The sequence below is a fragment of the Salvelinus fontinalis genome, chromosome 15, assembly GCF_029448725.1.
Source record: "Salvelinus fontinalis isolate EN_2023a chromosome 15, ASM2944872v1, whole genome shotgun sequence".
NCBI lineage: Eukaryota > Metazoa > Chordata > Actinopteri > Salmoniformes > Salmonidae > Salvelinus > Salvelinus fontinalis.
This window is the reverse complement of record NC_074679.1, coordinates 39,895,382-40,183,739: the sequence shown is the minus strand read 5'-3', so window position 1 is coordinate 40,183,739 and position 288,358 is coordinate 39,895,382. Positions and strand designations below refer to the sequence as shown.

At 44.0% G+C, this 288,358-nt stretch overlaps 5 protein-coding genes and 1 pseudogene across 12 annotated transcripts in view; 3 read left to right on the top strand and 3 right to left on the bottom strand.

Annotated features, from left to right (window-relative positions):
- foxn3 (forkhead box N3) overlaps window positions 1-10,764 on the bottom strand; it is a 261,189-nt gene extending 250,425 nt beyond the window's left edge. Inside the window, exon 1 of the mRNA XM_055863826.1 lies at window positions 10,519-10,764. The gene's annotated coding sequence lies outside the window, so the exon portion shown is untranslated. The remainder of the gene's footprint in view (window positions 1-10,518) is intronic.
- A 41,029-nt stretch (window positions 10,765-51,793) lies between these two features.
- Window positions 51,794-134,047, bottom strand: efcab11 (EF-hand calcium binding domain 11). Of its 2 annotated transcripts, XM_055863824.1 has the most exons (6): window positions 133,913-134,047; window positions 126,626-126,721; window positions 123,732-123,780; window positions 120,642-120,743; window positions 108,889-108,979; window positions 51,794-52,685 (listed from the first exon to the last, which is right to left on the bottom strand). In XM_055863824.1, the coding sequence occupies exons 1-6, from the start codon at window positions 133,988-133,990 to the stop codon at window positions 52,604-52,606; spliced, it is 498 nt and encodes a 165-aa protein (XP_055719799.1). In that variant the 5' UTR covers window positions 133,991-134,047; the 3' UTR covers window positions 51,794-52,603. The 2 variants fall into 2 exon arrangements, with proteins under 2 accessions (XP_055719799.1, XP_055719800.1); XM_055863825.1 differs by lacking the exon at window positions 126,626-126,721.
- A 6,432-nt stretch (window positions 134,048-140,479) lies between these two features.
- Window positions 140,480-215,136, top strand: tdp1 (tyrosyl-DNA phosphodiesterase 1). Of its 4 annotated transcripts, none has more exons than XM_055863819.1 (17): window positions 140,480-140,739; window positions 141,287-141,335; window positions 143,981-144,663; window positions 144,758-144,801; window positions 144,912-144,967; window positions 147,713-147,809; window positions 148,288-148,322; window positions 152,975-153,067; window positions 155,795-155,965; window positions 156,142-156,220; window positions 156,402-156,578; window positions 169,329-169,377; window positions 169,684-169,750; window positions 172,572-172,679; window positions 185,241-185,343; window positions 192,107-192,212; window positions 214,945-215,136. In XM_055863819.1, the coding sequence occupies exons 2-17, from the start codon at window positions 141,331-141,333 to the stop codon at window positions 215,016-215,018; spliced, it is 1,947 nt and encodes a 648-aa protein (XP_055719794.1). In that variant the 5' UTR covers window positions 140,480-140,739; window positions 141,287-141,330; the 3' UTR covers window positions 215,019-215,136. The 4 variants fall into 4 exon arrangements, with proteins under 4 accessions (XP_055719794.1, XP_055719798.1, XP_055719796.1 ...); XM_055863823.1 differs by having other exon boundaries at window positions 143,916-144,663; XM_055863821.1 differs by lacking the exon at window positions 141,287-141,335.
- Window positions 215,137-224,940: 9,804 nt separating this feature from the next.
- On the top strand, window positions 224,941-234,424 carry LOC129811983 (potassium channel subfamily K member 13-like). Of its 2 annotated transcripts, none has more exons than XM_055863810.1 (4): window positions 224,941-225,340; window positions 231,826-232,364; window positions 232,769-233,023; window positions 233,735-234,424. In XM_055863810.1, exons 1-4 carry the CDS (start codon window positions 225,010-225,012, stop codon window positions 233,888-233,890), a joined length of 1,281 nt encoding a protein of 426 aa, XP_055719785.1. In that variant the 5' UTR covers window positions 224,941-225,009; the 3' UTR covers window positions 233,891-234,424. The 2 variants fall into 2 exon arrangements, with proteins under 2 accessions (XP_055719785.1, XP_055719784.1); XM_055863809.1 differs by having other exon boundaries at window positions 232,766-233,023.
- Window positions 234,425-237,933: 3,509 nt separating this feature from the next.
- On the bottom strand, window positions 237,934-275,147 carry LOC129811982 (intersectin-2-like). Of its 3 annotated transcripts, none has more exons than XM_055863806.1 (40): window positions 274,938-275,147; window positions 264,238-264,321; window positions 262,306-262,398; window positions 262,151-262,214; window positions 261,848-262,026; window positions 261,469-261,762; window positions 261,160-261,253; window positions 260,842-260,984; window positions 260,025-260,088; window positions 259,749-259,886; window positions 259,579-259,667; window positions 259,169-259,431; window positions 258,936-259,085; window positions 256,568-256,708; window positions 256,359-256,446; window positions 255,957-256,096; window positions 255,218-255,298; window positions 254,786-254,925; window positions 252,410-253,167; window positions 252,076-252,200; window positions 251,739-251,971; window positions 251,474-251,567; window positions 250,161-250,357; window positions 249,913-249,968; window positions 249,656-249,822; window positions 249,522-249,567; window positions 249,287-249,408; window positions 249,089-249,185; window positions 248,769-248,963; window positions 245,306-245,427; window positions 245,115-245,221; window positions 244,794-244,977; window positions 244,405-244,503; window positions 244,033-244,200; window positions 243,687-243,899; window positions 243,350-243,468; window positions 243,145-243,227; window positions 242,811-242,894; window positions 240,972-241,145; window positions 237,934-240,709 (listed from the first exon to the last, which is right to left on the bottom strand). In XM_055863806.1, the coding sequence occupies exons 2-40, from the start codon at window positions 264,242-264,244 to the stop codon at window positions 240,552-240,554; spliced, it is 5,769 nt and encodes a 1,922-aa protein (XP_055719781.1). In that variant the 5' UTR covers window positions 264,245-264,321; window positions 274,938-275,147; the 3' UTR covers window positions 237,934-240,551. The 3 variants fall into 3 exon arrangements, with proteins under 3 accessions (XP_055719781.1, XP_055719782.1, XP_055719783.1); XM_055863807.1 differs by having other exon boundaries at window positions 261,160-261,190; XM_055863808.1 differs by lacking the exon at window positions 255,218-255,298.
- A 1,414-nt stretch (window positions 275,148-276,561) lies between these two features.
- LOC129812120 (intron Large complex component GCFC2-like) overlaps window positions 276,562-288,358 on the top strand; it is a 19,985-nt pseudogene continuing 8,188 nt past the window's right edge.

Below are 288,358 nucleotides of genomic sequence, written 5' to 3'. Positions count from 1 at the left end.
ACACAGGCAACTAACCATAGACAAACTAGACATACAACATAGAATGCCCACTCAGATCACACCCTGACCAAACAAAACATAGAAACATACAAAGCAAACTATGGTCAGGGTGTGACAGTTACGTTTATAGTTGTGGTTTGAATTCCATTTGTTGCTGTAACACACAGCACAACCCTTTGAATCCCTCACATTTTGAACCTGTACATTTTGTTTTCCTGGATGGCTAACAATTCCAAACTGTCCCAGACACATCCCTGGATAATGATTGTGATTGTCTAATACTAGTTTTCCGAACCTGAGACTCAGTGCTCACATTTTCCTGGGCAGCATTTGGGTTCTCTAAATTTGATGGGAACTGTGATGGAATAGAGTGCTCAGCTTCTGAGATCCCTTTAAAAGCAAGAACAGCAGACTGGCAAGCACACACACAAGTGTACAGTGCACAGGCACACACACACACACACACACACACACACACACACACACACACACACACACACACACACACACACACACACACACACACACACACACACACACACACACACACACACACACACACACACACACACACACACACACACACAGTTCCTCTCAGTCAGCACACCCAACACTACCAGAGAATTCCTGCTGCCTTGACTTGATCCATACGGACGAACAGCAGAATTCCTGAGTGAGGAAGCTTTGTCTCGCTACAAAGGGAACGTTCTTATGGAGGGGGACCAATGTGTGTGTCCTTCAGCACACCAACACTTAGTTCATAATGCAAATATTACTGTTTTTTTGATCGCTTTGGTACTATTTTCACAAGTATGTGTCACGTTCCTGACCTATTTATGTTAGTTTTTGTGTGTTAGTTGGTCAGGACGTGAGGTTGGGTGGGCATTCTATGTTATCTGTTTCTATGTTGGTTTTGGTTTGCCTGGTATGGCTCTTGATTAGAGGCAGGTGGTTTGCGTTTGCCTCTAATTAAGAGTCATATTTAGGTAGGGCATTCTCACTGTTTGTTTGTGGGTGATTGTCTCCTGTGTCAGTATGTTTGTTCGTACCACACTGGACTGTAGCGTTTGTTTGTTTCGTTTTCGTTTCGATGTTGTCTGTTTTCCTGTACGTAAGTTTATGTTTAGTTATGTAAGTTTATGTTCAGGTTGCGTCAACGTCGTTTTCTTATTTTGTAGTTTGGAAAGTGTTTTGTTTCGTTTCGTGTGCCATCGTAATTTATAATAAAGATGGCTTATTTCCCTGAGCCTGCGTTTTGGTCTGAAGATCCTTCTCTCCTCACCTCTTCCGAGGATGAGGAGAGCGTCACCCGTTACAGAATCACCCACCAAGCTAAGACCAAGCGGCAAGGGAAAACGAAACGGAGTAAGGGACAGGAGAGAAAGGAGCAATGGACATGGGACGAGGTTTTGGATGGAAAGGGTTGCTACACTTGGGAGGAGATCCTGGCTGGTAGAGATCGCCTCCCATGGGAACAGCTGGAGGCACTGAGGAGAGCGGAGGCTACCGGAGAGAGGAACCGGAGCTATGAGGGAACGCGTCTGGCACGGAAGCCGAAAAAGCCCGTAAGTAATTCCCAAAAATTTCTTGGGGGGGGGCTAGGAGGTGGTGGGCCAAGGGCAGGTAGGAGACCTGCGCCCACTTCCCAGGCTTACCGTGGAGAGCGGGAGTACGGGCAGGCGCCGTGTTACGCAGTAGAGCGCACGGTGTCTCCTGTACGAGTGCATAGCCCAGTGCGGGTTATTCCACCTCCCCGCACTGGGAGGGCTAGATTGGGTATTGAGCCAGGTGTCATGAGGCCGGCTCAACGCGTCTGGTCTCCAGTGCGTCTCCTCGGGCCGGCATACATGGCACCTGCCTTACGCATGGTTTCCCCGGTTCGCCTACATAGGCCGGTGCTGGTTATTCCACCTCCCCGCACTGGTCGGGCAACCGGGAGCATTCAACCAGGTAAGGTTGGGCAGGTTCAATGCTCAAGAGTGCCAGTACGCCTCCACGGTCCGGTATTTCCGGCACCACCTCCCCGCCCCAGCCTAGTACCTACAGTGTATACACTACGCACTAGGCTACCAGTGCGTATCCTGAGCCCTGTTCCTCCTCCACGCACTCTCCCTGTAGTGCGTGTATCTAGCCCGGTGCCTCCAGTTCCGGCCCCACGCACTAAGCTACCAGTGCGTCTCCAGAGCCCTGTACACACTGTATATTCTCCCCCTACTAATCCTGATGTGCTTGTCCTCAGCCCGGCGTCACCAGTGCCGGTACCACGCATCAGGGATAGAGTAGGCTTTGAGAATACAGTGTGCCCTGTTCCTGCTCCCCGCACTAGTAGGAAGGTGCTTGTCATTAGCACGGTGCCTCCAGTTCTGGCACCACGCACCAGGTCTACAGTGCGCCATATCCGGCCAGAGCCATCCGTCTCCCCAGCGCCATCTGAGCCATCCGTCTCCCCAGCGCCATCTGAGCCATCCGTCTCCCCAGCGCCATCTGAGCCATCCGTCTCCCCAGCGCCATCTGAGCCATCCGTCTCCCCAGCGCCGTCTGAGCCATCCGTCTGCCAGGAGCCTGCAAAGCCGCCCGTCTGCCATGAGCCTGCAAAGCCGCCCGTCTGCCATGAGCCTACAGAGCCGTCAGCCAGACAGGAGCCGCTAGAGCCATCAGCCAGACAGGAGCCGCTAGAGCCGTCAGCCAGACAGGATCTGCCAGAGCCGCCAACCAGACAGGATCTGCCAGAGCCGCCAACCAGACAGGATCTGCCAGAGCCGCCAACCAGACAGGATCTGCCAGAGCCGCCAACCAGACAGGATCTGCCAGAGCCGCCAACCAGACAGGATCTGCCAGAGCCGCCAGCGAGCCATGAGCAGCCAGAGCCGTCAGAGCGCCATGAGCAGCCAGAGCCGTCAGAGCGCCATGAGCAGCCAGAGCCGTCAGAGCGCCATGAGCAGCCAGAGCCGTCAGAGCGCCATGAGCGTCGAGAGCCGTCAGCCTGCCATGAGCGTCGAGAGCCGTCAGCCTGCCATGAGCGTCGAGAGCCGTCAGCCTGCCATGAGCGTCGAGAGCCGTCAGCCTGCCATGAGCGTCGAGAGCCGTCAGCCTGCCATGAGCGTCGAGAGCCGTCAGCCAGCCATGAGCATCGAGATTCGTCAGTCAGCCATGAGCTGTCCTTCAGCCGGAAAAGGCTGGATACCCAGAACTGCCCATCAGTCCAGAGCTGTCTCTCTGTCCGGAGCTGCCTTTCAGTCCGGAGTTGCCCCTCTATCCTAATCTCCCTCTCTATCTTCATCTATCTCTATATTCTTATCTATCCCTCTTTCTTGATTTATCTCTCTGTCCCGGTGTTTTCCCTATTAGATATGTTGTTAAGGGAATTTTGTGGGGGTCAAAAGAGGGTGGACATTCTTGGAGGGAGGAAGTTAGGATGGATTATGGTGGGGTGGGAACCGCGCCCCGAGCCTGAACCACCACCGTGGTTAGATGCCCACCCAGACCCTCCCCTAGACTTTGTGCTGGTGCGTCCGGAGTTCGCACCTTGTGGGGGGGGTACTGTCACGTTCCTGACCTATTTATGTTAGTTTTTGTGTGTTAGTTGGTCAGGACGTGAGGTTGTGTGGGCATTCTATGTTATCTGTTTCTATGTTGGTTTTGGTTTGCCTGGTATGGCTCTTGATTAGAGGCAGGTGGTTTGCGTTTGCCTCTAATTAAGAGTCATATTTAGGTAGGGCATTCTCACTGTTTGTTTGTGGGTGATTGTCTCCTGTGTCAGTATGTTTGTTCGTACCACACTGGACTGTAGCGTTTGTTTGTTTCGTTTTCGTTTCGATGTCGTCTGTTTTCCTGTACGTAAGTTTATGTTTAGTTATGTAAGTTTATGTTCAGGTTGCGTCAACGTCGTTTTCTTATTTTGTAGTTTGGAAAGTGTTTTGTTTCGTTTCGTGTGCCATCGTAATTTATAATAAAGATGGCTTATTTCCCTGAGCCTGCGTTTTGGTCTGAAGATCCTTCTCTCCTCACCTCTTCCGAGGATGAGGAGAGCGTCACCCGTTACAGTATGTGGTAAAATTTCACAACTCTTAGTATAAAACTCAAAACAGATCATCAAAAAGGCTGTTTTTTCAAAACTTTTTGAAGCACATTTTTAATTGACTAAGTACAACACAAAATCACACAGTAACTTTGTCTAGAAATACCTTTGACAGAAAGTAATTGCCTTACACAATGCATTGCTCACAGTACTTTTCATATGATTCTCTTCTCATTTGTTTAAATACGTTTGGCCATCACTTAATCCAACTTAATGATTCATCACTTAACAGTTTGGCAAACCTATAGAATTTAAATGTTGGATTTTGAGAACTACAGACATAAAATGTGTTAGTAAAGCATACATGTCTAAATGACCTGTATGATAAATGATAACCCTACATAATGACTACCGGTTATTGCTAATTGATTTCAGATTGCGGTAACCACAATTGGTGACCATATAAAAGGGTGTGTGTGAACACTTGCAATTTCTTTGAACATGGAGCAGGATAGACAGCAAGGGAGAGGAAGAAATCAAAGAGCCCATGGACAAGGGGCCCGTCAGAGAGGTGGGCATCAGAGAGAGAGAGAGGGGGAGGCAGACGGCAGGGAACTGTTGTGTCTAATGAAGTGAAGTCTGCAGGGTATGCACTGTGCTTTACCATTACATTTACAGTAAATGACATATTGTAATGCATGTCAATTCACAAAATGTTACAGTATTCTAACAGTATGATCTATTGGAAGGATACTCTGTTCTATCCTCAGAATTGACAGAAGACCCCATGGTGGTGGCCGTGTGCTGACCGACCAGCAGGAGCGAGCCGTGGTGGAAATGGTGAGGGACAGGAATGACATACGGCTGTCTGACATAAAGCAGACCATTGAGGAGAACGATGACACATACGATGTGAACGATGACCGGAAAAAAATTTTTTTTTGAGGGTGATGGCGCTTGAGGCTGCTGTGAACCATCGCAGGTATATCTTTGTTGATGAAGTGGGCTGCAACCTGGCCAAAACTCTGTGGGTGGAAACTCATCGACCGTCCAAGTGCCTGGACAACGTGGGGCAAATATTTCCATGTGCGCAGCTATCTCTGAAGATGTTGTGGTAGGACGTAAGCCATCACTTGGATCCTACAACTCTGCACACCTCATTGTGTTTCTCAATGAAATTGAGCAAGGCCTGTCAAGGTGAAGGGGTCACCTATGTCATTGTGTGGGACAATGTCAAGTTCAACCATGCAGCGGTGGTTCAGGCATGGTTTTGGGGCCTTCCCTTCCCATTCTCTTATACACTCCTTTTCTTCAGCATGGCGGTGGAAGGTGTACGTTCGCAATCCCGTGACGTGCCACCCTCCTTCTGGCCATGGATGAGGCATGTGACGACATCAATGTCAAGCTTGGATTCTCCATGCCTAAAGGTTTTTTCCCGCGGCGCATGAACAAGGAGGACATTCACTGCGATATGGATGAGAATTCATGGCCAAATGCTCAAGACAGGCTTGACGCAAATGAATGCGTTCATTTCATTTGTTTCATTTCATTTCTTACCTTTGATTACAGACAGTACACATGTTGTTTGTTGCATGAATGATTGTAGAGGATGTCTTCATTAATCACACCTTTGATGACACATTTGATAGACATTATAGAAATGATAGATCTCGTCAATTTTGTTGGGTAATGTAAGTGTATTGCCTCATGTGAACTGTGTAATGTACTGTAAGTTACAGTACTGTAGCATATTACTTTCAGCACTTCTAAATGGTTTGCTATTGGATTAACTGGTTGTTAAACGACTAAATTGAAAAGATCTAATTGTTGTGTTTTGGTGATTAAACCGATGTTCTCAATACATTTCACAATAAACTTATATTTTGAATCAATGGTTGTGTGGTGAGAGATGTTTACGATCCAAATGAACGCACAATGACAGCTTCTGAAAGAAAGACTAGGCTGCGTTACATGTGTGACCAGTTCTGAGATTTGTACTAAGAGTTGTGAAAGCTTACCACATAAAATGGTACTAAAGCGATAAAAAAATAAATGTAAATCAAACAGAGCCTCTGGTCACATACAGTTGAAGTCGGATGTGTACATACACCTTAGCCAAATACATTTAAACAAAATTTTTCACAATTCCTGACATTTAATCCTCGAAAAATTCCCTGTTTTAGGTCAGTTAGGATCACCACTTTATTTTAAGAATGTGAAATGTCAGAATAACAGTAGAGAGAATGATTTATTTCAGCTTTTATTTCTTTCATCACATGCCCAGTGGGTCAGAAGATTACATACACTCAATTAGTATTTGGTAGCATTGCCTTTAAATTGTTTAACTTGGGTCAAATGTTTCGGGTAGCCTTCCACAAGATTCCCACAATAAGTTGGGTGAGTTTTGGCTCATTCCTCCTCACAGAGCTGGTGTAACTGAGTCAGGTTTGTAGGCCTCCATGCTCGCACACGGTTTTTCAGTTCTGCACACACATTTTCTATAGGATTGAGGTCAGGGCTTTGTGATGGCCAACTTCAATAACTTGACTTTGTTGTCCTTAAGCCATTTTGCCACAACTTTGGAACTATGCTTGGGGTCACTGTCCATTTTGGAAGACCCATTTGCGACCAAGTTCTAACTTCCTGACTGATGTCTTGAGATGTTGCTTCAATATATCCACATAATTTTGCTTCCTCATGATGCCATCTATTTTGTGAAGTGCACCAGTGATGCTGCCACCCCCGGGCTTCACGGTGGGGATGGTGTTCTTCGGCTTGCAAGCATCCCCCTTTTTCCTCCAAACATAACGATGGTCATTATGGCCAAACAGTTCTATTTTTGTTTCATCAGACCAGAGGACATTTCTCCAAAAAGTACGATCTTTGTCCCCATGTGCAGTTGCAAACCGTAGTCTGGCTTTTTTTATGGCGGTTTTGGAGCAGTGGCTTCTTCCTTGCTGAGCAGCCTTTCAGGTTATGTCGATATAGGACTCGTTTTACTGTGGATATAGATACTTTTGTACCTGTTTCCTCCAGCATCTTCACAAGGTCCTTTGCTGTTGCTCTGGGATTGATTCACACTTTTCACACCAAAGTACGTTCATCTCTAGGAGACAGAACTCGTCTCCTTCCTGAGCAGTATGACGGCTGCGTGGTCCCATGGTGTTTATACTTGCGTTCTATTGTTTGTACAGATGAATGTGGTACCTTCAGGCGCTTGAAAATTTCTCCCAAGGATGAACCAGACTTGTGGAGGTCTACAATTTGTTTCTGAGGTCTTGGCTGATTTCTTTTGATTTCCCCATGATGTCAAGCAAAGAGGCACTGAGTTTGAAGGTAGGCCTTGAAATACATCCACAGGTACACCTCCAATTCACTCAAATGATGTCAATTAGCCTATCAGAAGCTTCTAAAGCCATGACATCATTTTCTGGAATTTTCCAAGCTGTTGAAAGGCACAGTCAACTTAGTGTATGTAAACTTCTGACCCACTGGAATTGTGATACAGTGAATGATAACTGAAATAATCTGTCTGTTAACAATTGTTGGAAAAATTACTTGTGTCATGCACAAAGTAGATGTCCTAACCGACTTGCCAAAACTATAGTTTGTTAACAAGAAATTTGTGGAGTAGCTGAAAAACAAGTGTAATGACTCCAACCTAAGTGTATGTAAACTTCCGACTTCAACTGCACATACATTCATACATACATACATACATACATACATACATACATACATACATACATACATACATACATACATACATACGCACAGAAGCAGTGAACAGAGCAAAGCTATTCCTGTCTCTGTAGTTGCTAGGGAGAGAATCTGCTAAGATCAAGAATGCCTCCACTTACACCACATTAAATATCAGAATAGATCAAATACTGTATGAACTGGCTGGGTTGGGAAACCCAGTCACATGGACATCTACATTGCATTGACCGACAGCATCTACAGGGCATTCGGAAAGTATTCAGACCCCTTGACTTTATCCATTTTGTTACGTTACAGCATTACTCTAAAAATGTATTAAATAGTTTTTTCCCCCTCATCAATCTTAACACAATACCCCATAATGGCAAAGCAAAAACTGTTTTTTTGAAATTTTTGCAAATGTATATAAAAAAACAGAAATATCACATTTATATAACTATTCAGACCCTTTAGTCAGTAATTTGTTGTGGCTTCTGTCTGGCCACTCTACCATAAAGGTCTAACTGGTGGAGTGCTGCAGAGATGGTTGTCCTTCTGGAAGGTTCTCCCATCTCCACAGAGGAACTCTGGAGCTCTGTCAGAGTGACTGTCGGATTCTTTGTCACCTCCCTGACCAAGGCCCTTCTCCCCCAATTGCTCAGTTTGGTAGGGCTGCCAGCTCTAGGAAGTCTTGGTGGTTCCAAACTTCTTCAATTTCAGAATAATGGAGGCCACTGTGTTCTTGGGGACGTTCAATTCTGCCGAAATGTTTTGGTAACCTTCCCTAGATCTGTGCCTCGACACAATCCTGTCTCGGAGCGATATGGACAATTCCTTCGACCTTATGGCTTGGTTTTTGCTCTGACATGCACTGTCAACTGTGGGACCCTATATAGACAATCATGTTCAATCAATTGAATTTACCACAGGTGGACTCCAATCCAGTTGTGGAAACATCTCAAGGATGATCAACAGAAACAGAATGCACCTGAGCTCAATTCCGAAAGTCTCATAGCAAAGGGTCTGAATACTAATTTAAATTGGGTATTTCTGCTTTTTGTTTTTAATACATTTCCAAAAACCTGTTTTCGCTTTGTCATTATTGGGTATTGTGTGTTGAGATTGCTGAGGATTTTTTTTTATATAATCAATTTTAAAATAAGGCTGTAACGTAACAAAATGTGGAAAAAGTCAAGGGGTCTGAATACTTTCCAAAGGCACTGTAGATCGCTCTATTGTTTAGTTGAGCATGGTAAGTTGTGTTTACCAGTAATAACAAGCCCAGATAAACAGACGGAAAGATAGCCTTGTCTCAATGTGTTCATAGATAGCCGAGCTTACAATGGGTGGACAGAACATAAGGAACACCTGCTCTTTCCATGACATACACTGACCAGGTGAATCCAAGTGAAAGCTATGATCTCTTTTTGATATCACTTGTTAAATACACTCCAATCAGTGTAGATGAAGGATAGGAGACAGGTTAAATAATGATTTTTAAGCCTTGAGACATTGTTTTAAATGTAACCTTTACTTAACTAGGCAAGTCAGTTAAGAACAAATTCTTATTTACAATGGCAGCCTGCTGGGGAACAGTGGGTTAACTGCCTTGTTCAGGGGAAGAACGACAGATTTTTACCTTGTCAGCTCGGGGATTCAATCCAGCAAACTTTCGGTTACTGGCCCAACGCTCTAACCACTAGGCTACCTGCCGACATGAATTGTGTATGTGTGCCATTCAAAGGGTGAATGGGCAAGACAAAATATTTAAGTGCCTTTGAACGGGGTATGGTGGTAGGTGCCAAGCGCAGCGGTTTGTGTCAAGAACTGCAACGCTGCTGGGTTTTTCACGCTCAACAGTTCCGTGTATATCACGAATGGTCCACAACCCAAAGGACATCATGCCAACTTGACACAACTGTGGGAAGCATTGGAGTCAAGATGGGCCAGCATCGCTGTGGAATGCTTTCGACACCTTATATAGTCTATGCCCCAACGAATTGAGGCTGTTCTAAGGGCAAATGGGGGGTGCAACTAAATATTAGGAAGGTGTTCCTAATGTTTGGTATACTCCGTATAGATGTGTGTTGACCGCTGTGAGCTGCATTCATAAAGACAGAGGCTATCAATGGCTTGTTGGCTGCTATGCTGGATTCACATGGCTCTGGCTGCCGCGTTTTATCTCCTCTCGTCTCTCTCTCCTTCCTTGTCACTCGCTCCATTTCTCTCGTTCTCTTTTATCACTCTTTCCCTGGTCTCAGTTGAAAGATTGATAGAGTCAAACTCGCTGCGTATTTTCCTTTCACCCAACTCTCACTCACTCTCTCTCCCCATCTCTCCTCTCTCAGTGTAAGTTTGTCTCTAGTCTGGTCTGTCACTGGCAGGCTGTATAGTTTAGTTGAGCCAGTAGTTTACTACGAGGAAAATTGTTCTACAGTGTGAGTCAAACACTGACCTTGAACACTCTTTTAGCAAACACTCCCCTGCTACAATGGACATGAGTGAGGGAAAGCAACAGAGAGAGAGGGAGAAAGGGGGAGAGAGAGTGAGAGATTGCGAACGGGTGAAGGAGAGAGAGAATAGAGGTGGGTGACAGCAATGAAAAGAGGAGGGAGAATGGAAGATTCAGAAGAGGAAAAGACCCACAGACACACTTCACACAGTGTCGCACAGTGTGTGTGTGTGTGTGTGTGAACTGTTAGCTACCACACATACTCCCTCACAGGGACAGGAGCGTGACCTGTTCACACACACACGACTCCTGACAAGAACAAGTCAGATTAGATAAGGCGTATAGTAACCTTTCAATCCTGCTGCTCTCCCGATCCTGAAATACTCCTTCTTTTGTCACTCGGTCTTCTTCTTCCTCCAAAAGGTTTAAATCCCTCCGTTTAATCCCTCCATTCCGTTCAGATTCAGTGTTACAGCAGAGACCATTGAGATGACCACACTCACTTCTCTTCCTCTAGCTTCTCTCTCTCTCTCTCTCTGTATGTCTGTCTTTCTGGGTCCTGCTCTCTTCCTCTCTCTCTCTGTCTCTCTCTCTCTGTGCTGGAACAGAGGAGGCAGTCCGACACAGGAGCCAGTAACTCTCTGGGTCCTAGTGTCTCCTGGGTTGACTGAAAGAATGTCATTGTTCCTTGTTGCCTTGCGAGGTGGCTTGCACCGCACGCACGCATGCACACACACACACACACACACACACACACACACACAAGTCAACGTCACACAGAACAAAGTGAGCTTAAGTCTCTAGGTCATTTTTTTCTCCACCAATTAGAAAAGCAGTTAGTGATCTGACAGCCATAATTAAAATGTAATGTTTCCAGACAGAGAAAGAGACACGCCTTATAGGGAAAATCCTTAAGAGCACAAGAATAATGACTCAACGTGTGCAGGATTTTAGAATAAGGAAAAAAATCACAAAATGTGTTTGTGTGTGTGTTCATGCGTCAATGCCCATGTGACTGTATGAAAGCAAAGTCTTGCATTATGCTCATGTCAATATCTGTGGTATTGCTCGTGGCAATGTCATCTTGCTGAGTCTACCGTCAATACAATACGGATCATTTTCCAGGTATGGGTTTTTGGTTCACTGACTTCAGCGTAGAACTTGTTGATCTCGATTTAACAAACAATAGCTGGTGATTATCAGTTACAACTGAATTTGTAGCAATGAATGTGTGCTGAGTGCAAGCGGAGAGAGAGGAGAGTGAGAAAAGAGAGGGAGCAAAGGAAACAGAGAGAGAAAAATATGGAGAGAAAGAGATACATCAATGTCTCTTCATCCAAAAGACAACATTACTGTCTGTTAGGAGACGTAACAAAGAGAGAACCAATAGAACAATGACCCATATAATGTGATGAAGTGGAGCAAGCTTTATAGCTACAACACACAGGCAGTGCATCGCCTGGAGTCACACACACACACACACACACACACACACACACACACACACACACACACAGGAGACAAACACTCACGCAAAAGGGAATACGACATAATTTCAGCTTTTGAAGCTGTTAAGAAGCCTTTTTGACCTAGACTTGGCGCTCCGGTACTGCATGCAGTGCGGTAGCAGCGAGAACAGTCTATGACTAGGGCAGCTGGAGTCCTTGGCAATTTTTTGGGCCTTCCTCTGACACCGCCTGGTATATACAGTTGAAGTCGGAAGTTTACATACACTTAGGTTGGAGTCATTAAAACTCGTTTTTCAATTCCAGTGGGTCAGAAGTTAACATACACTAAGTTGACTGTGCCTTTTAACAGCTGGGAAAATTCCAGAAAATGATGTCATGGCTTTAGAAGCTTCTGATAGGCTAATTGACATCATTTGAGTCAATTGGAGGTGTACCTGTAGATGTACACTGCTCAAAAAAATAAAGGGAACACTAAAATAGCACATCCTAGATCTGAATGAATGAAATATTCTCTTTACATAGTTGAATGTGCTGACAACAAAATCACACAAAAATTATCAATGGAAATCAAATTTATCAACCCATGGAGGTCTGGATTTGTGGAAAACCACACTACAGGCTGATCCAACTTTGATGTAATGTCCTTAAAACAAGTCAAAATGAGGCTCAGTAGTGTGTGTGGCCTCCACGTTCCTATATGACCTCCCTACAACGCCTGGGCATGCTCCTGATGAGGTGGCGGATGGTCTCCTGAGGGATCTCCTCCCAGACCTTGACTAAAGCATCCGCCAACTCCTGGACAGTCTGTGGTGCAACGTGGCTTTGGTGGATGGAGCGAGACATGATGTCCCAGATGTGCTCAATTGGATTCAGGTCTGGGGAACGGGCAGGCCAGTCCACAGCATCAATGCCTTCCTCTTGCAGGAACTGCTGACACACTCCAGCCACATGAGGTCTAGCATTGTCTTGCATTAGGAGAAATCCAGGGCCAACCGCACCAGCATATGGTCTCAGAAGGGGTCTGAGGATCTCATCTCGGTACCTAATGGCAGTCAGGCTACCTCTGGCGAGCAGATGGAGGGCTGTGCGGCCCCCCAAAGAAACGCCACCCCACACCATGACTGACCCACCGCCAAATCGGTCATGCTGGAGGATGCTGCAGGCAGCAGAACGTTCTCCACGGCGTCTCCAGACTCTGTCATGTCTGTCACATGTGCTCAGTGTGAACCTGCTTTCATCTGTGAAGAGCACAGGGCGCCAGTGGCGAATTTGCCAATCTTGGTGTTCTCTGGCAAATGCCAAACGTCCTGCACAGTGTTGGGCTGTAAGCACAATCCCCACCTGTGGACGTCGGGCCTTCATACCACCCTCATGGAGTCTGTTTCTGACCGTTTGAGCAGACACATGCACATTTGTGGCCTGCTGGAGGACATTTTGCAGGGCTCTGGCAGTGCTCCTCCTGATCCTCCTTGCACAAAGGCGGAGGTAGCGGTCCTGTTGCTGGGTTGTTGCCCTCCTACGGCCTCCACCACGTCTCCTGATGTACTGGCCTGTCTCCTGGTAGCGCCTCCATGCTCTGGACACTACGCTGACAGACACAGCAAACCTTCTTGCCACAGCTCGCATTGATGTGCCATCCTAGATGAGCTGCACTACCTGAGCCACTTGTGTGGGTTGTAGACTCCGTCTCATGCTACCACTAGAGTGAAAGCACCACCAGCATTCAAAAGTAACCAAAACATCAGCCAGGAAGCATAGGAACTGAGAAGTGGTCTGTGGTCACCACCTGCAGAACCACTCCTTTATTGGGGGTGTCTTGCTAATTGCCTATAATATCCACCTGTTGTCTATTCCATTTGCACAACAGCATGTTAAATGTATTGTCAATCAGTGTTGCTTCCTAAGTGGACAGTTTGATTTCACAGAAGTGTGATTGACTTGGAGTTACATTGTGTTGTTTAAGTGGTCCCTTTATTTTTTTGAGCAGTGTATTTCAAGGCCTACCTTCACACTCAGTGCCTCTTTGCTTGACATAATGGGAATGTGAAAAGAAATCAACCAAGACCGTCTTGTGACTGTAGCGTACGTGTAGGTATGTACGGCAGGACCTAATCGGGAAGATAGGTAGGAGCAAGCCCATGTAATGCTTTGTAGGTTAGCAGTAAAACCTTGAAATCAGCCCTTGCCTTAACAGGAAGCCAGTGTAGGGAGGCTAGCACTGGAGTAATATGATAAAAAATGTTGGTTCTAGACAGGATTCTAGCAGCCGTATTTAGCACTAACTGAAGTTTATTTTGTGCTTTATCCGGGTAGCCGGAAAGTAGAGCATTGCAGTAGTCTAACCTAGAAGTAACAAAAGCATTGTAACGGCAGTCTACGTCGTCCTCCTCCTCAGACGAGGAGAGGCGAGAAGGATCAGAGGACCAATGTGCAGCGTGGTAATTAGACATAATGAATTTAATCAAACAAAAACAAGACACTATACAAACTGACAAAACACACTAACCGTCACAGTCCCGTGTAGCACTGACACAGGAACAATCACCCACAAACAAACAGTGAGAACAGCCTACCTTAATATGGTTCTCAATCAGAGGAAACGTCAAACACCTGCCTCTAATTGAGAACCATATCAGGCTACACATTTAACCCAACATAGAAACAGACAAACTAGACACACAACATAGAATTCCCACCCAGCTCACGTCCTGACCAACACTAAACAAGCAAAACACATACGAACTCTGGTCAGGACGTTACAAGCATGGATAAATCTTTCTGCCTCCTTTTTAGACAGAAAGTTTCTGATTTTTGCAATGTTACGTAGATGGAAAAAAGCTGTCCTTGAAACAGTCTTGATATGTTCGTCAAAAGAGAGATCAGGGTCCAGAGTAACGCAGAGGTCCTTCAGAGTTTTATTTGAGACAACTGTACAACCATCATGATTAATTGTCAGATTCAACAGAAGATCTCTTTGTTTCTTGGGACCTAGAACAAGCATCTCTGTTTTGTCTGAGTTTAAAAGTAGAAAGTCTGCAGCCATCCACTTCCTTATGTCTGAAACACAGGCTTCCAGCAAGGAGAATTTTGGGGCTTCACCATGTTTCATTGAAATGTACAGCTGTGTGTCATCCGCATAGCAGTGAAAGGTAAAATATATAGTGAAAACAATAGTGGTCCTAAAACGGAGGAACATCGAAATTTACAGTTGATTTGTCAGAGGACAAACTGATATCTTTCCGACAGATAAGATCTAAAACAGGCCAAAACTTGTCCGTGTAGACCAATTTGGGTTTCCAATCTCTCCAAAAGAATGTGGTGATCGGTGGTATCAAAAGCAGCACTAAGGTCTAGGAGCACGAGGACAGATGCAGAGCCTCGGTCTGACGCCATTAAAAGGTAATTTACCACCTTCACAAGTGCAGTCTCAGTGCTATGATGGGGTTTAAAACCAGACTGAAGCATTTCGTATACAGTGTTTGTCTTCAGGAAGGCAGTGAGTTGCTGCGCAGCAGCTTTTTCAATTTTTTTTGAGAGGAACGGAAGATTCGATATAGGCCGATAGTTTTTTATATTTTCTGGGTCAAGGTTTAGCTTTTTCAAGAGAGGCTTTATCACTGCCACTTTTAGTGAGTTTGGTACACATTCGGTGGAAAGAGAGCCGTTTATTATGTTCAACATAGGAGGGCCAAGCACAGGAAGCAGCTCCTTCAGTAGTTTAGTTGGAATAGGGTCCAGTATGCAGCTTGAAGGTTTAGAGGCCATGATTATTTTCATCATTGTGTCAAGAGATATAGTACTAAAACACTTAAGTGTCTCTCTTGATCCTAGGTCCTGGCAGAGTTGTGCAGACTCAGGACAACTGAGCTTTGGAGGAATACGCAGATTTAAAGAGGAGTCCGTAATTTGCTTTCGAATGATCATGATGTTGTCCTCAAAGAAGTTCATGAATTTATCACTGCTGAAGTGAAAGCCATCCTCTCTTGGTGAATGCTCCTTTTTAGTTAGCTTTGCAACAGTATCAAAAAGACATTTCGGATTGATCTTATTTTCCTCAATTCAGTTGGAAAAATAGGATGATCGAGCAGCAGTGAGGGCTCTTCGATACTGCACGGTACTGTCTTTCCAAGCTAGTCGGAAGACTTCCAGTTTGGTGTGGCGCCATTTCCGTTCCAATTTTCTGGAAGCTTGCTTCAGAGCTCGGGTATTTTCTGTATACCAGGGAGCTAGTTTCTTATGACAGATATTTGTAGTTTTTAGGGGTGTGACTGCATTTAGGGTATTGCGCAAGGTTAAATTGAGTTCCTCAGTTAGGTGGTTAACTGATATTTGTCCTCTGACGTCCTTGGGTAGGCAGAGGGAGTCTGGAAGCGCATCAAGGAATCTTTGGGTTGTCTGAGAATTTATAGCACGACTTTTGGTGCTCCTTGGTTAGGGTCTGAGCAGATTATTTGTTGCGATTACAAACGTAATAAAATGGTGGTCCGATAGTCCAGGATTATGAGGGAAAAAATTAAGATCCACAACATTTATTCCATGGGACAAAACTAGGTCCAGAGTATGACTGTGACAGTGAGTAGGTCCAGAGACATGTTGGACAAAACCCACTGAGTCGATGATGGCTCCGAAAGCCTTTTGGAGTGGGTCTGTGGACTTTTCCATGTGAATATTAAAGTCACCAAAAATTAGAATATTATCTGCTATGACTACAAGGTCCGATAGGAATTCAGGGAACTCAGTGAGGAACACTGTATATTGTGATTGTGATACAGTGAATGATAAGTGACATAATCTGACTGTAAACAATTGTTGGAAAAAGGACTTGTGTCATACACAAAGTAGATGTCCTAACCGACTTGCCAAAACTATAGTTTGTTAATAAGAAATTTGTGGACTGGTTGAAAAACGAGCTTAAATGACTCTAACCTAAGTGTATGTAAACTTCCGACGTCAACTGTATCTTGTCTCCGTAGTACATTATATATTGCTCAAACAACAGACCATACTAAAAGACACTCAACAGACAAACAGGCAGATAGAGAGGGAGAGAGAGAAAGAAGGGATGAGAGAGTGAGAGACAAAAGGGAGAGAGAAAGAGAGAAAGACAGGGGAGATAGAAAAAGAGGGTGAAAGGAAGCTATAGTTGATGGACATTTTAAAATCAATGATTGTCCTCCTGAGGGTTGTCTTGACAAGTGTCACACCTCTGGCCAAGTCATGGTCAAACGCATGGTAAGACTGATCACAGATCATCACACACACACCCACAGTAAGTGATGATCATACACACCCACAGTAAGTGATGATCATACACACCTGTGATGAGGCCACAGGGACCTTTTACATTCATTACTATCTATTAGAGCCTGTAGGCTTCACACTTCTACATAGAAAGAGGGGGGAGAGGGAGAGAGATGATGGGATGAGACAAAGAGAGGGGGGCATGAAGAGAAGTAGATTGGAGAGGAGGGGGGCGAGGGGTAGAAACAGGGCTGGTTTGTTTGCCGAGACAGAGATAATTTTGTAGTTGTTGTCGATGGCATTGTTGTCGTCGTTTTCTTCTTTTCATCCCCTTTACAAACATGAGAGCCAACAAAAGCACAGAGGGGGGTAAAAGGGGAGAAGAAGGTGAATGAGTGGTAAGAATAGGGGGAAGAGAGAAGAGGGAGAAGAGAGTGAATAAAGGGAGACCGGAGGGTAGGGGGTGGATTTCACATCGTCGTTCATCCCCCTGGCAACAATCAATCATATTAATGAGCTTCCAGGGCTCCTGTATCCACTTCCCTGATGGAACGCCAAATGCCGGAATACAAAACACGAAATATGCAATGCTTGGCAAGATGGCGCAGATATGCATTGCAGCTCTGCTTCTAGCTCCTAAGCAACTTTGCAGTATTTTGTTTTTTTGTGTGTTATTTCTTACATTATTAGCCCAGAAAGTTTTTTGTATTAACACATACAACAGTAAATAACTTTTGGAAATCAGAGCGGCAGTAACTCACCAGCATTACGACCAAGAATACGACTTTCCCGAATTGGATCCTTTGTTTGTACCCACCAGGGCAATTGAACGTATCCCAGAGGCTGCTCCAAGACGCCGCCGGCAGAGAAGAGGTATTTGGAGTGGATTTCTAGTATACTGAGTAAAGTTGAAGTCGTAAGTTTACATACACTTACGTTGGAGTCATTCAAATTTGTTTTTCAACCACTCCACAAATGTCTTGTTAACAAACTATCCTTTTGGCAAGTCGGTTAGGACATCTACTTTGTGTATGACACAAGTCATTTTTCCAACAATTGTTTACAGTCAGATTATTTCACTTATCATTCACTGTATCACAGTGACAGTGGGTCAGAAGTTTACATTTACTAAGTTGACTGTGCCTTTTAACAGCTTGGAAAATTCCGGAAAATGATGTCATGGCTTTAGAAGCTTCTGATAGGCTAATTGACATGTGAGTCAATTGGAGGTGTACCTGTGGATATAACTCAAGGCCTACCTTAAAACTCAGTGCCTCTTTGCTTGACATCATGGGAAAATCAAAAGAAATCAGCCAAAACATCAGAAAACTATTGTAGACCTCCACAAGTCTGGTTCAATTTCCAAACGCCTGAAGGTACCACGTTCATCTGTACAAACAATAGTACGCAATTATTAACACCAGGGGACCATGCAGCAATCATACCGCTCAGGAAGGAGACGTGTTCTGTCTCCTAGTGATGAATGTACTTTGGTGCGAAATGTGCAAATCAATCCCAGAACAACAGCAAAGGACCTTGTGAAGATGCTGGAGGAAACAGGTACAAAAGTATCTATATCCACAGTAAAACAAGTCCTATATCGACATAACCTGAAAGGCCGCTCAGCAAGGAAGAAGCTACTGCTCCAAAACCACCATAAAAAGCCAGACTATGGTTTGCAACTGCACATGGGGACAAAGATCGTACTTTTGGAGAAATGTCCCCTGGTCTGATGAAACAAAAATATAACTTTTTGGCCATAATGAACATCGTTATGTTTGGAGGATAAAGAGGGATGCTTGCAAGCCGAAGAACACCATCCCAACCGTGAATCACGGTGGTGGCATCATCATGTTGTGGGGGTGCTTTGCTGCAGGAGGGACTGGTGGACTTCACAAAATAGATGGCATCATGAGGGAGAAAAATGATGTGGATACATTGAGGCAACATCTCAAGACATCAGTCAGGAAGTTAAAACTTGGTCGCAAATGGGTCTTCCAAATGGACAGTGACCCCAAGCATAGTTCCCAAGTTGTGGCAAAATGGCCTAAGGACAACAAAGTCAAGGTATTGGAGTGGCCATCACAAAGACCTGAGGGCAGAACTGAAAAGGCGTGTGCGAGCAAGGAGGCCTACAAACCTGTTTCAGTTATGTCAGCTCTGTCAGGAGGAATGGGCCAAAATTCACCCAACGCATTGTGGGAAGCTTGTGGAAGGCTACCCGAAGCGTTTGACCCAAGTTAAACAATTTAAAGGCAATGCTACCAAATATTAATTGAGTGTGTGTAAACTTCTGACCCACTGGGAATGTGATGAAAGAAATAAAAGCTGAAATAAATCATTCTCTCTACTATTATTCTGACATTTCACATTCTTAAAATAAAGTGTTGGTCCTAACTGACCTAAGACAGGGAATTTTTACAAAGATTAAATGTCAGCAATTGTGAAAAACTGAGTTTAAACGTATTTGGCTAAGGTGTATCTAAACTTCCGACTTCAACTGTACATTACTCGCTAATGTTCAGTTTCTGGACAAAAAAGTAGATGAGCTCAAGGCGAGGATCTCCTTCCAGAGAGACATCAGGGACTGTAGCATACTCTGTTTCACGGAATCATGGCTCTTTCTGGATATACTGTCCCCATCCATACAGCCGGCTAGGTTCTCAGTATATTGCGCAGACAGGAATAAAGGACTCTCGTGGAAGAAGAAAGGCGGGGGTGTATGTTTCATGATTAACTTCTCATGGTGTGATTGTGATACCGTACAGAAACTCAAGTCCTTTCGTTCACCCGACCTAGAAGACATCACAATCAAATGCCGAAAGTATTACCTCCCAAGAGAATTCTCTTCGGTTATAGTCACAGCGGTGTATATCCCCCCTCAAGCCGATACCACGACGGCCTTTAAGGGACTACACTGCACTTCATGCAAATTGGAAACCACATATCCTGAGGCCACATTTATTGTCGCTGGAGATTTGACAAAGTTAATTTGAGGAAAACTCTACCGAAGTTCTATCAACACATGACTGCAGTTCTCGCGCTGCTAAAACACTTTACCACTGCTACTCCAACTTCTGGGATGCCTCCAAGGCCCTCTCCTGCCCCTCCCTCCCTGCAAATCAGATCATGACTACATTTTGCTCATCCCTTCCTACTTAAACAGGAAGTATCCGTGCTAAGGTCCATTCAACGCTGGTATGACCAATTGAAATCCATGCTTCAAGATTGTTTTGATCACGTGGACTGGGATATGTCCCGTGTAGCCTCTGAGAATAACATTGACATATACACTGACATGGTGACTGAGTTAATCAGGACATGGTGACTGAGTTAATCAGGAAGTGTATAGCGGATGTTGTTCCCATTGATGGCAGCATTTGCGCAAAACTGAAATCGCAAACCACCGCATTTAACCATGGCAAGGTGACTGGAAATATATGGTTGAATACAAACAGTGTAGTTATTTCCTCTGTAAGGCAATCAAACAGGCAAAACGTTAGTACAGAGACAAAGTGGAGTCACAATTCAAGGGCTAAGACATGAGACGTGTGTGGCAGGGTCTAATCATGGATTACAAAGGGAAAACCAGCCACGTGGCGGATACTGACGCCTTGCTCCCGAACAAGCTGAACACATTCTTTGCCCGCTTTGAGGATACCATAGTGCCACCGACGCGGACCGCTCCCAAGGACTGTGGGCTCTCCTTCTCCGTGACCGACGTAAGACATTTAAACGTGTTAACCCTTGCAAGGCTGCCAGCCCAGATGGCATCCCTAGCCGCGTCCTCAGAGCATTCGCAGACCAGCTGGCTGGCGTGTTTACGGACATATTCAATCCCCTCTATCCCAGTCTGCTGTCCCCACTTACCTCAAGATGTCCACCATTGTTCCTTTACCTAAGAAAGCAAAGGTAACTGAACTAAATGACTATCACCCCGTAGCACTCACTTCTGTCATCATGAAGTGCTTGAGAGGTTGGTTAAGGATCATATCACCTCTACCCTACCTACACCCTAAACAGACTTCAATTTGCTTAACGCCCCAATAGATCCACAGACGATACAATCGCCATCGCACCGAACACCACCCTATCCCATCTGGACAAGAGGAATGCCTATGTAAGAATGCTGTTCATTGACTACAGCTCAGCATTCAACACCATAGTACCCTCCAAGCTCATCATTAAGCTCGGGCCTTGGGTCTGAACCCTGCCCTGTGCAACTGGATCCTGGACTTCCTGATGGACCGCCCCCAGGTGTTGAGAGCATCCTGTCGGGCTATATCACTGCCTGGTATGGCAACTGCACTGCCCGCAACCGCAGGGCTCTCCAGAGGGTGGTGTGGTCTACCCAACGCATCACCAGGGGCACACTCCCTGCCCTCCAGGACACCTACAGCACCTGATGTCACAGGAACACTAACAGCTTACAGACGGTAGGCAATTAAGATCACAGTTATGAAAACTTAGGACACTAATGAGGCCTATCTACTGACTCTGAAAAAGACCAAAAGAAAGATGCCCAGGGTCCCTGCTCATCTGTGTGAACGTGCCTTAGGCATGCTGCAAGGAGGCATGAGGACTGCAGATGTGGCCAGGGCAATAAATTGCAATAAATAAATTGCAATGTCCGTACTGTGAGACTCTTAAGACAGCACTACATGGAGACAGGATGGACAGCTGATCGTCCTCGCAGTGGCAGACCACGTGTAACAACACCTGCACAGGATCGGTACATCCGAACATCACATCTGCGGGACAGGTACAGGATGGCAACAACAACTGCCCGAGTTACACCAGGAAAGCACAATCCCTCCATCAGTGCTCAGACTGTCCGAAATAGTCTGAGAGAGGCTGGACTGAGGGCTTGTAGGCCTGTTGAAAGGCAGGTCCTCACCAGACAACACCGGCAACAACGTCGCCTATGGGCACAAACCCACCGTCGCTGGACCAGACAGGACTGGCAAAAAGTGCTCTTCACTAACGAGTAGCACTTTTGTCTTACCAGGGGTGATGGTCGGATTTGCGTTTATCATCGAAGGAATGAGCGTTACACAGAGGCCTGTACTCTGGAGCGGGATCGATTTGGAGGTCGAGGGTCCGTCATGGTCTGGGGCGGTGTGTCACAGCATCATCGGACTGAGCTTGTTGTCATTGCAGGCAAACTCAACGCTGTGCGTTACAGGGAAGACATCCTCCTCTCTCATGTGGTACCCTTCCTACAGGCTCATCCTGACATGACCCTCCAGCTTGACAATGTCACCAGCCATACTGCTCGTTCTATGCGTGGTTTCCTGCAAGACAGAAATGTCAGAGCTCTGCCATGGCCAGCGAAGAGCTCTTGTTATGCTATGTTCATACAAATATTTACACATGTTGAGTTTGCTGAAAATAAACACATTTGACAGTGACACACATTTGACATAGACATGGAATCACTGGTAACTTTAATAATGGAACACCAGTCAAATAATGTTTACATACTGCTTTACTCACTTCATATGTATATACTGTATTCTATTCCTCTCTATTTTAGTCAATGCCACTCTCACATTGCTCGTCCTAATATTCAAATATTTCTCAACTCCATTATTTTTCTTTAGATTTGTGTGTATTGTTGTGAATTGTTTGATATTCCTGCACTGTTGGAGCTAGGAACACAAGCATTTAGCTACACCCGTAATAACATATGCTAAATAATGTGTAGGTGACCAATAAAATTTGATTTGATTTTATGCAGGCTTAATGCGAAAGGCAAGCGTGATTCTCTTTCAATAAAAGCGTGCAGGCACTTTTCACACCACAAACAAAATGCTTGTAGAGGGAAGTAATATTACCATATTTCAATGTATCCCTCTGTCTCTCTCTCGCTTTGCTTCTCACACTCTTTCCATCTCTTTCTTTCTCTAGAATTGCAAGTCATGCCAACACTCATGTGACGAATACCACTCTCTGGACCATCACTTCCTCTATTGTCCTCTCTTTCTCTTTACTCATTCTCTCTCTCTCTCTCTCTCTCTCTCTCTCTCTCTCTCTCTCTCTCTCTTTCTCACTCCCTCACTCCCTCACTCCCTCACTCCCTCACTCCCTCACTCCCTCACTCACTCACTCACTCACTCTCTCCCTCACTCCCTCACTCCCTCACTCACTCACTCACTCACTCACTCACTCTCACTCACTCACTCACTCACTCACTCTCTGTGTGTGTGTAGTGAGCAGACGTGAGGGAGGGACTGGTATGTTAGAGCCAGTCAGATAGATTGAGCCGTTCTCTGCGATAATGACACACATCGCTGGAGAGACTATAAACCCATGTTATTATGGAGCATTGTGCTGTGGCAAAACCAGGGAGGCTGTGGGACACACACACACACAGTGGCATGTGCACATTCACACACACACAGGTACGCATGTGCACACACACACATACACATGCAGTTATGCACGTGCGCACACACACGCACACACACACACACAGACTCTGGCAGTGGCAGGGTCAAGTGCAGGCACAGATGGAGTCATTCATTCATTTCCTCTCATCACTAATGGCCCCGGGCCCTGGAGGGTCGTTTAGAATGAGGTATCATGGGATGCTGGAGGTCTAAGGAGGATACGGCCTGCTCCTACTCTCTCTCTCCATCAGTTCTACACACACACACACACACACACACACACACACACACACACACACACACACACACACACACACACACACACACACACACACACACACACACACACACACACACACACACACACACACACACACACACACACACACACACACACGCACACACGCACACACACACGCACACAATCTCTTTCTCTCTGTCTCTCTCTCTTCATCCATCCTACATGGTCCCGGGCGACAGGCCTTTACACGGTACTGTCACTTCCCCTTGTGAGCGACACTGAGCACAAGGACGTTAGGCTACTTAATGAATGGAGAGCATCAGGCTTTGTGAGGTGTGACCAAGACGTTGTAGACTAGAGACAGAGGAAAGGGACAGGAAGGGAAGGAAGAAACACCATATATACAGTAGATAGCAGACAGGCCGACAGGCACACACTTACACCAACAGGTTCCAAGTACAGTGAAATGCTTAACTTGCAAGCCCTACCCAACAATGCAGTATTCAATATTCTAAAAGCATAACTAATAAGAACATTTAAAAAACACGAGAAATAGGAAATAAGAGAGGAAGCTATATGCAACTATGTACATTTATAATGTGCAGGGATACTGGAGTATCTGAGCGTGAAAGGGATTAGGAGAAAGTGTCTGGCGGCAGGAGAAATAATAACAACAATAGTAAACAGTATGGCAGCAGCATAAGTGGTGGATGGGTGTGTGGTGGTGAGTGTGTGCATCTACTGTAAGTGTAAGTGTGTGGGTGTTGGTGTGAGTGTCAGTGTAGGTGTGATAGGCGGATATACATGTAAATAGGGCTGAAAAGTGACTGGTAGCAGGAACATATTAATACTTATACCACAGCATTGTTGAATACTCGTTTCTGATTGGTTTGAAGGGCATTCTAAATGCAGGACATTAAAACCAGGTAACGGGACAGTTGGAAAAGATATTGGGCCAGTTGGAAACAATATCGGGACACGTTGCAATCGTGACATGATAAGCGCCTACACATGCAGGTCGTACTTACTAGAAAGTTACAGAAAACTATAACCAATAACCACACAATCTGAAATGGGATGCATTGTAAACTCAGGTGCAACGAGGGAAAACGTAGCTAGCTAGAGGATTCGTTTTTGCAGAGACATCCTTTTTTTAAGCATCTCATGACCTAACATGGTGAGTTGATGAACATGGATTTCTCTGGTCCCTACTGTTGCAGTCATGACGCTGTCAAATCATCCCACACGTTTTTAGTTTGACCAGCTGTTTTCAGCGATGGTATTTTGTAAATTTGGTTGTCATATTGGCAGGTTTGCTAGCAACAAACTATTTAGCTAGCTTCTAGCCTATCAGGTATCAAGGTAAGACCCAAGTGCAGACTGTGTGAAGTAACAACGTTTATTGTCACAACCGGAACAGGCAAACAACAGGTCAAGGCAGGCAGGGGTCGATGATCCAGAGTAGGAGCAATGGTACAGGATGGCAGGCAGGTTCAGGGTCAGGGACAGGCAGAGTTCAGTAATCCAGAGGTGGAGCAAAGGTACAGAGACAGGAAGAGTGGTCAGGAGGGAGGGTACAGGGTCAGGACAGGCAGAGTGGTCAGGAGGGTGGGTACAGGGTCAGGACAGGCAGAGTGGTCAGGCGGGAGGGTACAGGGTCAGGACAGGCAGAGTTCAATAATCCAGAGGTGGGGCAAAGGAACAGAGACAGGAAGAGTGGTCAGGAGGGAGGGTACAGGGTCAGGACAGGCAGAGTGGTCAGGCGGGAGGGTACAGGGCCAGGACAGGCAGAGTGGTCAGGAGGGAGGGTACAGGGTCAGGACAGGCAGAGTGGTCAGGCGGGAGGGTACAGGGCCAGGACAGGCAGAGTGGTCAGGAGGGAGGGTACAGGGTCAGGACAGGCAGAGTGGTCAGGAGGGAGGGTACAGGGTCAGGACAGGCAGAGTGGTCAGGCGGGAGGGTACAGGGCCAGGACAGGCAGAGTGGTCAGGAGGGAGGGTACAGGGTCAGGACAGGCAGAGTGGTCAGGCGGGAGGGTACAGGGCCAGGACAGGCAGAGTGGTCAGGAGGGAGGGTACAGGGTCAGGACAGGCAGAGTGGTCAGGAGGGAGGGTACAGGGTCAGGACAGGCAGAGTGGTCAGGCGGGAGGGTACAGGGTCAGGACAGGAAGAGTGGTCAGGCGGGAGGGTACAGGGTCAGGACAGGCAGAGTGGTCAGGCGGGAGGGTACAGGGTCAGGACAGGCAGAGTGGTCAGGCGGGAGGGTACAGGGTCAGGACAGGCAGAGTGGTCAGGCGGGAGGGTACAGGGTCAGGACAGACAGAGTGGTCAGGCGGGAGGGTACAGGGTCAGGACAGGCAGAGTGGTCAGGCGGGAGGGTACAGGGTCAGGACAGGCAGAGTGGTCAGGCGGGAGGGTACAGGGTCAGGACAGGCAGAGTGGTCAGGGTGGGAGGGTACAGGGTCAGGACAGGCAGAGTGGTCAGGCGGGAGGGTACAGGGTCAGGACAGGCAGAGTGGTCAGGGTAGGAGGGTACAGGGTCAGGACAGGCAGAGTGGTCAGGTGGGAGGGTACAGGGTCAGGACAGACAGAGTGGTCAGGCGGGAGGGTACAGGGTCAGGACAGGCAGAGTGGTCAGGCGGGAGGGTACAGGGTCAGGACAGGCAGAGTGGTCAGGCGGGAGGGTACAGGGTCAGGACAGGCAGAGTGGTCAGGAGGGAGGGTACAGGGTCAGGACAGGCAGAGTGGTCAGGCGGGAGGGTACAGGGTCAGGACAGGCAGAGTGGTCAGGCGGGAGGGTACAGGGTCAGGACAGGCAGAGTGGTCAGGCGGGAGGGTACAGGGTCAGGACAGGCAGAGTGGTCAGGGTGGGAGGGTACAGGGTCAGGACAGGCAGAGTGGTCAGGAGGAAGGGTACAGGGTCAGGACAGGCAGAGTGGTCAGGGTGGGAGGGTACAGGGTCAGGACAGGCAGAGTGGTCAGGAGGGAGGGTACAGGGTCAGGACAGGCAGAGTGGTCAGGCGGGAGGGTACAGGGTCAGGACAGGCAGAGTGGTCAGGCGGGAGGGTACAGGGTCAGGACAGGCAGAGTGGTCAGGCGGGAGGGTACAGGGTAAGGACAGGCAGAGTGGTCAGGCGGGAGGGTACAGGGTCAGGACAGGCAGAGTGGTCAGGCGGGAGGGTACAGGGTCAGGACAGGCAGAGTGGTCAGGCGGGAGGGTACAGGGTCAGGACAGTCAAGGGTCAAAAACAAGAAGGAAGAGAAAAAGAGAGGCTGGGAAAAGACGGGAGCTGACAGGACAAACGCTGGTAAGCTTGACTAACAACACAAACTGGCACAGACAGACAGAAAACACAGGTATAAATACCCAGAGGGTAAGTGGGGAAGATGGGCGACACCTGGAGGGGGTGGAGACAAGCACAACGACAGGTGAAACAGATCAGGGCGTGATACTAGCCTAGTGTTTGATATGCATAGCTATCTCCTGGTAATTAACAGTCAGTGTTGGCGAGTGTCCTGACGAGAAAGCAAACTTTTCTAGCTATGCCAGGCAAAATCGGACATCATTAGCTCATTGTTATGGGTGTATCCAAATGAATGTCAATAGAAAACAGCTACCTTGGTGTTATTCTGGCTGCAGAGGTCATGGCTGTGTTAGCCGTAGCTAGCTGGTTATCTAGCAAGCAAGGGACAGGAACGTTGCAGTGAGCATGGCAACGGAATATAAAGAACAAAAGACTGGGTCGCGTCCATAAATATCTAGCTAATCGAACGAATGACTGGGTCGTGCCTCCGGCAACCAAAAGTTGAGAAAGTATGAATTTGCTTATATACATGAAAATATCAACAAAAGGGAAACCTTTGTTACGATCTATATTGTGGAGTGCGACGCAGTATATAATTATAGAATACATGTCCTGTCTGTATTGCGTACTTCATACCACTGAGAAAGAAGGTAGAGCAAAAAAAAGGGTAGGCTAGATGCATCATGTCTTTTTCAACTCAAACTTTCAAAGTCTAATGAACTGAATCCCTCGTGGACATGTCTACCGACGTGGAGAAATAGGTCATTAGTGAGCAGCGTGTATTACAAACGCATCATTGGCATAGACTAATTATTAGCATCATATCTGCCAATCAATAATTGAGTTCCAAATGTCTTGTGGGCGGGACCAATCGAATCAAACACAGAGGTGGAAGACTCCCGAGATGAAAACACAACCTAGATAGAGTTACAAGCTGGAACGATGCATGTGTAGTGATGTTCCAGGGTTGAAAATGCATACATTTACACTGAACTAAAATGCCTTTGCATACATTTATCATAGATCACACATCTCAAATGTACTGGACATACATTCATCCAGTAGTTGTGCTTATTCAACACATCACCGTACTAAAACTCAGCTCTCTCATCACTGAACACACACACACACACACACACACACACTGAGTGGGGCTGAGAGGAGCAGTGAACCTGGAAAGATACATCTGGAGGAGTTCCTCTTTAATTCATATTACGGATGCTAACGAAGCGGATAATAACGCCCATGCTGCCAGTATGTTCTGGTCAACCAGGTAGTCCCGCCCGTACACTGTCTGACGACGTGGATCGCTCCCTGTAAAAGTTTGTGGATTTTGGGGGTTTGTGAAAGCGTAGGGAAGTTTGGGAGTGTCTGGGTTACTTGCACAGGACGCAGTGGATTAGCCATATTGTTTACAGAAAACTGTTCAAAACAAGGTCATCCATGGTTGAGATTACAGGGCGAGTCAAGACAACCATGCAATGCCCCCCCCCCCCCCCCCCCCCACACACACACACATCCCCAAAAATATTTGGGATTGATTGTGGAATAGCCCATCTGTAACAGGACATGAACCAATGACCCTGTGGTTTCAGGTAAGTGCACTACCTCCTGTGCCATAAAGGTCCCAAAAACATACACATAGAGAAGCTAGAAAAGCAATACAAAACCAACACACTCCATTCCCCATTTAATCTCGGGCCTCTCTCTTGGCCGGCAGCGTAACCATGTGTGTTATAATTAGATGGAGGTGTTTTTGTGAGAGTTCCAAAGAGCGCAAGCCTCCCTTGGGATCTCTTTCGCTGTGTAGGAAAGAAAAAAAGAACGCAGATGCCAGAAGAATCTGTCTCTATGGCAACCAAACTCTGCACGCCGGCGCGGCCCATGTCTTAGCGTCTGTTTCTGTATCAGGGTCTTATTCCGTTTTAAACTCGCCATAACTGAAGATGTTTCCGTTGAGTCCGTCCCTCGTTGGGTGTATCATACTGCTACATCGCCTGAATGCTGTTGCGCTTTTACAAAGAGAGAGAGAGACAGAAAGAGAAAGAGAGAGAGAGAGACCTTTTTACTTCTATTTTAACAATGTATGAAGAAAAAAGAGCCACACTCTAGACTCTGGCACTGTCGCTGGTTTTATGGTTTCCATTTGGAGCCAACCGGCATGATGATCAGAGTTAACACAGGCTAGCCTCCAATTCTGCTTGTATAATAAAAAGCGATCATTGTTGGACCTTCGTCAAATCTGCCAGAACTGGCTGAAGTAAAGATAAGCTGTAGTCTAGTTTATGTATTAACCATTTACACAGGGTCTCTTTTTGCTTGAATAACATACATCTACTATGGCACTATCTGTGAGTAACAGACATCTCTCTGTCAGCCGTTGGCATGACGATAGCTCCTCCAGTTCTTTAACTCTCCAGATTTGTGATTCAGTGCTTCCCTGAGCCACAGACAGCGCAACCAGCCTGCCTTTAGAAGTGGGCCAAATAAGGGACACACACACACACACAGGCACACATGCAGAGGAGGAGAGGAGTGCACACTCCACCCTTTATTCTGTCAGCATTTCGGAAAAGACCTTGTAAAATGTGATTGATTGATGTACATCATTGATTGATGTAGTTGAATGATTTGACCATTTGATTAATCACTGGTTTCACCCTGCCTCTAGTCCCCCTCCCCCATTCACTCTACATCTCTCTTTACCTTTCACTTGTGACAAATGATTGACTGGCAATGGCCCCCGTACACGCTCTCACGAGACCCACTAACAGCTTAGATCGAAGATGACATCTTTCACGCTTTCTCAACATCCTACTAATACCACACACACACTATGTGTGCGTGCACACACAAACACACACACACACACACAATCTAAGAGATTTCCAGATTCAATATTTGGGGATTAAATATAGAAGGATGATTGGTCATGTAATGATTAGAGGGGATAGACAATTTACAGGACAATGGCGTGTTTTCTAAATCTGTGACTAAATTACTTTTGATTCAGGCTCAGTCAGATAACAACTTTCATTTATTGTCCTCTCATATTCACTTTTACTGATAAAATCAAATAAAAGTCGGCATCATTCATCGCGATAAGGTCAATCATCATAATATTATTGTCATCACTGAGTTATCATTATATAAAGTCCCATTATTATCCCAACCCTAATCTTAAAGCCATGAACCAGCTAGACAGCTATGGAGCAGGTAAATACAGGCTACCAATGTGTCAATGATCCTCATCTCAGGAATATAACGTTGCTGTCATTATTGAAACACGATGCTGCCAGCAGCCGACCCATCTCCATCCTGCAGGATAGGTACAAAATAAATCACTTAATCATAGTGGGAGCCAAACCCATTTGACTGGTGTCCTGCCAGAAAGCACAGACTGTGTATGTGTGTGTGTTTTCTGCCAAGGGAAATGGGAATGGATTTGGGAATACGTTACCGAGCTGGAGATAGAGGCAGAGCAGACACAGCAAACTCACACACCTACACAACGCACACACACACACACACCTACACACACACACCTACACACACACCTACACACACACACACACACACACACACACACACACACACACACACACACACACACACACACACACTGTCATTTAAAGCTCAAGGTCTCTGTTTACACATAAAAAAAAGTAATTATTAGTATACTTTTTTCATTATCTCCCCAATTTCGTGATATCCAATTGTGATCCAATTATAATCTTGTCTCATCGCTGCAACTCCCCAACAGGCTCTGGAGAGGCGAAGTTCGAGTCACGCGTCCTTCGAAACATGACCTGCCAAACCACGCTTCTTAACAGCGGCCCGCATAACCAGGAAGCCAGGTGCACCAATGGAGGAAACAGTGTGCAACTGACGAGCGAAGGCGCTTGGCCCGCCACAAGGAGTCGCTAGAGCGCAATGAGCCAAGTAAAGCCTCCCCGGGCAAACCCTCTCCTAACCCGGAGACACTGGGCCAATTGTGCATCGCCCTATTGGACTCCCAGTCACGGCCGGTTGTGACACAGCCTGGAGATCAAACCCGGGTCTGTAGTGACACCTCAAGCACTGCGATGCAGTGCCTTAGACCGCTGCGACACTCGCGAGGCCTATAGAGTTAGACAGTTCACTGGGTGTGTGTGCGCGTGTCTCCCTTTGCCTCTATTACGATATCTTTCTGCCTGATAAACAGGTGATAGCTCTGCACTGCACTGTGGACTCTGTACTCACACTTTATAACACATATCTATCAACAATATATCATTATCAACCTATCAAATATATCATTACAAGCGCCAACCGGCAAGATATTCATCAAACAACATATTTCATCATCCATTACTCCATATCAATTATTGCATGGAACAACACATGGACATTATGAATAGTTTCGAAAACCAGACCCTAGGCAACAGTGATTAAGGTCCGGTTTCAATGACAGATTATTTTGGCAATTTCAACGAGGGAAAAAAATTCTGGCAGACAACTCTCCCGACAAATCAGGAGTGTGGGAAGGCAGGGCTTAAAATGCAAGCGGGAACTCATGTGCTCACAAAAAATCCCCCCCTCTGAAACATGATAGAGGCCTTTTCTCAATTAGATTTGCTCAACTCCCGCATCCTCTCTCCTCCCTCCTCTCTCGCCTCCTTTTGAAAAAGACCAAAAGGTAATCGAGGAGAGGCTGCAAGGAGAGTGAACGGGGACGAAAATGTGCTTGTATGAAAAGAGAAGCTCCTTCTCCACTCGTGCGTCATCAGGCAAATTGTGTTTACAGTTGTGGATCCCCAAATAAATGTGATAAAAACAAATTCAGTTAATTGTGCAAGGCATATCGTTTTTAAATGTGTGTAGCTTTACTACTCTGGCAATACAACATCTAATTCAAAGGGGGTGTGGTGGCAGATATCAAAACTCTTCCGCTTTAGGATGCACTTGTACTTCCTCGCCAAAAGGAGGCTATTGAGGAGGAGAGGACCGTCTTCCGTTTGTCTACTAACGAATTGACACACTACTCGACCAGTTATCGGTTTTGGGGTCACGGAGGAGAGAGGACGGAGGACAGACTTGTGGCCAAAAAAGAAAAAGCGCAAGTCGGACCCAATCCCAAACTCAGACGTTCGTCACTCGCTTCTATAGCCACAAAGTCATAATCCTTCAAATGTGATTTTAAACCTAACCACATTGCTAACCTTATGCCTAACACTAACACTAATTAAGACAAATTGTTTTTGGTTTTTTTTGCAAATTTTGGCCATGTGGCTGTGGAATCTGACTTTGTGGCTATAAGCTAGTGGAAAGCATCACAGAAAGCTAGGCTCACCTCCATCTCCACTAGTTTGTGTCCTTTATTCAGTTTTATCTCAAGCTCCATATCCGCTGCCCCACCATCTTCTCACTCCTTCTTCATCGTCCTCCTCCTCAAGCCCTGCACTATTGCCCTCGTTTGTCTCCACCATGCAGTGTTCTATTTACTCATTGCAATGTGTTGCAGCACGCTGGTTTTCACGGCATTTCATTGTTATAAATCCACAGCAAGAGGGGAGAAATTGTCTACAATGCTGGCCGTCTCAATATGCAGGCTAGCATGAGGTACATGAAATAGCTAGCCACAATGAGGTTCATTTTGAGAAATGTCAGCTTACCTTGTAAGCTACCTAGATATAAAGCTACTAGCTACTAAAAAATGTATCACGATAATAAAGCCAACAAAATGTTGATTAAAACAGCATATTGATACATAGAGCAACCATGTACTGTCTATTAATGGGAACACCTGCAACATTTTTGCAAGTAACTTTGCTAAAATGAATGATATAAATTATAATGAATCTCATAACATGTTACCTGTAATGCTCATCTCCTGTAGCCTAATTGTCATCTCCTTATTTTCATACTGTAGCTAAATTACAAGGTTTCGATTTGCACTAAACAATTTCATGTGTCGGCACTTCAAAGGCACGTTCAAAATCTGGATTGCATCAGACATATTGTCTTTAAAAAAGTATTTATTTGGGCCTCCTGAGTGGCGCAGTGGTTTAAGGCACTGCATCGCAGTGCTAGCTGTGCCACTAGAGATTCTGAGTTCGAGTACAGGCTCTGTTGCAGCCGGGCGGCGCACAATTGGCCCAGCGTTGTCCGGGTTAGGGGAGGGTTTGGCTGGCAGGGATGTCCTTTTTCCATCGCGCACTAGCAACACCTGTGGCGGGCCGGGCGCAGTGCATTCTGCCACAGTCGCCAGGTGCACGGTGTTTCCTCCGACACATTGGTGTGGCTGGATTCCGAGTTAAGTGGGCATTGTGTCAAGAAGCAGTGCGGCTTGGTTGGGTTGTGTTTCAGAGGACGCATGGCTCTCGAACTTCGCCTCCCCCGAGTCCGTACGAGAGTTGCAGCGATGAGACAAGACTGTAACTACCAATTGGATACCACGAAATTGGGGAGAAAATTGGTAAAAAATAAAACATTTATTTAACCCTTATTTTACTAGGTAAGTTGACTGAGAACACATTCTCATTTACAGCAACGACCTGGGGAAAAGTTACAGGGGAGAGGACGTGGCATGAATGAGACAATTGGAATCCAAGGATGATTCGCGGTGGCCATGATGGTATGAGGACCAGATTGGAAATTTAGCCAGGACACCGGGGTTAACACTCCTACTCTTACAATAAGTGCCATGGGATCTTTAGTGACCACAGCGTGTCGGGACATCTGTTGAATGTCCCATCTGAAAGACAGCACTTTGCACAGGACAATGTCCCCAGTCACTGCCCTGGGGCATTGGGATATTTTTTGGGGTGGGTGGACCATAGCTCAACATGTAAACAATGTGTGAATTTAGCTTCTCTCTGTTTCAGATGACAAGGGGTGCATTGCATATGACCAATAAGGCCAACAATGCATTCATACTGTAGGCCTATGGCTGCATTGGTGATGCATGCCATACGATAAGCTGCAAAATGGATACACATGGCTGATACGCTGAGAAAGTGACAATCAAAGAAAACAGATTGGAGATTTGTTACAACCAGACAATACAACACAGAAACACAGACAGAGACAGAACCCCTTCCCCTCTTTATTGCAGGATTGTGATCTGTGATTAATCAACATTGACTCAAGTTCATTTTAAATAATGATTTTCACTTCAAAGAACCAACACTTCATCACTTCAAAATGTACAAATAAGCTAACTCATATGCGAAGATAAGATTAGTCTAAACAACAATATATCATTGAGTAGTAACAAGTAGGCTATTATTACAAAAGTATCATTTCAGGTGAACAAATAAAAGTCCATGCCAGCGATGGCCAACCTTGCTCCACTGATCCCCGATGAACTGGGTGAGCAGACATTTTTTTGAGCCCAGCAATAGCACACTTGATTATTAAGTTGAATCAGATGTGTTATTGCTGGGCTGAAACAGAACCCTGCACACCCAGCAGATCTCCATCAGGGTCGGCCTCCTCCAGTTGTAATAGGTCTATACATTGTGTGTGACGTTAACCTATAACCCATGGCATATAGGATCTACCCTTAGTCTCTTGGGACATTCATTGGGACCTCTCTCTTCATCTGCAAACAGACTTTCACAGCTTTCCATGTCTGAAAACATCACAAAGAAACAGGCTTTATTCTACTCAAATTGGACAGCACTGAATGTTATGTTGCTATTATCTCTTTGTCCTCAAAGTTTTCTCCTCTAGGGACTGGAGAATCTTTTCATAATGTCCTCCCACAAATAATACCTGCCCTATCCAGTAGCCTACACTCGCCCTTTACCCTCTTCATTGGCTGTTTTCTATGCATTTAGAGACTGTTTTTAAATTTACAATGATTAAATCAAGATAGCTAGCTGATAAGAAGCTGATGACATGTAATTCACTTAAACGGTGTATAAAGTTAGCTAGCTAGCAGGTCAGTTCTATTCGCGGGAATGTTCACTTAGGACAACAATGGGAAACGGCAGTGACATAGGCAGTGACGTAGGAAAGCCGGATCTCCCAACTCCTCCTTTTCCTCTATGCCAAAATGACGTATTACGTACTGATGCAATGCTTTTCCAACAGTCTTGAAGGAGTTCCCACATATGCTGAGCACTTGTTAGCTGCTTTTCCTTCACTCTGCGGTCTGACTCGTCCCAAACCATTTGAATTTGGTTGCGGTCGAGTGATTGTGGAGGCCAGGTCATCTGATGGAACACTCCATCACTCTCCTTCTTGGTAAAATAGCCCTTACACAGCCTGGAGGTGTGTTGGGTCATTGTCCTGTTGAAAAACAAATGATAGTCCCACTAAGCGCAAACCAGAAGTGATGGCGTATCGCTGCAGAATGCTGTGGTAGCCATGCTGGTTAATTGTGCCTTGAATTCTAAATAAATCACAGTGTCACCAGCAAAGCACCCCCACACCATAACACCACCTCCTCCATGCTTTACGGTGGGAAATACACATGCAGAGATCATCCATTCATCCACACCGCGTCTCAAAAAGACACGGCGGTTGGAGCCAAAAACCTCCAATTTGGACTCCAGGCCAAAGGACAGATTTCCACCGGTCTAATGTCCATTGCTCGGGTTTCTTGGCCCAAGCAAGTCTCTTATTCTTATTGGTGTCCTTTTGTAGTGGTTTCTTTGCAGCAATTCAACCATTGAGGCCTGATTCACACAGTCTCCTCTGAACAGTTGATGTTGAGATGTGTCTGTTACTTGAACTCTGTGAAGCGTTTATTTGGGCTGCAATTTCTGAGGCTGGTAACTCTAATGAACGTATCCTCTGCATGAACTTTTCCTCTGCAGCAGAAGTAACTCTGGGGCTCCTTTACTGTGGCGGTCCTCATGAGAGCCTGTTTCATCATAGCGTTTGATGGTTTTTGCGACTGCACTTGAAGAAACTGTCAAAGTACAGAGGAATTTTCTGAATTGACTGACCTTCATGTCTAAAAGTAATGATGGACTTTCGTTTCTCTTTGTTTATTTGAGCATATTATGGACTTGGTCTTTAACCAAATAATGTCTATCTTCTGTATACCCCCCCCACACACATACACCTTGTACCAACACAACTGATTGGCTCAAACACATTAAGAAGGAAACAAATTCCACAAACTTTTAACAAAGCACACCTGTTGATTGAAATGCATTCCAGGTGACTACCTCATGAAGCTGGTTGAGAGAATGCCAAGAATGTGCAAAGCTCTCATCAAGGCAAAGGGTAGCTATTTGAAGAATCTCAATTGTAAAATATATTTTTGTTTAACACATTTTGGGTTACTACATGATTCCATATGTGTTATTTCATAGTTTTGATGTCTTCACTATTATTCTACAATGTAGAAAATAGTAAAAATAAAGAAAAAACATGTTTTATTTCATCTTTATTTAACCAGGTAGGCCAGTTGAGAACAAGTTCTCATTTACAACTGCGACCTGGCCAAGATAAAGCAAAGCAGTGCGATAAAAACAACAACACAGAGTTATACATGGGATAAACAAACGTACAGTCTAAAACACAATCGAAAATTATATGTACAGTGTGGGCAAATGTAGTAAGGTTAGGGAGGTAAGGCAATAAATAGGCCATAGTGGCGAAATAATTACAATTTAGCATTAACACTGGAGTGATAGGTGTGCAGATGATGATGTGCAAGTAGAGATACTGGGGTGCAAAAGAGCAAAAATAAATAAATAACAATATGAGGATGAGGTAGTTGGGTGTGCTATTTACAGATGGGCTGTGTACAGGTACAGTGATCGGTAAGCTGCTCTGACAGCTGATGCTTAAAGTTAGTGAGGGAGATATGTCTCCAGCTTCAGTGATTTTGGAATTCGTTCCAGTCATTGGCAGCAGAGAACCTGAAGGAAAGGCAGCCAAAGGAGGTGTTGGCTTTGGGGATGACCAGTGAAATATACCTGCTGGAGCGCGTGCTAAGGGTGGGTGATGTTATGGTGACCAGTGAGCTGAGATAAGGTGGGGTTTTACTGAGCAAAGACTTATAGATAACCTGGAGCCAGTGGGTTTGGCGACGAATATGTAGCGAGGGCCAGCCAACGAGAGCATACAGGTCGCAGTAGTGGGTAGTATATGGGGCTTTGGTGACAAAACGGATAGCACTGTGATAGACTACATCCAATTTGCTGCGTAGAGTGTTGGAGGCTATTTTGTAAATGACATCTACCGAAGGATCGGTAGGATTGTCAGTTTTACGAGGGTATGTTTGGCAGCATGAGTGAAGGAGGCTTTGTTGCGAAATAGGACGCCGATTCTAGATTTAATTTTGGATTTGAGATGCTTAATGTGAGTCTGGAAGGAGAGTTTACAGTCTAACCAGACACCTAGGTATTTGTAGTTGTCCACATATTCTAAGTCAGAACCGTCCAGAGTAGTGATGCTAGGCGGGCAGGCAGGTGCAGGCAGCGATCGGTTGAAGAGCATGCACATAGTTTTACTAGCGTTTAAGAACAGTTGGAGGCCACGGAAGGAGTGTTGTATGGCATTGAAGCTTGTTTAAAGGTTTGTTAACACAGTGTACGAGGAAGGGTCAGATGTATACAGAATGGTGTCGTCTGCGTAGAAGTGGATCAGAGAGTCACCAGCAGCAAGAGCGACATCATTGATATATACAGAGAAAAAAGTCGGCCCGAGAATTGAACCCTGTGGCACGCCCAAAGAGACTGCCAGAGGTCCAGACAACAGGCCCTCCGATTTGACACACTGACCTCTGAGAAGCAGTTGGTAAACCAGGCGAGGGAGTCATTTGAGAAACCACGGCTATTGAGTCTGCCGATAAGAATGCGGTGATTGACAGAGTTGAAAGCCTTGGCCAGGTTGATGAAGACGGCTGCAAAATACTGTCTTTTATCGATGGCGGTTATGATATCGTTTAGGACCTTGCGCATGGCTGAGGTGCACCCATGCTCTCAACGTTAAGGCTAATCTGAAGATGGTGCTGGTTAAAGCTAAAACTGGCGAGTAGAGAGAGTATAGGGATATTGTTATCCACGTCGGCACCAACGATGTTAGGATGAAACAGTCAGAGGTCACCAAGCGCAACATAGTTTCAGCGTGAAAATCAACTAGAAAGATGTGTCGGCATCGAGTAATTGTCTCTGGCCCCCTTCCATTTAGGGGGAGTGATGAGCTCTACAGAGAGTCTCACAACTCAATCACTGGTTGAAAACTGTTTTCTGCCTCTCCCAAAAGATAGAATTTGTAGATAATTGGCCCTCTTTCTGGGACTCACCCACAAACAGGACCAAGCCTGGCCTGTTGAGGAGTGACGGACTCCATCCTAGCTGGAGGGGTGCTCTCATCTTATCTACGAACATAGACAGGGCTCTAACTCCCCTAGCTCCACAATGAAATAGGGTGCAGGCCAGGCAGCAGGCTGTTAGCAAGCCTGCCAGCTTAGTGGAGTCTGCCATTAGCACAGTCAGTATAGTCAGCTCAGCTATCCCCATTGAGACCGTGTCTGTGCCTCGACTTAGGTTGGGCAAAACTAAACATGGCGGTGTTCACCTTAGCAATCTCACTGGAATAAAGACCTCCTCCATTCCTGCCATTATTGAAAGAGATCGTGATACCTCACATCTCAAAATAGGGCTACTTAATGTTAGATCCGTCACTTCCAAGGCAGTTATAGTCAATGAACTAATCACTGATCATAATCTTAATGTGATTGGCCTGACTGAAACATGGCTTAAGCCTGATGAATTTACTGTGTTAAATGAGGCCTCACCTCCTGGTTACACTAGTGACCATATCCCCCGCGCATCCCGCAAAGGCGGAGGTGTTGCTAAAATTTATGATAGCAAAAATAAATTTACCAAAAAAACAAAAACATTTTCATCTTTTGAGCTTCTAGTCATGAAATCTATGCAGCCTACTCAATCACTTTTTATAGCTACTGTTTACAGGCCCCCTGGGCCATATACAGCGTTCGTCACGGAGTTCCCTGAATTCCTATCGGACATAGTCATGGCAGATAATATATTTTTTTTTGGTGACTTTTATATTCACATAGAAAAGTCCACAGACCCACTCCAAAAGGCTTTCGGAGCCATCATTGACTCTGTGGGTTTTGTCCAACATGTCTCCGTACATACTCACTACCACAGTCATACTCTGGACCTAGTTTTGTCTCGTGGAATAAATGTTGTGGATCTTAATGTTTTTCCTCATAATCCTGGACTATCGGACCACCATTTTATTACGTTTGCAATCGCAACAAATAATCTGCTCACACCCAAACCAAGGAGCATCAAAAGTCGTGCTATAAATTCTCAGACAACCCACAGATTCCTTGATGCGCTTCCAGACTCCCTCTGCCTACCCAAGGACGTCAGAGGACAAATATCAGTTAACCACCTAACTGAGGAACTCAATTTAACCTTGCGCAATACCCTAGATACAGTCACACCCCTAAAAACAAAAAACATTTGTCACAAGAAACTAGCTCCCTGGTATACAGAAAATACCCGAGCTCTGAAGCAAGCTTCCAGAAAATTGGAACGGAAATTGTGCCACACCAAACTGGAAGTCTTCCGACTAGCTTGGAAAGACAGTACCGTGCAGTATCGAAGAGCCCTCACTGCTGCTCGATCATCCTATTTTTCCAACTGAATTGAGGAAAATAAGATCAATCCGAAATGTATTTTTGATACTGTTTCAAAGCTAACTAAAAGCATTACATGGACTTGCTCCTACCTATCTTTCCGATTTGGTCCTACCGTACATACCTACACGTACGCTACGGTCACAAGATGCAGGCCTCCTTACTGTCCCTAGCATTTCTAGGCAAACAGCTGAAGGCAGGGCCTTCTCCTATAGAGCTCCATTTTTATGTGATGGTCTGTCTACAAAGTGGGTGGGGTTATATCCTGCCTGTTTGGCCCTATTCGGGGGTATCGTCGGATGGGGCCACAGTGTCTCCCGACCACTCCTGTCTGTCTCCAGTATTTATGCTGCAGTAGTTTATGTTTCGGGGGGCTAGGGCCAGTCTGTTATATATGGAGTATTTCTCCTGTCTTATCCGGTGTCCTGTGTGAATTTAAGTATGCTCTCTCAAAGTGCTCTCTCTCTTTCTCTATTTCTTTCCTTCTTTCCTTCTCTCTTTCTCAAAGGACCTGAGCCCTAGGACTATGCCTCAGGACTACCTGGCCTGATGACTCCTTGCTGTCCCCAGTCCACCAAGCCGTGCTGCTGCTCCAGTTTCAACTGTTCTGCCTGCGGCTATGGAATCCTGACCTGTTCACCGGACGTGCTACCTGTCCCAGACCTGCTGTTTTCAACTCTCTAGAGTCAGCAGGTGCGGTAGAGATACTCTGAATGATCGGCTATGAAAAGCCAACTGACATTTACTCCTGAGGTGCTGACCTGTTGCACCCTCGACATCCACTGTGATTATTATTATTTGACCCTGCTGGTCACCTATGAACATTTGAACATCTTGGTCATGTTCTGTTATAATCTCCACCCGGCACAGCCAGATGAGGACTGGCCACCCCTCATAGCCTGGTTCCTCTCTAGGTTTCTTTCTAGGTTCTGGCCTTTCTAGGGAGTTTTTCCTAGCCACCGTGCTTCTACACCTGCATTGCTTGCTGTTTGGGGTTTTAGGCTAGGTTTCTGTACAGCACTTTGAGATATCAGCTGATACAGTGGGGAGAACAAGTATTTGATACACTGCCGATTTTGCAGGTTTTCGTACTTACAAAGCATGTAGAGGTCTGTAATTTTTTTATCATAGGTACACTTCGACTGTGAGAGACGGAATCAAAAATCCAGAAAATCACATTGTATGATTTTTAAGTAATTCATTTGCATTTTATTGCCTTTTGCCACTTTATTGCCTTTTATTGTCTCTCTAATGAGAGACACCTTGGAAAAACTACAACTACTCATTCATTTTTCAAAAAACAAGCCTGAAACCCTTTCTAAAGACTGTTGACATCTAGTGGAAGCCATAGAAACTTCAATCTGGGAGGAATTATTTTTAATATCCCATAGGCTTGCATTGAAATGGCTTGTGACCTCAAAAAACAACAATTCCGAATGGAATTCTCCTCGGGTTTTCGCCTGACATATCAGTTCTGTTATACTCACAGACATTATTTTAACAGTTTTAGAAACGTCAGAGTGTTTTCTATCCAATGCTAATTATATGCATATCTTAGCTTCTGGGCCTGAGTTACAGGCAGTTTACTTTGGGCACGTCAGTCATCCGGAATTCAGGATACTGCCCCCTAGCCTTAAAAAGTTAAAGAACAACCAGGAATCCTCTACTGACGGGATGAGGTCAATATCCTTCCAGGATACCCAGACCAGGTTGATTAGAAAGGCCTGCTCGCTGAAGTGTTTTAGGGAGCGTTTGACAGTGATGAGGGGTGGTCGTTTAACCGCAGGCCCATTAAGGACGCAGGCAATGAGGCAGTGATCGCTGAGATCCTGGTTGAAGACAGCAGAGGTGTATTTAGAGGGCAAGTTGGTCAGGATGATATCTAAAGAGGGTGCCCATGTTTACAGATTTAGGGTTGTACCTGGTAGGTTCCTTGATAATTTGTGTGACATTGAGGGCATCTAAACTCAGCAAAAAAAGAAATGTCCCTTTTTCAGGACCCTGTCTTTCAAAAGACAAATCTTAAAAATCCAAATAACTTCACAGATCTTCATTGCAAAGGGTTTAAGCACTGTTTCCCATGCTTGTTCAACCATAAACAATTAATGAATATGCACCTGTGGAACGGTCGTTAAGACACTAACAGCTTATAGACGGTCGGCAATTAAGGTCACAGTTATGAAAACTTAGGACACTAAAGAGGCCTATCTACTGACTCTGAAAAACACCAAAAGAAAGATGCCCAGGGTCCCTGCTCATCTGCGTGAATGTGCCTTAGGCATGCTGCAAGGAGGCATGAGGACTGCAGATGTGTCCAGGGCAATAAATTACAATGTCAGTACTGTGAGATGCCTAAGACAGCGCTGCAGGGAGACAGAATGGACAGCGGATCGTCCTCGCAGTGGCAGACCACGTGTAACAACACCTGCACAGGATCAGTACATCAGAACATCACACCTGCGGGACAGGTACAGGATGGCAACAACAACTGCCTGAGTTACACCAGGAACGCACAATCCCTCCATCAGGGCTCCGACTGTCCGCAATAGGCTGAGAGAGGCTGGACTGAGGGCTTGTAGGCCTGTTGTAAAACATTTTAACATTTTACCTTTATTTAGCTAGGCAAGTCAGTTAAGAACAACATCTTATTTTCAATGATGGCCTAGGTTTAACTGCCTTGTTCAGGGGCAGAACAACAGATTTTTACCTTGTCAGCTCGGGGATTCGATCTTGCAACCTTTCAGTTACAAGTCCAACGCTCTAAACACTAGGCTACCTGCCGTCCCAGTAAGACAGATCCTCACCAGACATCACCGGCAACACTGTTGCCTATGGGCACAAACCCACAGTCGCCTGACCAGGCAGGACTGGCAAAAAGTGCTCTCCACTGACGAGTCGCGGTTTTGTCTCACAAGGGGTGATGGTTGGATTCGTGTTTATCGTCGAAGGAATGAGCATTACACCGAGGCCTGTACTCTGGAGCGGGATCGATTTGGAGGTGGAGGGTCCGTCATGGTCTGGGGCGATGTGTCACAGCATCATCGGATTGAGCTTGTTGTCATTGCATGCCATCTCAACGCTGTGCGTTACAGGGAAGACATCCTCCTCCCTCATGTGGTACCCTTCCTGCAGGCTTATCCTGACATGACCCTCCAGCATGACAATGCCACCAGCCATACTGCTCGTTCTGTGCGCGATTTCCTGCAAGACAGGAATGTCAGTGTTCTGCCATGGCCAGCGAAGAGCCCGGATCTCAAACGCCTGTCTGGGACCTGTTGGATCGGAGGGTGAGGGCTAGGGCCATTCCCCCCAGAAATGTCCGGGAACTTACAGGTGCCTTGGTGGAAAAGTGGGGTAGTACTTAATGCAACTGGTGGCCACACCAGATACTGACTTTTATTTTTGATTTTGACCCCCCCTTTGTTCAGGGACACATTATTACATTTCTGTTAGTCACATGTCTGTGGAACTTGTTCAGTTTATGTCTCAGTTGTTGAATCTTGTTATGTACATACAATATATTTACACATGTTAAGTTTGCTGAAAATAAACGCAGTTGACAGTGAGAGGATGTTTCTTGTTTTGCTGAGTTCATCTTAGATTGTAGGACGGCTGGGGTGCTAAACATATTCCAGTTTAGGTCACCTAACAGTACAAACTCTGAAGATAGATGGGGGGCAATCAATTCACATATGGTGTCCAGGGCAAGGCTGGGGGCTGAGAGGGGTCTATAACAAGCGGCAACAGTGAGAGACTTATTTCTGGAAGGGTGGATTTTTAAGAGTAGCTCAAACTGTTTGGGCACAGACCTGGATAGTATGACAGAACTCTGCAGGCTATCACTGCAATAGATTGCAACTCCGCCCCCTTTAGCGGTTCTATCTTGACAGGAAATGTTGTAGTTGGGGATGGAAATTTCAGAATTTTTGGTGGCCTTCCTAAGCCAGGATTCAGACACGGCTAGGACATCAGAGTTGGCGGAGTGTGCTAAAGCAGTGAATAAAACACATTTAGGGAGGAGGCTTCTGATGTTAACATGCATGAAACTAAGGCTTTTCGGTTACAGAAGTCAACAAATGAGAGCGCCTGGGGAGTAGGTCTGATTCTGGGGGCTACAGGGCCTGGGTTAACCTCTACATCACCAGAGGAACAGAGGAGGAGTAGGATAAGGGTACTCCTCAAGGCTATAAGAACTGGTCGTCTAGTGCGTTGGGAACAGAGAATAAAAGGGGCAGATTTCTGGGCGTGGTAGAATAGATTCAGGACATAATGTACAGACAAGGGTATGGTAGGATGTGAGTACAGTGGGGTAAACCTAGGCATTGAGTGACGATGAGAGACCTTGCATCTCTGGAGACCCCAGCTAAGCCGGTTAAGGTGTTGGCTTGACAGTTGCTAGTCCCGCTCGGGGCTACAATATTCTCCATTGTACTCACTATGTTAGACAATCCCCTGCATCTTCTCCCAGACTCTGAACTGCAGGTTGCCCAGGTATTTGGTCATGTCTATCATCGCTTACTGAGCCCAGCTGAGGAGTCCAGCAATCATTTAGCCTCCCTTGATTAAAAAAAAAACTATAAAATAATTGGCCAATCAACGTTGAGCTGGGCAGGTGCAGCAAAACACCCACCAAGTGAGGCCAGTTTGGATTTGGCTTCACCCCAATCCAATCACATCCTATGTAAAACGTCATTTTCGTTTCTGGTCTGCTTGTGTTGATGTGCTGCAGTAGCTAGTTTAGTAAATCGGCCCTTCCTAAGCCATGGATGGAGATGGGGATTTGGCCTTGTACAGGCCAATGATTATGACGGCGATTCTGATCTAACCATAAACTAATATGTTGTGCCACTGGCCTGAGACGATTGACGTTCAATATGTAGCCTAGCCCGTTTAGGCTCACATTAACGAGCTATTTACTTACTTGGCTTGGCTTCCTCAGTGATTTTACCCACGTACCACTACTGAGTGAACAACACGTGAACAATAGAAACCGTAGAAATTGAGAATCAGGAAAAACAACCATTATTTAGAGTTTTGTTTACTCTCCCACCTTTGGATATATCCCTTCATCCAATAGCAGCGTCAACATCATATGAAGTAAAAAATGTGAATCAAGGGTGGAACATGGAAATCTGCCAACGCAAGTAATGACTTATTTCTTGAGTTACCTGAAGAGGGCTTACTTCAAGCAATAGCTATTACAATATATTTAGTTTTGGAAACTCAGCACAGCATATTCAACTCACAAGAGACATTAACCATAATGTTGTAGGTTATTCAGTGTGTCCCACCACCCACCACCCGCCAACCCCTCTTTACGCTACTGCTGCTCTCTGTTCATCGTATATGCATAGTCACTTTAACAATATCTAGATGTACATACTACCTCAATCAGCCTGACTAACCGGTGTCTGTATGTCGCCTCGCTACTGTTTTTCACTGTCTTTTTACTTCTTTACCTACCCATTGTTCACCCAATACCTTTTTTTCACTATTGGTTAGAGCCTGTAAGTAAGCATTTCACTGTAAGGTCTACACCTGTTGTATTCGGCGCACGTGACAAATAAACTTTGATTTGATTTGATTTATCGAACGTAGCTGGTTCATATTTGTCCATGCAAGCATTTTAGCCAGGTAGCCTATGACAACAAACATTAAAGCGTACTGTATGACAGAGCCATAAACCGTTTTGCCAACAGGAAAGAGAGGAGGAAGGCATTGGCATTCAACTAGTCAACAAGTACGGGGAGTCATAAAATACAAAATACGTGCATGCACGCACACACAGACAGAAATCCGTACCATGGACAGCCATTTGATATTTAGCAACATTGATTGGACTAAATTGTTTTAGATAACTAAGTGTTTTCAGTGTATTAATCTAAGCATATATAGCCTTGTTGATTTGATTATGTTTAAATGTTTAGGTTGAAACGGTGCTGAAATTTGTAGTTGAATTTATTCCGGCACTGTGTGACTTTACTTTTTTTTTGTTGTCACGACCTTATCGTATATCACCCTGGGGTATGAACCAATGGGTGGTAGAGCAAACAACGCAATTATCAAAACATAGGTTGTTTATATGGATTTTTTACTTACTTGGCTTGGCTTCCTCAGTGATTTTACCCACGTACCACTACTGAGTGAACAACACGTGAACAATAGAAACCGTAGAAATTGAGAATCAGGAAAAACAACCATTTAGAGTTTTGTTTTCTCTCCCACCTTTGGATATATCCCTTCACCCAATAGCAGCGTCAACATCATATGAAGTAAAACATTTTTTTGAATCAAGTGTGGAACATGGAAATCTGCCAACGCAAGTAATGACTTATTTCTTGAGTTACCTGAAGAGGGCTTACTTTAAGCAATAGCCATTACAATATATTTTGCTTTGGAAACTCAGCACATCATATTCAACTCACAAGAGACATTAACCATAATGTTGTAGGTTATTCAGTGTTATATGAGAAATATTACACATAGCAATCATGAATTAATCTCCTAAGCACTAGTATCACAGCACATACTGTGGAAGTGTTTCTTCTTTGTTCAATCTGAGTAAATTGTTGAATAAATTGCACATGATTTGTAAATAATATGAATAATAGTATATTCAGATTTATTAATCCACCCACTGCTATATGTCACCATTACAGTATTAGCCTAGTCGTTCTCTCTCTCTATTTCTCTCACAGATTGGCAGATCTGTGTTGTTAGCATGACCGGCAGATCCAATATCTTACGTCTCTCAGTAAACAAGCCTTTATGGGTGAAGGTGAGTGTCATGTCCAAAAGGGAGGTAACCTAGCCTAGAGGCGAGCCAGCAACCGGAGGGTTGTCAGTTCAAATCCCAGGTCCGACAGGAAAACTCTGTCCGGAAATGAGCTTGCAACCGGAGGGCTGCTGGTATCTAATCCTATATGCCATTGCCTGTCGTTGTGCCTATAAGCAAGGCACTTAATTCCTCACAACAACAGGTCCCCTGCACCTCTCCAAAACCTGTATATGTATGTGCATGTATATATGTGTGTCTTTCGGAGAGGTTGGGTCAAGAGGTCAAATTTCAGTTGGACCTTGTGTGGCATTGACCAACAAAGAGATTTCATCTTAAAGTCGTGGGAGGACACCTCTCCCCTTTTGTAGTCCAGCTGCACTCTGATCCTCGGATAGGATTAAATGCATAGAAATATAATGAATAGACCTGGAGTCCCCATTCAAGTCAATGTTTTGTCCGTTCTAAGCATTCTATTTGTATGCATTTAATCCTATCCGACAGGCAAAATCCAGATAACTTTTGAAAAACTGGGCCCTGGGGTCTCCTCTTTAGAGAGAGGATCTTACTTCCTAATGCTTCATACTTTTTTTTTGCGGTTCAAATACGCTATAGCCCAAATTCAATACTTTGGTCCTGACTTGATCTCTCCCTTCCTGTCGACTGACTCTTTGACCACTCCCACACTCAAGCGAAGGTGGTCACCCCACCTCCGCCTTCCAGCTGTGCTTCCCTGAGCTGAACCCCTCAGAGCCCAGAACATATGCATAGAACATATAACGCTCTGGGTTGCCTGTGGCCTAAGCGTGTCACACTGGTCAGATCATCGAAAAGATAGACATGCATGTGCGGTGTTGGGTCAAGAATCACAGGGGCAAAAAGAAACTGTGAGAGTCATTTTGTATGAAAAATGCACGTCACAATAATAAACATTTCAGTTAAACTCAACATTAATATGAACAAATTAATCCATCTCACTTACTGTGTTTTACAATCGCCGTCTTTTCCCCAGACTCTGAATGTCAGGTTTCCCAGGTGTTTGGCGACATCTATCAGCGCTCCTGAGACCAGCTGTGGATCCAGTAGTGTGCACTGGACAATCATGAGCTAGTGCTGCAGTGGGGCTGGATTGAGAACCTCATAGGGTGCGTTTACACAGGCAGCCAAATTCTGATTGTTTTCCCACTTTTTGGTCTTGTGACCAACCACATTAGATCTTTTCACATCAGATATTTCTCAGTGCTGATCTGATTGGTCAAAAAGAATTAGCCTGCCTGTCTAAACACAGCCAAAGGAGGAGACAAAAGGCAACATACTAACCTTTTCATGGTGGTCTCGAAGTTCTTTAACACCTCATATGAAAACCTGTTATTATTGGGTAAAGATGTAATATGTACAGTAGGTAGTATTTTGTTTCCTGACATCGTCCTGTATCGGCAGAATAAAATCCCCCTGATCAAATAACTTCAGTCCCAGTGTGAGGTTGTGACATAGAGATAGAGTGAGCCCCGAAGTGATCTGCACTTTACCTCTCAACAGGTGAGTCAGTGGAGAATGGAATTGAGTCTGGTTAGACAGGTAAATCATATTTTGTGGGTGGAGTGAGGGTATTAGTGTGTCTGATTCGTGTACCCGCGTGCCTCACAGAACAGCGTGAGACGGAGGGAGTTAACAGAAGGAATGGAACACTCCCTCCCTCTCTCGGCAGGTGGACGAGTGTTGAAGGGAGAGAAGAGAGGGCAGCAGTGACACTGTGTAGCAGCTAGCCGGTAGGGCAGATACAGGTAGAGAGAGAAAGAGAGGGAGAGAATAACAGTGACACTGGCTGCATCCCACATTGCACCCTAATGACAATATAGTGCACTACTTTTGACCAGGGCCTTTAGGACTCTGGTCATAAGCAGTGCGGCATTATACTGCATAAAGAACAGGGTGCCATTTGGGACGCAATCTATGTAGCAAGGAATATGTAGAGTGGAGGGCAGAGAAGGAGAGCAAGAGAGTAGCAGTGACACTGTAGCAGCTAGCAGGTAGAGAGAGCAAGGTCCCTCATTTGTATCTGCCACAGCTGATTAATGAGATCTCGTCCTCTTCCTTCTCCCCCCCTCCCCTCCTAGTTGTCCCTCGCGCCGCTCCTCTCCCAGGCCTCATTTACATTCGGATGGTGGGAGAGAGCGAAAGAGAAGAGTACATGGATGGTAGGTTACACCACTGACAGACAGGAGCGATGGCTCCATTTAGGGGCCCTATAGAGAGGAACACCGCAACAACACACAATACAAGTGTGAGAGAGTGCGTGTGCGTTACGAACTGAGAATTATTCTGTACAGTACATTGTCAGTGTGCACGTATGAGTGTATGAAAGTCGTTTTCTGTGTGTTTAAAAGGAAAAAAAGGAAAGTGTGTGTATTGTGTTAGTTCTTGAGAGTATTCATATGTGCATTTTGTGCGTACGTGACTGTTCACCTCCCTCTAAGTGTGTATGAGTGTATGTAGAGAGAGAGAGAGCAGCTTGGGTCAAGTGCAAGTGGGTCAAACTGCTGATTCATCAACACCAGGGACTTTACATAGCTTACTGTGTTGTACACACACACACACACACACACACACACACACACACACACACACACACACACACACACGAAGTACGACCAATCAGAGCCAATCAGCCAATTAGTAGCATACATTCATGCATTTCTCTCCCTCCCTCTCTGTGTCGTGGCTCTGTCGTGTTAGCCCAACATGCTGACTCATCGGATAGATTTATTTAGAGTGTGTGGTTTTTACGGCAATAATAGCACTGGGACTATCGCTACTGTAGGTAGGAAGGGAACATTGGCTGGGAAGAGAATCAAATGGAACTAGAGCCGCAACAAGAAAGTGTGAGGCCCACATAGACACTACTATAACATAGCATTATAACATATTTAACGAGTGTATAATGTTTTAAATCAGCCACTAGATAAAATGGACTTTGCTTATGGACTTTGCTTCACATTCAGGCAACACATCTACAATTTTAAATTCTCCATTCAAAAACAGAACCCACAGACAGGTCTCTAAAAAAACTAACAAAAAAAGGGCCTAATTTAGAAAAGTACAAAAATGTAGACACATTACATTTTTTTTCAATTGATTGAGATATACATATAGCCTACATTGAGCATATATAAATCCCACTTACTTTGGAAGCACATCTCCGGAGGAAGATATCACTTTCCATTTCTTTCTGTGTCACCAAATGTTGGCATTTACTGGTAAAGTTACCATGTTGCCAGTAGGACTGCACGATATGGGCTAAAAATCTCATTGCAATTTTTTACCCAAATATTGCGGTTTGACTTGCGATATAGATCAAAAACACCTGGGTGAACTGTTGGAATCATAGAAATAGAATGATTTTTCTAATTCTATGGTTGGTGTGTATAACAGAGAAAACATGGGAATTCATATTTAGAAGCAACATGGAGGCAGCATCGTTATTGTTTTGGAAGAATATGTTAAGTTCATGCTGGGAGAATAAACATTGTCTGTCCAACTCACATTAAATACCGTGGATTGATGGCAGCCTCGGGAAACTGAAGGAGAGAAATGCTGCTTATAAACACGCCAACAAGATAGGCAACATGCCCTCCTCCACACTGACCCTCAACACACTGATCCTCAACACTCCCTGTGTACTACCGACTGCTTAGCCTCACACAGCTCCCACTTCATCAAGTTCGCTGACTGCACGCCAGTAGTAGACCCGATTACCAACGACGAGACGGTCTACAGGGAGGAGGTAGGCACTCTGTAAACAACCACTCCTTCAACGTCAGCAAAACAAAGGAGCTGGTTGTGGACTTCAGGAGGAACAGGGCTGTGCATGCCTCCGTCCTCATTAACCGTGGAGACGGTCAAAAACGTCCGAGTCCCTCGGAGCTCAGAGGAGCCGAAATGTTCAAAACACACGGACACCGTGGTGAAGAAGGCACGACAGCAACTCTTCACGTCAGGAGTCTGAAGAAATTCGGCCTGTCCCGAGGGCCCTCAGTGTTCTACCGGATCACCATCGAGCGCATACTGTTGGGCTGCATCAGCCTGGTATGGCAACTCTACCACCGCTGACCACAAGGCAATACAGAGGGTGGTATGCTCAGCCGAACGCACCATTGGGGTGCACACTGCCTGTCCTCCAGGACACATACAACACCAGGTGTCACAGGAAGGCCAAGAAGATCAGGGACCTCAGCCACCCGAGCCACGGCCTGTTCTCCCCGCTTCCATCCCTCAGACGTGGGCAGGACAGGGGCATCATGGCTAAAACGAAGACTGGCTTCTACCCCAAGACCATCAGGCTGCTGAGGACACCACTACTCAGCTACCTGCTCCCCCTGTCCCTTCCTGCCACCCAGACTTCCTACCCCCCCCCCCACCAATGGACATTTATCAAGCTGTATAGACCACTACTCCTTTTTTAAAATGGGGTTTTTAGTCACACTGGTGCTCCCAAAATAAAACTCCAGGTCACACAGCAAAATACTGTCACATATGTAACCACATTTGTCCCACTTTAGAGCCCCACCTCCGTGGCCTGGCCTTGAGCCCAGCAGAAATGTGTTTGGCCTGCTGTTTGGTTGTTGGTGTCTAGGCTAGGCTAACAGGTTCTGTTGGACGGGAAAAGCACAGGACACAGCACCAGTTTCTACAACAGTGGGTTGGCATGGGCAGTAGACAAGAGGAGAGAGGGATGGATGGAAAGAGTTTGAGGAATGGCCAAATAAAAAGATACAAAGATCCCTAACCCAGCCAGACAGAGCCTGTCTGTGCAGTGGTTTCAGCCAAGTCAGTGTCCTGCAACAGCAGCACAATAGACCAGCATGCATCCTTCCCTGCCTCACACCCATGCCAAACCTATGCTACTGGATAACCTCTGCTACTATCATCTCTGCCACTTTTTTCTCTTTCTCCCCATTTCTGTAGCTAGATCTGTTCCTCTCTCCCGCGCTTCTCTCCATCTTTTCCTCTCTCCCCGTTCATGTCTCTGTATCAGTTCCATTCTCCTTCTCTACCTCATAGCTTCTTTATCCCCCTCGCTCTCTCCGTCCTCGCTCCCTTTCTCTCTCTCCGTAACCCGATGTTGTGTAGAATGAATGGGAGGATTGGTTTAATCCAGTAAGAGAGTGGATTAAAGTGTCTTGTCCCAGTACGTATCGGATGCCGCTACCGCTGCTTCCTCAAGATGAGACGGAGGCAGGATTAGACAATTACTCTATTTGATTAAACAACTGCTTGATTATATTTCCCTTCAAGTCCATTTCCTTATTTCGCAGCCCCCTGAGTCCTCTTTGATGGATACATGAAACAAACAAATGTGTGTGAGTGAGAGTAATTGAGTGTGTGTGTGTGTTAGAGAGAGACTTGTGAGAGTGTGTTCGTATACAAGTGTGTGAGACTGTTTGTGTTTAAACAACAATGTATGTGTGTTCATACGAGTGTGCATGTAAGCTTTTGACTGTGTGTGTGTGTGTGTGTATGCATTTGTATGCCGTGTGTGCACTTGCGTTTCTCTGCGTCACACAGATCCAATACTCGGGTACTTTGATTACAAAAACAAATTAATCTTTATTCAGACGGGAGTGCCGGCGTCGTAAATCTCTCCAGAACACAAACATTGTATTTACAGTCCTGTAATTGGCGGGAACAAGAAGAGCGCTGGCAAATCCCCTCTGGAGCAGCAGCCCTGGGTCCTGTTCACCAGGCACCAAATGTACTGAAACCTTGGGGGGACTACCTGAACATGTCAAATAAGCGATTTTGTTGATGTTCCGTTGCAATGTGTTTTACTACTTTGTGCACTAATGAATATGACCCTGTTAACCGGGGCTTTATAATACAGAGAAGCTATGCAGGCGCAGCGCTAGGGCCATCCTGGAGCCCTGCCTGATTAAAAATCCAATATTATTACTACCAGGGGTAATATTCAATTTGGATGCAACCTACCCCTTCATCCCTTCTCCCCCCTCTCTATCTCTCGCCCTCCCCCTCATTCTTTCTCAGGTGGAAGTGCATTTGGGAGAGCAGGGGATTATGGGATGGGACCTGCTTAATGGGGTTGAGAGAGAGAGAGAGACAGAGAGAGACAGAGAGAGAGGGAGAGAGAGGGACAGAGAGAGAGACAGAGAGAGGGACAGAGACAGAGAGAGAGAAAGGAGGGGGTAAAAAGGGAGACAGAGGTGGCTGGGTCACTGGTTCTCTGTCAAAGTAGCAGAGGTGGCACAGAAGCACGTCAACAGTGGGCTCCAAAATGCATTCTGCACAAGTTGCTCCATAGTTGATTTTTATTAGATGTTGGCCAGAACGAAGCTGTCCAGTCCAAGGAGGAGAGAGGAACGGAGTGTCCACTCTCAGCTGTTGGCCTGTCCATAGCTGATGACACACTCAAAGTCTCTGAAGCTCACGTGGCCATCACTATCCTGGTCTGCCAGCCTGTAAGAGAGACAAAGAACACAGTTAGAGAAGAGGAGGAGAGGGGCGGGGAAGAGATGGGAGAGGAGATGAGGGGAGAAAAGAGGAGGACAGAAGGAGGAGAGGAGAAGAAGCATACGTCTCTGTGGTAAGAAGCAGCCAGTTGTCCAAAGTTGTTTCTTTATTCTCTACCCCTGGAGAGCACAGCTAGTCAGCCACGGTACAGCCAAGCTCTGGCACACTGGCTCCTAGCACCAAAGGCTGCAGGTCTTTCACAATGGCTCTTTTCCTCTGTTCTATATCCATAAAATAGCAGTTCTACAAACACATTGAAACACACACGCACTGCACACACACAACTGCATGAGCACAAACACACACACACAGACATACACACACTATCACACCAGAGGATGAGCCACTCCACTCCAGAGCCAGTGTGTGAAGAAGTCGCCACAGCAAATTGAATCATGTCAATGGAGAAATTACAGTACAATAGACCTGGCTCTCTCTCTCCTCCATGTCGCTCTGCCACACACACCTTCTCTCCCTCTCGCTCTCTCTGTGTGATTTTCCCATTCCTTGGCTGTGCAAAGTGTGCGTGTAAACAGCAGCTGTGTGGAGATGAGGATCAACAGGGAGGAGAATTAGAGCAGCATTAAACAGCCAGCCAGTGGAAAATCACACTTCCTCCTCCTTCCCGTGTCTCATCGTCTCGCTCTACTAACCAAAGCTCTAACGGGCGCTCTAAATGAGAGCACTGTGAGGATCCAATTTGGACTCTACCGCAGGGGGTCTATCTGTATCGTAGAAGACGGTTAGATAGTGGGAGACCCCCATTCACAGCCTATTTATCACTCCTCCGCCGCACCCTCCCACCACCAGGGACGTAGTGGAGGGCGAACAAACAAGACCCTGTCCTCCTAGGCACCTGTCGCACCTCACCTGCTGCGTCATTTCCCGAAATACCTCTTTACCTGGTGGACCTACTGTGCGCCTGCAACAGCTACTCCGTGAATACAGGGTTTCCCCAAACTCGGTCCTGGGGACACCAGGGGGTGCACATTTAGGTTTTCCCCCCCCAAGCACTCCACCACACAGCGGATTAGTGAGGAGTTGATTCGTTTAATCTGGTGTGTAGAGCTAGGGCAAAAAACTAAAAACGTGCACCGCCTGGGGTTCCCAGGACCGAGTTTTTGGAAACGCTGTGCTGCTACACCTCACGTACACTCACCCATCCCTCTTCACCCACTCGTTTCCCTCAAGCCCTCTAAGCTCCGCTAAGAGTGTCTAGAACGGTCTACTACGGTTTAGTAAAGACCCTCTGAATCCCTGCGGGAGAGCAAGAAAGACGACAAGAAAAAGTGACTAAGAGAGAGAGAGAGAGAGAGGAGGAGAGAGAGAGAAAGTGATACGGAAAGACAGCGGGAGAAAGAGAGAGATTACTATGGAAAGAGAAGACCAGACAGGGGATACTGATAGACAAAAGATGATGAGGGTGAGCCCGAATAACAACACTTAGGAGACCACTTTATGTAGCATTAGATGGAAGACGAGAGAGGATCATGACTTAATGCCTGCGTGCTGCTTGTGCGTTTGGGTATGAGTGTGTGTTTGGATATGAGTGTGTGTGTGTGGGGGTATGAGTGTGCTAGTGTCATTTAAACAAACCACTTACACGGCGACATTTAAACTGACAGAAGCTACGACCACAATCAAGAACGTACCATTAAGACGTGATTAGTGTGTGTATAATCACACATTTGGAATGGCATGTGTGTGTGTGTGTGTGTGTGTGTGTTGACAGTCTAATTAAGGCCTGACACTGACCGTTCTTGAAACCCTGTGTTGTAGTGACAGCTATGAAATTACAATTACTGCTCAGGCTGTCAAACACAGACTGATAGTGGACAGAGAGAGGGGGATGGAAAGGGAAGGGAGAAAGGGGGCTGGTTGGAGAGGGGGAAACAGAGTCGGAAGGAGATAGAGAGAAGGGCGGGGGGGGTGGAGAGAACATGTGGTGAAAGAGTGGGATGGGGAGGGAGAGAAAGGGAGAGTTGACGAGAGTGAGAGGAAAAAGGTGGTGTGAAAGTCAACTCCTAGAGGGCAACACTCTGCTGCTTTTCACACTTTCCTTTTAATTAGTGAAACCAGGTGTGTGAACTCCCTAGCCAATCAGTGACATTAAGTGATCAACTAAGTGCCAGCGGGAGAGGAGAGAGGAGACCCACCTGACAGACCCTGTAGCGTAGCTCCTGGAGGACTTTCAGCTTGATACCATCCCTGCTCTAAGTGGTATGAACCTGGGCCTGTGGGCGGGGCTGAATATGTCTCACTCACCCACTGCAGTCAGCGTCCGCAAGGGGAGAAAGACAGCAACTCCCAGGGGCCAGTGGAACAAGCAGGCTATGACATCATCAGCATGCACCGGAGGCCCAGGAGCATTAATCACAGTATTCTCATTGCTCTAAAACAGGATGGGCAACTTCAGTCCCCCCCCCCCCCCCCCCCCCCCATCCCGAGCAAACACAGCAGATCAAACTAATTGCATTCTAAACCAAAGATCGTGATTTGTTGATTATTGGAGACAGGTGTGTTAGTTGGGGCAAATTTTGTGACACCAGTCAGCCCCTCGGGGACTGGAGTTGGCCATCCCTGCTCTAAAGACACACACTGATCGCGCACACACACAAAGAACACAAACACACCATGTGCATAAAAAGAGAGCATGCCACCCCCCCCCAAAAAAAACAAAACCGTTTCAACTCCGTCAATGTTGAATAGAGCGGACTCAGTGGTCCAACACTGTCTACAAAGAAAGAAAAAGAGAGAGAGAGAGACTGCTCAGTAGTTGACTGTTCATTCAGTCCATTACAACTGGTTACACCAGACGGATCCATTCATACCTAATTACATTATCAGTGTGTGGCAGATGTGTGTGTGTGTGTGTGTGTGTGTGGAACTCCAATCGGGATATTGATGCTCACATGAGAGCATCTGCCCCAGTTTCTGCCTGTGCATCACAACACACACACACACACACACACACACACACACACACACACACACACACACACACACACACACACACACACACACACACACACACACAGACTTATGGCGTGCAGGAGCCCAGGGTTCCAACCTAGTCAGTCAGTAACTGCCAAAATAAAGGAAACACACCAAAATAAAGTGTCTTAATTAGTGATGCACTGATATGACATTTTTGGCTGATACCGATATCCGATATTTTCCTTGCTCAAAAAAACGATACCGATTACCAATATTTTAAATTTCAGCGGCCTTTTAAGCATTATAGTAGTTAAATAGTTAACACACACACAACGGTCTAAGGCACTGCATCTCATTGCAAGAGGCATCACTACAGTCCCTGGTTCGAATCCAGGCTGTATCACATCCGGCCGTGATTGGGAGTCCCATAGGGCGGCGCACAACTGGCCCAGCTTCGTCCGGGTTTGGCCGCCATTGTAAATAAGAATATGTTCTTAACTGACTTGCCTAGTTAAATAAGAGGTTACACACACACACTAAAAATGTATTTTGTTGGCATTTACGTATGCCCCCATTACCAGTAAAACATAATCAATGCTTATTTCACTTACTTGCTGTTTCGTTGTTAATTTGTTCAGTCGTTTCATTCTCAACCAGGATTTCATCATACATGTCAAGCATCATACATTTCAGCTTTGTCTGTCCGTGGCCTCTCTTCCTTACTGTGTCTGTTTCCATCTTGTCCAGCTGTGTATGTAACATTTCACGTAAACCCGGTTTCTTGTCTGCATCGAAGTAGCGGTCCTTGTACATAGCATTGAGCATGGTGGCGACACAGTAAAGAGACTCAGAGAGAATGCCACCGAATCGCTTGTTCACAGCCTGTGTCGGCAGTTTTGTTGAGCAGGCGTTTCAATGCCATGACAGAGGATATCATGTCTGCTGCAGGTGCAGTTGATGAGCTTATTTCTCGAGTCAGTTGTTCGAATGGAGCTAGCTTGTGTGTTCATGTTTCCAAGTTTCAAACATATTCTCAAATGCCATTGAAATGGCAGCAGCGGAATGACAACCAGCACATTCGTGAGCATGCAGTACGACTTTCCTCAGTACAAAATCCTCGACGACTGTACCCACTGTGCTGTCAGACTCCGCATGCTCATGGGGCTGATATCGCTGGTCCAAATGTCAGTCGTGAAGCTAATATCAGTGACACTATTACTGTGTAACTCCGGTAGGGCAACATCTGAAAAATAACGCACCTGGTAGTGTCTACCTGTGCTCGACCAGTCAGCGAAAGCCAACATCACCCACGACAGAGTACGGTTGATTGTTAAGGGCATGAATTTCATTATCTTGGCATTAATGGAGTTCACCTTTGAGTTGTCTCGCTGAAATTGTCTTAGTCTTTCAAATGACTGCTCAACTTGTTGACTGCTCGATCCACACAGCAGACATTGTGGACTAGGTTAGGAATGCGTTGTTGCACATGTAGCGCTACATTTTACATGGCATCATTACGTCATATAGGTATGCACGTCAGCTTTGACATCGGTTTTGCACATCGGCGTTAAACTAGACATTGGGCCGATGCCAATGTTGGCATTTTTAGCTAACATCGTCTGATTCCGATATGTTCACTAACAAAGTATATCATTGCCCTTTTAAGACGCCATTGCCCCCTTTAAGAGCTCTACTGCGCAGCTGCCCCAAAATCATGCTTGAAACTCCGGTTGTAAATTATTTTTTAAAACAATGCCATACACACAATTGTAGGAGGCCTTTTTAACAAAGGCCAAAAGTGTTTTGTGTTTTGCCTAGATTGCATTAAGAAATGTTGCGCATTGGAAAGCACTGGAAAGTTACATCCTGAATGGTAAAGTATAAGCTTTGAATTACACTGAACAAAAATATAAACGCAACATGTAAAGTGTTGATCCCATGAGCTGAAATAAAAGATTGTTTCAGAAAACTAGGCGTATGTTGCGTGTCACTACTTTACAGGATAGATATTTGAACGTAGACGAGATTTTTTGGTGAACTTTCATGTGCCTTAATAACAAACGTGTATGCCATCTGTAAATAAGAAAAATACTTTACAAAATACGAGCCTAGTTGGTTTAGACATGGAAAAAGTCTGGAACCTACAGGATAGTAACGCCATGTTTGGCTGAGATAATGGATGGGCTGGACATGCCGAGATGAGTTTGGATTCGTCTGGCATGTAGTATGCTTCTGTCTATAACATGAGCTGCTCCGCATGTGTAGTTAATCCTTTCTAGCGTAGCTTTTTTGACAGACATCACGAAGAACTGCAAGAAACGCGTCTCCAGGTTACATCTTCCAACTAAGGGCAACCATTGCATCCGTGACGTAGAGGGAAAAGCGTTCATCCATGTCTACGAGTAAGAAAGTCTAGCTAGCTACATTTTCAGATATTATACATTTCTATTTTGTCAGACAGTCAAATTCATTGGAAGTTAAAGCGTCCTGTTAGATAGCTCGCTAATGTTAGCTGGCTGGCTCGCTAGCAAATGTTACGTGTATGATTTGTGCAGTAATACTATTCGTATCCCAGAGCCATTTGCATTTCTAGTTATAGCCTAATGTTAGCTAGCTAGCTAACATAGAACCTAGTTGGTTAGCTTTAGCCACCTGTAGATTCATACAGGATAGTAACGTTATGAGTTGGGATTATGGTTCATTGTTTAGCTAGCTAGCTACATGTCTAAACAAAAGACACCACTATGCAAGTAACCATTTCACTGTACCGTTTATACCTTCTGCATGTGACAAATAAAATGTGATTTTAATTTATATAGTGTGTGTTAACCAGAGATGGTAATGTGACAAACATGACCTGCACCAAAGTCAAATTGTGGCTATATCCAGGAAAGCCAAAATTCCAAAAGCTGGGCCTAAAATAGCGTATAAGAGATCATACTAAAGATCTTGCTGTGACTTATGTGGATAATGTTAAAAATATTTGTTGGTCTGATGTGATTAATAAGGAGCATCCAGACGCTGCACTTTATGAATTTATGAAATTCCTTCTTCCAAGTATTGATAAACATGCACATGTTAAGAGACTGACTGTGAGAACTGTTAAGGCTCAATTGATTGATGAGGAATTGAAAAACTGTATGGTTGAAAGAGATGGGGCAAAAGGAGTGGCTAATAAGTCTGGCTGCACATTTGACTGGCTGACTTACTACAAATTGAGAAATGTGACTAAACTCAACAAAAAGAATAAGAAACTGTATTATGAAGCCAACATCAATAATATAAAGAATGATGGGAAAAAAACTTGAGTACATTAAATGAAATTATGGGCAGAAAGGCAAATTGAACTCATCAAACCATTTTGATGTTGCCAATTATTTTAACGATTATTTAATTGGCAAAGTGGGCAAACTTAGGCAGGAAATGCCAACAACGAACAGTGAGCCGTCATCCTCATGCATAAAAAAATAAAAAACAATGAAAGAAAAGTCTTGAAAGTTTGAATTTTGTAAAGTTAAGTGTGGGAAAGGTGGGGAAATTATTGCTATCGATCAATAATGACGAACCTCGTGGCATTGACAGCTACTGAAAAAAGTAGCTGACTCTATAGCCACTCCTATCTGTCATAGCTTAAATCTGAGCCTAGAGAAAAGTCTTTGTCAACAGGCCTGGAGGGAAGCCAAAGTCATTCCGTTACCCAAGAGTGGAAAAGAGGCATTTACTGGTTCTAACAACAGACCTATCAGCTTGCTGCCAGCTCTTAGCAAACTGTACAATCCTACTTCTACAAATTAACAACAGCCTTTCAGCATGCTTATAGAGAAGGGCACTCAACATGTACTGCACTGACACAAATGACTGATGATTAGTTGAAAGAAATTGATAACAAGACGATTTTGGGAACTGCACTGCTAGATTTCAGTGCAGCCTTTGATATTATTGACGATAACCAGTTGTTGAGAAAACATACACTACCGTTCAAAAGTTTGGGGTCACTTAGAAATGTCCTTGTTTTTGAAAGAAAAGCTAATTTGTTTTCCATTAAAATAACATCAAATTGATCAGAAATACAGTGTAGACATTGTTAAAGTTGTAAATGACTATTGTAGCTGGAAATGGCGGATTTTTTTCATGGAATATCTACATAGGCGTACAGAGGCCCATTATCAGCAACCATCACTCCTGTGTTCCAATGGCACGTTGTGTTAGCTAATCCAAGTTTATCATTTTAAAAAGCTAATTGATCATTAGAGAACCCTTTTGCAATTGTTAGCACAGATGAAAACTGTTATTCTGATGAAAGAAGCAATACAATTGGCCTTCTTTAGACTAGTTGAGTATCTGGAGCATCAGCATTTGTGGATTCAATTACAGGCTCAAAATGGCCAGAAACAAAGGACTTTCTTCTGAAACTCATCAGTCTATTCTTGTTCTGAGAATTGAAGGCTATTCCATGCGAGAAATTGCCAAGAAACTGAAGATCTTGTACAACGCTGTGTACTACTCCCTTCACAGAACAGCGCAAACTGGCTCTAACCAGAATAGAAAGAGGAGTAGGAGGCCCCGGTACACAACTGGGCAAAAAGACAAGTACATTAGAGTGTCTAGTTTGAGAAACAGACGCCTCACAAGTCCTCAACTGGCAGCTTCATTAAATAGTACCCGCAAAACACAAGTCTCAACGTCAACAGTGAAGAGGCGTCTCCGGGATGCTGGCCACCTATGCAGAGTTGCAAAGAAAAAGCCATCTCAGACTGGCCTATAAAAATAAAATATTAAGATTGGCAAAAGAACACAGACACTGGACAGAGGAAGATTGTAAAAAAGTGTTACGGACAGACAAATCTAAGTTTGTGGTGTTCAGTGTCACAAAGAAGAACATTGAGACACTGAAAAAATAAAAAGATGCTGGAGGAGTGCTTGACGCCATCTGTCAAACATGGTGGAGGCAATGTGATGCTCTGGGGGAGCTTTGGTGGTGGTAAAGTTGGAGTTTTGTACAGGGTAAAAGGGATCTTGAAGAAGGAAGGCTATCACTCCATTTTGCAACACCATTCCATACCCTGTGGACGGTGCTTAATTTGAGCCAATTTCCTGCTACAACAGGACATTGACCCAAAGCACACCTTCAAACTACGCAATAACTATTTAGGGAAGAAGCAGTCAGCTGGTATTCTGTCTATAATGGAGTGGCCAGCACAGTAACCGGATCTCAACCCTATTGAAATGTTGTGGGAACAGCTTGACCGTATGGTACGTAAGAAGTGCCCATCAAGTCAATCCAACTTGTGGGAGGTGCTTCAGCAAGCATGTGGTGAAATCTATTCAGATTACCTCAACAAATTCACAACTAGAATGCCAAATGTCTGCAAGGCTGTAATTGCTGCAAATGGAGGATTCTATGACGAAAGCAAAGTTTGAAGGACAATTATTATTTAAATAAAAACAAAAAACATTATTTATAACCTTGTCAACATCTTGACTATTTTTCCTATTCATTTTGCAACTCATTTCATGTATGTTTTCATGGAAAACAAGGACATTTCTAAATGACCCCAAACTTTTGAACGGTAGTGTATTTGTTATGGCTTTTCAACCTCTGCCATATCATGGATTCAGAGCTATCTATCTAATAGAACTCAGAGGGTTTTATTTAACGGAAGCTTCTCAAATGTCAAACATGTAAAGTGTGGTGTACCGCAGGGCAGCTCTCTAGGCCCTCTACTCTTTTCTATTTTTACCAATGAACTGCCTCTGGCATTAAACAAAGCATGTGTGTCCATGTATGCTGATGATTCAATCATATACGCATCAGCAACCACAGCTAATGAAGTCACTGTAACCCTTAACAATGAGTTGCAGTCTGTTTTGGAATGGGTGGCCAGTAATAAATTGGTCCTGAACATCTCTAAAACAAAGAGCATTGTATTTGGTACAAACCATTCCCTACGTTCTAGACCTCAGCTGAATCTGGTAATGAACGAACAAGTTGAGGAGACTAAATTACTCGGTATTGCCTTAGATTGTAAACTGTCATGGACAAAACATATATATTCACTGATTGTAAAGATGGGGAGAGGTCTGTCAGTATTTAAGCGATGCTCTGTTTTTTTGACACCATCCTCCAAAAAGCAAGTCCTGCAGGCTGTAGTTTTATCTTATCTTGATTAATGTCCAGTCGTGTGGTTGAGTGCTGCAAGGAAAGATCTAGTTAAGCTGCAGCTTGCTCAGAACAGAGGGGCACGTCTTGCTCTTCATTGTAATCAGAGGGCTAATTGTAATACTACACATGCCAGTCTCTAAGAGTTGACGAGAAACTGATTGCATCACTTCTCCTTTTTATAAGAAACATTGTGTTCAATTCAAAATTGTTTGCATAGTCAACTTACACACAGCTCTGACACACACACTTACCCGACCAGACATGCCACCAGGGGTCTTTTCACAGTCCCCAAATCCAGAACAAATTCAAGAAAGCATAAAGTATTATATAGAGCCATTATTGCACAGAAATCCCATCTCAACAGCAAACCTGGTTAAAAAAAACAGATAAAGCAACACCTCACAGCACAACGCCTCTCACCTATTTGACCTAGATAGCTTGTGTGTAGGTATTGATATGTAGGCTACGTGTGCCTTTTTTAAATTGATGCAGTTCTGTCCTTGTGCTGTCCTTGTCTATTAAAGTTCTGTATGTTTCATGTTTTGTGTGGACACCAGGAAGAGTAGCTGCTGCTTTTGCAACAGCTAATGGGGATCCTCAGAACAATTGTATTTTAAATAATGATCTTGTTGTGAGTTTATTTTCTTGTTATAATGAATAGAGATTAGCTAAAGTTAAGATGTCAGCTATGGTCATTATTTGAACTGGCTAGCCAGCTAATTTAACATTAGCTAGCTAGCTATATTAAATACATTTTTAAACGGATGGGTTTATTGATGTTATGCTATTTGGACCACCAAGCTGCGGATGTCATGCAGCCTGTCGTTTTTGTGTTTATACTTTTTCATAAAGACAAGTTTGATGTCGGATGACAATATAATGTTCATGATGTCATGCACTGTATACGGACATGCCGATAGACGTTGTATAAAGCAGCCTTTAGTCTTGAAATCTTTGGTTGTTTAGTACACTACCGTACTCACTCTGTTTAGCACATTGCCTCACATGTGAATACTTAAAGATGTGGGGCTAAGGCTTAAGAGGGTGTGAACGATGTTGAATGGGTGTAGACAAAGAGGGGCTCTCCACTAGGTGTACCAAAACTTTCAAGGGCCCTTTTCTCAAAAGTGGGGTTAGAAGTTAATCAACTTTCAAAGCAAAATTACTTTCCATTGTTCCTCAACTGTAGTGTATGATATACCATGTTTTAGCTCTGAGTCTCTACTTTTATCCAATGTAGAAAACACCAACTACATAAGACCGAATTGAGCCGGTCGGTCCCATTTTCCATATGCACAAAATACCTATTTCTCTCAAATTGTGTGCACAAATTTGTTTTTCCATCCCTGTTAGTGAGCATTTCTCTTTTGCCAAGATAATCCATCCACCTGACAGGTGTGGCATATCAAGAAGGTGATTAAACAGCATTATCATTACACAGGTGCACCTTGTGCTGGGGACAATAAAAGGCCACTCTAAAATGTGCAGTTGTCACACAACACAATGTCACAGATGTATCAAGTTTTGAGGGAGTGTGCAATTGGCATGCTGACTCCAGGAACGTCCACCAGAGCCGTTTCCAAAAATGGAATGTTAATTTCTCTACGATAAGCCACCTCTGACGTCATTTTAGAAAATTTGGCAGTATGTCCAACCGGCCTCACAGCCTCAGACCACGTGTATGGCGTTGTGTTGGTGACCGGTTTGCTGATGTCAACATTGTGAACAGAGTGCCCCACGGTGGCGGAGGGGTTATGGTATGGGCAGGCATAAACTATGGACAATGAACACAATTGCATTTAATCAATGGCAATTTGAATGCAAAGAGATATTGTGATGAGATCTTGAGGCCAATTGGCGTGCCATTCATCCTCCACCGTCACCTCATGTTTCAGCATGATAATGCACGGCCCCAGGAAGCTGAAAATGTCCCAGTTCTTTTATGGCCTGCATACTCACCAGACATGTCACATATTGTGCATGTTTGGGATGCTCTGGATTGATGTGTATGACAGCGTGTTCCAGTTTTTGCCAATATCCAGCAACTTTGCACAGCCATTGAAGAGTGGGACAGCATTCCACAGTCAACTGCCTGACCAACTCTATATCGAAGGAGAGGTGTCGCGCTGCATGAGGCAAATGGTGGTCACATCAGATACTGACTGGATTACTGATCCACACCCCTACCTTTTTTTTAAGGTATCTGTGACCAACAGATGCATATCCGTGTTCCCAGTCATGTGAAATCCATAGATTAGGGCCTAGTGAATTGATTTCAATTGACTGATTTCCTTGTATGAACTGTAAGTCAATAAAATCTTGGAAATTGTTGCATGTTAAGTTTATATTTTTGTTCAGTGTACTTTGCCAGCAGGTACAGTAGGCTACACACCGGTGTTTGAGTTGAGCGCTGCAGTGGTGCTCATTATAGAATATTTAATTCCCTTCATCTGAACATCAGAGTGTCAGCAACAATCATGCATGTCAGTCCAGTGCACACAGCGTAACAGAGAAAATAAAATATTTGAGAAAACATTTATTTGGGAATTTATTTCGAAGAACAGACATGCTTCTGTATTAGGCTATACTGTATCATCTCCAAACCAGCCCCCAGAGATTTTTTTATTGCGGATCTACATTGATCTCAAAAACGACCTCTCCAGAATCCAATGACAGAGAACTGCAACCCCTGCCCTATGCTCCTTTGAGATCCCTCTTTCAAAGTCACCGAGATATCTTTTTCTAGCCATGGTAGCCAAAATACTGGGCAACTGAGCATTTTTATACATGACCCTAAGCATGAGATATTAATTAACTCAGGAACCACACCTGTGTGGAAGCACCTGCTTTCAATATACTTTGATTAAATGAGGGATACAATGACAAAAAATCCCAATGAAATATATTAATCCCACTTTGCAACACAACAAAATGTGAAAAAATCCAAGGGTGGTGAATATCAAATCCAATCAAATGTTATTCGTCACATGTGCCGAATACAACAGGTGTTTACTTACAAGCCCTTAACTGCATTGTTGGTTAAGAAAGTAGTTACAAAATTAAACTGAAGTAAAAAAATAAAAAATAATTAGAGCATAAAGTAGCACTTAGTGTAAACTCATTGCTGCTTAAAATGAGAATAAGGCAGGAAGTAGAAACCTATTGTGTTTCCTTATATGACATCACAGATTAGGAGAAAAGATAGGGAAGGTGTGGGGATGGATAGAGGGATATGTGCCTGGGTAGCAACAGTTTGTGTGTGTGTGTGTGTGTGTGTGTGTGTGTGTGTGTGTGTGTGTGTGTGTGTGTGTGTGTGTGTGTGTGTGTGTGTGTGTGTGTGCACAAAAGGAGTACGCTCTAAGGTGGGTAGTGAGATACTGCTGGCCCTGTAATGTGAACGCAGAGGAGGAATCAGCCCCCTGCCGCCAGTGAAATGACCCACCCCTGGAGGCCATGCTCTAAAAAGGGGGCTGCCCGGCCTTCTCTAGCCCAGGAGACAGGCCCCTGCCTGGGATGTGTCTGGGGAGAGGCAGGGGGTCGCCTGGGTCTCACACAGACTCCATTACTAACTCATTTCACTCACCTGGGGGGGTGGGGGAGGACGACGACATCAAATCACACACATAAAGAAGATGAGGCAAAGGAGGGAGATACAAAGTGAGAGAGGAGGGATGGAGAGTCCGAATCACTGAGCAGTGAAGAAATACTCTCGCAAGCACACACGCACACACTCTCACTCTCTCTGTTCCAATCAGAGGGGACCGGTGCCACTGTGCACATCATACGTTGTTCAGCTCCTGCTAACACAAACAGCTCCATGGGTACCCACAATCTATCAGTGTGGGGGCAAGCCTCTCTGATCAAATGAGAAATATACTCTGAAACAGCCAAGAAGTGAATGGGGGATGATAGGAAAGGGGGGGGTACGTTACTCTCTTTGTACCCTAAAACACATCTCTATGCCTCCTCGCTGAAACCGTTTCCTTTGTCACAGTCTGAACGATGAAAAGCCTTCATCTTCACCCACACACACACGCAGGAGGATGAAAGACCTTCCTGTTCTCCGTTGGGCCCTACAGACCCCAAGGAAGGCCTGTCTGTCACGTTTGGTTGGAACCAATGTTCCTTCTAAGTTACGTCCGTGCAGCTCCCTGGGACTGCCGAGCAGAAATATCAACCCACAGAGAGAAGCACGAGATTGAACTTCACTCAACTTTCTAGAACAGTGGTCACCAACCGGTCGATGGCAATCGACTGGTCGATCTCCAAAGCCTTCCTAGTCGATCGCAAAACATTTGTGAAAAACCCCCAACAATAAAGCCTTTTCTTCCATTTTTTAAAATGTATTTGACATTGTCACACCTGATCCCACTCCCCCTCCCTGGCACTCGAAGGCGCCAGGCTCCCCAGCATTACGTACTCCTGCCACCATCAGTACGCACACCTGCCTTTCCCCTTCACATGCATCAGCGATTAATGGACTCAATCACCTGTGTCATTTTCTCCCCTATATCTGTCTGTTCCCAAGCTCTGTTCCCCGCTTCAGGATGAATGTTCGTTTGTCTTTGCGTACCCGGTTCTGACGCTGTCTCTGTCCTGTTTGATGTCTGTTCCATATTAAATGTTCTACTCCCCATACCTGCTTCTCTTCTCCAGCGTCGGTCATTACAGTCATGGGCTGTTGGCAGTAGGTGCACCCTTGTGCGCCGGGTAGGCGAACTGTTGCCATTTTGAACCATTTCATGTGTATGAAGGTAAACTCTGCCTTCCCGGCGGGCCCAGAGATAAAATCAAGCGCACTATAGGCCTAACGCTGACCAATCGGATGGCTCAGATTACCGTGTCTGCATTAACGTAGCAGGCATAAGAAATCTACAGCAAGGTTAATACTGTGAGATTTCAAAATGTTTAAACCCATGACTAGAGAGAGAGTCTACAAATACAGCAAAGAGCTGCTGTTTTTTTCTTACTCAGCACTGTCAACACTTTGTATTCAACACCTTAATAAGCCATACATTTTTATGGCCTGAACAACAATGCATTATCATTGTTATCGTTGCTACAGTACTGTTTTTAATTGGTTAATGTTGCATAGGCGTACGTTTTTTAAGTCATGTAAAAAAAAAAAAAACTCGGCTTGCATTTAGACTCAAAGTGATTTTAACTCAGAAAAGGTTGGTGACCACTGTTCTAGAGTTCTCCCTGTTAACACTATTGACATTTCCCTTTACTGTGGCAATTGTGGTCGAATCAACACAATATTAGCCACTTTCAATGCAACACACCGAAACAAAATGAAGTATGCAAGAGATGTTGTTGTAGGTAGAACACAGAGTAGGATTTTATTGCATTGACACGCACTACTCAGCCCGTACTCTACACAGACCGGTTCGGCATAAACAAATGAGCGCCGCAGTAGGCCTATATGCAAACAGAACATTGCCATATATGGATGTGCCATTTACTTTGAACTGGACTGTGTTCACAGCATGAGCGGTTCTGAATAGATGCACTTGTTTTGAGATCAAAGCGAGGTGCATGTAGCCACGTGTATACATTTAGTTCATATCCTTTGCTCGTTAGTGAGTTTTTCGCCCAGTAATAGATAATTTGCTGTCAGTAATAGGGGAGTGATTGTCTCCTACAAGAGCACAAAATGTGTACATTTCTAGACATACAGTGCATTTGGAAAGAATGCACTATGTCTAGAAATTAGTATTCAGACCATTTGCTATGAGACTTGAAATTAAGCTCAGGTGCATCCTGTTTCCATTTGTCATCCTTGAGATGTTTCTACAACTTGATTTGAATTTACCACAAGTGGACTCCATGATTTAGAAAGGCACACATACCTGTCTATATAAGGTCCTACAGTTGACTGTGCATGTCAGAACAAAAACCAAGCCATGAGGTCGAAAGGAATTGTCCGTAGAGCTCCAAGACAGGATTGTGTCGAGGCACAGATCTGGGGAAGGGTACCAAAATATTTCTGCAGCATATAAGGTCTCCAAGAACGCAGTGTCCTCCATCATTCTTAAATGGATGAAGTTTGGAACCACCAAGACTCTTCCTAGAGCTGGCCGCCCGGCCAAACTGAGTAATCGGGGGAGAAAGGCCTTGGTCAGAGAGGTGACCAAGAACCTGATGGTCACTCTGGCAGAGCTCCAGAGTTCCTCTGTGGAGAAGGGAAAACCATCTTTGCAGCACTCCACCAATCAGGCCTTTACGGCAGAGTGGCCAGATGGAAGTCACTCCTCAGTAAAATGCACATGACAGCCAGCTTGGAATTTGCCAAAAGGCACCTAAAGGACACTCAGACCATGACAAACACGATTCTCTGGTCTGATGAAAGAAAGATTGAACTCTTTGGCATGAATGCCAAGCGTCACGTCTGGAGGAAACCTTGCACCATCCCTACAGTGACGCATGGTCGTGGCAGCATCATGCTGTGAGGATGTTGTCAGCGGAAGGGACTGGAAGACTAGTCAGGATTGAAGGAAAGATGAACAGAGCAAAGTACAGAGAGATCCTTGATGAAAACCTGCTCCAGAGCACTCAGGACCTCAGACTGGGGGCAAAGGTTTACCTTCCAACAGGACAACGACCCTAAGCATACAGCCAGACAATGCAGGAGTGGCTTCGAGACAAGTCTCTGAATGTCCTTGGGTGGCCAAGCCAGAGCCCGGACTTGAACCCGATCGAAAATCTCTGGAGAGACCTGAAAATAGCTGTGCAGCGACGCTCCCCATCCAACCTGACAGAGTTTGAAAGGATCTGCAGAGAAGAATGGGAGAAACTCCCCAAATACAGGTGTGCCAAGCTTGTAGCGTCATACCCAAGAAGACTTGAGGCTGTAATCACTGCCAAAGGTGCTACAACAAAGTACTGAGTAAAGGGTCTTAATACTTATGTCAATGTGATATTGATTTTTTAAATTTATAATACATTTTCAACTATTTCTAAAAAACACTTTTTATTATGGGGTATTGTGAGTAGATTAATGAGTCAGGTAAACAGCCTTTTTTATTTTAAAGGGGCAGTGTTGTATTTTGAGACAGCTTATTCAAGCCTAAGTAGCTAATAGGCAGAGGGTATCATAATTTGTCTGATTCTCTGTAACAATGGTATGGGAATAATAATGCATTTTATTAGTGTGTGTGTTCCTGGATGTGTTTAACTATACTTGTGGGGACCAGAACAAACATTTCACCAACTGGGGAGATTTTTATTAATCCCCACTAGGTCAAATGCTATTTCTAGGGGGGTTAGGGTTAAGGTTGGAATTAGGTTTAGTTTTAGGGTTAAGGTTAGGGAAAATAGGATTTTGAATGGGACTGAATTGTGTGTCCCCACAAAGTTAGTTATACAAGACTGTGTGTGTATGTAGTCGCAGCAGCTCCGGGGGCTTAGATAAGGATTGACCCCTAGAGGCCTCAATCCAATGAGAGGAGGAATACCCTGCCTTAGGCTATCTGCTTGTCTACTGCGCGTGCACGCACACGCACGCACCAGAGCCACTCCACAGGAAAAAAGACTTCAGAGGAAATGCAATGACAACAAATAACATTTCTGATTACAACATCTGTGTTCTTCCGCGGCGGTTTAAAACCCTAGAGGGCTAGTTAATTACAATGGGAGTGTGCTCATAAAGCCTCTCAGAGTAAGAGTGCTTGGACAGGTTCCCCCTGTCCATCGTAATCTTATTCATCGTGATCTTAAAGGCTAAACTGATCCTAGATCAGCACACCCAATCTGAGACGCTTTATGATAGTCATCATCTGAAACGAGGCTGCACACTGGGCTCGTTTTTTTTTCTCTCCCTTATTTGTCGTTTCTCGCATTTGTTGTTTGTTTGTGTGAGTTCTGGAGGCCCTTTATAAAAAGTTAAAAACAGAGAGAGATAAAAGATACACAAGTAGTAATTAAAATAATTTCAGGGCTGAGTTTCACACACACACACACACAAAAAAAAGGGTGTTCGTTAGTGAGCATTCTGGGAGAAGTTGTTGCCTGGGAGCGATCTCAGCATGATCTCTTCTATACACATCTGTAGGAGAGAGGGAATGGATGGAGGAAGGAGAGAGAGACAGAGAGAGAACATTTGTTTGTGCACGCGGTCATCTCTGTGTGTGTGTGTGTGTGTGTGTGTGTGTGTGTACATGCACCCCATCGTGACACTGCTGGCTCTCCCTACAATCAGATTCAGAAGCTGGTTCCAAATCTATTGATGTCAATCACTGACAAACCCAGCTACAGTACATTTTACACCATTTAGCTCGACGCTCTTATCCAGAGCGACTTACAGGAGCAATTAGGGTTAAGTGCTTACGGGCACACCTAGTTGGCTTGAGGGGGGGTTCAAACCAGTGACCTTTCAGTTACTGGCCCAATGCTCTTAACCGCTAGGCTACTTGCAGCCCCAGGTACAGCAAGCCCCTGTCAGTGAGGCTGCTTTACTCTGTCACAGACAACACGCTAGAGAGAGAAACATTACATTATTGCAGCAAGGACATAGCAGGAGCATGACATAGCTAGTCATCTGAAACAGACTTCGTAGCTGATCTGATGTCACTTCCTGTCAACAGATCTAACACAGACGTGTCACTTACTGGCAGCATTAAGCTAGTTCACCAGTCTAAAATCTAAAAAGTAAAATGTTTTATAGAACACACACACACTCCCCTCACTCGTCACTCAACCTGGCAATGCCGACACGTTGTTTACCTTACAGGGCCGTGGCTCCAATGCTATTTCCATCTAGTGGGCCAGACAGAGGGCTGTGTGTGTGTGTATGTTTGTCTGGTACAAAGCTGGTGCAGGAGGTTTAAACGGGCTTCGCTAGTAGACGTGCCTGATTGAGTCCTTGTCTGCTCCCATTATTGTTTTAATAAATCACACACACACACACACACACACACACACACACACACACACACACACACACACACACACACACACACACACACACACACACACACACACACACACACACACACACACACACACACACACACACACCTGCGAATGGAGCTTCCAGTGTTACCCGGGCATTACGTAAAGAAAAGCTTCTGAACGCAGCTCGCTAACTTTGAAACACAACGGGAATCCTGCGATGAGTTCATTAGAATGTTAATTACAGCTATTCAGCAGAATGGAACTACTGTAAACAGAACATGTGAGTTAAGGAGAAAGGAGAGAGAGGAAGGAGGAAAGGGGGGAGGAATAGGAGCAGGAGAAGACAGAACAGAGTTTCTGGAACTTTGGCTTTGATCTTTTTCAAAAACGATATTGGTTGAACCGTATTGGTTTTCCACAGGGGCACAGTATATGCCGAGATACAGTTTGTGATGCAGCACCTTGTAATTGCATGGTTGTATCAGCTCATTCATGAGGGCACAGTATACGTTGAGGTACCGTATCATACTGTGGTTCAGTCAGAGGGTACTGTGCTGTTTGGTCCCAGGTGCAGTTGAGGTCTTTGTGGATTACCTCAGGCTTAGCTCTGCTGCCGTGATCTCAGCTCGGATACCATTACACACTACCTAACAAATATCCTCCCTCTATAGAGTACCCCAGTATGAGTCATAATATCATATATAATAGGTCAAACAGGGAAATGGTTCCGATCATTTTTCCACTATAAATTTGCCCCATAGGGGATTTTAGAAACTGTGTTTTGATAACCATGTAAATCTCTCTCGAAAAAGGGGCCTTTTATTAATATATTCGCCTGTATTTACCCCCCCCCCCCAAAAGTAAATGCTAATTAGCTGCTAATGTGGCTATCATAAAGAACAACAAATGCCATGATGATCTGGAAGAGACTGCTGAATCGAGGCAAAGGTAAGAATCTCTGGATTAACTATCTAATGTTAGCTAAATGTGGTAATGAATAAATAGGCTACATTTCTTTAAAATGGACAAGTCTGTGAACTGTCTTTGGCGAGTTTTAAATTGACACAATATCTGTTAGCAAAGGTATCAGCTCGAGATGATATACAGGAGCTTGCAGGGATTTGTTGTTTTGCATGTCGTCTACTTTGACGCTAATTAACATTTTCAAATCGGAGAGTAAAGAGATCCGAAATATATTGATAAAAGGCACCTTGTCCGAGAGAGATTTACTAGGTTATCAAAACAACATGCCAGGGTAAGCCTATATACGAAACAGACCTTATTTTAAGTGTTTCTAAAATCCCCTATGGGAAAAACAAAAGGTGGAAAAACGATTCGTTTCACCTCTAGATTTAATGGGTATCATGACACCTCCACTGTGGGGCTCTATCCCTTTCCCTCTTTCTTTATATGTGTCCCAACCCCTCTTCATCTCTCACCCATGTCCTTTATCTGGCTACACTGCATCACTTTCTGTATCTGTCATTTTTCTGTTTAAACTATATAGCTGTCTGCTATATCTCTATATCTACTTCTGAATACGGTATCTTACTCCAACACCTCAATCTATCAGTCTCTCTCTCCCCCATATCTATCTCTCCTCCCTCCCTCATCTGGCTCTCTGTATCTGACCCATAGTGCCCACACTGTATGACCCTATATCAGAGATTAGAAGGGGATAGAATATTTAACGGGACTTCCTGATTTTGCCAACACAGATGCATAATCTCCTGTTGCTATGGCGCAAGGGAGCATGGGCATTCCGGAATGTGATAGGACGATGGCGACGGTTGGACGATGGTGCCAGAGATACACAGAGGAAGAGCTGACCCCACTCACACATTAACACACACTCTATAGAGAGACATGAAAAAGCATATACATTGCACGTGCACATACACATTACAGAGAGACATAAACCATGTACACAAACACACAGCAGTGGTGCGTGGGTAAAACCACTGGGGAAGTCAAGCCAGGGGGGACAAAAGTGGCGGTCAATCAAAAGCCACATTACAACCATGGTCAACCAAGTTAATGTTTCCGACAGTTTCAGACGAGTAAACAAATATTGATTTAGAACACTGGAGAGTTACCGCAAGTCAGCCTCTTGCGAATTTGAAAAAGATTATGAAACACCGAGAGATGAAAGAAAAAGTATTTCATACTTTATCTTTGTAAATTTTTGGGGGGAAGCCTGGCTTCCTTTGCATCCATGAAAACACGCCACTGCATACACACACACTCCCTGTCCTGACCTGAGCCCCTTGTTTCAACTAGAGTGCAGCGATCAGATATGCTAACACACAATCCACTGGCTGCTCAGCAGTCACAGGGCATGGTATTCTTCACATCCCTTCACCCAACCTGTACACTTCAATTCCCCTCTCCTTCCCTCTGTCCATCCCTTATTCCCTTCTGTCCATTATGTCACCTTCCTCATTTACTAAACACAACCCGCCTTCATTCTCTATTCCATACACATTCCCTTCACCCCTTATCGGTACATCACATCACCTCTCTGTATCGCTCCCTCCATCGCTTTCTCCCCCCTGCTGGCCCACCTCTGTGTGAGCAATTTTACTCTCAGAGACTAAGAAAAAGGGCTGTGAGGGTCATGGAATTCTGGATGACAAAAATGACAGCGGTCACCGTAATAACCGTTTTTAAAAAACACACATTTTGCCCTCTCCTTCGTTCCTGACTGCATGTGCTGCCATTGAAATCGAAAGAACAGAACGGGCGTCCCCATTCCAGTCAATGATGGCATAATGGGTGGACTAAAAGCAGGATGTAAAAGCAGGAAGTGTACCCATCAATATGTGCTGTGATTTGTTGATTCAACTCAATTGACATAAAAAAAAATAATACATTCCATGAGTCACATGAAGTTTGAATGAACAGTCTACATTACCATGTAAATGATTGCATCACAATACCAGGCAGCCATACTCGGAGTTGATATGCACATAATAATAATAATAAGGAATTCCCCTCAACCACAGCCACAAATTGGGGAAAACAAACATTCTTTCCCATTGACCTTCATTGTAAATTGTTTGTTATACAGAAACATGCCTAAAAGCTGCTGCATGGTTCAATGTACATTGAACTAAAATTCAAAAATTCCGACCTACGGTCCACAATGCTCCCGCGTAGGGAAATCGAGTCTGCTAGAAGAGCTCTGTGGCTTCAGGCTATTCGACGTGGGAGTGTGGGAAATGTGGGGACCCCGGTGTCTGTGTGTGTGGAAAACATTTCATCACAGGTAAAATATTTTACACCGTCATGAAAAGGGGATACAATATTACGTTTTCTATGTAGTGAGCAAGCAATGTTGAAAAGTAATCTTTAGACTGCCAAATTGAGTTGTTCTTGCCATAATATGGACTTGGTCTTTTACCAAATAGGGCTATCTTCTGTATACCACCCCTACCTTGTCACAACACAACTGATTGGCTCAAACGCATTAACAAGGAACGAAATTCCACAAATGTACTTTAAACAAGGCACACCTGTTAATTGAAATGCATTCCAAGTGACTATCTCATGAGGCTGGTTGAGAGAATGCCAGAGTGTGCAAAGCTGTCAGCAAGGCAAAGGGTGGCTACAAGTGTTTAACACTTTTTGGGTTACTACATTATTCCATATCTATTATTTCATTGTTTTTATGTCTTCACTATGTCTTCTTCTAACAATGTAGAAAATATTAAAATAAAGAAAAACCCTTGAATGAGTAGTTGTCCAAACTTTTGACTGGTACTGTATAAATATACACTAGAGTATGTGGACACCTGTTCAAATCAGTGGATTCGGCTATTTCAGCCACTCCCGTTGCTGACAGGTGTATAAAATTAAAGACACAGCCATGCGATCTCCATAGACAAACATTGGCAGTAGAATGACCTTACTGAAGAGCTCAGTGATTTTCAACGTGGTACTGTCATAGGATACCACCTTTCCAACAAGTCAGTTCGTCAAATTTATGCCCTGCTAGAGGTGCCCCGGTCAACTGTAAGTGCTGTTATTGTGAAATGGAAACGTCTAGGAGCAACAACGGCTTAGCTGCGAAGTGGAAGGCCACACAAGCTCAGAACGGAAACGAGGGCTGAAGAGCGTAGCTCACAAAAATCGCCTGTCCTCGGTTGCAGCACTTACTGCCTCTGGAAGCAACGTCAGCACAAGAACTGTGGGAGCTTCATGAAATGGGTTTCCATGGCCTAGCAACCGCATACAAGCCTAAGATTACCATGCGCAATGCCAATCGTCGGTTGGAGTGGTGTAAAGCTCGCCACCATTGGACTCTGGAGCAGTGGAAACGAATCATGCTTCGCCATATGGCAGACCGACGAACAAATCTGGGTTTGGCAGATGCCATGAGAACGCTACCTGCCCCAATGCATAGTGCCAATTGTAAAGTCACGGTTCGGGCCAGGCCCCTTAGTTCCAGTGAAGGGAAATCTTAACGCTACAGCATACAATGAGATTCTAGATTCTGTGCTTCCAACTTTGTGGCAACAATTTGGGAATAGCCCTTTCCTGTTCCAGCATGACAATCCCCCCGTTCACAAAGTGAGGTCCAATGGTTTGTCGAGATCGGTGTGGAACACCTTGACTGACCTGCACAGAGCACTGACCTCAACCCCATCGAACAGCTTTGGGATGAATTGGAACGTCGACTGCGAGCCAGGCCTAATTGCACAACATCAGTGCCCGACCTCACTAATGCTCTTGTGGCTGAATGGAAGCAAGTCCAAGCAGCAATGTTCCAACATCTAGTGGAAAGCATTCCCAGAAGAGTGGAATCTGTTATAGCAGCAAAGCAGCATATTAAGGCCCATGATTTTGGAATAAGGTGTTTGACAAGCAGGTGTCCACATACTTTTGGCGATGTAGTATATTTGTTTTTAACGGTTAATGAATTTTCATTCAGTTCTTCATCCATAAGCGTCGGTTAAGCGAGTCTACGGCAATTGTGCCAGCCCTACTTAGAAATACCATGTTTAAAACAACAAACCATGCCTTTTAATTTCAGGAGACAGTAGCTGAAATGCCAACAACAAAATGCGTAGCACCATCTAATGTAATCTTTTACAAAAATAAAGCATATGGAACATGGAGAAAACTGCACCAAATTCCTACTGAATCAAAATAATTTGCAAAAACTCATTACTAAAGATGAAGTCATCCATGATTCCCCGAATTATATTTTAAAAGAGGAGGGTAAATATTTTAAACAGATGTTTTCTTTTCCTTCTCATCCTCTGAATGACGATTAATGTAAGGAATTCTTTCCAAACAATAAAACAAATTGAAAATTAACAAATGAACAAAAAGATCAGTGCGAAGGTCAAATTACAGAGGAATAACTTGTTGAGGCTATTAAATCCTTTCAGTCTGGAAAAACCCCAGGGCTTGATGGTACAGATATATCAAGCCTTTTATGATATACTTAAAGCTCCATTATTAGCTTGTTTTAACTACTCCTATAGAAATGGTCGTTTGTCAGGTACTCTGCAGGAAGGTCTGATTTCGCTATTATTAAACCAAGACCCAGATGGCAAATATAAAGATCCAGTCTAAAAAACTGGAGGCCCCTTACACTTCAATGTTGTGATGCTAAAAAAATAGCGAAATGCATAGCACTCAGAATTAAAGGTTTTACCAGGTACTGTTCCTCCTGATCAGAGTTTTTTTTTTTTTTTTTTTACATGGGCAACACATTGGAGATAATATACGACAACTACTAGAAATAATATAACAACATGAAACATCTAAGAAGCCAGGCCTGGTAATCAGAGGATTTTGAAAAGGCATTTGATAAAGTAAGACTGGATTTTTCCATTTCGGTGAGTCTCTTATTCAATGGGGAAAAGTAACGTATAGCAACACCAGGTGTAAAATAGTAAATAGCGGCTACTTCTCAGAGAGTTTTGAACTGTCAAGAGAAGTTAAACAAGGGTGTCCGCTGTCACTATATTGATTCGTTATAGCCATCAAAATTCTAGCTATTAAAATCAGATCAAATAACAACATTAGAGGATTAGAAATCCAAGGCTTAAAAACAAAGTTGTCTGTGAATGTCGATTAGTTTTATATTAAGTCCACAAGCTAGATCCCTGCAATGTCTCATTGAAGATCTAGATAATTTTTCTGGCCTCTCTGGACTAAAACCTTTGATAAGCGTACCATATTACATATTGGATCTTTAAAAACACAACTTTTACATTACCCTACAGTTTACCTATAAAATGGGCTGACGGTGAAGTAGACATACTTGGGATTCTTATCACAAAATATGTAAATGAGCTATCCACAATGATTTTTTTTTTTAAATGAGTAAGATAGACAAGATCCTGCAACCATGGAGAGGTAAATATCTGTCTATTTATGGAAAAATGTGACTCACTTACTTATGGCGCTGCCTACTCCTGAGGATTCGTTTTTCAAATTATATGAGCAATTTTTTTTTTTTAGCTTTGTCTGTGATGATAAACCAGACAAGATAAAGTGTGCCTATCTATACAATGAATATGAACTTGTTGGGTTGCGATTATTAAATATAAAAGCACTAAACCTCACTCCAAAAGCTTCACTTATTCAAACGTTTTATTTGAACCCTAAATGGTTCTCAAGTAGATTATTAAGAAAAGATTTGTTTAAAAATTGCCTTTTTGCAGATTGCCTTTGATTACTTTCAAATGAAACCTTGATCAAATTCTCTCGCTTTTTCAAACAAGCATTGCAGAGCTGGTTACAATTTCAATTTCATCCACCAGAAAAGATAGAACATTATTACCACAAATATTATGGTTGAACTCAAATGTGCTGGTTGATAAGTCTACCATTCCATACAGTTATTTTATGTCTTTAATGCAGTTGTGTGGGAAGGTCTGCTCAATCCAAGATTACAACCAATTGATTATAGCATTACCCCAAAAATGGAGGAGGCAGGTGGCAGCGGGAGGAGGTAGGGAACTGGTCTGTCTGTCCAATATACTGTAAAGGACCAAAACTGGCGGAGGAACAAAAATAGCATAAATAGTATACCAGTTTCATTTGAGGACCAGGATGTTGACAGCTGTGCCATACAGTTCGCAAAATTGCTGGGAAGAGATTTTTGATTAACCGATTCCATGGCACAAGGTGTATGAGTTGATATATAAAATGACGCAAGATTCAAGACTTCGTGCCTTTCAGCTAAAATTATTGTACATAATTCTTGCCACCAACAAGGATATAGGATATAGAATCAGTAGACCATTTGTTCTGGTATTGCCCTCAGGTAGCCTGTTTCTGGTCTCAGTTTCTGGAATGTCTAAAAAAATAAAAACATGAATGTAAAATTGACCCTAGAAATAGCATAGTTGGGAGATCTGGAGAAACCTGGTTAGTCAATTACTAATATACTAATACTCTTAGTAAAAGTATTTAATCTTCAACTCGCAATCTGTGGATTTTATTCGATTAGATAGATTCAAATTGTATGTCAAACATCACAGCATAGTTGAAAGATACATGGTGTGTAGAAAACCTGAGGGTTGGGATGGTGGAACTGGAGACAAGTTGGAGTGCAGTTGCTGGGCGGGGGATAGAATGATGGTGAAAGATAAGTAAAAAACATGGTTGATGGGCCGCTCTCGGGGAACTGTGGGAGGGATCTTGAACGGTTGGTGGTCTGGCGGTTGGGAGCTGGTTCAGACCCCCATTTTGACTTGGTGGGAGATCTGTCGACTTGCCCTTGGGCGGGGCGCTTGACCCTGGTTGCTCTGGATGGGATTCTGTTAGATAGCTGAATGTAATGTAGATGTTGAGCGGCTTCACTGCAGGTACATGGTATGTTTAAATATTTAATAAAATAAAATAAATGTTATAAAAAATGTATGTGTGTGTGTGCACCCTGTACCTTTGATCCAAGAGTAACTCCGGTTTTACTTTCTCCCAGCGGGGGGGGGGGGGGGGGGATTCTTGTGTTTGGTTTTTTTCTTGTTGCTGTTCCTGTTTTCTAAACACACACGGGACACACACACAGTGCTCAAGTGGAAAGCCCTCCTTGACGATATCCTACGACAGGGTTTCCCAAACTGTTTTTTTGTCCCAGCACTACAAGGCTGATTCAAATAATCAACTAATCACCTAGCTTTGATCATTTGAATCAGCTGTGTAGTGTTAGGTCAATAACCAAAATGTGCACCCTTTGGGGTCCCGAGGACTGAGCTTGGGAAACGCTGACCTACGACCTTTCCCAAAAGCGTCCCAGGCAACTAATCAGCCTCAGTTAGAAGATAGCAGTGTTTAATATCAGGTGACAACACACACACAAACGCCACTTCCCAGCGCACTGACAGCTGTGTGTTTGACAGGGAGCGACCAATGATCTCTCATCACCCACAAAAAGGTGAATTCTCAGGAAAAGTCGATACTGTGAGTTTGTGTGTCTCACTCTTTGTCTCAACCTCTATTGTCACATTTCCATTTCTCTCTTCCGCAACGTATTTTCTGCTCCCTACCCGTCGCCGTCTTTCCTCCACCAATCTGTCAATCTCTCGATCATACCCTCTTCCTTCTTCTGTCCTTCTTCATCTTTGGCTCCCTCCTTCACCCTCTCTCAGCGGCACATACACGTCAAAACACACACGCATGCACACCAAAACACACATGGTATGGTGTGTGTCCAATGGGAGCACTGTGTGTTTTATCACCGACCAGCAGCAGTATTTCCATGGATCTGCTGGACGGATTAATCACACTGCTAAATGTCCAGGAGAGAGGGATGAGAGGAGAGGAGTAACAAAACGAGAGGAGACGAGAAGATAAGCATGCGCTCCATGTCTAAAGCCCCTGAACAGCGCTCATTGAGAACAGAACTCTGTTACCAAGACAACAGCTCCCAAAGCCAGACAGACAGTGCATGCTAAAGCTGTCTCTGCTGCTAGGCTAAATCCTGTTTTTAACTGGGCCAACACTCCAGGACCATCGTAATAAGCACATTGTCCCAGTCCACACAACCATCCAACACTTCCTTCTCCTCTTGAGACATTCTCCTTTGAAAGCTATCCACGGGCTAATGTGGCTACGCTGACCAGTTCTGGTCTGTTAAGGGATTCAACTGGATTTTTAGACTGTCAGAAACAGGGAGCTTTTTTCTGAGGGAAGAGAAGTATATTGGGCTGAATTGTAATGTTGGACCTCTCTTTCTTAAATCAGTTTCTTCCTATATATTATTCACCTAATAGCTACCGGTAACTCTCACTCTGTGAGGAATGGCTTCCAGTCAGTCACTTTACATCTACTGCTCCCCTCACAAAGAAAGCTGGTCTCCAAACATTCACAAGTCATGGAGAACTCTGATAGTATACTCATGTGGCCATGACCAATTCGTTTCTCATCCATCGCTCTGTAAACTGGCATCCGTGTTGTTCGGCACCAAATGTCCCATAGATTTGGTGCCGACATAGAATAAAAGGTTGTGTTACACAGAGGACAGAGTAAAAGGATTGATGGAGTAAAAGTTCAACTCGTTGACTGCAGTGACAGATCAGCACTGACCTTCGGAGGGCAATGGCTGACGCAGCTCTGACCAAGCAGAATTAGTCAAATCAGCATAGACCTCCCGCCAAGATCTAAGAGGCCACCACACCTCTGGGAGGGAGGTTTAGAAAGACAGAGTAGAAAGAAAGGAGAGAAAGGTTTAAAAAAAAAAAACAGTATAAAAAGAAAGAGGGATAGACAGTGTGTGAGAAAAATAAGAGAGAAGAGAGATAGCTAGGTTTACATCCAATTAGCGCCAGATTTATGTGAATACAAAAATATCTGCATATAGAAAATAGGCACATATTCCCACCAGTGGTGTTTCCACCAAACTGTCGTGTTGCAGATAAGTTAACGTTTTCAAGTCACGAATAAAAATAGAATGTTCAATGTGTTTCCATCACATTTTCAACTCAACTGACAGTCGTCACAAAAACGGTTGCGTTAAATAGCCAAATGTGCCTACTCTGGTCTTGGCATATGTACTTTAGTGAACATCTTGCAGATACAGTGAGGATAGTCTACATGATGAGATTGTGGATCGAGACAGAATGTTTCTATTGGTCAAAATGGCAGTCGATCATCATGTCACCAGAATAAGCCCCTCGACAATTATTCGAAAGGAGCATCAAGCTCATACCGTACACTTTCACCACCCTGTGAAGTTCATAACTTATTTCGTCTGTAGCCTAATTTAAACTGCATGGTTTCCTGAGTCGTAGTGGGAGGACCACAAACCATGTTATTGCATGACTCCAAGTTTACGCCGAAATGATGGGTCATGATCAATATAATATTTATGATCAATATTTGCGCATGAAAGGATTTCCACCACCATTTCTCAAATAATTAATTTTACAGACACAAAAAGATCCCACCGTGTCGAAAGAACAAATGATCTGTCTGCATTTATCGTGAAAGCATGTGGTTCAACATGTGATAACATGAAACTACTCTGTTAGCCATTGCTGTTAATTTTGTGGGAAATTGTCATTTTAGGGTAAATTTATACAGTAATAGGATACTGTATTAGTGTTAAGACCGCCTGCTCTTTCCATGACGTAGACTAACCAGGTGAATCCAGGTGATAGCTATGATCCCTTATTGATGTCACTTGTTAAATCCACTTTAAAAATCAGTGTACATGAAGGGGAGGAGACAGGTTAAAGAAGGATTTTTAAGCCTGGAGACAATTGAGATGTGGATTGTGTAGGTGTGCCATTCAGAGGGTGAATGAGCAAGACAAAATATTTAAGTTCCTTTGAACGGGGTATGGTGGTAGGTGCCAGGTGCAGCGGTTTGGGTCAAGAACTGCCCCGCTGCTGGGTTTTTCACACTCAATAGTTTGCTGTGTGTATCAAGAATGACCCACCACCCAAAGGACATCCAGCCAACTTGACACAACTGTGGGACGCATTGGAATCAAAATGGGCCAACATCCCTGTGGAACGCTTTCCACACCTTGTAGAGTCCACGCCCTGACGAATTGAGGCATTTGAGGGAAAAATGTGGAGGGGGTACAACTCAATATTAGTAAAGTGTTCCTAATGCTTGGTATACTCTGTGTATATTTACTGTCAATAGCAATGCACTTGGGTAGGCACATTTTTGGCCGGTCCTACAAATTAACTTGGCATGCCTCACTTGCATTTAAACTTAGCAACCATGTAAGAGGTAACCTTGTAAGAGGTGGAAATTTACCAATTGTGATGTCGTAAATACCAGTTGGATGCATTCACGTGTTTCGAACTCGTTGAGAACCGCTGACTGGCTAATGACCAACAGGCCGCATAAAACCTTAAACTAAAAGTACAGCTATCACGCTTGTAAACAAAGTGTTCAAAAACCATATTAATAATACCTTTTTATTCATGTTTGTTGTTGCATTTAAATGCCAGAAATGCTGTTATAAAAGGTCCTTAGTAGGTGGCGTCAGAGGTCAGCATGTGGGAGAAGTGGGAGCTCAGGATGATAGACGAGTTTCCCGCTAGTAATTACCAGTAGAAGGGCTGTTCAAGTAGATTTTTCTCAGTCATATGTGGTAAATTCCCAATTTTCACTTGGTTACCAACTAGGAAATGTCTGACTTGCTAACTGGTTGTAGTTAATCACGTGCCGCATTCAACGAATGAGCAAGTCGGAAATGTCAGAGTTTCGACTAGCATGTGTACGTGGCTATACTAGTGATGTTACGTTTGATACCGGAGCTCTGAGGCATGCGTCAAAATCGCTAGGCAACTTCGAAGCAGTATGCCGATGCGTGTATCACTTCATCAGAAGTACGTCATCAATGATGTCCGAAGCTTTGTTTGATCAGGTGCTTTTTTTGATGTTGCTGTGGTTCCGGTGCTTTCTTCGATTCCAAGCTTTCAAACACTGACCACTACTGGACACCATACTTACAAATCTAGTTAAGATTTTGTACATGTAGTTTCACCTCTGGTAGCTTAGCAGGTAGAGTAGGGAACTACTTTTGAGAGAAAAAAATTGAATGACTATTTTGAGAGAAAAAAATTGAATGACCACTTTCTGCACTATTGTTCAAATAATTTGTTTTAATTGGTATATTATAGGCTTCTGTCTTAAGGATCCTAAATAATGCCATATTCAGTTTTAGAAAAATAGTCAACTTGAAGGGAAGCATGATGGAAACCTGGTATTCCAACTGATTATAGGCTACTAAAGCCAATGACGTAACGCTGCGTGACAGAGTTTTGATGAAAACAGCGGAGAAAAAAAATGTCTATCTGATAAATCACACAGATGTCAATAATGTGCAATGTGAACCGATAATGAACCTTTTTTTCGGCACAATTTGGCGAAATCTCCGAAGCCTTCAGAAAGCCCCGGTTTCCCATCACAAGGCTATACTGAACTTTGAAATGTAGGTGGGGGCAATGAGCAATGAGCTGGCGGGAACTCATTAGCATATTTGGGGGCATGGTCTAAAATATGTTGTATTTGTGCCAACCGCCAGTCGGAATGTTGAATCAGTTTAAATGGTTTTATCGTTGTGTTGATAAAGGTTGAGCGCCTCTTTTGACAACATCAGTGCTGCAATCTTTGTAAGAGCTTGTGACAAGAGCGGCACTGTGAAGAGGTTACTGTACATTTTATAGTAGCTTAATGGCTGCTGGTTTACAGGAAGTTAATGTTTAATTTTAAATAACTTACTATCAACTAGTTGCAATTGGATTATTGTAAAATGAACAGTAATTTACAGTAGCTAATCCATCACACTCACTGACCTGATGGTTTGGTAAGGAAGTGAGACCCAAAAAAGTTCCAATAAGCTACGCCTGCAATATTCTGATAGGCTGCTGCTGCTACAGTATGCTGCCAATCAGTCAGTGATGTGCATGTTGCCAACAGAAGATTCTGTGAAGGCAACATGCAACAATTAAGATTTTACTGAGTTACAGTTCATATAAGGGCATCAGTCAATTGAATCAATAGATTAGTGCCTATTTAATTTGATTTCACAAGCCCGGAAATACAGATATTCATCTGTTGGTCACAGATACCGTAAAAGAAATTGAGGTGCGTGGATCAGAGAACCAGTCAGTATCTGCTGTGACCACCATTTGCCTCATGCAGCGCGGCACATCTCATTCGCATAGAGTTGATCAGGCGGTTGATTGTGGCTTGTGGAATGTTGTCCCACTCCTCTTCAATGGCTGTGCTAAGTTGCTGGATATTGGCGGGATCTGGAACACCCTGTCGTCCGTCAATCCAGAGCATTCCAAACAAAAACGCCCCTTTTAAACAATTTACAGTTAAAGATAACCAAGGGTATGAGCTTTCTTCTTAACTATCTAAGCTCATTCAGAGAAGAAATCAGGCATGGGCCAAAGCAAGGAAAACTGACTTTGTAGGTGACTGGCAATCTTTCAGACAATTGAGAAACAGATGTACTATATCGATTAAAAAAGCTAAAATCAAGCTACTTTTTAAGCTCTCTCTCTGACTGCTGGTGATCCTACACAATTTTGGAAAACAGTAATTGCCCTGAAGTGTAGATATTCCTCTTCTTCCCTGCCTAAGCAAGTTCTGTCTGACTCTGTCATCATAACTGAGAAGAATGGGATAAGAGATGCTCTTAAATCATAATTTTATCATCTCGGCAGGCTTTTCATTTGAGAGAAACGGTGGTGTCGTTGACCCTGGTCAGTCAATCGACTGCTCTTCCCTCTGCCAGCCTCTAGCTGACTCAACGGTTAACCTGTCAACTTCTAGTGAATATTTGTTTTCAATACACTTTACTATGTGTGATGTCCTAGACGCCTTACTTAAGATTGATGTAAAGAAAAAAAGAAAAGAAAAATCCACTGGAGCTGATATGCTTGATCCCTTTTTGCTGCAGCTCTCTGCCCCCCGATTGCTGAATCATAAACCCATATTTTTAACCTGACGATTATATCTGGTACTATCCCCAAGGTTTGAAAGGCGGCCCATGTACTCCCCCTTCACAAAGGTGGTGACCCTTGTGACCTAAATAATTAAATCTGCCTATGTCTAAACTTCCTTGCCTAGCTAAAATATTATAATCCTTGATTCATTCTTTCCCACTAGTAATTACCAGTTGGAGTGGATTCTTCTCAGTCGTGTGTGGTAAATTTCCACTTGGTTACCAACACAGCATTATGCTGCTTTCACGTGCTAGTCGAAACTAGGAAATGTCCGACTTGCTAACTGGTTGCAGTTAATCACGTGCTGCGTTCAACAAATTAGCAAGTCGGAAATTTCTGAGCTTCCTAGCATGTGAACGGGGCTATACTAGTGATGTTACGTTTGATACCGGAGCTCCGAGGCATGCAGCTAACTTCGAAACAAATAATTAAAAATCGGCTTATTTCTAAACTTTGTTGCCTAGCTAAAATATTAGGGTAAGGGCTGCTCCACACACACACCTGGAGTAGTGGAATGCTTTTAATAAAGAACCTTAGACATCAAAGACTTGAGCTTATGTTAGTGGGCGTGCGTGTGTGTGTGTGATGCTGGAGGGCATATCAGTGCGAGACGAGACACACGCAAGCGCTGCAGAGCACTGTTCACATAACAGCCATCTGATCCACTCAGCGTCTCACACACACGCTCCCTAAAAGAGCACTGCAGTGGTTTCTAGGATCCATCAGATATAGATGCCCTCTCTTTCCCCTCTTTAATTAATGTATTCACTCGTTTATCTGATCCCTTCTTCCTCTCAGGCTCCTCCACTCATCTCCGTGATTAGAATCTTTCCTCACAGGTGGACTGCAGGAGGGAGGGAGAAAAAGGGAGAGAGGAAAGAAGGGGAGGGGAGATGGAGAGAGGACGAGATCTCTCGGAGCCTAAGGCAGGTAAATAGTATTCTCCACACCTTGTTATCATGTTATACGGGTGTTACCGCACACACAGACCTGGGGTTCAAGAGCTCAGAGAGAACAGAAAACCCAGCACTGTCTGTCTGTCTGACACACACACACACACACACACACACATACACACACACACGTATCAGGGAGCAAGAAATGGGGCAACTCCTCTGGGACTTCTGTTCGCTACTGTACGGAGTTACCATGACGATTACATTAGCCTTCTACCACATACCCCCACCACACAGGAATTCTAATGAGATGTGTGTGTGTTTTACTGCCTATTGGGATCCCAAGCCAGGGAAACTGTCAGCCTCAATGAAGACAACACATCTGGAAAAAGGGGACGACCTTGATAACCAAAGCGAAAAACAGCACACTTCTAGATTTAGAAATCTGAACATGTTCAACGACAGACTTAAACCTATCGGAAATATTAAGTTAGCCGGAAGAAGACTACTGTGATTGTCAGCTTCTTCATCAAAGATGCAGGTGTTTTTTAAATATATATATTTTTTAAATACACTGATAATAGGCCAGAGGAAGCTGCTTCCCTACAAATAACCAGCTAATGGAAGAACAGACACCTGCTAAACAAAGGGAGAATTCAATCATAAAAATAACAAAATCGGATAGGAAACTGTGATTAGACAAACAAAGGAATACCTTGACGACTAGGGAGCAGAGGAAACATTAATGAAAAAAAAAAAAAGGGGGAGACTGGGCTGGGCTGTGCTGATAGACATCTCCTGAGCAGGTAAATACGAGAGGTTTAAAAGACAGAGAAAGAGAAAGTGAGAGAGTGATAAAGATCTGCGAGTATCTGCCCCATTAAGAGCACTCACTGATGAGGAATGGAGAGAAGAAAATAAGAAACATTTATTTCCAGAGGATAAGTCTATTCCATAGCCATGGTAATCAGGTTCAATTGACATTTTCCTGGGAGGCTTTACATGCTTCCTTCCTTCTTCGTCGCCATTAAATAAAACAATCACGTAAAAGAGCATAGACCCTAACATGGGAGGCACATAGCTGGTTCTTTATGGTCGAGATGGCTCATACCGTATGCACAGAAAGAGGAGAGGAGGGGGGAGGACAAGAGAAGAGAAGAGGAACTTAAATAGAGAGGGGAACAGAACGAAGGGAATAAATAGTTGCGATGTAGAGGCATTAGCTAAGTTTGAGAGGTACTCCGTGTAACCTCTTAAAGTAGCTGGAGGGGTAGAACTGATGGTGGGGGAAATTAGCATATTCTCTCTTACTACCACACAGTTAACAGAGCAGCCTCCTCATTGCACTGCTTTAATAGGACCCAAACTACAGCAGAAAGTTTAATTTAGGAATGATAATTAATTCACTTATTCATCAGGCTCCATTTCCTGCAGATTACACACTTACACACGCACGTTTTGGTCTTTGGTTAAACTTCCACTAATCTTTCCCACTCAAGTGCTGCACTCCGATATAGTCAATTAAAAACAGCCACTGATAAGAGTGAAATGTTTCAATTCACAACAGTGTAATGTGATCCATTCTCTTCACTTGAATGGATTTGTAATAACAACAGTTAGCCGAGGGGGGCTGGAGTAATCATGTTTATGAATTAGTAGAAATGAAGAAATTGTCATTTGTTCATTTTAAAAAAGGAACATGTTTAAAGTGAAGGTAGTACCCTAAAGTTCACTCTCCACTGTAGAAAGTCCAATGGAACTGTCCATTGGGTCCTCAGTGTATGAATCGCGTGATTTTTGTCTGCAAACAACTTGCAATGTCGATGTAATTCAATTAAGGAGTGGGAGATGGGAGAGGAGAGAGGGAGAGGAGAATATCCCTCGGTGCTGTAGGTGTTTAACCCTTTACACTTGTGGGAAATAGTCTATATGGACAGGGCTGAATGTAAGTGTTTCTTAAAGAAGAAATATGAAAAGCATATGCATAACCATGGTAGCAATTGAAAGGGAACAGTTTGGAGATAATGGAAAAATGATTCGATCAAAAGGTGAGTACATAATAGTTCACCTGACAAGACTGAATCCAAACGTTACACTTGATTTGATGTCACTGAATGTGTCCAGATGACATGATAAACTCTAGACCGTCTTTACTCCACACACAGAGATGCATACAAAGCTCTCCCTCACCCTCCATTTGGCTAATCTGACCATAATTCCATCCTCCTAATTCCTATTAACAAGCAAATACTAAAGCAGGAAGTACCAGTGACTCGCTCAATACGGAAGTGGTCAGATGACACGGATGCTAGGCTACACGACTGTTTTGCGAGCACAGACTGGAAAATGTTCCCGGGATTCATCCAATGGCATTGAGGAGCATACCACCTCAGTCACCGGCTTCATCAGTAAGTGCATCGACGACGTCTTCCCCACAGTGACCATACGTATATATCCCGACCAGAAGCCACGGATTACAGGAAACATCCGCACCGAGCCGGCAGGGGAGAGGTACTCGGAGTGCTCTTCTTGTCCGACTTACACGGAACCCAAACAGATTACGCTCGTGCAACATCGTGCATAAATGTATTTTGTCCCCCCACACCAAACGCGATCACGACACGCAGGTTAAAATATCAAAGCAAACTCTTAACCAATTACATTAATTTGGTGACAGGTCGAAAAGCATGAAACATTTATGGCAATTTAGCTAGCTAGCTTGCACTTGCTAGCTAATTTGTACTATTTAGCTAGCTTTTTGTTGCTAGCTAATTTGTCCTGGGATATAAACATTGAGTTGTTATTTTACCTGAAATGCACAAGGTTCTCTACTTCGACAATTAATCCACACATAAAACGGTCAACCTCTAGTCAACTCTCCTCCTTCCAGGCCTTTTCTTCTCTGGACTTAATATTTCGATTGGCAACTTTCATAAATTTGGTGCATTACCGCCACCAACCTCGTTCGTCTTTCAGTCACCCACGTGGGTATAACCAATGAGGAGATGGCACGTGGGTACCTGCATCTATAAACCAATGAGGAGATGGGAGAGACAGGACCTGCAGCGCAATCTGCGTCACAAATAGAACTGACTTCTATTTAAGCCTTTATTAAATAGAACTGACTTCTATTTAAGCCCTTGGCAACGCAGACGCTCGTTGGCGCGTGCGAGCAGTGTGGGTACAATAATTCAATACGTTAATATAGATCTCTAAATGTATTTTGTAACGCTCACGCACGCGAGCGGTGTAGTTAGGGTATTAGAAAGTGCACACACCACCCACCGCTTCAGAGTACATTACTCACTAATGTTTAGTCTCTAGATAATAAAGTTGCCGAGCTCAGGGCGAGGATTTATTTCTAGAGAGACATCAGGGATTGTAACATACTCCATTTCACAGAAACATGGTTCTCTCGGGATATACTGTCTGAATCCGTCGAGCCAGCTGGGTTCTCAGTTCATTGCGCAGACAGGAATAAATATCTCTCCGGGAAGAAGAAAGGCGGGGGTGTATGTTTCGTGATTGTGAAAACATACAGGAACTCCTTTTGTTCACCCTACCTAGAATACCTCACAATCAAACGCCGACTATTATCTCTCAAGAGAATTCTCTTCGGTTATATAGTCACAGCCGTATATATCCCCCCTCAAGCAGATACCACGACGGCCTTTAAGGAACTACACTGGACTTTGTGCAAATTGGAAACCACATATCCTGAGGCAACATTTATTGTAGCTGGGGATTTTAACAAAGCAAATTTGAGGAAAACGCTACCGAAGTTCTACCAACACATGGACTGTAGTACTTGCGCTGCTAAAACACTCGACCACTGCTACTCCAACTTCCGGGATACCTACAAGGCCCTCCCCCGCTCTCCTTTCAGCAAATCTGACCAATACTCCATTTTGCTTCTCCCTTCCTATAGGCAGAAACTCAAACAGGAAGTACCTGTGCTAAGGACTATTTAACGCTGGTCTGAACAATTGGATCCACGCTTCAAGGTCGTTTTTATCTGCCACCAGATATTCTGGGTTCGAGGCTCTGTCGCAGCAGGTCGCGACCGGGAGGTCCATGGGGCGACGAACAATTGGCCCAGCGTCGTCCGGGTTAGGGAGGGTTTGGCCGGCAGGGATAACCTTGTCTCATCGCGCACTATGTGGCAGGCCGGGCGCAGTACACGCTGACCAGGTCGCCAGGTGTACGGTATTTCCTCCGACACATTGGTGCGGCTGGCTTCAGGGTTGGATGTGCATTGTGTCAAAAAGCAGTGCGGCTAGGTTTGGTGGGTTTCGCAGGACGCATGGCTTTCGACCTTCGCCTCTCCCGAGTCCGTACGGTAGTTGCAGCGATGAGACAACTACTACCAATTGGATACCACGAAATTGGGAAAGAAAAAGGGGTAAGCAAATGTTTTTGAATTCTTTTTTTTTTTTTTGCACACGGACTGGGATATGTTCCGGATAGTCTCTGAGAATAATATTGACGAATATACTGATACGGTGACTCAGTTTATCAGGTAGTGTATAGGAGATGTTATACCCACTGTGACAATTAAAACCTTCCCAAACCAGAAACTGTGGATAGATAGCAGGATTCGTGCAAAACTGAATGCACAAACCACCACATTTAACCATGGCAAGATGACTGGGAATATGGTAGAATACAAACAGTGAGGTTATTCCCTCCGTAAGGCAATCATACAGACAAAAACGTCAGTATAGAGACAAAGTGGAGTCGCAAATCAACGGCTCAGACACAAGACGTTTGTGGCAGGGTCATAAGACAATCACGGACTACAAAAAGGAAAACCAGCCATGACGTCTTCCTTTCGGACAAGCTAAACACCTTTGCTTCAGCCATACTTGGCCCGCTACCAACGACTGTGGGCTCTCCTTCTCCGTGGCCGACATAAGACATTTAAGCGTGTTAACCCTCGCAAGGCTGCCGGCCCAGACGGCATCCCTAGCCGCGTCCTCACAGCATGGCTGGGGTGTTTATGGACAAACTCAATCTCTCCCTATCCCAGTCTGCTGTCCCCACATGCTTCAAGATGGCAGCCATTGTTCCTGTACCCAAGAAAGCAAAGGTAACTGAACTAAATGACTATCGCCCTGTAGCACTCACTTCTGCCATCATGAAGTGCTTTGAGGGAGTAGACATGGATCATATCACCTCTGCCTTACCTGTCACCCTAGACTCACTTCAATTTGCTTACCGCCCCAATAGTTACACAGATGATGCAATCACCATAATACTGCACACTGCCCTATCCAATCTGGACAAGAGGAATACCTATGTAAAAATGCTGTTCATTGACTATAGCTCAGCAATCAACACCATAGTACCCTCCAAGCTCATCATTAAGCTCGAGGCCCTGGGTCTGAACCCCGCCCTGTGCAACTGGATCCTGGACATCCTGACGGGCCACCCCCAGGTAGTGAAGGTAGGAAACAGCACCTCCACTTCGCTGATCCTCAACACTGGGGCCCCACAAGGGTGCGTGCTCAGCCCCCTCCAATACTCCCTGTTCACCCATGACTACGTGGCAACGCATGCCTCCAACTCAATCATCAAGTTTGCAGACAACACAACAGTAGTAGTATGCCTGATTACCAACAATGACGAGACAGCCTACAGGGCGGAGGTGAGGGCTCTGGAAGTGTGGTGCCAAGAAAACAACCTCTCACTCAACGTCAAACAAAACAAAGGAGATGTTCTTGGACTTCAGAAAACAGCAGAGCGAGCACCCCCCTATCCACATCGACGGGACCGCAGTGGAAAAGGTGGAAAGCTTCAAGTTCCCCAGCGTACATATTACTGACAAACCAAAATGGTCCACCCACACAGACAGTGTGGCGAAGAAGGTGCAACAGCGACTCTTCAACCTCAGGAGGCTGAAGAAATGTGTCTTGCCACTTAAAACCCTCACAAACTTTTACAGATGCACAATTGAGTGCATTCTGTATCACTGCCTGTTACAGCAACTGCTCCGCACGCAACCGCAGGGCTCTCCAGAGGGTGAGGTCTGCCCAACACATCACCGGGGGCAAACTACCTGCACTCCATGACACCTACAGCACCCGATGTCACAGGAAGGCCCAAAAGATCATCAAGGACATCAACCACCCGAGCCACTGCCTGTTCATCCCGCTATCATCCAGAAGGCAAGGTCAGAACAGGTGCATCAAAACAGCTTCTATCTCAAGGCCATCAGACTGTTAAACACCAATCACTAGCACATTAGAGGCTGCTGCCTATATACATAGACTTGAAATCACTGGCCACTTTAATAAATGGAGCACTAGTCACTAATGTTTACATATTTTGCATTACTCAACATATACACACACTATCGTTCCAAAGTTTGGGGTCACTTAGAAATGTCCTTCTTTTGTCCATTAAAATAACATCAAATTGATCAGAAATACAGTGTAGACATTGTTAACCTCTAACGAGCACCTACCCCGGGTCCGGGAGCACCCCCCACCCCCCCCACACTGATTAGCATCGCTAGCATAGCGTCACAATTAAATAGTAGCATCTAAATATCATTAAATCACAAGTCCAAGACACCTAATGAAAGATACAGATCTTGTGAATAAAATCACCATTTCAGATTTTTAAAATGTTTTACAGGGAAGACAAAATATGTAAATCTATTAGCTAACCATGTTAGCCTAAGACACCCTTTTTCTTTGTCCACCATTTTTTCTCAACACCAGTAGCTATCACCAATTCGGCTAAACTAAGATATTGATAGCCACTAACCAAGAAAAAAACTCATCAGATGACAGTCTGATAACATATTTATGGTATAGGTGTCACGTTCCTGACCTGTTTTCTGTTTAGTTTTGTGTGTTAGTTGGTCAGGACGTGAGTTTGGGTGGGCATTCTATGTTGTCTGTTTCTATGTTGGTTTAGGGTTGCCTGGTATGGCTCTCAATTGGAGGCAGGTGTTTGGCGTTCCTCTAATTGAGAGTCATATTTAGGTAGGCTGTTCACAGTGTTTGTTTGTGGGTGGTTGTCTCCTGTGTCTGTGTCAATGTTTGCACCATACGGGACTGTTTACGGTTTGTTCATTTCATGTAGTCTGTTCCTGTTCATTTCGTTCTTCACGTTGTATGTAAGTTCGTCGTTCAGGTCTGTCTACTTTCGTTTTGTTATTTTGTATCATTTTCAAGTATAGTTCGTTTTGTCTTGTTAAATAAATTCATCATGTCATTTCAACGCGCTGCACCTTGGTTCAATCCCTGCTCCTCCTCTTCGGATGAAGAGGAGGAGGACCGCCGTTACAGAACCACCCACCAATCCAGAACCAAGCGGCGTGAATTCGAGCAGTGGCCTGCTACACAGGAATCATGGACTTGGGAGGAGATATTAGAGGGAAAAGGACCCTGGGCGCAAACTGGAGAATATCGCTGCTCTCGTGTGAAAAGTGAGGCAGCCACAGCCCAGGAGAGGTGGTTTAAGGAGGCAGCTAGGAGACGTGGATGGAAGCCGGAGAATCAAGCTCGAAACCGGAATTATGAGGGGACACGTCTTGCACGGAAGCCCGAAAAGCCCGTGAGTAACTCCCAAAAATTTCTTGGGGGGGGGCTAAGGGGTTGTGGGCCAAGGGCAGGTAGGAGACCTGCGCCCACTTCCCAGGCTAACCGTGGAGAGCGGGAGTACGGGCAGACACCGTGTTACGCAGTAGAGCGCACGGTGTCTCCTGTACGTGTGCATAGTCCGGTGCGGGTTATTCCACCTCCCCGCACTGGTAGGGCTAGATTGGGCATTGAGCCAGGTGTCATGAGGCCGGCTCAACGCGTCTGGTCTCCAGTGCGTCTCCTCGGGCCGGCATACATGGCACCTGCCTTACGCATGGTTTCCCCGGTTCGCCTACATAGCCCGGTGCGGGTTATTCCACCTCCCCGCACTGGTTGGGCGACCGGGAGCATTCAACCAGGTAAGGTTGGGCAGGCTCAATGCTCAAGAGAGCCAGTACGCCTGCACGGTCCGGTATTTCCGGCGCCACCTCCCCGCCCCAGCCTAGTACCTACAGTGCCTACACTACGCACTAGGCTACCAGTGCATTTCCAGAGCCTTGTTCCTCCTCCACGCACTCTCCCTATAGTGCGTGTATCCAGTTCGGTGCCTCCAGTTCCGGCCCCACGCACTAAGCCACCTGTGCGTCTCCTAAGTCCTGTACACACTGTCACTTCTCCCCGTACTAGTCCTGAGGTGCGTGCCCTCAGCCCGGTGCCACCAGTGCCGGTACCACGCACCAGGTATAGTGTACGCTTTGAGAGTTCAGTGTGCCCTGTCCCTGCTCCCCGCACTAGTATGAAGGTGCGTGTCCTTAGCTCGGTGCCTCCAGTTCCGGCACCACGCACCAGGTCTACAGTGCGCCTTATCCGGCCAGAGCCATCCGTCTCCCCAGCGCTATCTGAGCCATCCGTCTCCCCAGCGCCATCTGAGCCATCCGTCTCCCCAGCGCCATCTGAGCCATCCGTCTCCCCAGCGCCATCTGAGCCATCCGTCTCCCCAGCGCCGTCTGAGCCATCCGTCTGCCAGGAGCCTGCAAAGCCGCCCGTCTGCCATGAGCCTGCAAAGCCGCCCGTCTGCCATGAGCCTACAGAGCCGTCAGCCAGACAGGAGCCGCTAGAGCCGTCAGCCAGACAGGATCTGCCAGAGCCGCCAACCAGACAGGATCTGCCAGAGCCGCCAACCAGACAGGATCTGCCAGAGCCGCCAACCAGACAGGATCTGCCAGAGCCGCCAACCAGACAGGATCTGCCAGAGCCGCCAACCAGACAGGATCTGCCAGAGCCGCCAACCAGACAGGATCTGCCAGAGCCGCCAGCGAGCCATGAGCAGCCAGAGCCGTCAGAGCGCCATGAGCAGCCAGAGCCGTCAGAGCGCCATGAGCAGCCAGAGCCGTCAGAGCGCCATGAGCAGCCAGAGCCGTCAGAGCGCCATGAGCAGCCAGAGCCGTCAGAGCGCCATGAGCAGCCAGAGCCGTCAGAGCGCCATGAGCGTCGAGAGCCGTCAGCCTGCCATGAGCGTCGAGAGCCGTCAGCCTGCCATGAGCGTCGAGAGCCGTCAGCCTGCCATGAGCGTCGAGAGCCGTCAGCCTGCCATGAGCGTCGAGAGCCGTCAGCCTGCCATGAGCGTCGAGAGACGTCAGCCTGCCATGAGCGTCGAGAGCCGTCAGCCTGCCATGAGCGTCGAGAACCGTCAGCCAGCCATGAGCGTCGAGATTCGTCAGTCAGCCATGAGCTGCCCTTCAGCTTGAAAAGGCTAGATACCCAGAACTGCCCATCAGTCCAGAGCTGTCTCTCTGTCCGGAGCTGCCTTTCAGTCCGGAGTTGCCCCTCTATCCTGATCTCCCTCTCTATTTTCATCTACCTCTATATTCTTATCTATCCCTCTGTCTTGATTTATCTCTCTGTCCCGGTGTTGTCCTTATTAGGTATACTATTAAGAGGATTTTGTGGGGGAGAAAAGAGGGTGGACATTCTTGGAGGGAGGAAGTTAGGATTGATTATGGTGGGGTGGGAACCACGCCCGGAGCCTAAGCCACCACCGTGGTCAGATGCCCACCCAGACCCTCCCCTGGACTTTTTGGTGATGCGTTCGGAGTACGCATCTTGAGGGGGGGGTTATGTCACGTTCCTGACCTGTTTTCTGTTTAGTTTTGTGTGTTAGTTGGTCAGGACGTGAGTTTGGGTGGGCATTCTATGTTGTCTGTTTCTATGTTGGTTTAGGGTTGCCTGGTATGGCTCTCAATTGGAGGCAGGTGTTTGGCGTTCCTCTAATTGAGAGTCATATTTAGGTAGGCTGTTCACAGTGTTTGTTTGTGGGTGGTTGTCTCCTGTGTCTGTGTCAATGTTTGCACCATACGGGACTGTTTACGGTTTGTTCATTTCATGTAGTCTGTTCCTGTTCATTTCGTTCTTCACGTTGTATGTAAGTTCGTCGTTCAGGTCTGTCTACTTTCGTTTTGTTATTTTGTATCATTTTCAAGTATAGTTCGTTTTGTCTTGTTAAATAAATTCATCATGTCATTTCAACGCGCTGCACCTTGGTTCAATCCCTGCTCCTCCTCTTCGGATGAAGAGGAGGAGGACCGCCGTTACAATAGGATAGGTTTTGTTAGAAAAATGTGCATATTTCAGGTAGATTTCATAGTTTACAATTGCACCCACCGTCACAAATGGACTAGAATAAATAAATAGAGCAACGTGTATTACCTAATTACTAATCATAAAACATTTCGTAAAAATACACAGCATACACTAATCGAAAGACACAGATCCTGTGAATACAGACAATATTTCCGATTTTCTAAGTGTCTTACAGCGAAAACACAATAAATCGTTATATTAGCATACCACATGTTCAAACATTACCAGAGCATAGATTCTAGCCAAAGAGAGCGATAACGTCAACATTGCCAAAATATATTAATTTTTTCACTAACCTTCTCAGAATTCTTCCGATGACACTCCTGTAACATCATATTACACAATCCATATAGAGTTTGATCGAAAATGTGCATATTTAGCGGCACAAATCGTGCTTACACAATGGAAATACTGTCCAACTACTCAAGCAATCTGCCCGGCAGCATCATGATAATACAACTATTTTTATCGAAAACTATTCATAAACTTGACTAAAAAAATACAGGTTGGCCATGAAATGAAAGATGCATTAGTCATTAATGCAACCGCTAAGTTAGATTTTTAAAATTAACGTTACTAGACATACAGTGTGCGTTACAGACAGACTAGTGCCGCAATAACGGCGTCACTATTTACCATTATTGAGTTTACATTTTTCCACATAAAAATGGAATAACATCATAAATAGCTCTTACTTTTCGACGAGCTTCCATCGGAATCTTGGCCAAGTGGTACTTTTGTCCAAAAGAATCGTTGCTTGGTTGTAAAACGTTGCATTCAACTTCTGATATAGCAGCTAACTATAGCTAACAATTGCTAACATTAGCTAACGTGTCCAAATCCTCAATACGCAATACTGAGGAAATTCCGAAAAATAGCAATATACTCGCATAATCTGATATAACTCGGTTTCAAATAGCTTCGTTATGATGTTTCTAACACCTATATCAAATTAAATTACAGACTGATATATCTAAAGTTCATTACTGAGCGTTCGAAAATGGCATCCCGAGGTCTCTCTCTGCGTAAAGTTCAACGTCGAAAAGAAGGCGTACCTCACTCCTTGGTCTTTTATAACCTCTGAGAGCTACCTAGGAAGCCCATTCCACTTCTCATTGGTTACTGACATCCAGGATAAGGCGGGTGCAGTTCGTGTCGTTCAATAGGATATACACACGCCTTTAAACTGAACTGAGATCAGAGCTTCGCTCTCAGACCTTCGCAAAACCTGTCATGGATTTCGCTGTAGAAAGAGTTCTGTTCCACTCAGAGACATAATTCAAACGGCTATAGAAACTAGAGAGTCTTTTCTATCCAATAATAACAATAATATGCATATTGTACGAGCAAGAATTGAGTACTAGGCAGTTTAATCTGTAGAGACAATTATGCTAATTTGAAACAGCACCCCCTATAGTTGCAAGAAGTTAATGTTGTAAATGACAATTGTAGCTGGAAACAGCAGATTTTTTATGGAATATCTACATAGGCGTACAGAGGCCCATTATCAGCAACCATCACTCCTGTGTTCCAATGGCACGTTGTGTTAGCTAATCCAAGTTTATCATTTTAAAAGGCTAATTGATCATTAGAAAACCCTTTTGCAATTTCGTTAGCACAGCTGAAAACTGTTCTGATTTAAAGAAGCAATAAAACTGTCCTTCTTTAGACTAGTTGAGTATCTGGAGCATCAGCATTTGTGGGTTCGATTACAGGCTCAAAATGGCCAGAAACAAAGACCTTTGTTCTGAGACTCGTCAGTCTATTCTTGTTCTCGCCAGTCTATTCTTGTTCTGAGAAATTAATGCTATTCCATGCGAGAAACTGCCAAGAAACTGAAGCTCTCGTACAACGCTGTGTACTACTCCCTTCACAGAACAGCACAAACTGGTTCTAACCAGAATATAGAGAGTGGGAGGCCCCGGTGCACAACTGAGTAAGAGGACAAGTACATTAGAGTGTCTAGTTTGAGAAACAGAAGCCTCACAAGTCCTCAACTGGCAGCTTCATTAAATAGTACCCGCAAAACACCAGTCTCAACGTCAACAGTGAAGAGGCAACTCCGGGATGCTGGCCTTCTAGGCAGAGTTCCTCTGTCCAGTGTCTGTTCTTTTGCCCATCTTAATCCTTTCTTTTCATTGGCCAGTCTGAGATATGGCTTTTCTTCCCCCAACTCTGCCTAGAAGGCCAGCCTCCAGGAGTCGCCTCTTCACTGTTGACGTTGAGACTGACAACGATGAGACAGGCTATAGGGAGGAGGTCTGAGACCTGGCAGTGTGGTGCCAGGACAACAACCTCTCCCTCAACGTGATCAAGACAAAGGAGATGATTGTGGACTACAGGAAAAGGAGGGCCGAACACGCCACCATTCACAGCTTTACTTGGCTCATCGCGCTCTAGCGACTCCTTGTGGCGGGCCGGGTACCTGCAGGCTGACTTCAGGCGTTAGTTGAACAGTGTTGCCTCTCCTTAGCCTGTTGGGGATTTGCAGTAGAGGTCGACCGATTATGATTTTTCAACACCGATACCGATTAAAATCGGCCGATATATAATAATGACAATTCCAACAATACCGAATGAACACTTATTTTAACTTAATGTAATACATAAATAAAATCTATTTAGTCTCAAATAAATAATGAAACATGCTCAATTTGGTTTAAATAATGCAAAAACACAGTGTTGGAGAAGAAAGTAAAAGTGCAATGTGTGCCATGTAAAAAAGCTAACGTTTAAGTTCCTTGCTTAGAACATATGCAAGCTGGTGGTTCAATATTCCCACTTAAGAAGTTTTAGATTTAAGTTATTAAAGGAATTATGACGCGACGACTATTTCTCTCTATACCATTTGTATTTCATATACCTTTGACTATTGGATGTTATTATAGGCACTTTAGTATTGCCAGCCTAATCTCAGGAGTTGATAGGCTTGAAGTCATAAACAGCGCTGTGCTTCAAGCATTGCTAAGAGCTGCTGACAAACGCAGTAAAGTTTGAATGAATGCTTACGAGTCTGCTGCTGCCTGCCACCGCTCAGGCAGATTGCTCTATCAAATCATAGACTTAATTATAATATAATAAACACAGAAATACAAGCCTTTGGTCATTCATTTGGTCAAATCCGAAAACGATCATTTGGAAAACAAAATATTTATTCTTTCAGTGAAATACGGAACCGTTCCGTATTTTATCGAACGGGTGGCAACCATCAGTCTAAATATTGCTGTTACATTGCACAACCCTCAATGTTATGTCATAATTATGTAAAATTCTGGCAAATTAGTTTGCAACGAGCTAGGCAGCCAAAACTGTTGCATATACCCTGACTCTGCGTGCAATGAGCGCACGAGATGTGATACAATTTCCCTAGTTAATATTGCCTGCTAACATGAATTTCTTTTAACTAAATATGCAGGTTTAAACAAATATACTTCTGTGTATTGATTTTAATTAAGGCATTGATGTTTATGGTTCAGGTACATTCATGCAACGATTGTGCTTTGTTAAATTATCACCCTTTTGGCGAAGTAGGCTGTGATTCGATGATAAATGAACAGGCACTGCATTGATTATATGCAACGCAGGACAAGCTAGTTAACCTAGTAATATCATCAACCATGTGTAGTTAACTAGTGATTATGTGAAGATTGATTTTTTTATAAGATAAGTTTAAATGCTAGCTAGCAACTTACCTTGGCTCCTTGCTGCACTCGCGTAACAGGTGGTCAGCTTGCCACGCAGTTTCCTCGTGGAATGCAATGTACTCGGCCATAATCGGCGTCCAAAAATGAAATCGGCCCTAATTAAAATCGGTCAACCTCTAATTTGCAGCGATTGGATCGCAATTGGATATAGCGAAATTGGGGAGAAAATATGGGGTTGGTACAACAGAAGAAAAAAAAATACAATGGTTTAAATGAGATGAATAACCGGTGCCTCCAAGTGGCCACACACCTTTCCAAAGTGTGCACAGTTCCTAAGCAATTTCAATGCACTTTTATGACTCAAAGAAAAGTCTTCAACCGAGGTACTTTAAGCTCTCCTAGCTGTGCCGTTGAGGAACTACAGCAAGCACACTTGTTGTTTCGTTTGGAACACAACCCGGCTCCCCCGCATCACACAATTTCTGTCGTTGTTTACATAATCCAAAAACGGACATTAAAAAAATCGCAATCCAGGTCATGTGGGCATGATTTGAAAGCTTGTTCTATTGCCAACACGACTAGCTAAGTTATAAAATACGATCTCAAAGTGTTAGCCTTTCACAAGGCCATTTTGGTGCGCATAGAAAGGAGTCGTGAGTGCATCCCAGGTGTGTATACCGCAGTGAATTTCCTTCAAACAAACAAACATTGGCTCATTCTGTTCAAAACAACCCAGTGTATGGTGACATGTCATCTTGTAACTGTAGATCAAACATAGTGATCCTAAACATTGACACTGTATATAATGACATGAAATGTATGATTTGGAGACGTGAAGTGGACATTTGGACTCACGTGTGTTTGGCTTGCTTGTACGACATCAAAGCTGTGTTGATTATAATCCTCAATGTCTTTTCTTTCAAAATACATCGAGCCATCTTACATTTATAGCATTTCCATCACTCAGACAACAAAAACATTTGCAAAAGTTGCCCAATTAGCGGGAGGGATGGGGGCAACTTCTTGTCAGGTGCGGTGCTCAAGTTCAAAACGGCTGTCATTGAGAACCCGTACAGCAGAGCCAGAGCTCTGACGCCATGTATAGCACGTTGCTGTACAGCCGCTACGTTCCAATTGAAGAGCTTATTACTGCCCAAATCTGTCATGTTTAACCCGTATACGGTTACGAGTGTGAAGGGCGACCACAAGACTGATAGTTGCTGTGGAGACAGAGAGAGAGGAGCAACAAAGGAGAAGCAGAGGAAGAGCAACAAAAGAGGTAGAGAGAAAGATTGAGAGGGATGGGTGAGGAAAACAGAGAGAAGAAAAAAAGGGAAGGGAGGGAGAGGTAAAAGAGAGAAAAAAATAAAAGGAGGAAGGATAGAAAGAGAAATAACTAACAAAAGAGAGAGAAAGAAAGAGTCAAAGAGAGAAAGGAAAAGGGGAGAAACAACTGCAGGTTCTGCTGAAGGTGCGATGGTAGGCACTGCGTTGCCACGTTGTCATGGAGACAGTAACCAGGCGAGCGGTTGCCGTGTTAATGGTGTGTGTGAGCAAGAGCTCGGCGGCACGCGGCCGTAAATCTGGAGCAAATAAAAAGGAGGCAGCAGGTGCACGCCGTAAATGTGTGTGTGTGTATTTACACGTGTGTGTGTGTTAGAGAACGTTTGTGTGCACAAACACACACGCTTGTGTGGTGTTAATGGTGTGATTCTGTGATCCATTGTTCTGTGATTATGACAGAAAGGACATGGCAAGGGACTGAAAGGAGAGAGAACACACACATGATACACACAACACATTGCTGCACACACACACTTAAAAACACACCGCAACACAAACGGACTGCTTTAGTTCTATTCCGAGGTGTATGAAGAACAAGCATGTTCTCTCTCTCCCTCCTTCGCTCCTTCCCTCAGGGCAAGTGTTATTATTTATCACGTTGGAGAGATAATCTGGACTAAACACAGCCCTGGGCACACAGATAAACTCTATGCACACGCACATGTACACAAACACACTTTAAAAAAGCTAAACTCCCCACTTTCACGCTAAATATGACTATTTTCCCTTTCTCTTGCGCACTCCCCCTTTCCCTGCCAGGCCCCCTCCCTTCTCCTCTATTCATTCCCTTTGCTCTCTGTCATGCTGTTTTAAAAAGGTAGCCTAACTGAACACAGGGGAGGACAGAGGGAGAAGGAGACCGGGGAGGAGGAGACCGGGGAGGAGAGAGGGAGAAGGAGATAGGGAGAAGAGGGGGAGAGGAGAGAGGGAGAAGGAGAGAGCGAGAAGAGGAGGAGAGGAGAGGAGAGGAGGGAGGGAGAAGGAGACCGGAGAGGAAAGAGGGAGAAGGAGACCGGAGAGGAAAGAGGGAGAAGGAGACCGGAGAGGAAAGAGGGAGAAGGAGACCGGAGAGGAAAGAGGGAGAAGGAGACCGGAGAGGAAAGAGGGAGAAGGAGACCGGAGAGGAAAGAGGGAGAAGGAGACCGGAGAGGAAAGAGGGAGAAGGAGACCGGAGAGGAAAGAGGGAGAAGGAGACCGGAGAGGAAAGAGGGAGAAGGAGACCGGAGAGGAAAGAGGGAGAAGGAGACCGGAGAGGAAAGAGGGAGAAGGAGACCGGAGAGGAAAGAGGGAGAAGGAGACCGGAGACGAAAGAGGGAGAAGGAGACCGGAGACGAAAGAGGGAGAAGGAGACCGGAGACGAAAGAGGGAGGGAGAAGGCGACCGGAGACGAAAGAGGGAGGGAGAAGGCGACCGGAGACGAAAGAGGGAGGGAGAAGGCGACCGGAGACGAAAGAGGGAGGGAGAAGGCGACCGGAGACGAAAGAGGGAGGGAGAAGGAGACCGGAGAGGAAAGAGGGAGGGAGAAGGAGACCGGAGAGGAAAGAGGGAGGGAGAAGGAGACCGGAGAGGAAAGAGGGAGGGAGAAGGAGACCGGAGAGGAAAGAGGGAGGGAGAAGGAGACCGGAGAGGAAAGAGGGAGGGAGAAGGAGACCGGAGAGGAAAGAGGGAGGGAGAAGGAGACCGGAGAGGAAAGAGGGAGGGAGAAGGAGACCGGAGAGGAAAGAGGGAGGGAGAAGGAGACCGGAGAGGAAAGAGGGAGGGAGAAGGAGACCGGAGAGGAAAGAGGGAGGGAGAAGGAGACCGGAGAGGAAAGAGGGAGGGAGAAGGAGACCGGAGAGGAAAGAGGGAGGGAGAAGGAGACCGGAGAGGAAAGAGGGAGGGAGAAGGAGACCGGAGAGGAAAGAGGGAGGGAGAAGGAGACCGGAGAGGAAAGAGGGAGGGAGAAGGAGACCGGAGAGGAAAGAGGGAGGGAGAAGGAGACCGGAGAGGAAAGAGGGAGGGAGAAGGAGACCGGAGAGGAAAGAGGGAGGGAGAAGGAGACCGGAGAGGAAAGAGGGAGGGAGAAGGAGACCGGAGAGGAAAGAGGGAGGGAGAAGGAGACCGGAGAGGAAAGAGGGAGGGAGAAGGAGACCGGAGAGGAAAGAGGGAGGGAGAAGGAGACCGGAGAGGAAAGAGGGAGGGAGAAGGAGACCGGAGAGGAAAGAGGGAGGGAGAAGGAGACCGGAGAGGAAAGAGGGAGGGAGAAGGAGACCGGAGAGGAAAGAGGGAGGGAGAAGGAGACCGGAGAGGAAAGAGGGAGGGAGAAGGAGACCGGAGAGGAAAGAGGGAGGGAGAAGGAGACCGGAGAGGAAAGAGGGAGGGAGAAGGAGACCGGAGAGGAAAGAGGGAGGGAGAAGGAGACCGGAGAGGAAAGAGGGAGGGAGAAGGAGACCGGAGAGGAAAGAGGGAGGGAGAAGGAGACCGGAGAGGAAAGAGGGAGGGAGAAGGAGACCGGAGAGGAAAGAGGGAGAAGGAGACCGGAGAGGAAAGAGGGAGAAGGAGACCGGAGAGGAAAGAGGGAGAAGGAGACCGGAGAGGAAAGAGGGAGAAGGAGACCGGAGAGGAAAGAGGGAGAAGGAGACCGGAGAGGAAAGAGGGAGAAGGAGACCGGAGAGGAAAGAGGGAGAAGGAGACCGGAGAGGAAAGAGGGAGAAGGAGACCGGAGAGGAAAGAGGGAGAAGGAGACCGGAGAGGAAAGAGGGAGAAGGAGACCGGAGAGGAAAGAGGGAGAAGGAGACCGGAGAGGAAAGAGGGAGAAGGAGACCGGAGAGGAAAGAGGGAGAAGGAGACCGGAGACGAAAGAGGGAGAAGGAGACCGGAGAGGAAAGAGGGAGAAGGAGACCGGAGAGGAAAGAGGGAGAAGGAGACCGGAGAGGAAAGAGGGAGAAGGAGACCGGAGAGGAAAGAGGGAGAAGGAGACCGGAGAGGAAAGAGGGAGAAGGAGACCGGAGACGAAAGAGGGAGAAGGAGACCGGAGACGAAAGAGGGAGAAGGAGACCGGAGACGAAAGAGGGAGAAGGCGACCGGAGACGAAAGAGGGAGAAGGCGACCGGAGACGAAAGAGGGAGAAGGAGACCGGAGACGAAAGAGGGAGAAGGAGACCGGAGACGAAAGAGGGAGAAGGCGACAAGGGATGAGAGAGGGAGGGGAGGAGAGGAGGAGATAGGGAGAAGGAGGCAGGGGGAGGCAGACACAGAATGACCTCAGCATTGCCCTGGAATGAGCCCAGCATTGCCATCTATGTCTGCATCCAAAATAGCACCCTATTCCTTATTAAGATTCCCATAGGGCTCTGGGCCTGGTTTCGCAATAGCTATGGAACTTAAGTTAACGAGTGTTTTAACGATGCATCGTTGCTATAAATGGCAGAACAACTCGCATGCGTTTCCCAAAACACCACACAAGGAGAACTTTCACTAAGTGCATCGTTGGAGCAATAGCAGCGCTGCTCTCTGATCAGCTTTCTCCATCCACATCTTCAATACTGACATGTTAAAATCGCCACTTCTGATGACAGATCAGCTGCTAGATATACACTGCTCAAAAAAATAAAGGAAACACTAAAATAACACATCCTAGATCTGAATGAATGAAATATTCTTATTAAATACTTTTTTCTTTACATACTTGAGTGTGCTGACAACAAAATCACACAAAAATGATCAATGGAAATCAAATTTATCAACCCATGGAGGTCTGGATTTGGAGTCACACTCAATTAAAGTGGAAAACCACACTACAGGCTGATCCAACTTTGATGTAATGTCCTTAAAACAAGTCAAAATGAGGCTCAGTAGTGTGTGTGGCCTCCACGTGCCTGTATGACCTCCCTACAAAGCCTGGGCATGCTCCTGATGAGGTGGTGGATGGTCTCCTGAGGGATCTCCTCCCAAACGTGGACTAAAGCATCCGCCAACTCCTGGACAGTCTGTGGTGCAACGTGGCATTGGTGGATGAAGCGAGACATGATGTCCCAGATGTGCTCAATTGGATTCAGGTCTGGGGAACGGGCGGGCCAGTCCATAGCATCAATGCCTTCCTCTTGCAGGAACTGCTGACACACTCCAGCCACATGAGGTCTAGCATTGTCTTGCATTAGGAGGAACCCAGGGCCAACCGCACCAGCATATGGTCTCACAAGGGGTCTGATGATCTCATCTCGGTACCTAATGGCAGTCAGGCTACCTCTGGCGAGCACATGGAGGGCTGTGCGGCCCCCAAAGAAATGCCACCCTACACCATGACTGACCCACCGCCAAATCGGTCATGCTGGAGGATGTTGCAGGCAGCAGAACATTCTCCACGGCGTCTCCAGACTCTGTCACGTCTGTCATGCTCAGTGTGAACCTGCTTTCATCTGTGAAGAGCACAGGGCGCCAGTGGCAAATTTTCCAATCTTGGTGTTCTCTGGCAAATGCCAAACGTCCTGCACGGTGTTGGGCTGTAAGCACAACCCCCACCTGTGGACGTCGGGCCCTCATACCACCCTCATGGAGTCTGTTTCTGACCGTTTGAGCAGACACATGCACATTTGTGGCCTGCTGGAGGTCATTTTGCAGGGCTCTGGCAGTGCTCCACCTGCTCCTCCTTGCACAAAGGCGGAGGTAGCGGTCCTGCTGCTGGGTTGTTGCCCTCCTACGGCCTCCTCCACGTCTCCTGATGTACTGGCCTGTCTCCTGGTAGCGCCTCCATGCTCTGGACACTACGCTGACAGACACAGCAAACCTTCTTGCCACAGCTCGCATTGATGTGCCATCCTGGATGAACTGCACTACCTAAGCCACTTGTGTGGGTTGTAGACTCCGTCTCATGCTACCACTAGAGTGAAAGCACAGCCAGCATTCAAAAGTGACCAAAACATCAGCCAGGAAGCATAGGAACTGAGAAGTGGTCTGTGGTCACCACCTGCAGAACTACTCCTTTATTGGGGGTGTCTTGCTAATTGCCTATAATTTCCACCTTTTGTCTATTCCATTTGCACAACAGCATGTGAAATGTATTGTCAATCAGTGTTGCTTCCTAAGTGGACAGTTTGATTTCACAGAAGTGTGATTGACTTGGAGTTACATTGTGTTGTTTAAGTGTTCCCTTTATTTTTTTGAGCAGTGTATTATCCCTGATGGCTGCAAATATTGAGGTGGCTTATTCTAATGCTTACCCTATAATAATGCACCATCGTAGATTTCGCACATATGATGTTACACAGTAGCCTACAATTTCAAAATAGAACTCAATTGAATGGACAATAAATTGATCTCAATATGATTTGAATATATAGGCCTAACCTATACTGTGTTTGTCTTTTAATGCAGTCACCTCGATTTTAATTTAAAGAATATTTTTTATCCTTTGCATGTTTGTAACAATTGCAAAGACATTGGCAACTTTGTATTTGTAGTCAACTTTGTTCTGAAGTTATCGGTGGACACAGAGAGATTATGTTTAGCCGAGATCTCCTGTGTATTAAGTGATGCGGAAGGGCAAAAAATGATTTAACGACGCACTTAGCTGTTCGACGATTGGTCTGAGGCCGTCCGTAAACAACAAGCGTTTTCAAGTGCAACTTTAGTAACGATGGTTCGGGGAAACATCTTGGAAATTTAATTATGCTCCTACGAAGGTTCTTACAATGATACTTAGCCTCGATATGCTTTAGGGAAACCGGGCCCTGGTCAAAAGTAGTGCACTTTGTAGGGCAGGGGGTACTATTTGAGAAGGTCTGGTCACATACTGTAAATGTCCTTGGTGGCAAAGGTCCGGATGGATATTGTCATTTATAGGCATAGTAACAAACCCCCACCTCGCAACCCCAAACTGTTCACACCCCTATTTTTGGCAGAGATACATTTTTAGCAGTTTTAAATCCAATTTCCTGTTATTCTACACATTTTGCCATGTCTTATATGATACGGGAATAATCTGTTAATTTTTTCACAGCTAAATAAATACAAAGTATTTGACTGGACTGAGAACACCTGTGTGAACAACTAAACCCACCATTTGGGATACAGTGGCCATGTCGACCAACATTGATTTACAGTAAAAGAGAGCCTGATGGCATTCCCAACCCCTTTCCAAAACCATTTCCCATCCCAAAACCCTTTCTATAAACCCATGCCCAATCTCCTCCACACTGACTCTCAACACATGGGCCCCCAAGGCATGCGCCCTGAGCCCTTCGCTGTACTCCCTGTTCACCCATGACTGCGTGGCTAAGCATGACACCGGCTCCATCGTCAAGTTTTCTGATGACACCATGGTTGTAGGCCTGATCACTAACAACGACGAGTCAGCCTACAGGGAAGAGGTACAGTGCCTTCAGAAAGTATTCACACCCCTTGACTTATTTCACATTTTGTTGTGTTACAGCCTGAATTCAAAATGAAAACGTGTTTTTGATGCGGCCACCACTATGCCTGAAAATATGGAGAGTGGTACTCCGTAATGTGTTGTATTGGATTTTTCCTAAACATAACACTTTGTATTCTGGAGAAAAGTGAATTGCTTTGCCAATTTGTTTTTACAGTATTACTTTAGTGCCTTGTTGCAAACGGGATGAATTTATTTATTTATTTTATTTAAATTGCCAAGAAACTGAAGATCAGCCGTTTCCAGCTACAATAGTCATTTACAACATTAACAATGTCTACACTGTATTTCTGATCAATTTGATGATATTTTAAAAATGGACACTTTTTTTTTTTTCTTTCAAAAACAAGGACATTTTTAAGTGACCCCAAACTTTTGAAAGGTAGTGTATGTGTGGGGTAAAGAGATGAGGTAGTCAAAAATCATGTTAAACACTATTACAGCACACGGAGTAAGTCCATGCAACTTATTATGTGACTTGTTAAGCACATTTTTGGGCTTGCCATAACAAAAAGGGGTTGAATACTTATTGAGGAGACACTTCAGTTTTAAAATAATATATAATTCCACTTTCACATGACAGCATATTTTTGGGCTATGTAGGCTGTTGACAAAATATATAAATGTAATACATTTTAAATTTCAGGCTTTAAAAACTAAATGTGGAAAAAGTCAAGGGGTGAATACTTTCTGAAGGCACTGTAAACTGTCATTGTGGTGCCAGGACAACAACCTCTCCCTCAACTTCTGCAAAAACAAAGGAGTTGATTGTTGACTTCAGGAAGCAGAGGAGAGGACACGCCCCGATCCACATCGACGGGACTGCAGTGGAAAGAGTCCGCAGTTAAGTTCCTCGAAGTACGTATCACTAAGAACTTGATATGGACCGACACCACCACCACTCTTGTCAAGAGGGTGCAACAGCACCTTTACTTCCTAAGGCAGCTGAAGAAATTCGACACGCCTCCTCTCCAAATACTGCCACTGCACCATCTAGAGCGTCCTGCCTGGCTGCATCACTGCCTGGTATGGGACCTGCTCAGCCCACGACCGCAAGGCCCTCCAGCGAGTTGTGAAGACAGCCCAGTGCATCACTTGGGCCGTGCTCCCACCCATTCAGGACATCTACTCGAAACTGTGCCTGAGGAAGTCCCGCAGCATCATCAAGGATCCTACATACCCCAGCCACAGACTGTTCACTCCCTTACCGTCGGACAGAAAGTATCGGACCAACAGGCTCAGAAATATGTTCTATCCACAAGCCATCAGACTGCTGAACACTGACCACCTGCACTGACTCTCCGTACCTTAGCATACATGCACTCACTCAGGCACACACATATAGTACATTCATGCCACACACACACATTACAACTTTTGCTACTAGAATTGTATTTATTTCTAAATACTGCACAATTTAAAGACTTATCCTCCAATCCCCCCGTCCCCGACACACATGCAAATATTGCACTATAAATTGCTGAGTGCCTTCCTGTATTTACACTAAATGTTTTATTCTATCGCGCCATTTACTTTTTATTCTTTTACTTGATTATTTCTTACTGCATTATTGAGCGGGAACCTTCAAGCTCTTCGTTGGACGTTGTATACCATGTGTACGCTGTATATACGACTAATGAAACGTGAAACTTTAACCCATTCCTAACTCCTTCCCAACCCTTTCCCCATCCCATCCCTTCTTCCCATTTCCACCCACTTTCCCAACCAATTCCCATCCCATCCCCAGTACCTGAAGGCCTCCAGGACAGTCCTCTCAGGCAGACGAGGAGCCACTCTACTGAAGGCTGCTCTAAAGTCCTCCAGCTTCAGGAAACCACGACCTGCAGGGAAGAGAAAACACAGGAGTAAACACACATACTGTACGTACGCACAGGCATGCATGTGCACACATACGCATGGACACACACACACACACACACAAAGTGGTAGTGCGAGGGAGAGAGAGAGAAAGAGAGCCGAGTTGGCTGTGGAACAGAGACATCCTGTCTGTCTGAGATAGAGCTACAGTGCCTTCAGAAGGTATTCATACACCTGAACTTATTACACATTTTGTTGTGTTACAGCCTAAATTCAAAATGGATTAAATAGATTTATTTTAATGACAAAGTGAAAAATAGTTTTTAGAGTTTTCGGCAAATGTATTGAAAATGAAATACAGAAATATCTCATTTGCATAAGTATTCACACCCCTGAGTCAATACTTTGTAGAATAACCTTTGGCAGCAATTACAACTGTTAGTCTTACTGGGTAAGTATTTAAGAGCTTTCCACAATTGGATTGTGCAACTTTTGCCCATTATTCTTTTCAAAATTCTTCAAGCTCTGTCAAATTGGTTGTTGATCATTGCTAGACAACCTAACACATTTTGTATTTAGGACAAAAAGTTAATTGCTTGCCACATTTTTTTGCAGTATTACTTGTTACTTTTGTTGCAAACAGGATTCATGTTTTTGGAGTATTTTAACAAAACTTCTGAACCTTTTTATTCTCATAGTTTATACAGATTGCAGAGTAAAGATACATTTTTGCTAAGTGTATTATTGATCGATTGACTATGACTTTCCAAATCACCCAGCAGTGCTATTGTCACACCAACCTTCGCTTTGGCTCCCCCTCCTGTCCAGCTCAGGCGTTCGGCGTCGCCGGCCTTCTCGCGGTTGCTGAACCTGCTGCTAGCAAACGCCCTTCACTCATCAACCCCGGACTTGTCTCGTCAACATTACACACACACCTGATTCCAATCCCCACTCTATCACTGTATATATACTCCCTCTGTCATTTGCTTTGTCGGTCATTGTAAATGTTGCTTGTTTTGCTGAGAGGAATCTCTCCTATTTACTGAGTACTTTTAAATTTTTGCACTTTGGGTTTCGTTTCGTTTTTATATATGAGTGCTTTAATAAATTCAGTAGTTCTAAACCTGCGACTGCCTCCTGCCTAGTCCTCTCAACACTTGTGACAGCTATTTGCAGAGCTCCAGGTAAATGTTGCAATTATTCAGCCATTCCTGAACCTGCGAAATCTGCACAGCTGGGATGGTTGTATCCCCCAAATACTGTATGTAAAATTCTTTGGTTGCAAGAATTTTGTAAAATAATTCAAACTGAAAACCTTAAAGTTCTGAATGTGCCAAGGAATCGGTACATTGAAAATCTCTTCAACTATTTTGCAATCTGTATGGCACAACTGTCCATTTTTTGGTCCTCTAATGAAACTGGTTTCCTTACTTATTTACCAAGGCAAGTCAGTTAAGAACAAATTCTTAATTACAATGACGGCCTACCGGGAACAGTGGTTTACTTGCCTTGTTCAGGGGCAGAACGACAGATATTTTACCTTGTCAGCTTGGGGATTCGATCCAGAAACCTTTCAGTTACTGGCCCAATGCTCTAACCACTAGGCTACCTGCCGCCCCATTTTTGTGGTAATGCTGCAATTAGTTGATTGTAATTTTGGATAGAGCAGACATTTTCATATTTTTTGTTAGCTACATATGTGACATAACTTCACCAGTCCTATTTATGATATAATTTACAGGCAGCTTCATTAAATAGTACCCGCAAAACACCAGTCTCAACGTCAACAGTGAAGAGGCGACTCCGGGATGCTGGCATTCTAGGCAGATTTCCAGTGTGTGTTCTTTTTATTTTATATCGGCCAGTCTGAGATATGTATTTTTCTTTGCAACTCTGCCTAGAAGGCCAGGCCTGCTCGCTGAAGTGTTATTAGGGAGTGTTTGATAGTGCTGAGGGGTCGTCGTTTAACTGAGGACCCATAACGCATGCGGTCAATGAGGCAGTGATCACTGAAATCCTGGTTGAAGAGAGCAGAGGTGTATTTAGAGGGCAAGTTGGTTAGTATGATATCAGGTTGTACCTGGTAGGTTCCTTTATCATTTGTGTGAGATTGAGGGCATCTATCTTAGATTGTAGGACGGCCGGGGTGTTAAGCATGTCCCAGTTTTGGTCACCTAACAGTACGAACTCTGAAGATAGATGGGGGGCGACCAATTCACATATGGTGTCCAGGGCACAGCTGGGGGCTGACGGGGTCTATAACAAGCGGCGGCAGTTTCTGGAAAGGTGTATTTTTAAAAGTAAAAGCTAGAATTGTTTGGGCACAGACCTGGATAGTATGACAGAACTCTGCAGGCTAACTCCGCCCCCTTTGGCAGTTCTATCTTGTCGGAAAATGTTATAGTTCAGGATGGAAATTTCATGATTTTTGGTGGCCTTCCTAAGCCAGGATTCAGACACGGCTAGGACATCCGGGTTGGCGGAGTGTGCTAAAGCAGTGAATAAAACACACTTAGGGAGGAGGCTTCTAATGTTAACATGAATGAAACCAATGCTTTTACAGTTACAGAAGTCAACAAATGAGAGCGCCTGGGGAATGGGAGTGATGCTCGGTGCTGCAGGGCCTGGGTTAACCTCTACATCACAAGAGGAACAGAGGAGGAGTAGGATAAGAGTACGGCTAAAGGCTAAATGAACTGGCCGTCTAGTGCGTTCGAAACAGAGAGTAAAAGGAGAAGGATTCTGGGCGCGGAAGAATAGATTCAAGGCATAATGTACAGACAAGGGTAGGATGTGAGTACAGTGGAGGTAAGCCTAGGCATTGAGTGACGATGAGAGAGGTTGTCTCTAGAGGCACTATTTAAGCCAGGTGTGGTTACCGCATGTGTGGGGGGTGGAACATAAGGGCTAGCTAAGGCATATTGAGCAGGGCTGGAGGCTACAGTGAAATAAAACAACAATTACTAACCAAAACAGCAATAGACAAGGCATATTGACATTAGGGAGAGGCATGTGTAGCCGAGTGATCATAGGGTCCAGTGAGTAGCTAGGCAAGCTGGAGGCACAGCGATTCAGACAGCTAGCAGAAACACCCTCGGACGGTTACGGTCGGCAGACCAGTCGTGATGAATCGGCGGGGCTCCGTGTTGGCAGCAAAGGGTCCAGGCCAATTGGCAAAAAAGGTAATTGAAGCCCAGGAATTATTTGGTGGATTTCTTCGGCTACCCGGGAGATGGGCCTAGCTCCAGGCTAATTGGTGCTTGCTTTGGGACAGAAATCCCTTCGGATGGTTACGTTGGTAGACCAGTCGTGATGGATCGGCGGGGCTCCGTGTCGGCAGCAAAGGGGCCAGGTCAATTGGCAAAAGAGGTAATTGAATTCCAGGAATTGCTTGACGGATTTCTTCGGCTAGCCGGGAGATGGATACTCAACTCGTCTGAAGGCCAGTTTTATTGCTTCTTAAAAACAGCACAACAGTTTTCAGCTGTGCTAACATAATTGCAAAAGGGTTCTCTAATGATCAATTAGCCTTTTAAAATGATAAACTTGGATTAACTAACACAACGTGCCATTGGAACACAGGAGTGATGGTTGCTGATAATGGGCCTCTGTACGCCTTTGTAGATACTCCATTAAAAATCTGCTGTTTCCAGCTACAATAGTCATTTATAACATTAACAATGTCTACACTGTATTTCTGATCAATTTTATGTTATTTTTAATGGACAAAAACATTTGTTTTTGAAAGAAAAGCCAGGAAATGTCTAAGTGACCCCAAACCTTTGCACGGTAGTGTAGGTATAGTTGAAAAGCAGAAAGTCCGGGTAGCGATTTGATTAACAGCTTTGGGGTAGAAGATGTTCAGGAGCCTTTTGGTCGAAGACTTGGCGGTCCAGTACCGCTTGCCGTGCGGTAGCAGAGAGAACAGACTGACTTGGGTGGCTGGAATCTTTTACTATTTTTAGGGCCTTCTTCTGCCACTGCCTGGTATAGAGGTCCTGGATGACAGGGAGCTCATACACACTACCCTCTGTAGCCGAACGGATGCCGAACGCAAGCGATGATGCAGCCAGTCAAGATGCTATCAATGGTGCAGCTGTAAAATTTTGCGGATCTGAGGGACAATCTTTTCAGCCTCCTGAGGGGAAAGAGGCATTGTCGTGCCCTCTTCATGACTGTGTTGGTGTGTTAGGACTAGGGATGCACCGATATGACATTTTTGGCCGATACCAATATCCAAGATTTTCCTTGACAAAAAATCTATTTATTTAAAAACTTTAGCGACCTTTTAAGCATTCTAGTACAGTTAAATAGTTGAAACACACACACTGACCCAACAGCTTTTTTGTTGCCAATTAGATGTCCCCATTACCAGTAAAACATCATCAAAACCTAGTTCTTTCACTTACAGCTGTGCTGTTTCATTATTCATTTGTTCAGTCATTTCATTCTCAACCAGGATTTCATCATACATGTCAAGCAGTGACGTTTCAGTTCGGTCTGTCCATGGGTCCTCTTCCTCGGTGTGGCTGTTTCCATCTGGTCCAGCTGTGTCTAACAATTCACGTAAATCCTGTTTCTTGTCTGCATCGAAGTAGCGGTCCTTGTACCTAGCATCGAGCATGGTATAATTTGAGGCTCAGAGAGAATGCCACCGAATGGCTTATTCACAGCCTCTAGTAGAGTACTTTTGCAAGTTTTAACCCGACGGTCTGTGTCGGAAGTTTTGTTGAGCAGGCGTTACAATGCCATGACAGAGGGTTTAACGTCTGCTGCAGACGCAGTTGATGAGCTTATTTCTGAGTCAGTTGTTCAAATGGAGCTAGGATTGTGTTCATGTTTCCAAGTTTCAAACATGCTCTCAAATGCCATTGAAATGGCAGCAGCGGTATGAGAACCAGCAAATTCCTGAGCTTGCAATACGGCTTTCCTCAGCACGAAATCCTTATCGACCACTGTGCTGTCAGACTCAACATGCTCATGGGGCTGACGTCGCTGGTCCAAATGTCAGTCGTGAAACTAATAGCAGTGATGCCCATAGCAAGTAGCTCATGGATGTGCGTTTCAACAATACTGTGTACTGGTAGGGAAACATTTGAAAAATAGTGCCAAATAGTGCCTACCGGGGCTCAAGGTGATCGATCAGTCGGCGAAAGCCAACATCATCCACAACAGAGAATGGTTGATAGTCTAGGGCAATGAATTCCATCATCTTGACGTTGATAGATTTCGCCTTTCAGTTGTCTCGCTGAAATTGTCTTACTCTTTCAAATGACTGCTCGACTTGAACTTGTTGGAAGTGTGCGCTTAGTTTATTTAGTCGTTGAACGTGGGGGTGATGCACTTTCAAATAAGTAATGAGGATTTAACCTTCTCCCCTCTGTAAATAATAGCAGCACAAACGTTGCATATGGCCTTTTATCTTCCTTTGAAACCTCAAGATAGATCCACACAGCAGACATTGTGGGCTAGGTTAGGAATGCTGTGTTGCACATGTAGCGCTGCATTTGTCCTGGAGCCATCACGTCATCTACCTACATTATATAGGTATGCACGTCAGCTTAGACATCGGTTTTGCACATCGGCGTTAAACTAGACAGACATCGGGCCGATGCCCGATGTTGGCATTTTAGCTAATATCGTCCGATTCAGATATGCTTACCAATATATTGTGCATCCCTAGTTAGGACTATGATAGGACACTGAGGAACTTGAAGCTCTTGACCATCTCCACTACAGCCCCTTCGATGTGAATGGGGGTGTGCTCGGCCCTCTGCTTCGTGTAATCCACGACCAGCTCCTTTGAGGGAGAGGTTGTTGTCGTCTCTGACCTCAGCCTTATAGGCGGTCTCATCGACGCCGGTACTCAGGCCTACCACCGTCAGGTCGTCTGCAAACTTAATGATGTTGGAGTCGTGGGTGAACACGGAATACAGGAGGAGGCTAAGCATACGCTCCTGAGGGGCCCCTGTGATGAGGGTCAGTGTGGCGGATGTATTTTTTCCTACCCTCACCACCTAGGGGGTGACCTGTCAGGAAGTCCAGTATCCAATTTAAGAGGGAGGTGTTTAATCCCACGGTCCTTAGTTTAGTGATGAGCTTTGTGGGAACTGTTGTGTTGAACACTGAGCTGTAGTCATTGAACAGCATTCTCACGTAGGTGTTCCTTTTGTTCAGGTGGGAAAAGGCAGTGTGGAGTGCAATAAGAAATTGTGTCATCTGTGGATATGTTGGGGCGGCATGCGAATTGAAGTGGGTCCGGGGTGTCTGGGATGATGACGTTGATGTGAGCCATGACCCTCCTTTCAAAGCATTTTATGGCTATAGATATGAGTGCTACGGGACAAAAATAATTTAGACAGGTTGCCTTGGTGTTTTTGGGCACAGGGACTATGATAGTTTGCTTGAAACATGTAGATAGACTGGGTCAGGCAGAGGTTGAAAATGTCAGTGAAAACACCTGACAGTTGGTGCTTGGAGTATGCGTCCTGGTAATCTGTCTGGCGCTGCGGCCTTGTGAATGTTAAGTTGTTTAAAAAGTTCTCACTCACACCGGCTACAGAGAGCGTGATCACACAATCGTCCGGAACAGCTGATGCTCTCATGCATGGTTCAGTGTTGTTTGCCTCAAAGCGAGCATAGAAGGCATTTAGCTCATCTGGTAGGTTTGCGTCACTGGGCAGCTCGCAGCTGGGTTTCCCTTTGTAATCCGTGATAGTTTGCAAGCCCTGCCACATTCGACGAGCATCAGAGCTGGTGTAGTTGGATTTGATTTTAGGCCTGTATTGACACTTTGCCTGTTTTATGGTTCGTCGGAGGGCATAGCGGGATTTCTTATAAGCGTCCAGATTTGTGTCCCGCTTCTTGAAAGCGGCAGCTCTACCCTTTAGATCAGTGTGGATGTTGCCTGTAATCCATTGCTTTTGGTTAGTACGTGCGGTCACAGCGAGAATGACGTCGCCAATGCACTTATTAATGAAGCCGGTGACTGATGTGGTAAACTACTCAATGCCATCGGATGAATCTCGGAACATATTCCAATCTGTGCTAGCGAAACAGTCCTGAAGCTTAGTGTCCGCTTCATCTGACTACTTCCATATTGAGCGCATCACTGGTACTTGCTGTTTGAGTTTTTGATTGTAAACTGGAATTAAGGGGATGGAGATATGGTCAGATTTGCCAAATGGAGGGTGAGGGTGAGCTTTGTATGCATCTCTGTGGTTAGGTTAGTATTGTGGAGTAACTACAATGTTGTTGATCCATCCTCAGTTTCCACCTATTACAGCCATTAAACTCTAACTGTTTTAACTTCTTTGGGGTAGGGGGCAGTATTTTCACATCCGGATGAAAAGCATGCATAGAGTAAACGGCCTGCTACAAAGCTAGAATATGCATATTATTAGTAGATTTGAATAGCAAACAATCTGAAGTTTCTAAAACTGTTTGAATGATGTCTGTGAGTATAACAGAACTCATTTGGCAGGCAAAAACCTGAGAAAAAATAGAACCAGGAAGTGGGAAATCTGAGGTTGGTGGATTTTCAACTCAGCTCCTATTGAAGATACAGTGGGATATTGGTAATGTTGCACTTCCTAAGGCTTCCACTAGATGTCAACAGTCTTTAGAACCTTGTCTGATGCTTCTACTGTGAAGTGGGGCCGAAGGAGAGGGTAATGAGTAAGGTCTATCATGACCTGAACATGCGCTGACCATGCGCGTTCACGTGAGAGCGAGCTCTGTTTCATCGCACTTCTGAAGACAAAGGAATACTCCGGTTGGAACATTTTTGAAGAATTATGTTAAAAACCACCTAAAGATTGATTCAATACTTCGTTTGTCATGTTTTTACGGACTGTAATATAACTTTAACTTTTCGTCCGTACTTTCCGCTGGACTTGCCCGCGCGTCGTGAGTTTGGAAAGTGTACTGAATGCTAGAACAACGAGGAATTTGGACATAAATGATGGACATTATCGAACGAAACAAACATTTTTTGTGGAACTGGGATTCCTGGGAGTGCATTCTGATGAAGACCAAAGGTAAGTGAATGTTTATAATGATATTTTTGACTTCTGTTGACTGCATAATATGGTGGTATTATTTGTGTCTTGATTGGGTTCTGAGCGCCGACTCAGATTATTGCATGGTTTGCTTTTTCCGTAAAGCTTTTTTGAAATCTTAAGGAGAAGTGAATCTAAAATTCCATGCATAACAGTTGTATCTTTTAGCAATGTTTATTATGAGTATTCCTGTAAATTGATGTGGCTCTCTGCAAAATCAAAGGATGTTTTGGAACTTCTGAACGTAAGGCGCCAATGTAAACTCAGATTTTTTTATATAAATATGAACTTTACCGAACAAAATATACATGTATTGTGTAACATTAAGTCCTATGAGTGTCATCTGATGAAGATCATCAAAGGTTAGTGATTCATTTTATCTATATTTCTGCTTTTTGTGAACCTCTCTTTGGCTGGAAAAATGTCTATGTAATTCTGTGAATAGGCACTCACCTAACATAATCGTTTGGTTTGCTTTCGTCGTAAAGCCTTTTTGAAATCGGACCCTGTGGCTGGATTTACAACAACTGTATCTTTAAAATGGTAAAATACATGTATGTTTGAGGCATTCTAATTATGGAATTTCTGTTTTGAATTTGGCGCCCTGCAGTTTCACTGGCTGTTGAAGAGGTGGGACGCTACCGTCTCACGTACCGTAGAGAGGTTAAAGTCACCATTGGACTCATGGTGAAATCTCTGAGCGGTTTCCTTCCTCTCCGGCAACTGAGTTTGTAGTGACTGGGTGTATTGATACACCATGCAAAGTGTAATGAATAACTTCACCATGCTCAAAGGGAATAGGTGCCCTTTTTTGTGAGGCAAGGGGTGTGAATACTTTCTGAAGGCATATAAAGTTATAATACTGAAGCACATACATACAAGATGACTGGGTGTGTATATACAGTATATAAAAAAGAAATGTCACTGTCAACTGTGTTTATTTTCAGCAAACTTAACATGTGTAAATATTTTCATGAACATAAGATTCAACATCTGAGACAAACTGAACAAGTTCCACAGACATTGAATAATGTGTCCCTGAACAAGGGGGGGGGGGGCAAAATCAAAAGTAAGTCAGTATCTGGTGTGTCCACCAGCTGCATGAAGTACTGCAGTGCATCTCCTCCTCATGGACTGCACCAGATTTGCCAGTTCATGCTGTGAGATGTTACCCCACTTCCACCAAGGCACCTGCAAGTTCCCGGACATTTCTGGGGGGATGGCCCTAGCCCTCACTCTCCGATCCAACAGGTCCCAGACATGCTCAATGGGATTGAGATCCAGGCTCTTCGCTGGCCATGGAAGAACACTGACATTCCTGTCTTGCAGGAAATCACCCACAGAACGAGCAGTATGGCTGGTGGCATTGTCATGCTGGAGGGTCATGTCAGGATGAGCCTGCAGGAAGGGTACCACATGAGGGAGGAGGATGTCTTTCCTGTTACACACAGGAACACACACACATTGCCTGCAATGACAACAAGCTCAGTCCGATGATGCTGTGACACACCGCCCCAGACCATGTCGGACCCTTCACCTCCAAATCGATCCCGCTCCAGAGTACAGGCCTCGGTGTAACGCTCATTCCTTCGCCGATAAACGCGAATCCGACCATCACCCTTAGTGAGACAAAATTGCGACTCGTCAGTGAAGAGCACTTTTTGCCAGTCCTGTCTGGTCCAGCGACGGTGGGTTTGTGCCCATAGGCGACGTTGTTGCCGGTGATGTCTGGTGAGGACCTGCCTTACAACAGGCTTACAAGCCCTCAGTCCAGTCTCTCTCAGCCTATTGGGGACAGTCTGAGCACTGATGGAGGGATTGTGCGTTCCTGGTGTAACTCGGGCAGTTGTTGTTGCCATCCTGTACCTGTCCCACAGGTGTGATGTTCAGATGTACCGATCCTGTGAAGGTGTTGTTACACTTGGTCTGCCACTGCGAGGACGATCAGCTGTCCGTCCTGGTTCCCTGTAGCCCTGTCTTATGCGTTTTACATTAAGGACATTGCAATATATTGCCCTAGCCACATATGCAGTCCTCATGCCTCCTTGCAGCATGCCTACGGCTCGTTAACGCAGATGAGCACGGACCCTGGGAATCTTTCTTTAGTTTTTTTTCAGAGTCAGTAGAAAGGCCTCTTTAGTGTCCTAAGTTTTCATAACTGTGACCTTAATTGCCTACCGTCTGTAAGCTGTTAGTGTCTTAACGACCGTTCAACTGGTGCATGTTCATTAATTGTTTATGGTTCATTGAAAAAGCATGGGAAACAGTGTTTAAACCCTTTACAATGAAGATCTGTGAAGTTATTTGGATTTTTAAAAATTATCTTTGAAACAGGGTCCTGAAACGTTTCTTTTTTTGCTGAGTTTATGTGTGAACACACTATTATTCCAGCCCCCAATTATTATCAAGCTGTTGTCAAAAGAGCCAATTAACTATTAATGCAGTCGCGGAGTATGCCATGAATCACACACACATCACACACAGGTGTGCAGTGCGGGCGCACACACACACACACACACACACACACAGGTGTGCAGTGCGCACAAACAAACAGTGTCTAGCATCACACCATAAAACATGCTTTGCGGATGCAGTTTCAGGCAGCCATTAAAGAAACCAGCCGTGTCACACACAAAGGTCCTCGTCTGTAATGGCGGGTGAGAGGGTTAATGAAGACAGTCCCTGGGCCATTTACTACAGAGTTAATCATCACAGTCACCTGACACACACACACACACACTCCCCTGCGGATATAAAACTCTGCCAGAAACTGTTAAATTAGTGAAAATCAGCTCTAGGAACATTCTTGGTGGTTCCAAACTTCTTCCATTTAAGAATGATGGAGGCCACTGTGTCCTTGGGGATCTTCAACGCTGCAGAAATTTGTTGGTGCCCTTCCCCAGATCTGTGCCACAATCCTGTCTCGAGGCTCTACGGACAATTCTGTCGACCTCATGGCTTGTTTTTTGCTCTGACAATGCAATGTCAACTGTGAGACCTTATATAGACAGGTGTGTGCCTTTCCAAATCATGTCCAATCAATTGAATTTGCCACAGGTGGAATTCCAAGTTGTAGAAGCATCTCAAGGATGATCAATGGAAACAGGATGGACCCGAGTTCAATTTCGAGTCTCATAGCAAAGGGTCTGAATACTTATGTAAATAAGGTATCTGTTTTTCATTTTTTATACATTTGCAAAAATTCTAAAAGCCTGTTTTCACTTTGTCATTATAGGGTATTGTGTGTAGATTGGTGAGGAAAAACATGTATTTAATCAATTTTAGAATAAGGCTGTTATGTAACAAAATTTGGAAAAAGTCAAGGGGTCTGAATACTTTCAGAAGGCACTGTGTGCGTGTGTGTGTGTGTGTGTGTGTGTGTGTGTGTGTGTGTGTGTGTGTGTGTGTGTGTGTGTGTGTGTGTGTGTGTGTGTGTGTTCGCATGGCAAGGCCTAGAGCACCCTCTTCTGGCGAAAGAAAAGCCAAAGAGTATGGGCAACAAAGAGAAAGAAAGGGGGATAGAGAGAAGGGGGTGGAGATAGAGATGGATAGACGGAGGAACAGAGAATGAGTGATAGAGAGATGGGAGTAAGAGAGAGATGGAGGGGGGGTGTACAGTACATACAGTTCACATCAAAGGTGTTGAAGATCTGCCTGGTTTTCTGGTAGTGGTCATCTGATGACAACTTCCTCCCCATGAGACACGCAAACATCTCTATACACACCCCTAGAGAGAGATTGGGAGGGGGAGGGGGGGGGGGGGGGGGGGGGTATGGAAAGAGAGAGAGGGAGAAAAATAAAGAGAGCCTTCTTCCTATACATGGTGGTAACAGTAACAAACATATCACCTTACAAATGCACGCGCACACACAAATGTGAGTGTCTGGCAATGAATGAAAGCGTGCTGTGTGCTCAGGGCTTCAAATGAAGGTGGAGAAAAAGAGCCAGAGCTGGGGAGAATACAGCGAGAGAGAGAGAGAGCAAGAGAGAGCGCAAGAGAGAGAGCAAGAGAGAGCGATCACAAAAGAGGGAGAACTGGAAAGAGCAGTGCCAAGCTTTCACAGGAAGGGAAGAATAGAGGTGTGTTTGGATTATGGAAGGTGTCGTGTGTGTGTGGTGTCGTGTGTGTGTTTTGAATCTGATTCTGTTAGCCGCACGGTGGCCCCTACCAAAGATCTGCGACTATGACTCACCACACGGCAAGCGTACACAGCAACCGTGCCTAGCTAATTGAGAGTACTTCACGCACGCACCCTGGTCTCCCACAAACCAATGTCCCTAGTCTCTCACAGACCAACGTCTTGACCATTAGACCAAGATGAAATTATTTTGTGCTGAGGGGGACACTGATTTTGAAGTTGCAGGCAGGGCTACCTCATCACAAGACCATGAGCCTGACCCATGTCCGCTATACTTAGAACACCGGTTAGGGGTGAGAGAGAAGGGGAGGTGGAGGCTAAAACTTCCTACAGGACTTCCTATAGGGATAGATAGATTTATTTGACCATTTCAAACAACACAACCACTCAGAGGACAACACAAGAAAGTTTGAAAACATATTTGCAAATATAAACATAATAATCCTAGGCTAGACAGTAGACATAGCATACTAGGCATACTCGGGTTCCACATATAACACATAACAAAACAACGCATAGGACAACACTGTCAGAGGCTAGAGCAGGACTCCCTTAGTGATCTCAGGCTCCTAAACGGAATTAGATGATGCTCGTATCTCGCAAAAGGTAATAGCTTGAGAGTGTCCGGGTAAGAAAATGGCATCATCAGCAGAAAATTAGTTAGTAATGGTAAACATATCAAATGTAAGTTTACCATTTGTTGGCAGCTCATAAACCTTTAGCTAAACTGTTTCTCAGCTAGCTAAGTCAATAGATATAGCTTGTCAGCTGTAATCTGCAAATTGCGATTTAAAGCAGAGCTAACGTTAACATTCTTAAGCTAACTGCTGTTTATTCAGTTAGCTAGTGTTACTAGCTAGCCAGCCAGTTTGCCATAGCATAGTGCTAGTAGCCTAGAGTTGATAGGTTCCTTACTTTAGCAACGCCACAAAAAAAATATCGTATGGCAAAAATTGAAGGCACTACGTGCCTGCTTTTTGTGTGGTAGCACACAAGCACGCAACCTAAGATCAGGGTAGGCGGAATCGACTCGCTATCTGACATAAGACAATGGTAGAAGACAGTATGGTAGTTAGTTTCTTGCCAAAGGCCTCTGTTTAACCCCTATTGAGGGGCTGTGCTTTAAATGAGCCACAGAGAGACAGTCTAGCCAAGCCCACACCCACACTGCCTGGCCCCATTCACTCTTAGCCAGCCACACACATTCTCGATCTCTCCCTCTAGTTAGCCACCCACTCTGTCTCTTCCCACCATCACCACCAATTTACTAATCATACCATATCCAGAGGAGCTGTTTAATTCATTGCTCTCTCTCTATTCCGCTCTTTTCCCACTCTCTCTCTCTCCCAGACAAATTTAACGGATTGTGAAATATTTAATTGCATCAACCATGCCACTATCTAAATTTCCCGTCACCCCCCTTACCTTCAATCCCTTCCCTCGTTTTCCCTCTCTTACTGGGCAATGTACAGATTAAAATTTTGCTCCTGGCTTTAAAAACAAAAGAGAAATGACTTCCTAATCTTTAACCGTTTAACATCTTCCTTCAATAGCCCCGTATCTGTCTAGTCAGCCACCTTCCCATCTCCACTCTCTCTATCCCCCTCCCATCTGCATGTCAAGAAGCCCCCAGTTAAAGCGTTGGCCGCATGTCGTCACAATAACAATTGCACCGCAAGCCTTTTGTGAGGCATTCTTTTAATTACTGGAAATGTGTAAAACGATTACACCCAATCTAAATCAAGCGTTGCCTCTTGTTTTATCTCGTTTCTTTCCATTTCACCAGGATGGATTGGAATGATACACTGAATAGGTTGCTTTGTTTGGTTTTGTCTTCAACCATCCCATTTTAAATGGAGATAGCAGCTAAATGCTGCAAGGTGGATGTTATGCTGTGTGTGTGTGTGTGTGTGTGTGTGTGTGTGTGTGTGTGTGTGTGTGTGTGTGTGTGTGTGTGTGTGTGTGTGTGTGTGTGCTTACACATCAGCATGGGTCCCCCTACTTTGCGTCTCAGTTGGAGGGCTGCCTGTCGTGGCCATAAGTGGTACTGTGATGAACAGCGTATGAAACTGTAATGACGTCTAAACTGCGGGCACGCTATAAATTAATCTAAAAAAGCCATTGAGGCTGTCAGAGGATAGCTGCAGGCAGGCACTCGTGTATGTCTGCGTGTGAGTGAGTGAGGTTGAGCCACTCGTCTCAAATTAAACACGGTCTGCGATGGCTGTTCTCAAATTAAATACGGTGTGTGATGGCTGTTCAGAGGCTAAGTCCTGTGGCTATATCTTCCACTTGTTCATTAACACACACACACACACATATATTGGAGTGCTTCTGTTTAACACGACTGGATGTGGGAAGATTGAGTCACTATCATATTTACATAAATCGACACATCAAGGATATACAGTACGAGCTAAAAGTGCGGATGGTGTACATATTTTCTCATTTCTGAGCGCTCGTATGACACACACACTGACAGACAGACAGACACACAGTAATATGTACTCATTCTGTCACAACAGCATTGTGCTTGTTGGAGAACTGAGAACGGTTCCTGGTACGGTCAGACTTACCTGGTGAATCTTTTGCCTGGGCTTGATCCATTAACATGTTGGTTTCAGACTGCAACATACAAGCACAAGGAAATTAAAGACTGACCTGATAGATGACTGAGGAAATGTCATCTATTTGAATTTAAGTGATAGAAAAATTAAGATATCCCATTTGATATTTGTCAGTGTAGTTTTTGTGAGGTGATTATCATGCAAATTAGCTAGGTCACAAAGAAAGGTTAGAGAATACTTTTTAGATAAAACTAAGTACAGCGGCGCCATCTTGTGGAATGAAATGAGCATTACTTCACTGCTCCTCAAATTCAACTTAAACGAGGCTGGATACAACCACACAACTGTAGCTCTGGTCCATTGCGTGACACGAGGCAACTCGTCTTCGTGCGATGGACCAGAGCTAGCACAACTGTACATGGGGTCTATACGGTATGAAAGTGGTACTTCCGGTTGTCTCGTTTTGTAGGCTATGAATTGGCTTAACATTTTCAGCGTCAAATTCATGAACAGTCATTTAAGATATATAAAAATGTATACGTGTTTCTGTGTTAATTAACTTACCATATGCCGGTTTTCAACGTATTTGATGGCCAAGAAGCACGAAGCCAAAAAGTTACAGTACCACTGTTTCATTAGAACTACAACTCCCACCAGCTGTCTCACTTTCGATACCTTAACGGTCTACAAAAAAAGTATATATATTTATTTTCTTCAAAAAGTACTGGCTGGCAATATTAAGTAAAAAAATCTAACACACACCAAACGGCCTCTAACTAACGGGTTCTTACCGTTCTGTAAGTCCTCGAGCAGGCACGCTTTCAAGGCTGCAGCTGTGGCAACCCAATGAGCACTGGACACCCTTTTCGCACAGGGGCCTTTGTTAGCAAGGTTCTGTCACCCACATAGTGAAGAATGATGTTGTTTTGATGCGTGGCTACCCTACGTAGCTACAGTGGCATGATCTTATCTTGTGCACATGCTTGATGATGGCTAACGTTAGCTTGCTAACTGATTAGCTAGATTGATCAATGACAACCCGGGGCATAGGTTTAACTACTTTTAATAACTAGATACATCAGCTAGCAATAGAAGTGTGTAGCCATGTAATGGCACACTATCAACAACCACTGTCTGGGTGGCGCATTGTATTATGGTAGCGCAGTCTTTGTTATTAACACACTACATACTACCTACCATGTTTTTCTAGCTAGCCACATACTTATGTTGTTTATCTTATTTAAACTGGCAGACTTGCTATCTAAAATGAGAATGTATTAACAAGTTGGTTAAAGTCTATACAATATAAAATCACATAGCCAAGTAGAGCAACATACTGTAGCTATCGAAACGTCATTTGTCACTATGGGGGCCACGGAACCTTGCTAACAAAGGGCCCCATGCGAAAAGAGTAGCCCATACACATTGGGTTGCCACACGGGAGTTCAATTGATACTATTCTAACTTTCAGTGATGTGTCTTACTCCTTGAGCATCAAATATGTTGATAGAAGCCATCGGATATGAACAAATCAATGCACAAATATAATTGTATCGCTCTCTTATATGACTGCATTTTCATGAGTTTGATTATATAAGCTTGAAGCTCATTCAAAAACAATACAGGAGGTGGGAAGGATTAAGCGAGGGAGAAAGAATGGAGCTAAGAACGAACGGTACAAACCAACGTCTACCGAATACAAGCCTAGTAATTTCACTTACGAATCAACAACAGGAGTGCTGGTTACAAGCTCCTCTCCTGAAAACCCTGAGATGGAGGCGGTTAGTGAGAACTCAGAAATCAAACCCGACGAAAGTGAGGAAGTACCTGCGACAGGTTGGGTGAAGACTTCCAAGCTTCACCACAATGATCAGGACAATGCCAAAGATGTTTGAGCCAGTGGGAGTAATATATTTGTGGAGAAAGTGGATTCATGTCTTTTGGCCGACCCATTTGTGGTATTTTGCTGGGTGGAGGGGAAAACTAGGTATTGTTAACTCGCGCGAGACTGAAGAGACTGTCTATCCTTTACCTGATAAAGTCATACTAGGATGTGTCAGGTATCCGGTAAGAGCTTTTGTTTCTAAACCCACTACAGTGTTTCAGGTGCCAAGCTTATGGTCATGTTGCACCAGTATGTAGTAGAAAGATTTTGAGGATTGAGAAGTGTGCAGGAGGGCATGGGACAAAGGAGTGTGACAAAGGAGTGTGTCGTTTCGGTGGTAGAAGTGTGTATTAATTGTGGGGGGGGGGGGGGGGGATTGTGTTTCAATTGTGGGGGTGACCATATTGCTAGGGATCAGAAATGTCCTGTGCGAGTGAGACAGGTTGAGGTTGCCAGGGTGAGAGCAGTGCAGAAAGTGTCATATGCTGAAACAGTAAGGAAAGTAGAGGATGGTGGGCAAAGGGTGAGGGTACCTGAGAGGATCCCTGTGAGTAGTAGGCCAGTACAGAGTGAACAGAACAATTTGTGCATTAGTAAGGTTCGCTTCTTGGAGTTTATTGCTATGGTCATTAATTGTACCGCACAGATGGAAAGGAAATCCCAGAAGATTGGTCTGGTAGTAGCAGCAGCAGAGAAGTGTTTGTGTGTCAGAGATTTTAGTGCAGAGAAACTACTAGGGGTTTGAGAGAAGGGGCCAAAGTAGGTGGTAGAAGTGGGGAGTTTGTTGGGGATAGTGGTGTATATCTAGGGTTAGATGGTGGTGCCATTAATTTTTTTTCCATTTGTGAACAAAACGTGCACCCTTTCAGTTTGTTTGCCAGCTCATAGAAGTGGTAGGATAAGAAAATCAACTACTTCCAAATGGAGATGGCCTTAATGGCGCTGCCCATGCTCTCAGATGCCATAACGGAACAGATACAATGATGAAAAGTCTATGATATCATCTAGTTTCTACTACCTTTGATGGTTTATATCCAAACAGCATGACCACCGCCATTTTTAAGTCTTCTCTGTTCAGGTAGCCTTTCTTGTCCGTGTCACACAGCTCATAAACCTTTGGAGGAAATACATTGTCATGTTACAAAAAAAGTCTACCTTGTAGGGGTGAGAGAGAGGGGGATGGGGTGTAATCAATGATTATTTATATATATATACACCAATGATTTATATACACTGAGTGTACAAAACATTAGAAACACCTTCCTAATATTGAGTTGCACGCCCTTTTGCACTCAGAACAGCCGTAATTTGCCGGGGCATGGACTACAAGGAGTCGAAAGCGTTCCACTGGGATAATGGCCCATGTTGACTCCTATGCTTCCCACAGTTCTGTCAAGTTGGCTGGATGTCAAATCTTGATACACACGGGAAACTGTTGAGCGTAAAAAACCAAGCAGCATTGCAGTTCTTGACACTCAAACCGGTGCGCCTGGCACCTACTACCATACCCCATTCAAAAGACAAATTTAAAAAATGCACCCTCTGAATGGCTGGCGCACACACACACACACACACACACACACACACACACACACACACACACACACACACACACACACACACACTCTCAATTGTCTCAAGGCTTAAAAATCCTGTTTTAACTGGTCTCCTTCCCTTCATTTACACTGACTGAAGTGGATTTAACAGGTGACATCAAAAAAGGATCATAGCTTTCACCTGGTCAGTTTATGTCATGGAAAGAACAGGTGATCCAAATGTTTTGTACACTCAGTGTATACAGATCATTGGTATATACCCACCATTGGGTGTAATCCAAAGTCTGCCCTTACGAAAAAAGACTGCAGTCAGAGTGCAGTATAAATGCAGTATGCTGAAAATACTGCGTCCAAAATATATATATATATATATATTTTTTTTTTTTATCCCCTTTTCTCCCAAATTTTCGTGGTATCCAATCGCTAGTAATTACTATCTTGTCTCATCGCTACAACTCCCGTACGGGCTCGGGAGAGACGAAGGTCGAAAGCCATGCGTCCTCCGAGGCACAACCCAACCAAGCCGCACTGCTTCTTTAACACAGCGCGCCTCCAACCCGGAAGCCAGCCGCACCAATGTGTCGGAGGAAACACCGTGCACCTGGCCCCCTTGGTTAGCGCGCACTGCGCCCAGCCCGCCACAGGAGTCGCTGGAGTGCGATGAGACAAGGAAATCCCTACCGGCCAAACCCTCCCTAACCCGGACGACGCTAGCCCAATTGTGCGTCGCCCCACGGACCTCCCGGTCGCGGCCGGCTGCAACAGAGCCTGGGGGCGAACCCAGAGAGTGCCCTAGACCACTGTGCCCTAGACCACTGCGCCACCCGGGAGGCCCAAAATATTTTTTTTACTGCAGTAATTTTAAAGTATAACTGCAGTTACATGTAATGATGATTAATTCTGCAATTACTGCGTCCAAAATACCATAGTCGATAGCAATTACCGCACTTTTACTGCCGTTTCAAAAATACAATATTTTTCTGCAAGGGTGGCGGCAGTAGGTTATAGTAATAATGGACTAAAGGAGCCTAACATTGCTCGTTATAGTCCAAGGACCATACATGTTCTGTTTAAAGACGAAATGGCTCTGGAAGCCAAAACAGCCAAAAACTCCATCGAAACGGGATTAGATTCTCAACTGCGGTACGGTTCTAGAAACATAAATCCCTCTACCTTCATATCAAATAAAAATTATTTCACAAATGCAAAAAAATACACACTTACTGTACACTGTTTTAACCGGTTTGAAACACAGTTGCAGCCAATGTTCCCTCTACTAGCAATGAATATGAACAAATGTGCACATTTGGCTACATGCAGCTCTCGCTTTTATCTCAAAACAAGAACATATGCTCGCAACCACTCATGCTGTAAACACAGTCCAGTTCAAACTGAATGGCACACATCCATATATTGCAATGGTCTATTTGCATATAGGGATACTGCAGCTCTGATTGGTTATGCCACACCGGTTGGTAGAGTATGGGCTGAGGCGTGCATGTCAATGTAATAGAATCCTACTCCGGTGTGTTCCGCCTACAAGAAAATATCTTTCATAGTTTGTTTTGCATACTAAGTCTTGCATAGTTTGTTTTGGTATGTTGCATTGAAAGTGGCTAATATTGGCAATTTCCACAGTTGAAGGAAACATTGAGTGTTAACTAAAGGGGAAAACTAGAAAGTCGAGTGTAGTTCAATATCGTGCTTCTCTGCATGGGCTATATTTCTTCTGCGCGGCAGTCTCGGGGAGCTGCGCAGCTTAGATGGAACATGGTTGCAACTGACAGTACGTTTCAGTGACAAGTTTTGTTGAGTCCGTCCGACCTCTTCCGTTTACACACATTTGAGTTCGGCGATGCAGATAGTGGACTACCTGTGCTAATTAGCGGTCTTCTGTCTGTTTTCCGTAAACAAGCGCTGTAACATATAGCTTTGCGGGAACCCTAAGCCTATAAAGACGTGTAGTCATTAAACTTGATCATTATTTCACACTGATATGAAAGACACGTTCCTTATGTTTCCAAAACCGTACCGCAAGCGATGCGTGTTAAAGGAATGTTTCACCCACTTTGAATGTTATATTGTTTTTGTGCATCTCTTGGCGGTTCTTTTATTTTGGTACTTTTTACCCATTTTATCCCCAATTTCGAGATATCCAATTGGTAGTTACAGTCTTGTACCATCACTGCAACTCTCGTTTGGACTCCGGAGAGGCGAAGGTCGAGAGCCATGCGTCCTCCAAAACACGACCCTGCCAAGCCCCACTGCTTCTTGACACACTGCTCGCTTAACCCGGAAGCCAGCCACACCAATGTGTCTGAGGAAACACTGTACAACTGGCGACCAAAGTCAGTGTGCATGCGCCCGGCCCACCACAAGGAGCCGCTAGAGCGCGATGGGACAAGGACATCCCGGCAGGCCAAACCCTCCCCTAACCTGGACAACGCTGGGCCAATTGTACAACGGCTCATGGATCTCCCTGTCGCAGCCGGCTGCGACATAGCCTTGGATCGAACCCGGGTCTGTAGTGATGCCTCTAGCACTGCGATGCAGTGTCTTAGACCACTGCGCAACTCGGGAGACTCTGAGCGATGTTCTATCAATTACCGGGGTCATTTCATGTTTATCTGGGCTATTGCTGTTCAAGCAGGCAAATATTTGTCCAGGTATGAGGTAGCATTGCGATAAAGTCACTCTCACTACACCGGAAGTTAATAGGAATACGACTTTGAGATCGTGAAAACATCTATCATACATGTCAGATTTCAATAGTGGCCGATGTCATAACGCGGGAGGTGGTCTTCTCTCCAATGAGTCATTGATCATATTTTTGCCATATTCCTACCTTGAGAAATGTGTAATTTAAAAAATATATAATTCACATATTAATGTTATTTAACAGTGTAAAATCAGAGATTACATCATAGGAATTTTGGATGGATTTTTCCTTTAACGCTTAAAGCAACGGTTGGGGCTCTTAACAAATCTCGGTCAGAACTATGGGGCAAAACAGACAGCGTTGGCTTATATTGTTGATAACATGTCAACTATATTTCATCTTCAATGTTTATTGAAAACAACTACAATTGCACAATGAGCACTTCATGTTGGTTAGATAGCTAGTGAATTTTAGCCATTTCATTGACATGAAATCAGTAAAAATAAAAGACATGGTATCAGGAACAAGATGAAACGAGTCACTTACGATTACCCACATGGCAGTTTGTCAATGTTGCTAGCTTTCTATCCATCCACAATTACAATATACAGACTTCTGCCCCATTGAAGTGTGCGCTAGTGATGTTACTTTCGATACCGGACCTCTGAGGCATGCGAAATCGCTAAGCAGTTAAATTCGAAGCACTGTACCGATGCGCATCACTTTATCAAAAGCATTTGATCAAGTGATTTTTCAAACCGTGTGTTGCAAAACATGAGATCCCACTGAATTTGCCATGGTTCCAGTACTTTCTTTGATTCCAAGCTGGTTTCAAACACCGACCTTTACTGGACAATGTACTTATTTTTTGTATTGTATTTACTATGGATCCCAATTAGCTGGGTCCGACAAAATTAAGGCAGTTATACAATTATTATTATAATTTTTTTTAAATCCACGTGTACGCGTGTGTATAGTGCGTATGTTATTGTGTGTGTATGCATGTGTCTGTGCCTATGTTTGTGTTACTTCACAGTCCCCGCTATTCCATAAGGTGTATTTTTACTTGCTTTTTGAATCTGATTCTACTGCTTGCATCAGTTACCTGATGTGGAATAGAGTTCCATGTAGTCATGGCTCTATGTAGTACTGTGCACCTCCCATAGTCTTCTGGACTTGGGGACTGTGAAGAGACCTCTGGTGGCATGCATGGGTGTCCAAGCTATGTGCTAGTATTTTAAAACAGACAGCTAGGTACCTTCAGCTTGTCAACACCTCTTACAAAAACAAGTAATGAGGAAGTCAATATCTTACACTTTGAGCCATGAGAGATCGACATGCATGTCATTAATGTTAGCTCTCCCTATCCTTTTAAGGGCCAGCTGTGCTGCTCTGTTCTGAGCCAACTGCAATTTTCCCATGTCCCTCTTTGTGGCACCTGACCACAGGACTGAACAGTAGTTGTCCAGACAGAACCCACTCCTCAGTAAAAGGCACGACAGTCTGCTTGGAGATTGCCAAAAGGCACCTAAAGGACTCTGACCATGAGAAACAAGATTCTCTGGTCTGATGAAACCAAGATTTAACACTTTGGCCTGGATGCCAAGCGTCACGTCTGGAGGAAACCTGGCAACATCCCAATGGTGGTGGCGGCAACATGCTGTGGGTATGTTTTTCAGCAGCAGGCACTAGTAGACGATTCAGGATCGAGGGAAAGATGTACAGAGCAAAGTACAGAGAGATCTAGTACAGAGAGATCTTTGATGAAAATGTGCTCCAGAGTACTCAGAACCTCAGACTAGGGCGACGGTTCACCTTTCAACAGGACAACGACCCTAAGCACACAGCAAAGACAACGCAGGAGTGGCTTCGGGACAAGTCTCCGAATGTCCTTGAGAGGCCCAGCCAGAGCCCAGACTTGAACTCGATCTAACATCTCCGGAGAGATCTAAAAATAGCTGTGCAGCGACACTCCCCATCCAACCTGACAGAGCTTGAGAAGATCTGCAGAGAAGAACGGGATAAACTCCCCAAATACAGGTGTGCCAAGCTAACGTCATACTCAAAAGGACTCGAGGCTGTAATCACTGCCAAAGGTGCTTCAACAAAGTACTTAGTAAATGGTCTGAATACTTATATAGATGTGATATTTCCGTTGTCATTATGGGGTAGTGTGTGTAGATTGATGACGGGGAAAAAACGATTTAATCAATTTTAGAATAAGACTAACGTAACAAAATGTGGAAAAAGTCAAGGGGTCTGAATACTTTTTGGAGGCACTGTATAAGATCTCCTAAACCTGTGTTAACCTCAGACCTTATTTTCGGCATTTATTCCAAAACCCTATATTTTTCCCCATAGGGATGGCTGAACCAATGATGTGTATAAACGTGACTGGGCCGAACGAACCAGGGGTAAATTATTTCCGGGTTTTAGCAGTACAAGCTGGCGAGCTCTATAGAGCCCCACACCACATTGAATGTATCATAGTACCCATAAAACCTAGCAGTCATGCAGGGAAATGGTTCCAATTGTTTTTCCACCATTCATTTTTCCCCATAGGGGATTTTAAAAACACTTAAAATAAGGGCTGTGTTTCGTGTAGGCTTACCCTGGCGTGACGTTTTGATAACCATGTAAATATCTCTCAGACAAGGTGACTTATCAATATATTAGACTCTATTTAACATTCAGTTTTGTAAATGCTAATTAGCATCAAAGTAGACATCATGCAAAACTACAAATCCCTGCAAGCTCCTGCACATCAACTCTAGCTGATACCTTTTCTAACAGGTATTGTGTCAATTTAAAATTTGCACAAGACAGTTCAAAGAATTTTCCATTTTATAGAAATGTTGCCAATTTATTAGTTGCTACATTTATTTAACATTAGATAGTTAATCAAGAGAATCTTACCTTTGACTCGCTTTCGGATCATCATGGCATTTGTAGTACTTTATGATAGCACCTAATTAGCGTTTCATTATGGGGGGGTAAATACAGGCGAATATACACTACATGATCAAAAGTATGTGGACACCTGCTCGTCGAACATCTCATTCCACAATCATGGGCATTAATATATAACATTGATGTTGGAAAATTGCTGCAGGGACTTGGTTCTATTTATTTATTTTTTAAGCCACAAGAGCATTAGTGAGGTCATTAACTTAACTGTTCAGCAGTAATCTACATTTTATTCAATCATTGCACCTACACTGCTCGCAGAGCATCTGCATGGCCAGGCGCTAAAATAGAAATGGGTTATATTTGTGACTCTCAACGCGCTGCAAGTCTGGCCTCTCCCATCTCCTCATTGGTTTTCAGCAGCATATACCAAAATGCCATCTCCTCATTGGTTTTCAGGAGCATATACCCACATGGGTGATTGAAAGGTGAACTTAGGTCCACACTCCAGTCGGTTGCTATAATGCACCTAAAGTTGGTTGCCAAACGCCATATAAAGTCCAAAATAAAAAGAAGAAGAAACCTGAAGGAGGAGAGATGACTAGAAACAAATTTGGTTTACCGTTTTATCTGTGAATTAATTGTTGGAGTAGAGGACCTTGTCCATTTCAGGTAAAATAAATAACCCAATGTTTATCTCCCAGGACAAATGAGATAGCAAAAGCAAGCTAAATTGCCATAAATGTTTAATGCTTTTCGACCTGTCCCAAAATTTTTATAATTGGTTCTGAGTTTGTTTTGATATTTCAACCTGCATGTCCTAATCGCATCTGATGTGGGTGGACAAAATGAACGTGCGTGTGCGGTCTTGTCAGCATGTAAAACATTAGCCGTGTAACGTTAGTGTCGCTCACCTGTGAACTGAACTCTGCTTGCCTTGGCATCCCGGACCCCGTGGTCTCTGAACACGAATGATACTAGTGTAGACGGAAATTATGTGATGTGCTTTTACAGAACTTGACATGGTAATAATACGGTAAACTTCGGTACCCTAAACTGTACTCCCACACAAGGGCCAGCCAATTACGGAGCCATTCTGCCTCTATCAGACAACCGCAAAATATATGTTACCTACAGTAGTCTATGAATGGGTACAGTACCATTAGCTAACGTTAGTTCTTACCGTTTCAAACTTCTTCTTGTCGATGTCGGTGATTTCTCTAGGTTTTCTGGCTAAATGTGTTAGAGAACACATTTCCATGTTGGTACATTGCACAGACGAGAAGTTAAGTTTCCATGGAGACCGTATGAGATTCACGGTTGGTTACCTGTTCTTCTTCTTCGGTATCATGGTGTTCGCACATTTTGTTTGTGCATTCCGCCACCTACTGTGCGGTAGTGTGTGGTCAATCACGTTACATTTTGGTTACCTGTTTGATAGTGGTGGAAAAAGTACCACCCGCTAAACCTGAATAGTGTAGGGCAGCAGGTCTAAGCATTAGGTTTGGCCTAATAGTCAACATAATAGCAGCCCAATTCATTGGCCTACACTACATATTAAACACAATTAACACATCTGATTAGTAGGCTATATAATCAGTTCAATGTCAATAACATATCCTCATATTTTCAGTCTGATTACACTGATAAAATCACAAGTCAATATTAAATTCGTTTTTTATATTTCTTTGTCCGTTGATTGTGGGAAGACCGCTTGCAACCAAGAGAAAATGTTGCCCTGAAAAAGTCTCAAAAGAAAGGTGGATAGTTTCAGGGAAGAATGGACAGAGAAATAGGTATTCTTACCATATTTCTCCAATGTCAAACCACAATGTCTAGTTTGAAACTAAAATGTTTCTGTTTGCAAATAATCAAACATTAGACATCCGTATGAATCTAAGTATGGCACTTCCAAGTTATCTTTCCACGCATACAGAGGCTCAACTGAGGCAGAAAAATGTAAGCTTCAACCCATGGCTACTCATCCGTTGCTTAACCCAACAGAAGTGCTTCTATAAAAACTGCCTGGGTTTAAACATCCTATTTTCAGAAAATGAAAAGCTCAATTAATAGAGACAGAATAGCAAAGTAAATTGTTTGACTCCTCGAATATTGAAGGCCGCAGCTCAGCTTCAGAATGTCATAGAGCAGAATCAATACAGTGCATTCGGAAAGTATTCAGACCCCTTGCCTTTTTCCACATATCATTAGGTTACAGCCTTATTCTAAAATGTATTAATAGTTTCCCCCCCTCAATCTACACACAATACCCCATAATGACAAAGCAAAATCAGGTTTAGAAATGTTTGCAAATGTACATAAAAAAAAAAACTGATATCACATTTACATAAGTATTCAGACCCTTTACTCAGTACTTTGTTGAAGCACCTTTGGCAGCGATTACAGCCTCGAGTCTTCTTGGGTATAACGCAACAAGGTCACCTGTATTTGGGGAGTTTCTCCCATTCTTCTCTGCATATCCTCTCAAGCTCTGTCAGGTTGGATTGGGAGCGTTGTTTCACAGGTATTTTCAGGTCTCTCCAGAGATGTTCGATCGGGTTGAAGTCTGGGCTCTGGCTGGGCCACTCGAGAACATTCAGAGACTTGTCCCGAAGCCACTCCTGCGTTGTCTTGGCTGTGTGCTAAGGGTCATTGTCCTGTTAGAAGGTGAAACTTCGCCCCAGTCTGAGGTCCTGAGCGCTTTGGAGCAGGTTTTCATTAAGGATCTCACTGTCCTTTGCTACTGTTCCCCGGGCGCCGAAGACGTGGATGTCGATTAAGGCAGCCCCCCGCACCTCTCTGATTCAGAAGGGTTGGGTTAAAGGCGAAAGACACATTTTAGTTGAAGGTATTCATTTGTACAACTGACTAGGTATCCGCCTTTTACATTCCGTTAATATTTTCCTCAATCCTGACTAGTCTCCCAGTCCCTGCCTATGAAAAACATCTCCATAGCATGATGCTGCCACCACTATGCTTCACTGTAGGGATGGTGCCAGGATTCCTCCAGACATGAAGCTTGGCATTCAGGCCAAAGAGTTCAATATTGGTTTCATCTGACCAGAGAATCTTGTTTCTCATGTTCTGAGAGTCTTTAGGTGCCTTTTTTGCAAACTCCAAGCGGACTGTCATGTGACTTTTACTGGGGAGTGGCTTCTGTCTGTCCACTCTACCATAAAGGCCTGATTGGTGGAGCGCTGCAGAGATGGTTGTCCTTCTGGAAGGTTCTACCATCTCCAAAGAGGAACTCTAGAGCTGTCAGAGTGACCATCATGTTCTTTGTCATCTCCCTGACCAAGACCCTCCTCCTCCGAATGCTCATTTTCCCAGGATCTCTGCCTCGACACAATCCTGTCTCAGAGCTCTATGGACAATTCCTTCGACCTCATAGCTTGGTTTTTGCTCAGACATGCACTGTCAATGTTGGGACCTAATATAGACAAATGTGTGCCTTTCCAAATCATGTACAATCAATTGAATTTACGGTGGACTCCAATAAAGTTGAAGAAACAGGATGCACCTGAGCTCAATTTCAAGTCTCATAGCAAAGAGTCTGAATACTTATGTAAATAAGGCAGTTCTGTTTTATTTTTAATACATTTGCTAAAATGTCTAAACCTGGTTTCGCTTTGTCATTATGGGGTATTGTGTGTGTAGATTGCTGAGGAAATTTTTGTTTTTATTTAATCAATTTTAGAATAAGGCCAACGTAACAAAATGTGGAAAAAGTCAAGGGGTCTGAATACTTTCTGTAGGCACTGTATACCCATATGCATAAGTCACTTACTTTGTGGCCATTTCAAACTTTGTTTCTAGCATAAGGCATCACAGAAATAAGTATAGAACGCTTCATATTATCTGGAAACTTTTTATTTATTTCAAAATATAAAGTTAACAATCCTTTTCACCCTTTTAAAGAAGGGTATGGCATACCCTCACTCAATTTGAGCCCTACATTTAACCAAACACACCAAGCCCTCTGCAACTGGATTCTGGACTTCCTGACGGGCCGCCCCCAGGTGGTAAGGGTAGGTAACAACACATCCGCCACACCAATCCTCAACACAGGGGCCTCTCGGGTGTGTGCTCAGTACCCTCCTGTACTCCCTGTTCACTCATGACTGCATGGCCAGACTCGAACACCCTCATTAAGTTTGCCGATGACAAAAACAGTGGTAGGCCTGATCACCGACAACGACTAGACAGCCTATAGGGAGGAGGTCAGAGACCTGGCCGTGTGGTGCCAGGACAACAACCTCTCCCTCAACGTGATCAAGACAAAGGAGATGATTGTTGACTACAGGAAAAGGAGGACCGAGCACGCCCCCATACTCATCGACGGGGCTGTAGTGGCGCAGGTTGAGAGCATCAAGTTCCTTGGTGTCCACATCACCAACAAACTACCATGGTCCAAGCATACCAAGACAGTTGTGAAGAGGGTACGACAAAACCTATTCCCCCTCAGGAGACTGAAAATATTTGGCATGTGTCCTCAGATCCTCAAAAGGTTCTACAGTTGCACCATCGAGAGCATACTGACTGGTTGCATCACTGCCTGGTATGGCAACTGCTCGGCCTCCCGACCGCAAGGCACTACAGAGGGTAGTGCGTACGATCCAGTACATCACTGGGGCCAAGCTTCCTCCCATCGTGGACCTCTATACCAGGCGGTGTTAGAGGTCCATGATGGACTCTCTGTTACCACACGGCAAGCAGTACTGGAGCGCCAAGTCTTGGTCCAAGAGGCTTCTAAACAGCTTTTACCCCCAAGCCATAAGACTCCTGAACATCTAATCAAATGGCTACCCAGACTATTTGCATTGACCCCCCTCTTTTTCGCCGCTGCTACTCCTAGCTTATTATCTATGCATAGTCACTTTAATAACACTACCTACATGTACATATTACCTCAATTACCTCGACTAACCGGTGCCCCCACACATTGACTCTGTACCGGTACCCCCTGTATATAGTCTCGCTATTGTTATTTTAGTGCTGCTCTTTAATTCCTTGTTCCTTTTATTTCCTATTCAGATTTTTTAAACTGCATTGTTGATTAGTCTTAAGCAATTCACTGTAAGGTGAATTGTTGTTGTAGTCGGCGCATGTGACTAATACAATTTGATTTGAGATACGGAGGTATATAAGGAGTGCATAGTGACAGTATTGGAGGATTTGGCTATACTGACAGATCTATGGATAGCATAATTGCTTCTGTCAAACAGGTAGGCCTACCTCTTTTATTGAATAGGAAAAAATAGGCTCCAACAGGGGCTTAGTCTAATACAGTGACAACTAAAATATCCCAATAACAATTTAGTCCAATCAATGTAAGCTAAATATGATGTCTGTCCATGTTTCTGATTTCAGTGTGTGTGCGCGTTCCTGCATGTAGAATAAACATGTTGACTCACCCTACTTGTAGAGAAACGCCAACGCCATCCTGCTCTCTTTCATGTTGACGAAACGGTCTATCACTCTGTCATACAGTTCATGCTTAAAAAAAATAAAATCTTAGGCTATCTGGCTAAAATGCTTACTCGCTAGCCTAACTTCCTTTCATGGGCAACATTAGCTAGTTAACATTAGTCTTCCACATCTAGCTACATATTGAACTTCCATCCTCTCAGGCCAGGGGCACAATGTACGAATTAATGGTTGGATCAGAATCGCAGTTCTAATCATTGGCCAGCACAGAGAATAAAGTAAAACCACAAGTCTAAATCCCTATCTCCGTCCATGGCTAATTTAGGAAAGGGCCTATTTTAGCTAGCTAGTCACTGGAGGACAACAATACAACGAGATGCAACAATTCAAGTTGTTTCTGTAAATGATATATGCTCTCGATGCAATTTGATTGGAGTGACACCAAATCCAAACTGGCTTCCCTTGACACCTTTTTTTGTTGTGCCAGGACCATTCACAGTTGAGCTCACTCAGTTTAGCTCAGTGCTGATTGGCTATTATTTTATAAAAAAAGTTTTATCAAGGGAGGCCAAATGCTATCTGGCTTCCCTTGCATTCAATGCTACGGTCGACAACAATGTCATACTCTTTTAGAACAGACAGCATCAGATAGATGGCATACACATACAGCGACAGAGGGGCACTGTATGCTCACTCGGATGCATTCTCCGGTGAGATACGTTCAGCCTCTTGCGAATTGAAGGAAAATTATGAAACACAGAGAGATGAAATGTCACATCTGCTCCTGCTACACCCTCTTGTGTTCATCCGGTGTCTTCTTGACCTGCTGTTACTCCCCCAGTATACTCGCTCTCTCTCCCTCTCTGTGGGATTGTGTGGTTGGAGACAGGTGTGATGGAGTCAGAGCAGATCCCTACCAGCTACAACTCGTTCCATAATCAAGACCTCTACAAATACTCAGTCCTGCCACTTCCACTCTGCCAGATCGTAATCTCTGCTCAGTCAGTTTACTCTTCTAGCTTTTATGAGTATTCAAGATCCTGTTACTCTGCTGTGCCTGTTTCCCTGCCTGACACTGTTTATCCTCTCATTGCAGTTTACCTCTCTGGCTCCTGTCTTCCGATCCACATCTCACCACCCTACTACCCTGTTCTGGATTTAGCTCACCACCACTACCTTGGATTCCCCTCTGGACCTGTTTACCCGGTTCTACCCAGCTCACTCCAACCTCAGTCTCTACATCTGGTTTTCTACAACTCATCCAAGCTTCACTGAATCTGCACTCCATATCTCCCTGTGTTACAATAAACATCTTGGTTCATTCATCCCCGTTTCCTCGTCTGAGTCTGCTCTTGGGTTCCCCTGTGTCTCCGCCTATCACAAAAGATAAATTATTTAATGTTTTTAATTATTACAAAATATATTGGGGGGGGGGGGGGGGGGGGGGCCTGGCTTCCCTTGGCATCCATGAATACACGCCACTGGTTATATAGCAATAGTGCTCCCTCTGGTCTTGGCATGTAGGCTCTTGCCAACAGTTTGCAGATACAGTGTGGGTAGCCTACTACATAATGAGATTATTATGGACAAAATATTATTATTTGTATTTGTCAAAAGACAGCCAAGCATTGATCATCATGTCACCATAATAAGACCCTTGATATTTATTGGAAAGGAGTAATTGATTCATTTGAGGCATTTGACCCAAGTTGTTAGAAACATGAATACTTAAATAGCCCTACATTTTGTCAATCATTTCTAATAGTGTTTGAATAATAAATTAAGTAAATCTGTCATAATTTCAAGTAAAAATAACCTGTTTCCATTAGATGTAACTACTGTCCAACATTTAATGAAGTAGATCCAAATACGTAATTACTTGCATAAAAACTGTGGATGGAAACGTGGTTACTGACCTCCATACAAAAACTCTTCGCTTGGGAAACGGAAAGAACGCCACCTGCTGGAGAAGACAGTATTTTGGTTCCAGTTATCCCTCTCCCTTCGCCTCAAGTACTGAAAATGTGGGTTAGACTTCCGGAAAAACAAAACGCATATGCATCTGCTGGACATCGGGCATAACTTGGTTTAACAATGCGGACGCCTTACTTCTGCTGAAGCTGAATCACAGTAAATGCTTTAAAGCCCATGTTTGCTTGATCTGGGAATGCAAGGTGATTGCTGTGGGGCCACTGCATTAATCGGATTCACCTGCAGAGCCTTGTAAGGCCAATGCAGATGTCAGATTGACCATGTAGCCTTTTTCAGTGTCGTGAAAAGCGATTGGACTAAAAGTCAGCTCGCGTCACGAGATAGGAACTAATATTACTTACTTCATGTTTCGCTGGGGATGGACGTTTCAGTACACTGTTTAGCAAAACATGACAACGAGACGCTTCGAAAAATCGAAACATTTATCATTCAATAATATATTACATAGCTATCAGATTGGGTTACGCAATAAGCCACTTACGTTGGAAGTATTCACGTTCCTGGTAATAGATCAAAGATTTATGCATTGTTGTAGCAATATCTTTTGAGAAATTTGTCTAACCCGTAACTGCAACAATTCAACTCCTGGCAGTGAGTATTTCGCGCCACCACATCATTGAATTGTTAAATGACATTCTTCTTGCTGGCTGGCTAGTTAAATCATTACTTGCAATTAGTTTTGCATGTAGTTTTTTGTAGTTTGACTTTGAAAGCTATTTTCTCATCTTTTTTTGCAAGAATGTGCCTAGAAACTAAGTGGGCGTGTACGGTTTACAAAACAGTTCAGTGTATTTGTGAGTTATATGTGTTTTATTAAAGTCTGTGTGGCACTGACGCTTTGCTGTACAGTGCAATCTCTTTCAATGTAACGTAAACTCACCCCATTCCGTACAAATGTGCGCAACCGCAACATTCAAACGAGGCTACAAAGAAAACTAATGGGACTGTAGCAACTGTTGACTTTAAAATCGGGGGTGTGAACTAGGTTTCTATTCAAGCGTTGATCGACATGGTAATTGGTCTATAGGATTGGAGAAAAGTTGAAAAAACGGACCCTCCGTTACATCGTGACGTGTCATGTTGTAACGTACAACAGGCATAAAGCAACTATTTCTGTCTTACAATCTCTCTCCACCAGGTGTAGCACTTCTCTCATCGTTTAAAAACAAGAAATGGACAGTGATGGGGTAAGGGGGATACCTAGTCATTTTTTGCGTCATCATTGCATGCGATCATCATTCTCAAAGCCGCTGTTTACTTCTAAGATCACTTTAGCACCGCCCTAAAAACCCGATTAAAATTCGACACAAACCTTCAAATAGGTATGTAATGACACATTATATAAGCTCTTTATAGTGTTTTATTTACATTTTAGAAGCGATAAGGTGATAAGTTGGACAGATCGAGTGAAAAAAAGCAATTTTCCCACACAACATCTCTCCTTCTCACTATCACGCATTAGTTTCGCTTCCCCACCCGCCATTTATAAAAAGACCCGACGGGGCTCATTGCCTGCTTGAATTATACAGAAACGGGCAGCGTTTAGGTCATGTAATCGATTCTGTTGGAAAGGGGAGAAATTGTGCTTTACAATGGTATTGACATTACAGTTGATCTGGAAGTATTACGTTTTTGGGGCGCTAACATAAGGACAATTGTACGGACCAAGGCGATGTACGAGTTTACGTCAGTTTACGTTGGCAGTTATAGTAACCTTACAGTATTTCCCTTCTAATAATTAGAGGCTGAATTATTGGAGAATATCCAGTCCACCTCTGGGGATATCTTCCCCATGACTAGTGTAATGGCTATCATAGTCATACCCTGCTGTAGTATGTATTAGAGGTTGACCGAGTATGGTTTTTCAACGCCGATACCGATTATTGGAGGACCAAAAAAAGCCGATGCCGATTAATCGGACGATTTATTTATTTGTAATAATGGCAATTACAACAATACTGAATGAACACTTATTTTAACTTAATATAATACATCAATAAAATCAATTTAGCCTCAAATAAATAATGAAACATGTTCAATTTGGTTTAAATAATGCAAAAACAAAGTGTTGGACAAGAAAGTAAAATTGCAATATGTGCCATGTAAAAAAGCTAACGTTTAAGTTCCTTGCTCAGAACATGAGAACATATGAAAGCTGGTGGTTCCTTTTAACATGAGTCTTCAATATTCCCAGGTAAGAAGTTTTAGGTTGTAGTTATTATAGGAATTATAGGACTATTTCTCTCTATACCATTTGTATTTCATATATATTTGACTATTGGATGTTCTTATAGGCACTTTAGTATTGCCAGTGTAACAGTATAGCTTCCGTCCCTCTCCTCGCCCCTACCTGGGCTCGAACCAGGAACACATCGACAACAGCCACCCTCGAAGCATCGTTACCCATCGCTCCACAAAAGCCGCGGCCCTTGCAGGGCAAGGGGAACAACTACTCCAAGTCTCAGAGCGAGTGACGTCACCGATTGAATCGCTGTTAGCGCGCACCCCGCTAACTAGCTAGCCATTTCACATCGGTTACACCAGCCTCATCTCGGGAGTTGATAGGCTTGAAGTCAAAAACAGCACAATGCTTGAAGCATTGCGAAGAGCTGCTGGCAAACCCTCGAAAGTGTCATATCATTTCGAAAACAAAACGTTTATTCTTTCAGTGAAATACGGAACCGTTCCGTATTTTATCTAACGGGTGGCATCCCTAAATCTAAATATTGCTGTTACATTGTACAACCTTCAATATTATGTACAATTCTGGCAAATTAATTATGGTCTTTGTTAGGAATAAATGGACTACACACAGTTCGCAACGAGCCAGGCGGCCCAAACTGCTGCACATACCCTAACTGCTTGCACAGAACGCAAGAGAAGTGACACAATTTCCCTAATTATAAGAAATTCATGTTAGCAGGCAATATTAACTAAATATGCAGGTTTAAAAATATATACTTGTGTATTGATTTTAAAGAAAGGCATTGATGTTTATGGTTAGGTTTGGTGCAATGACAGTGCTAAATTATCACCCGTTTGGCGAAGTAGGATGTGATTCGATGAGAAATTAACAGGCACCGCATCGATTATATGCAACGCAGGACACGCTAGATAAACTAGCAATATCATCAACCATGTGTAGTTAACTAGTGATTATGTGAAGATTGATTGTTTTTTATAAGTTTAATGCTAGCTAGCAACTTACCTTGGCTTCTTGCTGCCCTCGCGTAACAGGTAGTCAGCCTGCCACGCAGGCTCCTCATGGAGTGCAATGTAAGGCAGGTGGTTAGAGCGTTGGACTAGTAACCGGAAGGTTGCAAAAACTAATCCCTGAGCTGACAAGGTAAAAATCAGTTGTTCTGCCCCTGAACAAGACAGTTAACCCACCGTTCCTAGGCCGTCATTGAAAATAAGAATGTGTTCTTAACTGACTTGCCTAGTTAAATAAAGGTGTAAAAAAAATATATATATATATATATTTTTTTTAATCGGCCAAATCAGTGTCCAAAAATACTGATTTCTGATTGTTATGAAAACTTGATATCGGCCCTAATTAATCGGCCATTCCGATTAATCGGTCGACCTCTATACCAGTAGTGGTAAAGGCCAGGTTATGTCGATAACATATACTTGCCCTATATATGTGGCCCCGAACCACAGTTCTAGGATCAGCCTTTCACCTCAATCCTAAACATAATATAATTAACTCGGGGGGGACAAAACAGACAGTAGATCAGTAACCAATTGTTCCTTTGATTGTGAAGATGACAACCATGGGCCTCCTGTTGTGAACTTCTGACCATGACCAATCAACGTTGACCTCTCACAGATCAGAAATGTCACAGGCGAGTCAGCACGGGAAATGGACACTCTCCAGCAGCGATGACGACAACGATGACCCACTCCCTTCTGCCTCAAACAACAACAACAGACCTCTGTTGTTTGGCAGCCCCCCGCCTGACCAACACACATCTTCAGTCTCTAACCACAACTCCCCCAAGATAGCCTCCAACTTCCACCAACCCAAACATGGTCCTGATCCTCCACCTTCCATAGAGGTGAAACCTGAACCTAAATCTGACACAGTGACTGCTGCCTCCCCCCTCTCTATTGGCTCTGAGGCCAGACAGGCATCCCAGGCCAGCCAATTGAAGCCAGTAAAGTATGAATCCAACCAATCCAGACCCTTTCTGGCTGGTAAGAGGAAGAAGGATGATGATTCAATTTCCGGCTGGGCTCTCTCGGACAGTGATGATGATGACGACGATGATAAGGATAAAGGTCAAAGTTCAGGACAGAAAGACCCGCCACCCAAGAGGTCGAGCCCCAAGCTGAAGAAGGCAAAGGTGTCGGAAAGGCCTCCCAGCCCCCATGGCAGAACCTACTACAAAGACGAACCAGATGACTTCTTTGAGACTAGCGTGCCTCCTGTCAATGACACCTACAGGTTCTACCTCAACAAGGTCACAGGGCTGGAGAAGAGGTACAACACTGGGGCTCTGCACATCAAAGGTGAATGAATACTCTCTGCTCTCATTTCTGTGTTGACAGTCGAGACTTGTATGACTCGCCAGGTAATCAGTGGGTTTTTGTGTCCTTATTTCAGAAATCCTCTCCCCTTTGTTCGGGACACTGAAGGAATCTGTGCAGGTATGAGATCCTTGAGTTGCACTAGTACTGAAGTATGTTGCTCGGTTGACTCAAGGAGATGAAAGACAGTTTGCCTGTTTTAGTTATGTTCCCTGTCCTTTCTTTTGTAGTTCAACTACTGCTTTGACATTGCCTGGATGTTGCAGCAGTACCCGCCTGAGTTCAGGTAATGCCCTACTCTTTGTTAAGCTCAAACTATATACAGCAGACAACCATCTGATTCGGTTCCAACACCCCCCGAACCGAAAAGAAACACCCCGTGGCCCATCCTGCAATTCATATAAGGTGACCCCAGAAAGCCAGATGGAGATGTGTAAATGAGACTTTCATTCATATTAATCTATCATTTAGCTATATTAGGCCTAATATTATTGTAACATAGGCTATAGCTAGGTTTCCATCCAATTGGCGCCATATTTCATGCGAATATTCTAAAATCCGCAAGAAAACAATATGGACCTTTTCCTACCAGAGATGTTTCCATCAAATTGACTTTTTGCAGATAAAAGAATTGTGCGCGATGACGTAGTACACATAAAAATAGCTTTTTGCAGTTAAATTCCCATTCCCATCGCATTTTCAAATCAACTAATGGTTTTCTCACAAAACAATGTTGCGTTATATAGCGAGTGTGCCCACTCCGGTATTGGCACGTGCGCGTATAGCCTACATGAGATTATTATAGACTAAAGAGCGAGATTATTTTCATTTGTCAAAAGGCGGCCAAGCATCGATGATCATTTCACCAGAATAAGACCCTCAATATTTATTGGAAAGGGGAATCAAGCTCCTCAATTTGCACTTTCACCACTCTGTGAAGTTCCTAATTTATTTAATCTGTAGTGGGAGGACCACACAACATGTCATTTTATGACTCCAAGTTTACTTCCATATGAGCGTTATTATATTAATATTTACGCATAAAAGCGCTTCCACTGACCTTTCTCGCATTAGTAATTTTACCACACAAAATAACCCACCTCGTCTTGCGTATTTTGTTTTGCCGACATTTGATAAGTTTACTCACACATTTTCTGTTTCCATCAGGCCTGTCATGAAGTTTTTTTTATCTGACATTAAAAAGGTTGGATGGAAACCTGGTTAATGCTGCAGTAAATGTACCTGTCACAAGGAATAAAGTTACCAGCTAAGATGATACATGCATTGTGAAATGTGCTCCATACTGAGATGTGGTGCCTTTCCCCACGAAAGACAGCACCAACGATATGGTTTGGGAACACACCTGCATTCTGTGGTGATCGGCTCATGATTTGCTAGTGTAAGAGGACGCCGAACCGACGAAAACATCCCATTCTCCGTGAGAATTTCAACCAATGGCTTGCAACCTGTGGAGGAAAGGGACTGTCATGCTCAGTGAATTTCAGAATTTAAAAAAATAGTGAAACATTAAAGTTATCTTTTTAAAGTAAAACTATACTAAATATATTCATGTCAGCAAATAATTGATTAAAACACACTGTTTTACAATGGTCTACAATAGCCTCAATAGCACTCTGTAGGGTAGCACCATGGTGTAGCCGGAGGACAGTTCGTTTTCGTCCTCCATAGACTTACACAGTAATCATGACACGTTCCGGAGGACGTTCTCCAACCTGTTCCGGAGGACGTTCTCCAACCTATCAGTTCTTGCAGCATGAACTGACATGTTGTCCACCCAATCAAAGGATTAGAGAATGAATGTAGTACTGAAAACATAAGCTACAGCTAGCCAGCCCTGCAATACATACAAAGTGGTGAGTATTTGACTCGGAGAGAGAACGAGAATAGTTGAACAGTTTAACAAATTCATTTCTTAAAAAATGTAAGAGTAGCGAGAGAGAGCTAGCTCTATTTAGTATTTTGTCACTTTCACATTCACTTACTTAGATAGCTAATGCAGCTAGCTAGTTTAACCTACTCAAACACCTGGCTCAAACAGAGAGTGATGCCATGTTGCTTAGCTGGCTATGGCTATCCAACACTGGAACTCTTCCAAGTCAAGATTGGAGCTGTTGCAGTGACCGTATTACCGCCACACCGGCAGTCATTAGTCATGACCGCAGTAAAATCCTAGGTGACCGTTGAGTCATCGTAATCTCTTCTTATGCACTCTGGACATGCGTTGCTAACTTGCTAATGATCATCAGGTCACTACTCAGGTCTCAGGCCAGCATCCCGGAGTCGCCTTTTCACTGTTGACGTTGACGCTGGTGTTTTGCGGGTACTATTTAATGAAGCTGCCAGTTGAGGACTTGTGAGGCGTAGTACACAGCGAGTTTCAGAAGAAAGTTATTTGTTTCTGGCCATTTTAAGCCTGTAATCGAACCCACAAATGCTGATGCTCCAGATACTCAACTAGTCTAAAGAAGGCCAGTTTTATTGCTACTTTAATCAGAACAAAAGTTTTCAGCTGTGCTAACATAATTGCAAAAGGGTTTTCTAATGATCAATTAGCCTTTTAAAATGATAAACTTAGCTAACGCAACGTGCCATTGGAGCACAGAAGTGATGGTTGCTGATAATGGGCCTCTGTACCCCTATGTAGATTTCTGTATTTCTGTAAATTTTATGTTATTTTAATGGACAAAAAAATTGCTTTTCTTTCCAAAACTAAGATATATTTCTAAGTGACCCTAACCTTTTGAACGGTAGTGTATATATTTATTTTCCAGACTCTGACATTGCTTGTTCTAGTATTTCTATATTTCTTAATTCCTTTTATTTTTGGGGGATTTGCGTGTATTGTTAGGTATTACTGCGCTGTTGGAGCTAGTAACATAAGCATTTCGCTACACCCGTGATAACATCTGCAAAGTATGTGTGCTCGACCAATAAAATGTAATTTGATGTGTTTAAACCCTGCTACTATTACTACTGGTGAAGGTGACGCCCTGGCCTGTCTGTTCTACAGAGACAAGCCTGTTCTGATTGTCCACGGAGACAAGAGAGAGGCCAAGGCCCGTCTGCTCCAGCAAGCCCAGCCGTACAGTCAAGTCCGCTTCTGCCAGGTAACACATCTCTAACCTTCTTGTCTTTTTCTCCTCCTCTGCAACCTCTCTTTTTTTACTTGCCCTTCTTCCGGGCTTCCCCTCTTATCTCAACTTACTTTCCTCATGCCTACTTCTCCTCTACCTTCCTCTCACTCTCCTCTTGCCCTTGTTTCCCATAAAAATATTCACAACATTGTGTCACATTGTAATTTACACCGTAGCCCACCAGAGAGAGACATCGACTCCCAACATAAACTCAAACGAATCAAAAAAGCCTATTTCTTCTGCTCCATTCTCCTATTCTTTCATTCCTGACCTATTTTGAGGTATTATTTAAATCACAGTCTTCTGTAAAAGTTCTTGAAGTTAAGTAATTTACCTAATCGCCAAAAAGCAGTCTCTTACTGCTAGCCAGCCAACTGTAATGCATTATCCTAATGAGCCATCCCAGTGCCTCACCAGTGTTCATTTGGATCTCCTGTTTGTCTCCTAACAGGCCAAACTGGATATTGCTTTCGGAACACACCACACGTAAGTGTTCCTTTTCTCCCCTTGCTCCATATATCATCCATGTACCGTTGTAATTTGATCGGGAGTTTTGAGGAATTGTCGCACTGAGTTGGTTATGCGTATTTTCTACATCAAAGGCCTGAGGGGAATATGGTTTCATAGGTAAATGTGTTTATTTGGTCTCTGAAGAACTAGCTCAAAATGCTGTGGAGCTGGAGCGTAAAGAAATGATGCTTTAGCTAAGTGTACCTTTTAATGCACATTAATGTTAACCGAGAGGAGCCAAGAGGAAGGATCTCAAATTGAAGGTAGCGCGCAAAAGTCACCTATCATACCCCCACTCAACATCCAAGTGAGCCTGCATCGGTATTCTGTACTATCGCCACTCCACCACCATTATAACACTCAATAACTACTCTAAATGTGAACTTGAGAACAAACTGGAAGCCAGGTTGTCTGTTACATGAGATGATAACTGATTAGTGGGAAGCTACTTTGTATGCTACTTTCGTCTGATCTGTCTGTTAAGTCTTCATCTTAACTATTCTGTTTTATTCTACGTGTTAAACAGGAGAGCAAGTCTCTGTTTCCATTGTTGCATATTTATACGTTTGATTTCTCCCTGCTCCCCTGTCGCTGGGTTGAATGATTCTTCTGGTTTATTCAGGTACGCGGAGACTGAGGTTGGATGCCTCGGGGGGTGATCTCTCCCTGTTTGAGAGAGTTTGAAAGATTTCTGTAGCGGGTAAATAAAATATTGATGCCTAGATAATCCTCGTCTAACAGCCGTGTCTGCTCTGGTGGGTTGCACTTTGCTGCTCCGTGATTAGTTCGACCTCGGGCTGAAGAGAGAGAGAGAGACACACACACACACACACACACACACACACACACACACACACACACACACACACACACACACACACACACACACACACACACAGAGAGTTACTTACACAATATTAGGCACACATACACAGAGAGGTACATACACACAGTCACAACAAGATGAGCAATCAGAGGAGCTCTCTCCTCTCGTCTCATTGAATCACGAAGAGGTTTTCCTCCAAGAGATAAATATAAATTATTTTTCAAATCCTCTTAACACAAGGTCTCATTTTAGTCTCCGTAGAAGTGTTTGACTTTCATATATTTCGCTGCCTGGAGTTTCTAAAAGGCATCTAATGGTATATTTTTCAAACCTGGAAAAACACCAAACCAATGTCTGTGAAACTTAAGTGTTTGTTACCTTCAGCTCCTTCAGTTCAATTGAGTTTTAACACATTAAACTGCAGGGCATTTCCATGCCAGAATGGCAAGTTTTTACATTTTATGCGCACAACCAACACAATGAATGGGAAAATGGATTCAAAGGAAAGGGTGATTTGCTGAATGTGCAATACTAAAGGAGGGCTGTGATTGGTTAATGGCCGATACAGTGCCTTCGGAAAGTATTCAGACCCCTTGAATTTTTCCACACTTTGTTACTTTTCAGCCTTATTCTGAAATTGATTAAATATAGTTTTTTCCCCTCAGCAGTCTACACACAATACCCCATAATGACAATGCAAAAACAGGTTTTTATAAATTTTTCCAAATGTTAAAAAATAAAAATACCTTATTTACATAAGTATTCAGACACTTTGCTATGAGACTAGAAATGGAGCTCCAGTGCACCCTGATTCCATTAATCATCCTTGAGATGTTTCTACAACTTGATTGGAGTCCACCTGTGGTAAATTCAATTGATTGGACATGATTTGGAAAGGCTCACACTTGTTTATCTATATAAGTTCCCACAGTTGACAGTGCATGTCAGAGCAAAAACCAAGCCATGAGGTCGAAGGAATTGTCCATAGAGCTCCGAGACAGGATTGTGTCGAGGCACAGATCTTGGCAAGGGTACCAAAACATTTCTTTAGCATTGAAGGTCCCCAAGAGCACAGTGGCCTCCTTCATTCTTAAATGGAAGAAGTTTGGAACCACCAAGACTCTTCCTAGAGCTGGCCGCCCGGCCAAACTGAGCAATCAGGGGGAGAAGGGGTTTGCTCAGGGAGGTGACCAAGAACCCAATGGTCACTCTGACAGAGCTCTAGAGTACTCTGTGGAGATTGGAGAACCTTTCAGAAGGACAACCATCTCTGCTTGAGAAACAAGATTGTCTGGTCTGACGAAACCAGATTGAACTCTTTGGCCTGAATGCCAAGCGTCACGTCTGGAGGAAACCTGGCACCATCCCTATGGTGAACCGTGGTGGCAGCATCATGCTGTGGGGATGTTTTTCAGCGGCAGGGCCTGGGAGACGATTCAGGATCGAGGCAAAGATGTACGTAGCAAAGTACAGAGAAATCCTTGCTCCAGAGCACTCATGACCTCAGACTGGGGTGAAGGTTCACCTTCCAACAGGACAATGACCCTAAGCACACAGCCAAGACAACGCAGGAGTGGCTTCGGGACAAGTCTCTGAATGTCCTTTAGTGGCCCAGCCAGAGCCCAGACATGAACCTGATATAACATCTCTGCAGAGACCTGAAAATAGCTGTACAGCGACGCTCCCCATCCAACCTGACAGAGCTTGAGAGGATCTACAGAGAGGAATGGGAGAAACTCTCCAAATACAGGTGTGCCAAGCTTGTAGAGTCATACCCAAGAAGACTCAAGGCTGTAATCGCTGCCAAATGTGCTTCAACAAGTACTCCGTAATGGGTCTGAATACTTATGCAAATGTGATATTTAAGTTTTTATTTTTAATACATTTGCAAAAATGTCAACCTGTTTTTGCTTTGTAATTATGGGGTATGGTGTGTAGATTGATGAGGGGGAAAAAATATTTAATCAATTTTAGAATAAGGCTGTAACTTTCCGAATGCATTGTAATGCCAAATTATATGTATAAAGAGAGACCACTCCGGACATTAGATGTGGAGTATGTGGAGTATAGTGTCAAAAAGGGTACTTTTGAGAGATTTACGTTTATATTTTTAATTGTCCGTAAAGAAATGTTATTTTTAACACTACTCATATTTCAGAGCACACGGTAAGGTTTGAAATGACACCAAGACTGGCTTTGTTTCATCGATAGACTCGTTGTGTAAGGCCCAAAATATGCCCTGGGTAATGCCCAAAAGATGCCCAGGGTAAGGCCCAAAAGATGCCCAGGGTAAGGCCTAAAAGATGCCCAAGATAAGGCCTAAAAGATTCACAGGGTAGGGCCTAAAAGATGCCCAGGGTAAGGCCTAAAAGATGCCCAGGGTAAGGCCTAAAAGATGCCCAGGGTAAGGCCTAAAAGATGCCCAGGGTAAGGCCTAAAAGATGCCCAGGGTAAGGCCTAAAAGATGCCCAGGGTAAGGCCTAAAAGATGCCCAGGGTAAGGCCTAAAAGATGCCCAGGGTAAGGCCTAAAAGATGCCCAGGGTAAGGCCTAAAAGATGCCCAGGGTAAGGCCTAAAAGATGCCCAGGGTAAGGCCTAAAAGATGCCCAGGGTAAGGCCTAAAAGATGCCCAGGGTAAGGCCTAAAAGATGCCCAGGGTAAGGCCTAAAAGATGCCCAGGGTAAGGCCTAAAAGATGCCCAGGGTAAGGCCTAAAAGATGCCCAGGGTAAGGCCAAAAAGATGCCCAGGGTAGGGCCTAAAAGATGCCCAGGGTAGGGCCTAAAAGATGCCCAGGGTAGGGCCTAAAAGATGCCCAGGGTAGGGCCTAAAAGATGCCCAGGGTAGGGCCTAAAAGATGCCCAGGGTAAGGCCTAAAAGATGCCCAGGGTAAGGCCTAAAAGATGCCCAGGGTAAGGCCTAAAAGATGCCCAGGGTAAGGCCTAAAAGATGCCCAGGGTAAGGCCTAAAAGATGCCCAGGGTAAGGCCTAAAAGATGCCCAGGGTAAGGCCTAAAAGATGCCCAGGGTAAGGCCTAAAAGATGCCCAGGGTAAGGCCTAAAAGATGCCCAGGGTAAGGCCTAAAAGATGCCCAGGGTAAGGCCTAAAAGATGCCCAGGGTAAGGCCTAAAAGATGCCCAGGGTAAGGCCTAAAAGATGCCCAGGGTAAGGCCTAAAAGATGCCCAGGGTAAAGGCTAAAAGATGCCCAGGGTAGGGCCTAAAAGATGCCCAGGGTAAAGCCAAAATGTCACACGTTTTCTTAAACTTGAATCAATCGTTTCTCAATAGTAATGTTGAATACAGACTTTGAAGGTATGCCGAACATTCTTCCCCCAAAGGACCTTTTATTTATTTTATTTCAGGAAAATCCAAAACATCATAAATATCTTTGAGCCATCCTGGCGTGAAATTGCCCTAGTAGCTAAAATGCACTTAGTGTGTATATCCCTCAGAATACTGATGTGGTGGAATTATGTACTCTCTTCGTTCTATGAGGGCTATTACTTTGTATTAATGCTACAGGATAGATTGTGTGAATGACCCTGGAAAGGTATGGTAGATTCGCCAGCTGAGTTTAAGGAAGGTTTCAGGAGTTTGATAATACATGAGATACATTATACTAAACAGAGCAGTGAAGATGGTGTCGCATCTTAATCAGATTCACTGGATAAATACAGGATACAAATCTGCAAAGTCTCTTGAAGTTGAATGTTGTTGTGGTTCAGTTGTTTGTATGTGTGTGGTGCATCTGCGTGCACGTTTGTGTCCTCAATTAACATGTGTCCTCCATCTTGTGGTGTCAGGAAGATGATGTTGCTGTGGTACGAGGAAGGCTTCAGAGTGGTCATCCTTACCTCCAACATGATCAGAGCAGACTGGTACCAGAAAACACAGGGGTGAGTCTCTGACAGTGGCCATGTTTGAAGACTACCATTTCTATAGACTGATTGCTATGCCAGGTGACAGTTTCTACACTCTCAGTTGAGATGAGGTGAACTTCAACTTCATCATTCTGTTGTTAATTATAAAGTTATTGATGTCCTGTTTTTGCCCAGGTTTCTTGCAATTGCCGGAGAACCAGGTGTCTTTAAAGTTGTTAGTTTGGTTAAAAAAAGAACACAACATTAGCCTCATGTCTGAGTTGAATAGCTGTCGTCGTGATTCATTCCCACGTTAATAACACATTTTCTCTTGGTTTCCATGACAACTCACTCAGCAAGCTGAAATGAGGCGCATTTTATACCCAAATAGTAACGGGGCACGTTTTTCATTTTTTTGGGCCAAAACCTTTCATAGGAATGAACCTGCACTGATTATTTTACAGAACCACATAAGTCTATTCAATATCTCTGCAGTTCATCTCTCTAATCTCTTACACAAACAGTAGAGATGTAATCATCCCATTTTTGTTTTATTCTTTCATTCAGGTGATTCCCTCAGATGATTTACTTTCTACTCCGCCTCTCCCTAACCCTTGAAACCAGCTCCATTAGAGACTAACAGAGAGAGCAGCATTAGCAGAACTATAGTTTGGCTTCTCCTTTGCCTTACTCCTCCCTGCCTTACCTGAATACGGTTTCTCACTCTCTCTTCTCTCCCTGTCTCTCCACACACACACAGAGATACTCTCAAAATCACATTCACTTTTACTCTATCTGATCATCATGTTGAAGAAGTTGTAGTATATGTTTGGTTTTGGCATCTACCTAGAAAGGCTTCCTGGTGTCTGGAATCCATATTGATGAGCTCTGTTTTGTTCTATTTTGTAGCAGCCTGCCCTGTCATTGGGGTCACATCTAGGGATGCGCCGCTATGACATTTTTGGCCGATGCCAATATCCGATATTTTCCTTGCCAAAACCCTAATTCCTATAACCGATATAAAAAAAAAATAGCGGCCTTTTGGCGTTTTAAGCGTTCTAGTACAGTTAAATAGTTGAAACACACACTGACCAAAAGTTATTTTGTTGGCATTTACGTATGTCCTCATTACCAGTAAAACATAATCAAAACCTATTTCTTTCACTTACTTGCTGTGCTGTTCTGTTGTACATTTGTTCAGTCGTTTCATTCTCAACCAGGATTTCATCATACATGTCAAGCAGTGAAGTTTCAGCTCGGTCTGTCCATGGGTCCTCTTCCTCGGTCTGGCTGTTTCCATCTGGTCCAGCTGTGTCTAACATTTCACGTAAATCCTGTTTCTTGTCTGCATCGAAGTAGCGGTCCTTGTACCTAGCATCGAGCATGGTGGCGACACAGTAAAGAGGCTCAGAGAGAATGCCATCGAATGGCTTATTCACAGCCTCTAGTAGAGTACTTTTGCACGTTTTAACCCCGCGATTTGTGTCGGCAGTTTTGTTGAGCAGGCGTTTCAATGCCATGACGGAGGGTTTCACGTCTGCTGCAGACGCAGTTGATGAGCTTATTTCTCGAGTCGGTTGTTCAAATGGAGCTAGGATTGTGTTCATGTTTTCAAGTTTCAAACGTTGTCAAATTCCATTGAAATAGCAGCAGCGGTATGAGAACCGGCACATTCCTGAGCATGCAATACGGCTTTCCTCAGTACGAAATCCTCGTCGACCCACCATTGCTGGTCCAAATGTCAGTTGTGAAGCTAATAGCAGTAGCTCATGGATATGCGTTTCAACAATACTGTGTAACTCCGGTAGGGCAACATCTGAAAAATAGCGCCTACTTGGTAGTGTGTACCAGGGCTCGAAGTGCTCGACCAGTCGGCGAAAGCCAACATCATCCACGACAGAGAACGGTTGATTGTCAAGGGCAATGAATTCCATTATCTTGGCCTTTATGGATTTCGCCTTTGAGTTGTCTCACTGAAATGATCTTGATCTTTCAAATGACTGCTCGACTTGAACTTGTTTAGTTGTTGGAAGTGTACGCTTAGTTTTTTTGTTTTTTGTGCTTTTGTTCTAAGTAGTCGCTGAACGTCTGGGCCTGAATCACTTTCAAATGAAACTTAAAGTTAGATCTACACAGCAGACATTGTGGGCTAGGTTAGGAATGCTGTGTTGCACGTGTAGCGCTGTCTTTTTCGTGCCGTCATTACATCATCTACCTACGTTATATAGGTATGCACGTCAGCTTTGACATCGCCGTTAAACGACACATCAGGCCGATGTTAGCATTTTGTTAGCTAATATCGGCCGATTCCGATATGCTCACCGATTTATCGCGCATCCCTAGTCACATCACACACGCTTGCAATGTCTGTCACCCCACCCTGGCTTTCAGCCTCTGTCATGCTGTGGATGACTAAAGGAATATTATGCAGGGTGGGTTGATGTTGAGAAATTGTCTCGCTGTGTTTATTTTGTCTAAAATGGAGAATGAAAAACACGTCATTGCTCCCCTGAGGGGAAATGCAGACTCATGGGGATTCATCAGAACACTGATGACTAGGGGTTGTATTATTGTAATGTGTGCAGTAATATTTATCAGATGTTGTATTGTGACAGTATCTTTCTGTGTGTGTGTGTGTGTGTGTGTGTGTGTGTGTGTGTGTGTGTGTGTGTGTGTGTGTGTGTGTGTGTGTGTGTGTGTGTGTGTGTGTGTGTGTGTGTGTGTGTGTGTGTGTGTGTGTGTGTGTGTGTGTGTGTGTCTCAGGTTGTGGATGAGTCCTCTGTATTTACGGTTACCCAAGGGGAGTCCAGAGACAGCGGGGGAGTCTCCCACCCTTTTCAAGCGGGACCTCCTGGAGTACCTGGGGGCCTATCGTGCCCCCGAAATCACCGACTGGATCCAGAGGATCAGAGAGCATGACCTGTCTGAGACCAGGTGAGACGACGTTGATCGATGATCATGTTCAATTGGCATGACGCAGCTGAAAACATTTGACACATATTAGGTACTAGCGTGTCCATAATAACTCATTTTGGGGGTTTTTCCCACTTCATGCCAACTGAACTGGACCCATTTGAGATGTTGACAGCTCCTACCTCTCTTTTCCTCAGGGTGTATCTGATAGGTTCCACTCCAGGGAGGTACTTGGGCTCAGACATGGAGAGGTGGGGTCACCTGAGGTTGAGAAAAGTAAGAGTTCTTCTCTTGCTTCTATCTTATACATTCTCAGATGAAGTAGTAGTGACATTTTCGAGTGCTCTATGTCAGGGTTGGATGGCTGCATTTTGTTTTGTAGGCTTTTGTTCCAGCCCAGCACTAACGCGTGTGTTCCTCAATTCTGACCCTGTCTCTGTGTCTCTCTCTTGTATAGCTGTTGCGCGACCACACGCGGCCCATCCCCGACGAAGAGAAGTGGCCTGTCATTGGTCAGTTCTCCAGCATCGGCTCCATGGGGTTGGACAAGACCAAGTGGCTGGCAGGGGAGTTCCTGCGCACTCTGACCACCCTGGGCAAATCGTCTCTTCGCCCAGATCCCCCAATGCACTTGGTACGTTCTATAAATCACCCATATTGTACTAGTCCCCCTCTGTATATATTTTAGTTGGTATGTTCCAAAAACCTGCCACTGTAACTCTATTGTCTCTAACTGGCCACTCTAGAGAGGGTGGCCATCAGCACCGGCCCTGAATATACAAGGGATTGAAATTTGGTTAGTTATGTCAGTCACTGACTGTCACTCACAGTCACTCAATGACAGTGACTCAATTAGCCCATGTCAGCAAACATTTTTTAGATTGGTAAGTAAGTATAGACATTTGTTATTTCTCTAAAATCTGTGATCGTGACACAAGGCGCTGCGTGATTTACAACTGTCCCGTCCTGATGGGACGCTTATTCCCGTAGCACTCAACCAACCAACGTCTGTCACTCGAATGCATGTTTTTTATGGGATCTTTTCATTCCCTTTTTTCCCTGCTAGTCAGAACTATAAAGTTATTTATTATGTGAGAGGATGACAATGCGTCTAATTAGGAAGTGTTCTTTTATCATAGAGTAATGAATCTGCACCTGTGTGTCTCTCCTCTTTCTCTTCATATCCTGTCTTCTCTTTCTTTCCACTCTTTCTGTCCTCTCTCTCTTCATCTCTCCCTTCTACCGTAGTTTCCGAGTAGACAGTGTTTCAGAATTCAGAAGTAAATGCACAACATTAATGAATTCAAACGATCTGTTTACAGGTCTACAACAATTTGCAATTGTTTTTGTCGTTCAGAAACGGTCCGATTACAACAAATGTCACTGCAAAAGAAAACATTCTGCCTAAACCTTCAAAGGCATTTGATTAAGTTCACCATTGCTATATCCTTTAGATCACATATGTCAGAGTCAAGGCCCGCGGGCCACATCCGGCCCGCGAGAAGGTTTTTTACGGCCCCTGGGATGATCTTGATTTATTATTAGAACCGGCCCGCAGACCGCAGCAAGCCGGCAGCCCGCAGATCTTTTACACGCACCAATACTACATTTCCCACAATGCAACGGTGACGCACCGAGCAGTAGGCTGCTTCATTTCAATATTTATTGGCACAGCAGTCGTCAGCATCACAGTAAAATTAACTTTCAGATACCCATCAAAAATGGCAAAACGGAAGGTGGACACTGAGAACCGGGGGTTTCAAACAAGGTGGGAGTCGGAGTATATGTTCACGGAGGTAGCTGGAAAACCTGTGTGTCTTCTGTGTGGAGAAAGTGTGGCGGTACTGAAAGAGTATAATCTGAGACGACATTATGAAACGAAACACGCGGACAAAAACAAGAATATGGACATGGAACAAAGGCTACAAAAGGCAGAGGAATTAAAACGAGGCCTCAAATCTCGACAGGCTCTGTTCAAAAAAGCCAAATCACAAGGCCAGGCTGCTGTCAAGGCCAGTTTTATTTTGGCAGAAGAGATCGCTAAATCAGCCCGGCCATTTACGGAGGGGGATTTCATCAAAAACTGCATGATTAAAGTTTGTGACGAAGTTTGCCCAGAAAAAAGGCAACTCTTTTTAAATGTGAGTCTGAGCAGAAACACCATTGCCGAGAGAGTAGACCAGTTGTCCATCAATCTAAAAGAGCAGCTTGTGAAAAAGGGAAAAGATTTCATTGCATATTCCTTGGCTGTGGATGAGAGCACCGACATTTCTGACATTGCCCAGTTGTCAATTTTCATCCGCGGAGTGGACTCCAGCCTAAGCGTGACAGAGGAGTTTTTGGCTTTACGTCCTATGCATGGCACAACTACGGGGCATGATTTGTATGAAGAGGTGTCAAGATGTGTAAATGAGATGGAGCTGCCTTGGGAAAAACTCGTGGGTTTGACAACCGACGGAGCACCTGCGATGTGTGGACACAGGAGCGGACTGGTGGCGAAGATACGGGAAAAGATGCAAGAGGAAAACGCGACAGGTGAGCAGACAGCTTATCATTGTATCATACACCAGGAAGCGTTGTGCGGTAAAGCCTTGAAAATGGAGCATGTAATGAGCATCATCACAAAAAAGCAGGTTGGAACTGCTCGGTAACCCATTTGCTGTTGACGTGGAAAGCTCACCACCAAACCTCCAAATGGAGTTGATTGACCTCCAATGCAATGATGCACTGAGGGCAAAATATGCGGCAGTGGGTGCTGCGGAGTTCGCCCGTTTCCTCCCCGACACAATGCCCCAGCTGCGCATCCAGGCTGCTCAAACGTTGTCTATGTTTGGCAGCACATACCTGTGTGAACAACTGTTTTCTTTGATGAACCTGAACAAAACATCACACAGAAGTCGACTTACTGCTGCACACCTCCACTCAATTCTGAGGATTTCCTCAGCTCAGAGCCTTACCCCGAACATTGATGAACTTGTGGAAAAGATGGGACACCACCAAGTATCACCCTCAACCTCAAACAAGTGAACATTACTGTGCAATCACATATTTAGAGTTTTTACTCAGTTCAAGTTTAAAAGTTAAAGTTTAATATTTGTTTTCACTGCATGTTACTTCTCCTTAAACAAAGTGTTGTTTTTGATTAATAGATTTTTGCACTTTATTTTATTGTATTTCAATCCAATTATATTTTAAAAATATTTCAGTTGAGTGGATGATAGAAAATTGCTATTATTGTTTTTTTCTTTGAAGTAAATTTAGCCCACTTTTGCTAAAATAGAAAATATAGGCTACTGATGGTGCCTTGAATACCGGTTTCTTTCATTTAATGTTCATGTTATGGGGATTTTTATATAAAGGAAATTTGTCTTTTGTGTCTGTTGAAAATTAAAGATTACTGACAGAGCCATAAGAAAATATTGCTTTATTTATCTGATCATATTGGAATATATTTGTTAGGTTTTCAGTAGGTTCAATTAGGTTCACTAGACTATATGCGTCATTTAAAAAATTTTCAATGAACATTCGAACAGTCCGGCCCTCGGATTGTAGCTAAATTTTTTATTTGGCCCTCCGTCCATTTGACTTTGACACCCCTGCTTTAGATACTGTCTTGGCCGAATTCCAATATTTCCAAAGTATACAGCTAATAAAGGTGTTATTGTCACCATAAAAGGTGAATGATGCATGTTTTTACGGTGGCGTTATAATGCTCGTTCCCCAGGGCGCCGTTTTACGACATGTCTGATTTATAACGGGGAAACGTGTATGTCTGGCATGCACCAAGTTTATAAATCAAGATGTTTTTGTGGTGCGCAGTCTTTTCAGTAATGGTACATGTAGAAATTTAGTGTCAAATTAATGCAACCGTTTTTAAATGATGCATTCAGAAGAGGTGTGTGTGTGTTAGAGAGGCCTGGGTGGAATCATTGGGATGTGTGGTTTTTGGGGTGCGCGCGCTGTATGTTTTGTCTCCTTGTTTGTGCAAGCTCGGGCACAATCTATGTGTGTGCGTTCGCCTGCATGTGTGTGTGAGGATATTTACCCTGTTGTCCAACCCACCACATTACCTGACAGAAATAGATCATCTTATTTCATCTCTATTCTATATATTGTTGTTTACTAGTTATTATGCGACGCACAACAGTCCCAGTCTTCTAAACACAATAATGTAGGGACATGAAATTGAAAGCAAACAAGTGACTGCTGTAACCTACTTACTGCAAATGCATCAACAACACCATGTCCCGTATCGTTATGCTCCTATTGTATGGTGTTGTATTGTAGCGTTCAGTAACATCAAATTATTCACGACCATGATTCGGAAATAACTGAAATGATAATGTAGAAACATTACCATTGTGTTATCAGGGTACATCCAGTTTTATAATGTTGTTGTATACAATGCCTTCAGGAAGTATTCACACCCCTTGACTTTTTCTACATTTTGTTGTGTTACAGCCTGAATTTTAAATTAAGATTTTCTTTCACTGGCATACACACAATACCCCATAATATCAAAGTGGAAGTGTTTATTATTTTTTACAAATGAATACAAAATGAAAAGCTGAAATGCTTTAAGTAGTTTTAAGTATTCAACCCGTTTGTTATGACAAGCTTAAATAAGTTCAGCAGTAGAAGTGGGCTTAAGTCACATAAGTTGCATGGATTCACTCTGTGCATAATAATAGTGTTGAATATGATTTTTGAATGACTACTTCATCTCTGTACCCCCCACATACAATTATCTGTAAGGTCCCTCAGTCGAGTAGTGAATTACAAACACAGATTCAACCACAAAGACCAGGGAGGTTATCCAATGTTATGCAAAGAAGTGCACCTATTGGTAGATGGGTAAAAAAAAGCTGACATTTAGCATCCCTTTGAGCATGGTGAAGTTATTAACTACACTTTGGTGTGTCAATACACCCAGTCACTACAAAGACACAGGCGTACTTCCTAACTTAGTTGCCAGAGAGGAAGGAAACCACTCAGGGATTTCACCATGAGGCCAATGGTGACCTTAAACACTTAAATGGCTGTGATAGTAGAAAACAACTACAACAATATTGTAGTTATTCCATAACCTAATTGGCAGAGTGAAAAGGAAGCCTGTACAGAATACACACATTCCAAAACATGCATTCTGTTTGCAATAAGGCACTAAAGTAAAACTGAAAATAATTTGGCAAAGAAGTTAACTTTATGTCCTGAATACAGTGTTTGGGGCAAATCCAACACAACACTGAGTACCACTCTTCATATTTTCAAGCACAGTGGTGGCTGCATCATGTTATCGGTATGCTTGTCATCGGCAAGAACTAGGGAGTTTTTTATGATTAAAAGAAACGAAGTAGCTAAGCACAGGCAAAATCCTAGAGGAAAACCTAGTTGTCTGCTTTCCAACAGACACTGGGAGACAAATTCACCTTTCAGCAAAACAATAACCTAAAACACAAGGCCAAGTATAAACTTTAGTTGCATACCAAAACGACATTGAATGTTCTTGAATGGCCTAGTCACAGTTTTGACTTAAATCATCTTGGAGATCTATGGCAAGACTTGAAAATGGCTGTCTAGCAATGATCAACAACCAATTAGACTGAGCTTGAACGATTAAAAAAATATTGATGTGCAAATATTGTACAATCCAGGTGTGCAGAGCTCTTAGACTCTTACCAAGAAAGATTAAAAGCTGTAGTCACTGCCAAATGTGATAATAACATGTATTGACTCAGGGGATGAATACTTATTTAATGAAGATGTATTAGTGTTTTATTTTTATTTTTTTATAAACTCAGCAAAAAAAGAAATGTCCCTTTTTCAGGACCCTGTCTTTCAAAGATGATTCGTAAAAATCCAAATAACTTCACAGATCTTAATTGAAAAGGGTTTAAACACTGTTTCCCATGCTTGTTCAATGAACCATAAACAATTAGTGAACATGCACCAGTGGAACGGTCGTTAAGACACTAAGGTCACAGTTATGAAAACTTAGGACACTAAAGAGAGGCCTATCTACTGAAAAAAGAAAGATGCCCAGGGTCCCTGCTCATCTGCGTGAACGTGCCTTAGGGCAATAAATTGCAATGTCCGTACTGTCAAACGCCTAAGACAGCGTTATAGGACGGACAGCTGATCGTCCTCGCAGTGGCAGACCACGTGTAACAACACCTGCACAGGATCGGTACATCCGAACATCACACCTGTGGGACAGGTACAGGATGGCATCAACAACTGCCCGAGTTACACCAGGAACGCACAATCCCTCCATCAGTGCTCAGACTGTCCGCAAAAGGTTGAGAGAGGCTGGACTGAGGGCTTGTAGGCCTGTTGTAAGGCAGGTCCTCACCGGCAACAACGTCGCCTATGGGCACAAACCCACCGTCGCTGGACCAGCCAGGACTGGCGAAAAGTGCTCTTCTCTGACGAGTTGCGGTTTTGTCTCACCAGGGGTGATGGTCGGATTCGCTTTTATCGTCGAAGGAATGAGCGTTACACCGAGGCTTGTCCACTGGAGCGGGATTGATTTGGAGGTGGAGTGTCCGCCATGGTCTGGGGCGGTGTGTCACAGCATCATCGGACTGAGCTTGTTGTCATTGCAGGCGATCTCAAAGCTGTGCGTTACAGGGAAGACATCCTCCTCCCTCATGTGGTACCCTTCCTGAAGGCTCATCCTGACATGACCCTCCAGCATGACAATGCCACCAGCCATACTGCTCGTTCTGTGCGTGATTTCCTGCAAGACAGGAATGTCAGTGTTCTGCCATGACCAGCGAAGAGCCCAGATCTCAATCCCATTGAGCACGTCTGGGACCTGTTGGCTCGGAAGGTGAGGGCTAGGGCTATTCCCCCCAGAAATGTCCAGGAACTTGCAGGTGCCTTGGTAGAAAAGTGGGGTAACATCTCACAGCAAGGACTGGCAAATCTGGTGTAGTCCATGAGGAGGAGATGCACTGCAGTACTTAATGCAGCTGGTGGACACACCAGATACTGACTGTTACTTTTGATTTTGACCCCCTCCTTTGTTCAGGGACACATTATTCCATTTCTGTTTGTCACATGTCTGTGGAACTTGTTCAGTTTATGTCTCTGTTGTTGAATCTTATGTTCATACAGGTATTTACACATGTTAAGTTTGCTGAAAATTAACGAAGTTGACAGGATGTTTCTTTTTTGCTTTTTTGTTGACAGGATGTTTCTTTTTTGCTGAGTTCATACACTACCATTCAAGAGTTTGGGGCCACTTAGAAATGTCCATGTTTTTTAACAAAAGCACTTTTTCTCCATTTAAAATAACATCAATTGATCAGACATACATTGTTAATGTTGTAAATGACTATTGTAGCTGGAAACGGCTGATTTTGAATGGAATATCTACATAAACGAACAGAGGCCCATTAACAGCAACCATCACTCCTGTGTTCCAATGGCACGTTGTGTTAGCGAATCCAAGTTTATCATTTTAAAAAGCTAATTGATCATTAGAAAACCCTTTTGCAATTATGTTAGCACAGCTGTAAACTGTTCTGATTTAAATCAGCAATAAAACTGGCCTTCTTTAGACTAGTTGAGTATCTGGAGCATCAGCATTTGTGGGTTTGATTTCAGGCTAGAAACAAAGAACTTTCTTCTGAAACTCGTCAGTCTATTCTTGTTCTGAGAAATGAAGGCTATTCCATGCAAGAAATTGCCAAGAACCTGAAGATCTCGTACAACGCTGTGTACTACTCCCTTCATGGAACAGCGCAAACTGTCTCTAACCAGAATGTAAAGGGGAGTGGGAGGCCTCAGTGCACAACTGAGCAAGAGGACAAGTCTGGAGACGCCGTGGAGAACGTTCTGCTGCCTGCAACATCCTCCAGCATGACCGGTTTGGCGATGGGTCAGTCATGGTGTGGGGTGGCATTTCTTTGTGGGGCCGCACAGCCCTCCATGTGCTCGCCAGAGGTAGACTGACTGCCATTAGGTACCGAGATGAGATCCTCAGACCCCTTGTGAGACCATATGCTGACACATGCACATTTGTGGCCTGCTGGAGGTCATTTTGCAGGGCTCTGGCAGTGCACCTCCTTGCACTAAGGCGGAGGTACCGGTCTTGCTGCTGGGTTGTTGCCCTCCTACGGCCTCCTCCACGTCTCCTGATGTACTGGCCTGTCTCCTGGTAGCGTCTGCATGCTCTGGACACTACGCTGACAGACACAGCAAACCTTTTTGCCACAGTTCGCATTGATGTGCCATCCTGGATGAACTGCACTACCTGAGCCACTTGTGTGGGTTGTAGACTCCGTCTCATGCTACCACTAGAGTGAAAGCACCGCCAGCATTCAAAAGTGACCAAAACATCAGCCAGGAAGCATAGGAACTGAGAAGTGGTCTGTGGTCACCACCTGCAGAATCACTCCTGTTTTGGGGGGTGTCTTGCTAATTGCCTATAATTTCCACCTTTTGTCTATTCCATTTGCACAACAGCATGTGAAATGTATTGTCAATCAGTGTTGCTTCCTAAGTGGACAGTTTGATTTCACAGAAGTGTGATTGACTTGGAGTTACATTGTGTTGTTTAAGTGTTCCCTTTATTTTTTTGAGCAGTGTATATATATATATATATATATATATATATATATATATATATACACACACACACACACACACATACAGTCGTCGCCAAAAGTTTTGAGAATGACACAAATATTAATTTTCACAAAGTCTGCTGCCTCAGTTTGTATGATGGCAATTTGCATATACTTCAGAATGTTATGAAGAGTGATCAGATGGATTGCAATTATTTGCAAAGTCCCTCTTTGACATGCAAATTAACTGAATCCCAAAAAACATTTCCACTGCATTTCAGCCCTGCTACAAAAGTACAGGCTGACATCATGTCAGTGATTCTCTCGTTAACACAGGTGTGAGTGTTGACGAGGACAAGGCTGGAGATCACTCTGTCATGCTGATTGAGTTCGAATAACAGACTGGAAGCTTCAAAAGGAGGGTGGTGCTTGGAATCATTGTTCTTCCTCTGTCAACCATTGTTACCTGCAAGGAAACACGTGCCGTCATCATTGCTTTGCACAAAAAGGGCTTCACAGGCAAGGATATTGCTGCCAGTTAGATTGCACCTAAATCAACCAATTATCGGCTCATCAACAACTTAAAGGAGAGCGGTTCAATTGTTGTGAAGAAGGCTTCAGGGTGCACTAGAAAGTCTAGCAAGCGCCAGGACCGTCTCCTAAAGTTGATTCAGCTGCAGAATCGTGGCACCACCAGTACAGAGCTTGCTCAGAAATGGCAGCAGGCAGGTGTGAGTGCATCTACACGCACAGTGAGGCAAAGACCTTTGGAGGATGGCCTGGTGTCAAGAAGGGCTGCAAAGAAGCCACTTCTCTCCAGGAAAAACATCAGGGACAGACTGATATTCTGCAAAAGGTACAGGGATTGGACTGCTGAGGACTGGGGTAAAGTCATTTTCTCTGAATCCCCTTTCCGATTGTTTGTGGCATCCGGGAAAAAGCTTGTCCGGAGAAGACAAGGTGAGCGCTACTATCAGTCCTGTGTCATGCCAACAGTAAAGCATCCTGAGACCATTCATGTGTGGGGTTGCTTCTCAGCCAAGGGAGTGGGCTCACTCACAATTTTGCCTAAGATACAGCCATGAATAAAGAATGGTACCAACACATCCTCCGAGAGCAACTTCTCCCAACCATCCAGGAACAGTTTGGAGACGAACAATTCCTTTTCCAGCATGATGTAACACCTTGCCATAAGGCAGAAGTGATAACTAAATGGCTCGGGGAACAAAACATCGATATTTTGGTTCCATGACCAGGAAACTCCCCAGACCTTAATCCCAATGAGAACTTATGGTCAATCCTTAAGACAAACAAAAACCCACAAATTCTGACAAACTCCAAGCATTGATTATGCAAGAATGGGCTGCCATCAGTCAGGATGTGACCCAGAAGTTAATTGACAGCATGCCAGGGCAGATTGCAGAGGTCTTGAAAAAGAAGGGTCAACACTGCAAATATTGACTCTTTGCATAAACTTCATGTAATTGTCAATAAAAGCCTTTGACACTTATGAAATGCTTGTAATTATACTTCAGTATTCCATAGTAACATCTGACAAAAAAAATCTAAAGACACTGAAGCAGCAAACTTTGTGGAAATTAATATTTGTGTCATTCTCAAAACTTTTGGCCACGACTATACATACAGTTGAAGTTGGAAGTTTACATACACCTTAGCCAAATACATTTAATCTCAGTTTTTCACAATTCCTGACATTTAATCCATCCTATTAAAAATGTCCCTGTTTTAGGTCAGTTAGGATCCCCACTTCACTATAAGAATGTGAAATGTTAGTGGAGAGATATAGTGGAGATAGTGGAGAGAATGATTTATTTCAGCTTTTATTTCTTTCATCACATTCCCAGTGGGTCAGAAGTTTACATACACTCAATTAGTATTTGGTAGCATTGCCTTTAAATTGTTTAGCTTGAGTCAAACGTTTCGGGTAGCCTTCCACAAGCTTCCCACAATAAGTTGGGTAAATTTTGGCCCATTCCTCCTGACAGAGCTCGTGTAACTGAGTCCAGGTTTGTAGGCCTCATTGCTCGCACACACTTTTTGAGTACTGCCCACAAAATTTTCTATGGGATTGAGGTCAGGGCTTTGGGATCGCCACTCCAATACCTGGACTTTGTTGTCCTTAAGCCATTTTGCCACAACTTTGGAAGTATGCTTGGGGTCATTGTCCATTTGGAAGACCCATTTGCGACCAAGCTTTAACTTCCAGACTGATGTCTTGAGATGTTGCTTCAATATATCCACATAATTTTCCATCCTCATGATGTTATCTATTTTATGAAGTGCACCAGTCCCTCCTGCAGCAAATCACCCCCACAACATGATGCTGCCACCCCCGTGCTTCACAGTTGGGATGGTGTTCTTCGGCTTGCAAGCCTCCCCCTTTTTTCTCCTAACATAATGGTGGTCATTATGGCCAAACAGTTCTATTTTTGTTTTATCAGACCAGAAGGCATTTCTCCAAAAAGTATGATCTTTGTCCCCGTGTGCAGTATCAAACTGTAGTCTGGCTTTTTTATGGCGGTTTCCGAGCAGTGGCTTCTTCCTTGCTGAGCGGCCTTTCAGGTTATGTCGATATAGGACTCGTTTTACTGTGGATATAGATACTTTTGTACCTGTTTCCTCCAGCATCTTCACAAGGCTGTTGTTCTGGGATTGATTCAGACTTGTCGCACCAAAGTACGTTCATCTCTAGGAGACAGAACCCGTCTCCTTCCTGAGCGGGATGACAGCTGTGTGGTCCCATGGTGTTTATACTTGCGTACTATTGTTTATACAGATGAACGTGGTACCTTCAGGCGTTTGGAAATTGCTCCCAAGGATGAACCAGACTTGTGGAGGTCTACAATTGTTTTCTGAGGTCTTGGCTGATTTTCCCATGATGGCCGTGAAATACATCCACAGGTACACCTCCAATCGACTCAAATTATGTCAATTGTTGGAAAAATTACCGTAATTTCTGGACTAAGCGCACCTGAATATAAGCCGCACCCACTGAATTTAAAAAAAAAATATGTATTTTGTACATAAATAAGCCGCACATGTCTATAAGCCGCAGGTGCCTACCGGTACATTGAATCAAATGAACTTTACACAGCCTTTAAACGAAACACGGCTTGTAACAAAAATAGAAAAAATAGCAGTAAACAGTAGCCTACCAAGAAAGTCATTGGTCACTATCTTCTTCCTCCTGTGCACTGAAACCACTGAAGTCATCTCCTTTGGTGTCGGAGTTGAATAGCCTCAGAATTGCTTCATCCGATGTTGGATCGTTTTCATTGTCGCTCTCGTCACTTTCATCCGGAGGCAAATTCCCCGCTGAGCTCATGCTGCCCTCTTCAACACGCAGCAGTCCAACCTTTCGAAACCCGTTGATGATAGTGGATTTTTTGACAATGCTCCACGCTGTCAGGACCCACTGGCAGACTTGACCATAAGTTGCGGCCCGTTTTAGTGAAGGATTTCTCCCCACTTGTCATCCAAGCCTCCCACTGAACACGGAGCGCCACCTTAAATGCACGATTTACACTGATGTTACACTGCAAATACTTTGTTGTGCCCCCAGGAATCACAGCTGGAATTGAGTTTGTCCTCTTGATGGCTTCTTTCACAGAATCTGTTTATTAAGGCCAAGCTCCCGTGCAGCAGCTCTATTTCCTTTTCTAACAGCCAGATCGATCCTCTTCAACTTGAAAGCTGCATCATATGCATTTCTCCGTGTCTTTGCCATGATGAGGGTGACAAAATGACTACCGTAATCAGAATGATGGGAAGTTTGAGCACGCTCGATTTACGTCACATTATGTGACAGTGCTCAGTTTTTTGGCTGCATGAATCTTGTGAAAGCGGGAAAAATCCATAAATTAGCCGCGTCATTGTATAAGCCGCGAGGTTCAAAGCGTGGGAAAAAGTAGCGGCTTATAGTCCGGAAATTACGGTAATTGTGTCATGCACAAAGTAGATGTCCTAACCGACTTGCCAAAACTATGGTTTGTTAACAAGAAATTTGTGGAGTGGTTGAAAAACAAGTTTTAATGACTCCAATCAAAGTGTATGTAAACCTCCGACTGTGTGTGTGTGTATGTATGTATGTATGTGTATATATGTATCTGTGTATGTGTATATATAATTTTTCTTCCACTTTGACAGCGTATTTTGTGTAGATCGTAGGAAAAAATCAGACTTTGTAACACAACGAAATGTGGAAAAAGTCAAGTGGTGTGAATACTTTCTGAAGGCACTGTGTTATATCACTTCCCTGCATCAGTTCAATAAAATGTCTTCCTGGGGATTTTTAGAGAATTTGTCCCTTTGACGGTCTGTGTCCCATTGATTAGTGTTCCTTATGGATCTTTCAGCAAATGTCAGCTGAAAGTCATGGCTCCACACTGAATCTCACCCCCTGTGCCTGTTTCTGACAGACGGACAGATAGACAGACATTTGGCCATCTAAGAATAGGCCTAGATAGACAGACCTAGCTCAACCTTGCCTATGTATTCCCTAGTGTGTGTGTGTGTACGTGCGTGAGCATGCAAGTTCCTATGTGTCTGTGTGTGTGTGACTCTGTCTCTAACTGTGGGGTTTGTTGTGAAGAAAGACCCCCCCCGTTAACCAACAGGCTGTAATCATCTGGTCATACAGTCTGCTCTCTGTCAGGTGCTCATTAGTGAAGCTCAAAACATGGCTGCTTTCCTGGAGGATGACGAGGTTGTGGTCTGATTTGATTTACATGTGTGTTCCCCAGCCAGGTATTTGATACATGGTGTGTTAACATGTGTTCCATCTTCCACAGATCTACCCGTCAGTGGACGATGTGAGGACCAGTCTGGAGGGCTATCCAGGTACAGATTCAGCCACAGTCAGACCTCGCAACACTAACTCACTTCCTCCTGTTCCTCTCCTCTTGTCTCAAAGTCAAAGCTTACAGTGGTGTTGTGAGGAAGCATTACTGTAGTTGTCGGAACCAGGTGCCGACAGGATTTGTGGTCTCATGACATTGTTATGAATGCTATATGAAGGTTTCGCGAAGGCTTTAATGTGGTATTGTAGTTCTTGACAGCGTCATGGGAGATTTCTGATGTTATTATGAAAGCTTTATGACGTTGTTACGAAGGTTTTATGAACTAACAGTGTAATTGTCATTCCAGCCGGTGGTTCTTTACCCTACAGCATCCAGACTGCTCAGAAACAACTCTGGCTCCACAGCTACTTCCAGTAAGTCGAACTACTCTACTCTGCCGTCCGCTATTACCACAGATAGAACAAGGCGTTTCACCGGATGTACAGTCCCAGTCAAAAGTTTGGACAGACCTACTCATTCAAGGGTTTTTCTTTATTATGACTATTTTCTACAATTCATCGAAACTATGAAATAGCACACATGGAATCATGTAGTAACCGAAAAAGTAGCCACCCTTTGCCTTGATGACAGCTTTGCACACTCTTGCCATTCTTTCAACCAGCTTCATGAGGAATGCTTTTCCAAAGGAGTTTCCACTTATGCTGAGCATTTCTTGGCTGCTTTTCTTTCACTCTGTGGTCCAACTCATCCCAAACCATCTCAATTGGGTTGAGGTCGGGCGATTGTGGAGGCCAGGTCATCTAATGCAGCACCATCTCTCTCCTTCTTGGTCAAATAGCCCTTACACAGCGTGGAGGTGTATTTCGGGTCCTGTTGAAAAACAGATGATAGTCCCACTAATCGTAAACCAGATGGAATGGCGTATCGCTGCAGAATGCTGTGGTAGCCAGGTGTGCCTTGGATTCTAAATATATCACTGACAGTGTCACCAGCAAAGCACCATCACACCACCACCTCCATGCTTCACGGTGGGAACCACATATGCAGAAATCATCCGTTCATCTACTCTGCGTCTCACAAAGACACGGCAGACCCATCATCTCAGACATACCATAAACGTTGTTTTTAAAACTGTAAATCACTCAATATTGAGAGTTTAAATAAATGTCATACCCCCAGAAAACGAAGACCATCCTCATTTCAATTAACGGCAGCGTACTTATTTTCAAAACAGTATTATTTCCACGACTGCATTTTGAAATGTTGCGCAATCAGAATGCATTTTTGCCTCCATCTAAAAAGAGTGCACAGGGTAGGGGAGTTGCTCGCTCGTCAGCGCAGCCAGCCCCGGCGAAACGGGCACTGTCATGGGCAGAGCAGGCACTTTCATGGCAGGAATCGATGCACTTTAATCTAGCGGTACTGTTTGACCATGGTGACCATTGTCAATTATGGTTTTAGCCGGCCAAAAAATAAGACGTTTTGAGTGAGTTGACCAGCTAGAATTTGAGACTCGCGCAGACGTGACCAATTAAAAATCGAATTGCAAAGCCAAGTCAAAGGGTGGCAAAATGAGACTAAATGGTCGCAGTCTGGAACCCTGGTGTAAGCTGATACTACAGTGTGTTCAGAAAGTATTCACACCCCTGGACTTTTTCCACATTTTGTTGTTTTACAGCCTGAATTTAAGAGATTTTGTGTCACTGCCTACACACAATACCCCATAATTATGTTTTTAGAAATGTTTCCCGATTTTATAAAAATAAATAAAAAATGTCTAAAGCTGAGTTGTCTCTAAATATTCAACCCCTTTGTTATGGCAAGCTTAAATAATTTCAGGAGTAAAAATGTGCTTAACAAGTCACATAATTAATAGCATGGATTCACTCTGTGCATAATAATAGTGTTTAACATGATTTTTTAATAACTACTTAATCTCTGTACCCCTCACATACAATTATCTGAAGGGTCCCTCAGTCGAGCAGTGAATTTCAAACACAGATTCAACCACAAAGACCAGGGAGGTTTTCCAATCCTTGTAAAGAAGGGCACCTATTGGTAGATGGGTAAACATTTTTAAAAAGCAGACTTTGAATATCCCTTTGAACATGGTGAAGTTATTAATTCCAACTTTGGATGGTGTGTCAATACACCCAGTCACTACAAAGATACAGGCATCCTTCCTAGCTCAGTTGCCAGAGTGAAAGAAAACATGCTCAGGGATTTCACCATGAGGACAATGGTCACTTTAAACACTTTAAAGGCTGTGATAGGAGAACTGAGGATGGGGGGGTTAGTATTGTGGGGAACTACAATGTTACATTGTAGTTACTCCACAATACTAACCTAATTGAGAGTGAAAATAAGGAAGCCTGTACAGAATAAATATATTCAAAAAAAAATGCATCCGGTTTGCAACAAGACACTAAATTAATACTTCAAAAAATATTTGTCCTGAATACAAAGTGTTATGTTTGAGGCAAATCCAATACAACACGTTACGGAGTACCACTCTCCATATTTTCAAGCATAGTGGTGGCTGCATCATGTTATGGGTATGTTTGTAATCGTTGAGTACTGGGGAGTTTTTCAGGATTAAAAAAACCCAGAATGGAGCGAAGCACAGGCAAAATTCTAGAGGAAAATCTGGTTGTCTGCTTTCTACCAGACACTGGGAGATGAATTCACCTTTCGCAGGACAATAATCAAAACACAAGGCCAAATCTACACTGACTTGCTTACCAAGAAGAAGTGAATGTTAATCATTGGCCTAGTTACAGTGTTGACTTAAATTTACTTGAAAATCTATGGCAAGACCTGAAAATGTTGCACATTTCATTTTCACATTTTAAAAACCAATTTTACAGAGCTTGAAGACTTTTGAAAAGAATAAGGTGAAAATGTTGCACATTCCAGGTGTGGAAAGCGCTTAGAGACTTACCCAGAAAGACTCACAGCTGTAATCACTGCTGAAGGTGCTTGTACAAAGTATTGACTCGGGTGTGTGAATACTTATGTACATTTGATATTTCTGTTTCATATTCAATAAATTAGGATACATTCCTAAAAACATGTTTTTACTTTGTCATTGTGGGTTATTGTGTGTACATGGGTGAAATTTGTGTTTATTTAATCCATTTTGAATTTAGGCTTTAACTCAACAAAATGTGGACTAAGTCACGGTATACTTCTACCCAGAGCAAATGATGTACTTACATTTTTTTGTGTGTCTAGTCGCTGGCAAGCTGAGACGACGGGGAGGAGTCACGCCATGCCGCACATCAAGACCTACCTGAGGGCTTCGCCAGACTTCACACAACTAGCCTGGTTCCTTATCACAAGGTTAGAGGCCTGCTTTTGCACGTGTGTGTATGTGAAAAGTCTCAAGAGTCCACAATATGACTTCAAACTCAAGACAGGCTGTTGCCTAGGAACACCCCTTACCAGCTGAATGGGGAACAATTTGTGTCTTAGAGTCACAGCGCAATTGTTTAACCAGACACACACACACATACACACACACACACACACACACACACACACACACACACACACACACACACACACACACTCTTTAAACGGATGCCCAGTTAAGAGCATTGTTTCCCCAAAAGGCTGTTGGTGTTTTGATGTTTTGGGGATGACCCTGATGAAACCATGAAGAGGCAGGAAAAACCTTGAAGGAAAATGGCTAATGTCAACATCTCATCATGGTTGATGATTTCTTTCACGTCATGATCAGCACCACCACTCGCTCCCTCTGTTTTTATTCGTCAGTTATTTATGATCACCCCGCTCTGATCCTTCTCCTGAAAAACTCCTCTCCCTCTCAGATCTGCCAATATAGTCTAGCAGTCTAGAGAGGAGTTGTGTGTTTGTGTACTCTGCTATCTGCACTTAACTCCCCATGTACTGGTAGCACCATTACAAACAAGCCTGTAGATTTACCCATCATATTCTGTCTGTGGTACCATATCGCTATAGGCCATAGTTCCCTGTCATTTTAGACCTGGTTGCCTAGCAGCTAAATGGTAACCTTACTCGGTGATTCTAGAACAAAAAGGACAAAAAGGACAATGATTTGGGGGATTTTCACAACGTTTAAATATGGATTTAAACGTTGTGAAAATCCCCCAAATCATTGTCCTTTTTGTTCTCTGGGGGAAGGATTGTTGACATATATTTGACATTTGTATCTTGAAGCATATTTGCGAAATAATTATTTGAAGCTGTAGCATTTGTAACCTTTTGGCCGTACCCAGGCCTCCTTTAAGACTCCACATTGTTTCATCTGTAGGTGCTACAATGCAACAAATATGTCATGAAGCTTTACCGTTTCCTTTTTTAATATGACGAGTATTTTGATTTCAATGACAATTTTCTTTTTGAAAATGATATAGAAAAATATAAAGATGAGTATTGAAAATATACCATAAGCGCAAGAAGTATGAATGGTCTGACTTCTGCGGAGGAAGCATCGCAGTAAATGCTGTGCGGCCATGCAGAGCATGCAAATCACCAACCGAGGGTGACCGTTTCCACATTCACTCTGTTAGTAATTCTTACAAATTGGATTATAAATCTAAAAGTAGCAGAGATCCCACTCTGGATCTTTGATATGCACATAGAGTATATTATGTTCAAATTAGCCAAATCAAAAAATATATATTATCAATATTTATAACTTAATGTAAGAAAATTATGTTAATCTAAATACTACTGATAGCAAGTAGTGAAGGTTAATGTTACACCCATTTTTGCTTTGTGGGACGCTCCACGAAATGGGTGCCTTTTGCGTCCCTTTGATATTTTAAGTAGAAATTATGCACCAATATTGAAATTTAAAATCTTGTTATATTCAATGAAGTGGACTTTAATATAAAACACATGGAGAATTCAACAAATCCCAATTTTTTATATAAATTAAGGCTTGCTAAAGTGCCAGAATTCTGCATTTTGACATGTCAAGATTTCCACAAACTTAATCCCAAAATATATCGAAGTTTCACCATCATTGTAAAGGCCTTGTTATTTTGATGCTTTGACAGTCATTTCTGAAGGTTTTTATTTATATTTTTCTGATTAGTAAAGCATTTACGTCTGTCCCTCATTTTAAGGCCAACCCTGTTATGCAAACAATTTACCCATTGTAATAATGAACCGTTCAGTTAAATGATTCACAGCAGATGACAACGTTTGGGTCATCTGAACAGCATGGTGGGAAAGGAAGTAACTTCTCTCTATTTGGTCTATTTATAGTTGTTTTATCATCTTTGGCTGAGGTGGTTGAGCTTAACACGTCAACCCTGTTTGCTCAATGAATGTTAGGATAACTTTAATTTGATTACACTTTCATTATGTGTGGAACATGTGTATAATTACTAATTTTATGAACACCATGCGGACTAATGGCCGAGCTTCAGCCAAAAACCTCAACCCTGTTATCGTCAGCCCTGTCAGTTTGGCACAAGGGACACTTGATCAATGAGAAAATGTTGGATTTATCTCAAACCTGATTTGAAATAATATACTAAACAAAAATATAAACGCAACATGCAAAAAGTTCAACTATTTTACTGAGTTACAGTTTCATGATTAACTACTCGTGGTGTGATTGTGTTAACATAGAGAAACTCAAGTCCTTTTGTCCACCCGACCTAGAATACCTCACAATCAAATGCCGACCATATTACCTCCCAAGAGAATTATCTTCGGTTATAGTCACAGTCGTGTATATTCCCCCTCAAGCCGATACCACGACGGCCCTCAAAGAACTACATTGGACTTTATGCAAACTGGAAACCACAGTTTATTGTGGCATTTATTGTAGCTGGGTATTTTAACAAGGGAAATCTGAGAGAAACTACCGAAGTTCTACCAACACATTGACTGTAGTACTCTCGCTGGGAAAACATTGGATCACTGCTACTCAACTTTTCAAAATGCCTATAAGGCTCTCCCTTCGGCAAATCTGATCACGACTCCATTTTGCTCCTCCGTTCCTATAGGCAGAAACTCAAACAGAAAGTACCTGTGCTAAGGTCTATTCCACATTGGTATGACCAATCGGAATCCATGCTTCAAGATTGTTTTGATCACGCGGACTGGGATATGTTCCGGGTAGCCTCTGAGAATAACATCGAAGAATACATGGATATGGGGACTGGGTTCATCAGTCACTGTATCCGTGGATAGATGGCAGCATTCGCGCAAAACGTCAGTACAGAGACAACGGCTCAGACATGAGACGTATGTGGCAGGGTCTACAGACAATCACGGACTACAAAGGGAAAACCAGCCACATCGTGGACACCGACGTCTTGCTTCCGGACAAGCTAAACACCTTCTTCGCCCGCTTTGAGGATAACACAGTGCCACCGACACCCAGACTGCATCCCTAGCCGCGTCCTCAGATAATGAACAGACAAGCTGGCTGGAATGTTTACGGACATATTCAATCTCTCCCTATCCAAGTCTGCTGTCCACACTTGCTTCAAGATGTCCACCATTCCTGTACCCAAGAAAACAAAGGTAACTGAACTAAATGACTATCGCCCCGTAGCACTCACTTCTGTCATCATGAAGTGCTTTGAGAGGCTAGTTAATTAATTAAGGATCATATCACCTCTACCTGACCTGACACCCTAGACCCACTTCAATTTGCTTACCGCCGCAATAGATCCACAGACGATGCAATAGCCATCGCACTGCACACCGCCCTATCTGGACAAGAGGAATGTGTAAGAATGCAGTTCATTGACTATAGCTCAGCATTCAACACCATAGTACCCTCCAAGCTCATCAGTAAGCGTGGGGCCCTGGGTCTGAACCCCGCCCTGTGCAACTGGGTCCTGGACCTCCTGACAGGCCGCCCCCTGGTTGTGAAGGTAGGAAATAACACCTCCACTTCGCTGCTTCTCAACCCAGGGGCCCCACAAGGGTGCATGCTCAGCCCCCTCCTGTACTCCCTGTTCACCCATGACTGCGTGGCCACGCATGCCTCCAACTCAATCATCAAGTTTGCAGACGGCGGAGGTGAGGGCCCTGAGAGAATTACTTCTCACTCAATGTCGTCAAAACAAAGGAGCTCATCGTGGACTTCAGGAAACTGCAGAGGGAGCAGGCCCCTATCCTCATCGACGGGGCCGCAGTGGAGGAGGTGGAAAGCTTCAAGTTCATCTGCGTACACATCAAGGATCCCACCCACACAGTGTGCTGAAGAGGTGCAACAGCGGCTTCCACCCGGTTAGGTAACCCTGCACCTTAAAGGCTGCTGCCTTATATACATAGACCTGTAATCACTGGCCACTTTAATGTACACTAGTCACTTTAATGTTTACATACTGTTTTACTCATCTCATATTTATATGCTGTATTCTAATCTAGTGTATTTTAGTTAATGCAACTCCGACATTGCTAATATTTATTTATTATATATCTGGTAATTCCATTATTTTACTTTTAGATTAGTGTGTATTGTTGTGAACTGTTAGATATTACTGCACTGTTGGAGCTAGGAACACAAGCATTTCTCTACACCCGCAATAACATCTGCTAAATATGTGTATGTGACCAATAAATTCTGATTTGATATAAGGAAATCAGTCAATTGAAATAAATAATTAGGCCCTAATCTATGGATTTCACATGAATGGGCAGGGGCACAGCCATGGGTGGGCATAGGCCCACCCACTTGGGAGACTGGCCCACCCACTGGGGAGTAAGGCCCAGCCAATCAGAATTAGTTTTTTTCCCACTAAAGGGCTTTATTATATACAGAAATTCTCCTCAGTTTCATCAGCTGTCCGGGTGGCTGGTCTCAGGCGATCCCGCAGATGATGACGCCGGAAGTGGAGTTCCTTGGCTGGTGTGGTTACAGGTGGTCTGCGGTTGTGTGGCTAGTTGTACGTACTGCCAAATTCTCTAAAATGGCGTTGGAGAGGCGGCTTATAGTAAAGAAATTAACATTAAATTCTCTGGCAACAGCTCTGGTGGACATTCCTGCGGTCAGCATGCCAATTGTTAATCTGTGACATTGTGTTGTGTGACAAAACTGCACGTTTTAGTGGTCTTTTATTATCGCCAGCACAAGGTGCAACTGTGTATTGATCATGCTGTTTAATCAGCTTCTTGATGTGCCACACCTGTCAGGTGGATGGATTATCTTGGCAATTGACAAATGCTCACTAACAGGGATGTAAACAAATTTGTGCACAACATTTGAAAAAAATATGTGATCTTTTATTTCAGTTCATGAAACATGGGACCAACACTTTTGTTCAGTATAGTTAGGCAGTTACATAAGTGTTTGTAACAGGGTTTACAGACAGTGTGGTGCAGAAAAAATGCTCTTAGTTCATAGGATTTTAATGCTTGAGGTGTGAAAAAATATGTTTTTCCATAGGCTAAACATATCCTACATGCAATTGAATGTTGAAATAAAATATATTTAAAAGTTAATTTCTTAATAGTTTGCATGCCCAAAAGGTCTCCATTTCGTGGAATGACCCACGTAGCACCTTACGGATGAAACTTAAAGTAGGCCTGGGTATGGCCAAAATGTTCCAACTAATTATTTTTTAAAGTATATGCTTTAAGATGGGGCGGCAGGTAGCCTAGTGGTTAGAGCGTTTGGCCAGTAACCGAAAGGTTGCTGGCTCGAATTCCCGAGCTGACAAGGTAAAAATCTGTCGTTCGGCCCCTGAACAAGGCAGTTAACCCACTGTTCCCCGGTAGGCCGTCATTGTAAATAAGAATTTGTTCTTAACTGACTTGCCTAGTTAAATAAAGGTTACATTTAAAAAGAAACCAATGTCAAATATACATCAACAATCATTCCTCCTTCGGCCTCTTCTATGGATTAAATGTTGCGGAAATAAAACAAATCATGGTATTTATATTTGATCAAAACATTTTGGGGTGACTAATTTCTTTTTAGTTTTTCCTTTTGTTTGTATTTTGTTTTCAATTAAGGGACGTTACAGGGACAAAAAACGATCAAAGAAATGCATACAAAGATTTCTCCCCCTCAGTCCCCATCCACCCACCCGCATCCTCCCTCCCCACCCGGAAACCATGTTTCCCACCCATGCAATATTTTTCGCATATTCTGTTCCAGTTAAAGCTGCAATATGTAACTTTTTTGGGAGACTTGATCAAATTCACCTAAAAAAGGGGGTTATAGAGCTGTCATTCTCATTTAAAGCAAGTCCGAGAATGTACATATGTTCTATGTGCGCTGTGTCTATGCTTCCCGTTCTTAAGTTTAGTTTTTGCGTCCTACTTTTGGTTTTGTACACCAACTTCAAACAGCTGAAAATACCATTTTTGGTTATTGAAAATGTATTTCACAGCTGTTTAGATGGTACAATGATTATCTACACTTGTTTTGTCACATAAACTGAACTATTAGAATTTTAGCAACCAGGAAATGGCGGCTCAATTTCTGAATATTACACCTTTTTAAAAGGCCTGTTAAGATTCTCTTAGATCTGTGGACCATACTTTAATGGCTAGCTCAGAATATGAGCTTTCTAAAAGTTGTATATACAGTGCATTCGGAAAGTATTCAGACCCCTTGACTTTTCCCACATTTTGTTACATTACAGCTTTATTCTAAAATTGATTAAATCGTTTTTTTCCTCTCATCAAATCTACACACGGTACCCTGTGGAGATGGGAGAAACTTTCTGAAGGACAACCATCTCCGCACCAGACGGAATCTACTCCTCAGTAAAATGCACATGACAGCCCGCTTGGAGTTTGCCAAAAGGCACCTAAAGGACTCTCAGACCATGAGCAACAAGATTCTCTGGTCTGATGAAACCAAGATCGAACTCTTTGGCCTGAATGTCAAGCGTCACGTCTGGAGGAAACCTGGCACCATCCCTACAATGAAGCATGGTGGTGGCAGCATCATGCTGTGAGGATGTTTTTCAGTGGCAAAGACTGGGAGACTAGTCAGGATCGAGGGAAAGATGAACGGAGCAAAATACAAAGATCTTTGATGAAAACCTGCTCCAGGGTATAACAGAATAAATGTATTAATTAAAGTATGATGGGGGAGAATGGGTGAGTTGATGAGCAATGCATAATTATGTAATCACCAATTGTGAATGAAGAACAGGGCTGACCATTCTATGGTATTGGTATATTCTAATTATAGTCTCGAAATTGTATGTACTCTATATCAGTCCACTGAATCCAAGCAGTTTTATCAGTCTACTCTGGCCTGCTTGGAGAACACTAAGAGCGTGCGTCATTTAAAATGGCAAGAAGACCAAGACGAATGGATGCACATGCTGCTACAAGATCTGAATGGAAATGACTCGGATGGTGGGGGAGAAATAAATCATGACATCTCTGATTATTCTTCTGATTCTGAGCCTCAGCATGAACCTACATCTCCGAGGCCTAAGCGCAACAAAAGCCAGAATGTAGCGCACTGAGCAGGTGCCTAAGACAGGAGAGAGGAAGGGATGGCACCGTTTAACAAGCTGGTGACAATGCTATGGGCCAATTATCAGCACAACGTGTCACCACAGAGAGCAGGCATTACATCTCAAACTAAAAACATCAGCAATGCACTCACCAGCTTTCGTTGTTTTCGTGACACGGACAGGCTACAGCATTCAGGGACTGTGCTGTGGCTAAGGCGCACACGGAGCAAGGAGACGCTGCCTAGGGTCTGTCTGTTGATGAGCTGGAAGCGTTCCTTTCAATCCTCTATGTGCGTGGAGCACTTGGTGGAGATGGTGTGTATATGGAGAACTCTGGTAAGACGTGTGGGAGACTTCTTAGGAGAAACCATATCCCGGGATCACTTGAGAGAGATCATGCGTTACCTCCGTTTTGATGACAAAGGAACAGACATTCGCCATGGTATCCGACATAAATAATTGACTGTTTTTTGACTGTTGTCATATCTGCTCTTTTATATTCATTATAATGCCATTATTGCTTTTTTGCTGATTTTCACTATCAAACACATTTGTCACCTATAATTATGTTTAGGCTAATGATGTTTTCATCATTTGACTGCTCGTCTTGCTGACCATGCGTCTTGGTGGTTGGGGTATTTCTTTTAAATTTGTAGTTTATTTAAAGCTCTTACCCTGTTCCAACACGTTTCAAAGTTGTAACAAAGGCACTCCACAAATAAAGTTGATTAAACACTCTAATTTAGTTGTTTTTGTTTTTACATATAGCCTACAGTAACAAACGAATGAAAATGCTACTTAGACCTTAATAAACACAACCAAAATGATTATTTTTGCGATAGCATATATGAAATCTATTAATTACACTGTTGGAATGTTTCAGTCAAAATGACTGTTCATTAGCTTGAATGGGGCGTCCCTCGGCGGTTTTAGTGTTAAGGGATAGATCAGTCAAGACCACCTCTTCCATAGCATTAGGAGACACCATATATCTGTCTCTACTCAGCCAGGGGGAGGAAGAATCATGTCTAAACCAATTTAAGATTGAATGCTAGTGCCTGGAATTAAAATGTAACGTTTGGTACGTATAGTCATCCTACATCTTTACCTCTGCAAGTTTAATTTTGTCAAGGCTTGTTTACCTTGCCATATATATTTTTAAGATGCACTATGGATTTTATCCCAATAGCCAGAAGGGGGAGATGAGGGGAAGCATTGAACTACAAAAATTCAACCGTGGCAATATATTAATTTTGACAATAGATATTCTGCCGGTTAAAGCAACTAGTATATTAGTCCATCTACTGAGGTAGGATTTCATTTATTTGAGTGTTCCGTTTAAAGTTTCTGGCAATGGTTTTATCTAAGGAAGGAAATATATCTACTCCCAAATATTTAAAATGTTTTATAACTTGAGATGGAGCTGAATTTGTCTATGATCTTCTAAGCTTTTGGGAGGGATTGAGATACATTGTCTAGAGAAAGTAAGTTATCGTCGAAGTATAATGAGATGACGTGATACGTAGAATTGAGAGATATTGGTGTTATTTCTTCTGATTTGTTAAATTGCCTGGGCCAGGGGCTCCACAGACAAAAAAATAGTAGAGGTAAGATGGGATCACCTTACCTGCTACTTCCCATTATTATGCTGTGTGTTTTTATGCCCTTTGACTTGATAGTATGGGCAGTTCAATCTCTGTCTGTGTGCAAGCATGTTTGACTTACAACAATGGAAGGTTTGGCGGTGCTCTTCAGAGTAAACGCTAGAAGGCATTTAGTGGCTCAGCTCCATTCATAGTCCCTTCACTATGATGATCGCTTCAGTCTGCAGGGGGGGAGTGAAATGAGAGGCAGATGTGAGTCTCAGACAGATGGGGACACAGTGTATTCAGACCCCTTGACTTTTTCCACATCTTGTTTACAATACAGCCTCATTCTAAAATATATTTATACACAATGCCCCATAATGACAAAGCAAAAACAGGTTTTTATTTTATTTAGCAAATTTATCAAATAAACTGAAATATCACATTTCATAAGTATTCAGACTCTTGACTCAGTACTTTGCTGAAGCACATTTTGCAGCGAATACAGCCTCGTCTTCTTGGGTATGATGCTTAGCACATCTGCTTTTGGGGAGTTTCTCCCATTCTTCTCTTCAGATCTTCTCAAACTCTGTCAGGTTGGATAGGGAGAGTCGCTGCACAGCTATTTTCAGGTCTCTCCAGAGATGTTTGATCGGGTTCAAGTCCGGGCTCTGGCTGGGCCACTCAAGGACATTCAGAGACTTGTTTCGAAGCCTCTCCTGCGTTGTCTTGGCTGTGTGCTTAGGGTTGGTTGTCCTGTTGGAAGGTGAACCTTCCAGCTCCTAAGCGCTCTGGAGCTGGTTTTCATCGAGGATCTGTCTGTACTTTGCTCTGTTAAAGCTTTCCCTCAATCCTGACTAGTCTCCCAGTCTCTCCCACTGAAAAAAATTATGTTGTCACCACCATGCTTCACGGTAGGGATGGTGCCAGGTTTCCTCCAGACGTGACGCTTGGAATTCAGGCCAAGGAGTTCAATCTTGGTTTTATCAGACCAGAGAATCTTGTTTCTCATGGTCTGAGACTCCTTTAGGTGCCTTTTGGCAAACTCCAAGCGGACTGTCGTGCTTTTTACTGTGGAGTGGCTCCTGTCTGGTCACTCTTCAAAAAGGCCTGATTGGTGGAGTGCTGCAGAGATGGTTGTCCTTCTGGAAGGTTCTCCATCTCCACAGTGGAACCCTGGAGCTCTGTCAGAGTGACCATCGGGTTCTTGGTCAACTTCCTGACCAAGGCCCTTATCCACCGATTGCTCAGTTTGGCCCGGACGGCCAGCTCTAGGAAGAGTCTTGGTGGTTCCACTTCCATTTAAGAATGATGGTACCCTTCCCAAGATCTGTGCCTCAACACAATCCATTATGTCTTGTCCATTTTCCTATCAGTACACCAGCCGCATCAGAGAAGTTTGTACGGGATCTCTCTTCATGCTCATTCCACGTGAACTCATGTCGCACTCCTGGGGGAAATGGCATGAGAGAAAAGGTAGTTGATAGCTTCGACTGGATGCTGTGTACAGGTTGCTGGCTTGGACTCTGTTCTCACGGTGGAAGTGGTGAAGGACCACAGTGAACGCCATTGTCGCCATTACTTCACCCGGTTAGAGGGGGTGAGGCTCACACTGTTCTTGGTTCGAATTATCCTGCATTAAATACCATCTGTGGTCACCTTCGCCATAACCTTGAGAGAAGACAGGCCAGAATAACAATTTTAGTAAACTTCTTCACAATTATCAGTGTTAGCATATTACATTTAAATGTAACTCAATGTCACTAGCCTTTCTAGTGAGGGTGATCACCAGAAAGTCAGGTCAGAGGTCATTCAACCTCATTAAGTGAGTGTTGCTTTCCCTTTTCTTTCCCTGTACCTCTGACATTATTTAGACATTTCTTACCAAGAGAATTCACGTGCGCAACCAAATCTCAGTCAATAGATACTTCAGAATTGTTTTATTTGTGTGCCCTTTAAGGGGCATCCTTTCTAACCTGTGAAAAATCCACTAATACCCAACAAAGAAAGACCCCACACAATAAATAAAACACAGTATTAACACCACTAACAAATATTCAATAACAGGTGGGTTGTGTGTGGGTGCTGGAGTGTGTAGGGTAAAAACAAACAAAATGGCCAGGCCTTATTTAATTTGGGTTCTCGCTGAACAGCGGGATCCGGGTACCTTTATACTGTATAGTACATAGTCTCATTAACTTCTCTCCTAAGGCCCCTTCCTCAGGAAGCCTTTCAACGGGAGAGATGCTGTAACGGATTTCCTCCTCCTCTTCATCCGAAGAGGAGGAGCAAGGATTCGACCAAAATGCAGCGTTGGAATAGGACATAGTTCGTTTTTTGTCTTGTTAAATAAATAAATTAACTTGAATAAATAACAAAATAACAAAACGGAGTAGACAGACCTGGACATGCGAACTTACATAAAACGAACTCACAAACAGGAAAAATGACTACACAAAAGAACGAACTGACAAACAAACCGAAACAGTCCCATATGGCGCGACAGACACAGGAGACAACCACCCACAACAATCAATGTGAAAACACCTACCTTAATATGGCTCTCAATCAGAGGAAATGAAAACCACCTGCCTCTAATTGAGAACCATATCAGGTCACCCTTTAACAAACATAGAAACACATAACATAGACTACCCACCCAAACTCACGCCCTGACCGTCAAACACATACAAAATAACAGAAAACCGGTCAGGAACGTGACAGATGCACAATCATTGGTAAACATGTATAAAAAAAGAAAGAAAATTAAACACTTAGTTTTCACTATGCTACATTTTAATCGGTCCTAAAAATTCTTTATCGAGTTTACTGCTCTTTGGTAGGAAGTCTTTATTAAACCATGCGTATACAGAATCATACTTCAGACACGTTCGGTGATAGTGTCCTGTTAAGCGGCATAGACACCTAGTCTTCTCACTATACGATTAGTGAATAGCCTTCTCACCTTCTATGGGTACCTTTTTATTGTTCAGTTTTATGAATGATTTTTTATAGCGTTTCATTTAAATTGATTTACAGAAACATAACATTTTCCATTACAATAGACAGGTGTGTGCCTTTCCAAATCAAGTTTAATCAATTGAATTTATAACAGGTTGACTCCAAGTTATAGAAACATCTATAGGATGACCAATGGAAACAGGATACATCTGAGCTCAATTTCGAGTCTCATAGCAAAGGGTCTGAATACTTATGTAAATAAGGTATTTCATTTTGTATTTTTTTAAGTCTTTTGTAAAAATGTCTAAACCTGTTTTCACTTTGTCGTTATGGGGTATTGTGTGTAGATTGAGGATTTTTTTTATTTAATCAATTTTAGAATAAATCTATAATGTAACAAAATGTGGAAAAAAGTCAAGGGGTCTGAATACTTTCCGAATGCACTGTACACCGTTGTCAATAAAGCATATGGAGGCTCTTTTCTTTATGATCTGATGTGGGTGTTGCAATTTAGTAACATATTATCATGTATTATCCAAAGTCCCTAGAACAACAGTCATACTGTGTCTTCTTAACCACAGAAAGTGTGACCAGATGAACTTTGTCATTTCTGACAAAAATACTATTCATCTGAGTTGAGTACAGTTCTACAGTAGATTTGGGTCAATACTTGGCTTTGGTGACGTAATCGCAACAGGGTTTCCCGTTAAGGGGACATTTTACTTCTGGTGTCGTATGTGAAGACAAGACACGCTAACCTTTTCAAAATGTCGGGACGACGTCAACTAATCATTTTGTGCGATGTGAGGGGGAAATGCATGTATGTGCCGTAGTTGTCGTCATATTTTTCAATCTACTTTCTATATATTATGTGCGTGTGTCCTGTATTGAATGTGTGTGTGTTCTCCTGTCCCCAGTGCTAACTTGTCCAAAGCAGCGTGGGGGGCTCTGGAGAAGAACAACACACAGGTGATGGTCCGGTCATACGAACTGGGAGTCCTCTATGTGCCCTCTGCCTTCGTAAGTGACACGCACTCTTGCACACACACAATGATGTTCAAGGGAGATGTGCTTTCGAGTTATGCGCATGGATCATAAATTAGGATACTAGACTCTAGGGCTCGGTAAACATACTCCTTTTATGTACATGTGATAATGAATGTCTCTCCACTATCCTCCATATGTAGACAGAGGGGCCTTTCAACACACCACACACACACATAGTGTAATTTGTCCCTTGCCTTAGAATTACCTCAACAGTTGCTAAGCAACATGATGGTTGTGGAGGTGACACTGGTTTAGAGGGCCAGAGCTTCAACATTGACCTGACCAGAACAAAGCGCCGAGCCCCCACTATTAAAGAAGACTTCCTGGTTTTCCCCTAGAAAGAAATTAAAGCATTTATGAAAGAATATAGCTAGTCATCTAAACTTTCTGACATTCAGGGACGCCATTGAGAGTAACACATCAGACCTCAGATGTGCCTCGAGTAGGGACAGTTGCACAAAGACTTCTTGCTTGAAAAGACAAGTCTTCTTTGTGTATTTTTCTATTTAAAAGAACGAGGTCCATTTAATACGACGCTAGGCAGGTTAGTGTAACCGTGACCTTTGTGTGTTGTGAATAGCAGACATCCTTCACTTGGCGCTGTGTTCTTCTCTTTATTTCGCCCCCCTTGGTCTTTGTGACTGAATTCTGTTTCTCTTTCTCCCGGTGCGGTCGTTCTATTCTCTGGGACAAAAGCCGACTGTCCCTGTCCTTTTTTTGATTTGATGTAGCAACAGTACAGCACAACGTGTGTGGGTTTGAGGGTGTCTGACAGTCTCTGTCTGTCTGTTTGTCTTCACGGATGGACGGACGGACGGAATGGAGAAAGCTCTTTTTCTTTTTTTTAGGGGGTAGATCAGCTTTAATATTGCAGCAAGATTGTAGCTTCCATCAATGTTACTGTTTGCAGTTTGCACTGCTCTGTGAAGGGAGTAGTATACAGCGTTGTACAATTTCTTCCGTTTCTTGGCAATTTCTCGCATGGAATAGCCTTCAATTCTCAGAAATGTCTTGGTTTCTGGCCATTTTGAGCCTGTAATCGAACCCACAAATGCTTATGCTCCAGATACTCAACTAGTCTAAAGAAGGCCAGTTTTATTGCTTCTTTAATCAGGACAACAGTTTTCAACTGTGCTAACATAATTGCAAAAGGGTTTTCTAATGATCAATTAGCCTTTTAAAATGATAAACTTGGATTAGCTAACACAGCGTGCCATTGGAACACAGGAGTGATGGTTGCTGATAATGGGCCTCTGTACGTCGATGTAGATATTCCATTAAAAATCAGCCGTTTCCAGCTACACTAGTCATTTACAACATTAACAATGTCTACACTGTATTTCTGATCTATTTTATTTTAATGGACAGAAAATGTGCTTTTCTTTCAAAAACCAGGACATTCCTAAGTGACCCCAAACCTTTGAAAGGTAGTGTGTGTCTGTGTGTGTATATAAAAAAGAAATGTCCTCTCACTGTCAACTGTGTTTATTTTCACAACTTAACATCTGTAAATATTTGTATGAACATAAGATTCAACAACTGAGACGTAAACTGAACAAGTTCCACAGACATGTGACTAACAGAAATTGAATAATGTGTCCCAGAACAAAGGGGGGGGGGGGGTCAAAATCAAAAGTAACAGTCAGTATCTGGTGTGGCCACCAGCTGCATTAAATACTGCAGTGCATCTCCTCCTCATGGACTGCACCAGATTTGCCAGTTCTGCTGTGAAATGTTACCCCACTCTTCCACCAAGGCACCTGCAAGTTCCCGGACATTTCTGGGGGGAATGGCCCTAGCCCTCACCCTCCGAGCCAACAGGTCCCAGACGTGCTCAATGGGATTGAGATCTGGGCTCTTCGCTGGCCATGGCAGAACACTGAAATTTCTGTCTTATAGGAAATCACGCACAAAACGAGCAGTATGGCTGGTGGCATTGTCATGCTGCAGGGTCATGTCAGGATGAGCCTGCAGGAAGGGTACCACATGAGGGAGGAGGATGTCTTCCCTGTAACGCACAGTGTTGAGATTGCCTGCAATGACAACAAGCTCAGTCCGATGATGCTGTGACACACTGCCCCAGACCATGACGGACCCTCCACCCTGCTCCAGAGTACATGCCTCGGTGTAAAGCTCATTCCTTCGACGATAAACGCAAATCTGACCATCACCCCTGGTGAGACAAAACTGCAACTCATCAGAGAAGAGCACTTTTGCCAGTCCTGTCTGGTCCAGCGACGGTGGGTTTGTGCCCATAGGCAATGTTGTTGCCAGTGATGTCTGGTGAGGACCTGCCTTACAGGCCTACAAGCCCTCAGTCCAGCCTCTCTCAGCCTATTGCGGACAGTCTGAGCACTGATGGAGGGATTGTGCGTTTCTGGTGTAACTCGGGCAGTTGTTGTAATCCTGTACCTGTCCTGCAGGTGTGATGTTCGTATGTACCAATACTGTGCAGGTGTTGTTACACGTGGTCTGCCACTGCGAGGATGATCAGCTGTCCGTCCTGTCTCCCTGTAGCACTGTCTTAGGCGGCTCACAATACGGACATTGTAATTTATTGCGCTGGCCACATCTGCAATCCTCATGCCTCCTTGCAGCATGCCTACGGCACGTTCACGCAGATGAGCAGGGACCCTGTGCATCTTTCTTTTGGTGTTTTTCAGAGTCAGTAGAAAGGCCTCTTTAGTGTCCTAAGTTATCATAACTGTGACCTTAATTGCCTACCGTCTGTAAGCTGTTAGTGTCTTGATGACCGTTCCACAGGTGCATGTTCATTCATTGTATATGGTTCATTGAACAAGCATGGAAACAGTGTTTAGACCCTTTACAATGAAGATCTGTGAAGTTATTTGGATTTTTACAAACTATCTTTGAAAGGCCGGGTCCTGAAAATAGGACGTTTTTTTGTTGTTGTTGAGTTTATGTATGTGTATCTTTTTAAAATTAAATTTTTCTTTATTATTTTCCGCAACCCTACCACCCCTCACCTAATTCCATGGAATCGGTACAATGAAATTCTCTTCCCAACTATTTTGGCACAGCTGTCAATTTTTTTGTCCTTAAATGAAACGGGTATACATTTTTATTCATCACAATTTTCTTTAACCAATTTTGGTCTTTAATGCAGGGCCGACAGACAAGTTCCTTACTTGTTCCCCCTTTCACTTGCCTTTACCATTTTTGCGGTAATGCTGCAATTAGTTGGTTGTAATTTTGGGTAGAGCAGACATTTCCATATATTTGTGTTAGCTTCATGTGTGACATTTTAGTTTACCTTTTATTTAACTAGGCAAGTCAGTTAAGAACAAATTATTCAAGGGCTGCCTTGTTCAGCTTGGGGATTCTATCTTGCAACCTTTCGGTTACTAGTCCAACGCTCTAACCACTAGGCTACCTGCCACCCCTACATGACTCCACCAGTCCTATTTATGATATAATTAAAAAATATTATACCTTTGTTTTTAAACCTTATCGAATTTATTTTTTTCTCAATTAGTAGATTTGAGTTTAACCACTATTTGTTGTGTTATTTGTTCTGTCTTTTCAGGTGGATTAAACTGAAATTGCAACCAACTTTCTATGGCTTGTTTAAAAATATAATATTTTGGGGAGTTTTTGTTTTCAAATAACCGAAAGTGAGCTGTTGTAAATCTGAATAAAAGGAAAAAGGCCATTCTTGAACATGGGGTGAGACATTCTTACTAATTTGCTAGAGAACCAGTTCGGATTTAAGTATAACTTTTGTATGACTGACGCCTTTAGTGAGAGGTCTAATGCTTTAATATTTATTAATTTCTGCCCTCTGTAATATTCATTATATAAAAGGCCCTTTTAATTTTGTCTGGTTTGCCATTCCAAATCAAAAACATTTTTTGCTTATATAATTTTAAAAAACAGGTCGAGGTCGCTATAAGCAAATAGGTATACTGTCATATGACTGAAGAGTTAATCGGGGTGATTCTTCCTCAAATAGACAGGTATTTTCCTTTCCATGGTAGCAACATCTTATATACTTTTGCCAACTTTCTATAAAAATGTATTGGAGTGAGATCATTTCTTTCTTTCGGGATTTGTATACCGAGTATGTCCACATCCCCGTCAGACCATTTTATTGGTAAACTACACGGTAATGTAAAAGTTGTGGTTTTTTGTGATCAATACGTAATAATTTGGTTTTAATCCAGAGAGGTTAGAAAAAGTATCTAGATTCTTAATAAGGCTGTGGGGGGGTCCTAATTGTGGATTTAAAAGAAAAGAATCATCAGCGTACAATGACACCTTTTGTTTTTAAGCCCTGGATTTTGAATCCCTTAATATTATTGTTTGATCTGATTTTAATAGCTAAAATTTCTATGGCAATAATAAATAGATATGCCAATAGTGGACAACCTTCTTTTACTCCTCTTGACAGTTTACAACTCTCTGAGAAGTAGCCATTATTGATTATTTTACACTTAGCGTGAGTATACATGTATTTAACCCACTTTATAAGAGATTCTCCAAAATTGAAATATTACAGGCTTTTATATATAAACTCCAGTCATACTTTATCAAAAGCCTTTTCAAAGTCAGCTATGAATACCAGGCCTGGTTCCCCAGATATTTCATAGTGTTCTATTGTTTCCAGTACATATTATCTCCAATAATTCGTCCATGTAAAAAAACCTGTCTGATTAGGATGAATAATATCCGACAATACCTTTTTTTAAATTCTATCCGCTAAGCATTTTGCTATAATTTTTGCATCACAACATTGTAAGAGGCCTCCAATTTTTTAAATGGACCCGGATCTTTATATTTACCACTTGGAACCTGTATCACTAATAATGAAATCAGACCTTGTTGAGTGTCCGATAATCTACCATTTATGTAGGAGTGGTTTAAACATCCTAATAACGGTCCTCTGAGTATATCAAAAAAGGTTGGTATGCCATCCATCCCTGGATTTTTCTGGACGTAAAAAATAAATAAATCACCTTTATTTAACCAGGTAGGCCAGTTGAGAACAAGTTCTCATTTACAACTGCGACCTGGCCAAGATAAAGCAAAGCAGTGCGACACAAACAACACAGAGTTGCACATGGGATAAACAAACGTACAGTCAATAACACAATAGAAAAATGTATATACAGTGTGTGTGAATGTAGTAAGACTTAAAAGCTTTAATAAAAATAATCATCAAGAAGTTCCTCCTCTGTAATTTGGCCTTCACATGAGTCTTTCTGTACAGCTGTTAATTTGACATTATTGATAGGGAAAAAATCCATACAATTAGCTTGGGTTAGTGGAGACTGAAACAAAAACGAATGCTAAAGTACTTTACTTTCTTTTTCAAAATATGGACTTTTTATTTATTTATTTTAACCCCTTTTTCTCCCCATTTCATGGTATCCAATTGGTAGTTACAATCTTGTCTCATCGCTGCAACTCCCGTACGGACTCGGGAGAGGCGAAGATCGAGAGCCATGCGTCCTCCGAAACACAACCCAACCAAGCCGCACTGCTTAACACAATGCCCACTTAACCCGGAAGCCAGCCACACCAATGTGTAGGGAGGAAACACTGTGCACAGGGCGACCGTGTCAGCGTGCACTGCGCCCGGCCCGCCACAGGAGTCGCTAGTGCGAGATGGGACAAGGACATCCCTGCCGGCCAAAACCTCCCCCTAACCTAGACGATGCTGGGCCAATTGTGCACCGCCCCATGGGTCTCCCGGTTGCGGCCTTCTGCGACAGAGCCTGGACTCGTACCCAGAATCTCTAGTTGCACAGCTAGCACTGCGATGCAGTGCCTTAGACCACTGCGTCACTCGGGAGGCCTAATATGGACTCTTTTGACCATCACTCTATAAAGAAAAGATTTTGAACACAATTTTTAAAGCGTGATCAATCAATCAGTTTGACTAATTACATCCACTTCGCGTTCTCTCATTTGACAGAAACCATTTGTTTTGCCATAACAGTGACGGCTTTACCTTATTTATTTGTCATCTGCAGTGGACAAATATGCTCCCATCCAACCCTGCTGTCTGTAGCATCCATACTGCGTCCTGAATAACTTCAGGGGTAATTCTCCCCTGAAAACCCATCTCTGTCCTGCCTAAGGAGACTCCATGAGCATTTCTCAGCTTCACCGTACTTATGAGCCAATGAGGTCCTGCCTCATTTGCGAAATCATGTTGCCGTAGCAGCTGGAGGGAGCAATGTGTAGCGCACAGATAAATGTCTCTGCAGGTAATTCACGCCAGGGTTGAATTTTTGTCTCTGCTGGACCACGTTTAGACACTGACAGAGAGTTAGACTACATTCTATTAGTGTTCGTTCTGTTCCCTTGTCTCCTTTCCTTCGTGATAATTAATCTGTGCTAGCTTGATATGGGTCATGGGCCAGCAACACAGTATGTGAATGATTTAGTTCCAGTTCCAACACATAACATGTTGCCAAGCCCTGCTGTAGTCAGTAGGTGAATGCAATGTCATCTACTAATCGTACAAACCAGTGGCTATGAAGCAAAGGAGACAGGGAAACTTATTGACCGAGCCTTTCTATGTGACAGGAGAGAGAGAGAGGTGCGGTCATTCCAATGAGATTTTACTGAGCTTGATGATGATGATGATGGATTGGTCGGAATAGTGTTTCCTCTTTTTTGTTGTCCTTTCCTACCTATGTGTTGAAATGAAGGTTCATCTAGTTAAATACTAAATAATTATTTGGGGTCTGTATTTTTTTCCTCTCAGAGTATGAGTACCTTTCCCGTCCAGATGGATGTGTTTCCTGCCACCACTTCCTCTACCTCATTTCCTGTGCCCTTCGACCTGCCACCCAAACGCTACTCGAGTAAAGGTACTTGTACTTCCTTGTTCCTCCACTACACACTGATGTAAACTGACTGTTAGGCTTGGCTGATCTACGGTATACCAAGGTATTTTTAAATAGCCACGGTATGACTTTCAATCCCGCAGGAAACCTTTTGAGATAGTTGTAAAACTTTATGAGCTGTGGCGTGCGTCTGTCCTTGCAATTTGTTTACGTTCACATACTCTTGTTAGCATTTAGCTAGCGAATGCTATGGGAATTTGCTAGTACTTTGTTAGCATATATATATATATTTTAATGGAAATAAATGGTGCCCCCTTGTGTGCACTGCCGGTGATACTGTATACCATATTATGGTTCAGAAACGGTATGTAGGTATGACCATATGGATACCGCTCAACCCTAATGTGCATGACTGTGTGTCAATATCTGTGTGTGGGCCAATCTCTTAATGTACTTTTCTCTACGAGGACTTTTTATCAGTGAAAGTGGAGGTGTGCGAATCCTCTACTCTGATTCATTTGATAATAATTGCCTGGGGTTAGATCAGATCTGCTGCCTCAAACTGTCGCGAGCCAAATGTTGATTGGCTAACATTTACAGTGAGAGCAGCGCATGAAATGCTAAAAGCAGAGAAGCATCCAGCCTGTCATTCTTTTAATTAGGTAACCTTTATTTAACTAGGCAAGTCAGTTAAGAACAAAATCTTATTTACAATGATGGCCTACCAAAAGGCCCCCTGCGGGGATGGGGGCCTGGGATTAAAAATAAATCAAATAAAAAATATAGGACAAAACGCACATCACGACAAGAGAGACAACACTACATAAAGAGAGACCTAAGATGATAACATAGCATGGCAGCAACACATGACAACACAGCATGGTAGCAACACAACATGACAACAACATGGTAGCAACACAACATGGCAGCAGCACAACATGGTAGCAGCACAAAACAGGGTACAAACATTGTTGGGCACAGACAACAGCACAAAGGGCAAGAAGGTAGAGACCAAGCAAAGCAGCCACAACTGTCCGTAAGAGTGTCCATGATTGAGTCTTTGCATGAAGAGAATAATGTCGCTTCGGAAATCTCAGCCAGAAATCCAATGTGGTGTTGTCGGCAGTGAAGGAGTACTGATAAGTGGGACTGATTATTTACTTGTCCAATAGCAAAAAATACTGAAAATTCTGTAGTGGTAAAAAAAAATACTATTGACAGATGCGATTTGATTTTTATTTTAATAACAGTGGACAACCCCTAACTCTCCAACAATATGGAAACTATAACAAACTTAAATCTACATACAATCATGTTAATCAGTGATATCAGTGAATTCATTCAGATTTTTCCTTGTGAGGCAGAATTGATTGATTATCGTATAATACCGAGAGTCGTCTGTAATTTCGACAAATTGGTTGGTTCCATTTTTTAAAACAAATTTTTCCTTACAGTGCATTCGGAAAGCATTCAGAACCCTTGACTTTTTCCACATTTTGTTACGTTACTGCCTTATTCTAAAATGGATGAAATATATATATTTTTTCAATCTACACACAATACCCCATAGTGACAAAGCAAAAACAGGTTTTTAGAATGTATTGCAAATATATATATTTTTTAATAAACTGATCATTTTTATTCAGACCCTTTACTCAGTACTTTGTTGAAGCACCTTTGGCAACGATTACAGCCTTGAGTCTTCTTGGGTATGATGCTACAAGCTTGGCAAACCTGTATTTGGGGAGTTTCTCCCATTCTTCTCTGCAGATCCTCTCAAGCTCTGTCAGGTTGGATGGAGAGCGTTGCTGCACAGCTATTTTCAGGTCTCTCCAGATATGTTTAATCGGGTTCAAGTCTGAGCTCTGGCTGAGCCACTCAAGGACATTCAGAGACTTGTTCCGAAGCCACTCCTGCGTTGTCTTGGCTGTGTGCTTAGGGTTGGTTGTCCTGTTTGCAGGTGAACCTTGGCCCAGTCTTAGGTCCTGAGCGCTCAAGAGCAGGTTTTCATCAAGAGTCTCTCTGTACTTTGCCCCGTTCATCTTTGCCTCGATCCTGACTAGTCTCCCAGTCCCTGCCGCTGAAAAACATCCCCATTGCATGATGCTGCCACCACCGTGCTTCACCGTAGGGATGGTACAAGATTTCCTCCAGACGTGATGCTTGCCATTCAGGCCAAAGAGTTCAATCTTGGTTTCATCAGACCAGAGAATCTTGTTTCTCATGGTCTGAGAGTCCTTTAGGTGCCTTTGGCAAACTCCAAGTGGGCTGTCATGTGCCTTTTACTGAGGAGTGGCTTCCATCTGGCCAATCTACCGCAAAGGCCTAATTGGTGGAATGTTGCGGAGATGGTTGTCCTTCTGGAAGGTTCTCTTATCTCCACAGAGGAACTCTGGAGCTCTGTCAGTGACCATCGGGTTCTTGGTCACCTCCCAGACCAAGGCCCCTCTCCCCCGATTGCTCAGGTGGCCAGCTCTAGGAAGAATCTTGGTGGTTCCAAACTTCCTTCATTTAAGAATGATGTGGAGGTCACTGTGTTCTTGGGGACCTTCAATGTTGAACAAGCATGGGAAACAGTGTTTAAACCGTTTACAATGAAGATCTATGAAGTTATTTGGATTTTTACGAACTATCTTTGGAAGACAGGGTCCTGAAAAGGGCCGTTTCTTTTTTTGCTGAGTTTATATGTATCTACAGTACTTAAAGGACTTGCTAAGGAAGTCGGACATGGTGTAGACCTACGTGTACTGCTTTAAATAAGTTTCACCTTCCTGTATATCATCCTAGCAGGCAGGCAGACATGTAGACCGAGATACACAGACACATGGGTGTATGTGGACCAGTCCTCCAGATCATCTCGCTCTTTGCACTCCTCCAACTTGTCGTCTCCCCTCTGTTGTTGTCGTCTGGGATACTAGGGGTTGAACCCTGGTCTACGTGTTCTCAGACTTGAAGACCACCATCTTCGGGCAGCTACGGCAGCATCAATGTCTTCCAAGGGAGGACCTTCAACCGACAGGAACATGAGCCTCTGCGGTTGTGCGGTAGACACAATCGACCTCCAGTCCGTTTTGATCCTTTTCATCCTTGACAAACCACATTCACACACTTGGCCACGAAGCGGACATGCACATGCTAATTTCCGAGCGTTGCTGTGTCTGTTGCCCCATCAATCATTATTGAGAAATATCTAGCTTGAGTAAGCTTTTCCATGAGCTTCTCCCTCTCCATATCGTAGATTTCCACAATAAAGCTGATGGAAGTCAGGTGTTGGATAGAAACAACAAAAAACACTAAACCAATGCGTCTTTGCTTGCTCTTGATTATGGCTGTAGATAAAGGAATGTTTTGTAAAATCATTCGGGAAGCTTCCCTCCAGTCCTGTGGATGAGGCCATGAAGATTTGTGAACGGGTGCTCGTCTTTGGCCACGTAGTAGACCGTATGCATGATGTTGGTCATATTGACCAACATTGTCTCCTCCATCAGGACGCCTCAGAGGACACGTGGTAGTGGAGTATCCCTCCATCTCGCCAACGCTGCAGCCTTTGTTGATTGGTGGCGCTTGCTGGTGGCGTGAGATGAGTGTCGTACCTGAAAGCACTTGTTCCTTTGTACAAAGAGGAGGACCTGAAATGGGAATAAGTTGGAATGCATTAGTATAACCCAATTGTCCCCAAAAGTTTTCTGCAACACCCCAAATGTACAATGGAAAATGCAGGGGACCCCACTTGGAAAAAGTGTTATTCCCTTAAAGCTGGCTGTGTGTTGTTTATATTCTATTCTATGTTCTGCAGGCTGTTCCAACAAAAAATAAAATAAAAAATAAAGCAAATTCTCATAGTTTAGAAGTTCCTTAATTGACACTAAAATGTTGCATTCTATAACCACTTAATTTGTTTGATACAATTAGTTTGTCAGGGGAACCCATTGAAATTTCAGGCCCAGTTTAGCAAATAGCTGCTAAAAAAAATATGTAGGCCTACCACTATTTGTCACATTTGGTTATTCTAGTCTTGAGACGTAGTTTCGCAAGCCAATGCTAACTAACTTTAGCGCATTAACGCTACTTAGAAATTGCGCTAACATTAGTTATCAACTACCTTCAAGCTGCATGCAGACATAAACATGTTATCCGTGAGTTCATCTCACTGGGGAAGTAGATAAAGGGCTTAATTGACAAAATCCCAAACTATCCCTGTATAGCTAGCATTAGCTGATCAATGTAACCTGTTGGTGGCTAATTGACTGGCAAGTAACATTAGCCTGCCTTCTATGCTAACGTTAGCTAGCTAGATAACTTATAGCTGTCCAACTTAAACCTGTCAGTCGGTAACGGGTTGCCAAAATCAACATTCGCTAGAACAGTTAAAACTATATTGATTAAGTTACATGTCTGCAATCCCGGGGAAATCCTGACACGTCAAGCAGTACATGGCATCTCCCTCCGTGTCATGTCAAAACTATGGAAACTCCTCCTTTCAGATCGGAATGAATTTTCTTATCCTTCTCGCCTTGTATGCTGCCATTTTAGCAGCTGGTCCAAGGTTTGGTAGTGGTGGTGGACGGATGGGGTGCTTTCCTGGTGCTTGTAGAAAATGTTTATTAGACCGCCATCTCCCAGAGATAACACTAACAAGAGAGTAGGATACACACATTTGACAACTGAGGTAAAAAATACAGCAGGCCACGGGACTGAAGCGTGCAGCGGGCCACGAGCCAGTCCAACTCGCAGCTCAATTCATTTTGCCCAAACTCTGTACGCTACTTGCAGCCTACACACTACACTGATAGACACAAGTGTCTCTCTGCAGAGATTGGGAGTTGACAGTGCACAACGCATTGCATCCTTAGGATACTTTGATCCAATTGGTTAATTGTTAGAAATCAACATTTTTGTGTGATTTTCGTTACTTGTCCATTCAGGTAAGCGCAGTCAATATTATCCTTTTTTTCCCGAGCCCTGTTTATGAATACACACCCTGAAGAGATTGAGGTATAGAGGAATCAGTCCCTAGTAGGCAACTTGAAAAGGTATCCCTGACGAGCTGTCACACTGTATCATTGATGTTACTAAGGAAATGGTTTTTCCGACTAGCCCTAATTTCCAACTCAAATTTACAAACACACACAAATAAGAAACACTCTGTCACAGTGACTCACATTTTCCCTCTGCACCTCTTCCCCATCTCTGAAAGCTGTTTTTCTTCTGCAGAAACATCACACCCACCAGAAATCAATTTCTATTCCCTTTCTAACTTGGGGTCTGCTGAGTTTCTGTTAGGCTAGAGCCTTTAATGCCAGTGGACCTGAAAACCTTGAACAGCTAGTCAGTGACCAGCAGTAGCAGATGAAGCATCCCATTATTGTTCTGAGTGGTTGGGTGAGGGAGGAATGGTATTTAACTGTGACCGGGTGACTCGGCCCTAACTAAATTACAGCTTACATTACAGAAGCTAAGGAGATGATGACTGAACAATAGCACGCTGTCATTTCTGCCATGACGACTCTTGGTTAAGTAGTTATGAATTATTCAGTCAACCAAACTCTATTTATTTTATATAGCCCTTTAGAAAGTGATTTATAGTAATTCCTTCAAGAGCAGGTTTTGGCACAGCGGCAAGAAAAAGCTCCCTAGAAGGAAGAAACCTTGAGAAGAACAAGTAGACTCCGAAGGGTGGAGACAGATGTTCATGCTCGGGAAGATAAGGAAAAAAGTAGAGGGTCAGTGAGTGTGTGTCATCACACGCTCAGGCACTGATTGGTGATGTACACAGTCAACTCCCTCTCGTGTATGTCCTTGTGTGCGCGTGTACCTTTTGCGTGCTCGCATGTCACACACTGTGATTGCGTCTGGCTAATTGCTAGGTGAGGAGGAGAGCATGGGTAATCATTACATGGCTGCATCACTTTGTCAATCACCACCTCTCTGACATTTAATCACTACTCATCAACACCATCACTGTCGGCAACCGTTAACATGCAGCAATAGTCACCTAGGGTGTCATCAACTTCTGAACTGGAGCAGAAACCATGCCCGTCTCCTTGGAAATGAGTTGCTGTGATGCTAATGGTATGGTAGTGAAAATGCAGGTCTCATATACAAACTTAATATGTTATAATTTTGACATTAAGCTATTTTAAGTCTAAGGTTGGAATTTGTCATTTGTAATTTGAGGCAATTACATGGCATTCTTCTCAACGCGCGCACACACACACACCCCTAGTGCTCAGACATTGCAAATCAAAACCTCGGGCAAGAGAGGAGAGGACCGAGGAGAGTAGCGGGCAGAAGGAGAGGGGAGCTGGAACAGAGAAAAGAGGACAGTGTGAGAGAGGAGAGAGGTAGGGAAAAAAAGGGAGAGGAGAGAGAGAGCAGAAGAGGGAAAGAAGAAGAAATCAGAGAACAGAAGAGCATACAGCTTCAGGGGAGGAATGTACTGTGTTCTCTCAAGGAGTTGTGCAGGTCTCTGAGACACACAGCTCCTTTTAAAAGTTATGGAGTTATTAATTACACTTGGGATGGTGTCTTAATACACCCAGTCACTACAAAGATACAGGGATCCTTCCTAACTCAGTTGCCAGAGAGGAAGGAAACCGCTCTGGAATTTCACCATGAAGCCAATGGTGACTTTTTAAAACAGTTACAGTATCATGGCTGTAATAGCAGAAAACTGAGGATGGATCAACAACATTATAGTTACTCCACAATACTAACGTAATTGACAGAGTGAAAAGAAAGAAGGCTATTCAGAATAAAAAATATTCTAAAACATGCATCCTGTTTGCAACAAGACACTGAAAAAATGTGGCAAAGCTATTCCATTTTTGTCCTCAATACAAAGTATTATGTACAACACATTATGGAGTGCCACTCTCCATATTTTGAAGCATAGTGGGGGCTGCATCATGTTATGGTTATGCTTGTAATCGTTAAGGACTGGGTAGTTTTTCAGGATAAAAAATAAACGGAATAGAGCTTGTCTATAAAAATTGTCTGTCCTCAGTTGCAACACTCACTAACGAGTTTCAAACTGCCTCTGGAAGCAACTTCAGCACAAGAACTGTTCGTCGGGAGCTTCATGAAAAGGGTTTCCATGGCCGAGCACCCGCACACAAGCCTAAGATCACCATGCGCAATGCCAAGCGTCGGCTAGAGTAGTGTAAAGATCGCCGCCATTGGACTCTGGAGCAGTGGCGTTCTCTGGAGTGATGAATCAAACGTTACCATCTGGCAGTCCGAATCTGGGTTTAGCTAATGCCAGGAGAACGCTACCTGCCCCATTGCATAGTGCCAACTGTGAAGTTTGGTGGTGGAGGAATAATGATCTGGGGCTGTTTTTCATGGTTCGGGCCAGGCCCCAGTGAAGGGAAATCTTAACGCTACAGCATACAATGACATTCTAGACGTTTCTGTGCTTCCAACTTTGTGGCAACAGTTTGGGGAAGGCTCTTTCCTGTTTCAGCATGACAATGCCCCCGTGCACAAAGCGAGGTCCATACAGAAATGGTTTGTCGGCCTCTTGTGAATGAACTTGACTGACCTGCACAGAGCCCTGACCCCATCGAACACCTTTGGGATGAATTGGAAAGCTGACTGTGAGCCAGGCCTAATCGCCCAACATCATTGCCCAACCTCACTAATGCTCTTGTGGCTGAATGGAAGCAAGTTCCAGCAATGTTCCAACATCTAGTGGAAAGCCTTTCCAGAAGAGTGGAGGCTTTTATAGCAGCAAAGGGGGGACCACCTCCATATTAATGTGCATGAGAGATGTTCGACGAGCAGGTGTCCACATACCTTTTGGTCATTTAGTGTAGTTGCATAAAGTGACCCTTCTGTTCTGAGGTAGCTTCTGTAGATACAGTGCCCTCCGTAATTATTGGGACAGTGACATTTATTTTCTTCTTTTGGCTCTGTACTTCAAAACTTTTTAGATTTGAAAACGAACAATGACTGTGAGTTTACAGTGCAGGCTGTCAGCTTTAATTTGAGGGTGAATTTTAATCCATATCGGGTGAACCATTTCAAAATTACACTTTTTGTACATAGTCCCCACATTATAGGGGAGCAAAAGTATTGGGACAAATTCACTTAAGTGTATTAGAGTAGTAAAAATATAATTTTGTGCCCAATAGAAATGAATGGGAAATAATGTATTGTGTCATTTTGGAGTCACTTTTATTAAAATCTTAGTAAATAAGAATAGAATATCATTCTAAGCACTTCTACATGCAGATGCTACCATGATTACGGATAATCCTGAATGAATTGTCAATAAATAGTGAGAAAGTAGTAGAAGCACAAATATCATAACCTCAAGAAATGCTAACCGCTCACCATTACAATAACAGGGAAGGTTAGCATTTTATATCATACCCCCAAGACATGCTAACCTCTCACCATTACAATAACAGGGAAGGTTAGCATTTTATATCATACCCCCAAGACATGCTAACCGCTCACTGTTACAATAACAGGGGAGGTTAGCATTTTATATCATACCCCCAAGTCATGCTAACCGCTCACCATTACAATAACTGGGAAGGTTAGCATTTTATATCATACCCCCAAGACATGCTAACTGCTCACCATTACAATAACTGGGAAGGTTAGCATTTTATATCATACCCCCAACCCAAGAGATGCTAACCTCTCACCATTACAATAACAGGGAAGGTTAGCATTTTATTATATCCCCAAGACATGCTAACCGCTCACCATTACAATAACAGGGAAGGTTAGCATTTTTTGGGAGGTAAGATATTTGTGCATCTATTACTTCCTCACTCATCATTATTCACGATTCATTCAGGATTGTCCTGGTAGCATCCACATTCATGTAGAAGTGTTTAGAAACATTTACAATAAAAGTGACTCCAAAATGACGCACTACATTATTTACCATTCATTTCTATTGAGCACAAAATAGTCTGAAACAACTAAAACAAACAGCAAACGCATCCAACAAATTTGTAGAGTCACAAGCTTGATGTACTGTTGTAACGGCTTTCCTCTTCCTCTTCATCAGAAGAGGAGGAGCAGGGATTGAACCAATATGCAGCGGAGTTTGAAGACATTATTTATTAAAGAAAAACACGAACTCGACTATACACTAACAAAACAACAAACGACGTAGACGCACCTGAACATAAGAACTTACATATAACGAAGAACGCATGAAACAGGAACAGACTACATAAACCGAAAAACAAACAAACCGAAAACAGTCGTGTGGCGCAACGACATACACAGACACAGGAGACAAACCACCCACCACAAACACTGTGAAAACACCTACCTAAATATGACTCTTAATTAGAGGAACGCCAAACACCTGCCTCTAATTAAGAGCCATACCAGGCAACCCATAAACCAACATAGAAACAGAAAACATAGAATGCCCACCCAACTCACGTCCTGACCAACTAACACATATAACAAACTAACAGAAATAGGTCAGGAACGTGACATAACCCCCCCCCATAAGGTGCGAACTCCGGGCGCACCAGCACAAAGTCTAGGGGAGGGTCTGGGTGGGCATCTGACCACGGTGGTGGTTCAGGCTCCAGGCGAGGTCCCCACCCCACCATAGTCAATCCCAGCTTCCATCTCCCCCTATGAATGTCCACCCTCATCTTACCCCCACAAAATCCTTTTGGTAACATCGACAACAGGGGCAGCACCGGGACAGAGGGATAGCTCAAGACAGAGGGATAGCTCAAGACAGAGGGATAGCTCAAGACAGAGGGATAGCTCAAGACAGAGGGATAGCTCAAGACAGAGGGATAGCTCAAGACAGAGGGATAGATCAGGATAGAGAGGTAGCTCAGGATAGAGAGGTAGCTCAGGATAGAGAGGTAGCTCAGGATAGAGGGGCAACTCCGGACTGAAAGGCAGCTCCGGACAGAGAGACAGCTCTGGACTGAGGGGCAGTTCTGGGTAAATAGCCGCTCCGGGCTAAGGGACAGCTCATGACTGGCTGACGGCTCTGGACGCTCATGGCTGGCTGACGGCTCTCGACGCTCATGGCTCGCTGACGGCTCTGGCCGCTCATGGCTCGCTGACGGCTCTGGACGCTCATGGCTCGCTGACGGCTCTGGACGCTCATGGCTGGCTGAAGGCTCTGGACGCTCATGGCTCGCTGACGGCTCTGGCAGATCCTGTCTGGTTGGCGGCTCTGGCAGATCCTGTCTGGTTGGCGGCTTTGGCAGATCCTGTCTGGTTGGCGGCTCTGGCAGATCCTGTCTGGTTGGCGGCTCTGGCAGATCCTGTCTGGTTGGCGGCTCTGGCAGATCCTGTCTGGTTGGCGGCTCTGGCAGATCCTGTCTGGTTGGCGGCTCTGGCAGATCCTGTCTGGTTGGCGGCTCTGGCAGATCCTGTCTGGTTGGCGGCTCTGGCAGATCCTGTCTGGTTGGCGGCTCTGGCAGATCCTGTCTGGTTGGCGGCTCTGGCAGATCCTGTCTGGTTGGGGGCTCTGGCAGATCCTGTCTGGTTGGCGGCTCTGGCAGATCCTGACTGACGACTGGCTCTAGCGGCTCCTGACTGACTATCGGCTCTGACGGCTCGGGACAGACGGGCGGCTCTAATGGCTCAGGACAGACGGATGGCTCAGACGGCGCTGGGGAGACGGATGGCTCAGACGGCGCTGGGGAGACGGATGGCTCAGACGGCGCTGGGGAGACGGATGGCTCAGACGGGGCTGGGGAGACGGATGGCTCAGACGGGGCTGGGGAGACGGATGGCTCAGACGGCGCTGGGGAGACGGATGGCTCAGATGGCGCTGGGGAGACGGATGGCTCAGATGGCGCTGCGGAGACGGATGGCTCAGACTGCACCTGTCTGGCGGAAGGCTCTGGCTGCTCCTGTCTGGCGGAAGGCTCTGTAGGCTCATGGCAGACGGGCAGCTTTGCAGGCTCATGGCAGACAGGCAGTTCATGCGCCGTTGGGCAGACGGCAGACTCTGGCCGGCTGAGACGCACTGTAGGCTTGGTGCGTGGTGCCGGAACTGGAGGCACCTGACTGAGGACACGCACTTCAAGCCTAGTGCGGGGAGCAGGGACAGGGCACACTGACCTCTCGAAGCGCACTATATGCCTGGTGCGTGGTACCGGACTGAGGGCACGCACCTCAGGACGAGTGCGGGGAGAAACAACAGTGTGCACAGGACTTAGGAGACGCACATGTGGCTTAGTGCGCGGTGCCGGAACTGGAGGCACTAGGCTGGAGACACGCACCATAGGGAGAGTACGTGGAGGAGGCACAGGGCTCTGAAAACGCACTGGAAGCCTGGTGCGTGGTGTAGGCACTGGTGGTACTGGGCTGGGGCGGGGAGGTAGTGCCGGAAATACCGGACCGTGAAGGCGTACTGGCTCCCTTGAGCACCGAGCCTGCCCAACCTTACCTGGTTGAATGCTCCCCGTCGCCCGACCAGTGCGGGGAGGTGGAATAACCCGCACCGGGCTATGTAGGCGAAAACCATGCGTAAGGCTGGTGCCATGTAAGCCGGCCCGAGGATACGCACTGGAGACCAGACGCGTTGAGCCGGCCTCATGACACCTGGCTCAATGCCCAATCTAGCCCTACCAGTGCGGGGAGGTGGAATAACCCGCACTGGGCTATGCACTCGTACAGGAGACACCGTGCGCTCTACTGCGTAACACGGCGCCTGCCCGTACTCCCGCTCTCCACGGTAAGCCTGGGAAGTGGGCGCAGGTCTCCTACCTGCCCTTGGCCCACTACCTCTTAGTCCCCCCCCCAAGAAATTTTTGGGGTCTCCTCTCGGGCTTCCAGCCACGTCTCCTTGCTGCCTCCTCATACCACCGCCTCTCTGCTTTCGCTGCCTCCAGCTCAGCTTTGGGACGGCGATATTCTCCCGGCTGTGCCCATGGACCTCTCCCGTCCAATATTTCCTCCCAAGTCCATGATTCCTGTGTAGTATCCTGCTCGACTTCTCGCCGCTTGGTTCTGGATCGGTGGGTGGTTCTGTAACGGCTTTCCTCTTCCTCTTCATCAGAAGAGGAGGAGCAGGGATTGAACCAATATGCAGCGGAGTTTGAAGACATTATTTATTAAAGAAAAACACGAACTCGACTATACACTAACAAAACAACAAACGACGTAGACGCACCTGAACATAAGAACTTACATATAACGAAGAACGCATGAAACAGGAACAGACTACATAAACCGAAAACAGTCCCGTGTGGCGCAACGACATACACAGACACAGGAGACAAACCACCCACCACAAACACTGTGAAAACACCTACCTAAATATGACTCTTAATTAGAGGAACGCCAAACACCTGCCTCTAATTAAGAGCCATACCAGGCAACCCATAAACCAACATAGAAACAGAAAACATAGAATGCCCACCCAACTCACGTCCTGACCAACTAACACATATAACAAACTAACAGAAATAGGTCAGGAACGTGACAACTGTAGTCAATGCATGCTATGATTGAGACCAAATACTCAATATTTTACTACTTTTATACACATTTAAGTGAATTTGTCCCAATACTTTTGCTCCCCTAATACGTGGGGACTATGTACAAAAAGTTCTGTAATTTTGAAATGGTTCACCCGATATGGATGAAAATACCCTCAAATTAAGGCTGAAAGTTTGCACTTTAACATCCAAAGTAATTGTTTGATTTAAGATCCAAACTTTTGGTGTATAGTGCCAAAAGAAGAAACTGCTTCACTGTCCCCATTACGAAGGGCACTGTATGTTCTTGTGTAAGGTGGTGTTGGTGGTGGGGGCAGGGATGAAAGGACAGAGGTGGGGAGAGACTGATGAGAGGAGAGCGGTGGAGAAGACACAATTATGAGAGCGAGAGGAGAGAGTGTTTGTGAGGACAGGAATGAGAGGAGAGAGACGGGTGAGAAAAGAGGTGAAGAAGATAATGAGAGCGACAGGTAGAGCGAAGCGTATGTGAGGACAGAGATATTGTGTGAGCGCCAAGGATGAGATGAGGGAGGGTGAGAGCGGAGTGCTGATATAGTGTGAGGCTGACGTCGGAGACGGTGTTCGGGAGTGTCAGCTGTGTCTGTCAAGAGCCGGCTCGCACACGGCAACAAGTGGTGTGTTCGTCTTTGTGCGTGAATGAGAAATTGGCTGTGAAATTGTACTGTCCTTGAGCCGTGCTAGTTCATTCATGTACATGATGTAAGCACGGTGCACCAGGCTTCTACACACACTCTTCGCTGAAGATCACACACACAGATTGAATCTTATGTAAACCATATAGTACACACTTAACAAGATACAAGATTTTGAATTAAACATGGCAACATGTTGTCGAATCCCGTGGGCCTTTGAGTGTGTAGACCTTTACTCAATATCATCCATTTACATGTCACTATTGAAAGAACTTATTGTTCTCTGGAATAAAGGAAGGTTCATTATCTGTACATCACACACAGCATGGCTGCTGCGTTTGGGAAAGGAAGCACTGCTGGGACTGTTCAGGGAACTGTCATTCACTTTAACCCAATTTTCCTCTGCTGGTAACCATGGTCACCACTGTTGTAATGCTGGCCCATAGTGACTTGGCCAGGACTGGTGATACCATAGTGAAAAGTGTGTATGGGAGACAGAGTGAGAGGGGATCAATTAGTTTTTACATGAGCCTGGTTGTCAGTTTGTGCCTGCGTCCCATATCTCACCTTATTCCCTATATAATGCACTACTTTTGACTATGCGGCGATTCTGGTATCTCAGATTGTTCTATAAAAAATAAAGTGGCTCACTTTTATTTTGCTCCCGAACATTAGAGCAAAATTTGTGTGCAATTTCCTTCCTTTCTTTTTGTTGTTTAGTCTCTGTTAGTCAGCACCTCTACAAATAACGTTTGGGTGTGCGTCAGCTTCTGCCTTTTACTATCTCAGATTGTTCCGGCAATTCTCACATAAATACTTAATTGGGAGGAAAAGTGTTGAACATGCTTTTAACATTTTGTATCACAAACAATTGTTTTGAAAGTCATGATGAAAGTGGCCATTATCATTATTATTATCTCAAAAGTACCCTTTGATTTTGTTCATTTTTAGACATATCATTGGAACAATATACTCTTTAAACACATCACATTTCCAGAGTAGGCTCTCTGCTACTTTTGAAGAAATGATCCATGTTATACATAGAAACGGACATTATAGGTCATTAAAGGGGAACTACCTCCTAGAACCAACCTCTGTTTATAAATGGCCTATGTCGCATCGAAATATTCAATTTAAAGTGTAAATAGGATAATTTTGGTCATAAAGTCAGTCTCGTCCGAAATGACATTTGGAAGTGAGTGCATCACGCTGTCCAATTTCCCAGAGACAACAAGATGTGGTCCGTCCCCAGCTGCCATGTGTCGTCAAGTCTGCAACGCAAGCACATTTGCTCTGCATAGGAATGGAAATGTTGGTGCAAACTTGTAATGCATTTAACAATATTGCGCAAGATGGTAAGGAATGGATTGCATACAACAACGAATGTACAACATGATGGCTGTGACTTGTGTGTAGTAAGTAGCTCGATAGCTAGCTATGATGCTGTGATGTACATAATATATACATAGCCTCTCCCTAATGTGTAATGTCATGTATTATAGAGAGGAAGATTTGCACCTGACGATAAGGTTTGATAGGATATAACATTAGCCAGTTTGCTATCGATAACGTTTCAACTCAAACTAGCTTACTAAGAAGGTCCCTGCTAGCTAACATTAGCTAGCTAGCCAATTAGTTTAAACTCGGACAAAGATATTGATAACTAACTCGGATTTGCAAGTTTGGTAGCTAGCTACTTTTATGAGAACAGGCATGTTTGGGTTTGCACTTGCTCTTGATAACTCAGGCCCTGGCGGTGTTCTGCCTTTACTGTAATGGAACTGGAAGTCATGATCAGGGGCAAGGTTAGAACTAGCTAGCTAGCATTCAGGGACTTTGTCTGCTATAGTGCTACAACAACACGCCTGTTCTCATAAAAGTATATTTTGTATTTTCTACTGTAGGGCAAAAAGAAATGAAGGATGGTACTTGTCTAGCCTGAGTACCAATCTTTTTAGCTAACATGCTACAAATATGTGTCCGCAAGCTTTCAGTAACATAGTAACAGCGTCCGCGTCACTGGCCTGAATCTAGTCTGTACTTAGTCACTGTATTAGTATAATTACTTCCAAACAAAATCAAAGTTTATTTTCTCGCTATATGTTTATTAAGTGGTGATATTTTATTTAATTCACAGGCTACTTATAAAAGCTGGTGGACTTGTTGTTCAGTGGGGCGGCAGGTAGCTGAGCGTTGGGCCAGTAACCGAAAGGTTGCTGGATCGAATCCCCGAGCTGACAAGATAAAAAAAATCTGTCTTTCTGCCTCTGAGCAAGGCAGTAAGGCACTATTCCCCGGGCGCCGAAGACGTGGATGTCAATTATGGCAGCCCCCCGCACCTCTTATTCAGAGAGGTTGGGTTAAATGCAGGAAGACACATTTCAGTTGAATGCATTGTAGTACAACTGACTAGGTATCCCCCTTTCCCCAATATCAGGAGCAGAAGGCTGAGGCAGTATGTGGCCAGGCACCCACTTCATGTTGGTCACATTTGATCTGCTCATAGGTCAGAATACTATCACTTGCCTGTCCTGGAACTCGCCTATCAACCATTGGGAGTGTAATCAGTGCTGTCTGTATCAACTGTACCTTGTTTTTCTACAGATGGACAGGAGAGAGAGTTTATCATGGAGTCCCCTGACTTAAAGAGGTTGATACAGATCTTTGAACTGGGAGAGTCCTTGTGCCCGACATTAAAATTATACATGACATCTATTACTTTTCGTTGTCTTTTGTTATTATTGAATTGAATGGTGGGAGGAAGTACCCTGTGTATTCTTTAAACATGTCAGGGAACTGTCTTATATGGAACACAGTATGAAGGGATGACGGCTAACATGTACCACCAGACGAAATGCTGATAGGTACAGTATCTGTATCGGCTGTGAATGACAATAGAAGATGAAAGACGATCGTAACATTTGCACACTGTTATATTAGCAAAACACCACTTTTTTAAATTCTACATGGATCTGTTACACTTGAAATTTATCAAAACACTTTGTTTAGAATATCTACATAAGTTCAGCAGTTGCACTCTTCTCATCTTCCTCTGTAGGCTACTGAGCGATTCAAAGCTTCCTCCTGGTGGAAGCTTGGTCAGTAGCTAAAGAGTGGTATGAGAAGAGTTCCATCTTCCTGCATCTCACGTCTGCCTGTATTTATTGAACTCTGCCTGCTGGACCAATGGGTTGAGGCAAACTCATATTGTAGGTCCGGCCCTAGTTTATGTGCTAACCAGGAGCTGCATGGCAAATGGTCCAGGAACACAAGGAAAGCACAAAGGACAATGCCCAAGGACTAGTTAGCCCTTCCCCCTCTGAGGGGACAAAATAAATCTCTGTTACAGTATCCAGAGGACTGACTATTGAATGTGTGACAGAATAATTCTATAGTATCCATGTTTGGTATCCATCTGAAACTTGTTCACTGGGGATAACTCTGATGCTACCTACAGTGCCTTCAGAAAGTATTGATGCCATTTCCCTTTTCCACATTTTGTTACGTTGGATTCAATAAAAAATCAATCTATACACAATTGCCCAAAATGACAAAGCAAAAACAGGTTTTTATGACATTTACATAGAAATACGACATATACATAAATATTCAGACCCTTTCCTATGAGACTCAAAATTGAGCTTGTTTCTACATCTTGATTGGAGTCCACCTGTGGTAAATTCAATTGATTTGAAAAGGTACACCCCTGTCTATATAAGTTCCCACAGTTGACAGTGCATGTCAGAGCAAAAAAGCCATGAGGTCGAAGGAATTGTCCATAGACCTCCGAGACAGGATTGTGTTGAGGCACAGATCTGGGAAAGGGTACCAAAAAATGTCTCCAGCATTGAAGGTCCCCAAGAACACAGTGGACTCCATCATTCTTAAATGGAAGAAGTTTGGAACCACCAAGACCCTTCCTAGAGCTGGCTGCCCTGCCAAACTGAACACTCGGGGTAGAAGGGCCTTGGTCAGGGAGGCGACCAAGAGCCCAATGGTCATTCTGACAGAGCTCCAGAGTTTCTCTGTGGAGATGGGAGAACCTTCCAGAAGGGCAACCATCTCTGCAACACTTCAGCAATCAGGCTTTTATGGTAGAGTGGCCAGGCGGAAGCCTCTCCTCAGTAAAAGGCACATGACAGCCTGCTTGGAGTTTGTCAAAAGGCACCTAAAGGACTTTCAGACAAGATTCTCTGGTCTGATGAAACCAAGACTGAACTCTTTGGCCGGAATGCCAAGCTTCACGTCTGGAGAAACCTTGCACGATCCATACGGTGAAGCATGGTGGTGGCAACATCATGCTGTGGGGATATTTTTCAGTGGCAGGGACTCGGAGACTAGTCAGGATCGAGGGAAAGATGATCGGAGGAAAGTACAGAGATCCTTGATGAAAACCTGCTCCAGAGCGCTCAGGACCTCAGAATGGGGCGAAGGTTCACCTTCCAACAGGACAACAACCCTAAGCACACAGCCAAGACAAAGCTGGAGTGGCTTCGGGACAAGTCAAGATGTCCACCATTGTTCCTGTACCCAAGAAAGCACAGTTGTGAATCTGATGCAGCTGAAGAGCTACTGCCCCCTTACCCGGGAAAGCACTGAACAACAGGCAGGGACGTTGGACCATCAAAAATGCACAAATATGAGAACTTCATTGATTTGCGGTTCACCTATATTGGGAGTAGGGCCTTTCCTCAGCCACAGTGTGTTTATATGTGCAAAAGTACTATCTCACAACTCAATGAAACCTTCACTCTTGCGCAGACATTTAAAAACAAATCATGCCAATTTGAAAAATAAGTTTTTTGAGTGAGAATTAAGACTTTAGAGTAGTAAGACGTGTATAAAAGCAACAGATACCATTAATAAGAAGGGGCTAGAGGCATCTTATATGGTGAGCTACTGAGTGGCTAGGACAGGCAAGCCCCATACTATTGTGTAGGACTTAATTCTTCCTACTGCCACAGATATGGCTGAGACAGTGCTGAGGGGGAAAGGACAAGAAACTATACAGACAATACCTTCATCAAACAACACTGTTTCATGAAGCATCAGTGACATGGCAAGAGATGTTTTGAAACAATTACTGCTTTGCATACAAGCCAGTGAATTCTATGCGCTACAGCTGGATGAGTCAACAGACGTGGCGGGCCTGGCACAGCTCCTGGTATATGTCCGTTATGTTTATGGGGGTCAATAAAGGAAGACATCCTCTTCTGCAAACCACTGGAAGCCAGGACAACAGGAAAGGATATTTTTAAAGTACTGGACAGCTTTGAGACATCAAATGGACTTTGGTGGTTAAGATGTGTTGGTATCTGTACTGATGGTGCAAAAGCCATGACAGGGAGACATAGTGGAGTGGTAACGCGAGCAGTTGCTCCCGATGCCACTTGGGTACACTGCAGCATCCACCGAGAGGCTCTTGCTGCCAAGGGAATGCCTGACAGCTTGAAAGACGTTTTGGACACTACAGTGAAAATGTGAAAACTTTTTTACGGCCCCTGAACTCTCATGTATTTTCTGCACTATGCAATGATATGGGCAGCGACCATGTAACACTTTTACAACCTACTGAAGTGCGCTGGTTATCAAGGAGCAAACTATTTACACGTTTTTTTGAATTGAGAGACGATCTTAAAGTTTCCTTTACTGACCATAATTTTCACTTGTCTGACCGCTTGCATGATGACGAGTTTCTCACACGACTGGCCTATCTGGGTAATGTTTTTTCTCGCCTGAATGATCTGAATCTAGGATTATCAAGGACTCTCCGCAACTATAACAATATACAATTGAGGCTATGATTAAGAAGCTGGAGCTATTCTCTGTCTGCATTAACAAGGACAACACACAGGTCTTCCTGCAGAAAGTTTTTGGTACCCTTCCCCATTTCTGTGCCTCGACACAATCCTGTCATGGCGCTCTACGGACAATTAATTTGACCTCTAGGCTTGGTTTTTGCTCTGACATGCACTGTCAACTGTATAACCTTACATAGACAGGTGTGTGCCTTTCCAGTCAATACTCCAATCAAGTTGTAGAAACATCCCAGGGATGATCATTGGAAACAGGATGCACCTGAGCTCAATTTCAAGTCTAATAGCAAGAGGTCTGAATACTTATGTAAATAAGGTATTTGTTTTTATTTTTTATACAATTTCTAAAAACCTGTTCGTTTTGTCATTATGGGGACTTGTGTGTAGATTGAGGAAAAAATGTAATTTCATCAATTTTAGAATAAGGCTGTAATGTAAGAAAATGTGGAAAAAGTCAAAAGGGTCTGAATACTTTCTGAATGCACTGAACAAAAATAGAAAATCAACATTCAACAATTTTACAGAGTTACAGTTCATGTAAGGAAATCTGTCTATTGAAAGAAATGAATAAGGCCTTAATCTATGGATTTTACATGACTGGTAATACAGATACCTTTTAAAAAATAAAATAAAAAGTAGGGGCGAGGATCAGAAAACCAGTCAGTATATGGTGTGACCACCATATGCTCCATGCAGCGCAACACATCTCCTTCGCATCGAGTTGATCAGGCTGTTGATTGTGGCCTGTGGAATGTTGTCCCACTCCTCTGCAATTGCTGTGCTAAGTTGCTGGATATTGGCGGGAACTGGAACATGCTGTCGTACACGTTTTGTCCAGAGCATCCCAAACATGCTCAATGGGTGACAAGTCTGGTGAGTATGCAGGCCATGGAAAAACTGGGACATTTTCAGCTTCCAGGAATTGTGTACAGATGCAGCGGATGAATGGCACAACAATGGGCCTCAGGATCTCGTCACGGTATTTCTGTGCCATCAAATTGTCACCGATAAAATACAATTGTGTTCATTGTCCGTTGCTTATACAGTTGAAGTCGGATGTTTACATACACTTAGGTTGGAGTCATTAAAACTCTTTTTCAACCACTCCACAAATTTCTTGTTAACAAACCACAAACCATAGTTTTGGCAAGTCGGTTAGGACATCTACTTTGTGCATGACACAAGTAATTTTTCCAACAACTGTTTACAGACAGATTATTTCACTTATAATTCACTGTATCACAATTCCAGTGGGTCAGAAGCTTACATACACTAAGTTGACTGTGCCTTTAAACAGCTTGGAAAATTCCAGAAAATGATGTCATGGCTTTAGAAGCTTCTGTTAGGCTAATTGACATAATTTGAGTCAATTGGAGGTGTACCTGTGGATGTATTTCAAGGCCGACCTTCAAACTCAGTGCCTCTTTGCTTGACATCATGGGAAAATCAAAAATCAGCCAAGACCTCAGAAAACAAATTGTAGACATCCACAAGTCTGGTTCATCCTTGAAAGCAATTTCCAAACGCCTGAAGGTACCACGTTCATCTGTACAAACAATACAATGCAAGTACAAACACCATGGAACCACGCAGTTGTCATACCACTCAGGAAGGAGACGCGTTCTGTCTCCTAGAGATGAACCTACTTTGGTGCGAAAAGTGCAAATTAATCCCAGAACAACAGCAAAGGACCTTGTGAAGATGTTGGGGGAAACAGGTACAAAAGTATCTATATCCACAGTAAAACGAGTCCATTGTTATGTTTGGAGGAAAAAGGGGGATGCTTGCAAGCCGAAGAACACCATCCCAACCCTGAAGCACAGGGGTGGCAGCATCATGTTGTGGGGTTGCTTTGCTGCAGGAGGGACTGGTGCACTTCACAAAATAGATAGCATAATGAGGAAGGAAAATTATGTGGATATATTGAAGCAACATCTCAAGACATCAAATTTTTGGGTCACATACACATGGTTAGCAGATGTTAATGCGAGTGTAGCGAAATGCTTGTGCTTCTAGTTTCAAACATACAGTAATATCTAACAAGTAATCTAACAATTTCACAACAACAAAGGAATGAATAAGAATATGTACATATAAATATATGGATGAGCGATGGCCGAACGGCATAGTCAAGATGCAGTAGATGGTATAGCGTACACTATATACATATGAGATGAATAATGTAGGGTATGTAAACATTATATAAAGTGGCATTGTTTAAAATGACTAGTGATACACATGCATTACATCCAATGTTTTATTATTAAAGTGGCTAGAGATTTGAGTCAGTGTGTTGGCAGCAGCCACTCAATGTTAGTGATGGCTGTTTAACAGTCTGATGGCCTTGAGATAGAAGCTGTTTTTCAGTCTCTCGGTCCCAGCTTTGATGCACCTGTACTGACCTCGCCTTCTGGATGATAGCGGGGTGAACAGGCAGTGGCTCGGGTGGTTGTTGTTCTTGATGATCTTTTTGGCCTTCCTGTGGTGTAGGTGTCCTGGAGGGCAGGTAGTTTGCACCCGGTAATGCGTTGTGAAGACCTCACTACCCTCTGGAGAGCCTTGCGGTTGTGGGCGGAGCAGTTGCCGTACCAGGCGGTGATAAAGCCCGACAGGATGCTCTCGATTGTGCATCTGTAAAAGTTTGTGAGTGTTTTTGGTGACAAGCCAAATTTCTTCAGCCTCCTGAGGTTGAAGAGGCGCTGTTGTGCCTTCTTCACAACGCTTTCTGTGTGGGTGGACCATTTCAGTTTGTCCGTGATGTGTAGGAACTTAAAGCTTTCCACCTTCTCCACTAATGTCCCGTTAATGTGGATAGGGGGGTGCTCCCTCTGCTGTTTCCTGAAGTCCACGATCATCTCCTTTGTTTTGTTGACGTTGAGTGTGAGGTTATTTTCCTGACACCACACTCCGAGGGCCCTCAACTCCTCCCTGTATGCCATCTCGTCGTTGTTGGAATCAAGCCTGCCACTTTAGTGTCGTCTGCAAACTTGATGATTGAGTTGGAGGCGTGCATGGCCATGCAGTCATGGGTGAACAGGGAGTACAGGAGAGGGCTGAGAGCTCACCCTTGTGGGGCCCCTGATTGATTTAATATGTCCGTAAACACACCAGCCAGCTGGTCTGCACATGCTCTGAGGACACGGCTGGGATGCCGTCTGGGCCGGCAGCCTTGCGAAGGTTAACACGTTTAAATGTTTTACTCACGTTGGCTGCGGTGAAGGAGAGCCCACAGGTTTTGGTAGCGGCCGTGTCGGTGGCACTGTATTGTTCTCAAAGCGAGCAAAGAAGTAGTTTAGTTTGTCTGGGAGCAACAAATCAGGGTCCCCGACGGGGCTGGTTTTCTTTTTGTAATCCGTGATTGACTGTAGACCCTGCCACATACCTCTCGTGTCTGAGCCGTTGAATTGCGACTACTTTGTCTCTATACTGACGCTTAGCTTGTTTGATTGCCTTGCGGAGGGAATAGCTGCACTGTTTGTTTTCGGTCATGTTTCCGGTCACCTTGCCCTGATTAAAAGCAGTGGTTCGCGCTTTCAGTTTTGCACGAATGCTGCCATCAATCCACGGTTTCTGGTTGGGGAAGGTTTTAATATTCGCCGTCGGTACAAAATCACCGATGCACTTGTTAATAAACTCGCTCACCGAATCAGCATATACATCAATGTTGTTGTTCGACGCTATCCAGAACATATCTTTATAAATATAGCTTTATAAATACATTTGATTGATTGATAGTGCCGCGGCAATTCACCTAGCTTCCAAATAGGGGAGAAATGCTGAGAAATTCTAGATCTAGCACCTTTAATGTGTGTGTTTTTGTGTTTTTCCTCAGATCAGCCATGGATGTGGAACATTCCCTACACCCAGGCTCCAGACACACACGGTAACATCTGGGTCCCCTCCTGAACCACCACGCCAGACACACACACGTTCCCTTAAAAATCCAGTTACACGCACCACTTGCCAGACCTTCCATATTCTGCTCCTATGGTGCACAGACAGGCTAAATCGAATGGAATTGAGGACAAGACACTGTTACACTCTCTCTCTCTCTCTGTCTCCCCTTCTCACTACCTGTCCAGTCCAACTCTGTCTCCTTAGTACAGTTATAACTGTCTGTCATCTCTCATTCGTGTCAACCTTCTCCCTACCCTTTCTCCCTCTCTTTTTCATACTGTCTGTCTCTCACTTGTCTTCAGTAACTCTGACCTAAAGGCATCTCTTACTTTCCATTACCTGGTGCTAAAGTGAGGAAATAACCTCCTCTCTCACTTTTGTACACTAGCCTCACTCTAGTGCCGCGCTGGCCAAACCTTCTCCTGGAGAACTACTTTGTTTGCAGGCTTTTGTTCCAGCCCTACTCAAACACGTTGGTATTACATTGTTTTGTTATTGTAGCTATTCATTTAATCATGTACTGTAAGTTTCCTTTGTAATATGTGCAACAACAAAAAATCACTCACCATGTTTGTTATTAAAAATAATAAAAAAATCCCTAGTATGATGACTCTTATGTGCATAATGTAGAAAATGAAGAACATTTTATTCTGGTGGATAAAAATCTATACAATCTATAGTTGAATTTGGAAGTTTACATACACTTAGGTTGGAGTCATTAAAATGTGTTTTTCAACCACTCCACAAATTTCTTGTTATAACAAACTATAATTTTGGCAAGTCAGTAGGGACATCTACTTTGTGCATGACACAAGTAATTTTTCCAACAATTGTTTAAAGGCAGATTATTTCACTTATAATTCACTGTATCACAATTCCAGTGGGTCAGAAGTTTACATACACTAAGTTGACTGTGCCTTTAAACAGCTTGGAAAATTCCTGAAAATGATGTCATGGCTTTAGAAGCTTCTTATAGGCTAATTGACATCATTTGAGTCAATTGGAGGTATACCTGTGGATGTATTGCAAGGCCTACCTTCAAACTCAGTGCCTCTTTGCTTGACATCATGGGAAAATCAAAAGTCAGCCAAGATCTCAGGAAAAAATATTGTGGACCTCCACAAGTCTGGTTCATCCTTGGGAGCAATTTCCAAACGCCTGAACGTACCACGTGCATCTGTACAAACAATAGTATGCAAATATAAACACCATGGGACCACTCATCAGTCAAACCACTCAGGAAGGAGACGCATTCTGTCTCCTAAAATTGCAAATCAATCCCAGAACAACAGCAAAGGACATTGTGAAGATGCTGGAGGAAACAGGTACAAAAGTATCTATATCCACAGTAAAACGAGTCCTATATCGACATAACCTGAAAAGCCGCTCAGCAAGGAAGAAGCCACTGCTCCAAAACCGCCATAAAAAGCCAGACTACAGTTTGCAACTGCACATGGGGACAACATCGTACTTATTGGAGGAATGTCCTCTGGTCTGATGAAACAAAAATATAACTGTTTGGCCATAATGACCATTATGTTTGGGGGGGGGGCAGCATCATGATGAATTATGTGGATATATAGAAGCAACATCTCAAGACATCAGTCAGGAAGTTAAAGCTTGGTCGGAAATGGGTCTTCCAAATGGACAATGACCCAAAGCATACTTCCAAAGTTGTGGCAAAATGGCTTACGGACAACAAAGTCAAGGTATTGGAGTGGTCATCACAAAGCCCTGACATCAATTCTATTGAAAATTTGTTGGCAGAACTAAAAAAGCGTGTGTGAGCAACGAGGCCTACAAACCTGACTCAGTTACACCAGCTCTGTCAGGAGGAATGGGCCAAAATTCACCCAACTTATTGTGGGAAGCTTGTGGAAGGCTACCCAAAACGTTTGACCCAAGTTTAACAATTAAGGCAATGCTACCAAATACTAAATGAGTGTATGTAAACGTCTGACCCACTGGGAATGTGATGAAAGAAATAAAAGCTGAAATAAATCATTCTCTCTACTAGTATTCTGACATTTCACATTCTTAAAATAAAGTGGTGATCCTAACTGACCTAAAACAGGGACATTTTTACTAGGAGTAAATGTCAGGAATGGCGAGAAACTGGCGAGAAACTGAGTTTAAATGTATTTCGCTAAGGTGTATGTAAACTTCCGACTTCAACTGTACATGTTATACATCTCATAAACATGCTTCCAGACCATCACAACAATGCAGCTGTTTCAGTCAGTCAGCAATGCTTGGCAGAGCCTTGGAGTAGAAGCAGAGAACTCTGTTTGAGTGAAGTCTGTTAGAGCCACAGACTCACATATCTGATAAAGCATTCAAGGCTACTGAATCCAGACACTATACTTTCAAAGCCTTTCAACCAGATTAGAGCAATGGTGGAATTGGGCAGAAACCTTGAGCTCAAATGGAGAATATGTGATGATTGCTGCAGGTTTTCTGTGGTGTTTGTAGCCTAGGCCTACTCATCTAGCCTGGGATTTTGGGGGGGGGGGGGTGTTCAAATTTTAATCAACTGCTGCTTAGCAACTGTGATAGAAGCTACCTTTTATTGCCATGGCCATTGGTTCCCCATTCCTCCAACAATGTTTTGTTTTCATTATTTATGGCTGAAGCAAAAACTGAGCAACAATAATCAGCTGACAATAGTCAACATTGAAGCTACTACTTTCAGTAGTACGCAGTGACTGTGCACCTTTCAGTTTCTCAGTCCTCTCCTCTGTCCCCTAAAGTGTCCCTTTGTAGCCCTTTATACCACTCACAGTAGACTGGTTCTGTCCTGTTTGGCGAGAGATATCAGAGACCAGGAAGTAGCCTACGCAGGACGTGTCAGTCAGCATTACAGGAGGGACTGGGCTGGAGAGCGGGATAGGCACCAAGGCAGTTTTCTACCTGATGATCACTTACGCCTCGAACACACCTACAGAGGTTTGCACTAAAGGGTAAGCAGCAGCATCTGGATATGTGTGCAACAAAAGTTCAACGTTCACCTTCTGCTACAATTTATGTCAAGCCGTCTACGCATACAATTTGATGCATACGTTTGATAAATCCAACATCGGCACCATACAGAACGCACTGCAACTGCCTCTGCAACACAATCCAGCGTTCCGTTGGAAATTAATTTTTGCTACTTCGGGTGTACCAAGGCGCACGACCCTGTAGGTGTGATCGAGGCATTACAGTAGGCTACCAGCTAATGGATAACAGATGGGCTCCCGAGTGGTGCAGTGGTCTAAGACACTGCATCTCAGTGCAAGAGGCATCACTGCAGTACCTGGTTTGAATCCAGGCTTTATCACATCCGGATGTGATTGGGAGTCCCATAGGGCGGCGCACAACTGGCCCAACGTCGCCCGGGTTTGGCCGGGGTAGGCCGTCATTGTAAAGAATTTGTTCTTAGCTGACTTGCCTAGTTAAATAATAATAATCAGCGGGGTAGTCGTGAAGCTACTTTTAAAAGTCCCATGTCGTTTGCACTGTGAAGCTGATCTCACCCAATTTCGCAAATTCTAACTGCATTGAGATAATACGAACATAATGTTATAGGCCGTTCCAGACTATTTGTGGATGTTTCGCTGGAATCATTTTTGCATTACCCATGCCAGAATTAATCAAATACAGTTCGCACGAGGGGTACCTCGGCACCTCTAAGGAAATCTGACAAACAATGCAACTTTAAAGTTAGACTCAGCAAAATGAAGTTGGTAGATATTGGGCGTGTTTGAGTGGTAAGTCGAAAGCAAGTCGGGGAAGTGCAGCTGCAACGGCCGAAAGTCGGACACTGATATGGTTTTCCTACAGCAAGGCTCAGTGCAACATGACAGCGATGTCATTGTTTGTTTGTAAAAGTTTTTCTTTATAATGTTAAAATAAATGTCTCCAACCGCAGTATCTCACATTCACAAATAAATATTATACACAGTGTACAAAACATCTTTCTATGACATAGACTGAGCAGGTGAATCCAGGTGAAAGCTATGATCCCTTATTGATGTCACTTGTTAAATGAACTTCAACCAGTGTAGATGAAGGGCAGGAGACAGGTTAAAGAAGGATTTTTAAGCCTTGAGACATTTGAGACATCAATTGTGTATGTGTGCCTTTCAGAGAGTGAATGGGCAAGACAAAATATTTAAGTTCCTTTGAACAGGGTAAGGTAGTAGGTGCCAGGCGTTCTTGTGTCAAGAACTGCAACGCTGCAGAGTTTTTCCACACTCAACCGTTTCCCGCGTGTATCAAGAATGGTCCACCACCCAAAGGACATCCAGCCAACTTGACACAACTGTGGGACGCATTGGAGTCAATATGGACCAGCATCCCTGAGGAACTCTTTTGACACCTTGTAGATTCCATGCTCCAACGAATTTAGGCTGTTCTGAGGGCAAAAGGGGGGTGCAACTCAATATTAGGAAGGTGTTTTTAATGTTTTCTACACTCAGTGTATGTGTGTACATTGTACAATCAATTGGTGTGAGAGAGAGACTCAAATATATTCATTTGCACATATCCACTGTATATGAATTGCAACAAAGTTGGTTCCTGTTTCAGCCAGGACTTTGGTCAAGTTCTCCTGGGTCTAACAAAAACACACTAACAATAGAGCCTCCCACGAGGCAGGCGACGGTTGGTGAAGAGCAACTGCAGAAACTTGCAGTAAAAACTTCTTTGATCACATGATATTTGTGAAATTCATGCAGTCGACATAATGCAACACACTTTGAAAGGCGCTAACCAACGACGGTCACCGACTTGGCAATAGTGATTTGCTCGAACGCGCCCATTGAGATGACGCCGTTACGCACAGTAGCTGTGCAAGTGCACCGGTTCGCTTCGCGCTGTTACAGCGTGGCAGCCACGGAACCAAAACTGAGAAGTTGGACCTTGCACTTCAACTCTCTTAGTTGCAGAAATTGACCCACTATTCTGTTTACTTTCTGCATCTACTTATCGCTGAGTCTAACTTCAATATGACTATTTAACATTGCTTTATTTTTCATTTAAAAAATCCTGTTGATGATAAGGTGAGAGTCGAGGTAATTGGGTATCTTTTTAAATGAAACATTCCCAACAGTTATGGGACTTCTGCCAGAATATCAAACTATACATGGGCTGTCCCGCGAAATGAGTGCCTTTCGCATCCCTTTAATATTTTAAGTAGAAATTGTGCACCAGTATTGAATTGTAAAAGCCTGTCATATTAAAGGAAGCGCCCTTTAATATAGACCACATGGGGAATTGTATGAATCTGATTTTTAATATGAATAAAGATTCATATTAAATTCAGCATTTTTACATGTCCCTCCAAGCACCCTCTGTGATTAACCCATTTAACCCCAACATTTCACCATCATTGTAAAGCCCTAGTTATTTATTTTCTTTCACAAAGTCATTCCTGAAGATGATTATTTATTTAATGTGATTAGGGATTAATTTATGTCTGTCACTGATTTTACGTGAAATGAACTCTCGTTTTAATAAGGTGAAACTATTCCTTTAAAAAAAAAAAAAATTCAAAAGAAACATTGAACATCTAAAAGTGAAATCAGTGTATAAGCAGGTGAGCTGGTTCTACTCTTTTGGGTCATTTGCTGTGTTTTGTGGGGGAAAACGGAGCGGGTCGAGTGTACCACGCCAGCCTTGTTACTGATATTTAGTCTCGCGTAGCCACAACTCCAAAATCACGTTGTGGTCACACCAATAATTTTTTTTACCCCAAGGCAAGTCATTTGATTGGCTTGACGTGTTGTGAGGAGTCACTGGTTTCCACCGCTTTGTAGCTACTTTTGTGCCATGGACTTCACCAGGCTTTCCCGATTACATGCTGACTAGACTGGGCGAGTGCATGCTGATTTTGTCCATCCACACCAGACGTGATCAGGACACTACCAGTCAAAAGTTTGGACACCTACACATTGAAGAGTTGTTCTTTATTTTTTTATTATTTTCTACATTGTAGAATAATAGTGAAGAAATCAAAACTATGAAATAACACATGTGGAATAAGGTAGTAACCAAAGAAGTGTTAACTTTTTATGGCTGCAGGGGCAGTATTGAGTAGCTCTGATTAAAGGTGCCCATTTCAAACGGCCTCGTACTCAATTCTTGCTCGTACAATATGCATATTATTATTACTATTGGATAGAAAACACTCTCTAGTTTCTAAAACCGTTTGAATTATATCTGTGAGTCAAACAGAACTCATTTGGCACAAACTTCCTGACCAGGAAGTGGAAAGTCTGAAATCGATGCTCTGTTCTACTTCCTGCCTATACATGGGCATGATACGTATTAGTATACGTGCACTTCATACACCTTCCCTTGGATGTCAAGAGGCGGTGAGAGAAGAAATTTCGTGTTTATCTTGGTCTGAAGTGGAATACAAGCTCTTTGTATGACGTGTCCGCCCATTTCCTGTTTTCTGGAGAGCGCGAAAGGGGACTTGGATTTGCCTTCTGTTTAGCTGCCGTTATAGGCGACTAATATCTCCGGCTTTGATTTTATTTGATACATGTGACCATATCATCGTAAAGTATGTTTTTTCAATATAATTTCATCAGATTATTATCATTATCATTATATTATCAGATTTCGGGAGTTTTGCCGTGTTCCGTTCTCTTCCGTTTGTTGACAAGGAGAGCTTCGAGCCACTTGGCTAGTGCGCTTGCTAAATCAAGAGGGAAAATGGACGTTCTAAATCCAAACAACGATTGTTCTTGACAAAGGACACCTTGTCCAACATTCTGATGGAAGATCACCAAAAGTAAGAAACATTTTATGATGCTATTTCATATATTTGTCGTGCATGTGAACTAGTCGCCGGCGCCCAACTTTGGGGTACTCAGCTATACCGAAGCTGGATGTCGTAATGAAGTTATTTTTTAGAATTCTAACACTGCGATTTCATTAAGAACTAATGGATCTATCATTTCCTATACAACATGTATTTTTTAGTTATGTTTATGAATAGCTATTTGGTCAGAATATGTGTGTCAGAAAACGTGTCAGAAAAATATCGTTGCTGTTTAGACGTTGTGGAAAAAGTAGCTAAGATAGCAACATGTATAACCACTGATTTCAGCTCTAAATATGCACATTTTCGAACAAAACATAAGTGTATGTATAACCTGATGTTATAGGACTGTCATCTGATAAAGAATATCAAGGTTAGTCAAAAATTATATATCCTTTGCTGGTTTGTTACGATCGCTAACTTTTACTGCTGGGAAATGGCTTGTCTTTCTGGCTATTGTGGTAAGCTAATATAACGCTATATTGTGTTTTCGCTGTAAAACACTTAATAAATCGGAAATATTGGCTGGAATCACAAGATGCCTGTCTTTCATTTGCTGTACACTATGTATTTTTCAGAAATGTTTTATGATGAGTAATTAGGTATTTGACGTTGGTGTCTGTAATTATTCTGTCTGCTTTCGGTGCAATTTCTGATTGTAGCTGTAATGTAAACTATGATTTATACCTGAAATATGCAAATTTTTCGAACAAAACATAGATTTATTGTATAACATGTTATAAGACTGTCATCTGATGAAGTTGTTTGTTGGTTAGTTTGGTTGGTTCTTGGTTAGTTAGGTTGGCTTTGTGCATGCTACCTGTGCTGTGAAAAATGTCTGTCCTTTTTTTGTATTTGGTGGTGAGCTAACATAAATATACGTGCTGTTTTCGCTGTAAAACATTTTAAAAATCGGACATGTTGGCTGGATTCACAAGATGTGTACCTTTCATTTGCTGTATTGGACTTGTTAATGTGTGAAAGTTAAATATTTAAAAAATATATATTTTGAATTTCGCGCCCTGCACTTGAGCTGGCTGTTGTCATAAGTGTACCGACGTCGGCCTTGCAGCCATAAGAAGTTTTAAACAAATCCAAATATATTTTAGATTTTAGAGTCTTCAAAGTATCTACCCTTTGCCTTGATGACAGCTTTGCACACTCTTGGCATTATCTTGAACGAGTTCCCACATATGCTGAGCTCTTGTTGGCTGCTTTTCCTTCACTCTGCGGTCCAACTCATCCCAAACCATCTCAATTGGGTTGAGGTCGGGTGATTGTGGAGGCCCGGTCATCTGATGCAGCACTTCATCACTCTCCTTCTTGGTCAAATAGCCTTTACACAGCCTAGAGGTGTGTTAGGTCATTGTCCTGTTGAAAAACAAATGATAGTCCCACTAAGCGCAAACCAGACGGGATGGTGCATCGCTGCAGAATGCTGTGGTAGCCATTCTGATTAAGTGTGACTTGAATTCTTAATAAGCAAAGCACCCCCACACCATCACACCTCCTCCATGCTTCACGGTGGAAACTAAACATGCGGAGATCATCTGTTCACCTACTCTGCGTCTCACAAAGACAGCAGGTGGAACCAAAAATCTAAAATTTGGACTCATTTCCACCGGTCTAATATCCATAGCTTGTGTTTCTTGGCCCAAGTTAGTCTCTTATTATTATTGGTGTCCTTTAGTAGTGGTTTCTTTTCTGAAATTTGACCATGAAGGCCTGATTCACGCAGTCTCCTCTGAACAGTTAATGTTGAGATGTGTCTGATACTTGAACTCTGTGAAGCATTTATTTGGGCTGCAATTTCTGAGGCAGGTAACTCTAATGAACTTATCCTCTGCAGCAGAGGTTTCTCTGGGTCTTCCTCTCCTGTGGTGGTCCTCATCCGAGCCAGTTTCATCATAGCGGTTGATGATTGTTGCGACTGCACTTGAAGAATTTTTATTTATTTAACCTTTATTTAACTAGGCAAGTCAGTTAAGAACAAATTCTTATTTACAATGATGGCCTATTTAACCTTTATTTAACTAGGCAAGTCAGTTAAGAACAAATTCTTATTTACAATGACGGCCTACCAAAAGGCAAAACGCCTCCTGCGGGGACGGAGGATAAATAAATGAATAAATAAAATATATGAAATAAATTAATAAATAAAATATAAATATAGGACAAAACACGCATCACAACAAGAGAGACAACACAACACTACATAAAGAGAGACCTAAGACAATAACATAGCAAGGCAGCAACACATGACAACACAGCATGGTAGCAACACATGATAACAACATGGTAGCAGCACAGAACATGGTACAAACATACTCCCAAGTACTTGTATGAGGTGACTACCTCAAGCTCTAAAGCCTCAGAGGCAGTAATCACATCTGTGGGGAGAGGGGCATTCTTCCTACCAAACCACATGACCTTTGTTTTGGAGGTGTTCAGAACAAGGTTAAGGGTAGAGAAAGCTTGTTGGACACTAAGAAAGCTTTGTTGTAGAGCATTTAACACAAAATCCAGGGAGGGGCCAGCTGAGTATAAGACTGTATCATCTGCATATAAATGGATGAGAGAGCTTCCTACTGCCTGAGCTATGTTGTTGATGTAAATTGGAAAGAGCGTGGGGCCAAGGATCAAGCCTTGGGGTACTCCCTTGGTGACAGGCAGTGGCTGAGACAGCAGATTTTCTGGCTTTATACACTGCACTATTTGAGAGACGTAGTTAGCAAACCAGGCCAAAGACCCCTCAGAGACACCAATATTCCTTAGCCGGCCCACAAGAATGGAATGGTCTACTGTATTTTTGGTTACTACATGATTCCATATGTGTTATTTCATAGTTTTAATGTCTTCACTATTATTCTACAATGTAGAAAATAGTAAAAATAAAGAAAAACCATTGAATGAGTATGTGTGTCCAAATTTTCGACTGGTACTGTATATTCATTGTTTTACCACTTGAGATGGGAAGTTGAACATTTTTATGAAGTTGAACATGTGCTCTTTATGACAGAATGTTAAAATGAAGTGTTTTTTTTTTTACCAAGTTACACTTCTCAAAAGGCACCGAATTGGTGGAACAACCCACATACTGACTTATTAGGAAGGCTTTCATGTGCCTTCATCTGACACGATGCGGAGGCTCCTTCTCGCAGGGACCTCGGTGTCCTCGCTGCCGCCGTAATGGCGTGCAGGAGAGGCTGCTGCTGCGGTGTGGTGAACGAGGATAACGCGCGGTTTCTGATGCTGGCGGTGCTGATCGTGCTGTATCTGCTGTGCGGTGCTGCTGTGTTCTCTGCGTTGGAGCAGCCGAAGGAGCTACAGGCAAACGAGCAGTGGGCGCAGCGCTTCGAGAGATTCACCCAGAAGCACAACCTTAACCGGACCGACTTGGAGACATTTCTCCGTTTCTATGAGGAGGCGAACATCGCCGGTATCCGCGTGGATACACTGAGACCGCGCTGGGATTTTACCGGCGCCTTTTACTTTGTTGGGACCGTGGTGTCGACCATAGGTAAACTCAGAAACAAAGCCATAAGGTTAAGTAAAGAATGTATTGTATAAAAAAATAATGTATAAAAGTGTATTGCAAAGAAATGTACTTTTAATCAAAATGCACCATTTGAATAATTTAGAATAGGTGCCATGCACCAGATTACAAGAAAAAATGTGTTTATGTTGCATACCTTTCAAAAATGGTTGTTAATATAATTCAGGAAATGACTTGCACTTCAAAAGATAGGACACTGTGACATATTGACAAACTGATTAACCGAATAACCCATATATTTTTATCCCTATCAATAAGAGGGAGAAATGAATACTGAATTTATGCCGGAAAAATGTATAGGCAGGTCTGCGATTTAATAGATATAGCAGGATACAATCAAGGTAGATAAACATGTAGGTATTTTGCGTACTGGAAATACTCTTCTTTAGTCTACTGTAGATGACCATGCAGATAAAGGAGACAGAAACAAATTACATATTGGAGACATTAAATATACTTTTGTCCGTGTGACAAAGAGTGTTGAGGTTGTTCCTTCTCAAGAAGATGAAGTTGACCCAGTCTCAGAAATCATTGTTCCGTTAATTGGCAGCTCCTATTTCTCCCAATCATTGCTAGCTTTAAAGCAGAAGGAAAATGAACATCAAATTACTGATGACATGAGTGATGACATCAGTTTTGCCAGAAATGATATGGCAATTAATCATTCATGTTATTTATTTTCATTGCAGATATTTATTTTCTGTCAACACCTATTATAAAAATGTATAATTTGGCACACAGAATCTAGAGGCCATGAGTAACTTGGTCAAATAGAATGGCACAGATAAGCCACTAGTGGGCACCTTTGAGCACTGCCCAAGCAACGCATTTGATTATTATTAATTTGTTTTAAGTACTTATTGGCCTATAGCAGTCTCACTTAAACCCTCATATCTGTTGCTCCGTTTGACATAGACTTGAAACTTTGTATGTAAGTAGGTATCTTTCCTCATGCTGGGCAAATTTACCTCAAGGACCCATAAGTTCCGTCAAGATAGATTTTCCTCCATCTTGGAAATTGTGGAAAACTTTTGAAAAACATCCAAATGAAAAAAAAGTTATATGCACTCCAAATTTGGTCTTTGAACACATCACTCATAAAGAATTTTAGAAAATTAGATTGATGCATTCAAAGATGGCCACACTATACCAGTAGATGCATATTAGCACATAGGCTAATATGCAAAAACAAGCCCTTAGTTTGAGAAAAACTCAGGGATTGGCCAAAAAGATGGCTAGATTATTGATAAATCAGGAAATCCAATTGTACGTGTCCATTTATATCCTTTGTAAATCCACTCCACAATGGCCAATCAACTTGACACTTTTAAGGGTCATCAAAGACATAACCATGATTGAACCATGTTGAGTTTGACATTGATATCTTAAAGATAAGGAAACTATTAACAATTCACTTTTTTGACTACGTAACACTAATGCTTAAAATATAACATAAAAATCTTCTCATGGGCTAAATGTCATATGCAATCCAAATTTGGTCTTTGGACTCATCAAAATAGCCCTTGAAGATGTTGAGAAAAGATGGCCACACAATTTTTTTATTTTTTTTATTTTTATTTAACTAGGCAAGTCAGTTAAGAACAAATTCTTATTCACAGACCCTAACCCGGACAACGCTGTGGCAATTGTGCGCCGCCATATGGGACTCCTAATCATGACCGGTTGTGATAGAGCCTGGAATCGAACCAGGTTCTGTAGTGACGCCTCTAGCACTGAGATGCAGAGCCTTAGACCGCTGCGCCTCTCAGGAGCCCATCTACTATACCAGTAGATACATATTAGCACATACGATAATATGCTAAAAATACTTCAAAAATCTTTTCATGAACCATAGCACCACATGACAGCGATTTCCCGGCCTTCTTCACTCACGGTTTTTGAGCTCCGCCCAAGCAAGGCCTTTGATTTGGTTTGGTCAAAAAGAGTGGCACAGATTGGGGGTACTGTTATAAGCGGTCTCAGTTAAACCCTCATACCCATGATACATCTCTTAACTTAGTTTGAAAACAGCTAAGGGATTGGTTAAGAAATGACTGAGTTATTGATAAATCAGGAAATCCGATTTTATGTGATTTTACATTTAAATCCTTTGTAACTCCACTCCACAATGGCCTATCAACTTTAGCTTTCAGGGTCATCAGACATTACCATGATGAACCATGTTAAGTTTGAAATGTACAGTATATCTTAAAAAATATTAACAATTCACTTTTTTTACAATGTAACACTAATGCGTTGGGGTAGGACCTTTTGGTCCTAGACTTGGCGCTCCGGTACCACTTTCAATTTTGGATGGGAAGCGTTGATCGATTGAACATCTCTGGAGAGACCTGATACCTGAAAGAGCTTGAGGATCTGCAGAGAATAATGGGAGAAACTCCCCAAGTACAGGTGTGCCAAGCTTGTAGCGAAATACCTAAGACTCAAGACTGTAATCGCTGCCAAATGTGCTTCAACAAAGTCCTGAGTAAAGGTTCTGAATACTTATGTAAATGTGATATTTCAGTTTTTATTTTTAATACATTTGCAAAATATCTAAAAACACGTTTTTGCTTTGTCATTCTGGGGTATTGTGTGTAGATTGATGAGGGGAAAAAACGATTTAATACATTTTAGAATAAGGCTGTAACGTAACAAAATGTGGAAAAAGTCAAGGGGTCTGAATACTTTCCCGAATGCACTGTATGCTTATATATGCTAAAAATGCTTTAAATAACTTCTTCTCATTAACTGTAAATCAGATTGACTCCAGATTTGGTATGTAGACTCAATAAATGAGCTTCTAATGAATTTGAGAAAGAGTATTCGACCAAGCTACACCACTAGATGGAACCATATCACAACAGGGCTATAAGAACTGAATCGATGGACATGGGCCATAACATTTGGTATGTAAACCTTATGTATATGTCATTAGAAGCTGTGTAAATATAAAGTCATGGCAATAATAAAGCTGATCTACCCCCTAATTAAAAAAAATAACATTAAAATAAATCACGATATTTCACATTGTTGATCTGCATAATATAAATCTGACATTCATTTGCATGAGACAAAGTCATCTTGATCAACAGTTAATGCTCTAGTATCTACAGTGCCAACAAATGGTCTGGTGCAGACAACTGTTGATCAAGTAGACTTTGTCTCATGCAAATTAATGTCTGATTTATATTATGCAGACAAACAATGTGAAATATCGTGATTTATTTATAAAAAATAATGAATTAGGGGGTAAATATTATTTCAGATAGATTGTGGCTTCTGTCAATGTAATTGTCTGCATCATTTCCAATGCTACATATCCCTCTCCTTTTTGTAAATACACATTCTTTTAAATAGATATATATTTTATTTCTGAAATATTGGGATTAGTATATCTGTATAATCACCTATTGCTGCCCTGTTATTTGGTCTCAATGTAGTAAAAAGTGGATATTTTATTCAGGAAAATGTGAAACCGGAAGTCCTGCCACTTGCACAGTCAGCGTATTACAGCTGTGAGAATGGAATTTAACTATTTTGGAATGCTAATGTAGAGTGTACCAACTGAGATTTAAATAATTGGTACATAATCACCTTGTTGCCTCTGGACAAATTGGCTTAAGAAACTCTGGAGAATCCTATTTGTCAAAAAGAGTCAAAGAGTCAAAAACAAAACAGTTAAGAGAACAATTCTGAAACCACAAATCATATTCAAACCATATTTATATTATTTGGTACATGGACTTGCTCACATTGCTCAGACCAACCTACAGCACTAGACTAAACTTCGCTAGTGTCATCCTTGTGGTATTGAGAGATAAACATGGTAATGCTTTCACTGATTACACATAAAGGAAGTTCCTACATGACAGAGTGCTTGCTTTATCTAATTGAGCTTGTATCCTTTCTGTTATCCTGTGAAGCCTGTTTCTTTGCTGCTCGCAACCTACATATTCTTGTTTTGGGTCTTGTTTTTGTTCTTTTTTCTAGTAGCCTGTCAACCATTACAAATCAGATACAGTTGAGCACTTTGCCTCCCTCCAGCCGTCCATATATCCTTTACTGAGAGTGTGTAACACATATAAAGTATATAACCTACGGGCAGCGGACAATACAGCCAGAGGTTAGAAGTTGAGTACATGATGCTCATATAGAACATGATGATACTCAAAGGCTGTTTGCGCAGTATGGGGTAACCCCCCAGGCTAGCCCCACTATGCAGACAGACACCTCATGCATTCTTAAGGATATGTTTCAAGGGAAACCAGTCTTTTTTGAACACCGAGGTTTAGTGAGAATGAGAAGGGTCTTCTCTCTATCCTCATGGTCAAGGCTGAAAGAAATATCATACTGTGGTGCGGGGTCTTGTCATACTCTATCTTAGTAATTAGATAAGTCAATAACACCATTTTTCTAGCGCCCGCAAAAAAAAACACATCTTTGGTTTCAGAGACCTGACAAAACAATGTAAAACTAAAATAATGAAGATGTTTTATGCCGTGAAATGTGTTGTTCTACAGGGTCAGCCATAGTGGTACGGCGGCCTGGAGCAAATTAGGGTTAAGTGCCTTGCTCAAGGGCACCTTGACAGATTTCTCACTTTGTCGGCTTGTGTATTCGAACCAGCGACCTTTTGGTTACTGGCCCAACTCTCAAACCCGATAGGCTACCTTTTTACCTCAATTGTATCTCAACTGTATTTCAGTGACATGTTTTTTTGGTGTGGAGGGAGAATATTATGTTACTGGTTTGAAAATGTATTTGTCAGGGACCACAGTTTATTTGAAACGGTATTGGGTAAAGGTAGTAAAACTAAATGCATGCTCTTCAACCGATCGCTGCCCGCACCCGCCCGCCCGACTAGCATCACTACTCTGGACGGTTCTGACTTAGAATATGTGGACAACTACAAATACCTAGATGTCTGACTAGACTGTAAACTCTCCTTCCAGACTCACATTAAGTATCTCCAATCCAAAATTAAATGTAGAATCAACTTCCTATTTCCCAAAGAAAGCCTCCTTCACTCACGCTGCCATACATACCCTTGTAAAAATGACTATCCTACCGATCCTTGACTTCTGCGATGTCATTTACAAAATAGCCTCCAACACTCTACTCAGCAAACTGGATGCAGTCAATCACAGCGCCATCCGTTTTGTTACCAAAGCCCCTTAAACCACCCACCACTGCGACCTGTATGCTCTAGTCGGCTGGCCCTCGCTACATATTCGTCGCCAGACCCACTGGCTCCAGGTCATCTATAAGTATTTTCTAGGTAAAACTCCGCCTTATCTCAGCTCACTGGTCACCATAACAACACCCACCCGTAGCACGCGCTCCAGCAGGTATATGTCACTGGTCAACCCCAAAGCCAACACCTCCTTTGGCCGCCTTTCCTTACAGTTCTCTGCTGCCAATGACTGGAATGAATTGCAAAAATCGCTGAAGTTGGAGACTTATATCTCCCTCACTATCTTTAAGCATCAGCTATCTGAGCAGCTTACTGATCGCTGCAGCTGTACACAGCCCATCTGTAAATAGTCCATCCAACTACCCACCTCATCCCCATATTGTTTTTTAAAACTTTTTTGTAGTTGCTCTTTTGCACACCAGTATTTCTACTTGCACATCATCATCTTATATCACTCCAGTATTAATTTGCTAAATTGTAATTACTTCGCTACTATGACCTATTTAATGCCTTACCTCCTTACTCCATTTGCACATATTGAATATAGCTTTTTCTATTGTGTTATTGACTGTACTTGTGTTTATCTCACGTGTAACTCTGTGTTGTTGTTTATTGTCGCACTGCTTTGCTTTATCTTGGCCAGGTCGCAGTTGTAAATGAGAACTTGTTCTCAACTGGCCTACCTGGTTAAATAAAGGTGATTTTTTTTAAAAGGTTATAATATAGAGTATAGTCAACAGGATACACCTCCGTCAATGTCAATGAGAGAATGAAACGTTAGACACACTAACAGAAGCCAATAAAGGCAGTGCCTTATTGCTAGCATCTCCTTTCCCTCTTCTCCAGTAGTCTCAAGCCTGTTCTTCAGCCCTGACTCTCTTTCTTTTTAAAATAATGAGTTTTTAGGGATGTATTTTTCATCTCTGAGGAGCACATCTGTGAGAATGGTCATTTAAAAAACCCAGTTGCTAAATTAGCATTGAACTCAATGGGACGGAGGAGTATAGCGATGGATGAGCGAGAGATATGCCAAGAAAACGTATTATGAGACATCGCCACCTATGGCCATCTGGTTTACTTTCTTCTGATTCGAAGTGAACGAGGGATGAGGGTGGGCACTTTAGGAACAGACAGGGAGGGTAAGGTAATTATGATGAATGAACCTTCACCATTTTAATTTCTCTCCTGAACATCTCCCCTTCCCTCCAAACCTCTCTCTTCTCCTCCACCCCTCCCCCCTCTCTCTGGTCAGGATTTGGCATGACCACCCCGACCACGGTCAGTGGCAAAGTCTTCCTCATCTTCTATGGCCTGATCGGCTGCGCCTCCACCATCCTATTCTTCAACCTCTTCCTGGAGCGCATCATCACCGTGCTCGCCTTCGTGCTCAAGTCATGCCACGATCTGCAGCGCCGGCGCCAGGGCGTCATGCCCCACGATGGCCTCAGGGGGGCGCCACCGCCAGGACCCAGAGATAGAGACAAGGACAGTCTGGCTGGATGGAAGCCTTCTGTGTACTACGTGATGCTGATTCTTTGTGTAGCTGCTGTGGTGATATCCTGCTGTGCCTCGGCCATGTATTCAGCGGTGGAGGGGTGGGGCTATCTGGACTCGCTGTACTTCTGTTTTGTGGCGTTCAGCACCATCGGGTTCGGGGACATGGTAAGCAGCCAGAGGGTTACGTACGACGGGAACCAGACAGCCTACAGACTGGGGAACTTCCTGTTTATATTGATGGGTGTCTGCTGTATCTACTCGCTGTTCAACGTCATATCCATTGTCATCAAGCAGGTGAGGATTTTTTGTTTTATTTACGTTTGTTTTATGAGTAGTTGTTGTAGTTGCACGCATGCACAGACACACACATTGTGGGAGATGGCGTGCATTCACTCTCTGTCTTTACTCTGTCCTGTCTGTCTGTCCTTTCCTATTGGCTATCCCTCTCTTCCTCCTCTCTTTCACACACACACACACACACACACACACACACACACACACACACACACACACACACACACACACACACACACACACACACACACACACACACACACACACACACACACACACACACACACACACACTCCAGCCTCTTTCACTAGGTATGTGGGGGTTTTACCAGAGCACTATCATTAACAATGTTACAGAATTTCAAAGTTCCATAAAAATAATACATTTTCCCAAAACTCAAGCAGACTCTCAACTGGCTGCTGAGAAAGCTGGACATCTTCTGCTACCGAGGTTGCTGCCACTGCTGCCCCGCCGGGATCGCGAAGAGATTGCACCCGCGGCGGAATGCCGTGATGCCCAGCGGCACTGGACACGGACACTCCCGGGCGCGGCGGACTGTCTCCATAGAAACGGACGCGTTGAATGAGAGTGAGACGGATGGAGGACGGCGGATGTCAGGGGAGATGATCTCCATGAGGGACTTCCTGGCAGCCAATAAGGTGAGAGCGTCACCGGGTAAAAAGAACATTAAAGGTTCACTCCGTTACTTTCATCTCTAGTCAAAAGTGTTGCCCTTGCACTTTATACATTGAGGGCATAGGTCTTTGGCATGTTTTGACTGTATTTACAGTATCTAGTACCCGGAGTGGCCAGTAGGGCTAGGGACCAATTTAAATCAATGTTTCTGACTGCGCCTGATTTCTGTTTCTTGGTGCTGTCATGCAACATGGAATGTGTGATATATTGTCAAGCAGTTGGGAGATGCAAACCCTGCACTAATTTAACTGTACAAAGGGACAGTAAAGTTTGGTAACACTTAAAGGTACACTCAGTGAGATGAAGTTGCATGCACAATGTAAACACAATGACCTTTAAATGTCAACCGGGCTACACCACAGATCTTCTGTGCTACGGGTTGAACCGAGCCCTAAGAAGCGCTGAAGCGCAAGGCTAAACTTCTTTGCCACGTCGTAGCAGCATAAAGCGCACATCTGCACGTACTCTGTGCGACAATGTGTGAGAGCAAAGTCTTGCATCGCGCTCATCTCAATATCTGCGGTGCTGCTTGTTGCAACGTCATCTTGCTGAGTCTACCTTTAAAGCCTGCAGGCATGCTGTACATCTTGTTCTGAACATGTAGGAGCCTTTATAATGTCTTATCTTTTGTCTAGTTATGAAAGTATCATGTGAACCTCTCCTCGCCTCTCCAGGGGAACCTGGACCTGATGCTGCTGTCGGAGGCAGCAGCCAATGGGATCCCTCGGCCTTCCGTCTCCAACCAAAACAGACAGAATGGTTTCTCTGGGGGAGTAGGGGCGCTGGGCATCATGAACAACAGGCTGGTTGAGACCAGTGTGGATAGATGACTGAATATTACAGTCGTTATGCAGGCTTACCCTTATTGACATGTGTACAGTATTTGTTATTGACAGCTATGGTGTTGTTTTGTAGGAGACAGATCATGCTTTTATGCTTGAATAGGTGCTCAGAAATTGAAATCAGTTGTCAAATACATAAAGATCTTGATTGAGGAACTCCCCTTCACTCTGCTATAAAACAAATCATCAGATATCACACTATATTGCAAATACGGTTCCAAAAAATGTTATAAAACTACAAGGAAAACCCTGTACTGATACATTTGATTGATTCTAAAAGTGCTAGCTGTCATTTAATCTGTAACAGAATAGTACTTCTTCCTCTCTTTCGTTTTTAAATATGAATAAGAAAAATTGAAAGAAGACTGAAATCTATTACCTGAAATTGCACATACTAATTTCAAACTTACCCTGCACCCCTCAATAGAGTTAAAAAGGAGACATTTGCAATGTTTCAGGAAGAACTGAAATCAATTCAAGTATGCAGGAATAAATACAATTTACTTATAAATTCTGTTTATATCTCAGCGCTCCACTTCTCGTCTTTTGAAGGTAGAACTTAATGTACACGTGGCTCTGAATTGCTAATCGGACAGCTGTTGTGTTTGTAGCTGGATACCTGATGTATGTATGTATGTATGTGTGCGTGCGGGTGGTCTGGAACATAGAGTCACCACACACCTGAATAATGGATGACGCAGGACATCAAAATAACTTTTATTTTTCCCCACGCTCTTTTTTTGTATTTTCATCTCCCATTGATCTTCTTTCGGGGAAGTTTGACACTTTAAATCAGGCGACTCCTGAGTCACGACATAACGCACTGTTGAGTGCAGGGTTTGAAGCGTTGTTTTACATAAAAAGCAACCTCAGAAAGCTTTTATAATATCGTCTTCCCATCTCGCTCCCTGTTACAGTCCCCGTGCGCTACTTGAAACGATGCAAGGAATCCCTAACAGTGTGTTGAAATAATGTGAACCGAGCAATGTGTTAGGATTTTATGAGCGTGAAAGGGATTGTATAAACAATGTGGAGATAGACATTTGAATTGACTGGCTATTTTCTTTGGGTGTTTTAACGTCATTTTACGTTATGATCATATTGCACATGTCAGCAGTCTAGGTCTCTTTTCTGGAGGGGCTTGCATCCTTCTGGCAATGCATTGTCATCTGCCACTGCTATAATTAAAGGTTTCTATTTTTATTATTATTTTATATTATGTAACAGGACATTGTTTCTTACGATTTGTCAGTTGGCACTTCACTGGAGGCAGAGAAAAACATTGAACAGGCTTATGCTGCCCCTGTCAAACAGTTCACGCTACTAATAGACAAATCTTAATGCTTTAAAATGTATCATACCCAAATTAACAAGAGGGATAAACTGTTTCTCTCAAGCCCTCAAACTTTTCAAAGATGTTTGTGTGGAAAAACGGTGTATTTTCTCAACAGTATAGACCCGAGTGAAAGCAGTTGATACATACAGTACCAGTCAAAAGTTTTAGAACACCTACTCATTCAAGGGTTTTTCTTTATTTTTACTATTTTCTACATCGTAGAATAATAGTGACGACATCAAAACTATGAAAGAACACATATGGAATCATGTAGTAACCAAAAAAGTGTTATATTTTATATTTGAGGTTCTTCAAAGTAGCCACTCTTTGCCTTGATGACAGCTTTGTACCCTCTTGGCATTCTTCAACCAGCTTCACCTGGAATGCATTTCAATTAACAGGTTTGCCTTGTTAAAAGTTAATTTGTGGAATTTCTTTCCTTCTTAATGTGTTTGAGCCAATCAGTTGTGTACAAGGTAGGGGTGGAACACATTAGATAGCCCTATTTGGTAAAAGACCCAAGTCCATATTATGGAAAGAACAGCTCAAATAAGCAAAGAGAAATGACAGTCCATTATTTTAAGACATGAAGGTCAGACAATCCTGAAAATTTCAAGAACTTTCTTGTTTCCTTGTGCAGTCACAAAACCCATCAAGCGCTATGATGAAACTGGCTCTCATGAGGACCGCCCACAGGAAAGGAAGACCCAGAGTTACCTCTGCTGCAGAGTATAAGTTCATTAGAGTTACCAGCCTCAGAAATTGCAGCCCAAATAAATGCTTCAAGTAACAGACGCATCTCAACATTAACTGTTCAGAGGAGACTGCGTGAATCAGGCCTTCATTGTCGAATTGCTGCAAAGAAACCACTACTTAAGGACACCAATAATAAGAAGAGACTTGCTTGGGTCAAGAAACACGAGCAATGGACATTAGACCGGTGGAAATCTGTCCTTTGGTCTGATGAGTCCAAATTTGAGATTTTTGGTTCCAACCGCTGTGTCTTTGTGAGACGCAGAGTAGGTAAACGGATGATCTCTGCGTGTGTATTTCCCACCGTGATGCATGGAAGTGGTGGTGTGATGGTGCTTTGCTGGTGACACTGTCGGTGATTTATTTAGAATTCAAAGCACACTTAACCAGCATGGCTACCACAGCATTCTGCAGCGATACGCCATCCCATCTAGTTTGCACAAAGTGGGACTATCATTAGTTTTTCAACAGGACAATGACCCAACACACCTCCAGGCTGTGTAATAGCTATTTGACCAAGGAGAATGATGGAGTGTTCCATCAGATGACCTGGCCTCCACAATCACTCAACCTCAACCCAATTGAGATGGTTTGGGATGAGTTGGACCTCAGAGTGAAGGAACAAGTGCTCAGCATATGTGGGAACTCCTTCAAGACTATTGGAAAAGCATTCCAGGTGAAGCTGGTTGAGAGAATGCCAAGAGTGTGCAAAGCTGTCAAGGCACAGGATGGCTACTTTGAAGAATGTTTTGATTTGTTTAACACTTTTCTTAGTTACTACATGATTCCATGTGCGTTATTTCATAGTTGTGATGTCTTCACTATTATTCTACAATGTAGAAAATAGTACAAATAAAGAAAAACTCTTACTTGAATTAGTAAGTGTGTCCAAGCTTTTGACTGGTAGTGTAATACAACATACACATTCAGGTGCTAAAAACAATGCTTTATGTTTCCATGGCAACCACCCAGAGTAGACAATCGAGAGCAATTATAGTACTGGAATCTTTGTGCAGGCACTAACTCCGCCATGTTTCGTTGAGCAAAGCCCATGGGGAAAATTTGTTTTTGGATAAACGCCAAAAATAAGGTCTGTGGTAAACACAGGCTTAGGAGATCTTATACATTTTGTTCTATGAGGTAATCTTCATCAGCTAACCTCACTTCCTGTGAATTTTGAAGGATTTATGTAATTAAATAAACAAGGCACACAAAGGCTTTATAATTCATCAAGGTCATGTTAACTGATATTATCTCATAGAACAAAATGTGTAAGATCTCATAAACCTGTTAACCTTGGCCTAGATTCAATCCGGTCAAGCTTTAACTGCGACCAGACACCCGCATGGCTGATATTTTGGCGGTGTCGGAAACGGAAATGCATTGGAGCCATCAAATCGGTGAGCAGCTGTTCTTGCAATCCTTGTCAGGAAGCCACACCTGCCCCACTAGCATTACAAGTTCAGAATAGGAAAGTGTAGGCTATATAGAAATAATTGCCCTCAAAAATCATTAAACAAAATTAGGATTTCTCTCATCCTAATTGGAGGTGAAGATTACATCTCGCATTCCAGTGTTCAAACTTGTAAACAATGCTGCATGGGATTTCTGTTAATGCGACGCCGTGCAGCCAATGGCAATGTCTGCTTTAGGTATAATGGCAGGGGCCACTTGTGGATTTGACAGCGCCTAAAGCAGTTCCACCTCAGGCACCCATCAAAACAACCGCTATGCGGATGTTGGCTAAAGCGGATCTGATTGAATAGAGCCCTTTTTTTCTGCATTTATTCTAAAATCCTATTCTTTCCTAATTCACTTTGCCCATAGGAATAGCTGAACAAACCGGACGTAAATCATTTCTGTTTTTTAGGACTGCAAGCTGGTGAGGTCTATAAAAAACCAATGACTATAAGGGCAATCTCAGCTTAGATATCTTGGACAGTTTGTTTTCAATACTTTTTATTATCGTTAAAAGAGCCATGATTCAGTGAGTGCCACGCTGTGCCCATTGTGAACACACTGCATGTTAGGTAGCAATGTAGGATCCACACTTAGCACTGTAATCATTACATAGAATCATTGACACAAAAAAACATGATTTAAAGTTAAACCTCAAATGAATAAAACCTAATAGAAGACTTGTGCAGCTCAAATTATACTGAACAAAAATAGAAACACAACATGTAAAGTTTTGGTCCCGTGTTTCATGAGCTGAAATAAAAGACCCCAGGAATGTTCCATATGTACAAAAAGCTTATTTCTCTCAAATGTGGTGCACACATTTGTTTACATCCCTGTTAGTGAGCATTTCTTCTTTGCCAAGATAATCCATCCACCTGACAGGTGTGGCATTTCAAGAAGCTAATTAAACAGCATGATTATTACACAGGTGGACCTTGTGCTGGGGGGACAATAAAAGGCCACTAAAATGTGTAGTTTTGTCACACATGCAGACTGCAGAAATGTCCACCAGAGCTGTTGTCAGAGAATTTAAAGTTAATTTCTCTACCATAAACCGCCTCCAACTTAGTTTTAGAGAATTTTGCAGTATGTCCAACCGGCCTCACAGTCCACGTGTAACCACGCCAGCCCAGCACCTCCACATGCGGGATCGTCTGAGATCAGCCACCCAGCCAGCTGATGAAACTGAGGAGTATTTCTGTCTGTAATAAAGCCCTTTTGTGGGGGAAACCTCATTCTGATTGGCTGGGCCTGGCTCCCCAGTAGGTGGGCCTATTTCCTCCCAGGCCCACCCACGGCTGCGCCCCTGCCCAGTTTTGTGAAATCCATGGATTTGGGCCTAAAGAATTGATTCAATTGACTGAATTCCTTATATGAACTGTAACTCAGTAAAATCACTGAAATTGTTCGTTTACATTTTTGTTCAGTATAAAATTAGGAGAAAAGCCAGCGAGAGTCTGATAGATCGGTACTTTACTTGGCTGTCCAGCTAATCACTTCCTGTCTTACAAACTTAAGACTTACATAATATAGCTCAAATGGGCTGTTATCCTTCAAAGACTATTCTCGCAATCCTTTGTAAAATATGAAAGGCTACTGAAAGATTTTTCAGACACTGAATACAATGCTTTGATGATCAAAAATCTCTGGATAGTTAACAGTTGCATAAATTAAAACCAATAAGAGCCACTCCGGCTCACCAGTCATCTGCAGCCACACCACTAATGGTTATAGAGCCACTGGAGGCATCTGGGCCCATATTCACCGAGTATCTCAGAGTAGGCGTGCTGATCGAGCCTGGGTGCCGGTCTGTTCCTGCTCTCTTGCCTACTCCTTACCGAATTATCACGCAGAACATGTTTGGCTTGACAATAACAATGGAGTAGGCAAAAGTACAAACAGATCTGGGACCAGGCTAGTGCTAATCTAGGATCAGGTCCCCTTCTATCCATATCATCTTATTCATTATGATCTAAAAAGAAAAACTGATCCCATGTCTGCACTCCTACTCTGAACCTCTGTGAATATGGGCCCGGGAGTGGAAGAAACAAAAAGAGACTTTTCCCTTTTAGGATTTGAGGCAACTAAACCACAATTAAAGAACAAGACCTCCCCAACATTTATAAGGGATCAAAAACGAAATAAACTATTCCATTGAAACACCCAGAGGGAACACATGGCAGAAGTATGTTGTGAAGCATAAAGGGAGTCAGACAGACCGGTCGTTTTAAAAGTCAAGTCAGATCTCAGTGTCGCCACAGTATCTTAAAAATCCTCTGCGCATGTATCTTTAATGCCACTATACTAACAAGAGAGAAAAATAAACGGATTGAGATCAAATAAAAGCAGGTTTTGGATACATTAATATAGACTGACAGCAAAAGAAAGAAGACTTCAATCCTGAGATTAGTCTCATGTCCAGTGGTAAACTATCGTGGCAAGAAGGACCACACTTCTCTAACCGCTCTCCATTTTTACCCCATATTACTTTCCCAAACAAAATCTTAGCATTAACAAATATTTACTGTGGAGTTAAAGACTATCTGTAATTAAATAAATACAGTTTCAACAAACATTGGCCTGGATTGAGTTTACAACAAGCACACTTGGCAGAGCGAGAGTCAGTAGCAGAGGAGTGCATAGGCCATAAGTGTTTGTGCTGGTTCAAGTAGAACCACTACTGCTAGAAGCTGCTCCTAAACACAGATCTAGGATCAGCTTTACACTAACCCAACACCGCCTACCACCAGTCAAACCTTAAAGGCTAGAAACGGTCTTCAGATCAGTGCTTAGGACTGAACGTCTGACCTCAGATGAGGGAGGGGAGGGTTCCCATTAGCTCATCGGGTGGTTAGTGTTACCCATGGCAGCTCCATGTAAAAGTTAGCCCTGGCTTAACCACAGATCTAGGAACCGGCAACCCCAAACTTAACCATTAGGAAGATTAACAGGATCAGACCCTGGACCAGCAGTTACATACAATTTCTACCAAGGCCCTCCAGTGTGGCGGCAGACCAGGATGTCCTTAGTTTGGCGTCCTTCGTTTGGAAGAGTTGCAGGACGTCCTTATTTGGACGTCCAGTGTTGGCCCAGAGGTCCTTATTTGGATGCTCTGTTTTGAAAGAGCTGCAGGTCGAGGCGGACCCACACCTCTCCAGTGGGGACCTCGTGGAGGAGCAGACGGCGCGTCGCAGGACCCTTGTTCTCCAACTCCTTCTTTATGGTCGCCACGGGAACCTCCGTACGACCCAGGAAGTCTGGGAAACGGCAGAGAGGAGAGACTAGTTAGCAGTCCCGACACATTATACATAGAGGTTTGCGTTCCAGGCCCGACTACATTGCAGACGCTGCGATACATAAACTGTACTACACCAACTGCACAGTCGGGCATCCGATTGCTCTATCATTTGACGTGGTGAACTGATATGTTCAACAACTATTTGAGACCTGGCACGCGTCTGAATTCAGTCTGCCTGGCCCGCGCGGCCAGAACGTCTGGATTTGTGTGTGCGTGCTGACCGTCAGGGGAGAACTGGTCCCTCTCGAAGATGGTGATGCAAAGGACGTCCTGGTACAAATCTCTGATGTTGAACTGACAGTTGAAGTTCCACTTGGGGTTGACCGTGTCACTGAGGGTCCTAGAGGTGTAGATCTGAGCCCCCATGGTTACCTCGCAGTAAGGGTTACTCTTACCTGGGGGAGGAAGAGGAGGAGAGGGATGACAAGGAGAGAGGAAGAGGAGGGAAAGGTTTTAATACATAACAGTGCTCAACACAAGAATACAGTCTGTACATGTGTTATGTTTATAAACTGGGTGGTTCGAGCCCTGAATGCTGATTGGCTGACAGCCGTGGTATATCAGACCGTATACCATGTGTATGACAAAACATTTATTTTTACTGCTCTAATTACACTGGTAACCAGTTTATAATAGTAATAAGGCCACCTATGGCCATATACCACACCCCCTCGGGCCTTACTGCTTATGTGAAGATTCCTCATTGTAATAAGTGATACTAGTACATGCCTGCTGTGTAGGTAAACTCCAGTGGCAAGAAAAAGTATGTGAACCCTTTTACCTGGATTTCTGCATAAATTGGTCATCAAATTAGATCTGATCTTCATCTAAGTCACAACATTAGACAAACACAGTCTGCTTAAACTAATAACACACAAATGATTGTATTTTTCTTGTTGATATTGAATACATCATCTAAACATTCACAGTGTAGGTTGGAAAAAGTATGTGAACCCCTAGGCTAATGACTTCTCCAAAAGCTAATTGGAGTTAGGAGTCAGCTAACCAGAAGTCCAATCAATGAGACGAGATTGAAGATGTTGGTTAGAGCTGCCCTGCCCTATAAAAACCCTCACAGAATTTGAGTTTGCTATCCACAAGAAGCATTGCCTGAAGTGAACCATGCCTCGAACAAAAGAGATCTCAGAAGACCTAAGATTAAGAATTGTTGACTTGCATAAAGCTGGAAAGGGTTACAAAAGTCTCGATGTTCATCAAGCCACGGTTAGACAAATTGTCTATAAATGGAGACATTTCAGCACTGTTGCTACTCTCCCTAGGAGTGGCTGTCCGGCAAAGATGACTGCAAGCGCAGAATGCTCAATAAAGTTAAGAATCCTAGAGTGTCCACTAAAGACTTACAGAAACCTCTGGAACATACTAACATCTCTGTTCACGAGTGTGCGATATGTAAAACACTAAACAAGAATGGTGATCATGGGAGGGCACCATGGAAGAAGCCACTGCTGTCCAAAACAAACATTGCTGCACGTCTGAAGTTCGCAAAAGAGCACCTGGATGTTCCACAGCGCTACTGGCAAGATGAAACGACCCAAAACACAGAAGTAAATCAACAACAGAATGGCTTCAACAGAAGAAAATAGGCCTTCTGGAGTGGCCCAGTCAGAGTGCTGACCTCAACCCGATTGAGATGCTGAGGCATGACCTCAAGAGAGCGGTTCACACCAGACATCCCAAGAATATTGCTGAACTGAAACAGTTTTGTAATGAGGAATGGTCCAAAATTCCTCCTGACTGTTGTGCAGGTCTGATCCGCAACTAGAGAAATCTTTTGGTTGAGGTTATTGCTGCCAAAGGAGTCAAACATTTATCAAATCCAAGGGTTCACATTTTTCCCACCCTGCACTGTGAATCTTCAATAAAGACATGAAAACATATAATAATTTGTGTGTTATTAGTTTAAGACTGTTTGTCTGTTGTTGTGACCTAGAAGAAGATCCGACCAAATTTGATGACCAATTTATGCAGAAATACAGGTATTTCCAAAGGGTTCACATACTTTTTCTTGCCTCTGTATGTATGATGTTTAGAAAACTCACCGTTGGATTTGCAGGACTTGAGTTCAGTGGCCTCCAGGATGGTGACTAACAGCCGGCCGATTCCACTGGCCTTCAGGGAACGAGCTGCGCACACACACACGAGAATAGTCGCACCACTACTAGGACTCCTGCTTTAACTACTGGTGTGAGTGAGTGAGTGAGTGAGTGAGTGAGTGAGTGAGTGAGTGAGTGAGTGAGTGAGTGAGTGAGTGAGTGAGTGAGTGAGTGAGTGAGTGAGTGAGTGAGTGAGTGAGTGAGTGAGTGAGTGAGTGAGTGAGTGAGTGAGTGAGTGAGTGAGAGAGAGAGAGAGAGAGAGAGAGAGAGAGAAACTGACCTTGGTATGCCTTCTCTCTCTTTTTCTTATCGGTCTCTAAGAAGTCCTCCGAGGCAGCTTTAATCTTCTGCACCCAGGCCGTCCTGCAGAACGAAAAGTACACACACACACACGACATGAGCAAGGGTAATGGAATGCGAGTGGAGTCCCTGCGCATTAGTGTGTGCGCGTGTGTACCTGCATTTGTGTTTGTGCCTGTGCGTACCTCTCGTTGATGTTCTCGGTTTTGAGGCTGTAGACCCGGTCGATGTGGGAGATGTGGAAGAAGGGCTCTTCGCTCGAGGGGTCAGGCAACTTCACGAGAACCTCGTTGAGGAACACCGGCTACAGGAGGAAACACAAGACACTTCATAAGGCTGTCATAACCGTGCCATAATACACGTCCTGACCATTGAGAAACTGGATACAGGGATGTCCTCAATTTGAACGGGCTCCGATGAGTGACGCTTTTCAAATAGGAAGTGCCCTTTTCTATACCGTGTCAAAATGAGCCTGAACAAATGCCTGCGTGTGCGAGCACGTCCGTGTCGTTTGTTTCTCACCGGTTTATACATCTTGAGCTGGGTGTTGTTCTTAGTGCTGAAGAGCTTGTCTGGTCCTGAGGAGCTGAACTGTTTGGCAGCGTGGGTGAGCAGCAGGAAGTCGTTAAAGAGGAAAGCCCACAGCTCCTTATTGCTCTTCACCTTATACACCTTCCCACTGTGGAGCAGCTTACGGGGCCCCAGGCAGTTAGTCAGAGAGTTAAACACCAGGTTCTGCACGGGAGAGAGAGGGGAGGGTTACAGACGTGTGTGAGAGATACTGTGTATGTGTGTATACGGTGTGTATGTGTGTATGTGTGTATACGGTGTGTATGTGTGTATACGGTGTGTGCGCGTCTGTGTCTACCTCTGTGACTCCGTCACACTGTACGTGAGACTGTATCCACTCCAGCCTGTCGGAATTCTCCTTCTCCCTGACTCCCTCGTTGACCTGAGAACACAGCTCCTCAGCCCGCTCCAGAGCCTCTCTCAGAGGCCTGCGGTCTGCATGCTCCTCCTGGGTACTCTCCAGGATCTGACACAACCAATAGACAGGGGTTAAATACACACACACACACACACACATCTTTTTACATCAGCAGTTGTCACGAAGTGCTTTCCAAAGAGCAAACAACGCAGATGGAAAATACACACTGGTTAAAAGTACATACACACACTCACATGACTTATACACACACAGGTACTATACCCGCAGCCAAACACACATGCGCACACTTACATTTTTGATGTGTAGAGGGTAGCGTGTGATCCTCTGCATGGGCTTCAGCAGGAAGCTGGACAAGGGCATGCCTTTACAGCGGTAGTCTGTGGCGATTTTCTGATGGAGGATAACCAATATTTAATATGAACACACAACCTTCCATGTATAAAATCAGCTCTCTCCGGTTGGTATGCTTCAGAAATGTTCACGTTCTCCTCCCCCGCTCACCGCACGTTCTCCTGTTGTACTCTAACTCCCGCACCGTCTTCTTCCAACTTAAACCTGTTGTCTTTTCATTCATTTCCTCTCTCTCTCTCTGTACTCGTGTCTTCCTTCACTCACTGCATGTTCTTTCATGCTCCCTCCCTCCCAGTCTCCCGCTCTTCTCACTAGCTCCCCCATCTCACCTTGAGGAAGTCTTTAAAGTCCTGTTGGTTGTCAGTCCTGCTCTGTAGCAGAGCTGCACCGTTGAGTTGGCAGGAGCAGAACCGGATGTAAGGCTGGAGGTGAGCCAGCTCGGACGCCAAGATGTCCCCGATCACCTGGACAGGCATGTTGTCACCCCCCGTCTTCTTACGCACACGCAGAGCCCTACGAGCACACACACACACACACATTTAAACAAACACAAACAAATGCATGCACACACCAGATGTTCTTACCATCTGGCCCGAGACACTCATACATATGATCACACACACCTAAACCCACTCCACGTCAATACCTACTTCAGCAGTTTGGTGTTGCAGGCGATGAGCTCCTTCCAGTTGACGAAGATCATGGCCATCTCTGCCTCTGTCAGACGGCCCGACTCGGACATGGGCTTATGGAACACCTGAACACACAGAGTACAGTACATAAGTGTGCATGCTGTGTGTGTGTGTGCGCGCCAATTCTAGAGTCTGTGTTGGTGTGTTACCTCCATGACTATCTGTAGGTCCTCTACATATCTCTCCTCTGTCTGGAGGAGCTCGTGGATGTAGCCCTGTCTCTTCCTCTCCTGGGGACTCATAGAGTCTAGACTGTTCAGGTCAGCACACCCTGAGAGAGAGAGAGCAAGAGAGCGAGAGAGGAAGGGAGGAGAGAGAAGGAGAGCGCAAGTAAGAGGAGGGAATCATACAGATGCAGGATCTTAATTTGATCACTTTTTTTGTTGCTGAGAATTTTCCTGTAGCGGTAGGATTATTTTGCTGAGACAATACTGGTCAAATTAGGATCCTACGTCTGTATATACTCAGAACAGAAACGCACATTCACATTTGTATACACTCTGAAAACACACACACACACACCCCCCCCTAAACCCATCAATCGATAGTCCGTCTCAGAACCAACCACACACATTCACCCAAAGCAAGGGCACTCTTACCTTGTGCAGAGTGCCCATTCTGACAGCCGTGGAGTCCCATACAGGTGGTCTCCTTCTCTTTCCCAGTATCCCTCCCCTCTTCCCTCTCTTCCGTCTTATCCCAGAGCCTTAGAAACTGCAGCTTGTCTTCACTGTGTAAACTCATGCTCTCTGCTGTCTCTCTCTACCCAGATAGACTACGACACACACTCTCGCTTTAGCCAACCCTCTAACCGGTGTTCTCCTCTCACCCTCACCTTGTCCTCTCCTCTCTATCCCTCCTCCCCTCTCATCCACAGACACAAAGCCCATAGCAAGACAAGCTGCTAAATCTGTTTGTTCCAAAATAGGAGAAGGACTGTGTGTATTTCCAGATGATCAAGATAACTTTCACCCTGCCTTAAGACACCGGGTAAATAAACGGTACCCAGAGATCAGAATATCGAGATACTGTGTTCCAATTCTGAAATTGTGGGTGTTTATTTCAGATAGCAATGGTGTTGCGTTGACTGTAAACACACACTGATCTCTTCCACAGACGAACGGTCATACCGTTAGTGCGGTCCTAACATTCACACCCAGGGATGACGACACACATTTCAAAAGTAGCCTTTAATTTCACCATGGACTCAGATTCGCCCAAACCGGGCGGCAGATGGCGCCCTTATTCCTTTGTCATCGGTGTCCAACTGGACTCTACGCAGCCGGCTACACACTACCGGTTGGGCAAGACTCAGATAGAAGCAAAGACAGAGGCACGTTCTCAAAAAACGTCTCACTGTGTTATGTGGAACACGCCCCTTAGCAGAAGAGAGGAGGGGGATCTGTAGTAGGATGCAGAGAAAGAGCAATCCAACCCCTGGACAGTGCTTGGTTGTCCAACAACATCCATTAGTTTGCATAGATTAGTTTCCTTTTCAGTGTTACAGCAGCTAGCTACTTCCCTCTAGCTTGATCATGCACTAAAACGGAAATGGGCACAGCAGAGAAACATCATCAGTAATCATAATAATATAGTCACGGCCAGAGAAATGAAGGTGCGATTGTAACTAGTTGTCTGTTCCGCTCTCGAACACTGCAAAGCTCAAAAGAGTTAATTCAAAGAGCTATGAATCAACACAATCCAGGTACGGCTTCGAAACACGACCCAGTGGCCCGAGCAAATGAATTGTTAGAATTCAATCAATGATGAATCGTTCCAGTTGAATCAGAGAGGACCCTTTGATTGTCACGGATCCTCTAACAAATAGAGTGTGGCCAAAGCAAACGATTCATCATTATTGAAATCAGTAAGGAAACAGAGCAAGATGGTGGGTTCTTTGCGAGCTGAACTTCCTTAAATTATAAATACATTTAAAAAATGGGGCTCATAAAATGATCTGTCGCTCCTTCTAAGAGAAAATGGGAGGAAAGGAGGGGGCAGGTGAAGGGGGACAGCCACAGAGAGACCCACTAGATCAACATTAGTGTCATTGCACTTCAGGGTCACCAAACACCAAAACATTGTCCTGATATAGAAAACTGTTTAGGAGTGTGCATGTTTGTTTCAACTCGCATACGTTTCTCTTTAGATTCAGCCAGGGGTCCTACATCAGGCCAGAAAAGTCATTGGATGCATTAAGGACAGCAGGGATACAGACAGACGGGTCAAATCTCAGCTCTTGGTTCAGTCCCAGGTTTAAAAAAAGCCAGTTGGTGGGAGTCGACTTGAAAAAGCAGGAAGGAAAGGGACAGACGCTCCAGGTAGCTTCCCCGAACCACAGATCTAGGATCAGGTTACGTCACGTTAATGCTAACTCTGATCGTTAGGGCAGCGTTGCCCAAACTCAGTCCCGGGGACCCAGAGCAGTGGTCATTTGGGGGTTTTGCCCTAGCACTACAAAGCTGATTCAAATGATCATCTCATCATCAAACGTTCATTGTTTGAGTCGGCTGTGTAGTGCTAGGACAAAAACGTGCACCCATTGGGTCACCAGGACAGAGTTCGGGCCACGCTGCACTAAGGGATGACAACAGATGTTATTTCATTCCCCTCGTGGTTAAAGTGACAGAGCAAGATTATGTCAATTACATCATTTTTCAATTTACCCAAAGACAGATTTAGTCATGCACCTTCAAACTGCATGCAGACATAAAAATGGAATCCATGAGTTCATCTGACTCTGGGTAAGTAAAAAAAAACGGCTTAATTTCCAGTATTTTGCACTATCCCTTTAACAAGTTAGCATTATGGGTTGGCTAGCCTGACCCTAGATTTGTGTTTAAGGATAACGTCTACCTACTCCAAACAGACACAGGCCGAAGGTCAGAGGTTAGAGGTCAGAGAGGTGTGACCAGACAGGGGTCAGAGGTTAGTAAAGGGGCGGGGGCCTCCAACAGTCCAGCTCATGAGAGCGTGATAGTGGGTCTCAGACGGAGAGGAGGAGGAGGAGACACTACCACCCTACAGAGAGAAAGAGATGAAGAGGAGGGGAGAGAAAAGAGGAAGGGAGGGAAAGAGGGAGAGAAGTGAAAGGAAAAACGTGAGTGAGAAGAATGGATGGATTGAGGAACAGGTGAAAATTAGAAGAAATGGTGGAAAGGAATCGACAGGGAAAGATTTCGCCCCAAGAGTATAAATAATACCGTTGCTAAACTCTTACCCAGGGTTTCCCAAAGTTGGTGCGTTTTGGTTTTTGCCCTGGCACTACACAGCTGATTCAAATAACCAACTCATTATCAAGCTTTGATTATTTGAATCAGCTGTGTAGATCTAGGGAAAAACCAAAACGTGGGGGGGGGGGGGGGGGGGGTAAACTTTAGACTAGTCTGACTCACCATGCTAACTGGCTCCACTAACATCTTACATATATATATATATACCTGTCATGTGTACTGGTAGGCATCTATCTGCCCACCTTGTCATGTGTACTGGTAGGCATCTATCTGCCCACCCTGTCATGTGTACTGGTAGGCATCTATCTGCCCACCCTGTCATGTGAACACTTAAATTGAGAAACTTTGGAAAAGCACATCAAAAAAGTGATGTACTCACATTGCTGGCTGGGGTCGGTGTCGGCAGTGGTCATCTTGACGTAATTGGTTGGGAACAGACCGGTGACCCCGTTGACCTCCCCTTTCCACCAATCGGGGTCGTTCTTGTCGAACACACTGATCAGTTGACCCTTGGAGAAGCTCATCTCGTCCTCGTTGGCTGCCTTATAGTCGTACATGGCAATGACCTGACACACTGGAGGCGAGGGAGAGGAGAGCAAGGTGTGAGAGGGCATAGAAGTTCCAAATAAAGGAAAGCCGGTCTTCATCACCCATCACCTACTAAAGACTTGTGTTTCCTGAGATAGGTGTGTGTTTTACCTGGTAGAGGTGCTGGCGTGGACTTTCCGCTGTTGGATCCCAGCATTTTGACGTGCGAGGCAGGAAACCAACCCTTCTGACGCTTCTTTCCCCGCGCCTTAGAGATCAACCAATCAACAAGTTTCAGCAAATTGTATCGATCAAAATCATATTGCCTGATTTCAATTCTAGCCTAAAACAACCAGTCGGTCAGCCAACCTGCAGTTCTCCGAGCCACCAGCCGGTGGGGTTCTTGCTGAGGATGAGGATAAGCTGTCCTGGCGCCAGGCTGAGCTGCTCTGTCCCCGTGGCCGTGTATGTTGTGCTCACCTGGGCTATCTCTGCACACGCACAAGAAGGGAGTTCCATCGGGTTTAGAGGAACGTTGAGAGGAAAAAGGAGCAGCCGTGCTGTACTTTCCCAGCATGGGAATAATGTCGTGTGATGTCCTTACCTGGTTTCTTCCCAGGCTGACCTGACTTTCCAGAGTTGCTGGATGTCTGAAAGAACAAGTTACCGTACTTAGGTCTTAAGTGCAAGCCAGGTATAAGTTGCAGTACACTGTGCGTGTGTTTGCGTGTGTCTTACGTCCGTCTCTTTGGGTTTGACGTAGTTAGAAGGGAACACCCCGGTGCGGTCTCCGATGCCGCCGCTCCACCACTCTCCCTCTCTCTGGGTCACCAGGATGACATCCCCCTCCCTAAATGTCAGGTCGCCAGGCTCTGGGCTCTCATAGGTGTACAGCGCCACGTACTCTGATTGTACGACACAAAACATAACCTCAAGAGACATTCTGATTGGATGACACAACACTTGAGCACTCAGAGACACAAACGTCAAACTACCTTCCTGTTGAGCAGCATCTGTGGCTTCAGAGCCATCAGGAGGGGAATTTATCGAGCTGGAACAAGACAAATATACATTATTAAAACGATTATAACATAAGTAAACACATGCACACATATCTTCAGGTACACATGACTGAATTCTACACAAAAACACACGACTGAATTCCTTCACTGATTGCAAAAGGGCCTGTTTGCCAAAAAATGTGTGTGTGAGAAAAGAAAAACTGTGTGCGGTGTGTATTTACTTGGTGGTGTCTTCATTGTCTCCCAGGAGTGTGACATATGTTTTGGGGAACCAGCCTTGCACCCCGTTGAGCTCCCCCAGCCACCAGCTGTCCTGCTGCTCCAGCACCCAGATCACATCATCCTTATTGAAGTTCAGATGGCTCTCTGTCTTAGCTGTCCACGAACACAGAGCCTGGGCCTGCAGGCTACCCGCCACCTAGAGAAGGAAAGAAGGGATGGAGGGAGTTAAAGATAGCGAGGAAGAGGGTGACGGAGGGAGGGAGAGATTGAGGGGGAGAGAGGGCCGAAGGACAGGGGTCCAAGTCAAATTGGGAGATTGTAGTTCAGGGCTCTCCAACCCTGTTCCTGGAGAGCTACCCTCCTACAGGTTTTCAATCCAACCCCAGTCTTAACTAACCCGATTCAGCTCATTAACCAGGTAATTATTAGAATCAGGTGCGCTAGATTAGGGTTTGAGCGAAAACCTACAGGACCCTAGCTCTCCTTTTTCACTCATCGTGAATTTAAAAGTTCTAGACTGGTGTAAGCAGGCTGTTTCTGTCATATACCTTACACCAGTCCCTTCCTTTTAACCAGTGAAACCGTTTTTTTTTGCAGGGATATTGCCAGTGAGGGCTTCACCATTTTAAAGTAGTCAACTGGGTGGGGATTCCTATTGGTTGGGAGCGATCAGCCAATGATCAGAGCATTGTCTTCAAATTTGGTTGCCTTGCTTGTCTTTACGCTATATCCCTGCCCTTTAGTGGCCACAACAAATGAATGACACGCAAGATACGGTTCAGGACCATTTCAAAACGGAGATGGCCTCAATGGCTCTGCCTGTGAGACAGATACAAAGATGAGTCCTCTAGCTAACTATGTAGCAACGTGATCTGTGTGGGGTGTTACGGTGTAAATATCACCCAACACTTCCTGCTCCTCCACTCCAGCGTCCTGGTTGTATTGTGTACAGGCGACGGTGAGGACGGCTATGGCAGCACAGTACTGTGGAATACCTGGTGCAATAACAACCCCTTGCCCCTATCCCTTCAGTGTTAAGAGATTTAAGACAGACCCTCTCTAGAGTCCAGACCAGGGTTACCCAACCCTTTCCTCGGGCCCCCCTCCCCCAGACGTTTTACATTTTAGTTTTAACCTTAAGCTGGCACACCTCATTCAATTAGTCAACTAATCATAAAGCCTTTGACTAATATAAACAGGCGTGCCAGTGTGCCGTGCTCTAGAGAAGGTGGAGCCATCCATCACCAATCACGATATTGGCCACCAACTCATCCCTTGCTTCCAATTGGCTCGTTCCACCCCTCTCCTATACCTGTATCTGATCCAAGGGGGCGTGGTGAGGGGCGTGTGTAGGAGTGAAGGCGGAGTTCTGTCCCGTTGGCATGGTAGGGTCTCCCCCGGGTTTCCTAGAAGACATCAAGGGTCAAATGTCATGAGCTTTTCTGTCAGTAGTACAGTATTACATGAATGACCATATCAAATGTCTCATCAGGGTTGAGGAAAGGTAACACGGTCCTAGGCAAAGGACCTATGGGTAGCAATTGTGCGTGTGAGTGTGTGTGTGGTAGCCATCCTACCCTGTGTGTTTGGGGGTGGAGAGTTGTGGTCTGGGGGCCTGTTTAGCAACAGCAGCATAAACAGCAGTAGTAGCAACAGCAGTGGTAGTGGCAGCTGTAGTTGCGTTATTAACAGCAGCAGCAGGTGTCTCTGGTTTGGCCTGTCTCTCCACGTAGCTCTCTGGGAACCAGCCCATCTTCCCCTGCCGACAGCCATACAGCCAACCCTGCTCCCGCTCCGTACTCTCATCCACCTAGACACACGTGAATGGGCACACAAAGGTCAAACAACAAAGAAGCACAAACCTGTACTCACAAATGATGTCAGAGTGTTGAATTGGTATGGTATAGTTCTAACCTCGATGAGCTCATCGGCTTCGAAGCTGAGTTCATCCTGGTTGCGAGCGGTGAAGGGGTAGAGCGCCCGGAAGGAAGTGAGCGCCGCAGATTTCCTATGCTCCATGGCCTGGGGCTGCAGACCACCTGGAACAGCCATTCACATAACAGCACCTCAGTTTACATTTGAAAATATATTAATCTTTCATTACACCTATATAGCGAGCTACTTTTGACCAGAGCAACCATGTGCCTTTTTGTTTTCGATATCATAATATAGGTTTAATAAAGGTAATGAATGAATGAAAAGAATGCAGGGGAATGAAACAGTTGAATGTCTAGTTGTTCCTCCTTACCTTTCCTCTCCTCTAGTCCTCTGAGAAGGGCTGACAGTTTGTCATGGATGTTTGTCTTCCCTGCACTCGGTTGCCGCAACGCCTCCTCCTGTCTTCTCCTCTTCTCCTCCTCCAGCTTCCTCTTCGCTTCTTCCTTCAGCTTCCTCTCCTCCTCCTCCTCCTCCTGCCGCCGCCGCCTCCTCTCTTCCTCCTTCCTCTCCTCCTCCACTCTCTTCCTGTCCTCCTCACGCCTCTTCCTGTCCACCTCTTCCTGCCTTCTCCTCTCCTCCTCCACTTTCTTCCTCTCCTCTGCATCTCGGATTGCTGCGTCCGCAGCCCGCTGCCGCCTCTTCTCCTCTTCCTCCTTCTCTCTCGCCATCTCCTCCTCTAACCTCTTCCTCTCTTCCTCTCTCCTGCGCCAATCCTCCTCTTCTTGCTTCCTCCTCTCCTCCTGCTGCCGCCTCTCTTCCTCTCTCCTCTCCTCATCCTTTCTCTTCCTCTCCTCCTCCTGTTTCCTTCTCTCCTCCTCCCTCATATTCCTCTCCTCTTCCTCCAGTCTTCTCCTCTCCTCCTGCAGCCTCCTATCCTGCTCTCTCCTCTCCTCCGCTCTGCGTTCTCGTTCTGCCTGTTCTTTAGCAGCTAAGAGGCGGGCCTGCACCTCTTTCTCCTCCTCCTCTCTCAGTTTGGCCTCCCTCTCTTCCTGCAGCCTCATCTGTCTCTCCTCCTCCTCTCTCTGCAGCTTTTTCTGCCAGAGACGCTCCTTCTCCAGCTTAATGCACCTGGGGAGACAGGGAGAGAGAGAGAGTTCTGCGTCAAAACAAATCATGCTTGAGCATGTATACAGTGCATTTGGAAAGACTTTTTCCACATTTTGTTACATTTTTGAATAAGGCTGTAATGTATCAAATTGTTTTTTCCCCCTCATCGATCTACAAACAATACCCCATAATGACAGAGCAAAAACAGATTGCAAATGTATTTAAAATTCAATTGAAATATCACATTTCATAAGTATTCAGACCCTTTAGTCAGTACAGCCTCGAGTCTTCTTGGGTATGACGCTACAAGCTTGGCACACCTGTATTTTCAGGAGTTTCTCCCATTCTTCCTGACAGAGCTTAAGAGGATCTGCAGAGTTGATGGGGAGCATCACTGCACAGCTATTTTCAGGTCTCTCCAGAGATGTTCAAATTAAGTTCAAGTCCAGGCTCTGGCTGGGCCACTCAAGGACATTCAGAGACTTGTCCCAAAGCCACTCGTGCATTGTCTTGGCTGTGTGCTTAGGGTCGTTGTCCTGTTGGAAGGTGAACCTTCGCCCCAGTCTGAGGTCCTGAGGGCTCTGGAGCAGGTTTACATCAAGGATCTCTCTGTACTTTGCTCCGTTCACCTGTCCATCGATCCTGACTAGTCTCACAGTCCCAGCCGCTGAAAAACATCCCCAGTAGGGAGGGTGCCAGGTTTCCTCCAGACGTGACGCTTGGTATTCAGCCAAAGAGTTCAATCTTGGTTTCATCAGACCAGAGAATCTTGTTTCTCATGGTCTGAGAGATTTTAGGTGCCTTTTGACAAACTCCAAGTGGGCTGTCATGTGCCTTTCACTGAAGAGTGGCTTCCGTCTGGCCACTCTACCATAAAGGTGAAAAAAGGTGGAGTGCTGCAGAGATGGGAAAAACTTCCAGAAGGTCAACCATTTCCACAGAGGAACTCTGGAGCTCTCTCAGAGTGACCATCGGGCCCTTGGTCACCTCCCAGACCAAGGCCCTTGGTCACCTCCCAGACCAAGGCCCTTGGTCACCTCCCAGACCAAGGCCCTTATCCCGCGATTGCTCAGTTTTGCCGGGCGTCCAGCTCTAGGAAGAGTCTTGGTGGTTCCAAACTTCTTCCATTTAAGAACGATGGAGGCCACTGTTATTGGAGGCCTTCAATGCAGCAGACATTTTGTGGTACCCTTCCCCAGATCTGTGCCTCGACACAATTCTGTCTCTGAGCTCTACGGACAATCCCTTCAAACTCATGGCTTGGTTTTTGTTCTGACATGCACTGTCAACGGTGGGACGTTATATAGACAGGTGTGTGCCTTTCCAAATCATCAAGTTGTAGAAACATCTCAAGAATGATCAATGGAAACAGATTTTGTGTCTCATAGCAAAGGGTCTGAATACTTTTTAATCTGCAAAAGTGTCTAAAAACCTGTTTTCGCTTTGTCATTATGGGGTATTGTCTGTGGAATGATGAGGAAAATGTATTATTTAATACATTTTAGAATAAGTGTACAAAATGGTATAGTGTACAAAATGTGGAAAAGGTGAAGGGGTCTGAATACTTTCTGAATGCACTGTGTGTGTGTGTGTGTGTTCGTTCGTGTACACGTGTGCTAAGTAGAGGAGACCAGGTCACCTTTGGGCCTCCTCCTCCTCCCTCCTCTTCCTCTCCTCCTCCTGCGCCCTCTGTCTCTCCAGTTCTCTCCGTTTGTCCTCTTTGATGCTCCGTAGTTTATCCAGAGCCGACTGCTGCTTCCGCTGGCTCTCTCTCAGATCCTGACATCACCATATGCGCAACATCAATAAGAGGGCACATTTCACATACTAACGGGGGTGGGACGTATCCAGAATAACAAAAGGCACAACATGATCTTTGACCAACAATGACCTGTGACGAGGGAGCGGTAAACGGCATAGGGTTTGACACGAAGCACAAACTACAAACCCACAAGGTGGCACAGCAAGCACAGGGGTGAGAGGGGTTGGAGAACTCAGGGAATAGTGGTTTAGAGTCTAGACACAAATACAGAGAGAGAGAGGGAGAAGAAAAGAAAGAGTGAGAGAGCACCTTTAGGAGGTAGAAGAGGTTACTAAGGCAGTTGACCAGAGAGAGGAGACCATGAAGCAGGCAGTCATCAGCATCCCCATACTGCAGCAAGACAGGCCAGGAGAGAGGGAGGAGAGAATATGTAGGGGGCAGAGAGAGAGTTGAGAGGGAGATAAAGGGAAGGGGGACAGGAAAGGATGGAGGGAAAGAGAGGAAGAAAAGGAGGAGAAAAAGGCCAGTGTTGTAGTGGTAGTTTAGACACAGAGAGAAGCAGCAGAGCAGACTGGTTATCAATCATATTAGCCACACAAATACTGAATCCTTCCAGCCCCGTCTCAAATCAAATCACGTTAATATCATATATCCACTTCAGGTCGAACGTTATACGTATAGTATATATTGTAATTACTTCGCCGCTATGGCCTATTTATTGCCTTACCTCTCTTATCCTACCTCATTTGCACATGCTGTTTATAGATTTTTCATACTGTATTATTGACCGGATGTTTGATTACTCCATCTGTAACTCTGTGTTGCTGTTTGTGTCAAACTGCTTTGCTTTATCTTGGCCAGGTCACAGTTGCAAATGAGAACTTGCTCTCAACTAGCCTACCTCGTTAAATAAAAGGTGAAATAAATTAAATAAATACTTCAACATACTACCATAACAGTTGAGCGAGTGAGTAGAGGGAGTGTTAATATTCACTGAGACGTGGGTGTTAGACATCCAGCTGACCTAAAAATGTGAAAATGTCCGTACCTGTATGTCGTTCTGGTAGTGGTCCATGTCGGCCAGTTTAGCGGCCGTCTCGTTCTCCAGAGCATCCAGCTGCTGCTTCAGTTTGCGACACACTCCGTCCTTCTCACTGGCGCTGCGCTTCAGCGTGGACATGGTGGAGACTGGAGGAGAAGAGTTTACAACCCAGGGAATGACAGGAGGAAAATGTTCAGTACAATTCACTATGGTTTTCCAACATAGGTTCCTATTCAGTTATGTGAGATTGTTTGACTGAATGGGGAAAATTGTCTTGTCTAGCCATATAACCCAGTTCTACTGTATAAATAATCCATAAACACTAGTCTAGCACTCCACCCCAGCCTAAACGCCTAAATTAGCCCCAGTCTCAGCCTAACCTAATCCCAGCCTGGCCCCAGCCCATACCTGGCAGGTTGTTGAGGGCCATGTTCCTCAGTTTGTCACTGAGCCTCTGCTGTTCTGGAGTCAGCTGGGACAGCTTCCTCTGGTACTCCTTAAGCACAGCAACAAACGCATCATCAGGGGGGGGGGGGGAGACAACGACACACCAGAAACACGAAGGAAGGAATGAGGCAAACAGTAACTGAGAATAAAGTTAATACTGAGACAGACACCTCTAGTTGTCTCTGCAGGGAGTTGATGTCCAGTCTGCTTGTGTCTCGTCTCTGGTTGGTCCGCTCCAGCTCGCTCCGCTGCACCGTCCTCTTGCTCTGAGCATCATGCAGCCGCTCAGAGATCTGCCTGTGTTTGTTACCCTGGGAGAGAGATGTGGTCAGGTGCCGTTGGGCTTCTGGTGGATTAGGAACTATGACACCAATGGAGAAACAGAGTGATGGAGTATGCCAATAAAGCTAATTTGAATTTAAGTGAGTGAAAATGGAAGAGAGAGTGAAAGAGTTGTCCTTATGTTAGGCCCTGACCTGGCTATACCAAATGGGCTACAATAGTTCATTTAGCAGACAAGATTAGCTTAGTGGAATTATTTTATATTATTTCATAGTATGAAGAATACAATTGAACATAGCTAAATAAAATTGAAAGGATGGTTTCTCCAAATGATTTCTGAGGAAGTGCGCACATGCGGCTATTCTGTGTTGAGCAGTTAACAAAGAAACAGATCCTCCTATATGCGTAATTAAGATGTATTTATGCAACTTTAGTTGTGATACAAAAGTTGGGCGATATGTTTCGATTTTTTATAAATTCTAAGGCTGCATGATGGGACTCTAATGATGATTTGAAAAAAGTTGCAAGAAAAGCATGAGCTCTGCTTTGCTTCTTACACAAGCTTCATCAGTCTCTCATTCACAATTTGACAAGCACTTGATAATGCCTTGAATTTCCCGGGGGCATCCCCCTAGTATGGCCGTAATGCCTCTAAAAAAATCCACGCCTTTTGCGGCCAATGGTCGTTACCCCATTGGGCTGAATATAATAATGAAATTCTTCGGATCACAGGCTGCGTGTTCTGAGGCACCTCTCACTCACATGGCTCTGTCAGATATCTAAATACGTATTGGCAAATGCCGGTCACGTGATCAGGTTCTTCTCACAGGCATCTATCTCAGCTCCAAAGCAGGCTACAAGTGAAGACAGACACATCGGGGACGCAGTTGCGCACGTCCTTCTTATTGAATTCCGAGGTACATATGGAAGATGCTAGAACTGTCGACATTTACTTTTCATCAGCCAACAAGATGGGTAGGCCTAACGAACAGCAAAAGCACTAGCCTATGTCAATCTACTATCCCCCATAGTACAAAATACCTATTCTATTAGTCAATTTGTCCTTCTGTGCGAGAAATAAATATTCCAAACATAGTCTGGGACAGTTGTGGGATGCGATAGATCCCAAATTAACACAACCACTCACCCCGAAAAAACCTTTCGAAAGCAATGAGACTGACGCATCAGATCAGCACGTTTAGCTTAAAATGTTACGAAACTATTAGGCTATTTGGTCACATTATAAGCGCAGCGCAGCACACGGCAGTAGGCTATAAGCGCAAATGTTCCAAAACGCAATCAATTAGCGGGAAAACACCATCCTCAAAAGTGACCACAAATGCTTTATTATAAAGGTGCATTTTTATGGTGAAAGTGATCTTCCCTAAACATGAAACTCACGCGCCACCTATGTATGCCAGTTAGGCTTTATACCGGTTGTAAAGCAGATTAATGTGCTTCATTTTAAGAAGTTGTTTGGCCACTTTAGTTGTGATACAAACCTTATCGAAACATATAGGCCTACGGGCTAAGCTACATGAGGTGTGGGACTATGACTTGAAAAAGGCATGCGCTGTTTCTTGCATTACCGCAAGCTGGGCATCATTCACAAGTGATAGGCTAATATTATCACCCATCAGACTATTCTTGATTAATCTTGTCCTCACATATTTTAAATAATATAAAAGTGTGAAATTAGTTTTGACTTACAATGGACCATTATCTATCTCGGAACAGGGGGGGAAAAATACATGTCATCTAAGCATTTAAATAGCGAATGGAGGAGGCTTTTCCTGTGGTTAATTTTCATGCCAGCCAGGTAGACTATACTCCTGTTGTAAAGCGAAGCAATGTGCTTAATATTAGGAAAGTTGAGAAATAAATATAGTAGGCCTAACCTATAGAAAGCTGATGGGATCCTCCTCTTTTTAAGAGGCCATCAAAACTGTGTTCTCACGCAATAGCATAGCCTATAGAAATGTTGCGCAACATGAGATCATGGGCTCTCATGAAGTGTTTGATTGTATTTTCGATCACATTTGCATTGACGTCAGCGTTATTAGAGGGACAATAGAGTGCTGAGTACCAGGCAGGTAGCAAGTTTGATAAGTTACTAACGACCATCAGCAGCATCAGAGCTTGGAGAAGCCTAGTTACCGTGACTAAACAGTCACGTGGAACTTGACTGCGGTCATGACTCGTGACTGCCGGTGTGGCGGTAATACGGTCACCTTAACAGCCCTAGTGTAGCCTTACCACAGCCTCCAGCTCCATCTCCAGGTTCCTCTTCCTGGTTTTTAGTCTGCCGATGTCCTCCTGCTCCTGACTCTTCTGGCTCAGCAGCTCTCCTCTCCTCCTCCTCTCCCATTCCTCCTTCCTCTGGCGCTCCAACTCACGCTGCGCTGCCTGGGGACCCACAAGCGGTCAGACACGCACACGTGGACAGACACACACAGAGCCCTGGCCCATTATAGAACATGCCTCTTTACCTCTTTTCTCTCCATCTCCTTCAGCCTCTCCTCCTCTTTCTGTCTCTCCAGCTCCCTCTGCCGCTCCAGCCTCCTCTCCTCCTCCTTCCTCCTCCTCTCCTCCTGCTCTCTGGCCTCCCGCTCTCTCCTCTCTCGCTCCTCTCTCTCCTTCTGCTGGCGTCTTTCCTCCTCTCTCCTCTGTGCGTCCTGCAGAGCCTGTCGTCTTTTCTCCAGCTCCGCGTTCCCTCGCTCCAGGTTGGCCTTGAATTTATCCTCAAACGATACTGAGGGAGGGAGGGATGGATGGTGAGAGAGAGGATGGGGAGACGAGAGTGTCATAAGTCAACAGTCATTAGATGTGCACAGATGCATTATGTATGTGTTGTAGTCATACAGGAGAAGAATGAGTGGGCGCGTGTGTGTGTACATACAGTTGCTTTTGGTTTTCTGTGGTGGCTCAGCCTCCAGTTCTTCAGTGATGCCAGCATAGAGAGATAAACTGGTCCCATTCACAGCACCCCTACCAGAAAGAGAGAGGGGAAGGGTTAGGTAGGTAGGTGTAGGTGTGTGTGTCTGTGTGTCTGTGTGTCTGTGCGTGTACCTCTGTGATGGTGGTATTAGTTCTATGGGTAGTGTCAGAGGTAAGGGTTGGGCGGTCTTGGCCATGTCCACTAGATGCATGGCCAGAATAAACTCCTCTCCTCTTAGCTTCCCATCCTTATCCACATCGGCCAGGGTCCTGACAGAGAGAGATACGAGTGATTAGCGCGCGCACACACACATTCTTCCTTTGTTCCTCCTTTGAAGCACGTTACTGCAAAGGTCAAACGTTCTTATACAGGTAAGTTTATGTTGATAATGATGAAGGTGTACTCACCAGATGGTGGCCAGCTGCGTCTGAGTGAGCAGAGTGGTTGCCATGGCATTCCTCACCTGCTGACCTGAAATACACAAACACACACACAGAATAAAGCAATCTCAGTTGATTACGTCAAGTTTTGTTTAAGAACTTACACTTCCCTTGTAACCTTTGTGGAGAACCTCCAAATTATAAGAGCGATTTAAAAGGATTCAGAAACAGTTGCCAAGTGATCCTACACTGGATTCCGACAGTGAGTCTTAAGATACCATGGCAGTTTCCCCAGAACAGGTCTGTCAAGAGGTAGCTGAGAGGAAAGGAGAAGGTGTAGAACAATCACACACACACACACACACACGCACACACACACACACAGTAGAGCAGCAGTCTTCCACAACAGGGCTACAAGGGCATAAGTTATGAATGTTAAAGGCAAGGTCGTCAACCCAGTGGACAGAAATGCCGACAACCACACCCCGCATTCCACAAATGCTTCGGTTCAGGTATGACACACACACAGGTATGCCAGGCTTTCTACCCATCACGAGGTGCATCTTAAATCGACTCGTGTGTCTTCCCTTCCTAACTACTACATGGGCATTACCACCATCTCTCATATAGCTGCATTATCCACAGTTACCCACCTGCCTGTGCGGTTGATTGGTTTTAATACATATACACGCAGTATATGCATTTAAAAAATCTGCCAGGGATAACACAGTAAAGTCAATTACTTAATTCCAGTGTGGTTCCTTAGGTAAACTACGTTACCCATAGCCACCCTCCTGTCGGACGGCTGCCCATCTGTTTGCCTATATTTCCCAGCAGCACCCACCTGTGAGGTATCCCGTCATGTGTTTGTCGAGGCTGTTGAACTGCTGTCTGTATTTCAGGCGCGAGGCCTGAGGCACGGCCCAGTCAGAGGGAGCCGTCTTAGGAGAACTACCTGCCAGGGAGGTGGTGGAGGAAGAGTTGGAGCTGGAGTGGAGAGAGAGAGAAAGACGCAGTTGGATAGAGAGAGCGAGAAAGATGAATGGCGAGAGAGAGCATATTATAGAGTTAGCTCATGTAGAAACAGTCCATTCGCATCTAAATTGGTAGAGATGTAGGTCAGATCCTATAAAGTGTGTGTGTGTGTGTGTGTGTGTGTTACCTGCTTGAGCCTAGGTCCAGCAGTGACGTAGCTTTGTTCATCCCAGGAGAGAAACCCAGAGGAGAGGCGGCGTAGGGCACAGAGAGAGGCAGGCCTTGACACACACACGCATTATAAAAGTCCTTATCGATTTCAATTGATATTTACCGTATGGTTATATTGCAAATACACCATGATATCCACTCAGTTATTAAGAATGGTGACAGGGCACTTTCTACTCTCCATTCACTTCCATACAGATTGAGAGAAAGGTGGGGTGTGGAAGGAGAAGGAGAGAGAAAGATGGAGAAAGAGAGCCTGTCCTCTTACCTGTCCCCATGTGTCCTGGTGGAAGGTGCTGTAGGATACCCATAGTGCCATTGGGGAGAGCGGGGCTGCCCAGGGACGGCAGCAGGGGCATTGTTGACGTGGCAACCAGGGGGACCATGCCTGTTGCCATTGGGACCATAGGAGTGAGGCCAGTCACAGGGGTCATGGGTGAGAGGTTAGGGGTCATGGTTGAGAGGTTAGGGGTCATGGTTGAGAAGTTAGATGTCATGGGGATGGGGGTGAGCATGGCGACGGCTCCAGGCATCGTCGACAGGTTTGGCATGGAGCCCATTCCTGGAGAGACACAGAGGAAACACACATTATTAGAAAGATAAGATGAAACATAGAAATACAAAATAGAATAGAAGTGTTAACGTACCATAGCGTGAGGAGGACATGGCGCCTGTTGAGGCAGGGGCGGGCACTGGCGGCTGCTTCATGATGATTGGTAAAGATGAGGGAAGGGGTGTGCCCTGAAGTTTGAGCTTAATGAGCTTCATAGCGATGGAGAACTCCAACCTGTCCATCTTCCCATCCTTATTCATGTCAGCCAGGGCCCTGGGGGTAGAGAGAGGGTCATGACTTCCTCAGGACAATCAAGTGTGTGTGACTGGAGAGCAGCTGCCCACAACATTCCTCCCAGCACAGAGAAGGAAGCCCGTCTGTGTGTGTGTGTGCTCACCATATCTCTGCCAGCACTGAGGAGGGAAGACCCGACTGCAGGAAGAACTTCCTGGCCTGCTCCCCTGGAGTGAGAACAAGAGTGAGACAGAGTGAGCGACATTACAGTATGGAGAGATGAAAATATCGGTGTGCATGCAAGCATCGCCTTGGTACCTGAGACGAAGCCCATGGCGGGAGAGAGGGTGTCAAACTGTTTATCATGTTTGTCCCTCTCCTCTGGAGAGATCGCCCACACATTGCGGCCGCCTGGAGAAAGAGAGGAGAGATAAATCATTTTCAGATACCAATCCCAGCCCTCCGTGGGAAAAACCTATAGGTACAAGGCGAACAGAGGTGTGTGGTAGCAACACACACACACACACAAAGGTTGAGCAACAACTCCCAACACAGGAAACAGCTGAGGTTTCACAAGACAACCTCAAGCTAAAAGACACGCAATAAACACACACCAGGCAAAGCCTCTTAATATTACCAAATCAGAGCGACAGAACAAGGACGGAATTTAGACATTAAGTTGTCCCCCACGATGAAACCAGGGCGGGGACCGTGGACCTGTCTCCGTCCGTTAGACACACGCAATAAATCTGACAGCACTTGCCCAATTTTGGACGAAACTTGGGTGAATGATGTGTGTTGCAATAGAGATCTGTCATTTACAAAATTACACTTATTGGCCCAAGGGGGGCGCTGCATCATTCGTGGGGGACTATATTTACTATATTTACTGTTGCCCATTTTTCTTTCGTTTGTTTCTTCTTTTAAAAAGGTGGAGGACAAACATTGTTACAGTCCCCCGCAATGAAAACGGAGGGGGACTATGAAATCGGTCTCCTTCCGTTCGTTCGTACGTCACATCTCAAACACTACAAGCCTGACTTCGACAAAAGCTGGGTGAGTGATGAGTCTTGCCGTAGAGATGCGGCATTTGTAAAATACACACTGGTAGGCCTAAGGGGAAGCCGTAGTAATCAACAGAAATTCCAAACATTAAAACAAGCACATCTCGTATCCCGTTTGAGTTATCGCTTCGTTATTGTTTTATTGTCCACATCATTCCTACTAACATCACTTTTAGTGTCTGTGTGTTTAAAAATCACTGATTATACGGTAATAAATAAAGATAAACCAGTTCACTCTTATCTCGGTCTACACTGACAGGCTCGGGGACTGTCCCTGACGCAATCAATTCCAGCCCTGCACCATGGAACACAGTAGGCTCACTGTAAATGGGCTATGGTCTTACAGTACAGTACGGGGCAATTTTGTTTCAGTCTATTGATTTTAACCCAGTAGGTAGAATATGTTTGTGCAGCGTTTCCCCTATATGCATTTAGCAGCGGCGCACGGCTGCTGCTATATCGTGGCTGCCACCTCAAAATGCAAATATATAACTCTGCCATCGCTGCTGAAAGAAATGTGAAGGGAAACACTGCTGTGATGTGACGGACTTAAAACTAGATCCGTCATCTCAGTGGCGTTTTTACCCTGTTTCATCAGAGCACAGAACCGAACAAAATGTGAGTAAAATTTTCAGTTGAAATGAATTTAAGTTACACTGAACAGGATTGAACGGGGCGTAGAGTTAGACAGGATCCATGAACAGGTCCTTAGACAGGATCATTTGTTTTTATGTAACTAGACAAGTCAGTTAAGAACAAATTCTTATTTACAATGACGGCCTACACCGGCCAAAGCCGGACGACGGTGGGCCAATTATGCGCCTGTTGTGATACAGCCTGGATTCGGGTATCTGTAGTGACGCCTCTAGCACTGAGACGCAGTGTCTTAGGCCGCTGCGCCACTCGGGCGTAGTGTTTAATAGGATCTATGAACAGGGGTGTAGAGTTAGATACAACACTGCTACAGCATCAGGTACAGCAGATATAGGAGCTGGACAGAGACAGAGTCGTGCTGCAGTGAACAGCCCAGTGAGCGATACACTACACACTGCTGCTGCACCGGAGGACAAGAAAAGAGACTCAGCAGAAAAAGACAGGGAGGGGAAAAAACCAGCTAAATGTGCCCTTGAGAGAGCAGGAGAACGTCACAGCACACACACACAGAGTAATAAAGACGTGGTCTTACCATTCATGGCTGCAGGTGGCAGAGGGGGCGGGGGGGGGGGGGTGGACTCCCGTTCTTCTACTCAGCCGGCTAGCTCGCAGTCATCTGCAAAACACACACATCAGTGTCTGCACACACACAAAACAAGCGAAACTTCCGCTCATTAATAATGTAGGGAGGGCAGAGCGCTGCTCACACCAACTCAGAGAGAGAGAGAGAGTGTAGCAGCTGCCCCGTTTCCCATTGGTCAGCAGGTTTCAACAGGGTTTCTCCTGTTCCTCAGTCAGGGAGTCAAACACAGAGACACCAGGGCCACGTCCCAACCCTACTGCAACACAGAGACACCAGGGCCACGTCCCAACCCTACTGCAACACAGCGACACCAGGTCCACGTCCCAACCCTACTGCAACACAGACACCAGGGCCACGTCCCAACCCTACTGCAACACAGACACCAGGGCCACGTCCCAACCCTACTGCAACACAGACACCAGGGCCACGTCCCAACCCTACTGCAACACAGAGACACCAGGGCCACGTCCCAACCCTACTGCAACACAGAGACACCAGGTCCACGTCCCAACCCTACTGCAACACAGACACCAGGTCCACGTCCCAACCCTACTGCAACACAGACACCAGGGCCACGTCCCAACCTTACTGCAACACAGAGACACCAGGGCCACGTCCCAACCTTACTGCAACACAGAGACACCAGGTCCACGTCCCAACCTTACTGCAACAGAGACACCAGGGCCACGTCCCAACCCTACTGCAACAGAGACACCAGGGCCACGTCCCAACCCTATTGCAACACAGACACCAGGGCCACGTCCCAACCTTACTGCAACACAGAGACACCAGGTCCACGTCCCAACCCTACTGCAACAGAGACACCAGGGCCACGTCCCAACCCTACTGCAACACAGACACCAGGGCCACGTCCCAACCTTACTGCAACAGAGACACCAGGGCCACGTCCCAACCCTACTGCAACAGAGACACCAGGGCCACGTCCCAACCCTACTGCAACAGAGACACCAGGGCCACGTCCCAACCCTACTGCAACACAGAGACACCAGGTCCACATCCCAACCCTACTGCAACACAGAGACACCAGGGCCACGTCCCAACCCTACTGCAACACAGAGACACCAGGTCCACGTCCCAACCCTACTGCAACACAGAGACACCAGGTCCACGTCCCAACCCTACTGCAACAGAGACACCAGGGCCACGTCCCAACCCTACTGCAACACAGAGACACCAGGTCCACGTCCCAACCCTACTGCAACACAGACACCAGGGCCACGTCCCAACCTTACTGCAACACAGACACCAGGGCCACGTCCCAACCTTACTGCAACACAGAGACACCAGGTCCACGTCCCAACCTTACTGCAACAGAGACACCAGGTCCACGTCCCAACCTTACTGCAACACAGACACCAGGGCCACGTCCCAACCTTACTGCAACACAGAGACACCAGGTCCACGTCCCAACCCTACTGCAACACAGAGACACCAGGTTCACGTCCCAACCCTACTGCAACACAGAGACACCAGGTCAACGTCCCAACCCTACTGCAACACAGACACCAGGTCCACGTCCCAACCCTACTGCAACACAGAGACACCAGGTCCACGTCCCAACCCTACTGCATAGCTTCCTCTCGTTGTTCCCTAAACTTCCATCAATTCCCTTTTTATCCTGCTTGCAAGCGGACACACACATCCCAGCTAGGCTACATCCCAAGCATGAGACCGTAAAAGAGAAAAACTGCAGCCAACTCATAAATACAACATTAACAACAAAAGAGCCATAATAGTGATTACACTGGTCAGCAGGAGATCGTGGTAGACTGTATACATACTGATCAACCATGATATATATATATGTGTGTGTGTGTGTGTGTGTGTGTGTGTGTGTGTGTGTGTGTGTGTGTGTGTGTGTGTGTGTGTGTGTGTGTGTGTGTGTGTGTGTGTGTGTGTGTGTGTGTGTGTGTGTGTGTGTGTGTGTGTGTGTGTGTGTGTGTGTGTGTGTTCTAATAATGTGGATATTCTCTTTATATTTCTTAGAAGAAACCCTTATTGTCCCCCTGAGTGACAACACCCGTCACTTGCATGCATGTCTGCCTGTCTGTCCCCACAGGTAAAGGGCAGGTCGAGAGGTGTATGAAGGAAGCTGTGTACAAACAACACAAGCACCTTCACAACCCACTGACAGTGGTCAATACTACAACACAGAGGAGAACTCACAAGGAAAAGTACCAGAAAAGTATGGAGAAAGGGACAGGGCATGTCAATGAGGCCATACAAGGAAAAGGGAGAATTCCAATGCCTATACCTTTCCTGTTCCTTTCCAGTCACATACACGGATACCAGCATTTCCTGTCCAGCCAGTCAGCTGACAGGAAGTCCCTGGCAGCTCTGAGGTTCTTCCTGTGGCTTCCTGTCCAGCCAGTCAGCTGACAGGAAGTCCCTGGCAGCTCTGAGGTTCTTCCTGTGGCGGTTACATGACTCAGCCATAAAACAGTAAAAAAATGTACTCTACGGAATCCCTTCAGGATGCTGGAGGTCCAGGATTTAGAGTTGACCTGTCCAGTCCCAAATCAACCCTTAGCCCCTAATCCTAGAACCTTCTACAGGGCCTTCAGAAAGTATTCACACCCACTGACTTCTTATAAAGATATTTGTGTTACAGCCTGAATTTAAAATGGATCAAATTGAGATTGCCACTGGCCTACACACAATACCCCATAATGTCAATGTCGAATAATTTTTTTCCGAAATGTTCAAGTTATTTTTAAATTTAAAGCTAAAATGTGTCGAGTCAATAAGTACTCAACCACTTTGTAATGTCAAGCCTAAATAAGTTCAGGAGTAAAAATATTAAAGTTGCATGGACTGCATGGCAATAGATGATTTTTGAATGACTTCCTCATCTCTGTACCCCACACATACAGGTATCTGTAAGGTCCCTCTGTCGAGCAGTGAACTTCAAACACAGATGTGAAGGGATTGGACGGGTGTACTGGTGGCACACAAGTGTGGTATTAGTGTAGGGCGAAGAGACAGAGGGAGGGATGGAGGAAGACGATAGGAGGGAAGGGGGGGGGGGGTAGTACAGGAGAATGTGGTCAAGCAAGATGGCCTCACAATGGGGAGTGTGCTAACCATCTGCTCCTTCTTTTCCCTTCTTCCTGTGTGTATTTATCCCTCTTCTGTCCCTCCTCATATCACTTTCCCTCCTGAACCCACGTGTCCCTCTCCTTCGCCCTCCCAAATGACTTAGGATTTAAGGTGGAAGCGGTTAGGGGTTGTTTCTGCCTATGTCTGTATCAGTGAGAGAGGTGTCCGTGGACAGAAATATAGGATGCAAATTGGTTTTAGTGAACAAACACCCAGGGTTCCCTCCGGTGGAGCCTGCTGACACATACAGCAGTCTGCTCTGTCTGTACAAACACACACAAGCCCCCTGCCTGGCTGTTATTTGCATGTGTTTTGCATCGTGTGGTAAAATCAGGAGTGGGTCAAGCTGAAAAAAGGTGAACACTGAGCAGCACAAGAGTAGAGACTGGAGTCTCGACAGGTCAGACAACACCACGTTAAAAATAAATAAAGCATCAGATCAGACGATTCTACACGGACTACGTCCTCGTTGAGAATGAAAGAGAAAAGACCTCTACGGTGTGGGAACTCTGGGCCAGTAGAGATGGCATCATCACCACACGAGTTAACCCTGTCATTATTCTCCCCTCTCTGTCCGACACAAGTGTTAATTACATTTTTTTGTTACCCGACACCCAATCAGGGCTGAGATCCAGAGAGATACCAGGAAGGAGCGAGTAGAAAAAAATGCAGAGTCACTGCATATACCCATCACTGGTCTATTTCCCATCTCAGCATTAAGAGTCTTTCCCTGAAACAGAGCTCACACAGACAGACACAGCCACTAGGGATGGGCATTTGACTGATGAGTACACACATTATTTTATTTTGAGTACTCTAATAAAAATAAAAAAACTGAACAAGCCCCGCACTGGAAAATAATTTCAGCATTCATCAACATTGAGTGTACAAAACATTAAGAACACCTTCCTAATATTGAGTTGCACTCCCCTCCCCCCTTTTGCCCTCAGAACAGCCTCAATGCGTTGGGGCAAGGACTCTACAATGTGTCGAAAGCGTTCGAAAGGGATGCTGGCCCATGTTGACTCCAATGATTCCCACAGTTGTATCAAGTTGGCTGGATGTCCTTTGGGTGGAGGACCCTTCTTGATACTCATGGAAAACTGTTGAGCGTGAAAAACCCAACAGCGTTGCAGTTCTTGACACAAACCAGTGCGCCTGGCACCTACTACCATGGCCCGTTCCCAAAAGGAACTTAAATATTTTCTTGCCCATTCACCCTCTGAACGGCACACATACACAATCCATGTCTCAATTGTCAAAGCTTAGAAATCCTTCTTTAACCTGTCTCTTCCCCTTCATCTACACTGATTGAAGTGGATTTAACAAGTGACATCAATTAGAGATCATAACTTTCCCCTGGATTTAATCATTTATCTCAAGGTTACAAACCAAACTCAGTTTTTCGATATACAGACATTTTATTTAGTTTATTCTGCCTGTTTGCAATTTTCATAATGGATGAACAATTCCACATTTAACACCGCATGGTGATGAATTACAGCCACGACATCTGTTTGGTGAGTACATATATATGCTTTTCTGACGAAAATATCAAACAAATGTTTTTTTTTGCATATTTTCAGTGTGGAACCTGTCTATATTTAGAGGGGGGTAATAGCCTAAGCCGGTTCCCAATTTTTTTTATAGTCCCGTACCCCTTCAAACATTCAACCTCCAGCTGCGTACCCCCTCTAGCACCAGGGTCTGAGCACCCTCAAATGTTGTTTTTTGACATCATTGTAAGCCTGCCACACACAGACACTATATGATACATTTATTAAACATAAGAATGAGTGCGAGTTGTCGAGCTCTTACAGGACGAGAGCACAAATAATATAATACCCAATAATTTTGTTCTTTATTTAACCATCTTACATATAAAACCTTAATTGTTCATCAAAAATGGTGAATAACTCACCACACATTAATGAAAAGGGTTTGTTTGAAAGGATGCACATAACTCTGCAGTGTTGGGTTGTATTGGAGAGAGTCTCAGTCTTAAATCATTTCTCACACACAGTCTGTGCCTGTATTTAGTTTACATGCTAGTGAGGGCCGAGAATCCACTCTCATATAGGTACGTGGTTGTAAAGGGCATCAGTGTCTTAACAGCGTGATTTGCCAAGGCAGGATACTCTGAGCGCAGCCCAATCCAGGAATCTGGCAGTGGCTTCTGATTAAATTCAATTTCATAGAACCGCTTGTTGCAATTTCGATGAGGCTCTCTTGTTCATATATCGTTAAGTGGACTGGAGGCAGGGCATGAAAGGGATAACGAATCCAGTTGTTTATGTCATCCGTTCCAACTTCTTAATCATAGCCTCAATTTTGTACCCCACGTCATAGCCGCAATTTTGTACCCCACATTGAATATAGTTGCGGAGAGTCCCTGTAATCCTAGATTCAGATCATTCAGGCGAGAAAAAACATCACCCAGATAGGCCAGTCGTGTGAGAAACTCGTCAGACAAGTGGAAATTATGGTCAGTAAAGAAAACTTTAAGCTTGTCTCTCAATTTTTTTAAAACGGGTCAATACTTTGCCCCTTGATAACCAGTTGTTGTAAAAGGGTTACATGGTCGCTGCCCATATCATTGCATAGTGCAGAAAACACACGAGAGTTCAGGAGCCTTACTTTAACAAAGTTAACCATTTTCACTGTAGTGTCCAAAACATCTTTCAAGCTGTCAGGCATTCCCTTGGCAACAAGAGCCTCTCGGTGGATGCTGCAGTGTCCCCAAGTGGCGTCGGGAGCAACTGCTTGCACCCGCGTTACCACTCCACTATGTCTCTGTCATGGCTTTTGCGCCATCAGTACAGATACCAACACATCTTGACCACCAAAGTCCATTTGATGTCACAAAGCTGTCCAGTACTTTTCCTGTTGTCCTGGTTTCCAGAAGAGGATGTCTTCCTTTATTGACCCCCCATAAACGTCACGGACATATACCAGGAGCTGTGCCAGGCCCGCCACGTCTGTTGCCTCATCCAGCTGTAACGCATAGAATTCACTGGCTTGTATGCAAAGCAGTAATTGTTTCAAAACATCTCCTGCCATGTCACTGATGCATCATGAAACAGTGTTGTTTGATGAAGGCATTGTCTGTATATTATTTTTTGCCTTTTCCCCCAGCATTGTCCCAGCCATATCCGTGGCAGCAGGAAGAATTAAGTCCTCCACAATAGTATGGGGCTTGCCTGTCCTAGCTGCTCGGTAGCTCACCATATAAGACGCTTCTAGCCCCTTCTTATTAATGGCATCTGTTGCTTTTATACACGTCTTACTACTCGAAAGTCGTTTTAATTCTCACTCAAAAAACTGCCGTGGCTTATTTTTCAAATTGGCATGTTTTGTTTCTAAATGTCTGTGCAAGAGTGAAGGTTTCATCGAGTTGTGAGAGAGTACTTTTCCACATATAACACTGTGGCTGAGGAAAGGCACTACTCCCAATATAAGAGAATCCCAAATCAATGTAGTTATCATCATATTTGCGCCTCTTCGATGGTCCAACGTCCCTGTCTGTTGTTTCGGTGCTTTCCAGGGTAAGGGGGCAGTAGCTCTTCGGCTGCATCAGATTCACAACTGTCAGTGTCCATGCTAGCTGGGCTAACAACAAATGTAGAATTACTGATGCTAGGATTGGATGTGCTCGTGGAAGCAGAACAACTTGTGTCTTCGACAGGTACAGTACTGCTTGTAGTAGCAGTACTACCAGTAAAGCTGGTATGTGTCTCTATGGATCCGGGCCTTAATTTAAAAAAAAACATTTTCAAGCAAATGGAATGAGCAGCAGCTACGTTTGGCTACATATGGACAGTTAGTGTAATTCCTGCGAGAGAATAACAGTTAATGTGATTGGATATTAATTATTTGACTAGGCTACCTGTATTTGACATTGTGTTGTTATTTCACTGAACACTAGATGGTTTAATTTAATTTTTTGGCAGTGAAATGAGGCTACTCAGGCGAAGAAGAAGAAAAAGTCACCCAAATGTATAGCCCCGTTGGAAAATATAAATGGACTGCTTGAAAATCTGTATTATTTGGCGAACCCCCCGACGACATTGCACGTACCCCTGGGTGGGAATACCTGGCCTAGGCTAACCAATTTGAAATTGCACTAGCAGCTCAAAGTAGCTTAAGTGGAAAATAGACCGGATGAAAATATTCCAAAACGGCAGCTCGTTTTTTTGGAACACATACTTTCCTACTTCAATCAAACAGTCCATTTTGAATTTGTGATAAAACTGTCGTCATTTGGCAAGGAATGTAGCTTGTGTATCCCATCAGTTATATCATTTTTTTAGGCATTTACTTCTGTAGGCCTAACGGGAGCATGTGTGCGCACTCGTGTGTGGAGGGAGCGATCACAACGCAATTGAGTGAATGAGACACAGAGGGGAAAGGGAATTTAGGGAGAAGAAGAGTGTGATGCTCGGCTTGGTTTGTTTTTTGTTGTGCCCGGGAAATGCACTTGTACAAATGGAACACTAGAGTCAAAGCAAAATAACATTGTCTTCAAGACAAAATTTCACTTGCTCGTTCTGCCAGCCACAAAGCACATTCCACCAAATAGTTCCACCAACTAAAAAAATGAGCTTTAGCATCAGTTCGAGTACTCATGCCCATCCCTAATATAGACATGCACGAGCCTTCCTGTCTGTCACAGCTCAGGAATGCAGACTGACAGTTCTGAGAGGGAGATGGAGAGAAAGGATGAAGGCTGAGAGAAGGAAAGAGGAGAACAGAGTTGATGTAAGATAAATATAGAGGGACAGGTGACGTGGCCTAAAGCTGATCTCACCATGGTGATATAATGAGTTCAAATGACAATAGGGGCTTTGGAAAGAATCACTGCAACATGGCCTGTACTTGAAATTAATGGTTCACCACTTCAACCACTGTGCTCTTTCACCTAACAGACACCATGGTGATGGAAGTTAATTGTATCACTACCTCTAATGAAGACAGACGGACAGACAGACAGATCCAAGTTCAACTCTCTAAACCCTGCAGTGTCCATATTGCGACATCTCCGACTGGCTTAGATTAAATGTTTACTTTTCTTTCTTTCGAAGCACGTCTCGCCCTAGCTCTACCTACATTGCTTCATCCTGGAGCCTTTGGGTGGGTTCCATCCACATGCACCAATTCTACACAGGCCAGCGCAGATTCTCGTTATAGCGTGAAACATGTTGAACACCTCTCCAGACATTGTAAAGATTTCATTATATGTGTGGATCTACATAGAATTTATCTAATTGGACCCGCGCAACCGTCTCCCCAGCGAGCCAGCGACAAGATGGAGATCAAGTCCTCGGCTCAGAGTGAGAAGATCTAGAGAAGATTAGCTCAATTGAACTCTTCTAAACTGAATTGACTGTCTGGATTAAGGCTAATCTGGATTAGCGGATGTGGAACTACTAAAAAAAAAAAACTATTCCTGATCACAGCTGGAAAGCTGCTTGCTAGTAGGGACGGGCCTGAGTAATAGAGTACTCGAACGGACATCAAAACTCGTTCTTTAACCAGAGACACCATTTTTTTTTTTTTAAATACTATAAAACTATTTGGTGGAATGTGCATTGTTGCTGCATGAACGGGAAAGTGGCATTTTTGGCAGAACAGTTGTTTCTGTGAACTGCTGTGCTGTGTGTTAAAAAGGCAGATAGATTTGTTTGCTATATCTGTGTACAAAGGTAGTTTAGTGGCCATGACACCGAGAGTCACTTCCATCACCAACGATGACTGAAACAGTGCTTTTCACCAGGAAACCAACCAATACACCACCAATGTGTAGCCTATTTCCTTGGCCAGAGTAGAACTCTGGTCTAGCTGTATAACAATCACCCACCTTGTGAGTTATTTGCTGACCCGTGACTGTTTGGCGACACTTTTCCCACGACCAAAGGTAAATATGTAATCGGTAGACGGTTCTGAATGAAAACTTGTTGTTTGCGTCGCCAAGCAGTGTCCAAGCAATAATGATATTCAGTTGTTAGAGGCTACCACCCCCTTCCAAATGAAAACCAAACATGGATGTCTCGCTTAGCGTGCACACCTGTCAGGGTTTCACTCCGGTTTGTCTAGCTAAATCAGCCTTGAAATCCTGGTATCATGCGGCCGCACAGGAAGTAGCACGAAGCGTGTGCGCGCAACATTGACATCAATGTTTGGTTTTGATTTGGAGGAGGGTGGGAGCATCTAACAAGTGGATTTAATTGTTTCCTGGGCACTGGTCGACGATGTAAAAACGCATTCCTTATCAGACCCGTCCAGGAACTACGGATATACTCAGGCTTTGGAAAAGCATTACCAAACAGGCACAAGTACAGCAAATATCTTGCACGCCTCTCCAATTGCATACCCTAAGACAGAATGTTACTGTTAAATAACTGTACGTTCTGTTATTAACTGTATACATGATGGCGAGCACTGTGGGGTTATGTGTAGGCATAGTACCCACCAGGATTGATGCATGCCTCGGCAGCCATTTTGTGCCGGAGCACACGTCCCACATCGATTGTGACAGTAGAGAGAGAGATGACAATAGGGTGACCACCACTGTCCCCCGGGCCCAGGATGCAATCGGCACTTTACACAAGGATCCTTGGACCACAGCCAACCAGCCCGTGTCCTGACACAGCTCTGTTTATCCCTGTCCCTCACTAGTTCTGTTGTTGATCCCTGTTCGATGGCCCTAAAGTTATGGAAAGCAGTTTGTCTGCAGTCTGTTTGACAGTGTTAAATAATGAACCTTCAACATCTGTATACTGACACCAGGTGAGTCCGGACCATTCAGCACTACCCAAATGAATACAGGCAGGACAGTACAGGCTAACAAATATAATACCACGTCCACTATTAATGACAGCTTTAACAGGAGCCTGCCTGGGGGATGGGATTTTAGGTAAGTGTAGAATCACAACACCAAGCTTTGCTGCCAGAAAACAAAAACGATGCATAGGCATATCCTGTTTGGAATGACCTGGTATAATAATGATTGACATTGATGTGGAGAGTCCCTGAGTTCAAGTGGAGGATAGTTTAATTATGAACAAGAGTAACGTTAGCAATAGAATCTGAGCAACTTCGCAGAGTGCTACATTGTACAGTAAGTACTATTGCTATCTCGTCTAAAGTTGATACACTAACGTTACTGGTGCTTTCCCTTTACTTGTCTAAAGCGAGAGAGACACGTTTGTAACCTGTTCAACAAGTTATGTTTGAGGAATCTGAGGGAGCTAGCTAGCAACGTTAACTAACATTACTTTAGGTAAGGTCGTTTTCCTAATACCAACTTCAAACAAGTTCGTGTGAGGGCACACTTCTAATGGCTGATATAAGTTACATATTTCAGTGTATCAAAATCCCTATGCGTAATAACATGATTAGTTAAGTAGTTAACTACATTCAATCAATATTGTATTTTACGACTAGCAGTAACTCAATGTTCAAGCAATAACATGGACTCGCTAGGAAAGCAGCAAGGCAGTTTCGGGTGACTAACGCGTTACGTCGCTTACCTCTCACAATCATCGGGCAAAAAAACAACTACTTTCTCCACTTTTCTATCCGCAGTGAAAGTCTCCCTGGCGTTATGCAGTCGTCTCGTATTGGCAAAATGATGTAATTCCGAGAAGATTGTCTAGTTTAGTCAACTGGACCTGTTGCTGACAGCTGGGTCACACGAACAACATGGCTGACAGGCGGGTGTGGGTGGACGGTGCGCGAGAACGGCTCCGTTTGACCGGGACTGGGAGGTGGAGAGACAGCGTCGGGGGCGCGCGCATGGATTTTCCCTAAACGCTGATCTAAGGTCAGTTTCAGCGGTCAGCTATTGTACGGTTAAGGCTGGTACTGCAAGAGAGTAAACTGATCCAGAATGTATATGCCTGCGGGCATATACCGACCTCCCAAGCCAGCCACACACATCCACCAACCCACAAGGCTCACCCTTCAAAGTTGCTGTTATTTGATCCATTTTGAATTTCAGTGCATGGGGAACAGAGGATCAGAGCCCCATATTAGGACAGAACATTTCCAATGACGGATATAGAGCACCACAGTGGAGCTGTCACAATACCAGTAAAACCTAGCGGTCAAACAGAGAAATGGTTCCAATCGTTTTTCCACCATTCATTTTTCCCATAGGGGATTTTAGAAACACTTAAAATAAGGGCTGTGTTTCTTGTAGGCTTACCCTGGCGAGACGTTTTGATAACCATGTAATTTTCTCTAGGACAAGGTGACTTTTAACAATATATTCGCCTGTATTTACCCCCCAGAAATGAAATATTAATTAGATGCTAATGTGGCTATCATAAAGAACTGCACATGCCATGATGATCTGAAAGAGACTGCTGAATCGAGGCAAATGTAAGAATCGCTGGATTAACTATCTAATGTTACTCCTATTCAAAAATGCTAATTAGCATCAATGTAGACATCGCAAAACTACAAATCCCTGCAAGCTCCTGCATGTAATCTCTAACTGACACCTTTGCTAACAGATAGTGTCAATTTAAAACTTCCCCATGATAGTTCACAGAATTGTCCATTTAAAGAAATGTAGCCAATTTATTCATTACTACATTTAGCTAACATTAGATAGTTAATCCAGAGATTCTTACCTTTGCTTCGATTCAGCAGTCTCTTCCAGATCATCATGGCATGTGCAGTACTTTAATCTAATTAGTATTTAATTTCTGGGGGGTAAATACAGGTGAATATATTGATAAAAGTCACCTTGTCCAAGAGAGATTTACACAGTTATCAAAACGTCACGCCAGGGTAAGCCTACACGAAACACAGCCCTTATTTTAACTGTTTCTAAAATCCCCAATTTGAAAAATTAATGGTGGGAAAACTATTGGAACCATTTCCCTGTTCGACCGCTAGGTATATGGGTATTATGACTCATACTGTGGTACTCTATTCCTCTTGTTGGATCAGCTAAAAAGGAGGACTAGGAAACAATTGTAAGAAAACATATTTAATATCAGTGTTTTTCCAGACTCCCATCGTGTTTTTTTCATTAAGCTGTCATGTCAAAGATTGGTAAAATAATCGTATTGAAACTTCATTGGGATTGTGAATGCACCTCAAGCACGACCGAGTCCTCGACACTGACAAACTACAAGACCCGGAATGCATTGCGAGAGGATTGCGACATATGTACAGCTGATATTTATTTACGACTTACCGTATTGTGATTTATTTACATGGCGATACCCCGATACAGAAAATATGTTCAACAAGAGACCACGAAGAAATGTTAGGCAAAGGAAAGGAGAATCGAGCGATGAAGATGAACAGAAATGGAGAGGGTGATGACGTAGGTAAAACACAAGTTACCGCTGATAGCATTAAAGCCCTCCAAGTCGTCGCAGAACAAGTCGGGCTCGAGTGGTGATGAAGACGTAGTGGAAGATAGTGGACCGTTCGCGGTTACTAAATCGCCTCACAGCAACGAGAACAAGGATGGACGAAATATAATAAACGTGCTCAGCTTCTCTGATAAAGGTAGGCTTTTACTTCTTATTTTTTTATGTAAGCACCATAGACTGTCACCCAAAGACTATAAAGGTAAGTACATGTCCAAGACATTTCTAACTTCACTAACTTAACAGTACAGTGGGCTGTGCATCTACATTTTTATATGGCTTCCCTCCTTGTGCCTTACTTTGTATTTATCTGAAAAGACAGGACAGATCGCAGCAATATGTAAAATATCTTCCAGGATTTTGCTTTCACCTGCCCAAGTTCCATAGTGCGGGTAGAAGAAAGGAGATTAACAAGGAGGGGTGAATCAATTGTATTTCCTTGCCTCCTCAAAACACATTGCATTGGAAGAGAAGATAAGAGGGACTTCAGAACTAATCCTCCAATTAATTTTGAGAAGGAGACGAGGGAGGGTATGAGGAATCAAGAATACATTTGAGATTCACCCCTCTCCTTAGCTATACAGTGCCTCCAGGAAGTATCCAGACCCCTTGACTTTTTCCACGTTTTGTTACGTTAGTCTTATTCTAAAATTGATTAAATTGTCGTCGTCCCCCTCTCAATCTACACACAATACCCCATAAAGACAAAGCAAAAAAGGTTTAGACATTTTTGCAAGTGTAATGTTTATGTATTTTTAAATATCACATTTACATAAGTATTCAGACCCTTAGTACTTTGTTGAAGCACCTTTGGCAGCAATTACAGCCTTGAGTCTTCTTGAGTATGACGCTACACGCTCAGTACACCTGTATTTGGGGAGTTTCTCCCATTGTTCTCTGCAGATTTTCTCAGACTTCATCAGGTTGGATGGGGATGCACAGCTATTTTCAGGTCTCTCCAGAGATGCTGGATCAATCGGGTTCACTCAATGGCCTCTCTGTACTTTGCTCTGTTCGTCTTTCCCTTGAACCTGACTAGTCTCCCAGTCCCTGCCGCTGAAAAACAGCCCCACCGCATGAGGCTGCCAACACCATGCTTCACCGTAGGGATGGTGCCACCACCATGCTTCACCGTAGGGATGGTGCCACGTTTCCTCCAGACGTGATGCTTGGCATTCAGGCCAAAGAGTTCAATCTTGGCTTCAAGCGGGCTGTCATGTGCCTTTTACTGAGGAGTGGGGTCCGTCTGGAAATTATCCCATAAAGGCCTGATTGGTGGAGTGCTGCAGAGATGGTTGTCCTTCAATCTCCACAGAGGAGCTCTGTCAGTTACCATCAGGTTCTTGGTCACCTCCCTGACCAAGGCCCTTCTCCCCTGGTTGCTCAGTTTGGCCGGACAGCCAGCTCTATGAAGAGTCTTGATGGGTCCAAACTTCTTCCATTTAAGAATGGCCACTGTGTTCTTGGGGACCTTAAATGCTGCAGAAATGTTTTGGTACCCTTCCCCAGATCTGTGCCTCGACACAATCCTGTCTTGGAGGTCTACGGACAATTCCTTCAACTTCATGGGTTGGTTTTTGATGTGACACGCATTGTCCACTATGGGACCTTATATAGACAGGTGTGTGCCTTTTTTTTAAATCATGTCCAATCAATTGAATTTATCACAGGTGGACTCCAAGTTCTAGAAACATCTCAGGGATGATCAATGGAAACAGGATGCACCTGAGCTCAATTTCGAGTCTCATAGCAAAGAGTCTGAATACTTACGTAAATAAGGTTTGTGCAAAAAAAATTAAACCTGTTTAAGTTTTGTTATTATGGGGTGTTGTGTGTAGATTGATGAGGGGTAAACAATTATTTAATCCATTTTAGAATAAGGCTGTAACGTAACATTTGTGAAAATGCAAGGGGTCTGAATACTTTCCAAATGCACTGTACATAGCCAGGAAGGTCTTACATGTGTCAAGATTGGAAAACAAACCCACATTATATCTCTATGTCCAGATACTATTTTGCTATTGATTTCTAACCCAGAAACCTCTATTCCCATACTTGACTGACTTAATTAAGAGATGTGGCTATTTTCTGGCCACACAATACATTTGAATAAATTAAAAGCTATGCCACCACGGAGCTTGAGTGACAACAACAATTTGAATGACTTCCCGTTCAATTGGACAAAAAATGGTTTTGTTTATCTTGGGTTAAACATTTCGAATGAACTTCACAACCTGTCTAATGGCAACTTTGCACCTGTATTTAGGGCAGTTAAGGAAGACCTAGGTAGGTAGAGGGACATGCCATTATAATGATTGGGTAGAATGAATCAGATTTTAAAATGAATGTTTTCCCCAGACTGTATCCTCCCCAGGCGGTCCCATTATATATAATTAAAAGTATTTTTCGTTAACTCAATAAATACCTTTCAGTCTTTATATGGTACAGAAAAAGACCAAGGTTGACAATTAGTAAACTGCAGCTGCCATATAATTTAGGAGCCCTGGCACTACCTAATTTGCTATTTTATAAATGGGCATGTCATGCTTGCAGAATGGCTCAGAGATTAACATTGCTCTAATTGGGTCAGTAATGACTCCTGCTTCACATCTCCATCCTCATTAATCAGTGTTGTAACTGGTAAAGAAAAATGTCGCCGGAGGGGATGGCTGCCATCTTATCGGCTCTTAACCAACCATGCTATTTTTTTTTTTTTTTTTCACTTTGTTCGTTACTTGTTTTGTACATATTGTTGCTGCTACTGTCTCTTCTGACCGAAAATAGCTTGGATATCAAGAACTGGGATTACTCACTTCAAATTGGACGAAGAGTTTTTCTTCAATATGTCGGACGGGAGGGATATACTACAACAGACACCCGACCCAGATCCCCATGATTTGCTGGAAAAGGAAACAGAAGTTTTGCGGAAAGAGATCAGGGTGCCTTGTGAGGATCAGGCGATGAGTGGCTAATCTGCCGTTGCCTTCCGCCCTGTTAGCTAACGTTCAATCACTGGAAAATAAATGGGACGAACTGAAAGCACGTATATCCTACAAACAGAAGATTAATAACTGTAATATCTTATGTTTCACCGAGTCGTGGCTGAATGACGACATTAAGAACACACAAATGGCGGGTTATACACTCTATCGGCAGGACAGAACAGCAGCCTCTGGTAAGACACGGGGCGGGAGCCTACGCATATTTGTAAACAATAGCGGGTGCACGATATCTAAGGAAGTCTCCAGGTTTTGCTCGCCTGAGGTAGAGTATCTCATGATAAGCTGTAGACCACACTATCCACCTACAGTGTTTATCTGTATTTTTCGTAGCTGTCTACATACCACCACAGACCGACGTTGGCACTAAAACCGCACTCAATGAGCTTTATTCCACCATAAGCAAACAGGAAAATGCTCATCCAGAGGCGGCACTCCTAGTGGCCGGGAACTTTAATGCAGGGAAACTTAAATCAGTTTTACCTCATTTCTATCAGCATGTTAAATGTGCTACCAGAGGAAAAAATCATCTAGACCACCTTTACTCCACACACAGAGACACGTACAAAGCTCTCCCTCACCCTCCATTTGGCAAATCTGACCATAACTCTATCCTCCTGATTGATTCCTGCTTACAAGTAAAAATTAAAGCAGGAAGCACCAGTGACTCGGTTTATATAAAAGTGGTCAGATGAAGCAGATGCTAAGCTACAGGACTGTTTTGCTATCACAGACTGGAACATGTTCCCGGGATTCTTCCGATGCCATTGAGGAGTACACCACATCAGTCACTGGCTTTATCAGTAAGTACATTGAGGACGTAGTCCCCACAGTGACTGTGATTACATACCCCAACCAGAAATCATGGATTACAGGCCGCTTTCAAGGAGTGGGACTCTAACCCGGAAGCTTATAAGAAATCCTGCTATGCCCTCCGACGAACCATAAAACAGGCAAAGCGTCAATACAGGACTAAGATTGAATCGTACAACACCAGCTCCAATGCTCGTTGTATGTGGCAGGGCTTGCAAATAATTAGACTACAAAGGGAAGCACAGCCGAGAGCTGCCCAGTGAAACGGGCCTACCAGACGAGCTAAATAACTTCTATGCTCGCTTCGAGGCAAGTAACACACTCTCATGTATGTTTCTATCAGCTGTTCCGGACGACTGTGTGATCACGCTCTCAATAGCCGATGTGGCTAAGACCTTCTAAACAGGTCAACATTCACAAGGCCGCAGGGCTAGACGAATTACCAGGATGTGTACTCAGAGCATGCGCTAACCAACTGGCAAGTGTCTTCACTGACATTTTCAAAAGGTTTTACAGTTGCACCATCGAGAGCATCCTGATCTTGCATCACTGCCTGGTATGGCAACTGCTCGGCCTCTGACAGCAAGGCACTACAGAGGGTAGTGTGTAAAGCCCAGTACATCACTGGGGCCAAGCTTCCTGCCATCCAGGACCTCTATACCAGGTGGTGTCAGAGGAAGGCCCAAAGAATTGCCAAAGATTCCAGCCACCCTAGTCATAGACTCCCTGCTACCGCACAGCAAGCAGTACCGGAGCACCAAGTCTAGGTCCAAAAGGCTTCTTAACAGCTTCTACCCCCAAGCCATAAGACTCCTGAATAGCTAATCAAATGGCTACCCAGACTATTTGCATTGCCCCCCCCCCCCCTCTCTATGCTGCTGCTACTCTCTGTTATTATCTATGCATAGACACTTTAATAACTGTACCTACATGTACATAAACTCAGCATAAAAAGAAACAGCCCTTTTTCAGGACCCTGTCTTTCAAAGATAATTGGTAAAAATCCTATTAACTTCACAGATCTTCATTGTAAAGGGTTTAAACACTGTTTCCCATGGTTGTTCAATGAACCATAAACAATGAATAAACATGCACCTGTGGAACGGCCATTAAGACACTAACAGCTTACAGCCGGTAGGCAATTAAGGTCACAGTTATGACAATTTAGGACACTAAAGGGGCCTTTCTACTGACACTGACAAACACCAAAAGAAAGATGCCCAGGGACCCTGCTCATCTGCGTGAACATGCCTTAGGTATGCTGCAAGGAGGCAGGAGGACTGCAGATGTGGCCAGGGCAATAAATTGCAATGTCCGTACTGTGAGACGCCTAAGACAGCGCTACAGGGAGACAGTGCGGACATCTGATCGTCCTCGCAGTGGCAGACCACGTGTAACAACACCTGCACAGGATTGTTACATCCGTACACACCTGCGGGACAGGTACAGGATGCAAACAACTTCCCAAGTTACACCAGGAATGCACAATCCCTCCATCAGTGCTCAGACTGTCCGCAATAGGCTGAGAGAGGCTGGACTGAGGGCTTGTAGGCCTGTAAGGCAAGTCCTCACCAGACATCACTGGCAACAACGTTGCCTATGGGCACAATCCCACCGACGCTGGATCAGAGAGGACTGACAAAAAGTGCTCTTCACTGACGAGTTGCGGTTTTGTCTCACCAGGGGTGATGGTCGGATTCGCGTGAGCATTACACCGAGGCCTGTACTCTGGAGCGGGATCGATTTGGAGGTGGAGGGTCCATCATGGTCTTGGGCAGTGTGTCACAGCATCATCGGACTGAGCTTGTTGTCTTTGCAGGCAATCTCAACGCTGTTTGTTACAGGGAAGACATCCTCCTCCCTCATGTGGTACCCTTCCTGCAGGCTCATCCTGACATGACCCTCCAGCATGACAATACTGCTCGTTCTGTGCGTGATTTCCTGCAAGACATGAAAGTCAGTGTTCTGCCATGGCCAGAGAAGAGCCCGGATCTCAATCCCATTGAGCACGTCTGGGACCTGTTGGATTGGGGGTTGAGGGCTAGGGCCATTCCCCCCCCCCCAGAAATGTCTGGGTTCTTGCAGGTGGCTTGGTGTAAGAGTGGAGTAACATCTCACAGCAAGAACGGGCAAATCTGGTACAGTCCATGAGGAGGAGATGCACTGCAGTACTTAATGCAGCTGGTGGCCACACCAGATACTGACTGTTACTTTTGATTTTGACCCCCCCCCTTTGTTCAGGAACATATTATTCCATTTCTGTTACATGTCTGTGGAACTTGTTCAGTTTGTCTCAGTTGTTGCATCTTATGTTCATAAAAAATATTTACACATGATAAGTTTGCTGAAAATAAATGCAGTTGACATTGAGAGGACAATTATTTTTATGCTGATTTTTATTACCTCAATTACCTCGACACTGGTGCCCCCGCACATTGACTCTGTACTGGTACCCCCTGTATATAGCCCCGCTATTGTTATTTACTGCTGTTATTTGTTATTCTTATCGCTTACTTTTTTTGTTGTATTTTCTTAACTGCATTGTTGGTTAAGGTCTACACCTTTTTGTATTCGGCGCATGTGACAAATAAAATTTGATTTGACAAACTCAGTCGGCACATAACCCGATTCTTAACGTTATCTTAAGATCTGGAGAGAGACTCCCCTTATTAATAGGGTCTTCCCCCCCTGGTGTTTTTGGTAGCATTTTCCACCTCTGGTACCAGAAACGTATAAGGTCATTATCAGATATGTTTCAAATCTAATTTTATTTGTCACATACATGTGTTTAGCAGATGTTATTGCAGGTGTAGCAAAATGCTTGTGTTTCTAGCTCCAACAGTGCAGTAATATCTAACAACTAATATCTATCCGTTTTTTACAACAATACACACATCTAAAGGAATGGAATTATAAATATTTGAATGAGCAATGTCAGAGCGGCACAGACTAAGATACAGTATATACAGTTGAAGTTTACATACCCGGAACCCAAACCGGCTGCGCGCGCCATCGTGCATACATTTATTTTGTCCCCCCACACCAAACGCGATCACGACACGCAGTTTAAAATATCAAAACAAACTTTGAACCTATTATATTAATTTGGGGACAGGTCGAAAAGCATTCAACATGTATGGCAATTTAGCTAGCTAGCTTGCACTTGCTAGCTAATTTGTCCCATTTAGCTAGCTTGCTGTTGCTAGCTAATTTGTCCTGGGATATAAACATTGAGTTGTTATTTTACCTGAAATGCACAAGGTCCTCTACTCCACCAATTAATCCACACATAAAATGATCAACCGAATCGTTTCTAGTCATCTCTCCTCCTTCCAGGCTTTTTCTTCTCTTGACTTTATATTGCGATTGGCAACTTTCATAAATTAGGTGCATTACCGCCACTGGCTTCGTTTGTGTTTGTCACCCACGTGGGTACCTACTTCTATAAACCAATGAGGAGATGGGAGAGGCAGGACTTGCAGCGCGATCTGCGTCACAAATAGAAGTGACTTATTTTTTCGCCCTTGGCAACGCAGACGCTCGTTGGCGCAAGCGAGCAGTGTGGGTGCAATAATTGAATAATATAGATTTCTAAATGTATCTTGCAACGCTCGCACACGTGACGCGAGTGGTGTAGTCAGCCTGTTAGGTTGGAGTCATTAACTCATTTTTTAACCACTCCGCAAATTTCTTGTCCTAACCGACTTTTTTGGTGCATGACACAAGTAATTTTTCCAAAAATTGTTTAGACAGATTATTTCACTTATAATTCACTGTATCACAATTCCAGTGGCTCAGAAGTTTACATACACTAAGTTGACTGTGCCTTTAAACAGCTTGGAAAATTCCTGAAAATTATGGCATGGCTTTAGAAGCTTCTGATAGGCTAATTGACATAATTTGAGTCAATTGGAGGTGTGCCTGTGTATATATTTCAAGGCCTACCTTAAAACTTTGCTTGGCATCCATCATGGGAAAATCAAAAGAAATCAGCCAAGACCTCAAAAACAATTGTAGACCTCCACAAGTCTGGTTCATCCTTGGCAGAGATTTCCAAACGCCCGAAGGTACCACGTTCATCTGTACAGACAATAGTACGCAAGTATAAACACCACACAGCCATCATACCACTCAGGAAGGAGACCCGTTCTGTCTCCTAGAGATTAACATACTTTAGTGCGAAAAGTGCAAATCCATCCCAGAGCAAAGGACCTTGTGAAGATGCTGGAGGAAACAGGTACAAAAGTATCTATATCCACAGTAAAACGAGTCCCATAGCGACATAACCTGAAAGGCCGCTCAGCAAGGGAGATGCCACTGCTCAAACGCCATAAAAAAGCCAGACTACGGTTTGCAACTGCACATGGGGACAAAGATTGTACTTTTTTGAGAAATGCCTTCTGGTCTGATGAAACGCAAATAGAACGGTTTGGCCGTAATGACCATCGTTATGTTTGGAGGAAGAAGGGGGAGGTTTGCAAGCCGAAGAACACCATCCCAAGCATGAAGCACGGGGGTGGCAGCATCATGTTGTGGGGGTACTTTGCTGCAGGAGGGACTGGTGCACTAAACAAAATAGATCGCATCATGAGGATGGAAAATGATGTGGATATATTGAAGCAACATCTCAAGACATCAGTCAGGAAGTTAAAGCTTGGTTGCAAATGGGTCTTCCAAATGGACAATGACCCCAAGCATACTTCCAAAGTTGTAGCAAAATGGCTTAAGGACAACAAAGTCATGGTATTGGAGTGGCCATCACAAAGCCCTGACCTCAATCCTATATAAAATGTGTGGGCAGAACTGAAAAAGCTTGTGCGAGCAAGGAGGCCTACAAACCGGACTCAGTTACATCAGCTCTGTCGGGAGAAATGTGCCAAAATTCACCCAACTTATTGTGGCACGCTTGTGGAAGGCTACCCGAAACGTTTGACCCAAGTTAAACAATTTAAAGGCAATACTACCAAATACTAATTGAGTGTATGTAAACTTCTGACCCACTGGGAATGTGATGAAATAAATAAAAGCTGAAATAAATCATTCTCTCTACTATTATTCTGACATTTCACATTCTTAAAATAAAGTGGTGATCCTAACTGACCTAATACAGGGAATTTGTACTAGGATTAAATGTCAGGAATTGTGAAACTGAGTTTAAATGTATTTGGCTAAGGTGTATGTAAACTTCCGACTTCAACTGTGCATATGAGATGAGTAATGCAAAATATGTAAACATTATTTGACTACAATAAATGCGCTCTCAGGATATGTGATTTGCATAAAGTTCAGTGATGTTCTTTGAAGGCCGTCGTGGTATCGGCTTGAGGAATATACACGACTGTGACTAACCAAGAGAATTCTCTTGGGAGGTTATATGGTCGGCATTTGAGGTATTCTAGGTCGGGTGAACAAAAGGACTCGAGGTTCTGTATGTTATAACACCATGAGTCGTTAATCATGAAACCTACAACCCCGCCTTTTCTTCCCGAGAGAGAGATTTATTCCTGTCTCCGCAATGAACTGAGAACCCAACCGGCTGTACGGACTACGACAGTATATCCCAAGAGAGCCATGTTTCCGTGAAACAGAGTATGTATCCCTAATCCTAATGTCTCTCTGGAAGGAAATCCTCGTCAACTTTATTATCCAGAGACTGAACATTAGCGAGTAATATACTCAGAAGTGGTGGGGGGTGTGCGTGCCTCCTGAGTCGGACTAGAAGTCCACTCCGAGTACCTCTCCTCCACCGGCGGTGTTTTGGATCAGCCTCTGGAATCAGTTCAATTGCCATGGGGGGTACGAACAAAGGATCCGATTCGGGAAAGTCGTGTTCCTGGTCGTAATGCTGGTAGTGCTGGTGAGTTACCGCTGCTCTCATATCCAAAAGTTCTTCCCGGCTGTATGTAATAAGATGCATACAGCTTCTAGCTTCCTATCTGTCGGCTCTGTTTTCCTGGTGACACTTTGCTATGGTTTCATTATATAAAACAAAATGTGCTGTACCACACCGACAGTTCTTTGGGTACCTGCAAGAAATACATTTTATTGAATCCAAGACTGTGCTCACCCCATAGAACCCAATACGAACCCCAGTGGACAATATCCTGTTGAAAGCTGAAAGACCTAATCACTCTTTTGTCATTTTATGCTGCTTTACACTCTAATGTTGAAAGTAACTTAAGTGCTCTGATTAGGGTATGGAAAACGGAGCTGGGAAGAGGCTCAGAAATCCAAAATTATACAAAGGCTATGCTCGAAGACAGCTTGATTACCTGCAACAAGGTGCAAGAGATGCAATATAAGATTATGCAGAGGGTTCACAGGACTCCCATTTTTATATATATATATATATATATATATATATATATTTTTTTTTATATATATATATATATATATATATATATATATATATATATATATATATATATATATATATATATATATATATATATATATATATATATAAAAAAAGCAGAATTCTGATACCTGTTGTTACTGTAAGGAAAAAGGCACTCGTGGCCATCTGTTTTGGACTTTCCCATTTTAATAAAAAAAAATCTGGAAAATGTCAAAATGGAGCTGGATGACAAATAGTTCATATATCCTATAAGAATGGCTATTTGTACTAGGTGTTGTCGGGAACACGCCATCACATACCTTAGCATAGCTCAATCGTCTTTAAAAATGATTCTGTGTCCCACAAATGCATTCTCCTTAACTGGATTAAAGGCCAGCCACCAACAACAAATCAGTGGTATTGTCAGATCTTTAAAGTGTTACCTCTGGAGAAAATTAGTGCTATATTTAGGAACAAGGTAGGAGATTTCTATACAATATGCGATCCCTCTTCTTTGCTATCTCTTCCCCCTAATCTTGCAGATAAGCAAAGAAGTGTCAATATTATTAAAAAAATTCTATGGGTCAACTGGACTGTGGTCGCTTTCTTGTATAAAATCATTATTTAGTTGTATAGCTGTTAGGCCTCTATACTCCGGTAGGGGTATTTTACGTGCTACAGTCACACATTTACCATAGTCAAATTTATAAAGGCATGTGAGGAAAATACAAAAATAATAATGTTAATGAAATTAATGGGGGAAAAATGTTAGTAATGAGAAATTAAGAGCAGAGAGCTTTAAGGGATAATTGTATAATTCTTACTGTTTTTGTTTTGGTGTTTGTTGGTTATGTTTTATGTTGCCTTGTTTCATTTTGGAATTCAGATAGATGTATATACACAATTTCATTATGATGACCTGAAACAAGGAAAATAATAATATAATAAATGGAAAATACAATTTGAGATTCATAAAAAACATGTTTTCCCATCTCGAGGTTAAATATAAAACAAATACTATAGTAAGTGCCAAATAAAGTAACAGGGTTAACAATTTATATCTTTAATCAGCCATGAATCCCCTTGTGACAAGCTTGTTTTGTGCAACAGGTAGGGGCAATTGAATTCAAGCTTTACAACAAAACAGCCTGTCTATGGGTAACTGGGTTGATGTGTAATGCTCGACCCCGTTTTCTACCACAAAACACCAGAAAATGGCCAAAAAGAGTAGAACCAGTTCACCTGCTTTTACACTGATTTGACCATTTACATGTTGAAGATGTTTCTTTGGGGAAAAATATTTTCAAAGGATTAATTTGCCCGTATTAAAACGAGAGAAACAGGGTTGACCTTAAAATGAGGGACAGATGTAAATAAATCCCTAATCACATCAAATAAATAATCATCTTCAG

What these genes read in the sequence shown, in the direction of transcription:
- efcab11 (XM_055863824.1), bottom strand. Translation starts at nt 133,990, where the DNA reads ATGGAAATGTGTTCTCTAACACATTTAGCCAGAAAACCTAGAGAAATC. An exon ending in TTGGATATAAACCATCAAAG is followed by an intron (nt 123,781 to 126,625) that starts GTAGTAGAAACT and finishes TGTATGTTGCAG; the next exon opens with TCTGAAACCAACATGTTAAT. An exon ending in ACTGTCCTGGAGGCCTTCAG is followed by an intron (nt 52,686 to 108,888) that starts GTACTGGGGATG and finishes TCTCTCTTACAG; the next exon opens with GCTGGCAGACCAGGATAGTG.
- tdp1 (XM_055863819.1), top strand. An exon ending in CAGTCTGGAGGGCTATCCAG is followed by an intron (nt 169,378 to 169,683) that starts GTACAGATTCAG and finishes TTGTCATTCCAG; the next exon opens with CCGGTGGTTCTTTACCCTAC. An exon ending in CAAACGCTACTCGAGTAAAG is followed by an intron (nt 192,213 to 214,944) that starts GTACTTGTACTT and finishes GTTTTTCCTCAG; the next exon opens with ATCAGCCATGGATGTGGAAC.
- LOC129811983 (XM_055863809.1), top strand. Translation starts at nt 225,010, where the DNA reads ATGGCGTGCAGGAGAGGCTGCTGCTGCGGTGTGGTGAACGAGGATAAC. An exon ending in TATCCATTGTCATCAAGCAG is followed by an intron (nt 232,365 to 232,765) that starts GTGAGGATTTTT and finishes CCAAAACTCAAG; the next exon opens with CAGACTCTCAACTGGCTGCT. An exon ending in ACTTCCTGGCAGCCAATAAG is followed by an intron (nt 233,024 to 233,734) that starts GTGAGAGCGTCA and finishes TCGCCTCTCCAG; the next exon opens with GGGAACCTGGACCTGATGCT.
- LOC129811982 (XM_055863806.1), bottom strand. An exon ending in ACGCAGCTGGCCACCATCTG is followed by an intron (nt 259,887 to 260,024) that starts GTGAGTACACCT and finishes TCTCTCTGTCAG; the next exon opens with GACCCTGGCCGATGTGGATA. An exon ending in CACCGACCCCAGCCAGCAAT is followed by an intron (nt 245,428 to 248,768) that starts GTGAGTACATCA and finishes TCTCTCTCTCAG; the next exon opens with GGTGTGCTGACCTGAACAGT.